Source organism: Labrus mixtus, chromosome 8 (assembly GCF_963584025.1).
Source record: "Labrus mixtus chromosome 8, fLabMix1.1, whole genome shotgun sequence".
Lineage (NCBI taxonomy): Eukaryota > Metazoa > Chordata > Actinopteri > Labriformes > Labridae > Labrus > Labrus mixtus.
In genome coordinates this window covers 3,391,217-3,679,574 of record NC_083619.1, presented here as the reverse complement: position 1 = coordinate 3,679,574, position 288,358 = coordinate 3,391,217, and the positions used below count along the sequence as shown (strand labels likewise).

At 40.2% G+C, this 288,358-nt stretch overlaps 13 protein-coding genes, 2 long non-coding RNA genes and 1 other non-coding gene across 34 annotated transcripts; 6 read left to right on the top strand and 10 right to left on the bottom strand.

Moving 5' to 3' along the window:
* The first annotated feature begins 8,032 nt into the window (after positions 1-8,032).
* Positions 8,033-52,364, top strand: LOC132978637 (uncharacterized). Of its 3 annotated transcripts, XR_009673962.1 has the most exons (7): positions 8,033-8,161; positions 18,553-18,695; positions 30,548-30,622; positions 30,733-30,878; positions 40,196-40,363; positions 50,846-51,414; positions 51,667-52,364. It is a non-coding gene; the product is annotated as an uncharacterized LOC132978637 (long non-coding RNA). The 3 variants fall into 3 exon arrangements; XR_009673963.1 differs by having other exon boundaries at positions 40,221-40,363; positions 50,846-52,364; XR_009673961.1 differs by having other exon boundaries at positions 50,846-52,364.
* On the bottom strand, positions 11,435-23,347 carry LOC132978633 (myosin-7-like). The gene is made up of 39 exons (XM_061043882.1): positions 23,246-23,347; positions 23,100-23,137; positions 22,411-22,619; positions 22,178-22,321; positions 21,929-22,085; positions 21,802-21,829; positions 21,616-21,724; positions 21,398-21,490; positions 21,240-21,303; positions 21,057-21,155; positions 20,866-20,969; positions 20,653-20,791; positions 20,420-20,538; positions 20,192-20,341; positions 19,924-20,094; positions 19,502-19,811; positions 19,286-19,365; positions 18,532-18,737; positions 18,291-18,414; positions 18,067-18,203; positions 17,590-17,845; positions 17,268-17,510; positions 16,999-17,175; positions 16,773-16,918; positions 16,591-16,681; positions 16,106-16,495; positions 15,898-16,024; positions 15,706-15,824; positions 15,429-15,625; positions 15,167-15,350; positions 14,842-15,007; positions 13,908-14,032; positions 13,499-13,807; positions 13,210-13,413; positions 12,827-13,123; positions 12,608-12,716; positions 12,413-12,504; positions 11,908-12,042; positions 11,435-11,555 (listed from the first exon to the last, which is right to left on the bottom strand). Exons 3-39 carry the CDS (start codon positions 22,609-22,611, stop codon positions 11,535-11,537), a joined length of 5,823 nt encoding a protein of 1,940 aa, XP_060899865.1. The 5' UTR covers positions 22,612-22,619; positions 23,100-23,137; positions 23,246-23,347; the 3' UTR covers positions 11,435-11,534.
* Positions 32,713-49,972, bottom strand: LOC132978632 (myosin-7-like). Its single transcript, XM_061043881.1, has 38 exons — positions 49,812-49,972; positions 48,750-48,958; positions 48,511-48,654; positions 47,975-48,131; positions 47,848-47,875; positions 47,662-47,770; positions 47,452-47,544; positions 47,294-47,357; positions 47,113-47,211; positions 46,902-47,005; positions 46,668-46,806; positions 46,451-46,569; positions 46,222-46,371; positions 45,951-46,121; positions 45,533-45,842; positions 40,596-40,675; positions 40,200-40,405; positions 39,654-39,777; positions 39,334-39,470; positions 38,657-38,912; positions 38,335-38,577; positions 37,979-38,155; positions 37,738-37,883; positions 37,564-37,654; positions 37,063-37,452; positions 36,855-36,981; positions 36,663-36,781; positions 36,385-36,581; positions 35,968-36,151; positions 35,437-35,602; positions 35,236-35,360; positions 34,827-35,135; positions 34,538-34,741; positions 34,149-34,445; positions 33,953-34,057; positions 33,759-33,854; positions 32,927-33,061; positions 32,713-32,837 (listed from the first exon to the last, which is right to left on the bottom strand). Exons 2-38 carry the CDS (start codon positions 48,948-48,950, stop codon positions 32,817-32,819), a joined length of 5,823 nt encoding a protein of 1,940 aa, XP_060899864.1. The 5' UTR covers positions 48,951-48,958; positions 49,812-49,972; the 3' UTR covers positions 32,713-32,816.
* Positions 52,365-53,429: 1,065 nt separating the features above from the next.
* On the bottom strand, positions 53,430-71,061 carry LOC132978634 (myosin-7). Its single transcript, XM_061043883.1, has 38 exons — positions 71,023-71,061; positions 70,689-70,901; positions 69,640-69,783; positions 69,369-69,525; positions 69,235-69,262; positions 67,895-68,000; positions 67,706-67,798; positions 67,560-67,623; positions 67,365-67,463; positions 67,171-67,274; positions 65,592-65,730; positions 65,374-65,492; positions 65,112-65,261; positions 64,853-65,023; positions 64,426-64,735; positions 64,242-64,321; positions 63,949-64,154; positions 63,695-63,818; positions 63,191-63,327; positions 62,838-63,093; positions 62,492-62,734; positions 62,229-62,405; positions 61,978-62,123; positions 61,790-61,880; positions 61,318-61,707; positions 61,096-61,222; positions 60,823-60,941; positions 60,530-60,726; positions 60,111-60,294; positions 59,148-59,313; positions 57,484-57,608; positions 57,091-57,399; positions 56,794-56,997; positions 56,384-56,680; positions 55,789-55,893; positions 54,664-54,759; positions 54,144-54,278; positions 53,430-53,540 (listed from the first exon to the last, which is right to left on the bottom strand). The coding sequence occupies exons 2-38, from the start codon at positions 70,887-70,889 to the stop codon at positions 53,520-53,522; spliced, it is 5,820 nt and encodes a 1,939-aa protein (XP_060899866.1). The 5' UTR covers positions 70,890-70,901; positions 71,023-71,061; the 3' UTR covers positions 53,430-53,519.
* An 8,278-nt stretch (positions 71,062-79,339) lies between these two features.
* Positions 79,340-95,709, bottom strand: LOC132978635 (myosin-7). The gene is made up of 39 exons (XM_061043884.1): positions 95,676-95,709; positions 95,321-95,380; positions 94,921-95,128; positions 93,520-93,663; positions 92,266-92,422; positions 92,154-92,181; positions 91,943-92,048; positions 91,551-91,643; positions 91,393-91,456; positions 91,213-91,311; positions 91,002-91,105; positions 90,768-90,906; positions 90,551-90,669; positions 90,243-90,392; positions 89,999-90,169; positions 89,566-89,875; positions 89,402-89,481; positions 89,088-89,293; positions 88,853-88,976; positions 88,624-88,760; positions 88,268-88,523; positions 87,947-88,189; positions 87,691-87,867; positions 87,456-87,601; positions 87,281-87,371; positions 86,809-87,198; positions 86,229-86,355; positions 86,031-86,149; positions 85,754-85,950; positions 84,416-84,599; positions 83,378-83,543; positions 83,170-83,294; positions 82,772-83,080; positions 80,687-80,890; positions 80,304-80,600; positions 80,104-80,208; positions 79,929-80,024; positions 79,708-79,842; positions 79,340-79,464 (listed from the first exon to the last, which is right to left on the bottom strand). Exons 3-39 carry the CDS (start codon positions 95,119-95,121, stop codon positions 79,444-79,446), a joined length of 5,820 nt encoding a protein of 1,939 aa, XP_060899867.1. The 5' UTR covers positions 95,122-95,128; positions 95,321-95,380; positions 95,676-95,709; the 3' UTR covers positions 79,340-79,443.
* Positions 95,710-122,398: 26,689 nt separating this feature from the next.
* Positions 122,399-125,427, top strand: fitm1l (fat storage inducing transmembrane protein 1, like). 2 transcript variants are annotated; one of them, XM_061043880.1, is made up of 3 exons: positions 122,399-122,708; positions 123,283-123,653; positions 124,748-125,427. In XM_061043880.1, the coding sequence occupies exons 2-3, from the start codon at positions 123,475-123,477 to the stop codon at positions 125,409-125,411; spliced, it is 843 nt and encodes a 280-aa protein (XP_060899863.1). In that variant the 5' UTR covers positions 122,399-122,708; positions 123,283-123,474; the 3' UTR covers positions 125,412-125,427. The 2 variants fall into 2 exon arrangements, with proteins under 2 accessions (XP_060899863.1, XP_060899862.1); XM_061043879.1 differs by having other exon boundaries at positions 122,399-122,956.
* A 1,136-nt stretch (positions 125,428-126,563) lies between these two features.
* trnau1apb (tRNA selenocysteine 1 associated protein 1b) lies at positions 126,564-135,876 on the bottom strand. 2 transcript variants are annotated; one of them, XM_061043877.1, is made up of 9 exons: positions 135,712-135,876; positions 133,967-134,064; positions 133,408-133,507; positions 132,546-132,598; positions 130,925-131,053; positions 130,381-130,497; positions 129,189-129,477; positions 128,926-128,971; positions 126,564-128,403 (listed from the first exon to the last, which is right to left on the bottom strand). In XM_061043877.1, exons 1-9 carry the CDS (start codon positions 135,745-135,747, stop codon positions 128,267-128,269), a joined length of 1,005 nt encoding a protein of 334 aa, XP_060899860.1. In that variant the 5' UTR covers positions 135,748-135,876; the 3' UTR covers positions 126,564-128,266. The 2 variants fall into 2 exon arrangements, with proteins under 2 accessions (XP_060899860.1, XP_060899861.1); XM_061043878.1 differs by having other exon boundaries at positions 128,926-128,968.
* Positions 135,877-137,676: 1,800 nt separating this feature from the next.
* trnaq-cug (transfer RNA glutamine (anticodon CUG)) lies at positions 137,677-137,748 on the bottom strand. The gene has a single exon. It is a non-coding gene; the product is annotated as a tRNA-Gln (tRNA).
* A 272-nt stretch (positions 137,749-138,020) lies between these two features.
* ankrd45 (ankyrin repeat domain 45) lies at positions 138,021-140,904 on the top strand. The gene is made up of 5 exons (XM_061043876.1): positions 138,021-138,468; positions 138,883-139,050; positions 139,148-139,233; positions 139,764-139,902; positions 140,720-140,904. The coding sequence occupies exons 1-5, from the start codon at positions 138,231-138,233 to the stop codon at positions 140,755-140,757; spliced, it is 669 nt and encodes a 222-aa protein (XP_060899859.1). The 5' UTR covers positions 138,021-138,230; the 3' UTR covers positions 140,758-140,904.
* An 80-nt stretch (positions 140,905-140,984) lies between these two features.
* On the bottom strand, positions 140,985-144,019 carry LOC132978629 (uncharacterized). The gene is made up of 2 exons (XR_009673960.1): positions 143,866-144,019; positions 140,985-143,622 (listed from the first exon to the last, which is right to left on the bottom strand). It is a non-coding gene; the product is annotated as an uncharacterized LOC132978629 (long non-coding RNA).
* A 2,997-nt stretch (positions 144,020-147,016) lies between these two features.
* Positions 147,017-176,068, top strand: LOC132978626 (NACHT, LRR and PYD domains-containing protein 3-like). 13 transcript variants are annotated; one of them, XM_061043865.1, is made up of 11 exons: positions 147,017-147,087; positions 148,153-148,473; positions 148,700-148,911; positions 149,215-151,096; positions 156,490-156,663; positions 162,077-162,250; positions 165,248-165,421; positions 168,388-168,561; positions 169,883-170,056; positions 171,811-171,984; positions 175,579-176,068. In XM_061043865.1, the coding sequence occupies exons 2-11, from the start codon at positions 148,211-148,213 to the stop codon at positions 175,595-175,597; spliced, it is 3,420 nt and encodes a 1,139-aa protein (XP_060899848.1). In that variant the 5' UTR covers positions 147,017-147,087; positions 148,153-148,210; the 3' UTR covers positions 175,598-176,068. The 13 variants fall into 13 exon arrangements, with proteins under 13 accessions (XP_060899848.1, XP_060899844.1, XP_060899846.1 ...); XM_061043861.1 differs by having other exon boundaries at positions 149,194-151,096; XM_061043863.1 differs by having other exon boundaries at positions 149,194-151,096; positions 171,811-171,995; positions 175,591-176,068.
* Positions 176,069-185,928: 9,860 nt separating this feature from the next.
* On the bottom strand, positions 185,929-200,325 carry bpnt2 (3'(2'), 5'-bisphosphate nucleotidase 2). Its single transcript, XM_061043875.1, has 8 exons — positions 199,826-200,325; positions 194,415-194,487; positions 193,615-193,761; positions 191,283-191,439; positions 189,923-190,018; positions 189,483-189,644; positions 188,811-188,945; positions 185,929-188,566 (listed from the first exon to the last, which is right to left on the bottom strand). The coding sequence occupies exons 1-8, from the start codon at positions 199,966-199,968 to the stop codon at positions 188,424-188,426; spliced, it is 1,056 nt and encodes a 351-aa protein (XP_060899858.1). The 5' UTR covers positions 199,969-200,325; the 3' UTR covers positions 185,929-188,423.
* Positions 200,326-202,358: 2,033 nt separating this feature from the next.
* Positions 202,359-212,219, bottom strand: dars2 (aspartyl-tRNA synthetase 2, mitochondrial). Its single transcript, XM_061043857.1, has 17 exons — positions 211,895-212,219; positions 211,104-211,203; positions 210,654-210,720; positions 210,463-210,558; positions 209,591-209,686; positions 209,362-209,485; positions 209,199-209,245; positions 208,438-208,544; positions 208,227-208,296; positions 207,843-208,022; positions 206,905-207,012; positions 206,691-206,753; positions 205,198-205,350; positions 204,436-204,654; positions 204,204-204,314; positions 204,024-204,099; positions 202,359-203,028 (listed from the first exon to the last, which is right to left on the bottom strand). Exons 1-17 carry the CDS (start codon positions 212,070-212,072, stop codon positions 202,820-202,822), a joined length of 2,004 nt encoding a protein of 667 aa, XP_060899840.1. The 5' UTR covers positions 212,073-212,219; the 3' UTR covers positions 202,359-202,819.
* Positions 212,220-212,332: 113 nt separating this feature from the next.
* On the top strand, positions 212,333-217,517 carry cryz (crystallin, zeta (quinone reductase)). 3 transcript variants are annotated; one of them, XM_061043860.1, is made up of 9 exons: positions 212,333-212,475; positions 212,506-212,618; positions 213,888-214,040; positions 214,914-215,077; positions 215,154-215,205; positions 215,312-215,461; positions 215,686-215,787; positions 216,446-216,541; positions 216,807-217,517. In XM_061043860.1, the coding sequence occupies exons 2-9, from the start codon at positions 212,511-212,513 to the stop codon at positions 216,966-216,968; spliced, it is 987 nt and encodes a 328-aa protein (XP_060899843.1). In that variant the 5' UTR covers positions 212,333-212,475; positions 212,506-212,510; the 3' UTR covers positions 216,969-217,517. The 3 variants fall into 3 exon arrangements, with proteins under 3 accessions (XP_060899843.1, XP_060899842.1, XP_060899841.1); XM_061043859.1 differs by having other exon boundaries at positions 212,344-212,476; positions 212,509-212,618; XM_061043858.1 differs by lacking the exon at positions 212,333-212,475 and having other exon boundaries at positions 212,484-212,618.
* Positions 217,518-223,747: 6,230 nt separating this feature from the next.
* lrrc53 (leucine rich repeat containing 53) lies at positions 223,748-228,008 on the top strand. Its single transcript, XM_061043664.1, has 2 exons — positions 223,748-223,933; positions 225,251-228,008. The coding sequence occupies exons 1-2, from the start codon at positions 223,762-223,764 to the stop codon at positions 227,536-227,538; spliced, it is 2,460 nt and encodes an 819-aa protein (XP_060899647.1). The 5' UTR covers positions 223,748-223,761; the 3' UTR covers positions 227,539-228,008.
* Positions 228,009-230,962: 2,954 nt separating this feature from the next.
* Positions 230,963-277,522, bottom strand: tox (thymocyte selection-associated high mobility group box). The gene is made up of 10 exons (XM_061043856.1): positions 276,904-277,522; positions 257,602-257,667; positions 251,642-251,752; positions 245,917-246,198; positions 240,277-240,522; positions 239,188-239,424; positions 237,265-237,345; positions 236,634-237,131; positions 234,044-234,195; positions 230,963-232,792 (listed from the first exon to the last, which is right to left on the bottom strand). The coding sequence occupies exons 1-10, from the start codon at positions 277,006-277,008 to the stop codon at positions 232,756-232,758; spliced, it is 1,815 nt and encodes a 604-aa protein (XP_060899839.1). The 5' UTR covers positions 277,009-277,522; the 3' UTR covers positions 230,963-232,755.
* Between the last annotated feature and the right edge of the window lie 10,836 nt (positions 277,523-288,358).

Genomic DNA, 288,358 nt, shown 5'->3' with positions numbered 1-288,358 from the left:
CTTTGTTATGTTACAAAAAGCAGGTAAAAGACCTTACTCATTGTTATGTTACAAAGACCCGGCCTATCCATCATGATCACTTTAGCAAAGCAGCAAAAGTTGTCTTATTAAAAGGCAGAAATCTTCAGCCTGATCCCTGGCTCATGACGAAACCGCGCCGGGCTTGGAAAGAGATAGGGGGAATAGGGAATGAGTTTCCATCCTGTAGCATTTTGGAGACATTCATAACCCTAACACAGTTTCAATGCTGCATTGTTAATTTATTACAAATGAGAAAAAAACATCCAGATGTAAGGGTTTATTCTGCAAACTGTAAAACAGATTCAAGATTGACTCAAACTTGTGCAACTCACATTAGGACAATTCTGAAAGGTAGACAGCATCGCTTGAAAGGAAGTAGGCGATGTTAGCCGGACAGCTAACAGGTGTTTTGTAAAGTGATGTTGCTAATGAGGAGCTTCTTGAATCTGTTTTTATAGTTCATGAATCTACAGGCCAATGGCGTTAAAACACTTCCAGTGAAGGGTCATCATTTAGACTCGGGTGCAGTTTTGACCCCTTTGAGGGGTTTCGACTTTTGTGAATTTAACATTAAAGACAACGAGAAAAGCTCCCACCCACTGTCTCACATCATGCTGACACATGTATGTGATCATTCATCATGTGATCATAGACCGACACGTTATATGATCAATTTGTCAGCATAAAGCGAGACAGTGTTCAGTGATTTTCTCGTTGTCTTTAAGCTTTTAATCTGTCACACATTCAGTTGTGCAGAGACATTTTTCAACACATAACCATTTTATTCACACTTAGATGGCCCCGAAATGTGCAATTTGAAAATGTTACGCTCCAGACGGGCTCTTTTGTAAAGTTTCTTGAGATGACATTTGATATGAGTTGGCTCTTTATAATTTAAGATTGATTGATTCAATTTCCTTCAACAAATTTCTCGGACTTTAGAGATGACTGTTTACGTTTCTGGAAGGCCGGTTTTCTCTTTTTAGCTAAATAAATACGAAATGAAAAATCGCTCTGCATCAACCAGGGCGTCTTCAGATTATAGTCGATCTTGAGCCGTTGCATAAAAAGATTTGTGACTTTGAATCGATTTGTTGTTTAATGTTATGAAAGGTGATTTGATATCAAACACCTGATGCCTCATTACTAACCTGTTTGGTTGTCGGTGGATTAAAGGTGAGCTTTGCAGCCTGGACAAAGAGTAATAACCAGATTCGCTCACAGTTGTTTGGTACCCCCATTATAGCGCTTGACTACCCCCCTTCCACCAGTACCTCACCAGCCCTTGTATATAGTTCCCACCATGTTTTTATCACCCCAGAAGTATGTCAAATAAATAATAATAGAAACACAAAAAAAAAGACAAAAAAAAACCTGACTTCTTAACAGGGTGTTGTGGATGTTGACAGATGAGCTTTGGCGTTCATAAACTCGTTAACGTTTCAGATCAATAATGGTATTATTATTATTATTATTATTATTATTATTATTATTAAACGGTTGATAGCAAAAGAAAGGAAAAGTGTACTTTTTCTTTTTTTCAGTCTGCCTTTTTTCCTCCAAGAGAAGGGCTTCTGAAGTTTCAAGAATGTTTTTCAAATGTGTTAAAGATGCAAGATTATGAATACATGTACGAGGTCTGTCTCTGTTCTGTTTTTGGAAGATCGGTCACACATGGAAACACTTTATTTACCAGATTCAAAGCGATGGGCAGGAAGGGGGAAGACCGTGTGTCTGGTTTGCTAAATGGTCGAGAAAAATGACTAATAAACTTGGGGCATCGCACAAAGCAAATCTGGAAAATTCAATGAAGCGCTTCTGAAATAGTCAGCAGCCATTTATGAAACATAAAGTCAAAATCTGATTGGCTTTCAACGTCTGTTTGAAATGCACAACTGTACATGTTACACCAGACACACACAGGTCAGAACCTTTCTCCTGCCTACCCAACACTCCCCCCTGTCAAACTAACCGGCCTTCGTCTTGGCATGTGGTAGAAGATACCGTTCTGTATTAGACAGCTCCTCTATAGACACCTTGACGTATTTACCAACACAGGACTGAAAAAAGCAAAGTTTTGGACCAAATTCTCTTCTCAGTGTCCGTTACAAAAGGCTAATAATGTGTTTAAAGTAGCACTATTTAAAAACATTTATGAACAAATGAAGGACCGCTGAGCTCAAACAATCACTAAGTTTGAACCAGATCCGTCTTTATGTCAAAGACAGCGAACTGTCCGGATCATAAACGGGAGAATTGACTCAAATGAAGTGTTGGTAGATATGCACCCGGAGCCCCTAACTATGTCTCCCACCTACAGAGGCCTGTAAGAATCACAGCACCGAAAAGTAGCTTTCCTTTTGCACGCTTTGGGCAACTATCGGATGGTTGTCCTGTAAGAGTAATGGAGGACTCTGTTTGTCATACTTGTTGTACTTTGTTTGTACTTTGGTCAGGGGGCATCATCTACATGCCCACCACAACTGACATTACAAACCGATCGCAAAACAAGCAAAAGAATCTACTTTTCCGTCCTGTGCAGTGGATCCACTGTAGTGTGTGCTGTATTATGCAGTAGGGCACAACACCATAGCAAGAGCATGCAGAAGACAACGAACAATCTGCTGGTTGTTAGAGGCATCTGTCCTTTTAGATAGAGCTCATCTCCCCTCCTTCAATTCTGAATATTTGGTATGAAAGAGATGTTCATTGTGATTCATTGTTAACCAGTGATGTGAATATTAATCATAAAATAAAAAGATGAGCAAAATACCTCACAGTTTCAGAGTTGTGTAATTTCTTTCACATTAATGCACATTATACACAATCACTGTTTTAACGGATGATTTATTTTATAAAGTGTTTTACAATGGGTCAGTCAATATTTCAGTGTTGCCATGTTTCTCTAACACTAATATGTGTCCCAGGTCTGTCTACAAACCCTCCAATCATAAGAAAAGTCCATCCCCTCCGTCTTCTGCCTGCTCCACTTTTCAGAAAATGTGTGCTCAAACAGGCCGTTTGGAGATTTTCCCTTCATGACATCACAAAGGGCAGTAACCCCTGCCCCAGGTGGGTGACACGCCCACAACTAGGTGTTTGTTCTGAACCTCTGAGTCTGCCTTCTCACCGTAAACAATAGAACATGGAGAGAGAAAGACAGAGACACCCAAGTCCTTCCAGAGAGGGGACGTGGTCATTCACAGCTCATTTACATATTTAAAGGTACAGACACAGAAACAGCCTGTTCTGAGCAGGGCTGAAATAGAGGGGTTTATAGACATGATCAAATACAGGATCAGAGTGGATTTAGAACAAGAAACTTCACACACATGTTTTGGGGAGCTCTGTGACCTTTAAAAACGTGAAATTATTTGGTACATCACCAATATAATTTGAAAACCAGCTGTAATAAACAGATTTACTCAATGTCTTCTGTTGAGGTAGATCATGACCTCAAGTGAATGTTTCATGATTAAGGTATACTGCTGTTACATAAGCCTTCCCAAGCCGATGTATTTTAAAAGTAATTTTCCTATCTTACTAATGTTATGAATGAAATAGAAGGTCTGTATTTTCTTGTTCTTAGAAAGGCTGTGTTTGTCTACTTTTGAGGCTCACAAGAAATGTCTGTTTTCTGTGTTTGCTATTCAGACAAAAATTTAAAATAAACTCAAGACACCTGTGCCCTAATAAAAGGAGACGTGTTCAGTGAAGACATCCCTTGCACCAGTCATGCCTTTTTTATCCTACTGAGAAGTTTACATAACCTACCCTATGGCCATTAGCAGCCACCGCAACCAAAACAGCATTGCCACCTTCAACAGACCCAGGCTCCGTACATACAAGTGAGGACGTTGACACTATCCTCCACATGACCCCTCTTGCCCCCTCCCAAGTTATCCATGTAGACCGATAAGCAGCAAGAGCCAGGTCATCACCAGAGTTGTCAAGTACAAACCTCCCTTCACCAGTTTTTCGCCCAATTAGTGCAACCACAACTTGAAGAGGCCGGACAGTCCCAGAGCGAGCCACCTCCCTCAATTCTAATTCTCACCACATCCACACGCAGAGCTTTGTTATCATATCTACATTAACACATGGCGATTACAGCCCAAACAGAGTTGCCACTTTCAACAGACAGAGGCTCCGTACATGCAAACTCCCAGTAGTGTGAAAGGGTCATAAATATGAATCCCCACGTGTCTAGCACTCACAAATATGCTGTTAAAAAATGGTTAATGCTTGTTGATATCAACAGAAAAGCCATTAAAAGTATTTCCAGTATGATGCATACTGTACACATTTTCTGAGTGGCTGTGGTGGATAGGCTAACTTTGTTAGCTACGAGCTTACTGGTATCATCACTAACAACATTTATATGAAACTATTTTATTGTCATCTCAAAGATAAAAAGGTTCAATATACATAAATGATGTAGAGAAAAAGGAATACCTTCATTATTTAACATCACATTTACATTGTCAATAGAAATAAAAATGAACACATTTACAGCAGTAAACTCCTTCACTCATGGTGCCATGTTGCAAACTACTGTAAGGTCAAATGTCCCTGGAAAACTGGCATGCCACAAACAGCAGCAGCATGTTGGTGCTCCCGAAGTGGCATACCACATAGCAGTCTTTGGTTTTGGTGCTGCTGTGTGAAGGTGCCATCCTGTGTCGTACAGAGGAGGAGGTATTTAAGTTATACTGAGAGATGAAAACTCGCAAAAGATTCTCTTTTAATTTCTTCATGTCCAAGTCTGATATACTCTCCAAAAGGCTTTTTTTAAATGTAGAAAAATGAACATTGTTGTAATTCAATTCAAGCTGTTTAGCTGTGTGTAGTGGTTAAAAGTAAAGTTAGGTGACTGTTATGTGATTTGAAATATGTTCATTTCTGCTAGTTGGTAAACACACACAATATGACGATGTACAATAAGTCGTTCCTCTTCAAGTAACTGGAATAGCAATTTTAGATTATATAGTGAAAAAGAACTTGAAGAAGTGTGCATTCCAGGCTTGTCCAGAAACGTTGCTGAGGTTCAACATCCTATGTAGAGATGGAGATTACAAACAATACCGTTCTTAAAGTCAGAGGCAATATAGTTGCAGCAGTTACACAAAGCCAGTTGTAATTGAAATGATCCTTTCATGTTGGTCATACCCTTGCTTCTACCCTTGTCCGTGCCTTGTGGCATGGCGTTTTGTTCTTGGGCACAAAGATAACCTGTGAAATGCTTGCTGCCTTCACAGCTCTGATGATTTAGGAGACAGTTTGGGGGCAGCTTGAGGACAGTTTGGGGACAGCTTATGATGCATGGCAGAGGAGCAAAATGTTTTTTTTCATATATTAAGATCAGCAGCAGGTGTTTAATCAAAAGACAGGCAATTAACAACTGCAAATTCTGCTGTAAATCAAGTAATGCTAGAATAAGCATTACTTGATTAATATTTCATTTTAGTAGCTTATGATGAGTTTCTCTAAGGGGCTGAGCAGTCTTTAACAAACATTGATTTTCTCTTTTGTGGCAGGAACTATAGCTTGTATATTTTGTGAAATCTTGTGATTCGTCAACCCGAGAGATCAAAAAGACAAGAAGGACCAACCAGCTGGGGGGAAGGTCAGCACCATGGAGTGACTTTTCCCACTTATACCACAGAGAAATATAACTCTGTGTGTATATCCTCACTACGTTTTGTCCATTGAATCACTGTCAGTTCCTTGTATAACAACGCAGAGTATAATACTAACAAGACAACAGTCTTAAGGGCAAACTTTTGAATCACCTGATGTCTTTGATGTGAAAGGATCCATTCACCAGCTAGGTTTAGCTTGTCACAACCTAGCTCAGCAGTACACGGCTAAAGAGGAAGTGCACACATAGAAATACATAATATATTAAAATTAAGTTGTTAAAGTGCAAGACATTAAGTGTGTGAGCTAGTCAATGTGTATGCAGTGTTGAGTGAGAACACAATATACAAACACATGTTAAAGGCGGTCTGCAGGCAGGGAAGAGAGTAAGCAGAGTGTGCAGGTGGATCTGTTTCGTAGCCTCCTGAAACCAGCCTGCTCAGATGTTCTGCGTTACTGAGTCGTCTCTGACTCCAACCAAGTCAACCTGAAATCAGGAAAAGCTGTCAGCTGTCCTATCAACATTTAGTAGCCTATACATTAAAGGCAGGGTTGGTAATTTTCGAAAACTAGCATGATTTTGAAAGTAGCATTCCCTCAGTGCTCCATCTGCACCCACCCCCTCCCCTCTGTGCTCCCTCAAAAGCCACGCCCCCTCACTTACATGCACGAGCGCCGTTGATCCAGAAGTGGACCTCAGCTCATCTCTTGCATTGTGTAGAAACTACATTGTCTCATGTCTCATTCAGCGGTAAGTAAACACTAAACATTATCATAATACATGGTGGCTATTTTACTACTCACAACAATAAATGGCAAACTCACAGTATAAACTCTGTCATCGCTTTGAGTGTGGGCTCGTGCACAGAGGTAGAGAACGAGCAGGGAGACAGGGAGGCGTGTGATTGGTTCATCAGATTGGTACCTCGTGGCAGACATTGGTCAAAGTTTTTACAGACTAACAAACTGATACAGATGATGGATTATCTTTGTTCCTTTTTCAGAGAACATGAGTTATTCATTTCTGTCAGGACCTAAAGACAATTTCAACCAAAATCTTAAAAAATTACCAACCCTGCATTTATTGTATACAGATACAGTAACATCACAGGCTTATAACTGTACCACATTGTTGAGAGCAACTGCTTTGATTTCCTTGGTTGGTATATTTCAGCTGATGTCATTTTGTAAAACGAGCATATTCAGCAGGGTAACTTTTTGATGACAACAATGAAATTGGTGGATAGAGAGAATTGAACTCAGCATCCATTCAATATATTAAAAGTTTCATTCAATATATTCAGACATCATGGTTGTTGTATATATATTTTAATTTCCTAAACGGCATATCATAGTCTTAAAAAGGAGAGATGGACACACTTATAAAGTTATTAAAGGCCAAATGTTGAAATGAATGTCCATTGAATAAACAGAGCATAAACATCTGCCCTTCTATACTAAAGAGTTGTTCTTCAAATATTAACATTTTATCTGTATATTTAAAATATCACCGAGCCTTCATTCCCAAACCACCGGTGCTCGTGGAAGGGAATACTATAAATAAATAAAAAAGTGCAGGAAAACTTATACTTACTTATAATTGACACTGAAAGTGATTACACCCTGAGGAAGGCTCAATCCGACACACGTTGTAAATGTCTTTTAGCACATTTAATTTAAGGCCTTTTATATTTTTCAAACCCTCCTGAGTGTCTGGACCTGAATCATTTATACCAATGATTTCTCTTTTCCTCCACTTTACTGAGGTATAGTACTTACTTAAAAGAAATGAATCTCTAGCAAAGATTTTAAGTAGGTAATCATTGAACTGAAACAGACATGGAGGAAGTCATAGCACTAGAATCAGAATCATGTTTATTTCCAAATAGTTTTAGACAAACAAGGACATCAATGAACATTAAAGTAGTATGTAGGTCTGGATGTACCATTGTCTTATCAGTAATCCTTGCTTGGCTTAGATAACAGCAGGAAGGCCTTCAGTCTGTCCTTCACACGGCCGACACACACTAACCAATACTGACGATGTGTTTGTCTTCACTGCAGAGAACTCTGATCTCCTTTTCTTAGCTCTCATCTATTCGAAGCATTAGTGTAGCAATCATCCCTCAGTCAAAGGTCCCATTCTCAGCTGTCCATTAGTCCTTGTATCTGGGACTTCTGCATCACATGGGATGGTGTGCGCCACCTTGTCCCTCTTAAGTTTGAAATCGGAGACAGCTGTGGTTTCACATGAAGTCGCTATTGTTAGAATGCTTGTTATTTACTGAAGGTCACTTGAGGAGGTGTTAAGAATCAGATCATGCCTTCATGTGTCCTTCTCTTTGTCTTGCCCTTTCTCCTGGTCTCCATTCAGACAGGGAAGTTAGTGGTCTGTGCGTTTGCACTCAGAAGGGGGGAAGACATGAGACCTATACACGAGCAGGCTCTTCTGTTGATGCGGGACACACTTTACACATCAGCCAGAAAAAAGGGGTAAAAGGTAGGGCTTTGGATTGTATTATATTTCAATAAACTTTGCTTGATAATATCAAGTTGACGTTAATTTTGAGGGGTATTTTATTTAAAAAGTGTAATTTCAGTGATGTTTTGTGCAGTGCTGCCCATGTTTTGTTGGTTCCTGATAAAGAAATATACATTTGAAAGATTTGCAGTGCCACTCTTAGACCAGATGAGCAAGGCCCCAGTGGTTGTTGTTGTTGTTGTTGTTGTTGTTGTTGTTGTTGTTGTTGTTGTTGTTGTGAGAGACCTTTTTGTTGTTGTTTTATGTTTTCCTTTTGTACTGGACAATACTCATCAAATTAATTCAAAGACGAATTTAAATGTTCTTTAAAGCAGCATCAGTGCACACTGCGAAAAATGGTAAATCTTAACCAGTGTGTTTGTAACATTCCTGGCCGAAGGTATCAGAATCAGAAGCAGCTTTATTGGCCAGGTATGCTCGCACACACACATGAGGAATATGACTTTGATGATCTGTGCTCTTAGTGTACAAAATGTACAACATTAAATATCAACAATAAAAACAACATAAGCAAAGTCTAATATGTATGAGACTATATAAGACAATAGTGTGGTGGTTTAAATATCTAATTACACTTAATAAGCCACATTCACCTGACAAGTGCAGATAAACATCTTATTTCAAGAAATTACAAGCAAAAAAATGCTATGGATTAATTGCAATAAGTAAAACTGGATACCAATGCAATAAGCAAAATGTACTTGCAGAGTTTCTTGAAATAAGTCACATCTCATTAAAATAAACTTTAGTTTACTGCACTGCCAGCCAGTTTTACTCATTAACCTTTTTAATGATAATAATAATATCTTGAAATCAGGTGTTTATCTGGGCTCTTTAGGTGCATGTTGCTTATATTAAGTGTATTATTGAACTTTTGACTAGGATTGAGACTGATACACTTTTTAAGATTTGAAATATTGCAGTGCATGAATGGAATCCACTCCAGTCAAGTGTCAACACAGGCACGCATCCTTTGACTTAATGAGTACTAATTTGGTGTTCCCCTGAACCAAATCTAATCTAAGGCCCAAAACCCCACTATTGATGTTGTATAAAGAGTATAACTACACCCAACAGAGATGTGGGTGGCTGGTGGAGAGCGTGACAGGGTGCAGGACAGCTGAGATTAACATTTAGTGTTTCTTTTCTTTTCTTTTCTAGCCAACCAGAGGCTGTTACCGTGAAGTGACCCACCTTCCACAAGAGAACCTTTTTTTTGAACAGGTAAGATTATGAGACAAGTTCTGCTTTATATATGTCAAATAATGTATTTTTAAAGTAAATGTAAGAAGTCCATAACGGGTCAGTTATCATAAAACATATCTTTGTTAAGCCAAATGCTGAGATAGAGTTAGGTGGTGGACGTTTACCCAAATAATGGTGATATTTAAAATAATGTTTTTGGACTGTCAGATCCCTTTTACTTTCACAGTCAGCACATGAAGAAACATTTAAACACGTCGTCTTGTAACAACATGCAGCTAAAGCCACTCAGAGGAATTACCTATCCACTGACTAGAATCACCTCATGAAACATTTCTTCTTAATTAAAGACATTTACTGCAAACCCAACAGCTCTGTTGGTTGATTCACATGTTCTATTACAAAGAGGATAGCTTTTAACCTCACAGGCATCTGTTACTCTGTTGGTGGTCCGTATCTGAAATGAACAACTGTAGACTCTGCTGACCTCTAGTGGTTTACATTTTAATCCCTCAGCATTGATGTGAAAAGGTTTACTCTGGGGTGTGTCTCAACACTGTGACACCACATCAGTGATACTGGGTGTGTAGTTAGAGGTTCATGACAAAAATAGAGACACTGTTTCTTTAAGACTTCTTAGAGAAGTGAAACACAATGGTTGTAATGATCTACAAAAGCAAACCACACATCAGCGATAAGATTGATTATTTATATTAAAGAGCCCATATTATGCCCTTTTTGGGGTTCGTATATTTAATCTATGTACTTTTGTACGTTCACAATAGCTAAAGTCCGAATAAAGTGTCTGTTTTCATGTCCGTCAGCTGCACTCTGTTGAGCCCCCACTGTTAGACCCCATGTGGGCCAAGTCTGCTTTGATTGGTCTGCCGATCAGCTCTGTCGTTATTGGTCAGTTGCTCAGCACGCGTCTTGGAAATTTCAACATGAGCTGCAGGGCTTGCCACAATGAGCCAATGGACTTGATCTCACGCTGACAATGACGTCGGACTGACAAATTTTTATCGAGGGGGGCTAGAACCGAGCGTTACATGCGGCTAATGCTACAGCTAACAGGAGGACGTAGGCAAAGCCACGTTTACGCGGACTTTGAATTTTTGCACGTAGATATGCCTAAACATGCACAGGACACTTGGAAAACACACTAAAGAGCATATAAAACCAGAAAAAGCATAATATGGGACCTTTAAAGGTCACATATTCTCCTCCTCTTCAATCAGTTTAAATAAGTCTCAGAGCTCCCCAAAACATGTGTGTGAAGGTTCTTGCTCTAAATCCACTCTGATCCTGTATTTGATCATGCCTTTGAGAAGGCAGACTCAGAGGGCAGAACTAACACCTAGCTTTGAGAGTGTCACCCACCTGGGGGAGGGGTTACTGCCCTTTGTGATGTCACAAAGGGATAATCTCCAAACGGCCTGTTTGAGCAGACATTTTCTGAAAAGTGGAGCAGGCAGAAGACAGAGAGGATGGACTTTTCTCATCATTGGGGGGGTTTGTAGACAGACTAGAGACACATATTAGTGTATGGTGAAGTGTATTTTGCATAATAAGTGACCTTTAAGTTGTGAATTTAAGTGAATTAGTCCCACAAGTAGGACCAGATCAGCAAAGAGATAAGTGAGAACACTTTGCCCATCCAGGCATAAATGGATGCAAACGAATCGTTCCTTACAGTAGCTTAAGAATACAGCAGTTTCCAAACATGCTGTATTGATGGTGTAATTGGACATAAAACCTTTTCACAAGATGCATAGCTGTTAAAATGTGTGCCATTCTAAGCTATCTTAATGTTATCATTTAACTCTACAGGCTATGAGGCATGCATTATTTAAAGAAAGCAGACAAGTCTATGTAAAATTAAACACCCCCATAAAGCTGGAATGGATTGATCTTTGTGCTCGACTATGAGGTTGGCAGTCGACTGAGGCTCGATCAAAGGAATCATCAAATATTTGAATATACGGGGTCGCCCCATAGGGTAAAGGTCAACAAAACTCCACAACACTGTTTGAGATGCAGCTTGACTTTATTCTACTCAATAAACAACATGCTTAGGGAGACACTTGAGACATCAGGTGCCTCAGAAACCTCTTCAATCCCATGACTTTCATTCCTCAACATGTCCTTTCTGAAAAGAGAGAAGAACAAGAAACATGAAAAACAATTCTTTGATATTTTTAAAGGTTTTTTATGCATTTCTGCATTTACGCAAGTTTCAATCAGTACCTTTAAATCATTCATTGACCTACACATTAGTCAGAAACTGACCAATAGCAGTCTCCCTGAGTGGCTTAAACACAAGTGTTCTCGGTTATAATACTTTTCTTATGGAACAAAACAAAATAATGAATATTTTTATCACAGTTTAACTTTATCTACTCAGGAAACATCAACATTAACACCGTCTCTTTGAGAAGCTTATGTGAGCTCTAAATATGCCCATTCAGTGTTCCCCGCACAAAAATATATCCCTGACTGACCTTTGACCCCACATCACGGCTCTTGGCACGTAGCTTGTTGACCTGAGACTCGGCGATGTCGGCTCTCTCGTCAGCTTCATCGAGCTCGTGTTGAAGCTTACGGAACTTGGTCAGATTGGTGTTGGCCTGTTCCTCCTGTTGAACGGAAACAATTCAATCATCTGTAAGGCATGTTTTAATGAATGAAAGATTTTTTTATTTGGTCCATTAAGTCGATGCTGCCCGGACAGAATAAAATTACTGTTATGACCATTTCCCCGCAAAATGACCTTCAATTGTCATTTGATTTTCCCAGTCCAAAGAAGCCTAAAGGAACATTATTCTGAACCAAAGTGCTGCTTGGTTTGGGAACATCCAAAAGGGCCTGACATTACTTCTTTATTATTATCATGTCATTTAACTTTAACTGTAATGAGCTTTAAATGAGCCATGCTATTTAATATGCACAGGAGGTTTTATAATTTGATTCTCTATGAAGGTTTTCAAAAACAGTAAGACTTCTTACAGCGTCCTCTGCAGACTTCTTGTAGGATTTGACCTTCAGCTGCAGTTTGTCTACCAGATCCTGCAGACGGGCCAGATTCTTACGATCCTCTTCTGTCTGTAAGCAAACAAGAAGAACGAAAGAATGAACACTTGGACGTAAAAAGAAGTGAACAAACAGACATGACATTTAGTAAGGAACAAAAACGAGTCAAACGTGCCTGATAGGTCAACTCTTTGATTCTTCTCTCATACTTTCGTATTCCTTTGACAGAATCGCTTGACTTTCTCTGCTCGGCCTCTAACTCACTTTCTAGCTCTCTGATCTGTTGAGGAAAGATTAGAACACTCAATATCTTGAATATAAACAGATCTTGAGGATTTATTGATGTTAAAGAATGATACTTTTTATTTCTTGGAAAATGATGGGACTCACCCTGGCCTCCAGCTTCTGCAGCTGCTTCTTCCCTCCCTTCAAGGCGATCTGCTCAGCTTCATCCAGACGGTGCTGCAGGTCTTTGATGGTCTGCTCCATGTTCTTCTTCATACGCTCCAGGTGGGCGCTGGTATCCTGTTCTTTCTTCAGCTCCTCCGCCATCATGGCAGCATCAGTAATGGCCTTCTTGGCCTTTTCCTCAGCATTCCTGCACTCCTGAACTGAATCCTCCACTTCAGTTTGAAGCTGGGATGTGTCCGCCTCCAGCTTCTTCTTCTGGTTTAGAAGACTGGTGTTCTGGTTGCATACAAATTTGATTATAGAACTCCTCGATAAATTGTCAATAAGAAAGAATAGTGCTGGGTGCAGTGACTGTATCTTACCTGTGAGTGCAGTAGCTGCACTCTCTCACTAACATCCAGCAGCTCTTGTTCAGCAAGTTTGCGACCTCTCTCAGTTTGCTCCAGAGCAGCCCTCAGTTCTTCCACTTCGGCCTGCAGCAGGTTGTTGCGCCTTTCAACGATAGCAATGTTCTCTTTAAGATCATCGTTTGATCGCAGAGACTCGTCAAGCTGGAGCTGAGCATCCTGGATAAGTGTACGTTGTTTTGTTAAGCCAGTTACTTCAAGTCATATAAAGTTTGTAATTTCTCTTTATGAATATAGTGCTTACCTTCAGATGTGCATGAACAGCCTTCAGTTGTTTCTGGGCCTCAGCCGCCTGCCTGTTGGCCTGGCTAAGCTGGATCTCCATCTCATTGAGGTCTCCCTCCATCTTCTTCTTCAAACGGAGGGCCTCGTTCCTGCTGCGAGTCTCAGCATCCAGTGAGCTCTGAAGAGTATCCACAATGCGCTGTTGGTTTCTCTTTGTCTGCTCCACCTCTTCATCTTTCTCAACCAGCTTGCGCTCGATATCCGCCTTGATCTGGTTGAACTCAAGCTGAGCTCTGAGAATCTTTCCTTCCTCATGTTCCAATGAGGCCTATCAAGAAAAAAGATTAAAACAGAGAGAGGGACTAGATATAAATAATACTGAAGTATGTTGGAGTCTCTAAAGTCCACCTTGAGAACATTGAGCATACCTCAGCTTCCTCGAGCGCTGTTTGTATCTCAGACTTCTCTTGTTCCAGTTGTTTTCGAATCTTCTCAAGCTCGTGAATATTCTTTCCTCCCTCACCGATTTGTTCAGTGAGGTCGGCTATTTCCTCTGAGGAAAAAAAAGGGTCACAAATTCAATGACATTTTCATTTGAACATATCTACAGAAGAAGCTTAAAATTGGATAATCTCTATTTACAGAATTAGGACATGGTGGTTTGGATTTTTAGTATGTAAAGTTTTCTTGTTTACGTTCGTAGTGTATTTGAAGTCTGAGCTTTATTGGCTAACCTTAACCCTAACCCATTGACCAATTACGTATCAGCAAGCTTTAAAATGCATGCTCCCATCAGGGCCATTCTAACATAGACTTGTACTTTATGTCTCTTTAAACATTTCACTGCAACAAAGTCCAGCTGACAAGCAATTGCAGATCAACGATTATACATTGGGCCACAAATCTGTCTGACACTCCAATCTCAATTCAAAAAAGATTTTAACAATCGTTGTCTTCTCCTCTTGAAGACAAACCTGACAAAGCTTGACTTTTCAAATATCTGCACCATGATGTTATTTCAGCAAATGTAATTTTTGTTATTTGCAAGAACATCACTAGAAAATCAGTTTCTTTTTTGGTCTCATATGGCTTAAGTGAAGCTGCTGTGTATCTTAAGTCTAGGGTTAGGGTTAGGTTGAACTGAGGCTCTACAGATGCACAAGCATAACATCAGGATATTATGAACCTACAAATGGCGGCATTTATGTTGCAGACATAAATGTTGGCAGTAGTTTAATGCTAACTGCTTGCTTCATCTGAATCACTGAAAATGTTGTATCCGCTCCCACATATCGTCTATCATAGGATGATTTCCAATGGGTTCTAAGATGGAAAATGGGGTGACCATGGGGTGACCCTTACCCTGAAGATTCTTATTCTCTCTCTTCAAGGTCTCAAGCTGTTCCAGAGATTCTTCAAAGGAGTTCTTCAGTTTGAAGAGTTCAGTGCTCAGAGACCTGGCCTCCTTCTGAGAGCTCTCCAGCTCTGTTTGTGACTCCTCATATTTCTGCTTCCATTCTGCCAAGACCTGAAATGTGCATATTTAAGGTTCATTGAAGGGTGAATGGACTTGAGCTTGTGTAGCACTTCTCTAGTCTTCTGACCCCTGACCTTCTGGTTGAAAGACAACCGACCCATTATAATTATAGTTTTTGAAAAAGTGAAACTAGCATATTTTAATTACAACCTTGTCAAAGTTTCTTTGCTTCTTGTCCAAAGCAGCAGCAGCAGCATTCGACCTCTCCACGTCCACCATGAGATCTTCAATCTCATTCTGCAGTCTGTGTTTGGTCTTCTCCAGAGAGGAACATTTAGCATTCACTGCTTCCACAGCCTCCTCGGCGTCCTGCAGACGCTGAGCCAGCTTCTTCCTGGATTAGGATCAAATTTAGTCTGGATTCTTTGTTTAAGAATCTGTGTCGATGTTCAAGTCCATATATTTTACCCACTTTGCTTCCTCCAGTTCCTCGGTTCTCTGGATGGCATCAGTTTCATACTTAGTTCTCCACTGAGCCACTTCAGAGTTGGCCTTGGACATGCCGCGCTGCAGTTCAGCCTTGGCCTCCTGCTCTTCTTCATACTGCTCTCTGAGCAGGTCACAGTCATGACGAGCAGACTGCACTGCATGGGCCAGGGCATTCTTAGCCTGAAATGTAAAACACATCTTAATGCTTCTCATGGTCCAACGTTTCAATTGAATAAAATGAGGTACCATTTGTTTGCTACCTTCACTTCCTCCTCCAGTTGTCTTTTAAGGTCTTCAACTTGTTGAGTATAGGACTGTTTTCCTCTGGTGAGTTGAGACACCAGGGAGTCCTTTTCCTCAATCTGCCTTGTAAGTTCACCTAAGTGTTGTAAATGAATAATATGAACACTTTTTGATATCCCTGAACAATGTGATTAAATCATGAGGCATACCATTCTCAGTTTGAAGCTTTGCTTTCTGCATGGTGAAGTCGTTGATGACACGCTGCCCCTCCTCGGCCTTCGTTTTATATTCATTCATCTGATCTTCCAGAGACCTGCACATTTTTTCCAAATGAGTCTGAAATAAAAAGGCACATGAACAACTTAGTACTAATTAAACAATGAATATAATAACATGCAACACTTACAGATAGATGACCTTAGACTTGACAATATGTTCCATATTGGAGACCACATCATCCAGCTCCAGCCTGAGCTCACTCTTCTCCTTCTCCAGTTTCTGTTTGACTCTCTGTAGGTTGTCAATCTGCTCTCCGAGGTCAGCTACACTGTCGGCCTGTTTCTTCCTGAGAGTGGCAGCAGTGGCTTCGTGCTGCAGAGTGGCCTCTTCAAGGTCTCTGCGGAGCTTCAGGAACTCTGCCTCCCTCTTCTTGTTCATCTCAATCTGGGCAGATGTTGCTCCACCAGCCTCCTCCAGCCTCTCACTGATCTCCTCCAGCTCTCTGGCCAAGTCTGCTCTTTGCTTCTCCACCTTAGCTCGGGCAGCTCGCTCTGCCTCCAGCTCTTCCTCCAGCTCCTCAATGCGGGCCTAGAAGGATCATCAATGGAAAGCTTTGTGCAAATTTCAAAGATGCACAATGTGGTCATAAAATTACACATTCAGGCACTTTTTTACATTATTACCTGCAACTCCTTTATTTTTTTCTGGAGCTGTGCACTTATTATTTGTTCGTCCTCAATTTTGGCAAGGAGTTGGCTGACTTCAAAATCTTTCCTGAGGGAAAAGATTGATATTGATCAGTTGACTTAAACAGTTTAAAAAATACTTAAACTCTTAAAAAGAGGCTGCTTTCTTTCACTCTTACTTTTTCAGTCTCTCTTCAAGTTGCTGCTTGTCATTTTCCAGGTCCATTATAGTCTCCTGAGCTAACTTCAGGTCCCCCTCAAGCTTCCTCTTGGCTCTCTCAAGGTCCATTCGCACTTTCTTCTCTTGTTCTAGGGAACCTTCAAGCTGTGGGATGTAAAAATGTCAAGGCTTTGTCTACTAATATTTTGTCATAGCCAAATCCAACTGAAGCTGGGATTTCTTACATCATCTACTTGCTGCTCCAGCTTAGCCTTGGCCTTGGTCAGAGTGTTGACTTTGTCTTCTTCACTCTGCAGGTCATCCAGTGTTTGCTGGTGAGCTTCCTGTAACGCTTTCTTCTCTTTGGTCAGCTTAGCAATGATTTCATCCAGAGCTGCCATCTCCTCGACCAGGTTTTTTACCTATGGCCAATGGACAATATGATCAAGGACTTCAGTTTCAATATTATTTGGAACTCACAAAGTTATTCCAAAGTAATAAGAGTTTATGGTACCTTGTTCTCAGTGGCATGCTTCTCTTTCTCCACTTTGGCCAGAGTTAACTCCAAGTCATCAATGTCCTTTTTTAACTCTGAACACTCATCCTCCAGCTTCCTCTTCTTAGCTGTAAGTTCAGCGTTCATCTCCTCCTCATCCTCCAGCCTCTCTGTCAGCTCTTTGGCTTTTGCCTCAAGTTGAATTTTATTTTTGATCAGCCCCTCACATCTTTCTTCAGCATCACCAAGATTATCTTGCTCCTATTGAAGGATGAGGCAAACAGTTACACAACAGTTTGATTCGTATTTCATGTGAAACACTGACTGATTATAAACATACAGATTGAACTTGGAGCTGCAGGTCATTCTTCTCTTGGAGAAGGGAGACCATTTTCTCCTCTAGTTCCTTCCTGCGGGCTTCAGATTTTGCGAAAGCCTCTTTCAGTTTCAGGAATTCTTCCTTCATGTTGGCCATCTCTTTCTCAGTCTCTGCTGACTTCAACAGAGGTTTGATCTTGAAGAACAGCTTCATCCAGGGCCAATTCTTGACCCCCATGAAGGCCCGGATGTTCCACTGGATCACGAGTAGTGCATCCCTGCAGACAACAGATAACACTTGTATGACAGCTCGCTCCAGAAAGGAAAACCGTCATGACAGACTGCCAAAGATTTTGTTTTTTAATATCCTCTAAATCCGTTTCCACCCCTGAAAGCTATGATTTTACTGATCTTTGTTGTCATGGAGATAAATGAAGAAAAAACGCTTTGACTTGGCTTGACCTGATTTACATAATTTGACTGTTTCAGAAGCAAGTACCTGCGTTCAACAATCTTCTGGAATTCTATTCTTGCCAGAAGACCTCGTGACCGAGACTGGATGCCGGTGATAATTAGTGCTAGTCGGTCATCTCGCATCTCCTCCAGCAGACCCAGCAGTCCAGCTTTGAAGAACACCTGTTTAGTATTGGTAGATTTGATGGTCAGTAATGACAAATCTTTATGCAAAATGAATCACCCCTTATCAACATTTTAAACACTGACCTTGGTGTGCCCCAGTCTGTACTGGTTGTGGTCAATATCCAGAGAACCCAACAGTTTCTCAGCAGCTTTCTTGTTGTCAATGAACTGCCCCTCAGGAATGGCATTGGGGTTTAAAATTCTGTACCTTTTGACAAAGATCCAAAAGATAGAAAGTCAGTGCATATCCCTGAAGTCACTGCAACTATTCTGTGTCTGTTCATTTTTAAATTGAAACGTGTGTGTTTGATTGTCACTAGCAAACCTCTGTTTGAAATCTCCATAGAGGATCCTGTTGGGGAAGCCCTTCCTGCAGATCCTGATGCCCTCCAGCACACCGTTACAGCGCAGCTGGTGCATCACCAGAGGGTTCTCCATGGCCCCAGGAGTCTTGGTCTCATTGGGGATGATGCAACGCACAAAGTGAGGGTGAGTGGACCGCAGGTTGGTCATCAGCTTGTTCAGGTTCTCCTACAAGTAATAGATTTGCATTTACTTTCTTTAAAACACGTCAATATTGTTAAGTAGACATTATCCCTGTTCACTTATGCAAAAAGGTTTTCCTGCCAGTCAAATGGACTGCTCTAATTGATTTTCTGCGTGAAGTCAGGGTGAGTTGTTGTGAGAAAGAAGCAGGAAATATCCTGTAAAATTCACTGGGAATGGTGATGTATAACTTGCAACCTGTGGTCTCTGTGCACATAATGAAACTGCTGGTTTTCTGTTTGATAGTCTGTTCTTCTCCTCTCTTTTCTTGACACTGTGAACATGACGAACACAAAGACCATTGATATTCATTTCAATATTCTCATCATAGCTTCAGACTTTATTTTCAAGTCATTTCTGGGTCCATCTGACAGAGATAGTGTCCTATGCAGGAATAGTCTAAGGTAAGATTTCACAGGGAGCCTGTCTGACATTTTCTTGACATTTTCAGGAGTACATATGTGATAATGGCTACGGCTATGGTAGACTACATCATTTGAAACATGTTTATGAATAAGACTCGTATATCCTACCCTGTGCAAAGCCGATACAGTTTGGAATGAGGAACCCTTCTTTTTGCTACCACCTTTCCCTTTTCCACCAGACTCCGGGGCTAAATAACAAATACAACAAAATAAGAAAGTCAACAGGAAATGGTTCAAAAACTTTACATTAATACAACCAGGTATCATCAATATGTTAACTAAGGTGTTGTCGTTCTTTAGTTGTTAGTCTTAGTATCAACATACCAGAATCAGATCCTGCATATCCAGCAAAGAGCAAAGCTAAAAGCTTGAGGTTTGATTTTTGGAAAAGACCGACCACCGTTTCATTCAGGGGATCTTTGTTCTTCACCAGCCAGTTGTTGATGTTATAATCAACGGTTCCAGCGTAGTGAACCAGGGAGAAATGGGCCTCTGGTTTTCCTTTGACAACTCTGGGCTTCTGGAAGTTGTTGGATTTCCCCAGATGGTTGTCGTAGAGCTTAGCTTTAAAGGTGGTGTCTGAGGCTTTGGGGAACATGCACTCCTCTTCAAGGATGGACATGATACCCATGGGCTGAGGGAATGTAATTAGAAAAGAAAGATACGTTTCTCATCATTGGTGAAAAAGCACAGTGAGTACATTTCAGGTTTCTGGGTAAAACATACTGTTGACCTGAAAAGCTCACCTTTTCAATCAGGTCGATACAGGCCTGCAGGTCCATACCAAAGTCAATGAACTCCCATTCAATGCCCTCTTTCTTGTACTCTTCCTGCTCCAGCACAAACATGTGGTGGTTGAAAAACTGTTGCAGTTTTTCATTGGTGAAGTTGATGCACATCTGCTCGAAGGTGTTGAACTGTTAAAACATCCAAAGTCGTCAGAAATTAACTCCGGCATACAAATACTGACCAGAAATATTATTTATGTTTGTGAGATTTCCAATCCAGACTCACATCAAAGATCTCAAATCCAGCAATGTCCAGAACACCAATGAAGTACTGGCGGGGCTGCTTGGTGTCCAGGGAATGGTTGATCCTTATGACCATCCAGAGAAACATCTTCTCATACACTGACTTAGCCAGTGCACCGATAGAATAGTTCACCTTGGGAGGAAAATAAACAACTTCAGCACTACTTGTGGAATTAAGACTAACCTCTAAATGTTTATTTCGGGTCATTACCTGAGCGACACTTTGTCCCTTGGTGACCCACTCATTTCCTACTTTGACTCGTGGGTGACAGAGACCTTTGATGAGGTCAGCAGAGTTCAGGCCCATAAGATAAGCAACTTTGTCCGCATCTGTTAAGGAGACGATATACCCAAGTCAGATAAGCTGTGCAAAAACCACCAACAATAATAATTGTGATAAAAGTACTACTCATCTGAAAAAAAAGACCACACTCAGCATCTCACCTTCAGTGCCGTCAGCCTCAGCCTGCTCCTCTCTCTGCTTGTTCTTGAACTTCATGTTGCCGTGGTGCATGATGGCTCCAGTCAGCTTGTAAATGCTGTTCTTCTCCTCTTGAGTGAAGCCCAGCACGTCAAAGGCATCCTGAAGAGAATCAAAAAAATTATTACTGTCTGTTCCTTAATAACTCTAAGTGATTCTGACTGAAAAAAACTCACATCAGTGGCCATCAGCTCCTCAGAATCATTGATGGAGGCCACAGTTGTCTCTCCTTGGGAAATGAAGGCATAGTCATAAGGGTTGTTGGTGATGAGCAGCATCTCTGAAATGATGTTTGGAAAATAGAAAATGTTAATTTCATGATACAATACATTAGGGATATATTATGCAGCGTATTGTGTACACTTACCCAGAAGCTCAGGCTTTTGCTGAGACAAGATCTGGTAGAAAATGTGGTAGTCCCTCTCAGCTTTGAGCTGATAGGTCACACGAGACTTTTCCAGAAGGTCTGGGAGACAACAGGTTTATAATTTTTTTTTCTGATAAGTTGATCTAGGATACCTTCAAATCTGTTTCATAAGCATTTACTTACAAGTTTCAATATCAGCAGAGGCCAATTTTCCTCGATTGTCAAAATGAATTCTGATGAATTTACCCTAAGAATAAAGCAAAAGGTTCACTTATGAGAAAGAGTAATGATTCCACCATTATTGATGATCAGGCTGCCTCAATGCAGCTACAGACACTCACAAATCTAGAGGAGTTGTCGTTCCTGATGGTCTTGGCGTTCCCAAAGGCCTCCAGAGCAGGATTAGCCTGGATGATTTGATCCTCCAGGGTTCCCTGATTTTGTTCATTAAAGACACAACTTCAGGTTTCCTTAAAATACTAACAAGAAAAAGCCTTTACATAAATTCATTAATTCATTAAGTGGTTTTCCAGTTTTAACAAATGATGACAGCACACACCTTCTTCTCAGCAGCTTGATCTTTCTTCAAACCTGGGGCAGCAGCGATGCTGGCAAAGTACTGAATGACACGCTTGGTGTTGACAGTCTTTCCAGCGCCAGATTCTCCGCTGAGAAAACAGAGACAGGAAGTTGAAGGTAGAGCCTTTAAGATCAAATGAAGAGGTTTAATGGCTGGCTTACTTACGTGATGAGGATTGACTGGTTTTCTCTGTCTGTGAGCGGGAGAGATTTGACACATTTTCAGTGTTAAAGGTGAAATGACCTCATAGTTGAATATTTGGACATCATTAATGTGAAAGTAGAGTATTGACCTGACAGCATGTACTGATACGCATTGTCAGAGATGGAGAAGATATGAGGAGGAGCTTCACTCCTCTTCTTTCCTCTGTAGGCAACAACCACCTCCTGGTTGTAGACCGGCAGCCACTTGTAGGGGTTGATAGTCACACAGAAGAGCCCCGAGTAGGTCTGCCATGTAAAGAGAGGGATGGAGGACAGTTGCTTCAGACGCTGAGGAGTCTTATTAACAAGAAAATGTAAAGGTTATAAAGCTGTCTCACGTAGATCATCCAGGCTGCGTAACGCTCTTTGAGGTTAAACAGCACAGCCGGCTCATGGAGGAAGGTGAACATCGCCATGTCCTCTATTTTATCAAACTTTGGTGGGTTCTGAGGGTGAACATCACACTCCTTCACAGTGACGGTCTGTAGACGGAAAGAAAGCGTTCTTCAATCGAGCTCAAGACTTTTTATAAACGGTACTGAGCAGACCATGTGCATGAATGTCTTCATACCTTTCCAAACTCAGTGTTAACGGTGACTTTGTCACCATCACGACTAGTTACGGATGCTTTGACGTACTCGACCTCGGGGTCGGGTACGAAGCACTCCTTCTTCATGTCAAATATCCGGGTTTGGGCTTCTAGACGCTCCTTATCCGACTTGCGAAGAAAAGGAGCAGCGGGCCCAAACTCAGCCATGACAGCATCACCCATGTTTCAACCTGTAGTCAGAATAAAATGTCTTTTACAGATTGTCTTTGACTCGAGGAAAGCTCACACAACGACGAGGTTTGGTAAAAGTAAATTTAGTTGAAGAAGAAAAGATGAAGTAAATCAGGATGATGTACTTAGTTTTATGTATCCTTGTAAAAAAAAGGACAATCTTCAAGTTATTGCCTGTTGAACAAGTGCAGTAATACATCAATAAAACCCTCTAAAGGAATGGTCTCCAGTAATACAGTTATAGAGGACAGCAGGGGTCCTTTAAATGAAGGACATATTGGACGTTTCAGGCAGTCGATGTCTTTTTAATGCAGCAATAATGTCCCCCAAATGGTATAAAACAAAGCAAATGTATTAGTTGTTCACATGCATGTCTAAATAGAAAAACATGCTGCTTGGAATTCAAACTGGGTTAGCTGTTGTTATAGTCCAAAAGTTATAAAAAATTAAAAAACCTTAAATGAAGCTTTAAATTTTACCTGAGGTGTGTCGCTCCAATGGAAATCAGATCTGTGTGCTTTTTATGATGAGTTGGCAGGAGAGCAAACCAAATTTCATATTACATCTTAGTGTAAGCAAGACACATAAAGTTTCAAACAGACTCATGATGATTTTTTTTCCTTACCTTTGACCGTCAACCTTTCTGGAGTGAAATGATGGATCCAGTGGGCGACACCAGGCTGCCCCCCATTAATAAAGGTTGTTTGTCAGCCAAATATGGGGGATGAATATCAGAGAGATGACATCCAGGTTTCCTATCACAAAAAGCTTTCTCCAAATTGGGTAGTGCCTTGTGTTGCTATTTGTTGCGCTAACCTTGTGAACAACAGCATTACAGCAGATGGGGCATGACAGAGAAAGAGAGGGGATGGCAGGAGGGGGGGGGGGGAGCAGGGACAGGCGGCAGTCCATCGAGTTCTTCTCATCTGCTTCAGTACGTATGAATCATACGACACAATTATATTATGATAGCAAAGAATGTAGAAAAACCATCCAGCTGCAAAACTCGATTATAAACTCAAATGTCAAAACCTGAACTCATGGTCTGAACTAGTTTCTGCTCCACAATAGTACACATGATGGATCTTTCTTTTCGCAGATGTATTTGTTGCATAAATGAACATAATGCTTCCTAATGATGGCATATTAATGACACGCGTCGTATCACAGGCTAATACAGTAGGCGAGCAGGCAAACAGGATTCATGCGACATCAAATATCTGGAGTTCTTGAGTTCAACAATAGTCTGTCAAGTGATAGGGTGTGAAATACATTTCAAGAGGGACAATACAGAGCTGCAGCTGTCATCTACAGAGAGGCAAGACAAGGCCAAGGTCACAGCTGTGAGAGCCCTTTATTAACACTCACCACTGTTCACACATATACACCCTGGGTCTAACCCGTGTTACTTGGTATTATCTCCTATTCTTTACCACCAGCAGACGTGTGAAGAGATGATGGAGACATTTTTTTTTTATTTGAATAATTAACACATTGAAGATTTTCTTAGCTTTGGGAGTCAAACTTCCATATTTAACCCAATGAACATTGGTGCCAACGCCATCTCTGCTGTAAAATCCACTTGCAGCAGATGGAGAATAACAACTACAGCAGTGTAAGAGATAGATTTACCAAGCAACCGCATGCAAATTAAATGATGATAATAGAAACTCTAAAAATCCAAACTGTTAAGTTATTGGTAACATGGTTATGATCTGGTTGAAGCATAGTGCCCCCTTCTCCTGTTGGCCTCTAATCAACACCTCACTGGGTCGTGGCTTATGGGATTTTATACTCGAGCCAAGGTACACGATCACTAGCCGTGCAACCATCACTGACAGAGTTGTGAAACTCTAAGACAACACCAAGACAACATAAAAGGAATCATACGTGTAGAATCAATCAATCAATCAATCAATCAATCAATCAATCAATCAATCAATCAATCAATCAATCAATCAATCAATCAATCAATCAATCAATCTTTATTTGTATAGTATCAATTTATAACAAGTGTATGTTAAGTCAAGACACTTTAAAAGCAGGTGAAAGACCTTATTTATTGCTATATTACAAAGACCCGGCTACATCCATCATGATTGTAGCACTTTAGCAACATTAAACAAAAGTTACAGTGGCAAGAAAAAACGTCCTTTTGAGACGCAGAAATCTTTGACGCTCATGACGATCCCGAGGAAACCTAAGAGAGCTCAGGAGCTCACAGGAAAAGATATGATTAGTGACTGAGATTTACAGATAGATACATGCAGTAATATGATGTGAATGCACTGAGAGAGAGAGAGAGAGGAGCTCAAGGTGCCAGTTCCCCCAGTAGTCTAAGCCAATAGCAGCATAAGGCAAGGCAAGTAAAATTTATTTATTTCAACAACAAGGCAATTCAAAGTGCTTCACACAATACATCAAAAGCATCATGACAGAGGAAAGAAAAGAAACATTAAAATATAGAATTTTAAAATCATTAAAATACTGTATGTTAAAATAAAACCAAAATCATTCAAATCAAATTAATTAAAATAAATAAAACAAAAATATAAAAAGAGTTATGTAATAAGTATAAGACTTATAGTGCATATTTACATTTTAAAATTTCATTAAAGCTGTTTATTGAAAGGCAGCTGTAAACAGGTGTGTCTTCAACCTCGGTTTAAGAGAGCTGTGAGTTTCAGCAGACCTGCAGTTTCCTGGGAGTTTGTTCCAGATATAAGGAGCATAGACACTGAACACTGCTTCTCCATGTTTGGTTCTGACTCTGGGGACAGAGAGCAGACCTGTCCCAGACGACCTGAGCGGTCTGGATGGTTCGTAGTTAATCAGGAGGTCACTAATGTATTTTGGCCCTAAACCATTCAGCACTTTATAAACCAGCAGCAGTATTTTAAAATCTATTCTCTGACAGACTGGGAGCCAGTGTAAGGACCTCAGATCTGGACTGATGTGATCCATTTTCTTGGTCTTGGTGAGGACTCTAGCAGCAGCGTTCTGGATCAGCTGCAGTTGTCTGACTGATGTTTTAGGCAGACCTGTAAAGACACTGTTACAGTAATCAAGACGACTGAAGATAAAAGCGTGGACAAGTTTTTCCAGGTCCTGCTGGGACATAAGTCCTCTAATTCTTGATATATATACTTCAAGTGATAGTAGGCTGACTTTGTAATTGTCTTAATGTGGCTTTTAAAATGTAGGTTTGAATCCATCACTATGCCCAGATTTCTTACCTGGTCTGTGGTTTTCAGTCTTACTGACTGAATCTGATTGCTGACTCTTCGTCACTCCTCCTTTGCTCCAAAAAGAACGACCTCAGTTTGTCTTTGTTTAACTGGAGGAAATTTTTGCACATCCACTCATTGATTTGTTCTATGCATTTACCCAGTGCTTTTATGGGACCATGGTTGCCTGGCGACATTGTAATATATATTTGTGTGTCGTCTGCGTAGTTATGATAACTTATTTTATTGTTTTTTATAATCTGAGCTAGTGGGAGCATATAGATGTTAAACAGAAGAGGACCCAGGATGGAACCTTGGGGAACTCCACAAGTAATTTTTGTTTGCTCAGATTTGAAGTTACCTATAGACACGAAGAAGTCCCTGTCCTTTAAGTAGGATTCAAAACAGTTTAGTACTGTGCCAGAAACTCCCACCAAGTTTTCCAGTCGGTCGAGTAACATATTGTGGTCAACTGTGTCGAACGCAGCACTGAGATCAAGTAAAACTAAGACTGAGGTTCTGCCACTGTCTGTGTTCAAATGGATGTCATCAAACACCTTAACCAGAGCTGTCTCAGTGCTGTGATTCTGTCGAAAACCTGACTGGAAGACATCGAAACAGTCGCTCAATGTCAAGAAGTTATTTAACTGTTGAAAAACTGTTTTTTTCAATAATTTTACTTGAAAAAGGAAGATTTGATATCGGCCTGTAATTGTTCATTATTGACTCGTCTAGATTGTTCTTTTTTAATAGTGGCTTGATGACTGCTATTTTCAGGGCCTGTGGGAAGACACCTGAGACAGGTTTACAATTTGTAACAGATCTGGAGCCATGACTTGGGAAACTTTTTTGAAAAAACCTGTTTGCAGAATATCAAGACAGCAGGAATTTAATTGTTGTATAATGTCCTCCAGATTTTTAAGGTTGATTTGATTAAATTGTGTCATGGTGTCTAACTAGGAGTTGGTCTACACCTGTGCCAGCCCTAACTGTAAGATTTATCAAAAAGGAAAGTTTTAAGTCTATTCTTAAAAGTACAGATTGTATCTGCCTCCTGGACCCAGGCTGGAAGATGATTTCAGAGGAGAGGAGTCTGATACCTGAAGGCTTTACCTCCCATATTACATTTAGAGACCACGAGCAGGCCTGCATTCAGCGTAAAGTTCTTGAAAATATCTGTAATGTTGGAATGCCCTCTAGTGAACAAAATGTGTAACTACATGCTGATAAAGGAATTGGTAACTATAAGTGTACTATGTATGTAAAAATTTGAATATGATTAGAAAATGTATAATAATAAGGAATGACATTCACATGGCATTGTAGATGAAGAATGTCATCCCTAAAGCTACTTCCCCGTCTAGTGGTGGGCAGCTACGTTACAGATTACACATAACATTTAATTAATTAAGACAATAACACTAAGATTAACTGAATATTAATATCTGGTGCTGGCAGACAACTTTAAAGGCAGGGATGGTCATTTTCGAAAAATAGCATGATTTTAAAAGTAGCATTCACTCAGTGCTCCGTCTAAACCCACCCCCTCCCCTCTGTGCTCCCTCAAAAGCCACGCCCCTCACTTACATGCACGAGCGCCATTGGTCCAGAAGCGGACCTCAACTCATCTCTTGCATTGTGTAGAAACTACGTCGTCTCATGTCTCATTCAGCTGTAAGCAAATACAAAAAAAACAACTTGACTATTTACTACTCAAAACAGCCGACGACATACTCACAGTATAAACTCTGTCATCGGTTATGCGCTTTGAGTGTGGGCTAGTGCATGCATGGGGTAGAAAGCAAGCAGGGAGACAGGGAGGTTCATCAGATTGGTACCTTGTGGCAGATATTGGTCAAAGTTTTTACAGACTTACAAACTGCTACAGATGACAGATTTTCTTTGTTCCTTTTTCAGAGAACATGAGTTATTAATTTCTGTCCGGACCTAAAGACAATTTCAACCAAAATCGCTTAGTCGGCTATTCGCACACATTTATAGAACCCAGAAAGTTTCCATTCAGCTTGCTGTCATGTTGGCATTGTCATGGTGTAAACATAAGGCTAAATTGTTTAGGAAAGTTTTTAGGAAAATGTCGTTAAAACATTAGATTAAAATGGCAGTATTTTTATTCCGTAACACTTTGTTTCTGTCGTAAGAAGACAGAGAGAAGTGTTTTCAGTAGGGCCTTTACCTAAGATTTTAAGTGGAGCTGATCATTTTTTATGTAATTAAAATGATTCTACAAACATTGCATGTATGTAGAATCATTGCTCTTAAACAAAGTCACAGTTAAATGACTCCTTCTCCAGGCTTGGATCCAAAAAGTTGTCGGTTGCGCGTGCTCTCGGCCGGCTTCTGTTGCTGCAGCATTGTTTCCTTCGCTTTGTCCTTGAGCACAAAGATAACTTGTGAAATTCCTGCTGGCGTCCTTTCAGGGCTTGGTGTTGGTTCAGAGGACAGCTAAGGGACCACTTGTGATGCAGTAGTCAGGACAGGATTTTTTTTTTTAATAGCAGCAACAGGTGAAAGCCTGAGAGAGAACATATACACGGTGCATATATGTACATTATATATATTGTGTAGTGCGAGGAATCCTAAAGTGGACATGCATCAATGCATTATATTTAACTCAGGTTTCCTGTGATAACAAATACATTTAAGTTGATTTCTCCAGATCTGGACTTATTTATCGAGTTATCTCGGCGGATTTTCAGGAACAGTCCTCAGAGATCTTAAGAAATTAACTTCTTATCACTGAAAAACCAGCTTTGTTATCATGAGATAGCAGGATTTTAAAAATTTAGATCGTGAGATAGCAACTTAACTTATTCTGAAAACGGAGCAAAACAAAATGTATTGATTCATGTCTGCTTAGGGCTTCAGGTGTAGATACTACATCAATCATATACAGAAATATGATCAATGAACCTGTGTTCATCCACATTTTAAAGGTGCACTCTGGAGGTAGAGAAATGTGAACAGTTGTGTACAGATTATGTGGTATAAGTTCATAAATCTATACACAAACTGTCCTCAATGTGAAAATGTGGTACCTGGAAAATGTTTTGAAGATAAAATGCTACGTGAGAAGTTGTGGTGGGGGGCCCGCAGCAGTGACACCATAACACTCCTGGTAGCTTTTTAGCTCCAAACAGTGTCAGGGACCCATTTTTGACTTTGAGTAAAGTTTGTGTGTTCAGTTCAGAAAATATAGCATAGAATATTTTCACTACTCCAACTTTCAAATTTCACTACCAAAACTCCATAGTGCACCTTTAAGTGTGTCAGGGAGGGATATTGCTACATAGCTCCTGGTACAGGCTCTTGTGATATCACACATTGACTATTGCAACTCTTCCTACATGCACTATCAAACCCCTGCAGATGATACAAAATGCAGCAGCAAGACTGGTCTGTCTGTCTATGTATAATTATATTATACATATTATTGGTGATGATGATGGTAATGACGATGGTTTTTGTTTGATAACGGCGACTTATAAGATGGTTTCAATACTGATTATAGCTCTCAAGAACTGCCCTCAATGTTGTGCTTTGCCTCTGTGCACTTCCTGTCAGCACCTGTGTGTCCAATCAGACTCAAAGCTGATCGTTTGCACTTTCTGACATTGTTCACTTTTTTCTAGATCCTTGCATGTGTTGTACTTACTCTCTGATGTACTTCACTTTGGATAAAAGTGTCTGCTAAATGATTTATAGAATTGTAGAATTGTAGAATGTTAAAGGGGACATATTCTAAAAAATCCACTTATACAGTGTGTGTGAACATATATTTGTGTAACCTGAGTGTCTTCTGACCCACAAAATGTGAAATAAACCCATCCAGTCCTTTGTTTGTTGTCTGCATAAGTCTTACAACACAGAGGAAAATGCTCCGTTTTAAATTTGCTCTCCTTGTGACATCACAGTGGGGATTCTTGTAAAAAAATTACCTCTCCTCTCCTGGTATCTCCACCCATGGACTCCTCCCCCAACCTAGAACAAAACTTTTATGCAGGTTGGCCATTTTTATTCTCGCTACAGAGGAGTGATGTCTACCGGGAAAACTCGGTGGGGGGGGGGGGTCATTTAATTTAAAGAGACACACACACCAAAACGGAGCGTTCTGAGAGAGCTGGTTTATACAGGGTCACAAACCTCCTCTGGTGCTTGATTCATGTTATATTTTGACCAAAGCACAGAACAGATGTTTCATTTAGACCACAGAGGACTGTTTGAAAAGGTGGAAAAGGGGGATAACATGTCCTCTTTAAGGCCAATCAAATAGAAATGATTGTTAACCACGGCAACCAGCAGCGTTTTGAGACGTATTGTTTTCTTTCACTTATGAACTCAAGTATAGTGAGACTCTGTTACTCTCTTAGGTCTGACTCGGTCTTGTCCCTGCTTGTTTCTCACCTCCTTTGTTTCATCCCTGTCTATTCAAAGCTCCCCTGGGCCCTGCATGTCAGGTCTCATTCCCAGCTGTCCTTAGTCCTTGTGTCTTTGACTTTAGCATGAGATCCAAAGGGAAGGTGTGAGGCACCTTGCCTCATTAAAGTTTGAAGCCAATGGCGCTATTTTTAGTATTTGGCCTTTGTTATTGTGAAAGGTAACTTCTAAGGGGGTGTTAAGCTCTGGTGGAGGCCAGGACTTGATTGTTCTCTTGGTTTTTTTTTTCCTCACCACTTACTCAGACAGTGGATCTCTGTGAGGAAGTCCTGAGTGCTGCTTGTCTCCTCATAATGCAATTACCAGGACAGAAAGAAAAGGTACTGGTAACTGCTTTAAGCTTTTCTTTGATTAATTTAGCCAAAGTGTGATTTCCACTTGTAACCATGTCCTTTGTTGATTGATATAAATGTGTTTCTTGATACTCTAGATGTGTCTCGACTCTCGAAGGACTGTTCTCCTGAATACAGCGATCTGTCAGTCCGACGTCTTCATCAGTCCTGCATCTTTTTCCTCTTCTAGCAGAGCCCGCCCTGCTTCATACCGAGACAGACTGGCCTCCTCTTTATAAGATAGGTGAGTTTTTTAACTGTACTCATTAAAATATTCAGACGTTTAAGTACGTCATCTTATTCAAATGAAGATAGAAATTATGAGGCAGCGTCACCGTGTCCAAAATTAGTGACACACTTTAGAATTAATTCTTGATTTTTTTATTTTTCCTTCTCTTTGATAATGTTTTTGCTTTGTCTGAATTGCTCTTTAAAACGGTTGAAAGGAGGAGAGAAGTAACTTATAACAGACAAATGTCTCAGACTTGTTATGTGACCGTTGGTTTATGAACAGGATCTTATGTAATCTGTTTGGAAGCGATGAACTAAGACTTAGTTTGGTTTATCAATGTGTTCCTTCTTTTTTTTGGGGGGGGGGGGGGGGGGGGGGGGGGGGGCATGTTGGTACTTGTTGTATCTTACCTCTTGGAGTGTTATTATTTGGGGGACGGGCGGTTCATGTTAACGCTCCTGTTTTGATGTGGATAATTGACATCCTGGAACATTTGATTGATTTTCAGCTCATGTGTCTGAATAGTGCCATATGAGGAATATATTCATTCATTCATATACTGAGAAAACAACAAACAAAAACATGTCATTTATCATCTGTTAAAAGCATGATGAGCACGATCACGCATACAGGCACAACTTTTTGTTGCATGTACGATGTGTCCTCGGGCAAGACAAGGAGTTAACCAAGGTGCTCCTTCTGCTTCCTTGGCGGCGTATTAATGTGTATGATTGGGATTAGTCTGATGGATACTTTACATAGCAGCCTCTCCCATCAGTGTGTGACTAACGGAAGGAGTTTACTTTAAGGAGGTCAAATCAATCTTTTTACTGTACAACAGCTTTTACAGTTTAGGGCCGCTGTAGCTCGGCCTGTAGGGACTTGGGCTGGAAACAGGAGGGTTCAAGTCCCAGTCGGACCAAAGTATGGAATTGGGTATTGTTGTTGGAGATATGCCAGCACACTGCCAAGGTGCCCTTGGGTAGGCTTCCATGTGCAGCCCCTTACTCTGACATCGCTCCATCATACTGCAGGTTCCTGTTTTTGAGTGTGTGTGTAATCATGGCCTATGTGTGTGTGTAGCATGTTTGAAAACAGAGTCTAAAAACTGCATTTTCTCCTGGGAGTATTAAAGTATGACTTCTTCGACAATTTTATTTTGTTTTTGTCCAGCAGACATCGTAGGCTACAAAAACTAAAATCTTAGCAAGTATATTTCTTGTCATCTCATTACACATAGTTAAAGCCACATTCACTTGACAAGACCAAGTGCAGAGTGCATCTAGTTTTAGACACAACTATTTGTTTACTTATTACAAACAATTTAGGCCTTTTTTACTTTTTATGTATTACAAAATTATGTTAATCTGGACTTATAATAAATAAGTAATAAACGACTAGAAATAAGATTAATATATTTGCTAAGATTCAAGTTTTCCACATTTTAACACACACACACACACACACACACACACACACACACACACACACACACACACACACACTTGCTTATTGATTGAGTTATAACTGATCCTTTTGATGGTGAAACATCAATCAGTGAGGTATGGAAAAAAGTGAGTGTAAATATTCTTTCTCTCCTGTGTTTATGACTTAATGGAGCAGTAGGCTTTGTAATAGTGACACCTAGTGTTTAAAATTGGTACTGCAGTCCAAATTCACAACATTGTAGAGAGCTGTCTCCCCCCGCCCCCTCCTCCTCAGAGTTGATTCTCACACAGGTTGCCATGTGGTGGACACTGAAGCTTCAGTGTTTAGCCAGCTCTGCATCAGTCTGTAAACCTTTCTGTGTTCTAACCTCTAAATTAAATGAAAAGTCAAGAAACAGTTTGAGATGCAGAGTAAATTTATTCTACTGAACAAACAACATTTAGGGAGACACCGTTACATAGTACACAGGTGCCTCAGAAATGGATCCTCTCTTAGAGAGCTTCACTCTTCATCAAGTCCTTTCTGAAAAACACAAATATGAGTCAGTCAAAATTAGATAATCGCACTAGGTTTTTAGATCATCTATGTTTATTCTGTTGAACTAAGCTGACCTTTGACCCCACATCACGGCTCTTGGCACGTAGCTTGTTGACCTGAGACTCGGCGATGTCGGCTCTCTCTTCAGCTTCATCAAGCTCGTGTTGGAGTTTACGGAACTTGGTCAGATTATTGTTGGCCTGTTCCTCCTGTAACACAGACACACCTCACATGTTACCTACTTTGGGCCAGATTTACTAAAGGTTTGCGTGTCTTAAAACCTGTGCAAACTTGATACCACCAGCAAAAAATGTGCTATCTGATTGGGGTACCTCACCACTGTTTGTACCCCCGTCTTCGATACCTCTTTCCAGGGCATTTATGTCTGATCAGACACAGCACTGGCCAGCTGTCTGGTGCACAACAACGGCAAGTGTAGAGCGCCCGCTCGCACCTCCTGCGCAATGTATGACACTTCATTCTTAAGATTAAGGGAAGAAAAGAGAGGCCCTGTCTAATGCCGAGGTTTTCTTATAACCAAAATTTTCTTTGTAATATTCAGATTTATCTCCTATAACTCGAAAGTATTGCGCGTTTATTTGCCTCTCCCACTAATACCTATTTTGCGCTTGCAGTCATCCTGCTTTCTGTCCAAACTCTCCGTGATGTAAACCAGTAAAACACGCAAAAACCTAACTTAAATAGTACCGCCTCCACAAAGTTTGCACCTGTTGTCATTCACGCACATTTTCTTAGTAGATCACCCGCAAAACGCCCACCAACCAAACATGCAAACTTTTGGAGTGAACACGCAATTTAGTAGTCTTTACTTGGGACCTTAAATCCATAAAATCTGGCCCATAATCTACTGAGAAACAAAATCTTAGAATTTGTATGTATACTTACAGAATCCTCGGCTGCCTTTTTGTAGGATTTGACCTTCAGCTGCAGCTTGTCCACCAAATCTTGAAGTCGAGCAAGATTTTTACGGTCTTCTTCTGTCTACATCAGGAAACATAAAATAAATAGTTGTGATTATATTCTTATTCTGAACATAATTTTATTGGCATAAATATATTTCAGTCATCATATGTTATTACCTGATAGGTAAGCTCCTTGATACGTCTTTCATATTTTCTCACTCCCTTTACAGCATCACTGGCCTTTTTTTGTTCACTTTCAACCTCATTCTCGAGTTCCTTGACCTGAGGGATGTAGGAAGCACATGCAGCAAAAGTCAGCCAACTTCAACCACCTATTGGTTTTCTTAATTAGCAAAAGAAAAGGTACACTCACCCTGGTCTCGAGCTTCTGCAGCTGCTTCTTTCCTCCCTTCAAGGCGATCTGCTCAGCTTCATCCAGACGGTGCTGCAGGTCTTTGATGGTCTGCTCCATGTTCTTCTTCATACGCTCCAGGTGGGCACTGGTATCCTGTTCTTTCTTCAGCTCCTCCGCCATCATGGCAGCATCAGTAATGGCCTTCTTGGCCTTTTCCTCAGCATTCCTGCACTCCTGCACTGCATCCTCCACTTCAGTTTGAAGCTGGGATGTGTCCGCCTCCAGCTTCTTCTTTTGGTTTATCAGGCTGGTGTTCTGGTTGTTCATAAATAGGCAAAATTTGCATTGTGAAAATGGTACATGTATACTGATACTCTAGAATTAATTGACATATACTGTATTCTCACCTGTGAGTGCAGTAGCTGCACCCTCTCACTAACATCCAGCAGCTCTTGCTCAGCAAGTTTGCGTCCTCTCTCAGTTTGCTCCAGAGCAGACCTCAGTTCTTCCACTTCAGCCTGCAGCAGGTTGTTGCGCCTCTCAACGATGGCAATGTTCTCTTTAAGGTCATCGTTTGATCGCATAGACTCGTCAAGCTGGAGCTGAGCATCCTGGATAAGTGTTCGTTGTTTTGTTAATCTAGTTACTTCAGGTCATATACAGTTTTTAATTTTTCTTTATGAATATAGTACTTACCTTCAGATGTGCATGAACAGCCTTCAGTTGTTTCTGGGCCTCAGCCGCCTGTCTGTTGGCCTGGCTGAGCTGGATCTCCATCTCATTGAGGTCTCCCTCCATCTTCTTCTTCAAACGGAGGGCCTCGTTCCTGCTGCGACTCTCAGCATCCAGTGAGCTCTGAAGAGTATCCACAATGCGCTGTTGGTTTCTCTTTGTCTGCTCCACCTCTTCATCTTTCTCAACCAGCTTGCGCTCGATATCCGCCTTGATCTGGTTGAACTCAAGCTGAGCTCTGAGAATCTTTCCTTCCTCATGTTCCAATGAGGCCTATCAAGAAAGAAGATTAAAACAGAGAGAGGGACTAGATATAAATAATACTGAAGTATGTTGGAGTCTCTAAAGTCCACCTTGAGAACATTGAGCATACCTCAGCTTCCTCGAGCGCTGTTTGTATCTCAGACTTCTCTTGTTCCAGTTGTTTTCGAATCTTCTCAAGCTCGTGAATATTCTTTCCTCCCTCACCGATTTGTTCAGTGAGGTCGGATATTTCCTCTGAGAAAAAAAAATCTAACATTAGCTAAGGTTTAAACTATTTTGTAAAACAAGCTTGAACTGTGTTGACCCTTACCCTGCAGATTCTTATTCTCTCTCTTCATGGTCTCAAGCTGTTCCAGAGATTCTTCAAAGGAGTTCTTCAGTTTGAAGAGCTCAGTGCTCAGAGACCTGGCCTCCTTCTGAGAGCTCTCCAGCTCTGTTTGTGACTCCTCATATTTCTGCTTCCATTCTGCCAAGACCTGAAATATGTATATTTAAGGTTCATTGAAGGGTGAATGGACTTGAGCTTGTGTAGCGCTTTGCTAACATTCTTAAACAGCAGGTCACACTTTCACACATTCAGATCCATTCACACACTGATGGCAGAGGCTGCTAGTGTCCATCAGTATTAAATAATCAATCCATGCACATTGACACACCACCACAAAAGCAGTGGGAGCAACTTGGGTCTTGTCCAGGGACACATTAGAGAGGTAGCTGCAGGATCTGGGGAATGACCCCTGACCTTCTGGTTGAGAGACAACCAACTGTACCACTGAGACACAGTCACCCCATTCAAATTATACTTATTGAGTTTAACTTGCTTATCTATTCAAAATACAACCTTGTCAAAGTTTCTTTGCTTCTTGTCCAGAGCAGCAGCATTAGCATTCGACCTCTCCACATCCACCATGAGATCTTCAATCTCATTCTGCAGTCTGTGTTTGGTCTTCTCCAGAGAGGAACATTTAGCATTCACTGCTTCCACAGCCTCCTCGGCGTCCTGAAGACGCGCTGCCAGCTTCTTCCTTTAAAAATAATTAATTCAAACAACTTATTGATCCTTGCAGTTGAGCTGGTTTGATACATTTTAATAAATTCGACAACAATGACTGGCTGCTCAGTCATGTAACAGACAAACTTTTTGTTCGTCTTACATTTTAGTCAGACCATAACACAAACAAAAAGCTGATCTGCTAGACGGAGATAAACATCTCCTGAGGAATAACATAACACATTTTTATATCTCAAAGAGACTTACTTTGCCTCCTCCAGTTCCTCGGTTCTCTGGATGGCATCAGTTTCGTACTTAGTTCTCCACTGAGCCACCTCAGAGTTGGCCTTGGACATGCCACGCTGGAGTTCAGTCTTGGCCTCCTGCTCTTCTTCATACTGCTCTCTGAGCAGGTCACAGTCATGACGAGCAGACTGCACTGCATGGGCCAGGGCATTCTTGGCCTGAAATGTAAAAAAACATCTTAATGCTTCTCATGGTCCAACGTTTCAATTGAATAAATTGGGGTACCATTTGTTTGCTACCTTCACTTCCTCCTCCAGTTGTCTTTTAAGGTCTTCAATTTGTTGAGTATAGGACTGTTTTCCTCTGGTGAGTTGAGACACCAGGGAGTCCTTTTCCTCAATCTGCCTTGTAAGTTCACCTAAGTGTTGTAAATGAATAATATGAGCACTTTTTGATATCCCTGAACAATGTAATTAAATCATGAGGCATACCATTCTCAGTTTGAAGCTTTGCTTTCTGCATGGTGAAGTCGTTGATGACACGCTGCCCCTCCTCGGCCTTCGTTTTATATTCATTCATCTGATCTTCCAGAGACCTGCACATTTTTTCCAAATGAGTCTGAAATAAAAAGGCACATGAACAACTTAGTACTAATTAAACAATGAATATAAAAACATACAACACTTATAGCTAGATGACCTTAGACTTGACAATATGTTCCATATTGGAGACCACATCATCCAGCTCCAGCCTGAGCTCACTCTTCTCCTTCTCCAGTTTTTGTTTGACTCTCTGCAGGTTGTCAATCTGCTCTCCAAGGTCAGCGACACTGTCGGCCTGTTTCTTCCTGAGAGTGGCAGCTGTGGCTTCGTGCTGCAGAGTGGCCTCTTCAAGGTCTCTGCGGAGCTTCAGGAACTCTGCCTCCCTCTTTTTGTTCATCTCAATCTGGGCAGATGTTGCTCCACCAGCCTCCTCCAGCCTCTCACTGATCTCCTCCAGCTCTCTGGCCAAGTCTGCTCTTTGCTTCTCCACCTTAGCTCGGGCAGCTCGCTCTGCCTCCAGCTCTTCCTCCAGCTCCTCAATGCGAGCCTAGAGCAATGTCAAGTATATTCTAATATTACATGGCTATGAAATGTGGCAATTCCGAAATGTCACAAGCTGAATAAGCACATTAACTTTCTTCTAATTATATAACATTACCTGCAACTCCTTGAGCTTTTTCTGGAGCTGGGCAGTCATCATTTGTTCATCTTCTATTTTGCCATTAAGCTGGCTGACTTCAAAATCTTTCCTGTGGATTTTAAACAAGAGTAATGTACCGATGACACAAACTTTCAAATCCAGTCATTTTTTTAAGTGCAGTGTTCAAATTACTTTTTCAGCCTCTCCTCGAGTTGCTGCTTGTCATTCTCCAGGTCCATGATACTTTCTTGAGTTAACTTCAGGTCTCCCTCAAGCTTGCGCTTTGCCCTCTCAAGGTCCATCCGTATTTTCTTCTCTTGCTCAAGGGAGCCCTCAAGCTGTGATGAATCGTCATAACAGTTTTCTAGTTAAATTTATAAAATAATGTTTTTTTACAAGTTTTTCTTAAAACACCAACTCTCTATGTTCTTACATCATCTACTTGCTGCTCCAGCTTAGCCTTGGCCTTGGTCAGGGTGTTGACTTTGTCTTCTTCACTCTGCAGGTCATCCAGTGTTTGCTGATGAGCTTCCTGTAATGCTTTCTTTTCTTTGGTCAGCTTAGCAATGATTTCATCCAGAGCTGCCATCTCCTCGACTAGGTTCTTCACCTGTTGTATGAACAGTTTTAATGTTTAGTAAGACACTCACCAAAACAGAACAAGAAAATACCTTTTCTAATACAGATGGTAAGAATTTGGATCAAGAACATGGTTTGTGAATAATTTTAAAGTTTTTAATAACTTTGTTTTTGTGTTGCATCGCATTGTCAGTTTCATGTTTTTAGTACCTTGTTCTCAGTGGCGTGCTTCTCTTTCTCCACTTTGGCCAGAGTTAACTCCAAGTCATCAATGTCCTTCTTTAACTCTGAACACTCATCCTCCAGCTTCCTCTTCTTAGCTGTAAGTTCAGCATTCATCTCCTCCTCATCCTCCAGCCTCTCTGTCAGCTCTTTGATTTTGGCCTCCAGCTGTATCTTGCTTTTGATCAGCCCCTCACATCTTTCTTCAGCATCACCAAGATTATCTTGCTCCTATTGAAGGTTGAGGCAAACCTTTACACAACAGTTTGATTCTTATGTCATGTGAAATGCTGACTGATTATAAACATACAGCCTGAACTTGGAGCTGCAGGTCATTCTTCTCTTGGAGAAGAGAGACCATTTTCTCCTCTAGTTCCTTCCTGCGGGCTTCAGATTTAGCAAAAGCCTCTTTCAGCTTCAGGAACTCTTCCTTCATGTTGGCCATCTCTTTCTCAGTCTCTGCTGACTTCAATAGAGGTTTGATCTTGAAGAACAGCTTCATCCAGGGCCAATTCTTGACCCCCATGAAGGCCCGGATGTTCCACTGGATCACGAGTAGTGCATCCCTGCATGTATTGATACATAAATGGTTTCAGTGTTGAGGAACTTTAAGACTATTTATTTACTCTTCACCAGTTTTGTACAATCAGTTAATTTGTGCATATAAAGTACTGGCTAGTCGATGCGACTTAATACACAATAAGAATGCAGACTGTCTAACTCTTTGAAAAAAATTAACTCAAAATCTTTGACCGCTGCTGGAAGCATTATTTGTTCAATTATATATTTGTATCTTGAGGTAAAGCTAGTTTCCCTTACTTAATGAGTTCCAGAGGACAGTAGCTTGTCAATGAAATATCCATCTAAAAAGGCTCAATTTCCATTTTGATTTTAGTGCACTGGTTCCTCCATCCCGCTGCTCTTCTGTATGCCCAATTCACTGAAATTAGTTGGATACTTATAATTTTGCCATTTTTGTGTATTTACCTGCGTTCCACAATCTTCTGGAATTCAATTCTTGCCAGAACTCCTCGAGACCTTGCCTGGAGCCTTGTGATGATTAGAGCTAAACGGTCATCTCGCATCTCCTCCAGCAGACCAAGGAGCCCAGCCTTGAAGAACACCTTTTTACAAACAGATGACATTAGCAGTTGCAAACACAATTTTGCTCATTGGAGGGTTGGGCGTACATTAAGTAGTATGTCTTATGACTACCCGATGACGGCTAAATCTTTTTTCATTATTAATATATGCAGTCATACCCTATTTTAAGTATACTGTTTTTCAAGTTATTCTTCAGTAATTACCTTGGTGTGCCCCAGCTTGTACTGGTTATGGTCTATGTCCAAGGATCCCAAAAGCTTCTCTGAAGCTTTTTTGTTATCGATGAATTGTCCCTCAGGAATAGAACTTGGGTTCAAAATACGGTATCTTTTTAATGAAGAAGCAATATGTTATTTCCTGCCTTATACAATACCAGAATACAAAAAATACTGAATACCATACTATCACAATATGGTATATGTCTTGTTCTTAGTGGTGACTAATCAATGGCAAAAGTTATCTGAAAACCATAACTAATGCTCACATGGCAAAAGGGCTCAATTGTGCTTTGTTCTTTGTAGCCTCCAGAGCTCAACTCAATTTGGACTCATATTCAAGTTTTTGAAGCAACACATTTGACAAAACTCTTTTTTATATTAAAAATGTTTAAATTGTATAAAATGGTGTCCGTCCATCTAGCGGGATGCCAGTGTCTTCGAAAATCAATGAGAAGTAAACTTGTCATGTCCTTAAAGAAACTGGCTGTTTTTACATTTAATTTGTCACCCATTTGTTTATCTGACAGAAACCTCTGTTTGAAATCTGCATAGAGGATCCTGTTTGGGAAGCCCTTCCTGCAGATCCTGATGCCCTCCAGCACACCATTACAGCGCAGCTGGTGCATCACCAGAGGGTTCTCCATGGCCCCAGGAGTCTTGGTCTCATTGGGGATGATGCAGCGCACAAAGTGAGGGTGAGTGGACCGCAGGTTGGTCATCAGCTTGTTCAGGTTCTCCTGTTGAATGCACCACAGAGGACAACATTGATTGCCAATTATTATTTCCAATGTGGTTCCTTTCTAATTGTAAAAAAAAAACAAAAAAAACACAAGAACATACAGTCAAGGAGTCTAAGACGACATTGTCTTACATCTGAGAAGAACCTCTCAATTAGTTAACAAAAACTGTGAATTGTGTTGAACTTACCCTGTGTAAGGCTGATACAGTTTGGAAGGACGAACCTTTCTTCTTGCTACCACCTTTAGCCTTCCCCCCCGACTCTTGAACTAACAGAGAGTATTTTTAAAGAAAAAGTAAAAAATAATATTGTTGGGGTCTTATCTAGTCAAACTTATACATTATACATTATATTATTAATAATTATATTTAATTATTTATTAATGTAAATAACAGTATCATTAAACTATGTTTAATCAGGGTGGTGCCCCCCGACAAGTGGTGCCCCGTGTGAGGCCTTCAATAAAACCAGCTTTATTGCACTGTAAATGCACAGTAATCCAACGTTTTGATTCTAAAGAGATTTGTCTTGAGAACTTTTTTCTTTTCTTTTGGGATTCAGTTTGTTGCTTGTTGTTTATTCAACGCAGACATCAAGCTGTGACTTAGTTTGTGTTGTATGTTGTTGAACATAATGACGCAGCCAAGGCGACTTTCTCAATGAATTAGTTTGTTGATTTTTATCCTGTTTTATCCTGAAGAAATTCTTCTAAAGAATTGTATTTGTTTTGAACATTGACTTCTCATTTCAAATAAAGCAGCCATCAAGTTGTGTTTTAGTTGTGTTGTTGTGTTTTGGTGAGTTGAGTAGTTTTAATTCTTTTTGTGTGCTCTTTGTTGTTTGAGACAACTATTTAGCCATTTTTCCAGTTGAGAGTGTAACCTCATAATTGTTGCTTAGCCAGCTGTCTGAGAGGTGTGAGTTCCTCCCTTCCTTTGAGGACTTGAGGTGTGAATCCCCTTTCCTAGCTTCTAGGATAGACTGCAGTGATCAGTTGGGAATCTTAGATAAGATTTGCTCTTATGTTGATCTAGCTTTGTTTAGCTTAGCAGCTTTGTTAACAGTAATCCACTGTGGTTCCGTTTTATCACGTAAAATGTGTACCAAGACCCCATTGGCTTGTGTTTGGTTTCTGATAACGTGATGCATTACCCCGCGAAATCCCCTCGGGAAGCACATCTGAACGTAAGATGTCGATGGGAAACCAGGGGGGTGATTTAGACTAAAAGTGACGCGCATGCCACATAGCAGTGGCTGCTTGTTCATGTTGCGCGATTGAATGAGCTGCTTTGTGATTTCATTTGTCCGAATTGTGCCGAGTCAGGGATGAAAATAAATATAGATCCACAGAATCATGGGTTCTGTAGCAGTTTATTGCTCGAGTGCTGTGTGTGTGTGTGTGTGTGTGTGTGTGTGTGTGTGTGTGTGTGTGTGTGTGTGTGTGTGTGTGTGTGTGTGTGTGTGTGTGTGTGTGTGTGTGTGTGTGTGTCTGTGTGTGTGTGTGTGTGTGTGTGTGTGTGTGTGTGTGTGTGTGTGAGAGAGAGAGAGAACCGCAGGAGCATGAAAACATACACGACTTCAAGATGAGTCCAGGAACGATGTTGCGGTGTTGAACTCCTATAAATAACAGAATATATGTATATATATATATTTATATATATATATACCTATATCTATCATCTGCTTACTGCTGATGCTGTGCTGGACTCTTGCTGGAAATAACGGAATATCGAGTGGAACTTTTCAAAATGGGAGGGTTGTGTTTATGTCTGTGCGGGTGTGCGGATAAATTAAGCAGATTAAAGTTGTTTGTTGAAAAAACTAAATTAATTTAGAGGGGAAAACACATTTGATATAAATACACAACTAATACTAAAATATACCCTAAAATAAGAGTAAAAAAAAAAACGTTATGTCTGTAAATAGCCATTTCCAATAAGAATTTATAGAACTTTACAATACAAATCTTTAATGTCTGTTTTCTCAAAATGAGTTTTTTTCTCATACTCTGAGACAGAAATCTCCACTTCAGTAGCACTTGCATAAACCAAACTTTCCAGTTTTATTCCTGTTTTAATATCTGTATTCTGAAGGTATTTACAGAGGGGTTTGTTGATATATCATTCATAGCCTGATTTATATAACAGTTTGTTCATAAAAACATGGCGAAAATCGATTTTTTTTTTTTTTTTTAAGTCTGTTGATAGTATTTTCTGATTTATGGAGTGATAAAAAGAGATATCCAAAATCCCCTTGGTAAATACCTGTGTCTTTAATATGTCAACAAAATGAAAAAATATTCTTGAACCTGGGTTTATCCAATTTTCAGATTTCTCAGCTGGAAATGTATGCAAATTAGTGCATATTTAATTAGATAATGCATTATTTTCATATTTAAACATAACAGTTCAGAAAACTTGTAATATTAAAAATATTTGCCTTGATATAAGTAATAAACTGGAGAAGTTCCATGTTGATATCTGTGAGTTAATTTTTTTACCCTATTCACCTGTAGTGTCTCGCCTTAATTAAAGGCCAATCTTAAAGATTTATCTTTTCAGATAAACATTTTATTTTCTACCCCACTGACAAAAACAAAATATACATAATGTTGAATAAATAATAAAGGATTATATGTTAAAGTAATCAGCTGTTTTATGAAGGGAAATGTTTAAAGGCTTTATATGCGATTTTTTGATCCAGCAGATGTCGCCCTTGATCACCAGCATGAAACCAAAACAACACGCGCTGCATTGTTGTGCTAGCATGCTAATGCTAGCGATCTTTATTATGCTCGTATCTTCACACTGCATGTAAAAATAAAAAGTGTAAAGAGTATTTTAGTGTTTTTAGTTTTATTATTCTAAGGCTGGTTAGTCTCAAAGACAGCCTCAAAGGCTGACTTAGCTGCAACTAAACCTGAGATGAAAGATAATCTATTTATTGTTTTAAAATGAGCCTTTATGAGCTTAAATATTAGATGTTTTAGTCACTGTTTGTTTACCTATTAGCTACTGAAGCTTCTAACTGAGTCTGTTTGGTTCGAAGTATTTATTTTCACACATCTGAGATGTGTTAATTTGCAGCAGCTTATAACACCCAACTTCCTCATACGTCTTCTTCAAAATAAAAGCACATCACAGAGATGGCAATTAGGGACTTTTATTGTGAAAAACTTTCTGGAATTAAATGTGTTTATCGCTCAGAGCTTTCGCGGAGCTGCAGCGGCGATTGTAGTCGCGAACGCTGCAGTGAGAAAAAGGCAAAGCATCCTCAGCCATTTCTTTGCCCAAGAGTAAGAACCACTGCCAACTTATTTTAATCATCTTGGACTCACAGACAATAAGACATCAGTTTATAAACAACTTCAGCAGGTAGACCCGCTCTAGTGGAGGTGCTTATCTGTGCTGCACTATACTGAAGTGGCCCCGAGCCAAGACAAGGGTCTCTGTCTCTCTGTCTGTCGTCGCTCTGGTGCGATGAGGGAAAATCATTCATAGCAGGCCTATTTTTTTACTCAGTAACGGATGTGATTTAAAATGTAGCTAATTAAAATACTTAACAGAAAACCTACTTAAGTAAAAGTAAAAGTACAGATTTTAAAAACGACTTAAAAAGTAGTAAGTACAGCAAATAACTACTCAATTACAGTAACGCGAGTAAATGTAATTCGTTACTTTACACCTCTACACCTGATACTCTTCTCTTTCTCTCCTCCTTTTGTTTGTTTGTTTCATTTGTTTTGTTAAAGAATGCACCTTGAGTAGCAAAGCTTTGCTAATGCCTGTTTATGTTTTATGCCTAGCCTTAGACATAGTTAGACATTCTGCCCAGACTGACAAGGCGTCACATTCTGTTTATTATCTGTTGTAAGCTGCTGCATTTGTTTTATTGTGATGAATCGCCGTGTTCACCTATGTGTGTAGTAAACTTTGTTTAAATACATTCTGTTATAATTTAAGAGAGCAGTTGTTTGTGATTACTGGTGTATTTACATTTTGATATAAGCTGGGTGTGAGGGCTTTGTGTACGGATTTCACGCCTTCAATTTATTAAATACAGTTATTAATTATTAATAATATTAGTAATTAAGTAACTCATTTGAGACTGATTTCAGTGATATTTTGGTTATTTGTCCCTGGTTTCAGGATGGTGCCCCCGAGTCAATTAAATGTAGTTTAATAACATTGTTATTTATAGTAATAAATAATTAAATATAATTATTAATAATATAACCAAATTTGACTAGATAAAACCCCAACAATATACAGTATAACATGAAGGAGCGCTTCCTGGACTCAAAAAAGTGTAGGTTTGAGGTGCTTTGTGGAATGGTTAAATTGTAAAATGGTAAAATGGTAATTGTTAAATTTAAAATTTGACACATTGATGGCAGAGGCTGCTATGTAAAGCTTCCATCAGGATTAACTAATCCATTCATACCAATTACTTAATTAAGGGTTAAGGGTTTTGCAGAAGGACACATCGACATGTGGCTGCAGGAGCTGAGGATCAAACCCCCAACCTTCCGGTTGACAGACAAAAGACACCACTGAACCACAGCCAGCAAGCAGTCATAGAAAAAAACAAAACCAGAAAAACGCCCTCTCTTTTGAACAAATAAAATGCCTTTATTTTCACAGCATGGTCATGTGGACCTTTAAAACACAGTTGGACAAGTTTTTACTGGTAGACCAGTTTACATTTCTCAATAGGTCTTGTTGTCTGTTTGACTTCCTTATGAAGGCTTGATACTGAAACGTGTCCAAGTGTGTTTTGAAGGTCTACCTGACCATGCTGTGAAAACTGTAAATGTATCAGGTTGCTGTAGCATGTTTTCCCCTGCCAGTCACCAACAAATGAACACATGAAGGGGGTGAATTTACACTTAATTTCCATTCATAATCAAAATTTCTTTATGCTAAAAGTGTCAGACAAACCTAAATAAGCTCCATCATAATTTGCTGTTGTTAGCAAGTAGCTTTAGAGTTGACTTCTGGTGAAGTCCAACTCATTGTACTGTTATGCATCAATAGGCATTAAAAAAATAACTTGTTGCTTTCATTATGACAGAAGATTAACATCTCCTAGGGAGATTAATTCAATACACCCAGTTCTTTCTTACCTGCTTCACTTCCAGCGTAATTTGCAAAGAGGGTAGCAAGTAGCTTTAGATTTGACTTCTGGTAGAGTCCAACAACAGTCTCATTGAGAGGATCTTTGTTCTTCACCAGCCAGTTGTTGATGTTATAATCAACAGTTCCAGCGTAGTGAACCAGGGCAAAATGGGCCTCGGGTTTTCCTTTGACAATTCTGGGCTTCTGGAAGTTGTTTGTTTTCCCCAGATGGTTGTCGTAGAGCTTAGCTTTAAAGGTTGTGTCTGAGGCTTTGGGGAACATGCACTCCTCTTCAAGGATGGACATGATACCCATGGGCTGTAAAAAAAACAGTACAGTTTAATGTTCTCATTGCACTGTTTAAAAATGGACAATGGTCCTCTATAATGGACTTGAAATCCTGATAGAGAATTGTTCTTAACTCACCTTTTCAATCAGGTCGATACAGGCCTGCAGGTCCATACCAAAATCAATGAAAGTCCATTCAATGCCCTCTTTCTTGTACTCTTCCTGCTCCAGCACAAACATGTGGTGGTTGAAAAACTGTTGCAGTTTTTCATTGGTGAAGTTGATGCACAGCTGCTCGAAGGTGTTGAACTGTAATGAAATGGTCCACAGTAAGGCCACTCTTGGGGATTTCTCCTTGATTTAAAGACAACTTAACACACACTTTATGAATGTTTTGTTTGAAACTCACATCAAAGATTTCAAATCCAGCAATGTCAAGCACACCAATGAAGTACTGGCGAGGCTGCTTGGTTTCCAGAGAATTATTGATTCTTATAACCATCCATAGAAACATCTTCTCATACACTGACTTAGACAGCGCCCCAACAGCATAGTACACCTAACACGGAAATACATTCAAACTGATTAGTAAAACAATCTGGAATTTATTTCTGGAATTGAACATAAAAATCTCTTACCTGAGCGACATTTTGACCCTTGGTGACCCACTCGTTTCCTACTTTGACTCTTGGGTGACAGAGACCTTTTATGAGGTCAGCAGAGTTCAGGCCCATCAGGTATGCAACTTTGTCTGCAACTGTTGAGAAAATGTGGAATTTTCAAGCTCCTCATTACTCTTGTTTTGTATTATTTTAGCAGGATTGGCATCTGGTTGTTTCAAAGACCATCGGTCACCTTCAGTGCCTTCAGCCTCGGCCTGCTCCTCTCGCTGCTTGTTCTTGAACTTCATGTTGCCGTGGTGCATGATGGCTCCAGTCAGCTTGTAAATGCCGTTCTTCTCCTCTTGAGTGAAGCCCAGCACGTCAAAGGCATCCTGAAATTGATATCAATTGTCAGAAATGTACTACTGGCATCATAAAGATAGATTCATTCATTTATGGTTGACTGGAATTTGAAGAGTTAGCTAACGTCAGTGGCCATCAGCTCATCAGCGTCATTGATGGAGGCTACGGTTGTCTCTCCTTGGGAGATGAAGGCGTAGTCATAGGGGTTGTTGGTGATGAGCAACATCTCTATGGAGGAAATGGACCAATATTAGTCCAAATATCTTGCTCTATTAATATGTACTTATAGTTTCATTATTTATGTCTCTTGACAATAACACATGTCAGATGCTCACCCAGAAGCTCAGGCTTTTTCTGAGACAAGATCTGGTAGAAGATGTGATAGTCCCTCTCAGCTTTGAGCTGAAAGGTCACACGAGACTTTTCCAGAAGGTCTGGGAGACAACAGGTTTATTTTTTTTTTCTGATTAGTTTATATAGGATGCCTTCAAATCTGTTTCATAAGCATTTACTTACAAGTTTCAATATCAGCAGAGGCCAGTTTTCCTCGGTTGTCAAAATGAATTCTGATGAATTTACCCTAAGAATAAAGCAAAAGGTTCACTTATGAGAAAGAGTAATGATTCCACCATTATTGATGATCAGGCTGCCTCAATGCAGCTACAGACACTCACAAATCTAGAGGAGTTGTCGTTCCTGATGGTCTTGGCGTTCCCAAAGGCCTCCAGAGCAGGATTAGCCTGGATGATTTGATCCTCCAGGGTTCCCTGATTTTGTTCATTAAAGACACAACTTCAGATTTCCTTAAAATACTGACAAGAAAAAGCCTTTACATAAATTCATTAAGTGGTTTTCCAGTTTTAACAAATGATGACAGCACACACCTTCTTCTCAGCAGCTTGATCTTTCTTCAAACCTGGGGCAGCAGCGATGCTGGCAAAGTACTGAATGACACGCTTGGTGTTGACAGTCTTTCCAGCGCCAGATTCTCCCCTGAGAAAACAGAGACAGGAAGTTGAAGGTAGAGCCTTTGAGATCAAATTTAGAGGTTTAATGGCTGGCTTACTTACGTGATGAGGATTGACTGGTTTTCTCTGTCTGTGAGCGGGAGAGATTTGACACATTTTCAGTGTTAAAGGTGAAATGACCTCATAATTGAATATTTGGACATCATTAATGTGAAAGTAGATTATTGACCTGACAGCATGTACTGATAGGCATTGTCAGAGATGGAGAAGATATGAGGAGGAGCTTCACTCCTCTTCTTTCCTCTGTAGGCAACGACCACATCTTGGTTGTAGACCGGCAGCCACTTGTAGGGGTTGATAGTCACACAGAAGAGCCCCGAGTAGGTCTGCCATGTAAAGAACAAAAAAAAAAAACAGAACTGTGACTACATGATCCACACACACCACACATTCCAATCTGCACATGCACTTTGACACCCTGGACACTTTACACTGTTTACATTATTCTATATTTTCTATATTCAAATATTAATTTTTTAATTTTACATTATATTTCTATATTACTGTATTTATGTGTATTAGTAATTTGAATGTTTATTGCATGGCCTTGCGGAACAGTCTCTACATTTCACTGCACATCTGTATGAGCATGTGACAAACAAAAATCTTCAATCTTCAATCTAAAGAGGGGGATGGAGGACAGTTTCTTCAGACGTTGAGGAGTCTTATTAACAAGAAAATGTTAAGGTTATAAAGCTGTCTCACATAGATCATCCAGGCTGCGTAACGCTCTTTGAGGTTAAACAGCACAGCGGGCTCGTGGAGGAAGGTGAACATCGCCATGTCCTCTATTTTATCAAACTTTGGCGGGTTCTGAGGGTGAACATCACACTCCTTCACGGTGACAGTCTGAGAAAAAAGAATATACATCAATTCATCTGTCACACCAAGCAAAGGTAGACTGCAACAAATATGTACCCCTGCTAAAGCTAGGATGTGTCTACCTTTCCAAACTCAGTGTTAGCGGTAACTTTGTCACCGTCACGACTGACAATGGTGGCTTTGACGTACTCGACCGCAGGGTCAGTAACAAAGCATTCCTTCTTCATGTCGAAGGGTCGGGTCTGGGCCTCTAGGCGCTCCATATCTGACTTTCTCAGATATGAAGCAGCAGCCCCAAACTCTCTCATGACAGCATCACCCATGTTTCAACCTGAAATGATGAACCATTACTACTGAGTGAATTGTTAAAACGTTCACTAAGCATTATGGATAAATACTGATGGATGTGCAAAAGGAATTGTTTCAAGTCGTTATGCAATGTAGCTTAGTGCTCATGATGGATCAATGTTGGATCTTTGTAGATAACATGACAACGAGTAAGGTCTTTGACCTAGTCTTTATGTATCGGGTCTTGAGATAACATTTGTAATAAATTGGCGCCATACAAATAAAGATTGATTGATTGACTAGCTTAGCCATCAGTGTAGCGACCAGATTTAACTGATGCAGAACTCTATGAAACTGACCTACCATTTAAATAAACTATTAAGTTAAGGTTACATTTTCTAGTCATAAAAAAATACTTTTCATAAAGAATAAAAAATAGTTGTTTTTTTTACCAAGGGTGTGTTACAATCCAAAGGAAATCCGGCTCAGTCGGGTTATTTCTATACATGTCAGAACAAAAGCTTTATTCCATTACAAGTACAAACCACCTGCAGAGATACGTTGGAAGAATCAAACTAAAAGTGTTTTTACAGCTACAGCAGTCAAAAAGCAGATGCATAGAGTGCTGCAGGGTGTTGAAAAAGTTTTGATAATTCGTCCTTCTGGTTCTCTTCAGTGCAGGAATCCAACTTAGAAGACACTTAGATGGTTAAGCATAAAAAGCCTTTTATTCATCAGGGCTAAAGATTCATAAAAACATGCCAAAATGTTTCAGCCATATAGGCCTTCATCAGGGCAGATGAGTCAAAAGTATTGTTTTTACAGCTACAACAGCAAAATGTCAATTCAAATGTCATAATTCTATCTCAAAGGACGGGTATAAATGTTTTGCTTACCTTTAACTCCCAACCTTGAACCAAGTGAAGTGATGAGCCCTGCAGCTGACAGCAGCCTTCCCTCCACTAATAAAGGTGATTTATCCGCCAAATATGGGATTAATTTCAGGAGAAAGGTTTCACATTTTTAAAAAAAAGCAGTCTCCTAATTGGGCAGGATGTACGGCTGCTATTTGTTGCTTTCACCTTGTGACAAACAAGGCGAGGACAATGAACAATAAAAAGTAAGGGAGGGGGCAGAGGTGGGGATCAGGGGCAGATATCAAGTATCTCTTGTTTTATTCTCATGACACCTCCTGACAGGTCATTTGTGTTATTTCATACTCACTACTTCTTTGATTCAGCTGCAATAGTTTGATAGTTTCAACTTTCACATGCACGTTGTTATTAATTGTTGTGCTTGTTAATCTCACACATTAGAGTCTCTGTTACTTTGAAAACATTTCATCTGCTGTATTGTGTTGTCATGTATCTAATGATGTAATATCCATCTGATATCAAACAATCTCAACTTTATATGGGCGTGCATATTTGGTTTGGATGATCTCGTTCGCTTAAACGTTTTAGTAACGTAGCAGCTAATTTTGTTTTAACAGAGCTGAATATAAAAAACATGGCAGCCGATCATCAAGTGATCAGCTTCAACTCTCATAAATGTGTGAAAACAAAAAGTTAACTAAGTTGAAAAAAGAAGGTTCTTCCTTAAAGCTCACGTCAGTGTCTCTGCTCTGCACCCTAAACAGAGGCTGATACATCAGTAAGATCAGCAGCTTGTTTTTCAAACATAATGATAACATCGGGACTTGTCACCTTACGATTCTTAATCAAAAAGAAAAAGTTCATGCAGGGTCAGTCATGTGAAAGGTGATGAAATGCATTCCTACCGCGTCTGCTCAGACAATTAAGAGCTGCAGCTGTTGTTGAGTGAAAGCTAAGGTCAGAGGCTTTAAATTATCACTCATCACTTTCCTGCTCTCTGCTCCCTTTGTGTCTTTCACTGTCGTCATGGCATTGTTTCCTTTCCTTTGTTTCAGGACAAAGATAACCCTGTGAAATTCTTGTCTGGATTCTTTCTGCTTGAGAAGGGCAGCGGTGCAGAGTCTGATGTCATGATGGATGAAGAGGAACAGGTGGAAGCATCACACTAAAAATACACCCTTTAACCTCCCTCAAGAAATCTTCATGTTTATCATGTTGTTACTTAATTAATTGATGTCCATGCAACTTTTTCCCTGTCTTTTATGGCACATTACTCAAAGAGACGCTTTTAGACTCAAATGGAAAGAGGGTCGGATTTGAACCTGGGCTGCCCACTTGGACTTTTGCAGGACTTTGGCCTCTGTACATGGGATGTGCGCACCAACCACTAGTTCAAGGAAAAACAAAAATAAATACTTTTGGATAGTTTTGTCCGTCTTGCTTTCCACTAGCGATGACACCGCAGATGTTCCGATAACGCCTGTAAAATGGGAATATAGAGCATTTTCCATTTTCCAACGGAGCGTTCAAATCTTGATCTGAATTTGCTCTGACGTTGTTGATCTAATTCTCATTCTCAGTTGAGTACATGTGGGAATCGTCCTCTGATCCAGACACCTGTGAGGTAAGGCCAATTGTCGGCTGCTCAAATCTGAGTTAAAGAACAAATGGTGTCACCTTGATGTGCTACATGGTGTGTGATTAATCCAGAAGCATTTCTAAACACTTAAAGTCCTGCATGTGTGTACATTAGACACAGCTCAAAGGTTGTTCTACGAGGGACAGATAATCAAAACCAAAGCGTATGCTGAGCTTTGTTTGTGTGTTTGTTTTTCTATGAGTCTAAAATCTGATGAAATATCTTAATCCCTTAAAGGACAGGGCCATATGAGATCGAGCTCCCACCCTCAGCCTCGTGTCAAGCTGCTTGCTCCCATCACTTGGCTCCCTCTAACAGACATCATCGAATCATCCTTTGTGCTGCTGTGGAAGGACGATGTACGGTGAGTCTGTCAGCAAGCTTTAGAATAAACGTGAATGTATTTAAATCACCCTCTCAATAATTCTTTAGGACATTTAGCATTAAATATGTGTTTAACTTTTAGCTTTATATTCCTTTCTGTCGTTTTTTTATTTGTCAATCGAGTGATTGTTTAAAAACAGAGAATGTGTTTTAATTGAAGGAGTTTTTTTGATTAATGTGAATATTTTATGGCAGCTATTTTGCCCCTGTAACTTTGTTAAATGTTGCTCAGTGCTCATGATGGATTAACGTTGGGTCTTTGTAGATGATATAACAAAGAGAAAGCACTTTTACCTGCTTTTTGTAAAGTGTCTGCACATAACATTTGTTATGAATTGGTGATTTACAAATAAATTTTAACTGATCTGCTAAATGATTGAAAGTCTGTGAGAGCTTTAGAAAAGTTTGTACACTTTAATATGAAGGTCACAATATTTCCCATTGACTAGTTGCTCATTAGCATGCTAATTAGTAGCATTCTGGCTGCTTATAAGTCTTTATTAAGTGCGTATTATTACTTTATTCTCTATGACCACAGTCTGTAGCTAACAGGTCATAATTACTGATTATTGATAGGATGTTAGGAACTTGTTACTTACTTCTACTTTATAAGGACCAAACTAAACAAAATATATGAAGACCATAATTCATGTTTAACATATTCCTTTAAAGAGACATTTAAAGAGCTACTTGTCTAACCTAAAGCAGAACAGCACATTTCTCCCTGAAGAAAGTCATCCTCTGTTGTTTGAATATCTTAGGGAGAGAGTTGTGTGTTTTTTCCCGATCATTAATTTGAACTTCTTTATTACAACATGCTCAAACTCATTTTTGCTAAAAAATAAAAAAACATTAGGCTTCATTTTAGAAAATGTTTGAAAAAGCTGATTTGTGTTGGAATAACGTTGATATTGGGAAGCACTTGTCACTCGTAGGAGCGTGTAAGATTATAAACTTTTTTTTAAAATGACATTTTGGCAGTGTTTGTGTCATCACGACACCTCCAGGTGTGTTCATGTTTCACACAGGACGACACGACGTCACACAGCGTCTGATGAAATGTTTGTTTAGGGAGGCATCTCCTACAACAACTTAAACCAAAGATGTTTCTGTTAATTTCTGGTCATTATTATTTTATCATCTGAAAGTGTAGAGCTGTAGCTGTCTCTGAGTTTAGGTTTACATGTAGACAATGCTTCACTATCAAAATCTCTCTGTCCGATTGTCTGAAGCGTCTTAACAGCAACAAGAGAAAGTCAGATTACAGTTCAGAGTGTCAACACTAGGTGGCACAGGGATGCACCTTTTGTGAGTACTTGTATGTGAGGTGCTGAGAGTAAATTTAAGACTATGGCAACAGGGGATGAAAGCTGTATCCCAAATTTAAAAACTTTGGATTTGTGGTCAGCAGATGAGGAAAGGGTAAGATTTACTCGAACGGTTACTGAAATGTGTGTGTGCATGTGTGTGTTCTGTCTGTGCGTTTAATGTAGATCTGATGTTTTACATTTCAAGTTCAACGCTGACACAGGAGCACATTCAGTACTAGACTCATCCCAACACGATGCAAAGATGAGAAGATTTCTCCCTGATTGAAATAAAAGAAGACGCATGTATTTGAATGCACTTGCTGCTTTATTCTACAGAGTTCCTCTGAAGACAAAGGGGACTACAGCACAGGGGCTTTCCAGAGGTCTGACAAGGTTTCACTCCTCATCCAGTCCTTTCTGTGATAAGAAAGACGACAAAGAGAAACAGATTAATGACAGAGGACGAACAAACTCAATGTAAGAGTTACACAAGATATTACATCAGAACTAGATTATATAGCTGAATCACCTCTTATTTTAAAGTAATCATGGCTTTGTGGTCTTTATTCAGAACCACATAAGCTATTTAGTTTACACAAATATTTAGATTAAAATTCTACTCAGCATCCTCTTATAAATTTGATGTTTTTATTAATGCAGAAAATAATTGACCTTGGTGACCTCGAGACAGACTAACCCCTCCCTGGCCTGTGTGTAGTCTGGCTGAGGAGTGACATTTCTTCCATGTCTAATAATGTGTCTCTCACCCTATCATCCATCAGTCCTTTTAACTCACTTACAAAGAAGCAGGCATTTTACAGTTTGTCTAACCTTTTAACACCCACTCACACAACTTCTCAATTCCATAAAAAAACTTTAATAAAATTGATCTTTACACTCCTAGTCTGGTTTATTTATTATTTTAAAATCTGTGAAATTAAATGTATCCCACATAAAAATCAATGACATTTAAATGATGGGACCATATATGAAGTGTTGTGTTCAACAGGAGCCTCTGACCTTTGACCCCACGTCACGGCTCTTGGCCCGCAGCTTGTTGACCTGAGACTCGGCGATGTCGGCTCGCTCTTCAGCCTCATCCAGCTCATGCTGCAGTTTACGGAACTTGCCGAGATGAGTGTTGGCCTGCTCCTCCTGCAGGATTTAACAAAACACCACACAGTCAGATTATTACTTTTGGAACCTGGGTATGCCACATTGCAGATTCATCCACAGTCACAGTCACTTTGTTTGGTTTGGAAAGTGAACAGAAGAATAAGACGATGTTTGTTGGTTTTGTTCTTCAGGGAAACCAACTGAGTCTAAAAGAAGTCACAGCTGAGTTAGAAAGATTTCCTGGGTAACATTCAACATAGTAAGCAATGAAGTTTGAAATGTTAAAATGTGTTCTGGTTGTTGTAACTATTCGCAATAACAGCTTTCTAAGTCATCATAAGCCTCCAATGACATTTTGGAAAGTGAATAAAATGTAACCCAGTCTTAAAAGCAGCACACATAATATACTTGTTTCCACACTTACAGCCTCCTCAGCAGCTCTCTTGTAGGCTTTGACCTTCAGCTGCAGTTTGTCCACCAGATCCTGCAGACGCGCCGTATTCTTGCGGTCTTCATCAGTCTGCAAATAAAAAATGAAATAATGAAGCAACTCACCAGCATATTGTAACTGGAGAAAAATGAAGGAAATGCTAAATCACTTTAATGGCCTTCAGCAGACTTTTCATCGTGACTTTCAAACCACTGATGGGACTACAAGTCTTTCTGTCATGTAGTTGTCCTGTCACTGAGTTTTGGCCCCAGATCAACCACAGGATTCAGTCGAAGCTCTCATTGTAGATCTTTATAGTAAATGGACTTTAGCTTATTTAACATTTCTAGTCTTCTGACTGTATACTCAAGGCAGGTCACACCTACACATTCACACAGTGATGGTAGAGGTTCCTGTGTAAAGAGACCATCAGTATTAACTCATCCCCCTCATACACATTCACACACTGATGAAGCAGCTGGAGCAACTTGGGGTTAAGTGTCTTGCACAGGGACACATCGGACATGTGGCTGCACGAGCTGGGGATTAGTGAGTGTTTGAGTTCTCCAAACTAAAGGGACTGAAAGTCAAATGTCAAATAATTAAAAAAAGCCCAGCGGTTTCACCCGCTTTTCAAAGAAGTTTCCAAAAATGCATCAAATTCAAAATGGGTACATCACTTCTGAGTATTTTCTCTTGTCTTTCACTCTCTGTTAAATATGAGTTTTGCAATGGTTTACAAATCTTCACATCCTTTTTTTTTAACTACATTTTATCACAATGTCCAAACTTCTTTGAAAGCAGGGTTTTGAAAACAAGGTCACATCTTTAAAAAATAGTTTTCCAGCATCGTACAGTGACGATACTCAGGTAATATATTCCAGATGTTTGTTTTCAGATGTGTTCATGTACGGTCTTTAATGTGATAAATAAGGCTTATATAAAAAGATATGAACATCCTTTCTTTAGAATAATGTTTTTTTAATTTTTCAGATACAAATCCATTCAATAAAGTGTGTTTATGAGAAAAACAGTAAGTATAAGATTTAAACATATCTTTAATAAACATGACTTTAATATACATCTGCTCTTTGTTAAAGTTAAAAAAAAAAAACTCACCTGGTATGTGAGCTCCTTGATGCGTCTCTCATATTTACGGATGCCCTTCACTGCCTCACCGCTCTTCTTCTGCTCTAACTCCACCTCGTTCTCCAGCTCCCGCACCTGTTGAAACATTAAATAATCCTCCTTAAGAATAGAGTGACATTTACACATTTATTAAGAGAACGATGTCATATAAGCAAAAGCTTTAAACGGTTCAGCCTCAAGGTTTAATAAACCCCACAGTGAACAATCAGCTGGAGGTTAGAAACAACCTTCTACATTATAAGAGTTTTCATAAAAAATCAAAAGACAAGGTTACGGTGCTCTGAATGATCAGGAGACTGATACTGGAGTGTAAACACTAGGCAATGATGAGTTTATATTTGCTGACTGTCCACTCGATACTGATGGGAAGGCGATTTTGTTCAGTTTGTGCTTCATGTATGTGTAGGTTGTTTTTGCCAAAGAAGAATTATAAGGACGACGATGAATAAAGGCTATGTGTCAGTGTCATAGTTTTGGAGTAAGCCGTGTGATTCTGCAGCTTCCATAGATATGTTTTTTATACTGCAAATCTGTAATATTGATATCACACATGTTGGTTTCTCACCCTGGCCTCCAGCTTCTGCAGCTGCTTCTTCCCTCCCTTCAAGGCGATCTGCTCAGCTTCATCCAGACGGTGCTGCAGGTCTTTGATGGTCTGCTCCATGTTCTTCTTCATACGCTCCAGGTGGGCGCTGGTATCCTGTTCTTTCTTCAGCTCCTCTGCCATCATGGCAGCATCAGTAATGGCCTTCTTGGCCTTTTCCTCAGCATTCCTGCACTCCTGCACTGCTTCCTCCACTTCAGTTTGAAGCTGGGAGGCATCAACCTCTAGTTTCTTCTTCTGGTTTATCAGGCCAGTGTTCTATGGAGTTTAGAGGTGTTAAATAATTATTGTCAAAAATTAACATTAAAGGTTATTCTTTTGTATCCTTCTCTATCATTTTCATAAGTAGTGATTGACATGTTAGCTCTTACCTGTGAGTGCAGTAGCTGCACTCTCTCACTAACATCCAGCAGCTCTTGCTCAGCAAGTTTGCGTCCTCTCTCAGTTTGCTCCAGAGCAGACCTCAGTTCTTCCACTTCAGCCTGCAGCAGGTTGTTGCGCCTCTCAACGATAGCAATGTTCTCTTTGAGATCATCGTTGGCTCGTTGAGACTCGTCCAGCTGAATTTGGCAATCCTTAATGGGATCAAATTAACCACATGAATATTTAAAAAATAGTTCAGACATTAAATTACCTAAAAAGCAAGAATTTCCATTTGCATAGCTCACCTTCAGATGTGCATGAACAGCCTTCAGTTGTTTCTGGGCCTCAGCCGCCTGCCTGTTGGCCTGGCTAAGCTGGATCTCCATCTCATTGAGGTCTCCCTCCATCTTCTTCTTCAAACGGAGGGCCTCGTTCCTGCTGCGGCACTCGGCTTCAAGGGAGCTCTGCAGGGTGTCAATGGTCCTCTGCAGATTCCTCTTTGTCTGCTCCATCTCCTCATCTTTCTCGGCTAGTTTGCGTTCGATATCAGCTTTGATCTGGTTGAACTCTAGCTGAGCTCGGAGAATTTTACCCTCTTCATGCTCCAGGGAGGCCTGATGAGGTGGAGCGTACAGAGTTATACATTTGAGCAGACAGCTTTACTGTACAGTGTCTTATTCATCAAAGATGTCCTGTACCTCAGCTTCCTCAAGAGCTGACTGAATCTCACTCTTTTCCTGTTCCAGTTGTTTCCGTAGTTTCTCCAGTTCATGGATGCTCTTTCCTCCCTCACCAAGTTGCTCAGTGAGATCAGAAATCTCCTCTGTGGAATATGGAAAATGGAAGTGGAAAAAAGTCTCACAATTATAATTTATAGAGTGGATTAACATCGTGGTTACTTTTTACCAAGAAACAAAGGAACTGATCAATGATTTAAGTCTCCCTCTCAGACAGGATATTATAAACTTTTAGAACGCCTTGAGTAAACAACCAAGCGGAAACAGAACACTCTGCTATCTACGAATTGACCCCAAAGACATGAACTGTGACTGAAACCAGTCTCTGCAAAGTCGTAAAATTGACCATCTGTTGAAGGATTGCTGAAAAACTGATCAAACCACAGCTTTAAATTCTGCATCAAATGAACATTTATGTCTTTCTTCATCTAGATATTTGTAATTGTCACATTGAATGCATTATAATCATCTTTTTAAACTCAAAATCTGATGTTCAGAACAGGAATAAGAGTTATATTATGTTTAATAGGAATTTGACGTGGAGCACTATTGCCATCTAGTGTTAGAATATCCATGAATACGTAACCTTCATAATTATACATTTAGATGTGTTATAAAGCATACTCTTTGATATTAGCTATAGAAGGTGTTATTTAAAGACACCAATTTCTTTTCCTACTTTATTAATATGTCTTATTAAGAATGTTATTAACATGTTTTTGTTCACCTACAGGCTGGGATTAACTGAGGATGTTCCTAGATGGTGTGATTTTCATCTGATAGAAATGTTTGTCTAAATATATGACGTGAACCTACATCAACGTGGATCTGATAGAAATAATATTGAAATTAATGTATGGTGACGTGTATATGTTTAGATTCTTATTCTTAATCTTATTGAGTAAACTCGTTTTAATTTTAATAAATGTCCTCCAGTCAGAGTGGGAGTAACCCTTCCCCCTCTCTTGCAGCTGATAAAAATTCAGACTCAGCTCAGATCTCTGGTTCTTGTTCTTGTTTTTTTCTTCCGCTTCTCTTTGGACTTCAGTTCGAATCACCTTGAGACTCTTAAGTTTGCGCCGTAGAGAGACGAATCTCTGCTGATCTTTTATTTTCAATGTACATTTTTGAAACATCAAGTATTTTTGCTCAAACAAGGCTTTTGAACTTTCTTCTCCAAAGTCTTTGCTCTTCAATTTTGAACGCCAATTTCTTAATTTGGATTTATAGAGCTGGCCATCAGTTTAATTTAAATTGGAAATCGACGTATTAAAAGACTCTTTAATATTTTTCCTGTTGGATCCACTTGGAGCTGATGACGACACAACCACGACGGCTGAACCGCCATGCAATCTCCATCCCAGCTGCATACTCCGCCCAAGGTGCTAATCTAATCTGGCCCGTGGACCTCTCTGGGCCTGAAAAGAACTGCTTGCCAGAGACTGAAACACGGGACCAGTCGGCGGAGTTCAATCAAACAAACTTTCAAGATATGAAACTGACTGATTCATTAATTACTACAGGTAATATTAATTTCCTTACTTTGTAAGGTGGTGCTCCGAGGTAAAATAAAGATATAATATTACGCTACATTTTTCAACAGAAAACCTAGCAGGTGACCTTACCCTGTAAGTTCTTATTCTCCCTCTTCATGGTCTCCAGATGATCCAGAGCCTCCTCGTAGGAGTTCTTCAGTTTGAAGAGTTCAGTGCTCAGAGCCCTGGCCTCCTTCTGAGAGCTCTCCAGCTCACACTGAGACTCCTCATACTTCTGCTTCCACTCAGAGAGGACCTACAGCAGAAAGAAGGGCAAACTGTGAGTGTTTCAGTGCCAGATGAGGTGTGGTGAGTTGGGCAGTCCACCTTGAATGAAATATTGTTTAAAAAAAAAACGCACCCAAACCTTTAAAGTTCCTGTTGGACCAACCAGATTTGCTGTTTTGAATGTGTCAATTGGACTTTTTTGGACTTCATTGACCCCTCTTAAAATCACTTCAATGAGCTTGTGTTTGTAGAAACATTAACTTGCAAAATTTGAATTCTGCTTTCCCCATTAATCACAATATACCCCACATCACTTTTTGATACTCAGTACTGGAGCCCTGCTGATTAATCTGCTGATAATCCTGCTGATTGGCCGATAAAAGCATATTAATTGACTATCGGTATCGACTGCTTTTATTGCAGATATATGCCGATCTTACTCGATTGATTCATTATATATCTTTTCTATAAATGTTTGATAACTTTGTTATGTGATAACTATGATAACTAATGTTTGAGGGATCAACACAAAACTGTATTTCTCTTCCTAATATCGATGTCGGTATCAGCTGCAAAAATCCTATGTCGGTCGAGCCTTATTTGCTACCAAAGTAGACCTTTTTAAAAAATGTATTTTGACCCATCATGTCTTCTTTGAGATTGCCAAACATTATCCTATAATGGTGTGTGAATGGGTGAAGATTTTGAGCCGACTTGCCTGGAAATAACTGGCTGAAAGGTCAAAGAAATCCCCTGATTATTTATTTTCCAATGGTTTCAAGTCTTAAACTATATTCTGTTCACAAATACGTAGTAGTACTTCACCTTGTCAAAGTTTCTTTGCTTCTTGTCCAGAGCAGCTGCAGCAGCATTCGACCTCTCCACATCCACCATGAGATCTTCAATCTCATTCTGCAGTCTGTGTTTGGTCTTCTCCAGAGAGGAACATTTAGCATTCACTGCTTCCACAGCCTCCTCGGCGTCCTGAAGACGTGCTGCCAGCTTCTTCCTTTAAAAATCATTCATTCAAACAACTTAATGATCCTTGCAGTTGAGCTAGTTTGATACATTTTAATAAATTCGACAACAATGACTGGCTGCTCAGTCGTGTAACAGACAAACTTTTTGCTCGTCTTACATTTTAGTCAGAACATAACACAAACAAAAAGCTGATCTGCTAGACGAAGATAAACATCTCCTGAGGAATAACATACCATATAACATTATATCTCAAAGAGACTTACTTTGCCTCCTCCAGTTCCTCGGTTCTCTGGATGGCATCAGTTTCGTACTTAGTTCTCCACTGAGCCACCTCAGAGTTGGCCTTGGACATGCCGCGCTGGAGTTCAGCCTTGGCCTCCTGCTCTTCTTCATACTGCTCTCTGAGCAGGTCACAGTCATGACGAGCAGACTGCACTGCATGGGCCAGGGCACTCTTGGCCTGTTGAACAAAAGTTAATGAATTGATAACACTGCTACTGCACTCAGTAATAATGACTGTACAGGTACTAGCCCTGGCATTGAACCTCTAAGTCACCTTGGTCTCCTCTTCAAGTTGTCTCTTGAGGTCTTCAATCTGTTGAGTGTAGGACATCTTTCCTCTCGTCAGTTGAGACACCAGAGAATCCTTGTCCTCCAGCTGCCGGGAAAGCTCACCTGGTGTTTTACAAATATTAAAGTTTTTCAGTGTCCAAAAGACCTTCACTACCAACACGTCATCTTTTTCAAGGACTTTTTTAACTTGAACTTTTTAAACACGGGAAGTGTGTGCTAACAAATTAATTTATATTGAAATAATGTGAAAACATACCATTCTCCGTTTGAAGTTTTGCTTTTTGCATGTTGAAGTCATTGATGCAGCGTTGAGCCTCCTCATATTTGGTTTTGTATTCACTCATCTGATCCTCCACAGTCCTGCATGTCTTCTCTAGATTTGTCTACATTGAAACATTTGAGTACACGCTTTATACCACACATATGCACATCTGTACAATATGGAAATGAAAAAAAATTGTTTTTCTGTTCAGCCAACCTTTGTCTTCACAATATGTTCCATATTGGAGACCACATCATCCAGCTCCAGCCTGAGCTCACTCTTCTCCTTCTCCAGTTTCTGTTTGACTCTCTGCAGGTTGTCAATCTGCTCTCCAAGGTCAGCGACACTGTCGGCCTGTTTCTTCCTGAGAGTGGCAGCAGTGGCTTCGTGCTGCAGAGTGGCCTCTTCAAGGTCTCTACGGAGCTTCAGGAATTCTGCCTCCCTCTTCTTGTTCATCTCAATCTGGGCAGATGTTGCTCCACCAGCCTCCTCCAGCCTCTCACTGATCTCCTCCAGCTCTCTGGCCAAGTCTGCTCTTTGCTTCTCCACCTTAGCTCGGGCAGCTCGCTCTGCCTCCAGCTCTTCCTCCAGCTCCTCAATGCGGGCCTGTACAAAAGAAGATTTAGTCCTACTACCTTCTGGGTTTTACCAACTTTGAACCATAACTGTACCATTAATCATCCATTACCTGGAGCTCCTTCATTTTCTTTTGAAGCTGAATGGTTATCGCCTGCTCATCCTCGATTCTACCGTTGAGTTGACTCAGTTCAAAATCTTTCCTATTTTGGAAAAAAAACCCAGTAAGAATTAGAACAACAACAGGCGTATCTCTACAGATACAGTCGTGCTTTTGAAACAGTAGAAGGATGTGTTTACTTTTTCATATGCTCTTCCAGTTGTTGTTTGTCATTCTCCAGGTCCATTAGGCTCTCTTGGGTTAATTTTAAGTCTCCCTCCAGCTTCCTCTTTGCTCTCTCAAGGTCCATCCTAATCTTCTTCTCTTGCTCCAATGAACCTTCAAGCTGGACATCAACATTATGGAAAGTCAATATACATCAGTAGGGAAGAAGGGAGGATGTCCCAGGTAACCAAACTTAAATATGATCCAAACAACTTAAAGTTCTTACATCATCTACTTGCTGCTCCAGCTTAGCCTTGGCCTTGGTCAGAGTGTTGACTTTGTCTTCTTCACTCTGCAGGTCATCCAGTGTTTGCTGGTGAGCTTCCTGTAACGCTTTCTTTTCTTTGGTCAGCTTAGCAATGATTTCATCCAGAGCTGCCATCTCCTCGACCAGGTTCTTCACCTGTGAAATGACATTTAAGTATAAAAAATGTTTTTGTCATGCTACTCATTCATGCCATTTCATAGAAATTAAAATAACAGTCATACCTTGTTCTCAGTGGCGTGCTTCTCTTTCTCCACTTTGGCCAGAGTTAACTCCAAGTCATCAATGTCCTTCTTTAACTCTGAACACTCATCCTCCAGCTTCCTCTTCTTAGCTGTAAGTTCAGCGTTCATCTCCTCCTCATCCTCCAGCCTCTCTGTCAGCTCTTTGGCTTTTGCTTCCATCTGGATTTTGTGTTTGATCAGCCCCTCACATCTTTCTTCTGCATCTGCGAGATTATCTTGCTCCTAGATTCAAATGGTCATAAATTAAATTGATCATGATTAGTTGCAATATACTTATATTTAGTTTTTGACATTTAAATATTGCAAATGTTTTCTTCACACTTACTGCTTGAACTTGGAGCTGCAGGTCATTCTTCTCTTGGAGAAGAGAGACCATTTTCTCCTCCAGTTCCTTCCTGCGGGCTTCAGATTTTGCGTAAGCCTCTTTCAGTTTCAGGAATTCTTCCTTCATGTTGGCCATCTCCTTCTCTGCTTCAGCAGATCTCAAAAGAGGTTTGATCTTGAAGAACAGCTTCATCCAGGGCCAATTCTTGACCCCCATGAAGGCCCGGATGTTCCACTGGATCACCAATAGTGCATCTCTGCAAAAGATCAACACAACATATTACTCTCACTTCAAAAAGTTGATATCTTTTACTTGCTTTTTTTGTTTCTTTTTAAATTCCTGATTGCTCTTACCTCCTTTCAACAATCTTCTGGAATTCCACTCGTGCCAGCAGACCTCGTGACCGGGACTGGATTCCAGTGATGATGAGGGACAAACGGTCATCTCTCATCTCCTCAAGTGTCCCAAGAAGACCGGCCTTGAAGAACACCTTTAAGAGCGCGTAACAACATACAAACACAGGCTTTCACTTTCCTACATTGTATCTTCAAAGCATCACAATATTACTTTTAATGCTGAAATTCAATTTCAGCTACAGGCCTGTTGGGTTGATTGCAACCAGCTTATGATGGCAGATAGAAGCTACATGAATATTTACAATATTATTCAGATGTACCGATGACCCTTCTGTTTACTGGTGCCAGTGTTTTACTTTTAAGTGAATCTCCTTCAGTAGTTGTTACTTGTTATCAGACTGGGCTCCGTTCAGGAAAATGTATCTAATCTTGCATAAACATTTTGCCCTCATCACTGTTTCCCTTTAATACTCGGGTTAGAAATGTACAACTATAAATTACCTTTGTGTGTCCAAACTTGTATTGGTTGTGGTCAATGTCCAGAGACCCAAGAAGTTTCTCTGCTCCCTTTTTGCTGTCAATGAACTGACCCTCAGGGATGGCAGCAGGATTCAGAATTCGATATCTGCAAAGAAGAGGTGAATGTGACATGTGCTGTAAAAGGCGCTAAGACTAGAAAATACAAGCTGAAGTCTATTTACCAATTACCACTTTAATAAATAATGTTTCTAAACATTCTACAAATGAGGCTCTACCTCTGTTTGAAATCTCCATAGAGGATCCTGTTGGGGAAGCCCTTCCTGCAGATCCTGATGCCCTCCAGCACACCGTTACAGCGCAGCTGGTGCATCACCAGAGGGTTCTCCATGGCCCCAGGAGTCTTGGTCTCATTGGGGATGATGCAGCGCACAAAGTGAGGGTGAGTGGACCGCAGGTTGGTCATCAGCTTGTTCAGGTTCTCCTGTGGAGGTAAGTTTACCTTGTGTTTAACAGCCAGTGGTAATTGTGACTCATATCTCTTAGTTATCAATGTGATGACATAACTTACCCTGTGCAAGGCAGACACAGTTTGGAAGGATGAACCCTTTTTCTTGCTTCCACCTCCTTTGCCGCCTTTTCCACCTTCACCTAATAATTATAATGCATCAATATGCATTAAAAAAAAACTTGCTGCTTTCATTATTACAAAAGATTAACATCCCCTAGGAAGAATACACCCAGTTATTTCTTACCTGCTTCACTTCCAGCGTAATTTGCAAAGAGGGTAGCAAGTAGCTTTAGATTTGACTTCTGGTAGAGTCCAACAACAGTCTCATTTAGAGGATCTTTGTTCTTCACCAGCCAGTTGTTGATGTTATAATCAACAGTTCCAGCGTAATGCATCAGGGCAAAATGGGCCTCTGGTCTCCCTTTGACAACTCTGGGCTTCTGGAAGTTGTTGGATTTCCCCAGATGGTTGTCGTAGAGCTTAGCTTTAAAGCTGGTGTCTGAGGCTTTGGGGAACATGCACTCCTCTTCAAGGATGGACATGATACCCATGGGCTATAAAAAACAGTAAAGTTCTCATTGCACTGTTTAAAAATGGACAATGGACCTCTATAATGGACTTGAAATAGAGGAAAAGAAAAGAGACTTGATAGAGAATTGTTCTTAACTCACCTTTTCAATCAGGTCGATACAGGCCTGCAGGTCCATACCAAAATCAATGAAAGTCCATTCAATGCCCTCTTTCTTGTACTCTTCCTGCTCCAGCACAAACATGTGGTGGTTGAAAAACTGTTGCAGTTTTTCATTGGTGAAGTTGATGCACAGCTGCTCGAAGGTGTTGAACTGTAAGGTAAAAACAACAAAGTAATGGCTTACATGAATTGAAGTAAAAATGAGGGGTTGGATGAAATAAATAAATTATGCCACTCACATCAAAGATCTCAAATCCAGCGATATCCAGAACACCAATGAAGTACTGGCGGGGCTGCCTGGTGTCCAGGGATTGGTTGATCCTCACCACCATCCAGAGAAACATCTTCTCATACACTGACTTAGCCAGTGCACCGATAGCATAGTACACCTAAAAGAAACTCTCAAAGTTAAAGTGCATGGCCCTTGTTTTGCCCTCACTGTTGCTTCATTCATATATTGTACACATTACAGTACATTTAAATCTGAAGTTTCATTCTCACCTGCTGGACATTTTGCCCCTTGGTGACCCACTCGTTTCCTACTTTGACCCTTGGGTGACAGAGACCTTTGATGAGGTCAGCAGAGTTCAGGCCCATGAGGTATGCAATTTTGTCCACAACTGAAAAATACATTCAAAGTCAAATTTTATGATTAGAAGAATTACTCAATAAATGCATTAGATCCTGACATGTTCACGTTGATCATTGAGTTTTCTCACCTTCAGTGCCGTCAGCCTCGGCCTGCTCCTCTCGCTGCTTGTTCTTGAACTTCAAGTTGCCGTGGTGCATGATGGCTCCAGTCATCTTGTAAATGCCGTTCTTCTCTTCTTGAGTGAAGCCCAGCACGTCAAAGGCATCCTGAATGAAAACATCATATTTTAAATATATTTGTCTCTTTTTGTTATACCTGGGTGTTCAACAGAGTGACAGAAGAGGCGTTTGGGATAATTTAGTATATGCAGTCTAAACCACCAGGGTTCGACCCTAACTCCCAGGAATCAAATGGTAATGGACTTGAGCAAGTGTTTTTCTAGTCTTCTGATTGCTCAAACCGCATGTCACACCTACACATTCACACACATAGAAGCTGCTATGTCAAGTGTCCATCGGTATTAGGGTGAAGTGTCTTACCCAAAGAAGCATTGGACATGTGGCTGCAGGATCTGGGGATCGAACTCAGACCTTCCGGTTGAGAGACGACTGACTCTACTGACCCATTACAATTACAATTACTTTTCCTGAACTAAACAACCCCCTTACAAACTCATCATCACTGCATGGTCCATTTCACATAGGTTTAATTGATTGAAAGAAACACCACAATTATTCAACCCAGTATCTTGATATGGTGGTAAAACTGGAAATCAGCCTTTTATATGCAGTACTGTAAAATTCAGGTTTTGCATATACCCCACAGTTTTTAGTTTGGCAACAAATTCCTTTTGATTAAGTGTTGATAGAAAATGTTGTTCAGGTTACTCTTGACATCTTCTCAAACAAAGAATAATGTTGCAGTCACCACTAATTGAAAGTGTATTTCAGAGTTCGTATTTTGGCAGAAAGATATTGACTTTTTTGCTAGCCCCATGTACAGAGGCTGCAGTCCTCCAAACCTGCAGCCCGGGGATAGAATCCGACCTATGAGCTCCTAGTGGCGATTCGAGAGACTGTTAGGACCCTAGGCAAAAATCAATGGGGGGACCCTACTAGAGTGAGTTCTGTCAGATGGGAACGCCTTAGGGAGGTTTCCTACCGCCCCCTACTGGTCTGGGGCCCCAAGCATTTGCCTGCCTCACCTGTTGACAAGCAGCGCCTCTTGTTGCTTCTTTCCCGCTAGTCATTCCCCACTCTCTCTCTCCCCCACTTCTGACTCGATCCACTGTCCTATCTCTAAATAAAGTCATAAAAAGCCCCCAAAAAATCAACCATTAAAATGGTGACTGAGCAGGACTATGACAGTGAGTAGGCAAGACGCTGTTTTTTCTTTCCCAAGTGACTTTTTTTCCTTTGCACTCGCTGATATGAGAGTTGAAACACACATGTTGCAACCTGTTGTTTCTTTGTGTGTTAACCATCTGCTTTCAAGATTTACAAATAAAAATCATTGCTTTTTGCAAAATATATCCTTCTCCCGTGGTTTCATTGATAACGTCGTCAGTGTCTAGTCGACATCAACTCGACTATTATCACAGTTCGACTTGAACAAATCTGAAGTCGTGCAATCTCTATTTACATACAAATAACTTTACTCTGACTTTGTGATGTGAGTGCCTGTTCCAATAATACATCCCTACTCACATCAGTGGCCATCAGCTCGTCAGCGTCATTGATGGAGGCTACAGTTGTCTCTCCTTGGGAGATGAAGGCGTAGTCATAGGGGTTGTTGGTGATGAGCAGCATCTCTGAAAAGCAAAACAGCAATATTAGCATTTATATGCTTTGGGTATATGTACAAGTTGATAATGGTCCAGAGTTTGTTTGTTTTTATTTACCGAGCAGCTCGGGTTTCTTCTGAGACAGAATCTGGTAGAAGATGTGATAATCTCTCTCAGCCTTAAGCTGGAAGGTGACACGGGACTTCTCCAGCAGATCTATCAAAAATGTTTAAAAAAAACTAATTAGAAGGGAAGGTTCATCAGTTTGAAAAATTAACAAACATGATGAAAGTATAAGACGGGTTTCATTACATGTTTCGATATCAGCTGAGGCCAGTTTTCCACTGGCTGCAAAGTGGATTCTGATGAATTTTCCCTAAAATTTAAAGCAAGAAGAAACAACAACTTCAAGATAAAGTCAAGAGCAAAGGGCTTTACTATCTCAGACGGACACTTACAAATCTGGAAGAGTTGTCATTCCTGATGGTCTTGGCATTACCAAAAGCCTCCAGAGCCGGGTTAGCCTGGATGATTTGATCCTCCAGAGTTCCCTAAAAAAACAGAGGAAACATCCTTTAGTTTAATAGAAAACATCAAAGATAAATATATCTTGTGTCATAAGAGGTTATTTTTTAGCAGATCTTTACCTTTTTCTCTGAGCCCGCGTCCTTCTTCCCTCCTGCAGCTGCAATGCTGGCAAAGTACTGAATAACTCTCTTGGTGTTGACAGTTTTCCCAGCACCGGATTCTCCACTGAAGACAGAAATGAAATTGTTGTGATAAATTGACAGTAACACTTTATTTTAAAGTCACAATGTTCACCATTAAGTAGCTGCATATTTGCATACTACTGGTATTTATTAGCATCTTGGCTAGTTTTTAGTCTTTATTTAAAGGTTTATTTTTGGGCTTTTTTATGCCTTTATTTTAGAGATAGGACAGTGGTCTGAAATCAGGGAGAGAGAGAGAGAGTGGGGAATGACATGCAGGAGCCCCGGCCGCCCGCCTGTTTTGTCCGCCCCATGCACGGAGGCTATAGTCCTCGTCACAACAGCCATAGATTCTGACCTCTGCCCTTTGCTGCATGTCCTCCCTCACTCTCTCCTCCCAACATTCCCTGTGTCTCTTCATCTGTCCTGTCCAGTAAAGGCAAAAAGGCCCCAATATTAACTTTAAAAAAGAATATGGTCTTATAGAATAAGGTACTAATAAGCGCTTAAAGGCAGGGTTGGTAAAGTTTTCCAGATCCACTTTTTAAGATTTTGGTTGAAATTGTCTTTAGGTCCTGACAGAAATTAATAACTCATGTTCTCTGAAAAAGGAACAAAGAAAATCCGTCATCTGTCTGTAAGTCTGTAAAAACTTTGACCAATGTCTGCCATGAGGTACCAATCTGATGAACCAATCAGACACCTCCCTGTCTCCCTGCTCGCTCTCTACCTCTTGTGTTCACTAGTCCACACTCAAAGCATGAGCTGAGGTACGCTTCTGGACCAACGGCGCTAGTGCATGTAAGTGATGGGTGTGGCTTTAGAGGGAGCACAGAGGGGAGGGGGTGCAGAAGGAGCACTGAAGGAATGCTACTTTCAAAATCATGCTAGTTTTAGAAAATTACCAACCCTGACTTGAAGAATGGCTAAGCAGCTAGTACGCTATGAATTAGCATGCTAATAAGCAACAAGTGAATGATGGATATTGTTACCTTAAGTTAAAGTGGCCATCACATGCAAATAGTGACCTTTTTAATTTTTCAACAAATATGCAGCTAAGTTACAGTGGCAGTCAGTACAGACCGACAATACTTCTGAATCTGAATTCAGAATGAGGAATCTTTCAATGCGTCTTTTTACCAGCGTCACAGCACAACTTTACATCATTAATCTATTAACCCTTCATATTTTTGTGGACTGGGATAACCCAAGCATATTAACAATCAGATGCTACTTGCTTGATATCATTCTTAGTATTAAAAAGAATGATAACTCACGTGATGAGAATGGACTGATTTTCTCTGTCTGTAAAATAAAGAAAAGAAGAAGAAAGGATCTTTTTAGGTTCAGGAATACTTGAACTTTTTTTCCATTTCATCTCTCTGTGATTATTTCACTGAAGACAAATTACCAGTTAGCATGTACTGATAGGCATTGTCAGAGATGGAGAAGATATGAGGAGGAGCTTCACTCCTCTTCTTTCCTCTGTAGGCAACAACCACCTCCTGGTTGTAGACCGGCAGCCACTTGTAGGGGTTGACAGTAACACAGAAGAGCCCCGAGTAGGTCTATATAAGATAAAGAAAGCAAACGCTTGTTTTACATGAAGTTATCTTAGCTCGTCTAAAATGTAGTTTTATAATACCAGAATAATATAGAGGGGAAAAAAGCTCTGAACTCACGTAGATCATCCAGGCTGCGTAACGCTCTTTGAGGTTAAACAGCACAGCAGGCTCGTGGAGGAAGGTGAACATCGCCATGTCCTCAATTTTATCAAACTTTGGCGGGTTCTGAGGGTGAACATCACACTCCTTCACGGTGACGGTCTAAGAAGGAAACAGTCACAAGTGATGCAGCGGTAATGAATAAAGCAGAATATCATTACTAGAAGTATTTTTTTTAATAAAAACACTTTAGGTTAAAGGAGGGGTTCTCAAATGTTGCCCTGCCAACGACCCAAAGTAGCATCAGCCTGACAGCCTCTCTTGCAAAATTATTTGAATTCCATTAGGATGGCTGATATCAAAAATGAAGTCCACAACTCTGTTATACATTTAATTTTTTTCACAACAATTAAGAATCTTGTTCATTCATTATACATTTCATTCAGTCGAATTTCTGTTTGTTATTTCTGTATTAACATAATCAATTGTAACAGTAAACATGATACATCAGTGTCAGCTACTCGATGCTGATTGGCTAGACAGTTGTAATTTGGGGGGATTTAAATTGAAAGACTGGCATAGAAAAGGAACACATAAGATTTTAACATGCAGTGATTAATCAAATCTAAAGAGACATTATGTGGGGCGCTGGTGGCCCAGTGGTTAGTGTGGGCGTCCCATGTATGGAGGCTATAGTCCTCAAAGTGGGTGGCCCAGGTTAAAATCCAACCTGTGGCTCCTTACCCGCATGTCAATCCCCACTCTCTGTCTCCCTGATTTCCAACTCTTTCCACTGTCCTATCTCTCCAATAAAGGCACAAAAAGCCCAAAAATAATTCTTTAAAAAGACATTATGTAAGATTTTACAAATCTCCCCTCCAAATGTTTGCGACCCCGATGGACCCACACTTTGAAAAACATCGGGATGAAGCTCAGGCTCGTCAGTCCATCACTCCATTTGGATGTCAGTCTCTGTCTTCTGTTTCTCTACTATGTGACTAAAGGTTAAATGGCCTCTCTGTCATCTCCTGTGTCCAGGGCAGCAGCTCTCCTGCCAGCTCACTGACCTTTCCTTTCGCAGTCTGAGCAGTGACCGTTTCCCCCTCACGGCTGGTGATGGAAGCCTTCACGTACTCCTCATCATGGTCGGGGACAAAGCACTCCTTCTTCATGTCGAAGATTCGGGTCTGGGCCTCCAGACGCTCCCTGTCCGACTTCCTCAGGTACGGGGCCGCTGCCCCAAACTCTCTCATGTGTGCGTCACCCATCCTTCACTTTGTCTATAGAAAATTAAAATTCAATCAAAATTGTGTGGTTTTTTTTTAATTAAGGAGATAACAGATGCTGTATATCATTAATATGTTTTTTATCAGATTCATTTTTGTCTCCAGGTGTTCTTACCTTACTAATCCCTTCTGAGAAGACTGAGGTGTAACGGTCCTGAGGAAGGAAGTAATAGAAACTGATCAGCAGTGTACACCAACACAGGTAATGGTTTAGTATCAACGCTGTGTTTCATTGTCCCAGTACCTTACCTTGAGATAGAATGGTGACCTACTGGGGGGTTTCACCATCAGTTCTCTTTATAAACAAAGCCTCTCTACCAAATATGGAGGAGCGTTTCAGAGGCACAAGAATGTTATTGTGTCTGAGTTAGGTTAGAGGGACATAAAGGGAGGGGGTTAATGAGTGGCACAGAGCAATATAGAAATCAGCAGGACAGGCTGTTATCAGTGATGGGGGTCTTCTGGCGAGGCCATATTAGGAGCTCTATGCGGTGCAACGATTAATCATAGGTATCCTCAAGCAGCCAGGGGACCACGACTCAAGCTTTAAATAGACACAGGGAGGAATTCCTTTGTCATCATCCCCGAGCTTTAACTCATCTTCTGTTACAGAAACGATACATATGTTAAACAGAAGCATCCTTACTAAGACTGATGCTGATCCAAAACTCTTTAAATGTCATTAAATGTTGTCAAACGCATAAATTAGAAGTTAATCTGGTGATATGCTTAATGTCCAAACCTCTACAATTTGATATTTACTTTAACCACTTTGAAGAAGTTTTTTTTGTGTGATTTGATTTCTCAACAGTGGGTCAGGCAAACTTGATTTAAAGTCATTGATGTGTGTGTGTGTGTGTGTGTGTGTGTGTGTGTGTGTGTGTGTGTGTGTGTGTGTGTGTGTGTGTGTGTGTGTGTGTGTGCGTGCGTGCGTGTGTGTGCGTGCGTGCGTGTGTGTGGTGTTTCTGCGTGCATGACTGGTTGATTTGTATTTCACTGTTGGCATCATCTGCCCGGGGACAAACAGATGGAAATGAGCTAGTTAGTTAAATCTTGAGTTATCTTTTCTCTTCTCAGACTAATGTTTTTTTGTTTTTTTGTACACTGATTAAAAAAAACTGATAAACTATTTAAAAAAAAGCAGGATTAAACATTTGTTTGGCTGAAAATAACCACAGCACATTACTTTTTCTTTATGTATTTTTGCACTTAATAATATTATTTAAAATGAGACCCTCCTGTCAGAGTGATGACAGTATAATAATAAGTTGGCTTGTCGACATGTAGACACTATTAATTCATCTTTGAACAGCAGCAAAACAAATGAAACAATGAAGGATGATTAACATTCTTTGCATGATTTATGACAACAGGCATTATACCATGAATGTAAACTACTGGTAAACATGAGCCGGTGTCAATTACCCAGAGGGCTTAAGTGGAGCCGTGGTGAGGTATTGGTAAAGTACTCTATTCAGTTATCATAGAACAGACTTTGTGGTAACATAAACAACAATCAGATAGAGAGTGGGTGGCTCTAAATAAAGAACATTAGTCTGTGAGATTAACCAGGCGACGGGTGCAAGGCTCCGCAGACGGAGCTCGGCCACAGGTGACATGCTTGAGATTCAATGGAAGGTGGTAATCATGGCACACAATGGAGGGGCTGTGCAGGCACAACATGCTCCAATGTGACGCCAAGGTTACTGTGGAAGCCTTCTCCCATTATCACACAGCAGCTAGCGAAAGCTGCCCCCCCCCCCCCCCCACTGTTACAGTGCTGTTGACATGGCATTGTGTCTTTGAGGACAAAGATAACCGTGTGAAATTCTTGCAGAGAAGCCGGCTCTGATTGAGGAGAACAGCCTCAGAGGCTTTCAGGATCCTGCCTCAGCCTCCAGCTCAGATCAGCTGTGGATCAGACGATGGCCTCACACTGCGCTTCGTCTCACATGAATACACTTAGATTGACAGGTTTGACCCTCAACCCTTCAAATTTAAGGGTACAACTTGAAATGCCTCTCCTATGTGGAGTAGGGCTGCTCTGACTTAACTGCTTTAGTTTTTTTTTCTTTTAGGTTTATGTTCGGGGCTGCACGGTGCAGCAGCGAGACGGTTCCTGGTTCAAATCCCCGTGGGACAGGAGCCTCTCTGTGCAGAGTTTGCATGTGTGGGTTCTCTCCAGGTACTCCGGCTTCCTCCCACAGTCCAAAGACATGCTCTTTAGGATAACTGGTGACTCTCAATTGCCCATAGCAATTGAGTATCACTGGTTGTCTGTCTCTATAGGTCAGCCCTGTGATTGACTGGTGAACAGTCCAGGGTATACCCGCCCAATGACAACTGGGATGGGCACCAGGCCCCCGCGACCCCAAACAGGAAAAAGCGGTAAAAGATAATGGATGGATGGGTTTAGTTTGGAGATTTTTATGCCTTTATTTAGCGATAGGACATTGGATGAAATCAGGGAGAGAGAGAGTGGGGGATGACATGCAGGAAAGGAGCAACAGGTCGGATTGGAACCCGGGCCGCCCGCTTGGAGGACTATAGCCTCTGTACATTGGGCACGCAAACTAACCACTAGGCTACCGGCACCCCAAGCTGCTTTAATTTTGTAGCAGTAGAAATCTGCCCCAGCAACAAAATACACAAATATACCATACTCTCCTTTTGTCACAGTCCTATATAACTAATAACTAACACCACCTGCATTATTACTATAGAGGGACTATAATGTAAAGTCTGTCCCCAGCACCAGTTATCACAGCTCCTTCAAAGGTTAAGAGATAAGAAGGAGGGTCAACAGCTGCTGACAAGTGCTGAGATTATTTCCATTCTGATAACTTCCCCGGCGCTGTTACTGACAGCCGGCGTCAGGGTGCCAAATAGAAGTGAGAGATTCCAAAGCGCTGCTAAAGACCAGGTGAAGATAACTATGACCTGCAGGTCAAACCACCGTTCATTAAAGAAAACATCATTAAGATGCTTTGTTTATGTCACAACAAAGAGGTTTTATTTCACAGTATGAAGATGAAGTCCACATATAGGGACCACTACCCCTTTAACAGTCTGCTCTCTGCTGATGTTATCACTGACTTTATATCTTATAACGAATTTGTTCTCCTTTACTTTAAGGTTATGATATCATAAATAAAGGTTATTGTGTTTACAGTATCACATTAACATTAAGCACAGCAGAACAACTAAAGGTTTAAAGAATCTTTTTTACATGTTTGCTTCACTTATTAAAATTAATTGTCACACTTAGCTATAGTGCAAAAAATAAATAAATAAAATAAATTGTAATGCATCATAAGTAGGGGCGATTCTAGAGGCTGTTGAGGCCCTAGGTTGAGGCCCTAGGTTGAGGACCTAGGTTAAAATCAATTGGGAGGCCCTCCAACCAGCGTATCACCATTAAGACTGCCAGTGTCCTGACGCCTACTCCCAATCCCCAGATACTGCATGAACAATTGTCCGGACTCGCTGTGCGTTTCCTTGTCTGACTTCCTGTACGGGGTTGTTAAATTCTGTCCAGCTTGACGCGTGCCTGCAGAATACTCCCTCAAAAAAAAAATTAAAAGCGTGTTTGAAACAGAGCATAGCACAGTGGCGCTGGCATCATGCTCTGGAGACTCGCTAATCGATTACAGTGGCTGCAAACTACGGCTACTAGTGTGGAAATTATTTTTCCTGTTATTTTTTTCTCTCTCCTAAAGATGGATTATTCCTCTTCATTTTCCTTTGTTGACTTTTTTTTTAAAAACTTTGGTAAAGACAGTGAGTGCTGGGGGCCTTTAGGGAGGTTTCCTACTGTCATTGCAAAATTTGGACATTTTGGGGCACTGCTTTGGTTGAAAGTTTGTGGGCCCTCAGAGGCTCCCTACTGGTCTGGGGGCCCTGAGCAGTTGCCTGCCTTGCCTGTTGACAGGCAGCACCTCTGATCATAAGCCTTATAAATAACAGTCCTTATAAGTAATTATAAACATTCATAACAGCTTATAGCAATGTTATAATATGTGAAATAATGCATTATGAAGGTACCATTTATAATGCAGTGTCTTTTGAATTCTCATAAGACATTTTAACTCCCACAACTTGAGACTATAGCAATGGTTCAAAATGTGCAAATTTTGCAGGGGGGCCCCATCTGACAGCACTCAGTCATTGCCCTATAGGTGTTGCATGAAAACCAAAGTTTGTCAGTGAAAGTCTTGAAAGGACAATGAAGAGTAAGCAACAAGACACTGGCAGAAATAATAGTGACGAGCGCTGATTGGAGGGGTCCCAGCAGACTCTAGAATCAGCCCTGTTAATACTAATAACATGTTTAGCATTACTATGGCCGCTTTAAGTGAAGTGACAGCACTGTATGAGGTAATTAACAATGACATGATCCTATAACACATTTATCAGAACTTATAATGATGGACCATCTACTGTCCTGGAAAGATCACATTATATCTGTAAAAAAACAAAACAAAGAATTTATTTCCTCCGCCGTCTGAGACCTTTTGGGGCGAGTCGACAGATTCTAGTTTTGTTCTTTACCTCTGTGATTGTATGTGTCCTACAGTATTGTCTTTGTCCTTGTCTTGTCTTCATTTTTTTGTCGCAAATAATGTGATGCAAAACAAATTTCAGACCATGTCTGACAATAAAGTTCTATCAATCAACCAATAAGAAGTTGTGTTGGCTGTATGTAAAGTGTAAGACATAATTCTGACTTATTTTATAAAGATGTTAAAATGCTTTTAAAAATAAAGACAATCTTTTGGATCATTGCTGTTAAGTATTTTTGTCTTATACTTTACTAAACGCCACCATTAGGATTTATAAATGTGCTTATGATGGATTAAAAGTGAAATGTTTATATGAAGTGTAGAGATTTGTAGGGATGTCAGTTTCTCTATTTCACATTTTGTCTTAAGTCTTCATTGCTACTTTTCATTTAATAAAACCTTGAGGGGTTAAATCATCATCATAAACCCAGATAAGGTGTCAGTGACGTTGTGTACGAGTAGGTTGAGGCAATGAGTGAAGCTGTTAATGTTTGGTATAAACACTATCTGGACTCCTGAGCTAAGACTCTACACATCATATACCATCATCGTAACAGTGGAGACAGTGTATGGTTACATCCGGGGTCAGATGTCCTGTTAATCATGCTGATAATCCTCGACACATACCGTGCTGTATGTGAGGCACCTCTTTAGCCAGAGGTGTGAATGTGCTTTCATTAGATGATAACATACCTGCTCGTCAACTCTGAGAGTAACGGGCAGGAAGTGTAATAAGAGAAGAGAATGGACTCCCCTCTCGATAAATCATTATGTCATCTCTAGCAGTAGCTACAACCTGTCACCAACACCCAGCTGTAGACGGGCAGGTAGGGATAGCTGAGTTCTGAGTAATCAGGAGGTTCTTTGTAGCACCATTTACTCCATAAAGGTTCAAAATAATATTACGGGGTTGAGAAAATAGACCTCCTTTGATTCGTAAATCAAATAATTTTATTTTCCAAGAATGTTTAAAGAAGCTTCCTGTAGAAATCCATGTTTCAGTATTGATTCTATCTAGTGTTGTAGTACTTGAAATCAGTCTCGAGCCCATTCTCAATTTTAAATCAAGACTCTGGATTTTAAATCAAGACAACTACTGACTAGTTATTTTTCAACGTCATTACTGTGATTAGAAGGAAATGCCTCTTTCTAAAAGAACAAATAAAGTCCTAATTAGATTTTTATCCCCCGGTAACGGCCACAAATGTGTAACGGTATAAGTGAGTTACACTCCTGCTGCGCACACGATGATGATTTTTCATTGATATTTATAGTCTTGGTCTTGTCTCGGTCTCGCCCCACCTTGGTCATGGTCTTGACTTAGTCTCGATTACCTAATGTCTCAGTCTCGACTTGGTCTTGGAGCACTCTGGCCTCAGGTATGTCTTGGTCTCGGTTAGTGTGGTCTTGAATACAACACTAGTTCTATCCCTAACCCTTTAGAGGAAAATGCCGACTCAAGCAGGGATTGGCTAACAGCTGCAAGTGATTATGCGTGGTATTCGCTTTGGCTCATTGTTGACCTTGAGTCCCAGGCTCTCTGGCTTTCTTTAACTCTATTTTAAGAACTAGAGATTTGTTTTATCTCTCCCTGTTTTAGAAATGGCCCCACCTCAGCTTTCTCAGTTACTGGGCAGTGTTCCACCAACTTCATTGGTTCCCCCCCCCCCCCCCCACAGAGTTCTCCTGCCTATAGGCCTATAGCACCACTCTTCCTGTGTTCTCATCACCACTCTGATGCCTGGCTTCCATCATAAAATCAATCAATAATCAATTGTGCTTCACTGATTCTAATAGAAAACAAAACATGCATGAAGGTGTACAGATGTACCATCACATTTTAAATATAGGTCACACCATTATGAAGGTTGCAGTCTGTTTTTGGGGGTCTGCATTACGATTTCCATAGCCTTCTGGAAAGTTACATTTAGGGTTTCTGTTAAAGTGTGATGCTCTTTCCAGTGCCATCTGTTTTCACCATGGGGTGATCCTGCTAGCTACCAGTATGTTAGTTGAGCTCTACACTAATTTTGATGGTTGGGAATTATAAGATCTACAGCCCATGACCAATTCATCTACAGTCGTGCTACCCACCTCCGCTGTTGACTTTTTTAATTTAATTGAGGAGTCCACAAGGTTTATTTACTTCCAATAATACCACTGTTTTCTTTTCAAATGGGTTCCCATCGGCCTGGTCCGTGTTGCTATGGACAGCAGCAAGTGGCCGCAATACACACTGAATGGGAGCAAAGTGCAGTGGGTGATGGTGGCGGAGTATTTACGGTCATGTCTCCAAATTTGATACTGGTATATTGGTTGCACCGGTAAATTGGACGCAGCTCACTTTTCAGATGAAATAAAAGGTTATTAAAGGTGTGTCTTGTGCACCTGATTTTAAGATATGTACCACATCATTCAAATATATTTTAATATTAATCTTTTGGAATACATTCACTGTTTCTTCTTTGTAGCACAAGTCAACTTTGGAATCATCTACCAGTCAGGGATTGGGAGGTAGACACTCTGTTCTTTCCTTTTTTGATAAATCTCATAGTTTGGGCTGGCTCGGGCTTAGACCAGCACCTAATTATGCTGCTATAGGCTTGGACTGCCTGGGGACCCCCCCCTGTCACATTCACAGCATATTACTGCAGGTCACTGTCTGTAAATCTTCATGTAAATTATAGTCCTGGGAGCTCCTGAGCAATTTTTTCTCTTGACTCAGCTTTTACCTGCTCTTTTTGTAAAGTGTATTGAGATAACAATTTGTTATGAATTGATGCTATACCTATAACAGTTAGTTCAAACAGAGTATCCTGATTGGTCGAGTCTTTTCACAGTGTCGCCTACGTCAACATTACAGCAGATAAGAGTTGTTCCTGATTGAGCTAGCCCTGAATCACAAAACAGACTCTTTGTAACTTGCTGCATTATAAATTAAATGATACAAACTTAAAACTAAGTAGCTAGTTTGTGGTAACCATGTAAACAAACAAAGCAGCATGACTTCAGGAGAATGCTTGGTTAGCTCAGGTAAGAATTGGTGAAGAAAAGTATTACAATCTGTTTTTTTACTGATTTCTTGAACTTGTTGGTCACAGAACTGTTGTGTAAAAGTGATATCAAACTCGAGGTTGCTGAATATCATCACTGCTGGGCAGTAGCGGAGCGAGTGTGGGGGCAGAAGGTGCGGCCGCCCCAGGCCCACTGTTGTCTCAAGAGGCCCACTTTGAACTAATTTAACATGCATTTTGTTATTTAGTTGAATTATCGAATAAAGTTAGTTTGACTAGGTCTGAGTCTCTCTTTTCTTTTGCCGCAATCAAGACACACAATGTATTTTGTAGAGCAGAGAGGGGCCCCCCTCCACTGCCAAGGGGGTTCTCAACTTCGGCAGCAAACAGCACCAGCAGGGTGCTGTGGCCTGTTTGTAATGTCATTGATTCCACCTCTTAGCACCCCCTTTGCTGGGCCCCCGCTGCTGTCTGGAGTTTTAAAAACCTAGTCGTCTGTCTGCTTTAGTTCTGTTTACCTCGCAGTTTTTCGTAACATTAAAAGTGTAAAAGACTAAATAAAAAATGTTTTCTCATTGACAACTCAACCCGGCAAGTCTCCACCCATTGCTAGCTCCACTAACGTAAATGCTACTAGCCAAGCAAATAAACATGTTAGCGAGGAGCACCCAGCTAGCTCCGTGCAGGAAAGCAACAGTGCTGATGAAAACTTAATTGGTAAGTTGTTGCTTAGCTGCTGCTGGGTCCTCGTGCCAACGGACAATCAAAGCAGTTTTGATATTCAGCACAACATCTGAAATGTTGTCAGTAGGTATAATATTCCATATTCCCACAGATTAACAAAAGAACAACACAATGCTGAATGAGGTTTTATTAAGGACTACAGGATGTGAATAGTGATAGTTTAGGGGATCTATGGCACACAGCACACCAAAGTGTTTCTCCAAAGGTTCCGCAGGTTCACTCCTCCTCAAACCCTTTCTGTGGCAGCCAGGATATTTGGAAGGAAAAGAAAAAGAGAAAGAGCCATTTAGTCTTCAGATTAGTATTGCTTTAGTACCTCAAAGCAATGTATTTCTTTGCCGACTATTAAACACAAAAGCACTGCTATCGACCTTACACAGATCTGGACTAACACTTTTAAAAAGCAGAGCAGCATACGCGTTAAATGCAGCCAACAGAGGGCAGCATGTGTCAGGGTCAGATGCTGTGCATGCTTCAAACCTTTGGGCCAGCATCACGGCTCTTGGCACGAAGCTTGTTGACCTGAGTCTCTGCGATGTCAGCTCTCTCTTCGGCTTCGTCCAGCTCGTGCTGCAGCTTGCGGAACTTGCCAAGATGAACATTGGCTTGTTCCTCCTGTTTAGGTGAAATTAAAAATAAATTACACATTGATCGGGGAAGGAACCACATGAAGACCTTACTTGACACATTTCTTTTCTTACAGCTTCCTCGGAGGATCTCTTGTAGGCTTTCACTTTCAGTTGCAGCTTATCTACCAGATCTTGAAGCCTGGCAATATTCTTGCGGTCCTCCTCAGTCTGTGTAGATAATCCAAATGCATTAATATATAAGTTTCTATATGAGCACATATGTAGATTTAACATTTCTTCAACAAACCTGGTAGGTAAGTTCCTTGATACGGCGCTCATATTTGCGGACTCCCTTTACAGCTTCACTGCTTTTCTTCTGCTCCATCTCCACCTCACTTTCCAGCTCCTTCACCTGGTCAGGGACACATTTTTTTAAAATGTCCTAATTAGTTATTCAACATCACTTTTGACACTCACAAAAAAAATTGCAAATTGAGTCATACTCACCCTGGCCTCCAGCTTCTGGAGCTGCTTCTTCCCTCCCTTCAAGGCGATCTGCTCAGCTTCATCCAGACGGTGCTGCAGGTCTTTGATGGTCTGCTCCATGTTCTTCTTCATACGCTCCAGGTGGGCGCTGGTATCCTGTTCTTTCTTCAGCTCCTCAGCCATCATGGCAGCATCAGTAATGGCCTTCTTGGCCTTTTCCTCAGCATTCCTGCACTCCTGCACTGCATCCTCCACTTCAGTTTGAAGCTGGGAAGTGTCCGCCTCCAGCTTCTTCTTTTGGTTTAGAAGACTGGTGTTCTGGTTGCATACAAATTTGATTATAGAACTCCTCGATAAATTGTCAATAAGAAAGAGTAGTGCTAGGTGCAGTGACTGTATCTTACCTGTGAGTGCAGTAGCTGCACTCTCTCACTAACATCCAGCAGCTCTTGTTCAGCAAGTTTGCGACCTCTCTCAGTTTGCTCCAGAGCAGCCCTCAGTTCTTCCACTTCAGCCTGCAGCAGGTTGTTGCGCCTCTCAACGATAGCAATGTTCTCTTTGAGATCATCGTTGGCTCGTTGAGACTCATCCAGCTGGAGCTGAGCATCCTGGAAAATGTTCATTGTCTCCAGTTACAGAGATACCTATAGAGCAGGCATGAGCAAACTACGGCCCGCGGGCCATATAAGAAGGTCATATGTATTTATTATTTTATTGTATTATTTATTATTATTATTATTATTATTATCTGTCGTAATTGAATATTATTATTATTATTATCAACTGACATTATTATTTATCAATTTTTTGTATTTATTTATTTATATGTTATTAAAAAGCCCGCAGGCTTTTTAATCCGGCCCGCCGAACTTGTCCAAATTATATTATTATTAAATAAAATGTTATTATAATTAAACCTTGTTCGTTTTCCCCTGTAATGCCCGCGTTTCCCCAATAGATGGCGCACTTCAGGCTGTATGCCTGATATGCCAAGAAACTGTCGCAGTTTTCAAAGAGTACAATATCAGCCGTCACTTTGCTACGAAGCATGCTAACTACGCTCGCAAGCAGTCCACGCAAGAACGGGCGGCTACGGCTCAGAGGTTGAAGGATAATTTATAGACTCAGCAACATTTTTTTCACTGTCATCGAGAGATTGAAGCTACCTTGGAGTAAACTTGCCAATGTCACAACGGATGGATCACCAAATTTAACTGGAAAACATGTTGGGCTGCTGAAAAGAATCCAGGATAAAGTGAAAGAGGAAAACCCTGACCAGGATGTTATTTTCCTTCACTGCATCATCCATCAGGAATCTCTGTGTAAGTCTGTATTGCAGCTTAATCATGTCGTGAATCCAGTTGTAAAACTTGTTAACTTTATACGAGCAAGGGGACTTCAGCATCGTCAGTTTATTACGTTCCTGGAGGAAACTGAAGGAGGAGATTGGCGCATTTTTGGAGTTAATGGGGAAATCCGACGAATTTCCTGAGCTAAGCGACAAGAACTGGCTTTGTGACTTTGCATTTGCTGTGGACATATTTTCACACATGAATGAGCTGAATGTGAAACTACAGGGGAAAGATCAGTTTGTGCACGACATGTACAAAAATGTTAAAGCCTTCAAATCCAAGCTAACTTTATTCTCCAGACAAATTGCAAACAAATCTTTCGCTCATTTCCCCACACTTGCCATGCAGAAAGAGGCAACGCGAAACGCAAAGAAATACAGCAAATTCCTTGACGACCTGCACAGAGAATTCTGCCGTGGTTTTTCTGATTTTGAAAACATTGAAAAGTCACTTCAGCTGGTGTCCTGTCCCCTGTCAGAAGACCCTGAAACAGCACCACAGGAGCTGCAATTGAAACTGATCGATCTTCAGTCTGACTCCGTCTTAAAGGAGAAGTTCAACTCTCTTAAACTGAATAACTTTTATGCTTCACTTAACGAAGTCACGTTTCCAAACCTCCGGAGGACGGCACAGAAGATGCTGACTTTGTTTGGCTAGACCTACGTATGTGAGCAGACATTCAGCGTCATGAACATCAACAAAGCCCCTCACAGATCCAAGTTAACTGACCAACACCTCGGATCTATCCTGAGAATTACCACTACAAAACTAACTCCAGACTTTAATGCACTGGCAAAAAAGGGAGATCAACAACACTGTTCCCACTGAAACTGAACGTGAGTTTCTCTACTGTGTTTATTAAAATTTAAATTAATTAAATGAATGCATTTGGAAATCAATTTGTACAATGAGCCTTGCATATTCATGCTTTGCTACCTGTTAAAGGCCAAATCCTTTCATGTAATGGCTTTTACATGTCATTTATATTAGTTCACACAAACACTCCATCCATCTGTTCCTGGCCCGGCCCCTCTGTCAAATTTTAGAACCTATTGTGGCCCGCGAGTCAAAAAGTTTGCCCACCTCTGCTATAGAGTAATGATGACAACAGAATGAAATACAAGTTTCCTTTATTACCTTCAGATGTGCATGAACAGCCTTCAGTTGTTTCTGGGCCTCGGCCGCCTGCCTGTTGGCCTGGCTAAGCTGGATCTCCATCTCATTGAGGTCTCCCTCCATCTTCTTCTTCAAACGGAGGGCCTCGTTCCTGCTGCGAGTTTCGGCCTCAAGGGAGCTCTGCAGGGTGTCAATGGTCCTCTGCAGATTCCTCTTTGTCTGCTCCATCTCCTCATCTTTCTCGGCTAGTTTGCGTTCTATTTCCGCCTTAATCTGGGCAAACTCAAGCTGAGCTCTCAGGATCTTGCCCTCTTCATGCTCCAGGGAAGCCTTGGATAAGAATCAAATGTATTCTTTTTGTCAAACTTTTTTTTAATCATTACTTTGCGGCACATTTTTTGAGAAATTGATGAGTTTACCTCTGCTTCTTCCAGGGCCGACTGAATCTCACCCTTCTCTTGCTCAAGCTGCTTACGGACCTTCTCCAACTCATGAATGGTTTTTCCTCCCTCACCGAGTTGCTCAGTGAGGTCAGAGATCTCCTCTGTGTATGAAAGAAGATTATATGTAATCAGTTGCTTGAGTATGGACAATGTGTGTTAAGTGCACATTATATGTAAGTATTGCCTTGTAGATTCTTATTCTCCCTCTTCATAGTCTCCAGATGATCCAGAGCTTCCTCATAGGAGTTCTTCAGTTTGAAGAGTTCAGTGCTCAGAGACCTGGCCTCCTTCTGAGAGCTCTCCAGCTCACACTGAGACTCCTCGTACTTCTGCTTCCACTCAGAGAGGACCTACACATTGAGATACAATCAAAAGTTAAAATCATTATATTATTAAGCACAGTGTAGAAAAGTGAGAATCTGTAGAGACTTTGTTTAAACTGTTTCAGCTCTCACAAAGCCCAGGATGTAAAAGGATTTCTTTGTGCCTTATTGATTAGCCCCAGGATGCTTAAGGTGCAAGGTATTAATAAAGGCTATCAAACGATTAAAAGCTAAATATCAGTAGTTATTCCTGATTAATCAAATTTTAATTGCATGTTTAAAATTCCATTATTTTGCATTTAAAAAAAAAAAATAATAATAATTTTAGGCTTTTATTTTAAATTGTTGTTCTGTCTTAAGCACAGAGTACTTTACTTGAAGTTTGAATTTTACGCTGCTTTTATTTTGAAATAAAGTAAGGACCCTGTGGTCGATTGTAGGGTTACAACATTACCTTTACCACAGAAACAGGAAGTGGTTATGGATCACAAACTGACGTCAAACAGCTCAAAGTAACGGAAACAAAGGTCAATGTGTGATGTCATGAGGTCAATGTGTGATGTCATAAGGTGGATATTACTTTGGACTTGTCAGCTGAGCAGTCTGAGAGTTTGTTAAAGTGAAATGAGACATTCAAAGATGCAGCAGTGTCCTTCTTTTACATCACTGAGACTACAGGGAGACACTGAAGACCACTTTCTACGGTGAGCCTGAAGGGACAAAATACCATGTTATTAATCACATTTCTTTTTTAAATGCATTAATTTCAGACCTTAATTAATGATGATTAACTTGTTAATAATGACAGCCCTAGTATTAATATTTATGAATTCAGTCAAAACATTGCTAATTTATGGGAGAAGAAAAACAACGTTTTTTTTGTAAGAATATTGATATACTTTGTCAAAGTTTCTTTGCTTCTTGTCCAGAGCAGCCGCAGCAGCATTTGACCTCTCCACATCTACCATGAGATCTTCAATCTCATTCTGCAGTCTGTGTTTGGTCTTCTCCAGAGAGGAACATTTAGCATTCATTGCTTCCACAGCCTCCTCGGCGTCCTGCAGACGCTGAGCCAGCTTCTTCCTGAAAAGGAATAACACGTCTCATCCACTGGAGCCAAAGTATACTTTGTTTTAAGTAACAGGATCATTTTAAAGTTTGTGATGAGATGAGATGATTTCCTGGACTTTCCACTATGACTTACTGCAGAGAGATCTACATCCACGTCATTTAGCAGCTGCCAAAAGAAATCCAATTGAACCTGATCTATGAATGTGAGGGTTGTGGTATACTGTCATCTATGGAAAAGATTTAGTGCAGTGGCTGATCATTGAGGGGCTGTTTGTCAGTCACTTCACTTTGATTGGTAACCATATTTATCTGTACCAATAAAGGTGGCTGCATCACATAAAAAAGGGTAAAAAGCATCGAGGTAGAGGCAGAAAGGGAATCCTGAAAGAAAGAAAATCTCCAGTGAAGTTATTGTGTTTATCTTTTGTCCCTTTTTCACTGACTCCAAACACTTCTCACTTCCCCCATGCCAATGCACTTTGAAGACACGTTTCAGCCCCTGAAGGAGGGTGGTTACATCCACAGAACATGGATGATGCAGGAGAGTTAGTTCAGTTACATCAAAAAAATTGGCTTTTTTGTACTTAACGCCATTTCCCACATGTGCACCGGTTGCCTCCACAGTTTATCCTCTTTTCATGTTGCATTGCCCCTTTAAATTCACAAAAAAACACAACCCCAAAGATTTAAATGAGCCATATGTAACCATGACACCTAGCGTTTAAAACGGGTACTGCAGTCCAAATTCAAAACATTAAAAAGAGCTGTCTCCCCCCACTCCCTTCTGCGTAGTCGTTACACCATAGGTTGCCATGTTGCAACACTGAAGCTTCAGTGTTTATCCAGCTCTGCATTGGTCTGTAAACCTTTCTGCATTCTAACCTCTCTCCATTTTTCAAAAAGCATCTCCAATATTGATCCTAGTTTGAGCACGTTTCTGCTCGTGGAGCTTATTAGAAACATGCAGAGGCTTTTTAGGTTGGGTACAATCACTTCTATCTGAACCAGTTCTCTTGCTCGCTTCCATCGCTGCATCACCTGTTGGTTTGCTGTTTTTAATTCTCTTGGAAATGCCCGACAGGTTAACTATCTCTATTTTGTTCATCATACAAATCCATTCAAAGTCACATGTTTTAGATTGATGTTCTTGTATGTCCTGGACTTACTTTGCCTCCTCCAGTTCCTCGGTTCTCTGGATGGCGTCAGTTTCGTACTTAGTTCTCCACTGAGCCACCTCAGAGTTGGCCTTGGACATGCCGCGCTGGAGTTCAGCCTTGGCCTCCTGCTCTTCTTCATACTGCTCTCTGAGCAGGTCACAGTCATGCCGAGCAGACTGCACTGCATGGGCCAGGGCATTCTTGGCCTGGATTCATATTGATGATATGTCTGTTTTGCATGGATATACAACTGACATAAAATATTTTACATTTTGCCATTCCATACCTTGACTTCTTCCTCGAGTTGTCTTTTCAGATCCTCAAGTTGTTGGTTGTAGGAATTCTTCCCTCTGGTCAGCTGAGAGATCAGTGACTCCTTCTCCTCCAGCTGTCTTGAATACTCATCTAGAAATACAAAGGTTACAATGGCTTTGTTATATAGAAAATTCCTTATAATTTTAAGGAAAAAGAGTAAAACACTGACCATTCTCAGCTTGAAGCTTGGCTTTTTGGGTGGTGAAGTCATTAAGGGATCTCTGATATTCATCACACCTGCTCCTGTAGTCATTCATCTGATCCTCCAAAGTTCGGCAGCTCTTCTCCATGATAGTCTTCAAAAGTAATAAACCATTGTTTACCACAATTTATAATCACTATTCTACTACTATGAGGAAATTAAAAACAAGAAGAAGAAGAAGATGTACTTTATTAATCCCGCGCGGGAGGGTTGATGAACATGCTACACATACATGTACAAACAGGATCCTATGGACATGAACTAATGGATGTCAACAGGGGGGTGGGGGGGGTGACTTGCTCAAGGGCATCTCTGCAGTGCTCAAGAAGTGAACTGGCACCTTTTAAGCTACCAGGCCAATTTATAGACTGGGACTTGAACTGATAACCCTATGGTTCCCAACCAAGGACCCTACAGACTGAGCTACTGCCGCCATTTAACTAAGCAAGTGGTCATATAATGTCCTTCTATACATTTATTCACTTCTATCATCTAGGATGGGCAGACTTTATTTCCTTGGTAACATCACCTCTTTATGCACACCTACCTTAGACTTGACAATATGTTCCATATTGGAGACCACATCATCCAGCTCCAGCCTGAGCTCACTCTTCTCCTTCTCCAGTTTCTGTTTGACTCTCTGCAGGTTGTCAATCTGCTCTCCGAGGTCAGCGACACTGTCGGCCTGTTTCTTCCTGAGAGTGGCAGCAGTGGCTTCGTGCTGCAGAGTGGCCTCTTCAAGGTCTCTGCGGAGCTTCAGGAACTCTGCCTCCCTCTTCTTGTTCATCTCAATCTGGGCAGATGTTGCTCCACCAGCCTCCTCCAGCCTCTCACTGATCTCCTCCAGCTCTCTGGCCAAGTCTGCTCTTTGCTTCTCCACCTTAGCTCGGGCAGCTCGCTCTGCCTCCAGCTCTTCCTCCAGCTCCTCAATGCGGGCCTGTACAAAAGAAGATTTAGTTCTACTACCTTCTGGGTTTTACCAACTTTGAACCATAACTGTACCATTAATCATCCATTACCTGGAGCTCCTTCAGTTTCTTTTGAAGCTGAATGGTTATCGCCTGCTCATCCTCGATTCTACCGTTCAGCTGGCTGACCTCGAAGTCTTTCCTGCATCAATGTGTTAAATCAGTGTTAGCTGTGAACACATTATGAGGACCATACTTAGTAAATAATGTCAATATGTCTATGTACTTCTTCAGTCTCTCCTCCAGCTGTTGCTTGTCATTTTCCAGATCCATTACAGTCTCTTGGCTCAACTTTAAGTCTCCCTCCAACTTCCTCTTGGCTCTCTCGAGGTCCATACGCACTTTCTTCTCTTGCTCAAGAGATCCTTCAAGCTTATAATAACAAAAGTTAAAACAAGTTTTGAATTATTTGATTTTTAATCTTATATGATATGAGTTACACATTTTTCACTTCCTCTTACATCATCTACTTGCTGCTCCAGCTTAGCCTTGGCCTTGGTCAGAGTGTTGACTTTGTCTTCTTCACTCTGCAGGTCATCCAGTGTTTGCTGATGAGCTTCCTGTAACGCTTTCTTTTCTTTGGTCAGCTTAGCAATGATTTCATCCAGAGCTGCCATCTCCTCGACCAGGTTCTTCACCTGTGACAAGTAAAAAGAAGAAGTACAGAGTGCCTCATTAAGTTGCTGACCTGAGTTGAGGGAATGTTTGATGTCATACCTTGTTCTCAGTGGCGTGCTTCTCTTTCTCCACTTTGGCCAGAGTTAACTCCAAGTCATCAATGTCCTTCTTTAACTCTGAACACTCATCCTCCAGCTTCCTCTTCTTAGCTGTAAGTTCAGCGTTCATCTCCTCCTCATCCTCCAGCCTCTCTGTCAGCTCTTTGGCTTTTGCCTCAAGTTGAATTTTATTTTTGATCAGCCCCTCACATCTTTCTTCTGCATCACAGAGGTTATCTTGCTCCTGGACAAAACATTTTAATCTCATTAGCACATACCTAAATGACATGTGAAATATATGGCATTAGAGTGCCACTCTTACTGCTTGAACTTGGAGCTGCAGGTCATTCTTTTCTTGGAGAAGAGAGACCATTTTCTCCTCTAGTTCCTTCCTGCGGGCTTCAGATTTTGCGTAAGCCTCTTTCAGTTTCAAGAATTCTTCCTTCATGTTGGCCATCTCTTTCTCTGCTTCAGCAGATCTCAACAGAGGTTTGATCTTGAAGAACAGCTTCATCCAGGGCCAATTCTTGACCCCCATGAATGAACGCACATTCCATTGGATCACCAATAGTGCATCTCTAAAATGTTTTTAAACAAAACAGGAGGGTTAATTTAAATGTACAAATGACAAACTATTGGCATCTTAAATGACCACCATCAGCTAGACACTGAAGATACCTGCGTTCCACCATTTTCTGATACTCAATACGTGACAAAAGGCCACGGGCTCTTGCTTGAATAGCAGTGATGATTTTGGAGAGACGCTCATCTCTCATCTCTTCAAGGAGACCCAGCAGTCCAGCCTTGAAGAACACCTTAAGAGACAAATGGATATTTAGCTTTTTGGGCCATCTTGTCATCACAATTTTAAATAACTTTTCCAAATACCAAAAAAATCAGATGATACCTTTGTGTGTCCAAACTTGTATTGGTTGTGGTCAATGTCCAGAGACCCAAGAAGTTTCTCTGCTCCCTTTTTGCTGTCAATGAACTGACCCTCAGGGATGGCAGCAGGATTCAGGATGCGATATCTGCAAATAAAAAATATATATAAGACTTTTTTTAATTAGGATCCCCATTAACACCAGCATAGACATCGGCTGCACAGAGGGGTCTATAAATAATGTTTCTAACCATTCTACCTCTGTTTGAAATCTCCATAGAGGATCCTGTTGGGGAAGCCCTTCCTGCAGATCCTGATGCCCTCCAGCACACCGTTACAGCGCAGCTGGTGCATCACCAGAGGGTTCTCCATGGCCCCAGGAGTCTTGGTCTCATTGGGGATGATGCAGCGCACAAAGTGAGGGTGAGTGGACCGCAGGTTGGTCATCAGCTTGTTCAGGTTCTCCTTTTATATGCACAAGCATACATGTATAAACATTTGCTGTTAAAGCATTCATTTTAAAGTGATATTCTAGATTCTGAGATAAAATCAATACAGAATGATGTACGTTACCCTATGAAGAGCGGACACAGTCTGAAATGAGGATCCCTTCTTCTTCTTCTCTTTCTTGCCCTCAGTACCCTCGCCCATAGCTGTTCAAAAAAATAAATGGGTAACCTTAAAGTTAAACAAAAATTAGATGGTCAACTCCAAAAAATATATTTACAGAAGAGTACCTGAGTCAGCTCCAGCGTAATGTACAAAGAGTACAGATAACAGCTTTAGATTTGACTTCTGGTAGAGTCCAACAACAGTCTCATTTAGAGGATCTTTGTTCTTCACCAGCCAGTTGTTGATGTTATAATCAACAGTTCCAGCGTAATGCATCAGGGCAAAATGGGCCTCTGGTCTCCCTTTGACAACTCTGGGCTTCTGGAAGTTTGCAGATTTTCCCAGATGGTTGTCGTAGAGCTTAGCTTTAAAGCTGGTGTCTGAGGCTTTGGGGAACATGCACTCCTCTTCAAGGATGGACATGATACCCATGGGCTATAAAAAACAGTAAAGTTCTCATTGCACTGTTTAAAAATGGACAATGGACCTCTATAATGGACTTGAAATAGAGAAAAAGAAAAGATAGAGATTCTTGATAGAGAATTGTTCTTAACTCACCTTTTCAATCAGGTCGATACAGGCCTGCAGGTCCATACCAAAATCAATGAAAGTCCATTCAATGCCCTCTTTCTTGTACTCTTCCTGCTCCAGCACAAACATGTGGTGGTTGAAAAACTGTTGCAGTTTTTCATTGGTGAAGTTGATGCACAGCTGCTCGAAGGTGTTGAACTGAAGAAAGACAATTTTAAGACTGTTAATCTGTGAAATGTTACTAGAAAAGTCGGTTTTATCGATTGCTTACATCAAAGATCTCAAATCCAGCGATGTCCAGTACACCAATGAAGTACTGGCGGGGTTGTTTGGTCTCCAGTGACTGGTTGATTCTTATGACCATCCAGAGAAACATCTTCTCATAGACAGCCTTAGATAAAGCCCCAACAGCGTAGGTCACCTGTGGAACAGTTGATGTATTGAATACTAATGTGTTTTGTCATAAAACCTTTAAGCCTTTGCAGAAGTAACCACATTAGAACACAGTGTGCTCCTGTAGTAGGTGACATAATCTTTGTGTATAACAAAGATCAAGCTGGACTTTTCCCTGTGTCTCACCTGAGCGACATTTTGACCCTTGGTGACCCACTCGTTTCCTACTTTGACTCTTGGGTGACAGAGACCTTTGATGAGGTCAGCAGAGTTCAGGCCCATCAGGTATGCAACTTTGTCCGCAACTGTTGAGAAAATGTGGAATTTTCAAGCTCCTCATTACTCTTGTTTTGTATTATTTTAGCAGGATTGGCATCTGGTTGTTTCAAAGACCACCGGTCACCTTCAGTGCCGTCAGCCTCGGCCTGCTCCTCTCGTTGCTTGTTCTTGAACTTCATGTTGCCGTGGTGCATGATGGCTCCAGTCAGCTTGTAAATGCCGTTCTTCTCCTCTTGAGTGAAGCCCAGCACGTCAAAGGCATCCTGAAATTGATATCAATTGTCAGAAATGTACTACTGGCATCACAAAGACAGATTCATTCATTTATTGTTGACTGGAATTTGAAGAGTTAGCTAACGTCAGTGGCCATCAGCTCGTCAGCGTCATTGATGGAGGCTACGGTTGTCTCTCCTTGGGAGATGAAGGCGTAGTCATAGGGGTTGTTGGTGATGAGCAACATCTCTATGGAGGAAATGGACCAATATTAGTCCAAATATCTTGCTCTATTAATATGTACTTATAGTTTCATTATTTATGTCTCTTGACAATAACACATGTCAGATGCTCACCCAGAAGCTCAGGCTTTTTCTGAGACAAGATCTGGTAGAAGATGTGGTAGTCCCTCTCAGCTTTGAGCTGAAAGGTCACACGAGACTTTTCCAGAAGGTCTGGGAGACAACAGGTTTATTATTTTTTCTGACGAGTTGATATAGGATGCCTTCAAATCTGTTTCATAAGCATTTACTTACAAGTTTCAATATCAGCAGAGGCCAGTTTTCCTCGGTTGTCAAAATGAATTCTGATGAATTTACCCTAAGAATAAAGCAAAAGGTTCACTTATGAGAAAGAGTAATGATTCCACCATTATTGATGATCAGGCTGCCTCAATGCAGCTACAGACACTCACAAATCTAGAGGAGTTGTCGTTCCTGATGGTCTTGGCGTTCCCAAAGGCCTCCAGAGCAGGATTAGCCTGGATGATTTGATCCTCCAGGGTTCCCTGTCAAACATGAAGGCCCACAAAGATAAGTCAGACAAACTGACTTCATCTACGACATTTTTTAAGGTTTTAAACACTTCTGGAACTTCAAATTATGTCGGGAGTAGTCTATGAAAGTGCATATCCAACTTTAGACAAGGCCTTCAACCGGACAAATGAAATACTGTTTCTGTAAAAGGCGGTTAAAGAGCTGGTGGTAACAATCTTTGTGTTGTTTGAAGATGTATTGTCTGTAGTTTGAGCAGTTTAAGAGTCCTTTGAACCCCTTTAACAGCTCAATAATCTGATAGATTATTCACCTTGTCTTTAGTGTTGGAGTCTTTCTTTACTCCTCCAGCTGCAATACTGGCAAAGTACTGGATGACTCTTTTTGTGTTGACAGTCTTTCCCGCACCAGATTCTCCGCTGTAATTACAAAGTCAATGATCAGAACTTACTTTGGCATACGGTAGAAAACGTTGGTTTTTCAGAGCATACAGTGTTGTGGTTGATGTGGATGATTTTACGTACGTGATCAGAATCGACTGGTTCTCACGGTCTTAAAAAAAAAGGGAAAGAGAGCTTTGGTTATTTTGAAGATTCAACGTTCATCTTAAATATTGAATTTCATATTTGTTCATACCTGCCAGCATGTACTGATAGGCATTGTCAGAGATGGAGAAGATATGAGGAGGAGCTTCACTCCTCTTCTTTCCTCTGTAGGCAGCGACCACCTCCTGGTTGTACACCGGCAGCCACTTGTAGGGGTTGACAGTCACACAGAAGAGCCCCGAGTAGGTCTGTAAGATTCATCGAATAAACGTTTTAAAGAGGACACATTATCCCCCTTTTCCATCTTTTCAAACAGTCCCCTCTGGTCTAAATGAAACATCTGTGCTGTGCTTTGGTCAAAATATAACATGAATCAAGCACCAGAGGAGGTTTGTGACCCTGTATAAACCAGCTCTCTCAGAACGCTCCGTTTTGGTGTGTGTGTCTCTTTAAATGAAATGACTCCCCCCCTGAGTTTTCCCGGTAGACATCACTCCTCTGTAGTGAGAATAAAAATGGTGGATCTGCGCAAAAGTTTTGTTCTAGGCTGGAGGTGGAGTTCATGGGTGGAGATATCAGGGGGGGAGGTTTTTTTTTTTTTTAACCAGAATCCCACTGTGACATCATAAGGTGAGCAAGTTTGAAACGAAGCATTTTTCTCTGTGTTGTAAGACTTATGCAGACCACAAACAAAGGACTGGATGGGTTTATTTCACATTTTGTGGGGCAGTAGACACTCAGGTTACCCAAATAAAGGTTCAAAAACACTGTACATTTTTCATAATATGTCCCCTTTAATATGAACCATTTGACTTTCAGTTCATACATTTTATGTTTCATCACATCTTGAAGAGAAACTAGAACATACTGTACAGCTTACTGTATCACATGTAGACAGTTTCCAGCAAAATGCTTCAGTCAGAGAATTCACATTTGTATTTGTTTAAAATATTTACTGCAACAGTAGAACATAGTCGGGGTTTGGTGTCTAGGCTCCGACCTCATCACTTGACGCAGTTTTAATTTACATGCAGAAATGTGAGGAGTGATGAGATGATAAACCCTTCAGTCTCAGCCTACAGGTGGGTGGTGGTGGGGCTGAGCCAGAGTGCAGTAACTAGTGCAAGAGCTGACAATGAAAGAGCAGGAAGACATCTTGCAGCTTAAATGGATCGCTAATTGGAAGGAGGTTTTTGTTCGGTGATGGTGGATAACAACGCATGTCAAGTGTGAGATCAGTGCAGCTCCAGTTGACTGCTTTAACTTATTTTTTTTAGACAAACTATTTGATCCATACTTTAAATTGTGCAAGTTACAGTTTGTAACAAATCTTAGTTTCACTCACGTAGATCATCCAGGCTGCATAACGCTCTTTGAGGTTAAACAGCACAGCAGGCTCGTGGAGGAAGGTCAACATGGCCATGTCCTCAATCTTGTCAAACTTTGGGGGATTCTGTTGCAGAATCTGCGTGTCCTTTACGGTCACAGTCTGAGGGGAAAAGGAATGCAGTTTTGTATTTTTTAAATGTTTGTCATGGACACATCAATTTCACTTAGAAATGTTTGAATGAAGTCAGAACATTCAGACACCTACTGTTGCTATGGTTACCTGCATGTGATACTCTATTATTTTCACCATTATTTGTGTAACAATTGAAAGCATGCCAGATTATTGAAAGATGGCAGCATTGCTTTCACGGCGGTGTACTGACAAGAGACACTATAAATGAAGTAGGAGCCACTCTCTTATTTGCACTTGTATTTACACTCGCTCAAGGAGAGAGGCTCTAACTTTCACACAGATTAACACTCAGATTAACACTTACAGACAGGACTCCCACACAGACTAGATTCACTCCCACACAGATTCACTCCCACACAGATTCACTCCCACACAGACTAGATTCACTGCCACACAGACTCCCTCCATCACAGACTCATGTGATTCTGCTGATCTTACTGCTTCATGGTAACTGAAGTAACACAGTTAATCAAACTGACTTCAGGATATTACTTATTATTATTTTTTCTCATCGTCCACTGCACAGCTCCTACATTGCACCTTTTGTACATTTTGTGTTTTTTATTTTTATTTTTTATAGTTCATATTTTACATTTTTAAATTATATTTTATATATTGTAATATCTTCTTATACTGTATTATTTAAGTTGTTGTTAGTTCTGCTTTATTTCCTTGTTAATTGTTTAGCACCAATACACCAAGTCAAATTCCTTGTATGTGTAAATGTACTTGGCAATAAACCCTGATTCTGATTCTGATTCTGATTCTGATTATTTTGCTGGGACAAATTGGTTGCAAATGTACAAAATAAAGAGAAGCTGAAGCTGAAACTGACACTCACTTATATCGTCACATGAAAAGTAAGCAGAGGTTTGATTTCTGTATTGTTAATAATATCATGAAGGCCTTTTAGTGTCAAATATAACTTTAAAACCAAATCTGTCTACAGCCTGCTTTTTAGTTCTGGTTATTCTAAAATGATCACAACCGTTGCTCCATGACAAAAACATTTTATTTATGAGGATAAACCCCCTTAAGATATAACATCTCATTTTCAAAGGATCCTAACAGAAAACACATTTATTTTAAACTTAAAAATTCAACAATTTAGCAACTTAACCTCATTTTCACTCCTTTTGAACATGTTAAGCTTAGAGTTGTTAGTGAGGACATCACATGAGATGTTAATGATGATAAACATAGTGACTGAATGTCACCACTGACCTTCCCATTCTGCGTCTCCACAGTGACCTTGTCTCCATCTCGGCTGGTGATGGATGCCTTCACAAACTCTTCCACTGGATCCGGGATGAAGCACTCCTTCTTTATGTCGAATATGCGCGTGGATGCCTCCATGCGCTCCTTGTCTGACTTCCTCAGGTACGAGGCTGCCGGCCCATACACTGACATCTCCGCGTCCCCCATGGCTGCACTGATTTACACAAAATGTATTCATGATTGATAAACACTTCACTCCCACTCTGCAGTCCAGCTTGATACAGTGTCTGCTCTTTAAAACTTGTTAAACATTGGTCAAGTAAACGTTTCAAAAATCAATCATCATAAACTGCTTTAATTTTGTTGCATTAGATTTCTTAGAAAGCATGATGACAGGAGAGTGTACCTGTGGGTTCAGGTCTGAGGACAGGTGAGATCAGGCTTCAGAGTATAGTCAGTGATGAACCTGAAGGGGGCAGAGAAAACTCTTTAAACTTTAAAAAAGGAAAACTCTAATCTCTTTTGTATAGTGAAGATACATTTTCATTTCATTTTTTTCATTTTCATTTTCATATTTGATTTATTTGCTCATTTCAGTGTATGGTTTCAACACAATAATACACAACAAAAAAATGTTTTCTCATAATACTGAAACACTGTTCATGAAAACTTAAAGTTAAGTTAAAATTTTAATTTCAGATACCTTTAGATGAGAAAACAGCAGGAATAACAGTATAGTACAAAAATCAGTGCAGACTTACGGAGGCCAGGTGAAGAGAAAACAGCTGCTGGACCTGCAGGGAGGGCAGGGATCAAATATATAACCCCTGATAACCCAGCCTTACAAGGCCAAGGGCATCATCATGACCTGCACACACACACACACACACACACACACACACACACACACACACACACACACACACACACATACACACTGTGCTTATCGCCATCACTTGTGACAGGGCTCACTATAGCTCTCATGATGTTTGGCTGCCCTCTCTGCTCACAACCCAATAATGTGATTATTCGGGAGCAGTGCCAGCATAACTTTTCTATGAATCACCACCGCTTAGCCTCTCTATCTCGAATTCTTCCACACTTTTGTTTTTCCTGTCATCTCTTGTACCGAATTCTTTCCCTGAGTGAGGACCGCTTGTTGACAGAAACCAGGATCTATTTATTGCCTGTCAGAGTGTAACACCAAAGGTATGAATATCTTGACTGTCAAAAATAAAAGTGTGTGTAAATATCATTAAATAAAGTTAACGTCAGTTCTGATGTAAAACTGTTGATTTGCTGCAGCATACGGACAGCCACAGTGTTTATTTGGGTTATTTGAAGCTGTTTTGATTATATTATTATTACTATTATTATTATTATTATTATTATTATTATTAATAAGAAGAAGAAGAAGAAGAAGAAGAAGAAGAAGAAGAATATCTTTATTTATATAGCACCTTTAAAAACAAATGTTTACAAAGTGCTGTGACAGACAAAGCAAATACAGCAACAACAGAACAGAGATCAACAGAGGGGCCAAACAGAGAGGGCAAAATTATAAAAATGCAAATAACAGGAATAATATGGAGTCAACAGGCAGGTATGGAGAGGCAGTTCAGTACAGTGAAGGAAAATTAGTTTAAAATCAACCAGGAGAGAACAAAATTAAAATTGAGGGAGAGTGAGACGACATCACATCACAGGCTGTAAACAAAGAATGAAGATATAAAGAAGGGATAAACAGGACATTGGTTAAATGAATAAAGCAACAGAGAACTGAAGAGTTAAACCATAAAAGGACTAGGAATTTAAAAAGACTAAGAGAAGTAAAATAAATACAGGAAGGGATATATTTAAAGGCTAAAACATTTAAAGAAGAGAAAGATAAAAAGGTTAAAATTAATAAAAGGAAGGGATAGATCTTTAAAGGAGAAATCACAGAAAAGCAAGTTTATAAAAGTGAGTTTTAAGAAGTGATTTAAAAGATGCCCAGTATTAAGATGAAGAGTTATCCAAAAGCATGTACTGATAGGCGTCAGAGATGGAGAAGTTAATATCTATTATCATTATAGATATTAAGGTGAATCTTAGAGCTGTTCAACTTCAACCTCTACAATTAACATAATCAGAAGTTGTTGTTGTTATTGTTGTTGTTGTTGTTGTTGTTGCTCTGTTTGTCTCTATCCCACTTTTTAACCCTGACACAGTTTCAGCAGATGTCTGTTCATCATGAGTCTGGTTCCTCTCGAGGTTTCTGCCTCTTACAGGAAGTTTTTTCCTCTCCTCTGTAACTTTGCTAAATGTTGTTCAGTGCTCAGGATGATTAATGTTGAGTCTTTGTAAACAATATACCAAAGAGTATGTGATGATTACTAGAGCTGGACCCAAAAGCGAGGCTCAGACGAGGGCGCAGGGTAAAGGGGTTTATTACAGACCAACAGGGTTACCCCGCTCACTTGATTTTGAGTGAAAAACAAGTTTTGCCTTTAGCACCAGCATGGGCCAACCTGAGGACACAACATGGGCATACACAGGTGTGTTAAGTACAAATGGTCATGTTGTTTCTCAGTCATCAATGATGTGCAGATGATGAATTATTCTGGGTCATAGCCTCAAACAAGAACTATAGTGTTCATCAAACAACATGACATAATTAATATAATACAGAAAGAATATCCAAAAGTACATTTACAATGACTATGTTAAACTCACTGGGTCTCTTCCAGTTTAGTGGCAGAGGGACAGCTGCAGTATTGAGTTCTACTATTTTTGCATTCAGCTTTTTTTTATTTACATGAGTCAGTACTTTTCCTGTTATTCTTGTAATATTTGCTCTGTATTTGTAAATGCACTTTTTGATGTACTTTGTGGATAGTATGAATAATGTCATGTTGTTTTGATGCATGCTATAGTTCTGGTTATGACCCGGTATAAACTATTTCATAAAGATTGGTTATGTGACTATATGCATTTAACGCACCTGTGTAAGCCCATGGGTTTATTACAGTCTTTGAAATAATGTACAAGAATCCTGGTGACAGACTTGTGCTGGTGGAGTGAGACTGGGCGGAGGTGGAGGCGCTGAGGCCTGCTGCACTGGCGATCATTGGCAAAGCACTTGGGAAAAACTGGTGATACTTGCATTCTTTAGAGAGCTGAGATACCGCTGAAGTAGATGGCACAAACTTGCAACCAGAGCACTCTTAAGAGGGAGTATATCAGCAGCTGTTGACTGCACCTGATGAGTTGCAGCTGTGCCTCCACACCTCCCAACCTCTGCAGCAAAAGAAGAAGAAAACGACCGACATTAAACCCAAAGCAAAACAGAAAAAACCCAGAATAAACACACCACACTAAATAAATAAACCCATTCTAGCAATTAAACCCACAAGTCCCAACCATGACAGAGCAAAGTCGGTAACACTTTACTTTACAGGTCCGCAAATTTCGGCATAATTAGGTGATAATTAGACAAACTTTTTTTATTATTTCATTGAAATTACCTCCGAATTTCATGACAATTGGGTGAAAAACTTCTTTGAAATAATGCCCGAATTTAATTGTAAGCAAGTCATAATTGGTAAGTAACTGTTTTTTCCAATTTCTTTGAAATTACCCCCAAATTTAATGGTAAGTAGGTGACAATTAGCAAATAATTTATTTTAAATTAAATCACAATTCACCACAAAATGTGTGGAGAATTATCCCAACATCACATCAGTAATTATATTTTGCGATTTCCAGAGAAGCAGGTGATAAATAGCTACTAATTTCTTGAATACATTTCGAGTAAAGTAATATGAAGTTAGGTCCATGGTTTCCTGTAATTATAATTACCTTGGAAATGCTAACTAAAAAAAGTTTGTCTAATTATCTCCTAATTACGCCGAAATTTGCGGACCTGTAAAGTAAAGTGTTACCGCAAAGTCTTTTACCTGCTCAAGTGTCTTGAGATAACGTTGGTTATGAATGTGTTCTATACAAATAATGAGTGATGATACATAATTAAGGGTGTGACTGATTTGACTGACAGGTGTGCCTGTTGTAGCTGGGAGCATTAAGGCCTGCCATAACTCCACATCTTTGCCAGTTACTAGACTGATAAAAAATCAAATGGATTTAGCTTTTTCATAATGGTGACCGCTATCATTCAGCTTCAAAATGCCTCTTCAGTAACCAATGGGTGATGTCACTGAGACTATGTCCATGTTTTATACAGTATATTGTGATCACATGATACCTTAACACTCTTCTGGAGGGGTTACTGAGTTTAAGAGGATCATACTTCATCTATGTATTAGTTGGTTGTTTTTATCAGTTCTTGTTAGTGTCCATAAACAATGCCTTGTACGAGATGGTGTGGTTGTCAAGTTGTCAGAATACTTAAGACTGTGATTAACTCCTGCAGTTGTGCGTCTTGAACAATTTGCACACAGGAACGATTCCAGATATTTCCAGTAAGTAACCATTTAATACATGGACAACACGGGAGCGTGCCTGTGTTTTTTTCCAAAATTAGGCCCTATGTTCCCACATTTCCTTTTTCATAAATTTGTATCAGTATTACCCTATGCCTAACCCTACCCTGTGGGAACATAGGGCCTAATTTTGAGAAAATTCTTAGAAATGTGGAACATAGGGCTGTGGGAACATAGGGCTGTGGGACCATTGGGCTGTGGGAACATAGGGCTGACCCTGACAAGACAGCAGGAGAAAGAGTGACAATAGAGGGTATGCACTTGCCGTACTGTAGGTGGAGTCAAAAGCAACTGAGAGGCAGAAAGCTTGTTACAGGAATCAGTAGGAAATGAGCAGTAAACTGTCTGTTCTGTATTTCTTGACGATGTTCCCTGCTGGCAGCACAGATCCTCAGCTGATATTATACATGTTTATAGAAATGTTTGGATTCATAACGTTACAGTTATAAGGCCAGCAGTTACAGAAGCTAGCACTCACTGTATGCCTCATTTCACCAGACCTTCATGCCTTCAGGTGGTTGATTAATATGATCTGACCTCCCTTAATTCTACCTCCTCTCATTTTTCCATGTTTGATTCAGGGAAAAAGTTAGACCTTTAACTTCAGAAGCTCAGTCACACTGTAAAAGAACGACGGTGACACAGCATCTAAGGATGGATTATCTTTTTATGCTTGGACATAAAATCCTGTAAAGTCCTTTTACCATGGTAGGTTTTACAGCGACAGATAAACAAATGGATAAATCAAAAGATATTTATCATAAATTAAATGGTTGAATTGACTTGAGCTTGTTTAGAGCTTTTCTAGTCATCTGACTTCTCAAAGCGCTTCCTACACTGCAGGTCACACCTACACATTCACACACTGATGGTAGAGGCTGCTGAATAAAGAGTCCATCAGTATTAACTCATCCATTCATACACATTCACACACTGATGGTAGAGGCTGCTGAGTAAAGAGTCCATCAGTATTAACTCATCCATTCATACGCATTCACACACTGATGGTAGAGGCTGCTGAGTAAAGAGTCCATCAGTATTAACTCATCCATTCATACACATTCACACACTGATGGTAGAGGCTGCTGAGTAAAGAGTCCATCAGTATTAACTCATCCATTCATACACATTCACACGCAGCTGACGAAGAAGGGGGAGCAACTTGATTGATTGATTTGGGGTTAAGTGTCTTCTCCAAGGAGACATTGGACATGTGGCTGATGGAGCTAGGGATCATGTTTGAAAGGTGCTCTAGACACTTTGGTTAAGGAAGTAGCAAAGTTATAACTGAAACCTTGTTGGTGGTCAAAACTTATGAGACACACATTAAACACAAACAACTGATCTGGAAACATATGACTGACAATCTGTCTGCAGGGTCATTATAGTCAGCCTCTCCAGTAAATGGTGCTTCATCCCGTTGGAATGTGGAGACAGGCAGTCTCTCTGGGGTCGTGTTCAAAGGCCTCTGTTGTGTATCCAGAAGCCAATGCCGATCACGTCTGTCATCAGGGAAATCTGTTGGACAGGAACAATGGATGGTGAGTTCAGAGAGGTCATAAAGATGGACTGTCCGTCAGCCCTATACATAAATCTGACTGTGTAGAATGCGGCGACTAGGCCTTTTTTCAGCATGTTCCTTACAAAGGAGGTGACTTTGGAAAGTATTATTCATGGAAGGAAATGTTTAGATTCTCTTCATTTTTACAACTTGTATATGTCTAGAAAACACTTTGTGTGGGAGACAGACTTAAGGGGAGTCTCGTGCATATATAATGATAAATAACTGAGATCAGTGGGCCAAAGGTCTGCAGAAGAAAAGCATCACTGATGGAATACAGTAGTTCATCAGTGTGAGAATGTGTAGGTGTGACCTGCGCTGTAAAAAGTGCTTTGAGTAGTCAGAAGACTAGAAAAGCGCTAACCAAGCTCAAATCCATTCACAAACATACTGTATAATTTTGTTACAAAACTAGGATTAATTAAGTATTTCCAAGATGTGTAAACTTAACTGAAATAAAAGTGATTGCAACCCCGAAGATCAACATTTTATTGCATGCTACCGTTACATTTTCCTCCCTCTTTAATAAACATATAATAAGATGATAGAGAAGTTTATCTGGGCAGGAAAAAACACATGTCCAATCAACAAAATGATACAGTATGCTGCAAAAGACAAGGGAATGGGTTATCTTTGTCAAGATTATAGACTGGCTTCATCTGTCGTTTTTTTGTCCAAAACTAGCTAAAATAAATCTTATTTTATCTAAGATCCCTTTGTGGTAGACTTTAGGATCCAGCGCCGGCCTTTTGCCAGAGAATCCTGGAGAAGGTCATATCAAATAAAAAAAGTGGCGCTCATTTAACTATTTCCAGCAATGAATGGAATAAGGACACAAATAACTTGTAACCCAAATGAAAGAGTTCAAGCAGGACATGTTAGCTAGTATTGTTGTTAGCAAATAGCTGTATCCATGGTATCTATTTAAATACCCTGATAGCACTCACTCTGTGAACTCCCCCCCCCCCCCCCCCCCCCCCCCCCCCGCTTTAGTCATTCTCTGGTGGTTGCTCCTGTGTGTGTCTGTTGGGAGTTACTTTCAGGGTCCTTATTTTGCTTTACTTATTACACAACCTTGTATTGTTGATGTTTTGCATCATAATTTAAAAAACTCAAAAATAGAATAACAGAAAGTGGATATTAAGTTCCTTTATTATCTAAATCGTATCTACCATCACTGTGGTCTTAACAGAAACATGTGTCATACTCTCCCATCACTCCTCCCCTAACAGCAGGGTTAAGTGATGTGGTGACACCTGTAAATTAACACTTGTCTCTTATGACATGCAGCCATGCTCTGCCTGGTCTGATTTATACTGAGAGCCGGTCTAGTTCTAGTCCATTACTGACTCTTTAGTGACAGCTCTGTCATGACCCTCCTGCATGTCGTCCAATGGGTTGGTGACATGCACGATTCAAAACAATGAATGTTGAGTTGTTGTTGAGTTCACAGCCACATTCATGTGTGCTCAACAGCAGGTCAGGAGCAGCTGTTTAACACTTGAGGACATGACCTGTGGTATTTGAGTTACAGTAACTCTATAGGGATCACGCTTTCTAGAAATCAGTGATTTTATAAATAAACGTTTTTGGTCTACAATACTCCTTCTGTATCCACAAGATTTCTCTCTTAATGATGGATGAGAGATAATCCTCTGTGGGCCGACTCTGCACTAATAGCAGTCAAGACTAGAAAAGTGCTATAGATCATTTCCCAGTGGTCTGCAAAGGATCTATATTAATAAGACTATACCTCCTACTTCAATCACTTACTATGATGGCCAAGCCCCAACACCATGTCCTGTAAATGTGTACTGGATTAAGTATTTATTTATTGTGTAAAACATGGATGTCGTCTCAGTGAGGTCACCCTTTGGCTTCTGTTGAAGAGTTTTTAAAGCCGACGATGGTTGTTGCCAGAGGCGCTACTTGTCAACAGGCAAGGCAGGCAACCGCTTGGGGCCCCAGACCAGAAGGGGGTCCCCAAGTGATAATGAACTTTAAACCAGCAGTGACCCACAATGAGCTAATTTGACAATGGCAGTTCCCTAAGAGGGCCCTATATGACAGTGCTCACATCGTTGGGCTGCAAAGTGTCACAATATTCCTGTTAAAATGACGTTTGTAAATTAAAGTCACTATTGGTGTTAGACTATTAATAACATTATGGTGAGGACCGCTGGTTAGAGGAGGGCCTCCTGTGAGTTTTTGCTTTGTGCCCAGACAGACTCTAGAACCACCACTGGGTGTTGCCATATTGGAAATGCTGTTTCGACCTCACTTTTAGTCGATCTTGTACAGTAACAGGTAAAGAGGTGGGCCTCTAGTTTCTGGGAAAATACTCCGCCTGTAAGTCAACCAAACTGCACCCCTAATAATGCAAATTCATAGAACCACTCTTTGGCTTAATAACATCAAATTGGATAATTTATTTAAAAAGAAAATCTGTGTGTGCCAATAAAGAAATGAGCTGTCGATGTCAGATGAAGGTTTTGAACCAGGTTGTAAACAAGTTTAATCTCTAGTTAAAATGCTTATTTAATATATGGGCCCTAATGGAGAGTGTCTGGATTTTGCAGCCAGCCTGAAGTGGACACTTGGACATTTTTGCACTTCTTCATTGGCTTCATTTTTCAACACTGGAGGTTGTTGCTTGTGAATTAAGTGGAGATCGAGAGGAGGGAGAGTCTAATACGGGGTTCCACTTCATAACAACATCTCTTTAAGTTATGTTAATAAGTGCCATTGATCATTTATAAACCCACTCACACATTTGAAATACTGGAGGCATGAATGTTAGGCATCTCCTTTCAGCCATCATGTTCAGAGAAACAAGCCTCGGCCCCGCCCACAAAGCTGCACTCCTCATTGTCCACTCATAATGTTGGCATTAAGCAGTTTATTAATACTTTGGGTGTGATGGATATTAATAAACCTTTTGTTTGATAACCCCTCTCAGACTTCACTGCAGAGACAACACAAACACTCTTTGAGACTGTTTACTGTCACTATCGGTGGCCTGAGAGCAGCGGGGAGATAAGAACACACTTTGATTAATAATAACTTTAACCATGCACATGAGACCCAGTAATGAGAGAAAAATAATAACTAGACTATGAGCTGATATATAATGTACTTTGTTAGGGTAGTATTTTACAGACACAAAGGGTTAAATAATGATGATACTGACTGTTTGTATTGATCCCTCATATTTAATCTTTTAGTTACAGACATGTCCCTGTGAACAAAATACTTTTATTTGCAAATGTGTACAGCTGTAATAAATGTCTGTTTACTTCCTGTATTTCGTTTCATGTCCTTTTATTTGTCCCGCACATGGCAATACACACAACCCTTCACAGAAAACGGTTCAGAATTTTATCACAAAACTACGTTCGGAAAGGAGAAGAATAAATGTTATTTTGCCCGCCCCTCACTCAAATAAAAAACAAGTGATGGTCTGTCCAATTACGATCACTTGGCAACCAATAACACAGCAACGTAATTCAGAGTCTTTGACTTCACTTCCACATAAACAGAGAGAAAAGAACACTAAAACTGAATTCAGTCCATTTAAAAAACATTTGTTTATATTTTTGTCGCTGGTAGAGATAAAGGCCTCCTGCATGTCCTTCACGTCTGCTCTCTGCTGGAGAACATTTTCAGCAGCAGGACGAAAGCAGATCAGGCCAGCAGCTGTTTCTGTTGGAGGATTAGAGGTGAGACAGCTGACCATCCACACAGATATCAGCCCCTTTAATAGCTCTGAACAGGGATGGGTGACTATGTGGAATTACATCCTCTTTCCTTTAACTGACATCACCCAGAGAAAAAGAGAGTCGTCTCTCAACCAGAAGGTCGGGGGGGTTCGATGCCCAGCTCCTGCAGCCACCATGTCCAAAACATCAGAAGAAGAAGCTGATATTTCAGCCTGTGTTTGTAAACAATCTACGCTGTCGCAAGCATAGCATCGCAAGGGTCTGCCAGGACCTTAATGTTCTAAAGGCTTTTACTGTCTAAAAGTGATCTTATTGGTTAGATTATTGAATGAAATATTATACTGGCATTAATGATAAACTGTACACATACAAAAAATCTGAATTAGTTTCTGCCACACTTGTCGGCATGACTTTAAAATGAGACTGTAATAGTTCTTCTCAGTTCTGAATTCACTTTTCTAACATTTTAATTTGTCTCACCTTATGTTAAAAATATATATTTTTAGGCGAATATGAGGCGTGTAAATGTGTATGAATGGTGAACACTTTACATAGCATAGTTTAATATTCACTCTTCAATGAAGAGCCTTGGTGTTTGATTTGAAGTCTCTCTCTGTTGAGTCTGATGGCTGAAGTATTTAAAGACATACATCCCTGCTAAAGATTTAGAGAGAGTGATCAATACATTTAAAATGTCTGGACTTGATCATTGTGATTATTGTAATTCTCTGTATGTGGGTTTGGACTAGTCATCCGTTATAAATGCTGCTGCTCGCCTCCTGACTGGAAAGAAGAAGAGGGACAACATTAAACCTGCTTTGCTCTCCCTCCACTGCCGTCCTGTTCCTTAAAGGATTCATTTAAAAAACATTGTGTTGGCTTTAAATCTTTAAACGCCTTATCTGAACTTCCCCATGTGCACGCTCCAGCGAGAGCACTAAAGTCGACCTCCTGGATGTGCCAAACACTGGACTTTAGAACACCGGGCTATGGAGCCCTTTCAGAAGCGTCCTCAAACCTGTGGAACAGTTTACTTCTTTAAATACAATCTGCCACTCTGAAATGGTTCAGGATTCTTTGATCCATCTCTTCTCTTTGGCTTTCCTGTCAGGATGAGAACGCTCTATCCCAACAAATGTTACTATTTATTTTGATGATGTATGACGTAGAGCATTTTGGTGAACCTTGGTTAATTCTAAATGTGCTTTACAAATTTAATAGGGTTAGGGTTTCACAGCACATCCACTTCACGTCTGATTGCTGACTTCACACATTCGTTCATTTTTATCTTTAATAAATACATCTTCTTGACTTGTTGTTGTGTGTTCTTTGTAATGGAGCTCAGTGAACATTATGGCTGGAAGACACTCCCTCTCTTCCTCTCCCTCCGTCTCCCTGCTCTGGTGATCAGCTGATTTGGGGCGTTTACTCTTTTAATCCAACCGGACTCTGCCACAACCTCTCTCAACCAATCATCCTGCTACTGACACATTTTTAAATCTGTTCTCTCTCTTCTGAAGTCAGTTTGTCATTTCAGTGCGATCACTGTGACCCTCCTCCACCCCATCAGTCACCTCCATTACATCTCTGCAGGGTTCAGATACAGCCTCAGAAACCCACTCCTCATCACATCCTGTATTCTTCTATCACCACCACCACCAGAGTCCAGACTCCAGCTCCTCTGAGTGCATGAAGTCATCATGGCGGACTTTGTATATTAATATCTTCCTAAGATGTTAAATAAATGATTGATATAAATAATAAACAATCTTAAGTCTCTCCTGATTTAAATGCAATAACACATAACAGTCAGAATCAATATGATGTTAGCTTAAGGTTACATTTCATTCATATAAATTGAACCCTGTATAATATCTCAATGTCCTTTAATCATACCACTTCAACATATTCAGCTGTAGTCCTGAATATTGGCTCCATCGCTTCTCGTTGTCACAGTCAGAAATCACAGCGGTGTAATTGGACATCAACTCTTCACACCAGAGTAAAACTGTCCAGCTGCTAGTTGATGTTTTAAGAGTTTCAGTGTCTTGGCAGAGCTCAGTGAAACCCTGGTTTGAAAAAAAGAAAACAGAACTTTTAAAACAAAAAATAGTAAAGAAATCATCAAAGAAACTCTCAAGCTCGATTTATTCAGCCGAGATCAGACAACAGCAACAGAGTACAAACAGCTGACAAACTTTCATGTTAACAGTCTTGCTTGAAGCCATCACTGCATGGAGTACTTTGTAATTTCACAGTTACTCCACACAGTGGCAGTGCTTTTTCACAAATACAAAAAAAGGATTTATGAGGAAGAAACATCCTCTTAAGCTCCATGTTTATCATGATCAGAGCTTGAGTTAATAAAGTAAGAAATATAAAATGTCTGCCTGTCTGTCTGTTTTAAAAGTCAGTCAGTGTATTTAAAGGTGCTTCATGAATATAAAACACAGAACCTCATGATGAGGTGAAGCATCACACCCCACAGTTTTCCAGGATCGTTTATTCAGTCATTGGTCCAAATCTACTCAGCTTCTTTCTTTTTGTTTGGTTTAGCTGGATACCTTATTGAGGGAAACTCAGGCGTCCAGTTGCAGCTTACAAGACACATGACTTTGTTCCATCCAGTCACCTGTGCAAAACTGAAAAAAAAAAACTTTACATAAGTCTCTTTAAGAGTCCAAGAGTAAATCAGTCTGAGAGGCACATTAATGTGAGCTGGGGAATAAAAGAGCTGGGGGATGGGATATGGGAAAGCGGGGAGATGGGATAAGATGCAGGAAGAAGGATAGGCATCATCACCAAGAAGACGTGCTCTTTGCCATCACAGAGCCAGGCCAGCCCTCTTCAACAGTCTGTCCAGTTGATTTGCATCCCTCTTCATGCTGTTATTACTAAACTGATTTTACATTTTGTAATGTCCGGGCCCGTGTGGTTAGGGCATGGCCCAATGGACCTGTGGCTCCATGTCATTCCCCACTCTCTCTGTCCCTGATTTCTGACTCTTTCCACTGTCCTATTTCTACAAAAAAAAACATAAAAATCTAATATACATATTTAGTATTTTAATGTTTTACTAACAGTGTATCCACTAACATGTATTAACATTTTACAGTATTCTGTTTTTAAGTAAACATGTAATTAATCTCTCCTTCCAGTAGATGTCAGCAACATGTAACTGAGGCAGGCCCAGCCACAGTAAAGACATCAGACTTACTCTTGGAGGCGCTGTTTCACTAAAGATTGATCATCACTGAACCGGATTTTATAAACAGGTCAGAGGATATGTTCTGAAGCATATCAGTAGGCCAGAGCGTGTATTATGATTGCAAAAAGAGACCCGGCACAAGCCCACCATGAGCATCACTGGCATCATTACAGTAACAGAGGCAAGAAAAAGTTCCTCTTCAGGCTGATACCTCTTTACCAGACTTATGATGAACAGCCAGCCGTCTGCGAGAAACGAAAACAGATGATACAGAATTATTAAATCTATTCAATCAATCAATTAATCCATCTGCAATTTCTGCATTTGCAAAGCGCCCGATTACCTTGACTATTTCTCTATTAAAACAGTGCAATCTGTTTAAAAATGGACAATATTTATACATCAAAAGTGCTATCTATACATGAACCGTGCAATATCTACGCTGTTAATCCATCAGTGTATATTCATATTTGTAAATATTGTTTATATTCTCAATGACCTGTGCTTGAACATAGCTTGTTACTTATTACTACTTCATTATTGCTTTCACTTGGTACTTATGCTAATTATATTGTTATTACTATTTTTATTTCATATTGTGAACTTATCTGTACTTCGTACTGATTTTTGGTGTTATGAGCAACTGTAGCAAACACATTTCACCCTGGGATTAATAAAGTATTTCTGATTCTGAATTCATAACAAATGTTATCTCAAGACACTTTAATAAAAGAGCAGGTAAAAGACCTTACTCTTTGGTATATTACATATACCCAACATGAATCCATCATGAGCTCTAAACAACATTTAGCAAAGTTACAGTGGAGAGGAAAAACTTCCTTTAAGAGGCAGAAACCTCGAGAGGAACCAGACTCATGATTTACAATCTATTAAACTGTGTTTGGGTTGAAAAGTGGGATATAGGGAGCTGAGGAAGAAGGATAGAGACAAACAGAGCAACAAAAACAAAAACAATGAATAATGTTTATTTAAAGCTACAACGTCAGTGATAATGGTAACAGCATGTGTAGTATTAATAGTAACAAAGTAACATGTTCATTAAAGAGGTTGAAGTCGTGCAGATCAAAATTTCACTTTAATATTTTAAATAATGATAATAGATATAAGGCTAATTCTATAGTTGTAGCAGATGGTGTCGAGGGGGGGGGGGATGTTAAGAGACAAGAAAGCATAAAGCACAACATTTCTTATGATGTGTTGCTGTGTGAATAAAAAGTTTGATTGATTGTCCCATGAATTATTATTTTATTTGTATTTGGCTAAAACACTAACCTCAAATACCTTTGATTTTTTTGGTCTGTAAATAGGGTTTCTTTGACTACCTTCTTTAAATCTGCAGGACGCTGTCTTTTCTCAGACTGAGAGGTGACACATGTAGTGGCTACACATGTCACATTCCATCTGCAACTGAACTGAGCTGCTGATCACTGTCTGAAAGAGAGAAGGGGCTTTTACTTTTAGAAACCAGGTCAGCCTGTATTTCTGGACAGATGACTGGCAGGTTTTTTAAACAGAAACTGACAGATTGACGGGGGAATTCTGTTCATGCTTAAAACACAAAGACCAGAAAGGACCAGAAGAGAAATATTGTAAAATGTTAAATGGACGTTTACTTGTATAATACTTTTCTAATCTTAATACCACTGGAAGCACCATCACATCATGTCACGTTCATACATTCACAGAGGCATGGAGGACGATAGACAGACTACCATTTGCATTCACACACATTCACACTCCGCAGGCTATGCTACCAGGAGGGGGTTGGGGTTCAGATATAAGCTGCAGGGGATGGGGCTCAAACCCCCGACCTTCCAGTTGAGCTGACAGTAAAGGGTAAAGTCTTTTACCTGCTTGTGTCTTGAGATAAACATTTCATGAATTGGCACGATACAAATAAAGATTGATTGATTGATCCAGTTGAAAGACGACCAACCCGACCACTGACCCACAGCCACCTGAGTCTGCCAAATGTTGTCTTATACACATAATAGATATCACAAGATTAAAAAAAGTGTAACTTTCTTCCTACCCTCTTCTGTGGTTTCCAGTGCTATCCTTTCTTCGTTGTGTACTGGGGCAGCAGGCTGAGAGTAGTGGACTCCAACAGACTCAACAAAATGATCCTCAAGGCCAGCGACGTTGTGGGGATGGAGCTGGACTCTCTGACGGAGCGGTGTCAGAAAGCAGGATGCTGTCTAAGCTGCATGTCCTCTTGGAGAATGTCTCCCACCTCCTCCACGACGTGCTGGTCAGACTCACGAGCACATTCATGGCATTGGAAGTGAGGAGAAACCTCAATGTCCTTTCAAGGATAAATAAATGTTTGATTGAATGATTGATCCTCCATTATTCATCATTTGTTATTTATTTAAACTTTGCAGTACTCTGAATCTTAAACGGTCAATAATCTGTCCATTACCACAATGTGCAATACTGAAACTACTGAGAAATACTCTCTGTGCTTTAATACATGGATAAATGATTGAATAATCTGCACTTTATACAAATCTTATTCTTTAATAACATGCTGCTTGTTACATGGCCATGAACTCCTCTACCAGCTCTACCCCTACCTCTCACTCTTCCTCCCCCTCTCATTCTCACCCTCCCTCTTCCTCTCTCTGCAACCTCTTCCCTTGTTGTTGTAAAAAAAGAGGTGCTCACTTGTGGTCTTTTCATAGTGCTTACTTCCTGATTGAAGTGATAACAATTAACCATTGAGGTGTTTGGCCAGGTGGCACATACATTGGCCAATTAGTTCATGTAGTGTCATTTTGAATGGCACTGTTTTGAAATGGCAAACATGTGACTTTATGTCAGATTGTTGTGTCTTATGCAGAAAACTGTGTTCAGTGCATGTAAAAAGTGCCATTTTGAATTGCAAAATGTGTGTAAAGCAGAAAATGTGTTTAGACTTTTGGAGACTTGAGAAGAGGTTTTGCTCTCTGTGTGTCAGTTTAAATAATTGTGCTATGCATGTCATTTTAGTGTGTTAGCAATTGGAAAAAACTGTAGCACTCTTTTTTGTTCTTATTGTTTTATCTCTTATTTAGATTCATTATTTCATTCTGTTTATTTCACTACATTTCTACTGCTATGTTGTGTGTGAGAGCTACTGTAAGGACCAAATCTCAAAGTATTTCTGATTCTAATTTAAAGATTGAACACAAACTTTAAACTTTCTACTGTTCATGATAAGAGTTCCTTCTTGGGTACATAAAGAGTTTTAAATACATCCATATCAGTGATGAGATCAGTGTGTGTTCACATTAACACCTGTCTATTAACACACAGGAAACAGGCTATGGTTACTGTATCCTGTCTGTTGATACTTAGCTCCGCCTCCTCCCTCCTTCAAAACCTCAGACTCTGCAGAAAACCACACAGCAGCTCCAGCCCAGCTGTCAATCATCAGTCAGCAGCAGCAGGGGCTGATGGGAGTTCTGAGGACCTGTTAGAAACCGCCCGGCTCAGTCTGACCCCGCAGCTCGTCCTGGTTTGTCCTCACTTCTCGTCAGGTTCACCAGAGGAAAACAACAAAATGTTTCTCCTCCCTGCTGTGGCTCTGTGCTGTGTGAGCTCAGGTGAGTGTTTCCAGCCAATCAGGAGCCAACAAACTCAACCTGTAATAAACCAGCCCTGTCTCTGTGTAATGAGTTTAACTAAACTGTGGGATTATACTGATCTGGTTTTAACATTACCTCATCGAGGAGGTGAAAAAAGTGTTATTAATTGGAGACAGATCTGAAAAAAAGAACTGTCTCACTAACCTCCATCTGTCTGTTTCTCTATAGCGCTGGCTGCCATGACAACAGAGCTCAAACAGGACAGTTTGTCACTGACCAGGAGAGTTGGAGAAAACGTCTCCTTCAGATGTGAACGTTTAGACCAGTGTGATATTGATGATGTGTTCTGGTACCAGAAAAAAAGACAACGAAACATTCACAAGGATTCTGTGGATTTATAAGAGTGATGGTGAAGTGAACAAAGATTCTTACAATCATCCTCAGAAAGATGATTTCTCAGCTGTGATCAAGCAGAACGGCGTTGAGCTGCAGATCCAGAAGGTTAATTCCTCTCATTCAGCCACATACTACTGCTCCTGTTGGAAAAGGGTTTTACCCCCCACAGTGAGAAATGATCTGAGCAGGTTGAACAAAAACCAACAGATGAGCAGAAGTCAGATAATGTTTGTGACAGGAAGACAGCAGTAAACCACAGCTCACTGAGTCATTCACCTCCATCACACACAGGATGAACTGAGGGATTATTTTACTGGTGTCTGGATTTATTCTTTATTTGATTTCTTTGTTTTTCGCAATCAGATATTTCAGTAAGGTCATTGTTAGTCCACACTGTGAGGACAAAGAGAGAAGAGCAGAAACACATTGACAAAATAAATGAATGAATAGGCCTACATCTGACAGGCAGTAACCTGAAACGAATGGCAAATTAACAACCCAACTGCTGTGGTGCGCTCCCTGCGTAGCACCCACTCTGACATCTCTCCACCAATGCATGTCCACAGGTCCTGTTTGTACATGTGTGTGATTCAGGCCTATGTGTTTGAGAAGCTAGATAAGTCTAAATAATAGTGTCTCTAAATAACAGAGTGTAAACCTGAATTTCCCCTCAGGGATTAATAAAGTAGGTGAATTTTGGTAAAGTGGGACACTTTCTGAAATTTTGCCTTCTGTGTCGATTTTAGTTATGATTTATTTGTCAAATTCCCTCATATTATACTATTCTAAATAGTGTAAGAGCTCTACTATACTATGGAGAAGAAAAGAGAGAGAAATATTAAACACAGGACAGATGGCTCTTCATCAAACAAATATTGACCCTAAACAAAAATTTCCCTGGGACTATTGGCAAAGTGGGACACCTGTAATTGGTAAACTGGGACACTTTTTTCAATTAAAAACACAATAATAATAGCAATAACAAGTATTATCACTTTTAAAATAATTTAATTTAAAAATGTAAATAAGGAACCTTCTTAAAATATCATAGATCATTAATTACACATGCTAAATAAATTTTAAAAAACACAGGTCAAAACATCTGGTGTAGAGTCAAAGGAAGAAATGTAGAAAAGTGAGAAAACATGTAGACCAAGCCAGGATCCAAGTGAACAACTAATTAAACGTTAAGTTTGATAGGACACACCAGCGGAAAAGCTTGAGTCAAAATTAATTTTACTTTGTTTGATAGCCTAAGTCACTTATCGAAACAACCATGGCATCCTGGCATTTTGTTTTATTTTGATTTATTCATCACTTTTCTCCTCTGGCTCCTTGCCCTTCTAATTTCTACCATTGGATTCTGAAAAAATATATATTATCATAGTAAGCATTATTATGTCATCCTGAAGTTGGAACTACATTTCCCAATTAAAATGACTTCAATGGCTGTCCCACTTTACCAATATTGCACTGTCCCACTTTGCCAATAGTGTATTGGTAAACTGGGACAGTGTCAAAATTGCCCAAAGAATAAAAATAAAAATAAAAATAATATAAATTAAATTAAATTTTATTTTGATTCATCATTATATTCCATACAATATATATCAAAATGAAAAGCTATCCATTTGTTTTTTTACTTTTAAGACGTTAACATCATCCATCTCAAAATGCTATGTTTACTGTCCCACATTACTCATATTCACCCTATATCAAAATAAAAAAAATCAATCAACCAATCTTTATTTGTAAAGCGCCAATTCATGTTAACACGTTATCTCGAGAAGAGAGCAGGTAAAAGACCTTACTCATTGTTATGTTACAAAGACCCAGCATTGATCCATCATGAGCACAGAACTTAGCAACATTTAACAAAGTTACAGTGACAAGAAAAAACTTCTCTGTTTGAATACCTGCTTTTATTTTGAAAGAAAATAACGAGCTTCCTGTGGATCAAGGTTACAAATGAACTTAACAGCTGAACTGTGAAAAAGGTAAATGTTTGAAGTCACATGGTGGATATTACTTTTACCTCATCAACTGAGCCGTGTAGTTCTTTAAGTAAATGAGACATTCAAAGGTGCAGTGGAGTCGTTCTTTTCCATCACTGAGGTCAAAGGGAGATGCTGCAGAGTGTACGCCTAAAGGGACAAAGTAGTTCACAATTATTGAAAATTAATTCATTAATTTCAGACCCAGTTTTCACAGACAGCGTTTTCTGCGCTGGCAGCGCTTGTTTTCAATATGAACCAATGGAGTTCAGTGTTTTCAGTTCTAAGCGCTAAAATGTTTGTTTTTCAGTCCCTGCAGGAAGTTGTGATGTCGCGATCGCAACAATTAACGCAAATTCAACCAATTCCCTGTGAATTCTGGACTACCTTGCGATTTTGTCCAATCACCGCAACCTTTCTGCAACTTTGACCAATCAAAATAGTTTCCACCGCGAGTTTCACCAATCATAGCAGTAAAACAACAAGTCATACGTCACCACAGTTTAACTCACTTCCTTGTCTATATGCAGAATCAGATGTCAACATGTCAGACACAAACGTTACACATTTACCTTCAAAAATTACAGCTAAGGACCGTGCAAGGCAATTCCCCGATGTTCTGCACAGAAGCAGGTGTCATCGATCCACCGCAACACACACCAGGAGAATGAGTGAAACACACGGACAACATACAAGACAAATCACAGTGACAGAGGCTGCTGCAGCCAGATCGATTGCAAGTGCTGAAAGAAGCCAGGCGAGTTAAATAAATAAGCATGGGTAGAGCTTGTCTGATTGGGAAACAAACGGTGTGTGTGTGTGTATTAATGAAAATAGATCAGATGAAGAGTGTGTGAGTGAGAGACGTCACTGAGTGAGGCAGAGGAATATGTAACTTCACAAAGCTAATGGCTCTGCTCAGGTTAAAAATATAGTCATCACTCAATCACATCGAAGTGTGTGTAAGAAAATAAGTTTAATAATGAAAAGTCTTGATTTTTTTACATTAAAAAATAACAACTAGTTTTGCAATTTTCGCTTGCTGCCACAATTTAATTGCAAAAAACCTCTAAAAACATTGCGACATGCAGCACAATTTTTTGGAAAAGCTGACGCGAAATCAGGCATTTTAGGCCCCAACAGTCCCCCAAAAAGTCTGAAAAATCTTTTCCAGGGTACAATGTCCAGAAGAAGAGCTGTGGCTGATGCCAGTACACGACTCCTTTACATGATTTTCATGTTTTCTGGAGGATATTTGAAATTGAAATTTGAAATTCTTTAGAAGATTTTGGATTCATCAATGTTTTTTTGTTCTTTGGTAAGAACAGAAGTTATGAACACTTAAGAACACTCTATACGCACATTTGAGTGCTGACTGGCAGGGTAAAATGATGGTTATTGTATTTCATTTAAATAGATAATATTATAGGGTTTACGTTAGCCTATAATATGTTGTTGAATAAAGAATGAAATATTTAATATTTAAAAATTTTATGATTCACTTGATACAACAGTGGTCTTTTAAAATAAATTATATACACATGACACTTCAATTCACATGAATTATGTTTATTGAATCCCATGCGCCTTTTTTATTGTCCATCCATCCATCCATTTTCTTCCACTTATTCGAGGTCGGGTCACGGTGGCAGCAGGCACAGTAAATCAACCCAGACTTCCCTCTCCCCAGCAACACTTTCCAGGTCCTCCTGGGGGATTCCGAGGCGTTCCCAGGCTAGACAGGATATATAATCCCTCCAGCGTGTTCTGGGTCTGCCCCGGGGTCTCCTCCCAGTTGGGCGTGCCTGGAAAACCTCTAAAGGGAGACGTCCAGGAGGCATCCTTAACAGATGCTCAAACCACCTCAACTGGCTCCTTTCGATGCGGAGGAGCAGCAGCTCTACTCCGATCTCCCCACCCTAGCTCTCAGGCTGAGCCCAGCCACCCTCCGGAGGAAACTCATTTCGATCGCTTGTATCCGCGATCTTATTCTTTCGGTCACTACCCATAGCTCATGACCATAGGTGAGGGTTGGAACGAAGATCGACCGGTAAATCGAGAGCTTTGCCTTCAAGCTCAGCTCCCTCTTCACCACAACGGTCCGGCACAACGCCTGCATTACTGCTGACGCCGAGCCAATCCGTCTGTCAATCTCACGCTCCATCTTACCCTCACTCGTGAACAAGACCCCGAGATACTTGAACTCCTCCACCTGGGGCAAAGGCTCACTCCCCACCCGGAGAGAGCAATCTACTGTTTTCTGGCAGAGAAACATTTTTTTTTGTGTTCCTGTGTAACCATTACTCACACTGCTGAATAAAACAGCTTGTTTGCTGCTGACCTCCTGCACTAGTAGCTATCAACATAGCTACCATACCAAACACATATAAGCAGACTGCCAGGTGGTCATAACAGACCCTCAGTGTTCTTATCATCAAAGATAGTTAGGCTATAAAAATACATTTTTTATTGTATTCTGCTGGATCAAATTACTACATTTTGTACTACGTAATGAACACTTGACAGTCTGTATTAATATCAGTGTGCTCAATGGCAAAGTGAAGTGAGAACACAGCTTTCTATCATGAGATCATAAATCAAAATAGCAAAAGAACAGAGAGCTCAGTTCATCCCCAGTGCTCGATCAACAAAGTGAATTCATTTATTTCCTCCTCAGGGGACCAAGAAGATCTGTACCACACTTCAAACCAGTCCATTCATCCATCCTTCAGCTCCAGTTCAAACATTGTGGACTTAACAAATGAAACAACACACATCACCGTTAAAGGAGAAGCATTCTGAGAGGAAGAAAAAGAGGAAGAGACGCTGAAGTAGAAATGTGTTTGAGGTTTGATCCTGGTTCATGATTTGTGTAGTTCACCAGCAGACAGGTTTTTGTATCACGTCTTTTCACTGTGGAGGGGTTATCCTGATCTTTGGCTCTGGAACTAGACTCTTTGTTTCAGGTAAGAAAAAGGCCTGAAGCTATTGAGACATGAAAAGATGTTACCTCTAAGATGTTCAAATCTCAACACATAAATAAAGTTAAATAAGGTTAAAGTTATTCTGTTATTCTGTTTCATATGTTGTAAAGAACATTTGAATAATCCTGAAATAAAAACCTGTAAAATAAAACTCACAATAATTATATTTGATTTGATGGTGTCTTCAAACAGATATTTAAATGATATTTTAAATGTAATCAGGGTTCAAGGCCATATTAAATGTAAACTTTAAAGAGTTGGAGGCTCAATAAGAGGTTCATTAAAAATAACTAACAAGGTTTAAGGACAAGAAGTGCAACTGACGAGGCGACTCCAAAGAGTTTCTGATCTTTAACGACTTAGAAAGCCACATTAGAAGAAAAAGACTTTGTTTGAATGAAACGCTTTAAAAAGGATCAAATAGTCAAACCAATGATTGTTGGGCTCAAACTTCAACATGTTGTTAGTGCTCTGTTTTGAACTGTGTGAATCAACTCATCAATCTTTCTTTGTATGGCTCTGATTTATAACAAATGTTATCTGAAGACACTTTAAAAAGAGCAGGTCTAGAGCCCACTCTTTGTTATCACACGTTGACTTCTTCTCTGTGTGAATCTACAAATAAACTTGCTCAAATGATTCACATTTATATCATTATATATATTTAATACAGAATGAAAAACTGTTTTTCAGAGACAATCATTTGAACTACATGTTGTCTGATATCACACGTTATCATACGTCTATTTAAATGTCTTCTCGGGGATTTATGAAACCTTTGTCTTTAGTTTGTAAATCAAGTTTGACCTTATTTAACATTTCAAAACATAACACTGAATATTTCATAAATAACAAACACTCTGAAATAACTGTTGTATGGATTTTATTTATCTGTATTAATTAGAGAAAACAACATGGTTTTAAATATATTTATATATAATTAGTTTTTCTTGAAGGTTAATATGTAATTCATAATTATATGCAAACCCTGATAAAGATAAGAGTTGTAAATATATTTTAATGAAATTATAAACTGCATGATAAAATATAATCTAATGTATAAATACAAAATATAACAAAGTTTAAAATGATATTCTATTGCTGCTTTAATCCTACTTTGTTTTTATTTTTATGGATTTAATTTCACTTAAATTATTTTTTTTCTTCTTTTCTTCTTTAAAATGTAATTGTGACAACACCTGCTATTATAAAAAACAGATTCATGTATCGTCATTCACCATATTTAATTTGATATTATTCATGTGTTTGAGTCTTAATTTAAACTGAACTTGAACTGTAGTAATGAGTGTTTTAGAGACCAGAGTTCATGTAGGTTTAGGATCAGACTACTGTGTGTGGCCTCAGCCATGTTTCCTCCTGTGGTCAGAATCTCCTGGACACGACAAACGGAGAGCGGATGTTTAGAGGAGCTGCCCTCTGCTGACGGACAGCAGCTGGAGCTCAGAGAGTCTGGATGTACTGCCTCCGTCTTACAGATCTATCAGACAAAGTTCAGCTGCTACGTGCAGCACGAGGGGGGAACAGTGGAGGCTCGGATAGATACAGGTAATGAAGGTTTTGTGCAGCGTAGATTCATCTTCATTTAGTGATTCTGTTAAAAGAGAGAAAAACAGAGGACTGACGTTGTTGATGATTTTATTCTTTCCCCTCTGTCCTGTCTCCATACAAGGTGAAGCTGCTCTTGCTGCTCTACACAGTGCTGACAGTGAAGAGTCTGGTGTACTGCTGTGGACTCTTCCTGCTGACCGTCCTCAGGAACAAGAGTCCGTCCATAAACTTCACACATGCTGGATGACTATGTTTTCTATCCCACCAGCATCTCATAAATGTATCTCCTTTATCGCTTAGATGAATTTAAAAATGTCAATCATGACTATATATATGCAATTATGATCAAACAACATTTTGCAGCAGTGTAAAACAAATCCTATATTATATACAGTAAATGTTATTTTTTTGTATAATACTTTATCAAATGATGCGCAATGTTTAGAGCTATTAGCGGCTAAGATGCTTTCTTAATTAATCAGGCCCTCAGTCTCTCGTAACAAGCTCTCTTTATAGTTTCACACACCACAGAGAATAAAATGTACAAGAAGATATGAATACAAGCACACACATTAACCAGGAACAAAAAGCTCACAAAGAAAAGTAAACTTGTAAAAATTCAGTGTGTTGATTTGTCTGCAGGTTCACTGTTGACCCTTTTGAACGGTGGTGTCAGTGTTGATGTAGAGCTCTATGCTGATGATACTCTTGTTTATATGTAGAAACAAAACATGACATAGCAGCTTCATCAGTGGAGAGCTGAAGCTGAATGATACACAAAACATGCTGTGTGCTTTTCTTATTTTATTTTCTCGTTTATGGAGGATTTAAAATGTTTTTGTTTTGGTAGTGACTTTACATAGATTGCTTTTTTTCTGCTAAATTACAATAAACTGTTTTTAACAAATCAATACAGAATCACAAATTTAGGCGTAAATTACTAAAGATCTCATGTATTTAAAATATAGTGATTTTACATTTTAGCTAGTTAACAGTATGCCTGTAAAAAAAATTGTTTTTTTAAAGTAAATGCAATAAAAAATAAAAATGCATGTTGAACTGACGAGCTGAAAGAATAAAGTCGTCTGCATATAATAAACATTGTTGTGTCGTTTCTATAATTAACAACACAATGTTTTGATTTAAAATTAATCTTGAACAAAGCGTTCCCTTTACCTTCTGAGCCCGACTTTATACTTTATTAGTTTTCAGTGCATGCTGCTGCGTAGCCCAGTGGTTATGAACCATGTAAAGGGCTATTTCCCTCGAGGCCGGCGGCCTGGGTTCGACTCAGACCTTCTTCATTTCATCGCATTTCAATCCATTTTATTGGCTGTAAGATGAATGATTCTAATGCAACACAAAGTAATGCAAAAAAAAAGGAGGGTACCTCGTGTGCCTAATACAAAAATATAATTATGACTCTATTCGTGTAGCACTTTTCAAACAAGGAGAACAAAGAGCTTCACACATGACAGCAGAAAAGTACGACGGCGTATCAGAGCCATTCTAAAACAAATAAAAAACAGAAAAGGGAACATTTCCAAAGACAAACTCAGAGTTCTTGAGATTATAAAGTAAGTTCACTATAAAACTCAGAATCTGTCTTTAGATTTTAAATGTGATTATAGAGGTCAGTGACTGCAGACCTGATCCAAACAGTAGCATCGTTTGCTTTTCTTATGGATGACATTAGTGCCTTTATAATCTCTAACAATAAACCAGTTGTGTTTCTAGAAAACGTACTTTTAAAAAAAAAAAACATTTTGAGTTTTTTCTTTTAAATTAATGGCTCCTTTTACTTTTTTTGTAGTCGTATAAAAGAAATCAAAATGAAGACCCATGTAGACGGGACAATACTGTCTGCTGTGATCGTTCCTTTTAAACATCTTGGAAATGAGAAGTCCTGACTTACACAAGGTTTCAGTATTTATCAGCTAAATATTTTAAAGTGGATATACATTTTTTTATTTTTATTCTTAAGATTTCTTGTTTTTAATGTCATTCTTCTCTTTTTTCCTCCTCCTCCTACCTCCTTCTCTTCTGTTTATTTTTACACCAACAGCTCACACCATTAAAGATTAAATGTGATCTTATTTTTGAAAAGTATCAGAGCTTATTAGAGAAGTTTCACATTATCAGTGTCTCAGTTTCCGAGTTCATTATATAAACAGTTTTTCTCTCACAGATTAATTCCAACGATTAGACCTGAGACAGTTTTCAGCACGAACTAAAGTTCCTGGAACAATTGTTAAACCACATTCAAAGGTTGTAACTGTCGTTGTGTTATTAATGTGAAAAACCTCAGATAACGGTGAGGAGGAGGCTGCAAAGAGGAAACCCACAGAGCTCGTCTGCTGTGTTTGATCATCTATTGTTTTATAAGTCCTGATAACCTCTGAGAACAGAAACATATCTGCTGCTGTATGAACTCATCGACTCCTCTCCCTCCCTCTGCTGGAACGCAATTCTCGCTGAGTCTGCAAGGCGTTTTCCACTGAGATAGAGGTGTAACAGAAGAGAGTCCAGAGGCATAAAGTCACAAATAAACTTCATTTTTTTATTTGACAAAATGCAGACTTCAGAGTAACTCCAAATGAAAACGAATTCTTGATCAGATGGAAGATGTCTGTGTTTGCTGCTGATGCTGACAGGACTCATTAAGGAGAAAGAGCACCACCCTTTGGTTAGTCAGAGTAAGTGCAGGAATATCATGGTGACGCTCTAACCTCACGGCTGCTTCAACCACTGTGACATCTAGTGGAGCAAAAACACACAACAGGAAATGAGGGCAGATCCTGCTTTAAAAAAAATAGGGGACATGAAGAGAGTGATACATTTAACAAAACTGTAAACTTAAAAAACACTGTCAGGTAGATCAGTGATGAATGCATCATAAGAATGAGTGCAGAGAGCTGTTGGTGTGAGGAAAACACTAAACATACACAAACCAGTTTGAAGAACCTGGAGGAGGAGGAGGAGTGGACCCCCCTCTAGATTCTGACTTCATGAATGTTAATTAAACTGTTTTGTCAGAGATACATTTGAGTCCAGAGAAGCACATGTTAACAATTCAATGGTGCCATTCACTATATAGTGACTTGAAGAGGCAGAGCGATCTCCATCATGGTTTTATTTTGAGTGTTATAGTCAGTCACAGTCTAGAACAAAATGATGTTCTTATTCTACATAAACTATAAACAGACTAAAGAAAACAATTCCATTAAATGAATAATTTAATATTTCATTTGATATTTTCATCATATCCAAATATGCTGTGATGATTGCTGGGTAATAATGTGATCATGTCATGTAGCTTGTTACGGCCAAAATCTGGTGGCGAGCAGAGTGCACCTCTCCGAGCCGACCGAGCGATTCAAAATGCCTTTCAAGATAGATAAATACTTTATTCATCTCCTGGGGGAAATTCAGGAGTGTCCCATAGCTCACAAGTTAGAAAAAAATAGAACAAACATAGAAAACAAAATATCAATATTAATTTAATTAATTTCAAGCGGAAGTCAAAAATGACAGGAGAGAAAGGAACAGGAAGAGAGGGTAGCAACGCTCCCTAAAATAGACTATTTTGGTTTCAAAATCAGTCAGCAGCCCACAGTTGACCCCCTGCCCCTTCCTCACAGTAATGCAGCAGTTCAGCCTGCGCTTCAACAGCCATGCAGCAGGTACCATTAAGAGGATAGAAGCTGTAACGTTGGCCCTAAATAATCATAATATTAGGCTAGATATGTGTGTGTGTGTGTGTGTGTGTGTGTGTGTGTGTGTGTGTGTGTGTGTGTGTGCGTGTGTGTGTGTGTGTGTGTGTGCGTGTGTGCGTGCGTGTGTGCGTGTGTGTGTCAGTCTCCAATGAGTGACAGAAGCAGCCTGCCGCAGCAACAGCTGAGTCTTAGCTCAGATACAGTACAAAGGTTATCTATTAATATACTTGAACTTAAACACATGTAATGTAACAGTTTGTATATTAATATCTAATGTGACTCATCGCTCACACATTTAATTCACCACTTTACGGTGACTCTGATTCTGCTCGTCTTACCCTCAGCCTCTGCTGATAGTAGAGAGTAAGAAACCCTGTCAACATCAAGGAATCAGTGTCATTGGTTCAACCTTCTGAATCCTCAGTCATCTCAGAAGAAGAAATGTGACACCTAGGCCCATGAGGCGTATGACAGGGCGAGAACATACCCTGTATTTTCATGCAGTGTGTGTGCATGTGAGGAGAGAGCGGGCGTCAGTGACACAGAAGAGCAGAAGACGCAGATCGAATAGGACAGGTATATCCTGCAGCTTTGACTCTTTGACCATCGCTGAGTGGAATACATCAGCAGCCATTGTATTTCTGCAGAACTGATCCAGAAGAGGTTAAAGATAACTGCTGTAGAACATGAGGAAAACAGGAAGGAGACACTTGAAGAACCTGCAAAACAGAGTCAGGGAGGAATGAAGCTCGGCTCACCCTCCTGCAGCTACAAGAAAAAACAGTCAGATGGTATGGAATGTTTGCATAGCTGAAGTTTGAAGGGTGAGAGAACAACGTGCACTGAAGCTAAGCAGCAGAGATTCTCTTCTGAGTCAGGATCTGGATTGATGTGTCACGCTTGGATTTCATAGCGTGCATGTGTTTGCAGTCTAGGGGGGGCAGCTGCCATTCCATTCATGTTTTTACAATAACTTTACACGTGGACGCCCAACACTAGCAGCTAACATCAGGAGGCGTCAACCAATGCTCAGATGAACCCATGCTCAATCTTTGGAAAATCAGTTTCAGTGGACTGACTGATTGAATTGACCGATGGACTTATTTTTTGTCTTCATAACCAACTGGATTCTTGTTCCCATATGTAACAGGTAATCCACAGCACAAGAGCATTCTGGGGAGGATTACAGACTTATCACATGGAGCAGTGAATGCAGTACTTAGTTTGAAGTGGATAACCTACACAAAACCTGCTGCTGCATTCAAAGCCGGCAAACCATCCATTAAAGTTAAGTTAAGTTAAGTTAAGCTAATTTAGAGCAGAGGTTGGTTCTGAGGTCCAGATGTTCCTCCACACGGTGCTGGTGGTCCTGACGGACTTGGCGGCCCGGTTCCTGGGTAACACCGCGGTCCGGCAGCACTTCCACCTGCTGCTGTCAGCGGTGGTGATGTTTGGTCCTGCACTGAGCCTCTGGGTCTCGCAGCACAGCATCTTTGCCAAGAGAAGTCACTTCCTCTACAGGTGAGCAGGCCTTCTTCTTTTTGCCCTCTTCTTTGTACCACGGCTATTATTATGCCACTGAAATACCCACAATGCACTCCTGTGTTGCTGTTAATAGAAAGTGACAGCTGTGCTCAAAGACGTGTCACTGTGGTTTTAAAATGTGTTATGTGTCGTAACCCTGATGCCAACCTCTTCTGGTATTTAAAGGTCAAATATGCAACATTTTAAAATGTGTTGTGTGTATGTGTATCAACCAGCTGGCCAAATGTCGGTCATGTTAGGTGTATAATAAAGACTGTTTAATCAGACTCTTTAACAGCATCTCCAATAATGCTATACACTGTGTGTGTAATAATAATAATAAGTCTTTCCACAAGTGGAAGTGTACATACCTTGTATTATTCTATTATTGTATTTTTCTCCCTTTATTTAACTGATGTACATATGTTTGATTTTTAACTTCTTGTTATTTTTGATAATTATATTCCTGTTTGTTGAGCTGTTGTGACAAAAAAAATTCAGTAGTAGTCTCTGCTCTGACTGAAAGTGATATATTAAACATCCAACCAGCAGTCATGGTTTCACTGCGTTATGTGCTTACCAACCCTCCAATGTGTCTTTGCAGATTGTTCTACTCAGGTGGTCTGAAGGTCATTATTAGCTGTATCCACAGACTAATACCAAATAAAATAAATATCTTCTAGTCTGTATAATGTAATGCTTGTCACTAGTTAGTTAGTAAATGACCAGAAACGTGTATACTATACTTCTCACAGGACATGATATGACCTAGCAGTTGAATTTTAATTTCTTGCTCATTGCACACTGCACTTTCACTTTTATCTGGATGCTGGAGCATCTCTGCTGGGCTTTCATGTTTTATGTATCTATGCACCTACTGTTAGTTGGATTATTTCTCAGTGTTGTCTATGGCTTGTATGTTTCCCTGTGGGGACAATAAAGATACCTTTGACCTTTGACCTGGATGTTAATGACTCAAAATGTCAGTATGACATGATGTCACTGATCTAACTTCCTCCCCTTTCTCCCTCCGTTTCCTCGTCTCCCTTGTTATGAAGTTTGTTCACACCTCTCTGCTCTCCTTCTTCCAGGATGTTCCTGCGCTCTGGTTGGGGCTGGACCTGCATCTTTGTCGGGTCGTTTGTCTTCCTCCTCTCCTTCTCCATCCGTCGCTCCGTGTCCCTCTCCATGCGTCACCTGTCACGGCTCGGGGTGGCCGGCGGGTTGTGGCTCGGCTTCTGTAAACTCCTGGACCTACTGGAGAACGCCACGGGGAGCTGCTATGAACCTTTACTCGGCGGTCCAGAGGTCGCCAACGGGCAGCCTCTGCTGGTGCTGCGAGAAGGCGAGAGTAAGTCAGAGTGCCTCAGGGCCGGGATGCTGTGGAGGGGTTATGAAGTCTCAGAGGACGTCTTCCTCCTGTGTCTCTGCTGCCTCCTGCTAGCGGAAGAAACGTCCGTGTTTGGCCCTTACCTGAGCCTGGGCGGGGTCTCAGACGCCCCTCTCAGGATCCTCTTCCTCTTCTGCGTCCTCCTGCTCGGCCTCTGGATCTTTCTGCTGCTCTGCCTCTTGGCTTACTTCCCTCAGTTCCCCACCCAGCTGCTAGGGGGCGCTCTGGGATGTCTGAGCTGGAGGGGACTGTACCAGGGCTGGTACCGCCTCGGGCCCAGCTGGTGCTCCCCCGGGAGACCTGGATTAGGACTGCTGAACACCAAGACTGAGGATGCAAAATTGAGCCAAGACTCCTGCAATTAACAGGAAACAAGACAGAAAGGTGGTTTGAAGATGTTTGAGTGTGCTGTCTTCTTTTCACAGAAAGACAATAGATACTGTTTTGAACTCTGAAAAGCGTAGTTTAATGATGACACACACACACACACACACACACAAGGTGTCCTCTGTGACATCCTTAAGAAGCGTTCAGGATCCATGATGAGAGACAGTAGTGTTACCAGTTTTAATACAGACTGGATGTTTGAGAAACCTTTCCTCTCAGAACTCACATCTTAAAGTGTGTTTGCAATACAAAGATATGAATAATTAATAATTAGAAGGATTGGTGGTGTGATAATCAACAAGTAAACTAACCAAACACTTAATAAATGGGACATTAGTGTAAAAAGAGAAACTCATTGGATTAATTTGGAACATTATTTTATTTGATTGTAAGATTTATTTGGGGGATTTTTATTTCTTTATTAGAGAGGCAGGTCAGTGGATAGAGTGAGAAATCAGGGAGAGAGAGAGAGAGAGTGAGTGAGGAATGACTTGAATGCAGGAAAGGAGCCAGGGGTCATGTTTTGAACCTGGGGCGCCTGCTTCCAGGACTACAGTGCAGCCTCAGTAGGTCTACATGGTAAATGGACTTGAGCTTGTATATTTCTTTTCTAGTCTTCTGACTACTCAAAGCTCTTTTTACACCGCAGGTCACACCTACACATTCACACACTGATGGTAGAGGCTGCTGTGTAAAGTGAACATCAGAAGTAATCCCATCATACACATTCAGGGGTTCAGTGTCTTACCAAAGGACATCAGGCTGCAGGAGCTGGGGATCGTACTCCTGATCTTCCAGGTTGACCGACTCTTTGCCGTGGTACAACGGTAGTTACACGTTAAAAAAACACCACCAACGCCCCAAAAGCTTCTCAACAGAGAGCATGATGAGTGTGTGTAACTCGGAGCTTCTGTTTAAGAGGTCTGAATATTTAGTGAGTCAAACTTCAGACGCAACCCCGACTGCCCAAACATTTCCCTTGTGAAGCATTGTAAACTTATTTTTCATAAATAAATGTAAACAAAAGGTGATTTATTACTAAAAACAAACAGGTACTTAATTGTCTGATTATTTGGGTTGCAAGCTGTGAATGCATATTTTTTCCTCTGAACAATTAAAGACCGACAGAATGAATGAAGCCTTTTTATTCTGAATGAAACAATGAGCACTGGATGAATAAACACGGTAGTGAATTAACATGTAGACTATTTCAGGGGTGTGCAGGATAACTGGGAGACCAGGCCTGGCTTGGGTAACGTGATGAAAGATGAAGGATGTTTTTTTCAGTCCATCTTTGGATACCAAAAGAACGGTGAGTCTAAATCCTTTGAGGTCTGAAGTTGTGAGGAAGTAAATCTTAAGAAACAAGCTTTCATCAAGGACAAAGAAAGTTTACAACAGACCGCTTAGATTTAGTAAAGATACACAAAAAAAAGAAAAAGATTCAGAGCGTTTTGAGCAGCAGCTGGTTAGAATTATTAAACATTCAATTGGAGATCCAGTGAGAGCTGTATCCCTTTCTTTGTCTTTCTATCGTTTTCTTTAAAGCTGCTGAAAGTAACTTTTCGTTTGTCAATTTTAGCACCCCCTTGTGTACAAAAAGTATTTTCTGTTTCGTAAGGTACATGGGGTTAGTATGGCTTCTTAACAAAACCTCTTCCTGTTCCTTTACACAGTCAAATGTTTCACTCAGCGGGAATCTTTGCTGTGAGAAAATCTAATAAAACAAGAAACTGTTTGTGCAGCGTGCTGTTGATCAATTCATCCGTCACCTTCCCCTCAGCAGCTGTTTTAGACAATAAGAAGTAATCTGCTGTCTCATTTGCGTCACATCTTACCTCAGGAGACCACCAACCCCCCCTCCCTCTGTGAGGAGCATATGTGAACAGTCAGGTCAGAAGAACATCCAGAGCAGTCCTCCTTAAATTCTCTCTAGATATTTTCAGGAGAGCAGATGTGAAACCAGCTTGGATACCTTCATATGTTCATAAAAAAAAGTTCTTAAATCAGCCTCTGTGGAGGAACACTTCCATGTTGACTCCCCTCTGAAGACACAAGAACACGCTCCTCCTAAATGTGTTTTATTGATTAAACGTCTCAGGAAAGAAAATATCTACAAAACAAAAAAACAGCAGGAGAGAAATGCTGCCTGGACGTCCGCTCTGAACGATCGGGTTGTACCATGTGTCATTAACATAGAAAGATCTACAGCTTCTTGTCTGGAAAACAGTGATGATGATGATGATGATGATGATAGAGTGGTGATTGAATTCTGTTGGTTATACTGAGAAGTATCGTATTCACATACCTCCACTTAGAAGACCAATCAGACACATTTAAAGCCGGTGACATTTCCTTCCCAGGAAAAAGAAAGAATGATTTTCTGCATCTACAATATCATTCGACTGACGCTCTTAGATGGAGAAGTTCATGGCCAAAGACAATTAAGGCATTAAGTCGTAACTTTTGTCTTCTAGACAATCTTTCTTACAGTTGGGGCCACACACATAATAAGGTGAGCTTCTGCTGGTGTCACCTTTTAACACGGCTCATCTGGAGAGGATGAAAGTGTGCTTTTCTTTCACTGACATTATCACAAGGTGAGTATTGACATGAGGCATTCAGTCTGTTATAGTTACTGTGTCTGTTCCTCAGAGAGAGAGCACATTGAGAATCAGTGACTCAGTGAGTGTCTGTGTGGACGTCAGTGATTAAAGAGGAACAAGAACCTCTGTCTGCTGTTAGGCCGTGGCAGATTATGGGTAGTACAAAAAACCATAGACGATTAAATATTTGAAGGGTCAGGTGTGGGTCAGAAGAAGGTGGGGAACCATCAAGACAGGGAGGGAATAGGCGAGTTAACAGAGTCCAGGGGTTCCCAGTGACAGCTCATCATGGCGTCATAGAGCTCCTCACTGCGCTGCATAAAATCTTTGTTCCACTGCTCCACGTCACATTCTGCTATGGGCTCTGGAAAAAAAAAAGCACACAATGATTTGAACAGATCCACAGTGTAAGGCATTCATGTGTGCATGCATACAACATCCATGGACTGAATTCAAGTCTATCATAGAGCAAACACTGGACGCCTCATTAGTTATCCTAAAGTAACAGAAGCTCTTTTAAGACTTCTTTTATTCACAGAAGTGAAACTATGCTCAGCCGTCATCACGTCTTTGGGCATTCATATTGATTCAGTGATCCAGCGCTGTGCTCCCCCGCTGGCTCGGCTGATATCGTCTCGCTCTCTTTAACCCCTCTGTACTACCTCTAAAGATCTAAAGGCGGTACAGAGGGGGGATGACTTCGTCACCCTTTACGCCTCTGTGACCTTCAGATTGCAGGTGAAAGGTCACGGGGGCATGTCACCTATAAACCTGTATAAAATGCTGAGACATGTGCTGTAGTGTAGCTGCTACTAGGGCTGGGCTATTTATCGATATATTTTCAAACAAGATATGGGTAAGTTGAAACAAATGAAGGTCTCTTTACCTTCAGTATTTTCCTCATCTACACCTTCAGTCTCCTCGTGGCTCTGCTGTAGAAAGACATCACATATTGGTCAATATTTCTGAGAATCTCTTCAAGACCCCCCCCCCCGCCCGCCCGCCCTCAAAGACTGCAGTCACTGTGAACAAACCTCAGCTGGCATACAAAACACATCCAGACAATTTTGGTGACACTGTGGGTTGACTGACTCACCACAAACATACTGAATCATCTACTGCTCTAAGAATGAGTATGGACCCCCTCACCTCTACAGCGGACATGTCAGTGGACGTGGGTGGCACCCCCGTGGGAGGTGGGGGCATCACGTTGCCTGGAGGGGGGTATCCATAGGGCCCGTAGTTGTAGTTGTAGCCACTATTGTAGCCAGTGTTGTAGCCGCTGTTATAGCCGCTGTACTGGTCATAGCCCCCCCACTGAGAGTAGTAACCCCCCTGACCCCCGCTGTTATTGCTGCCGTAGTAACTGGACGGGGACTGGTTGTAGTTGCTGTTGTAATTCTGGCCCTGGCTCCCGTGGTAGCTGCTCATCTTCTGGCTGCAACATAATACATAGAAACGTATCATTAACATATGAAAGGATTTCATGAATGAAACTTGATCAATGAAAGAATATCTGGTTGGGGGACTCCCACAGAAAACATTATAGCACCATTACAGCCCCGGACGCAGCAGCCGAGAAACAAGACCGGCCTGTCGACAGCAGTCGTCTCACCGCTATATTTGTATTTTTTCGCCATTATCAACTTTCTCCATAGAGCCTGTTAGCATAGCTTCCAAACAATATAGCGGACGTTAAGTTTCCATTCTGGGAGTGAGGTCCCACCCACTGATCTGTGATTGGTCTGTAGCTTCAGTGGTCAAAAATATGAGGAACTAGCGTTGTAGTTTCACCCCGCTAACCACAACAGCTTCCAGTGACGCATAAATCATCATTTTCCATCACTGGAAGCTCCTTTTCAGATTCAGAAATACAAAGATTTCCCATCTCAGGGGAAAATGAGGGCGGGATGCACGACCATTCAAAAATACTACCAGGTTTCTAATGATACAAAGATTAATGCAAATGTGTGAAGTATCCCTTTAAGTTTAATGCATTTTTTTGAGGTATTTCTATAACATGTATCTGTTGAGGACTATTTTCAGATGCAGATTATTTCACATGTGAGTTTATGGGACAGCAGGGATGAGTATAATTTATAATTTAAAAAATATAAAAATTATATTTAAAATTATTTTAAAATATAATTTATTTTTCAAAAGTTTTTGGATACAGAAGGAGGTGATAAAATATGTATCAGGCTTTGATCGACAAACTATTCTTGTAAACAGGATATATTTACTGTGTGTTTGGGCGAGCACACTGAATTCAATGACAAGAAAACCCACACAAGATGAACAGTGATGATAATGTGACTTGTTCCGGCGTCATGGTTCTCACCTCTTTGCCACAGCTATACTCAGTCTGAGCGGCTTCCCCCCAAGCATCGTACCCTGGCACTCCTCAATCGCCTTCTTCTGCTCGCTCTCCTCTCCAAACTTGACAAAGCCATAACCTCTGCGGGTCAAACAACAGTTACATCTCCCCTCCAAAACACGTTGTGCTCTATACTGGGCATTTCAACAGCCACTTATAATGAGAAACAGAATATAATGGGTATTATTATGGTAGAACTGAAACTTGTTGTTTTACTTTTAACAGGTAGCATCACTTGAATTGTGAGTTGCTCTTGCTTAGCCTATATGGGGAAAACAATAGTTTCAGCATAAGACGTACAGAAAACAGTTTGTCAGCCTTTTGTTGGAAACAGATGAAGATGTACTGGTGGTCCATATCACTGCTATCTAAAGTATCAATACAACAAGAGTCCAGGACACATGTTCACATTATTCTAAATGTCTAACAATAAGAATATTAAACACATTTTATGTCTCTGAAGCCACATCCATGTCTAGTTGACCTCTACCCTCATGAGCCCTCGTACCTGGAGTATCCATACTGGTCAGTGACCACTTTGGCTCCCTTGCAGGAAAGGTACTTTTTGAAAACTTGGTGAAGCTGGAAGTCGTCCACCTCAGACGCCAGATCGCCCACAAACACAGAGAACTCCGGCCTGAGAAAAGTGAGGACACTGATTAAAGACTCGTCTTGTTTATGTGATGTTATGTTAGTACTGACATGCTTTAGATAGGGAGGATGTGTTTTGGGGGGAAATGCCATTTGTATGGTTAACCCAAACCCGACAAGACAAATGAGAACTTCTCTTCTGTCTATGTGTTTCAGTTGTAGAGTAAACAAAGCAGACGTAATGATGACTAATCCAGCTACATGTCTGTCTTCATGTTGTTTTTTGTTTGAGCTGGAACATTTAAGAAGTCTAAAATGTTCACATTTCTTTCACTCTAAAATAAACAAACATGAAATGTTAACCACTTGTTGATGGAGGGTAAGGGAAAGTAATTTTGTGTTACTATTGTAAATCCAAAAATAATGGAAATGTAGAAAATAATGAAAATGTTTTTGTCATTTAATAAAAATTCTGTAGTGCAACATCTTGATTTTAAGTAAACTGTACTTGGAGAGTTTAACAAATGAAAATATAAAAAGAGACAACCCTTGAAAATCACCATCTGTGTTTTCTGTCAACAGTTAGCCAGATTAAAAATAAAAACTCCCCCACAGCACTGAACTCTGACAAGAAAGCTGGACTTGTGATGCATTCTAAAAACAGATCAAAATCAACTTTTTTCATTCTTAAACGTATCTTTATTGTCAAAACATGGGGACTACATTACCCACAATGCAGCTTGACTTCCCACAGCTGACTTGACAGCTAATGTCTCAAACCGCACGGTTAAAATAAAAAGATGAAGATCAGACCAGAGGGGTCGGATGATCTCACTTCTTCATACCCCCACGCCCTACATATTTCTCAGGTTTAAATTTGTACTCTTTCAATTTGAAGTCCTGACTAATTTAGAGCCACAAACAACTTTTGTTTTTAACATTTTCCTATTTCAAGAAATCAACTCTGCCGTGTACATCGGTGAGGTTCCCCTCTACTTAAAGGTGTTTCACAGGTTTTCTAGATTAGTTTGTCTAATTGTCTCTCAGGCAGAGTGAACATGTGCTGATTTTTTTCAGATGTAGTTTTGTCACACTAACCATGAAGTAAAAAATAATCTTTATATTTGGATATTGATTTCAGTCATTCTCCCCATTCGTGCCCTACATGACAAGGATAATAGGATGATAATGGAATTGCAATTTTTTACAGACAATTAGCCAAAAGCCTCCTGTGGACAACTATGTGCTAAAACATTCAAACAATGCATCCGGCCAATGTAATTGTGAAGTCCATTTTAAATAAAAAATCTATCTCCCCTTTAATACAAATTAAAGTGCACTGGAAATCAATTTCAAATTTACATAATAGCTAATTTGTTAACATAATTGATACAACATTTCAGGAAAAGGAGTATTTAATTTAATGAATTGAATTGGATTAAGACAACAGTTTTGGCCTGAGATAAGGTTACATGGACACCATGTTTGTTTGGTGTGAAGCATTTAAATGTCTCAAAGTAACGTGAATCATGTCTTACCCTGCCTCTGGTCGCTTCCCGTACGTGGCATAGTTAAGCTTAAACTTCCGGGGCTGCACAGAGGAGAGAAAAACACACACTAAGCCAGCATCACACACCAAAAGACGTGTAGTATTACACTGATATTGCTGGAAATAAAAAGTGGAGTTATTATGGTTGTTATTTGGGTTTACATACCTCCTCCACCACACAGACCAGCCTTTAGCCCATTCCTCAGTTAGTTCCTACCAGAGACTCTATTCACCAGCTTCAAACAAAGTACATTCATGTACAAGCAGCCTCTCAGCCACCTTCAGCAGCAGGTACAGGCCAGTGGACAGGGGAGCCCAGTAGCTTGGCCAGCTCACAGTGCCAACAGCATTTCAAATCCAGCAGCAAGCAGCTAAAGCTCACAACTGTGCACGCATGACTTTGATTACATTCACAAACCCTCATCATTACGAGCTGTCTCTGCAGCATTCCACTTTAGAAGTTACTGCTTCTGCTTTCATGTATTTTAGTGTTAGCAATAGCAACACTAGCAGATCCTACAGATTTGACACACTTCATTGTTTAACAAGAATCTTTATGAAGAGCAGATTAACAAACCCATATCATAGTCATTTATCAACAATAAACTCAAGTCACTGTTGTAACAAAGGAAGAGCGAGACAAGTTGAGCTCCACTATCCACATTCAAATCAACAATTAAATACTGCTTGATCACATTACTCTAAACACTGGGAAAAGAGGAAGGCAGTATTAAATTGTCAATAGTAATTGTATATATTCAAATATTTGTGGAGAAACATTAAAATATACATACTGCAGTAAAGATTGAAATCAAAGATTCATGATTCTGCGATTACACCATAAAACTGACCGGGTTTGATCCAGGGACCAGTTTTCCATTCAGTCTTTGGACACAGCGGTCAACACTCGCTTCGTCTGCCAGCTCCACAAAGCAGTATCCTGCTGAACCCCTGGACAGGAGGACAGGAGGACAGAGATGTTAGGGAGGCATTTACATTGAAATAATCTAAACATCTTAAACTTAAAACAACCAAGTTGGCAGTAATTATTGTTGTTGTTATTATTATTAAAGGACGCACGTTCATGGTATCCTGTAGACGTTTCTAGTCACTTTAATCAATGAGTTACATTAACCTTTTGGTTTCTATCTGCCAAATCTGTATCATCTGTAAGTAAGGAGCAATTATTTAGTGTCAGTAGTCCCAGAATTAAGCGTACTAGCTTTGCAGCAGGCATGGCTGTATACAGGAAAACAGTGTTTCGAGCAGCAGGGGAAAAACACAATCCTGTCTCCTGTCAGCCATCATCCCATAAAGATCTAGCTTTAAAAAATCTCTATAAACAGATGTCTTCATGACAGTGCAGCCCACAGCTAGCTTCCCGCTCATTAGATGTTTTGAATGTCCTACCCTGTTATCCTGTGAGTGATGATCTTGACTCCAAAGGGTGATTCTCCCATAGCACTGAAGGCCTGCTTGATAAAGCTTTCATCCATGTATGGGTCCAACTAAACACAACATGAAAGACAAGTTGAGATTTGATTTTCACCTTAAGAAAGTCACAACAGTAGATTAATGTGCACAAACATGCATGGTCCTTTCTATTACTGGTCAAGCTACGTAAGCAGGTCTAGTGTTTTAAAATGCTTTGGTCAAACTACAGCTCATAATGTTTTACAATAGTATTGAGTAAAACAACTTAAATTCCCAGATGTATAACTGTATCATGCTGGCTCTGTTTCTTTTAGGTGTCAGAGAAAGAGCCTGTGTTATGCAGAGAAATGCATGCACCTCTCAGGACAATGCAAAATTTGGCAGACACAATTTTTGCACTGCCGGGTTTTGAATCGTCCCTTAAAATACTGTGCTGCCGTATTTTGCATCCACTCTTAAATTCACTCTACAGACACTTCAGAGTCAAACACTATTTGCAGGTGATATTTACGCTGGCTAATGAAAATTGCGTCTTCAGTTGAGTCTACAGAATAATAAGGACACGTATCTTTATTAAGTATAAACTTCATATAGTTTGTCATCAAATATCTGCCCTCAGAAATAACGTTTGTACCGTCACACCGGAATGTAAATACATGTACATCAAAACACCTGGACATATATGGATATTATGGCCGTAATCATTGACACAAGTAACTATTCTGTCCATCGTGGGAAGGAAATAGTATATTTTATTTTGTGCAACTGACATCATTGTGCATTTTGTTTATTTGAGACATTTATTCAAACGATATGAGTAAACAATACATAATAACCCCATAATACATATACAATACATAATAAGCTCAGGTGCAATAAGAGATGTAGAAAGTAGAGAAAAGAAAATATATTTATATTTTCATTTCATTGTACAGTGTTCCCCTTTGTTATTTTGTTTGTATTATATATTTGCTTTAATACAGTGTATAGCTTCTGTACAGTTTATTTGAATTTACTTAGCTGTTACTACAACTTATTTATTCTTTTATTTGTACTTTTCTACTCTTTTATTTCTTATAATGCTTTTCTATTTTATATATAATTTAAACTTTTTTGTAGAAGCTGACTCAGGGAGAAACGCACAAAAATTCCAATGTACCTGTACTGTCCTGTACCTGTGTAAATGGCAATAAACATCTATTCTATTCTATTCTACATAAAAGGGTTGCATGACCAAGCTATGTTTACACCTTTTCTAACCTAACTTATCAAGTGTTAGTTTAACCTTCGGATCATTATTCATAGCCAACAGCTGTCCACTTCAACGCACACTTAGTACATGTGTCACTTCCCTTTGTAAATATTTACTGCAACAGGATGACTTAGATGTTTAATCGTTAAATAAATACTCTAAATAAATGTTGACTCGTTTGAAGCATCTCGTCTAGCATTCAGGACTAATGAGAGGAAGAGCTAGATAACATACAACAATTATATGGAGGTGAGTTTATTACGTTGTAGTATATGGACTAAACTAGACCCTAACGTAGGTAAACACGCTGAGTCATGTTAATTAGATACTTATTATATACTTTATTAGTCTAACCTTCCCGACAGTGGTCACATATCCGGGCTAACTTTATGTAACTGAGCTAGCAACACGCTAACGTAGCGAAGCTAACATAAATCATATTGACAAAAAACGGAGACTTCAAACATACATCACCCATCCAGAGACTCGTCTGTCTGTTAAACATCTTGAAGTCAGTGAGAGGGGGTTGTACAGTAGAAGCTTTCCTTGTTTTTCCTTAATTTTATGGAGATGCTAAATATCTACAGGTTCACGCTACACAAATCTATTCGCGAATCTTCTTCCGTTTCCAGGTAATCAGACGTCACTTCCGGTGAAATGCTGAGGCTCACCAGCGGAAGCGGAAGTAATAGTTTCTTACACTAATCAATAAATATATCAACAAACTCCTTGTTTTTCACCATCTAAGTGCTTTTAAAGGAATTAAATTCACACGGTTGATCCTTAATGACCCAAAGATTAAAAAAAAACATTTGATTAAATAATGTCGGTTTCTAACACATATTTTTAATAATAATAATAATTATTATTATTATTATCATAATTATAATATAATATAATATAATCATAATCATAATCATAATTTATTGTTATTAATAATCATAATAATAATATAATTTATTAATAATAATAATAATAATGATATAATAATAATAATTTATTAACAATAATAATAATAATAATTTATACTTTATTGATCCCACGAGGGGAAATTCGTTTTTACACTCTGTCTAGTAAACATGCTACAGAAACATTCCGAAATACACACACATGCACAAACAGGATCCTATGGACATGCACTAATGGAGAGGTCTCAGAGTGAGGGGGCTGCCCACAGTGGGAGCTCCTGAGCTGGTGGGGGGGTTAGGTGCCTTGCTCAAGGGCACGGCAGTGCTCAGGAAGTGGAAGTGAAGTGAAAGGAATCAATCAATCAGGAAGTGAAGTTTATTACTGACATTGTAGCACTAAATCTATCTTTTTCATTGTTGTTGCTCTATTTGTCTCTATCCTGCTTCCTTCTGCATCTCCCTCTATCCCACTTTTCAACCCCAAATAGGCCTACAGTTTCGGCAAATGTCTGTTCATCATGGGTGTGGTTCTCTTAGAGGTTTCTGCCAGGAAGTTTTTGATTGCCTCTGTAACTTTGCTAAATGTTGTTTAGTGCTCATGATGGATTCATGTTGGGTCTTTGTAGATATGATAACAAAGAGTAAGGTCTTTTAAGTGCTCTTTCGTAAAAGTGTCTTGAGATAACAATATTATGAATTGGCACTATAATGATTGATTGACATATCAAATTACAGAATGGGAAATCTTGAAGTTGTATATATCCATCTGATTAACACCATCCCATCCAACTTGTTGCATCTGCGATTTAGATTTGAAACCAGCATAGACAGTTTCTGTCTTACATAAAAGCCTTTAAAGGGATGCGAGGACACTTTTCAGTATAATACAAATTATACAAAAAGAAAAGTCCAAATCCTTAAAGTTATTTATTTCTATTTTTTAATATTACCTATTTAATCTCTTAATCTTAGTCTGTCCTTTTATGCTTACTATTTTGGATATGCACCTGTGCATTATGCTATTTTGAAAGATGTTAGTGCCATGTTGTTTGCATATGCATTCTTGATTAACAAAAAAATAAATAATAAAAATTAAAGAGTTGGTGCTCCTTTCCCGGATAGAATAATTGTTACACATGATATCCATGTCAAGCCAAAAGCTTTAAAATAAAATAAATAAATAAAATTGCTGGACTCTGAAGAGTGTGGACAGAAATAAACCATATTAAAGATGTATTACAATTGCTAGGCTACATGAACATCAATGAAGGTATATTTGAAATGTATTCATTTATACAATAATAAAAGTATCTAAGCATATGCTTGTAGCAGTAAAAGAGGACATCGACAAAAGTTAACATATGGTACAGTATATAAGGGGACATAAGGTCTGTCTGGCTGCAGCAGGATCTGCCATTACTTTGTCAAAAGCCATGAAAGGTGGGTAAAGTTATCTCATTTGTGTAATGAGAGATCTCAACTTCGAATAATGTGATTTTTAAAGTCCTCCAAAGGGGCCTAAAATCAGGTCCCACCGAGATTTGAACTCGGATCGCTGGATTCAGAGTCCAGAGTGCTAACCATTACACCATGGAACCTCTGTGGTGAGGCGCGACGCGTTCAAAACCGAATGCTGTGAGTAGGAATTTGCGATATTATCTCAGGTTTGAAACAGTCAATGTTTACTATAACGTATCTGAATAAATAAAGATATTGAAAGCACATAGGGCCTATGGATTAACATTTTTTATTACAAGCTATATTAAAAAAAAAAGGCTTAATTCCTGGTTATTCCTAGTTATTCTTCTTTCAGCAAAGGGAACATAAACAAAAGGTATTTAGTTTCAGCTAAAGGTTCTGTCAGTCTCCCCGAGGGTTAAAGTAATAAACAAAGCTGAAGAAGTAGGCTAGGCGGGAAAGTTTAACACACAGAGTCCTAGAAAGAGGCTCTCACTCTCTGGTTTACGTTATCTCTTAAGTTTACAGAACGTGTGACGCTGTAACCATGGAAACAAGACATAGCCTACTACCCGGTGTAGTGCGGGACAGGTAGGCCAAAGAAGAAACGAGTGCAGTAAGTATGACATCGTTGCAGGAAGACATTTTTAATTGTGTGCTATCTGGAGATTTGGAAACCATGAAGGAGCTTTATGAAGGCGAGGGTGTCACAGAGGAGGAGGTGCCGGAAGAAGGTTTGTTTGGTATGAAGGACGAGGCTGGGAGGAACGCCCTGTTGACTGCCAGCATGTTGGGGAGGAGCGCCATCGTCCGAGAACTGCTCAGACACGGAGCTCTGGTCAACGAGCAGACTGTCAGGGGTAAGAAAAATGATGCTGAGTGGGCTTTAACTGTTTGTTCGATCAATCAACCAATCAATCAATCAATCAATCAATCAATCAATCAATCAATCAACCTACTATTACTTTTGAACTAATAAATATATGTTTTTATTTTGCAGGAAGTGAAGTATTGATACACCTTTTTGAAATATTCCAGTTATCAGATAGCCTACTGATGAAATGACTACATGAGAATAAGTCAGTATACAGATATGTCTTACCTTGTCAACATGTGTATCTTCAATCATCTTGGCCTGAGTGTGTTTTTGCACATTATCTGATAAAAAGTCATATAAAACAATACAGAGTATACTCATATTTCTGATCCAGTTGTCTTCAGATGATTTAATAATATTTGAAAGGACTCACATGAGAGCCTCCTCTGTTCCGCAGGTTATTCCTCCCTACACCTCGCGACCTGTTGGGGCCACCTGGAAACAGTGAGGACTCTACTTGACCTGGGAGCCGACACACAGGCAAAGACCTTCAGAGGGGAGAGGCCTTTAGACCTGGCCCACAGATACTCCAAGACTGACTGTGCTGACTGTCTCATCCTGGCAGGTGTGTGCAGCAGACATTATAGCAGTATCTTTGGCAAAAATGAAATAAAAACTTTATTAAAAAAGAAGCTTTTTGTGTTTGTGTGTGTGTGCTGCAGACGCTCAACAGGACTTTCTGTCATATGTGACGTTCATTAAAGACATGACCTCTGATTCAGAGAGGAGTCTGACAAAAGAGGAGAAGGTAACACATTGTTTTGACATCAAGATCATTTAGTTATACTATTTTAATTAAATGATTATTGCCATGACTTTGGATAAAGCTAGGGTGTATTTCTAGCAGGGGGATTTATCCTCCTCCTGGCAGCAGTTTCTCATCTTAATTAAGTCAAATAATGTGCAAGTATTTTATCCCCAAACATCCATCATTATATTTTCAACATGTCAGAGATTAGTCAACAAAATTATTTTCAGTCAGTCTCTTAAATCTTTTGTCCAAGTGTGTTGTTGAAGTGTTTTTTTAACACAGAACCTTGAATTGCTTCCCAGATATCCGCTCTATAAATGGTTTGTAATAAAAATCAAAAATGAGTTGTTTTCAAATATTACTATGAGATATAACAGTTTCTCACTGTTTCTCTCATATTCACACAGATGAAGAAATAGTGGCTTCACTTAGATTAGAGATAATTTGACCTTTTCAATATTTAATTTTTGAAGTCCCCATCAGCTCAGGAGCTTCTTGTTTTTTATCTTCTCGTCTTTCACGTGTAGAAAATGTGCAAGTCTGTGTGCTCGTCCAAGTCGGACTGGATTCAGAGTGTCAGAAACCCAACAGTCTCCGACTTCTTAGACCAAAGACAAGACATAGAGGACACTCTCAGGCCGATCATCACCAAGCTGACAGCAGGATGTAAGTACTGATGTTACATTTCAGAGCTGATATTTGACTCAACACATATTTCTCCTTTTATTATATTAACCACAAATAGAGTACCACGTGCACAGCCAGCCAATGTTCTCAGGTGACGGTCTGTTTCATGAACATACAATGAAAAACTGAATGAAGCGAGGCACACTGAAAGTTACTTTACTGTCACTTTATTGTGAGTGAACGAGGGAAAATAAAGTCAAACATTGTATGTATATAGATATATATATATTTTGCATTCAGCTCATTTTATTCAGTTAGCTTATTTGACATGATTTAGTCCTGTTCTTGTAGATATGTTTTGTATTTGTAAATATGCTTTATGATTTACTATGTGGATGGTATAAGTTACATAATGTTGTTTTAATACACGCTATGGTTCTCGTTTGATTTTATATGGAGGAGGATTAGGGCCACTGAAAAAAACAATTTTTGGTTCTAATTTTCTTTTTAATTCTTCAGAATTCTGAGATTAAAGTCAGAATTTAAATGACCATGAATAATCAATATTGTCAGGATTGATCATGTGACTATTTGTTGTTAAGACACCTGTGTATGCCTATGTGATTATGCTACAGAGGAAACATTGTTTACCCACAATAAAGTGACAGTAAAGTCATTTTCAGTGTGCAACTGATTTTTTTCTCCATATCCAACGAGTCCTCGACCCTGGAGTGATCCAGTAATAACAATGTAAAATAGAAAAAAAAAGTCAGATCATATCCTTTTTTTTTTTTTACCTTTTACCCATCTTCCAAATGCACAATCATATGTTTGATCATCTTGTTTCTTTTCACAGCTGCAGAGGTACCTGGAAAAGCAGCAGGAAAGGACTGACGCAGAGGAAATATTTCCAAATCTCATTGTTCAAATAAATGTCTGAAAGGGTTAAACTTGTGTTTAGTGTATACCTGGTTGAAAGTGGAAAAGTATGAGGAACTTAAAAACACCAATATGAGAGGAATGGAAGGTAGACTGCTCGTCACAGGTTTCATGACTGTATCTAAACTTACCTGGAACACATAGGTGTGTCTCACTGCAGGTTACTGAAACAGGAAGTGAAGTTGACTCTGCTCATTATTCGGTTTTATTGCAGAAACATCAGTCTCCAGGGGTGAAGAGAAGAATACATTGTGCCCCCTTTAACAACCTGACCTGAATCTGTTGTCAGGCCGACCATCTTTGCACCACCGGTTGACAACGATGTATATTAAAAAAAGTACCTCACAGATTTAGCATCAAGCTATAGAAAATGTTTGAGACTTCACACATCTTTCTGTTGAGAAACAAAACGTTTTATAGAACTTCTTCACACATGCATTAGACCTATAAACAGACACCTACGTGATAAAATGCTGTTTTCTTTCCCTCCACCCGTTCTCTTTTATGTATCATAACAAAACATCAGTTATACCCCTGCATAGCAATCACTGTGTTACCATAGCAACACCAGAAACCCTGCTAAGTGTTGTGGCTAACACTACCATCCTGTGACTATGTTGTTCAGATTAAAGGCACTCAGATCATCAAACAGAAATGTAGCACACAGAGATCCAACCTCCAGCAGACTGAACGCTGTTACCTGTACTTCCTCTGAGTCAAGCTGTGCTCTCAGTATACCAGCAGCATGTCATCCAGACACCACACACACAGGTTTTTATATATCTATACACACACTTATCAATGACACAAAAGCAAACATGAAACACACTTTAACTGTATCTTCTTCATACAGGGACAAGAGCTCACATTATGCTGGTGTAGTTTTTTCTTTACCATCAGACATGGCTTCACATCAACAAGAAAACCCAGACTGTAGTCATAACAGCTGTTGTCTGTGGAAATGTTCCTTTAAAAAGACAGAAACAGGTTAATCAAGCGAGGAATATCATCCGCACAGATTGAGAAATGTTAAGAGGAGCAAAGACGAATGAATATTCAAAACCATGCAAATACAAGTACACTTCTTCTCCAACAAAATGTGACTGGTACCAAAGTTTAAATGAGTCTGGATGAAGCACGGCACAATATTCATTCACAGAAATAGTCTCAGGGAGTTTCTCATTGCAGACAGTCTTCAATGTGACTCTTTCCAAGCTGTAAGTCTTTTAAACTTCTGTCGTCTTCTTGGTGATGAAACACTGACGATACACACTTCTTTACCTTCTCCTGTACTGCACATTGGCAGACTTAGAGTTTAGTTATAAAGTCATGAGTTATGAGATGGCAGATCCAGGAGCACATCAGTGAACATGTTAGCTCTTTCTCCATCATTAACCATGAGCACTGTCAGTAGCAGAGAGGTGACAGCTGTGAACGTCATATTTACAACACGTTACAGAAGAAAACCACCATCAGACAGACGGGTTTTGAATGATTCTGACTTCACCTGATTGTGATGGGCTCACCCTGGAGTTATCATGTCTGTGTGTTTACGACCTCTTATAACAGAAGAGTAAGGGAAGCACCAATCACAGCAACTCCACACACTGAAAAGTTTTAAACGGGACAAAAATGAGTCTCAGGGAAGAGAGATGAAAGATTTAAAAAGTGGACTTTTCCTTCATCTTCCCTTTAATCATTTCACTTTTATTAATTTTGAAGAAACACTTTTTATTTTGCTTCACATGGCCGCAACATAGTTAAGAAAAAAATGTACTTTAGTAAAGCAGACCTCTTGCCAAACACTTTGGACTACTTCTTTAGAACTTCATATTGTAGTTTTTTGAGTTGGATAAACTTAAGACAATGTAAGCAGATCAATGTTTGTGTTTCCCTCTAACGAACTTCTGGTTTGGTCAGAGCACGTTGATCTCCTTACCCAGCAGGCACTGCTTTCAGGTAAAAATGGGTTGTTGGGAAAGCGTTCTAGTTTGAGCTGGTTTTATCTGAATAATGACAAAGATTCAGTTTATTGATCTGTCAAAGTTAAATTAATAAAAACATGAATCTCTAATCCACTTCAGATGAAAACCTGAAGACGGTGTGGAGTAAACTGAGGTGGTTTTACTGGTGCTGGTAAACAGGGTTATTGTTTTTTTTTTTGCATGTAAGACCATGTTACACCGGCTGCTGAGACCAAACGAGGCAGATGTTCAATGACTCTCAGCCTGTCTGGAAAAACACGGTGTACCTTGTTCTTGTATTTCCTCTGGAAGAGCTTGTGATGGAGTCGGGCTTTAAGAAGATGAAAGACGAGGAGATCGGTCACTCCATGATTTTGTTGTACAGTTCAGCATTGTGCTCCTCAGATTTCTTCACAGTGGATTCATCCTGTTTTCTGAAGGTGAAGGGACTCAGGTAGTAGTTCTCTTGTAATCACTGTGAGCATGTGTTTGTGTGTTTATGCATGATGGAGCATTTCTCCTTACTATGTACACATGTCTAGAAGTGTGTATTCAGAGCCTGGTTAGCCACACAGTCTTTGTGGTCTCTGTAAGGGACAGTGACTCAGATCCATCTGAAGTGTGGAGGTTTTGGTGTCACCAGGAAATGAAATCATGCAGACTTCTGTTGTCTTTACCACACTGTGACCCGTCTACTAATGGCTTTGTGTTTCTCAGTGCTTTTCAGGGTCCCAGTTTGGTAATCTCTCCAGCACAGCCTTATGGTCCACACCGACACTGGCCACGAGTCCTCCTTTGTTCAGAAGTGTATCACTGTAGTCGATGTCTTCTCCCTTTAGGGTCGTCATGCTGCCTCCTAGAATAATAGTGAAAACACCTCATTGTTAGCCGCTCATCATTCAAACCATTTCATAGTGAAAAGCTAAAAGTGATTTTCTTTAAATGTAGAATAGACTTCAACTCTGCTCCAAGGTCAACCTCTAGGGGGCAGTGTTGCACCCTACATATTGCTCCTTTAAATTGAATGTTTCAAAAGCAGCCAAAAAGTGAATATTTAAAAAGGAAAGCACACAGTGAAGTATAACCTTTGTTACATTACCCAGTGCGTTGAGGAGTGCTGCACCAGCACAGATGTCCCATTTCTTAATGAAGGTGATGTGGATGTAAACATCTGCCTGGTCTGTAGAAGTTGCATCACTTATAGGCATCTCCAGAAGTGACAGGACCTTATATCCTAAGTGAGAGAGAAGAGCACAGGTCAATGGGAATGAGATAGTGTTTACATGAACTTCCATGTTTTTCTTTTACAGAGAGAAGTTTGCACCTGACTGCTCTTTTTGTTTTTTTAACTGAAGAGCCAGTCAGCTTTACAGGAGCTCAGCAGATTTACCTCCATGTGTGGTGGTTCTGATGCACAAACAATCCCTGTTTTAACAAACTGTTTGCCTGCTGAGGATCCTAAAACAAAACGTTGTCAAAAAATGCATTGATGCAACTATTTCAGGGAGTTTGCTTGTGAATTATGACCGACACATTACTCTCCTTCACACCTGTCTTATGAAATAGATGTGCAAAGTACTTTTCATTACTGACCCATTATGTAAACATGCTTATTCTTTGATATATATGAGAAGTACTTTAATTATATGACTTTAACATTAGTTATATCAGGGCACAGGACATCGATGCAGGAAAGCTGTCCTTATGGGGAGCACAAGAGATGATGACATCATCTGATGACAGTTTAGCTTTTTATTTGTCAAGTATTTGCATTAAAATGCCCCTGACTATTCATCCCTAGATGTTATATCTCAATTCCAGCTTCCTTTTGGTTTTGTTTAGTTTAGTTTATTTGCACATTTTTTGAAAGAAGAGTCAAACAGAAAAATAAAACAAATAAAAAATAAAACACATGCAGGTGAGGTAGTAACCCATGAGGGCTTATCTCAAAACCTCACCTTAAGAGATTAAATAAAGTTAAAATAAAATACAGTAAAAATAACAAAGTAAGAATATTTACTATCACAAATAAAATTTACCCAATTGAAAATTACAAACAAACATTGAAAACATAAAAATAGAGCAAAACAGGACATACAGTATGTAGACAATATAACAAAAACCAGACAATTCACTATTCACTATAAATCTTTCTCAAGGTGCAAGATGAACTGATAATAAAGATGTGCAGTGCATTACACAGACAAAGATCCTTTTCCAGGATATTCTTTCATACCTCACCTGAGTGACTGCTGGCTACACTGTAAGGTCCCCTTCAACCCCCTCATCAGAAGATAGAGGATGTGTTGCTTTATTGATTGATTTTTATTAGTTCTTCTATGAACTATGATGCATTTTGTTAGAATAGCATACATGTTTTCCACATCTCTTGAAGCCTTGTTTTACTGTAAAACAATGACGGTCTGCATCCATGATCAATCTGAATAAGAGGAAATTACTAACAGGCTTTGCTCCTCTTTCATTACAACACATGAGATGCCCTTGAGCAAGGTCCTCACACCCAAATGTTCAGTGGGGATGTTATGACACCCTGAGGAACAACATGTATGCCAGACGATAAAGGCTACATCATACATGGCTGAAATGGTCTCCTCTCACTCGATTACCCCTGTAAACCTTCAGAAAAAGAAAATAAGGAGAACAAAATAGAAGCTAGAAATATCGAAAAATGTTTAAAATCGCAATAGAATCGTATCGTGTCTCAAGTATCGGGATAATATCGTATTGTGGAGACTCTAGTGATTCCCACCTCTAACATATAGCGCTCGCTGGTTGTTGTTAGAGGGGGAGTGGCCTATTCAAGACAGGGCATTTAAAAAAAAAAAAAAAATGTACACCTAGGCTGACTACTTTCGTAAAACTGTTTAGGTAACATTAACATCCTCACGTCAATTGATTCACTCGTTATCCAAAACATTGTAATCAATTATTTATTTCTAACAAAATTACGTAATCCAATGGCAGTTAAGTGTTCGAATACTGTTATTATTTTTAATTATTTCTATATTAGGTGTTCAACATCTTCTAAGATTATACAAGAAAAAAGACCAGATAAAAAGACTTATGATAATGTCTAAATGTTTTTCTTATGTTGTGTGCCTTATGTTTATTCTCCTTTTCTGTACTGATGTTGTTGTTAGGCACTGAATCCATCAATAATATAATTTCTTTGTTTATTTAAAAAAATTAAAGATCAAATATGGAGAGGGCAATGGGTGTGTAAGAAGATAGTCCGTGCTTTTTCTTACAGCTGAAAGAAAAGGAAGCATTAGTGAAGGTGCAACACATGGCACCTTCACATGTTTAAAGTGGATTTTGTTTGCAATAAGGAGATATTAGTTATTTTATTTCCACTGTTTTAGAGAAGTTGATTTTTACTTTAAAGCTAAAATGTGAAATTTTCAATTCAACTGATGCTTTGATTTCAGTTCAAATATTCAATAAGTATCCATAAATATTTCATCTGTGTGTGTTTCCTTAATTTCTTTAAAATCATAAAACTATGCACTCTTTCATTAGAAAAACATATTCCAGCTATAACAGTTGAGCATATGTCAGTGAACTACGAGGGAAAAAAACAATAACAAAATAATCGTTCATGAATCGTAATCAAGGTAAATTGTTCAATTAATCGTGATGTTGATTTGAGGCCCAGACCTATCACTCAGATCAACTTCTACTATTCTTCTTTTAATGTTTCTAACATCTAATAGACAATTAAAAAGTTATCTTTCACAATGAAATATTTACACGTTATGACCTGTTTCTGTCTGAAAGTCTGTGAAATAAAACATACATAAAATGTATTTTAAAAGACTGAAATTACTTTCTGTTTGTGCCCACCTGAACAACTTTAACACTGACTTCTTTTCACTCAGATATTGAATTGGGATATATACCATGCTGATACATTTTCCTCTGATCCATGGATCACATGTTGCCCGGTACCATGCGGGGTGATCTGAACAGATCATGGATCATCTGGGAACTGTTTCTCCACACGTCTGACATCCACAACATTGCTGAAGGTAGGTGATCCCAGCTTACTTTTTTAAGTTTTCTGACTGACTATCTCAGTTAGCGTGAATTAATGCATTTTACTGTGAGCTCAGCAGAGGGGTCATGAAGAAACCTGAACTGATGATGGTTAACCATTCATTTCATTTCTAGTAACAAGGGGAGGAGAAACTCTGAGCTGATATGGGTTTCCAATAAAACAATAAAACTGAAAGTTTCTGTCAGTTGGAGCTAAGACTCCATTTTGAGTCGACAGAGCAGAAGGACAAACTTCTGAGACAGGGTGAGTTTAATTCAACATTATTATGACTTTACTGTTAAAACCTCAGGTTAATATTGAGTAATACACTTTGAATAGAAAAGCAAAGGAAACTGATCAGATACAGTACACGATCAGCTCTGTGAATGTGGAGTACTTGTTGTTTCTCAGCTTTTGTTCGAAAAGTAAAGTCAAGTAAAAGTTGTGTAGCTAAAAATCTAAATCGTCCTTAATCAGAGATGTTTGTCATGACTCCTGCGGTCTAAACTAGCAGTCAGCGTTACTGGTTTTCTCTCAGATTAAATAAAGTCCTGAGGACAACAGTGCTTATGTTCCACAGTATTTAATTTTATAAGCTAGATATTCTCCACTTCCTCTAAGTAGATATTCAAAAATAATGCATCCTAATAAAATGTAATCACTAAACACAGCCTCAATAAAACATCTATCTGAGCAAAGGTCGGTTTTATGACGGGGTTTGATCCCTACAGGCATGAAGGACTTTGTTTTATATCCCTCTAGATATAAAACTGTTGGTCCAAAGGTCATGATTTCTGTTAAATATTAACATATTGCTTTAATGTTTGAGGTTTAAGATTCAAGACCTTGTTATTGTCATTATTCAGTGCAGGATTGAAGAGACACAGGAAGGATAATTGAAATACATTTAGATTAAATCCTAAAACTAGACCAGGGTCAAATACCAAGCAGGGAGTCAGATCAGACGGACAAATAAGATTAAGATACAAACAAGCTGCACTGATGTGTTGGATCAGGTACTAAGGGAGACGGGAAGAGAGGCAGAGTCACATTAAGGATCACTTCAGGGGGCGCTGGTATCCAAGTGGTTATTGCGCACGTCCAATTAATCCAACCTGTGGTTCTTTCCCACATCTCATTCCCCACTCTTTCTATACCTGATTTCTGATTTTTTTCTACTCCTGTATCTCCAATAAAGACATAAAAGGACCACAGTAGGCATTGAGATGTAGAGGCTTGACCATCTCCATTTAACACATTCTTCCTCTTTGTATCTTACCTGTATGTCTTCCTCTTTGTATCTTACCTGTATGTCTTCCTTGTCCTCAGGTTGTTTTACCTGCATGGATGTCATTTATTGTCCTAGAGAAAATTTTGAGATCAGAAGATGAGTGATGGAGGGGGCAAAGAGGAGGACGGAGCAGAGTCTCCTCTGTCCAGCTGTCTCTCTATGAAGAGTGACTGGTCTAAAGATCATCATCCAGACTTCAGTAATGAACCAGGACCCTCAGATAAGAAGATGAGTGATGGAGGGGGCAAAGAGGAGGACAGAGCAGAGTCTCCTCTGTCCAGCTGTCTCTCTATGAAGAGTGACTGGTCTAAAGATCATCATCCAGACTTCAGTAATGAACCAGGACCCTCAGATCCACAGTAAGAGATCCTTTTGGATCACCAAAATATCAAGCTACAGAAATTTGTTTTTTTGTTCTAAGAACAAGGGTTGTCACAATAGCAGAATGTAATAGATCAGTGATGGATGTTTGTGAACCAGTGATTTGACATCGATAAACATGTTGATTTTCAGGTTTTGACAAATGTAGAACCGGGTTTGATTCCCCATGCCTGGTAATAATCTAATTTTCCCTTATCTCCACAGAATAACAAAGGGGTCTGTTTCTGTGGAGGAGCAGCTGTCCAGCTGTGCTTTGTGTCAGGACGTCCTGAGTGATCCAGTTTCTACCAGATGTGGACACTGGTTCTGTAGACAGTGTCTCACCTCATACTGGGACCAGTCTACTTCATCAGGAGAGTCCTCCTGTCCCCAGTGTGGAAAACGACCTAAAATAAGTCGAGGACTGCAGATATCCAGTAAGTCCAGCGCTGTAATAAGTAAGACTGAAGTCATTGTGTCTAAAAACAACACTTTAAAATTCATTACATTTGTTGGTATTGCTGTTAATATTTTCATTAATATAGTTAAATTTGTCATTTTAATTTAGTCAGATTTTTGCTGTAAGTTTATGTTCAATATTTTTTTCTTCTCTTGTAGCAGCACACATTTATTACAGGGATGTTTTTGTGTCATGCAGTTTGCTTAATGTGTAATAATAAAAAATTGTTTATTTGATCATTTTATTAATCCAGTCTCAGGATATGTTTCTTCTCTTTCAGTAGATAGAGGTCTGCAGGAGGTTCTAGATGAACATAAGGTCAGTCTGAGGAAGAGATGTAAACATGTGACTGAAGGAAGTGATGAAACAGGAAGTAGAACCCTCCTCAACAGGATCTACACTGAGCTCTACATCACAGAGGGACAGAGTGAAGAGGTGAACACCCAACATGAGGTGAGACAGCTTGAGACAGACTCTAAAAAGAAGACCCTCCATGAGACTCCAATCAAGTGTCAGGACATCTTTAAAGCCTTACCCGACCAACAGAAGCAAAAGACAGAAGCTCAACCCGACCAACAGAAACCCATCAGAGTGGTTCTGACAAACGGGGTCGCTGGTGTTGGAAAAACCTTCTCAGTGCAGAAGTTCACTCTGGACTGGGCACAGGGCTCAGAGAACCAAGACCTCAGTCTGGTGATCCTGCTTTCATTCAGGGAGCTGAACTTGATCAGAGATGAGGTGTACAGTCTTCTTGAGCTGCTCCGTGTTTTCCATCCAACATTACAGAAGGTCACAGCAGAGACGCTCGCTGTCTGTAAACTGTTGTTCATCTTTGACGGCCTGGATGAAAGCAGACCGTCATTGGACTTCAAAAATATGGAGGTTGTGTCTGATGTTACAAAGAAATCACAGTTAAACATACTGTTGACAAACCTCATCAAGGGGAATCTGCTTCCCTCAGCTCTCATCTGGATAACTTCTCGACCTGCAGCAGCCAATCAGATCCCTCCTTCATGTGTTGACAGGCTAACAGAAATACGAGGCTTCACTGACGCCCAGAAGGAGGAGTACTTCAGGAGGAGGTTCAGTGATGATGAATATCTGTCCCGTAGAATCATCTCACACATCAAGACATCCAGGAGCCTCCACATCATGTGTCTAATCCCGGTCTTCTGCTGGATCACTGCCACAGTTCTGGAGCACATGATGAACACAGAACAGAGAGGAGAGCTGCCCAAGACCCTGACTGACCTGTACTCACACTTCCTGCTGGTTCAGACAAAGAGGAAGAAGAACAAGTATGGTGGGGAACATCAATTGAGTCCTCAGGAACTCATCAAATCTGACAGGGAAGTTCTTCTGAAGCTGGGGAGGCTGGCGTTTGAACATCTGGAGGACGGAAACATCATGTTCTACAAAGAAGACCTGGAGCGTTGTGGTCTTGATGTCACAGAGGCCTCTGTTTACTCAGGAGTTTGTACAGAGATCTTCAAAACAGACTGTGTGATCCTCCAGAAAACAGTCTACTGCTTTATTCATCTGAGCGTTCAGGAGTTCCTGGCTGCAGTCTACATGTTCCACTGTTTGACAAACAGGAACACAGGTGTAGTGAAGGCTTTCCTTAAAGACATCAACCTCTGGGACTCATCTGGAAATACTTTTTTAAAGAAGATTTTTAAAGTTCTAATTCCCAGCTCATCTCTGGAAGTCTTCCTGAGAAGTGCCATGGAGAAATCCCTGAAAAGTAAAAATGGTCACCTGGACCTGTTTGTTCGCTTCCTTCATGGCCTCTCTCTGGAGTCCAACCAGAGACTCTTAGGAGGCCTGCTGGGTCAGACAGACAACAGTCCAGAAATTATCCAGAGAGTCATCAACAACCTGAAGGAGATGAACAGTGATGATATCTCTCCTGACAGAAGCATCAACATCTTCCACTGTCTGACGGAGATCAACGACCTCTCAGTCCATCAGGAGATCCAAGAGTTCCTGAAATCAGCGAACAGATCAGAGGAGAGACTCTCTGATATCCACTGCTCTGCTCTGGCCTACATGCTGCAGATGTCAGAGGAGGTTCTGGATGAGTTGGACCTGAAGGAGTGCAACTCATCAGACCAGGGACGACTGAGACTGATTCCAGCTGTGAGGAACTGCAGAAAGGCAAAGTAAGTCCAGATGTGATTAAATAGGAGTATAAATAAACTGTTCATTTATTCATATATATATACTATACAGTGTTTCGCACAGAATGACGAGGTACCTGGGCGGTGGAGTACGCGCAAGGGGGGTGCAGACGATCGTCTTTTTTTATTTTCTTAGTCTTATCTTAGGGTATATTTTAATATTGGGTTTGCATTTATATCAAATGTGTTTTCCCCTCTAAATTAATTTTCTTTTTGCAACAAACTACTTTAATCTGTTCAATTTATCCACGGACGCCCACAGACACAAACACCAGGAGTATTTCTAGCGTTTTCTAAAGTTCCTCTTGATATTCTGTTATTTATAGGAGTTCAGAATCAGCAGCAAGCAGCTGTATATTAACATTTTTAAAACGAAGCCATGAGAAGCTTCAGTTTTTATTGGCGCAAGGTACATTTACAAGAGGGGTGTGTGGACAGCGGACCTTCTCTCTGTCGAGATAGGAGTTTTGCTGCACGGAGCCATGAGCGTGCCTGCACTCACTCGTGCACGCTCTCTCTCCCCTGCTCAAGCTCGCAGCAATTTTTTGATAAAAAAAAAAAAAAAAAACAACAACATAGAAAAAACAGGTCGGAAATATACTAGGGCGGCCACAAATTTACCTGGGCGGCCCGCCCTAGTATTGTCTATGTGTGGGAAAGACTGCTATAAAATCTCTGTTCAACTGAAATATAAAAAAAAGTATCAGTCACTTTTATAGCTTAAACTTTATAATAAGGGTACATTCATTAACATTAGTTAATACAGTAATAAGCATAAACTAATGGTTACTAACAGTTAACTAATGTGTAATAATTTTACATTTTATAAATATGTTATTAACATTACTTAATACAGTGATGAGCATTAAAGGTGCACTATGTAGATTTGGTAGTGAAATTTGAAAGTTGGAGAAGTTAAATAATTCTATGCTATATTTTCTGAACTGAATACACAAACTTTAGTCAAAGAACAAAATGGGTCACTGAACACTGTTTAGAGCTCAAAAGCTACCAGGAGAGTAACGGTTTTACTGTAATGTTCCTCTGAGGACAGTTTGTGTTTAGAGTTATGAACATATACCACAGAATCTGTACAATTCTCCAACTTTCACATTTCTCTACCAAACCTTCATAGTGCACCTTTGATTTATAGTTAATTCATACAATAATAAGCATTCATTAACAGTTAACAAAGGTCTGTTGTTAACATTAATTAAGGGTTTACATTTAAATTAAGTAACTAATTAATATTAAATGGTTGATAGAGGTGTTAATTCAGATGCATGTCTTGAGGTTTACAGCTAAGTCATTTCATTTAGACAACCGTTTTTATTAATGTTTGTTTAAGGTTTATGACTGTCCAGTTACTTGTCCTTCCTCCAACAGACGCACACTTGACAGTGTCTGTGAAAATGAATATAATGTAAAGGAAACTATTGTAGGCCTACTTAATATATTTTCTCCCATGTTTATAGATAGGTTATTCCAGTATAGTTTGGATAGTGTGAACATTTTTCGGTACATAAAACAAAAAGATGACATTTATTTTAGCCAAATCTGTATTCACAGTTTGGCCTGGGCGAGATATCATCAATACAACATCAATATATTGACAGAAGACACTTAATTAATAGAATAAGAAAATAGTTCAAAACCATATTAATAGTATCATTCATCATGAGAAAACAACAAAAATGACAGACAGAAGGACAGAATAAATGAACTACTATTAAATTCTTACTGTTTATTTAATTAAAAATCTGTCATCCTCCCCTCTATGTTACAGCAGTGTCAAAAGCACTTCAATAATATTGAATGAATTAATGTTAAGTTAATAACTTTATTTGAAGTTTAAGTTAAGTTGTAAATTAGATAGGCCTAGCTAGTAGTGATCATCTGCTGACATCCTGTTAGGTGCATTTCATTGTGCATACATTACTGTATCTGCCTTTACACTGAAGTTTTGCGTTTTTGTAAATTATTTCAGAATAAAAAAGTGATAATAAAGCTTTAAGTATGACTCTTATTACTTCATTAAAACCACGTTTTAAATCATGATTCACCACAACTCGAGCCCCACCCCACCGTTGGACCAGTGGTGGTCAGGCCCCTACTGAGTTGCACCCCGCTGCAGGGTGTCCTTTATTTTTCTGCTTGGAAGGTGGCAACCCTATTTGTGAGGTGGATTTATCTTAAAAGCTGTTTGGGTGACTAACTCTCTTTCAGAAGGATGCTACATGTAGCATGTATCCATTTGTTAGCTCTGAGCTCTGACTCAGCCCGTGATGAGTGACAGGAGGATTAAATGCACTTAACTTTACCGTGCTTTAACTGTAACCAAACATATATGATTGGCTTTATTGTCACTTAATGAATCTTACTTGACCAATAGGTTTTCATAGATGACTCCACTGGTAAAAAGTGTGGGGAATGAAAATACGTTTCAGTGGTGTCGCAACACCCACAGCACCCACGGGTGAGACGCGCCTGCCCTGATAGCCCATTTTATTGTTTATTTCACGTCCTCCTTCCCTTGCCTTACGATTTCATGAGCTGCCATAAAACTTGAAACAGTCATACAGGTAAATGTCGAAGTAATCCATTGCTTAAAGTTTGCTTTGCTTCCTGCAGAAATCGCCCTTTTTTTCTAAGGCGGACCATCTTCACAAAATGCATTGTGCTTGTTCTAGAAATGTCTCTAAACATTACTCTTCATTGATTCACATCTCTGGCAACTGATTACTCAAGACTACAAAAAAAGTCAAAACGCAGGAGGAGGACAAACTCTGTGAGCCATTGTGCGTCTGCTCAGCCTGTATGTGTGTGCTCGCTCCCGCTGTGTGTCTCTCTCGAGCGCATGCTGGAGGGGCGCAGCACGTTAACATATTTAATAAATATCCCCTTAATATTATTTGGTCGCGGAGGGAAACTTAAATGATTGAACCTCAGTGCATGAGCACGTTATTAAAAAGTCTGACCTGATGTGAGAAGAATCACTTGCAGGAAATATTATTCATCAATATGGATAATTAATGGATATCAACATCATTTTGACTCTTTTCAAACGCAAACAGCGTTCACAGAGACAGAGAGAGACAGAGGCAATCAGGTGAGAGTCTGTAATCATCATTTCAGGGAGAGTTCAGCTGAACAGAGTGAAGCAGTAAACTTTAAAAAAATATCGCAATATATATCGCAGGAAACAGAAATATTACAATGTAAATTTTTCCCAATGTGGTGCAGCCCTAATACTTACCTAAATATTGTGCATATACTGTATATGCATTTGTATGCATAACCACGTACAAAACTACATTTATGCATACATATAAACATGCATATGTGCATACATTTATACTGTACTTATTTATAAGTTCATACATACATTAATACATGCTTATATCCAAGTTTAATTAACTGTTCTATGAATCACTGAAGCTCTGTGCAGGAGACTCCACGAAGGAGTTTAAAATGAACTAAACAGAAATGTTTTTTATCATAACTTGCATTAAACTATTCCTTACTAATTTACATACTGTTGCTAAGCTGAGTCACATTCAGCCTCCAAAATTTAACACTTTTGTACTTACAGATCACAAAAAGCCTTGAATGGATACCGCATGTTTCACACCCTAAACACTAACTAATTAGCATAAGCATATGACATTTTACATGTAGTCCGTTAGCATCGCGGCTTACGCTAATTGCATACAGCAATGGCATTTTCAATACACCTGTTAGCAACGAGGTGTATCCATGCATAGGTGAAAATATGTATTTGAAATATTTAAAGAGTAACTAAACCCTAAAACCACTCTTTTCAACTATAAACCTTTGTATTTGAGTATTAAGTAGTATTATGGATCAATTCAAGTCCAAATCTCGACATTTGAGTACAAAGTACAGTGTTTCCCCTACCATTATATTAGCAACAGCCCTCCCAACAGCCCCCCCCCCCCCCCCAAAGGTCAAGTAAAAGTTTTTTAAAGATTTATTTTTGGGCTTTTTGGACCTTTATTGTAGAGATAGGATAGTGGATAGAGTCGGAAATCAGGGAAAGAAGTCATTTAAGGATACCTTTATGATAGAAAAGGACATCTGTCATTAAAAGTAACACATGACCACCAAGATTCCTTCAAGTGTTTGTGTCGCCGTGTCGGCATGTCGGCCTGTCCCCACCCCCCCCCCAACGCTTTAAACCGAGGGGAAACACTGAAGTATTGAAATTGGAAATATTGTGTTAGAAATGTGCATAGTGTCTGCCCTTCAGTTTGAAAAACTCTAACGGCTGTGTGGAGTGAATGCCTACATCACCAAACCTATAAAAGCCTCGTGACTCTGATTTCTCCTCCTTATTCTGCTCCGGTCCCAAGCATCATAACATGCCTCTTGCACACACACTCGCCCGGTTCTCTCTCTCTCCTCACTCGCTCCCCCCACCCACACACATGCGCACTGAGCCATTCACAGACAGACATACCCTGCTCGTATAACAGTGGTTATTTGTCTAAAATTGAAAAGCCATAAATCCTCCAGGGGGCCTCGTGTACCAGTCAGAAACGTCCCCCATCCTCTCCTGCACCTCACTGTCCACGTCATCAGCTGTCTCTGCTGTTGCTGCCCCTACTAACGAGTCAAAACGATACGGATATGGAAGTCCGTGGTCGTGCTCTATTTGAGAGTCTACAGGAGACAAATAGATAAGAATAAGTCTTCGACTTCAAATGACATTTCATTTACAGCTGAAAATATGGGGTTTAGTTACCCTTTCATTTATTACAAAAACTCAAATATTTTTCAAAATGTTCCCCTTCTTCCCAGAACGTCTCCCAGGCCGGATGAAACCTGCTGTCGGGCTGTATTTGGCCCACGGGCCGTAAATTTGAAGCTCCCGCTCTAGAGAATATGTCTCTTAATAACAGAGTGTAAAACACAATTTCCCTCAGGGATTACTAAAGTATGTAAAATTCCCCTAAAATTCAAATGTAGAGACAGATTACTCTGATAATTCTGTCGACATTAAAAAATAAAAAATGCATTTTTTGTCCCTCTGCAAGATGAAGACCAAACAAAGGTTTAAAGTCTGCAGGTTTGAGGCGCCGACTGGCTTTGTGGTTTGCACACTTAACCCATATACGGAGGCTATCGTCCTCCAAGCAGACAGCCCTCATACTCTCAGCCCTTTACCACATGTAATTTCCCACTCTCTTCCCAGTTTCCTTCTCTATCCTTTCATGTTCATGTTAACATGTTTCATGTTAACAAAAGTTAAATCAGATCAGCTGAACCATTGATGTAAAGGGATTATCAGAATATGTCAAAATATTAAGACATTCCTTTAAATAACATATTATGTAACATTAATGTCATGACAGGTTTTCAGACTGTGGACTGTCAGAGACTCACTGTGAAGTCGTGGCCTCAGCTCTGATGTCCAACCCCTCCCATCTGAGAGAGCTGGACCTGAGCTCCAACAAGCTGCAGGATTCAGGAGTGAAGCTGCTGTGTGCTGGACTGAAGAGTCCAAACTGTAGACTGGAGACTCTGAGGTAAGACAACAGGTTTAATTTCTCTGTTCAGATTAATATGATGTAAAAACTTAAATTTTGTGAGATATGTACCTACAGTTGGTGGCGTTAAAATGGCTGACTGGTTTTATCCGTTTTTTTGATGATCAGATAAAATTATACTTTGAAACCAATTCAACAGAAACCTCTGCAAGTATCAAGTGGGAAGCTTTAAAGGCTTTTATTAGGGGTCTAATAATTAACACCAGCTCTGTGAGTCTTCCCAGGACTTCAGGCAGGGGTGGAAACGTTAACAACAACTATGGGCCTCAGGAACCTTTTCGTTCCTTGAAGATAATTCCCAGAACCTCTTAATTCTGGGGACCTTTGGTCGAAAACTGGCTTTCTTTGACTTTTTGCTGTTGCTCCGGAGCCCAAAAAATGGTATTCGGGACAGCCCTAAATCAAAGATGCACCTGCTGGGAAAACCGAGAAATAGATAGATTTTAAGTGTGCACTAATAGATCGGCATCTGACCGGTCAGACTCACACACACACATACACACACAAAAAGGTTCGGCATACAGGAGGAGAAACACAGAATGTTTTCCTGCACTCACATCTCCGCCTCCTGGCAGATCTGCGCTGCCCGTATGAAAATGCGCGCTCCCGCTGTGTGTCTCTTTCTCTCACGCGCAGGCTGGGGGAGCGCAGCACGTTAACATATTTAATTAATATTAACTAGGGCTGGGAAACGATTAAAAGTTTTAATCACGATTAATCGCATTGTTATACGCAAAATCCAATAATGAATTGAAAAGTAGTGTATAGTGCACTTTTATTGTAAATGTTCTTCTCAACATAAACAATTTAATCAAAGCAAATAAATACAAAACTAAAGCTTATTGCATTCATTGCAGTCTGGACGCAGAGTGGTGTGGGTCTGCTCTCTGACTGCAGCTGGGTCTGCTGCGCGAGGCTACACTGACAGCCTGTGAGTGCTTTTGGAAGGGGGAGGGGCTCACGGCAGCACCAGCTGCTCGTTGAGGACAGTAACTGCAGAGCAATACGTGCTTTCACGTCAGTTTCTTACACCAAAAAAGTCTCCAATAACACCAGAAAAAGTCGCTAGATTTGTCGCTAGTAGCTGTTGACAAAAAAAGTCGCCAAGGGGGTTTGGAAAGTCGCCAGATTTAGCGAGAAAGTCGCCAAGTTGGCAACACTGTTTCCTCTTTCCTGTGAGCGCCGCAGCAGACATGCGCAGCAGTAAGCAACATACTAGGCTCGCTCACGATGGAATTTTGTAAAATAAAAGCCAGTGAGCAACAGACTTTTACAATAAGAAAATAAATAATAAAAACTGCGTTAATGCGAGATAAAATAATTGTTGGCGATAATTAATTAATGAGTTAACGCGAAAATAACGCGTTAACGTGCCCAGCCCTAATATTAACATAATATTATTTAGTAATGGAGCGACACTTGAATGATTGAACCTCAGTGTATGAGCGGGTTTTTTAAAAGTCTGACCTGATGTGAGAAGTATCACTTTGCAGGAAATATAATAGATTAATATTTATAATTAACAGTTAAGAGGTTTAACTTTTATGCTCCTGTGACTCCTAAAATCACACCTGCTCCAGTTCACTCCTGTATCATCAACTCAACTACTGCAAGTACATTTTCATATTCTTTCTCAATTATGTCAGCGGATCGGCCATTCCTCCCTCACACTGATTATCTGGTCAACTCCTTTAATGACATCTGCAGAGGAACACTAGATTCAGTATCCCCTGTCATATCCTGTTCAAGGTCTTCCTCAAGAATCCTCCCATGGCTCAATGATCAAACTCACTCCATTAAATGAGAGGCACTTAAAGTGGAGCGTTAATGGAAGACCTCCAACCTCCATGTTTATTATGAGTGTATGAAAGAACTTGTGAAAATATACAATGATGCAGTCAGGGATGCGAAAGCAACCTACTTCCACCCTCATTTCTTAGAACACCCAAAACACAAAACTTTTATTTGAGACCCTTGACTGGCTTGTTGGTCCTCCCACCAACAGCAACCTGCACTTATCACCTGGGCAATTTAAAGTATTTTCTATTGATAAAATTGGGAAATTCAGATCTCGGACCAATAATTACAACTCACTTTGTCCCAGAACCATCAAATCACAGACCACTCCAGCTTCCGCCTCTCAATTTTTTCACCATAATATGCTCATACACTAAAATTTGGTCAAAGGCATGAAGTCTTCGACTTGCCCGCTTGATGTGGTCCCTACAAGGCTCCTGAAGGAGACCATGTCTACTATTGGTCCTTATATTTATCTATCTTAACCAACTCACTGACGGCTGTGGGGCGTGAAGCTGTGGCTCAGTTGGTAGAGTCAGTCATCTCTCAACTTGAATGTTCAGGGTTCGATCCCCAACTCCTGCAGCCACATGTCCGATGTGACACTTAACCCTGAATTGCTCCCGCAGCTTCGTCAGTGGCGTATGCATGTGTAAGAATTTATTTTTAATTTAATTTAATTTTTTACAAATTATTATTCTTTTAAAAAAAAAATTGTATCTACTTTATTAATCCCTGAGGGAAATTCTGGTTTTACACTCTGTTATTAGTGAAGAGATGTCAGAGCGGGGCTGCTACACACTACTACACAGGGAGCACAGCAGAGCGGTTGAGGGGTTTGGTGCCTTGCTCAATGGCACCTCTCCAGCTACCAGAACAACTTCCAGTTCCCAACCAAAGTCCCTATGGACTGAGCTACTGCCGCCCCAAAATTAGATTTGTTACTTCTGATGGACTCTTTACACAGCAGCCTCTACCATCAGTGTGTGCATGTGTATGAATGGATGAGTTAATACTGATGGACTCTTTACACAGCAGCCTCTACCATCAGTGTGTGAATGTGTATGAATGTATGAGTTAATACTGATGGACTCTTTACTCAGCAGCCTCTACCATCAGTGTGTGAATGTGTATGAATGGATGAGTTAATACTGATGGACTCTTTACTCAGCAGCCTCTACCATCAGTGTGTGAATGTGTATGAATGGATGAGTTAATACTGTTGGACTCTTTAAACAGCAGCCTCTACCATCAGTGTGTGAATGTGTATGAATGGATGAGTTAATACTGATGGACTCTTCACTCAGCAGCCTCTACCATCAGTGTGTGAATGTGTATGAATGGATGAGTTAATACTGATGGACTCTTTACTCAGCAGCCTCTACCATCAGTGTGTGAATGTGTATGAATGGATGAGTTAATACTGTTGGACTCTTTACTCAGCAGCCTCTACCAGCAGTGTGTGAATGGGTAGGTGTGATATGTGGTGTAAGGGCGCGGTCACACTGGTCATCTGTACCGTGCTGTACTCAAGCACGATTGCCCCCCCGCTGCGCCATCCCCACACTGGCCGGCACGGCCCGTGGTCATACTGGCCAGGACTAACCGTGCCTAAAAAAGCAAGATTACCTCTTGTACAAAACGTTGTAATACAATACATGCACGCTTTATGTTATTATGAAGCATGCTCAGTTTACAAACAGGCGGACGAGAGAGAGAGAAAGAGAGACGCGCAGTCAAGTCCGCGTCTGCACATCAGAGAAAAACACAGAGAGCATTACAGCTACTTTACTGACTTTACAGCTTATTTTAAGCCATGTGCCGTCGTGCATGAAGTGTACCGTGCTAGGACGATACGGAGTGGTCACACTGGCCAAACGAACTGGACTTTAGCATTGAAGCGTGCTTGGGCACGGTACGGATGGCCAGTGAGATCGTGCTCTAAAAGCGCTATGAGTAGCCAGAAGGCTGTAAAAGTGCTGTACAACCTCAAGTCCATTAACCCTTTACCAGGTGACTGCCCCCCTTCCCCTCAGACGTTCCGTGTTTGGTCAAAATCTTTTGTCGTTCAAAGGAAGCCCATTATGGAACAGCCTACCTCTCTCAGTCAGGTAATGTCCAAGCTTTTCCACTTTTAAGGCTCATCGGAAGTTGTGGCTCAGAACAAACCAGTTGTGTGACCATGTTTAACCATCCTCTTTTACATACATACACAGATGTATGCAGGGTCTGAAATTAATAGCCCCCAAGAGCCAAATGCGGGTAGATTTTCTGTTTTGCGAGTAAAGTTCAGAGGTGTTGGTGTCATGGTTTGGGATCCTGTCTCTTAAAATCAAAAACCGCTTTAATCAAATAGTGAAAAGGTCCAGTAGGCTGATTAGAGAGTCACAGCTAAATCCAGAATCCCTGAACATCGGACAGGTACAGAGGATATCCGGCTCCATTTTAAAAGACGACTCCTCCCACCCGTTAAATGTTCAATTTCAGCTCCTCCCATCAGGACGTGGGTAGAAAGTAAAACCCTGAAAAACAAAGAGATTCAGAAACAGCTTTAATCCCAGCAGCAATCAGTGAGATGAACAAGATATAATGCAGCAGCCATGTTTTAGGAGCATTTTAAGTATATTTATTGATCTCTGCACTTTTTATCTTGTTTTTACTGATGGCTCATTCCTACCATGCTTTTACTCTCCATGCTTTAGTGATCGGTGGTGAATTCTTATTCTTATCTTGCTATTACTTCACTTTATTGATGGTATATTCTTATTTTTATCTTGTTTTTTTTTATTCTTTCGATGGGTTGCTTTATCTTGTTTTTTTCTGACAGGCTTTTCTATTAAGTATTGAGCACTGTTGTGATTTCTCCTTTAAAGATATAGCCCTTCCTTTTATTAATTTTATTGCTTTTAACCTTTTTATCTTTCTCTTCTTTAAATGTTTTAGCCTTTAAATGTATACCTTCCTTTTATTAATTTTATTGCTTTTAACCTTTTTATCTTTCTCTTCTTTAAATGTTTTAGCCTTTAAATATATCCCTTCCTGTATTTATTTTACTTCTCTTAGTCTTTCTAAATTCCTAGTCCTTTTATGGTTTAACTCTTCAGCTCTCTGTTGCTTTATTCATTTAACCAAAGTCCTGTTTATCCCTTCTTTATATCTTCATTCTTTGTTTACAGCCTGTGATGTGATGTCGTCTCACTCTCCCTCAATTTTAATTTTGTTCTCTCCCGGTAGATTTTAAACTAATATTCATTCATTGTACTGAACTGCCTCTCCATACCTGCCTGTTGAATCTGTCCTATTCCTGTTATTTGCATTTTTAAAATTTTTCCCTCTCTGTTTGGCCCCTCTGTTGATCTCTGTTCTGTTGTTGTGTTGCTGTATTTGCTTTGTCTGTCACAGCACTTTGTAAACATTTGTTTTTAAAGGTGCTATATAAATAAAGCTATTATTATCACTTCATCATGTTTTGTCCTGTGCTGTCGTTTGTGTTTAAAAGGAGGCTGACTCACTCACTGAGTCTACCTACGGGTACCAATAAAGTAACCTTACCTTACCAATGTCTTTAATGCTTGTTCGTTTATTCTTTATTCAGATGGAGTGGCTGCAGTTTGTCAGAGATCAGCTGTTCTTCTCTGGTGTTAGCTCTGAAGTCCAACCCCTCCCATCTGAGATGTCTGTACCTGGATAAGAACAAGCTGCAGGATTCAGGAGTGAAGCTGCTGAGTGGTTTTCTGCAGAGTCCAAACTGTAGACTGGAGACTCTGAGGTCAGTTCTCTTCTTCTCTGTTTGTGTTTTACATCTCATGTGTTTGATTATCAGCTGAAACATTTTCATGTTCACATGTTTCTGATGTCCATGAAGTTTTAGATTGAATGCTGTTCATGTTTATTTTCTTGTTTGAATCTGCATCATAAAAAAATCTGATTTTTACTGAAATAGTTTAAATGGAGTTCTTTAAGTTTTTAAAGTTTCTAATTTTTATTAAATGTTCAAAACTGAAGACACAAGATTATCTGAACTGATGTATATTTTATTATGAAGTACACACACACACACACACACACACACACACACACACACACACACACATACACACACACTCCCTCACAGACAGACAGTCCGGTGAAAAGTAAACAAAAACAAACAAAGAAAAAGGTAAGTAAATATCAATAAGTAAAACCAGATAAATTGCTTTGAAAAAATAAAATAAAATATAAAATACAATCACACTGAAGATAATTACATCAGAAAGATGAAAAATAAAATAATAGGGGGATGATATAGTCCAGGGGCAAGGTTGGTAAGGACTTAAAGTAGTTAATGAAAGGATTCCAATTTTCTAGAGAACTTATCAGAACAGACTTTCACTGTCAAACTGATTTTCTCTAATTTAAGAAAGAATATAAAGTCCTTAAAACCAGAGAGATATAGATGGGGGTTTAGGAGACTTCCAGAGGAATAAAATGCAAGGTCTTGCTAGAAGGGTAGTAAAAGCTAATATTTCTGATTGTAGGGAGTTGATTTGAAGCTGTTGAAGCGACAGCCCAATAAAGGGGTCCACCTTTATCTGGGCTCCCAAAACCTTTGTCAAAATGGTAGAAAGGTCTGTCCAGAATTTGTGCAGTCTGGGACAAAAATAGAACATATGACTCAAATTACAGGGGGAGGCATGGCATCTGTCACACTGGTCCGATATAGTAGGATATATTTCAGATAGTTGAGATTTTCTGAAATGGACTCAGTGCAATACCTTAAATTGTATAAGCTGGAGTCTGGCACAAGGAGTCATTGAACGTGTACAATGCACAGCTTTTTCCCACCATTCATCAGTCAAATTTGCCCCAAGCTCATGCTCCCAATCTTTTTTAGTTTTGTCAGTTGAATGATTATCAAGAGCCATGAGTTTATCATAGATCTTAGATACCAGTGATTTCTGATGAGGTTTCAATGTCAGAATATCATCCCATGGTTGGTTGATGGGAAGAGAATGATAACATGGAAAAAGAGAAGAGAGTTTTGGCAAAAATAAGGGAGCATACTGAAATAGAAAAATACATCTGGGTAAGACGTTCATCTTCACTGCATTAATTTTACCTACCGATGATAAAGGGAGAGACTTCCACCTTTGGAAATCTGCCGCAGCCTGGGCGAGCAGGGGAGACAAATTGGCAGAATAGAGGGATGGTAAAGTGCGGGTCACGTTAATCCCCAAATACTTAAACCCTGAGTGGCTGAGCTTGAAGGGAATATCAGACTGGTTTAGTGCTAGAGCTAAAGAATTAATAAGATAACATTCACTCTTAAGGAGATTGACTTTATAGCCTGAAAAAGCGCCAAATCTCTCCAGGATAGATGAAATATGTGGAATGCTAGTCAGCGGATCTAATACATATAAAAGAAGGTCGTCCGCACAAAGCAACAGTTTTAATTCAATGCCAGAACGAGGGATACGGCAAAATTGAGGGGGAGATCTTCACGCAATCGACAGGGGCTCTATAGCCAAAGCAAAAAGTACAGGCGAGTGGGGACAGCCCTGTCTAGTGCCACGTGACAGTGTGAAATAAGTAGATCTGATATTATTCGTATGGACGCTAGCCTGGGGAGAGGTGTACAGGAGACGAATCCAAGAGATAAACCTTTGCCCAAAGCCAAAACTTTTGAAGAGCTTCAAAAAGATAATGCCACTCTACCCAATTGAACGCTTTTGCGACGTAGATCGAAATAACTATTTCGGGGATTGAAGCAGAATGTTGAGAGAAAATGAGATTCAAAAGTGTTCGGACATTGAAAAACAGCTGACACCCTTTAATGAAGCCATTTTGTTCCTCTGATATGATTACAGGAAGGACCTTTTCAAGACGAGTTGCTAATACTTTAGCCAAAATCTTACTGTCAACATTAAGAAGTGACAGAGGTCTATAAGAGGTACAAGATGTAGGGTCCTTACCCTTCTGCAAAAGAAGAGATAAGGACGCCTGGGTTACAGTAGGGGCAACAAACCACATTCAAAAGTCTCATTATAAACAGAAATGAGGATAGGGGCTAATTTATTCATACATTTCTTAAAAAAAAACTTGAATGGTAATCCGTCTGGGCCGGGCGCTTTATTATTTTGCATTGATTTGATATAGGACATAAGTTCTTCCAAATTTAAAGGCGCATCAAGCCCATTAGAGGTAACAGGATCGACTGTGGGGATGTCAAGATTCTGGAGAAAATAAATCATTTCTGCCATGTCCGATGATGATTCTGATTGATAAAGAGAGGAATAAAACTTCTTAAAAATGTCATTAATAGATGTGGGGTCAGAGACAAGGTTGCCAGAGTCCTTGATTTGTGGAATTAATCGAGAGGTGGTTTGGCGTTTCAGTTGATGGGCCAGGAGCCTACTTGGCTTGTCGCCATGTTCATAATAACGAGCGCGAGTATGTACTAGAAGTCGCTCCGCATCGGTTGTTGTAAGGAGATCTAATTCTACCTGCAGGTCATGCCATTTTTTCACTAAATTCTCGGAGGGGTCAGTGGCATTTTGTCTGTCAATATCCATCATCTTTGTTAATATTACATGTAACCTGGCCTGCAGCTGTATGAATGTTTGGATGATGTCTGTAGAAAGCTGACATTTGAATGATCCACAATAACAGAATGACAAAGTCTCTCTACTTATTTTAGGGACACACTCACTTATTGGACCTAGTTATGTTGTTATGTTATCATCTGATTGATCATTCTTTTTATTCACATCTTTTATTCTTTATTCAGTTTGTGGATCTGCAGTTTGTCAGAGATCAGCTGTTCTTCTCTGGCCTCAGCTCTGAAGTCCAACCCCTCCCATCTCAGATATCTGAACCTGAGTAACAACGAGCTGCAGGATTCAGTAGTGAAGCTGCTGAGTGGTTTTCTGCAGAGTCCAAACTGTAGACTGGAGATTCTGAGGTCAGTTCTCTTCTTCTCTGTTTCTGTTTTACATCTCATGTGTTTGATTATCAGCTGAAACATTTTCATGTTCACATGTTTCTGACATCCATGAAGTTTTAGATTGAATGCTGTTCATGTTTATTTTCTTGTTTGAATCTGCATCATAAAAAAACAGATTTTTACTGAAATAGTTTAAATGGAGTTCTTTAAGTTTTTAAAGTTTCTGATATTTATTAAATGTTCAAAACTGAAGACACAAGATTATCTGAGCTGATATATATTTTATTATGAAGCACACACACACACACACACACACACACACACACACACACAGCCTCACAGACAGACAGTCCGGTGAAAAGTAAACAAAAACAAACAAAGAAAAATGTAAGTAAATATCAATAAGTAATACCAGATAAATTGCTTTGAAAAAATAAAATAAAATATAAAATACAATCACACTGAAGATAATTACATCAGAAAGATGAAAAATAAAATAATAGGGGGATGATATAGTCCAGGGGCAAGGTTGGTAAGGACTTAAAGTAGTTAATGAAAGGATTCCAATTTTCTAGAGAACTTATCAGAACAGACTTTCACTGTCAAACTGATTTTCTCTAATTTAAGAAAGAATATAAAGTCCTTAAAACCAGAGAGATATAGATGGGGGTTTAGGAGACTTCCAGAGGAATAAAATGCGAGGTCTTGCTAGAAGGGTAGTAAAAGCTAATATTTCTGATTGTAGGGAGTTGATTTGAAGCTGTTGAAGCGACAGCCCAATAAAGGGGTCCACCTTTATCTGGGCTCCCAAAACCTTTGTCAAAATGGTAGAAAAGTCTGTCCAGAATTTGTGCAGTCTGGGACAAAAATAGAACATATGACTCAAATTACAGGGGGAGGCATGGCATCTGTCACACTGGTCCGATATAGTAGGATATATTTCAGATAGTTGAGATTTTCTGAAATGGACTCAGTGCAATACCTTAAATTGTATAAGCTGGCGTCTGGCACAAGGAGTCATCGAACGTATACAATGCACAGCTTTTTCTCACCATTCATCAGTCAAATTTGCCCCAAGCTCATGCTCCCAATCTTTTTTAGTTTTGTCAGTTGAATGATTATCAAGAGCCATGAGTTTATCATAGATCTTAGATACCAGTGATTTCTGATGAGGTTTCAATGTCAGAATATCATCCCATGGTTGGTTGATGGGAAGAGAATGATAACATGGAAAAAGAGAAGAGAGTTTTGGCAAAAATAAGGGAGTATACTGAAATAGAAAAATACATCTGGGTAAGACGTTCATCTTCACTGCATTAATTTTACCTACCGATGATAAAGGGAGAGACTTCCACCTTTGGAAATCTGCCGCAGCCTGGGCGAGCAGGGGAGACAAATTGGCAGAATAGAGGGATGGTAAAGTGCGGGTCACGTTAATCCCCAAATACTTAAACCCTGAGTGGCTGATCTTGAAGGGAATATCAGACTGGTTTAGTGCTAGAGCTAAAGAATTAATAAGATAACATTCACTCTTAAGGAGATTGACTTTATAGCCTGAAAAAGCGCCAAATCTCTCCAGGATAGATGAAATATGTGGAATGCTAGTCAGCAGATCTAATACATATAAAAGAAGGTCGTCCGCACAAAGCGACAGTTTTAATTCAATGCCAGAACGAGGGATACGGTAAAATTGAGGGGGAGATCTTAACGCAATCGACAGGGGCTCTATAGCCAAAGCAAAAAGTAGAGGCGAGAGGGGACAGCCCTGTCTAGTGCCACGTGACAGTGTGAAATAAGTAGATCTGATATTATTCGTATGGACGCTAGCCTGGGGAGAGGTATACAGGAGACGAATCCAAGAGATAAACCTTTGCCCAAAGCCAAACTTCTGTAGAGCTTCAAAAAGATAATGCCACTCTACCCAATTGAACGCTTTTGCGACGTAGATCAAAATAACTATTGATGCAGAATGTTGAGAGAAAATGAGATTCAAAAGTGTTCGGACATTGAAAAACAGCTGACACCCTTTAATGAAGCCATTTTGTTCCTCTGATATGATTACAGGAAGGACCTTTTCAAGACGAGTTGCTAATACTTTAGCCAAAATCTTACTGTCAACATTAAGAAGTGACAGAGGTCTATAAGAGGTACAAGATGTAGGGTCCTTACCCTTCTGCAAAAGAAGAGATATGGACGCCTGGGTTAGAGTGGGGGCAACAAACCACATTCAAAAGTCTCATTATAAACAGAAATGAGGATAGGGGCTAATTTCTTCATACATTTCTTTAAAAAAAACTTGAATGGTAATCCGTCTGGGCCGGGCGCTTTATTATTTTGCATTGATTTGATATAGGACATAAGTTCTTCCGAATTTAAAGGCGCATCAAGCCCATTAGAGGTAACAGGATCGACTGTGGGGATGTCAAGATTCTGGAGAAAATAAATCATTTCTGCCATGTCCGATGATGATTCTGATTGATAAAGAGAGGAATAAAACTTCTTAAAAATGTCATTAATAGATGTGGGGTCAGAGACAAGGTTGCCAGAGTCCTTGATTTGTGGAATTAATCGAGAGGTGGTTTGGCGTTTCAGTTGATGGGCCAGGAGCCTACTTGGCTTGTCGCCATGTTCATAATAACGAGCGCGAGTATGTACTAGAAGTCGCTCCGCATCGGTTGTTGTAAGGAGATCTAATTCTACCTGCAGGTCATGCCATTTTTTCACTAAATTCTCGGAGGGGTCAGTGGCATTTTGTCTGTCAATATCCATCATCTTTGTTAATATTACATGTAACCTGGCCTGCAGCTGTATGAATGTTTGGATGATGTCTGTAGAAAGCTGACATTTGAATGATCCACAATAACAGAATGACAAAGTCTCTCTACTTATTTTAAGGACACACTCACTTATTGGACCTAGTTATGTTGTTATGTTATCATCTGATTGATCATTCTTTTTATTCACATCTTTTATTCTTTATTCAGTTTGAGTGGCTGCAGTTTGTCAGAGATCAGCTGTTCTTCTCTGGCCTCAGCTCTGAAGTCCAACCCCTCCCATCTCAGATATCTGTACCTGGACTCCAACAAGCTGCAGGATTCAGGAGTGAAGCTGCTGAGTGGTTTTCTGCAGAGTCCAAACTGTAGACTGGAGTATCTGAGGTCAGTTCTCTTCTTCTCTGTTTCTGTTTTACATCTCATGTGTTTGATTATCAGCTGAAACATTTTCATGTTCACATGTTTCTGATGTCCATGAAGTTTTAGATTGAATGCTGTTCATGTTTATTTTCTTGTTTGAATCTGCATCATAAAAAAAATCTGATTTTTACTGAAATAGTTTAAATGGAGTTCTTTAAGTTTTTAAAGTTTCTGATATTTATTAAATGTTCAAAACTGAAGACACAAGATTATCTGAACTGATATATATTTTATTATGAAGTACACACACACACACACACACACACACACACACACACTCACACACACACTTCAAAAGTGTTCGGACATTGAAAAACAGCTGACACCCTTTAATGAAGCCATTTTGTTCCTCTGATATGATTACAGGAAGGACCTTTTCAAGACGAGTTGCTAATACTTTAGCCAAAATCTTACTGTCAACATTAAGAAGTGACAGAGGTCTATAAGAGGTACAAGACGTAGGGTCCTTACCCTTTTTCAAAAGAAGAGATATGGACGCCTGGGTTAGAGTGGGGGCAACAAACCACATTCAAAAGACTCATTATAAACAGAAATGAGGATAGGGGCTAATTTCTTCATACATTTCTTTAAAAAAACTTGAATGCTAATCTGTCTGGGCCGGGCGCTTTATTATTTTGCATTGATTTGATATAGGACATAAGTTCTTCCAAATTTAAAGGCGCATCAAGCCCATTAGAGGTAACAGGATCGACTGTGGGGATGTCAAGATTCTGGAGAAAATAAATCATTTCTGCCATGTCCGATGATGATTCTGATTGATAAAGAGAGGAATAAAACTTCTTAAAAATGTCATTAATAGATGTGGGGTCAGAGACAAGGTCGCCAGAGTCCTTGATTTGTGGAATTAATCGAGAGGTGGTTTGGCGTTTCAGTTGATGGGCCAGGAGCCTACTTGGCTTGTCGCCATGTTCATAATAACGAGCGCGAGTATGTACTAGAAGTCGCTCCGCATCAGTTGTTGTAAGGAGATCTAATTCTACCTGCAGGTCATGCCATTTTTTCACTAAATTCTCGGAGGGGTCAGTGGCATTTTGTCTGTCAATATCCATCATCTTTGTTAATATTACATGTAACCTGGCCTGCAGCTGTATGAATGTTTGGATGATGTCTGTAGAAAGCTGACATTTGAATGATCCACAATAACAGAATGACAAAGTCTCTCTACTTATTTTAGGGACACACTCACTTATTGGACCTAGTTATGTTGTTATGTTATCATCTGATTGATCATTCTTTTTATTCACATCTTTTATTCTTTATTCAGATTGAGTCGCTGCAGTTTGTCAGAGATCAGCTGTTCTTCTCTGGCCTCAGCTCTGAAGTCCCAGCCCTCCCATCTCAGATATCTGTACCTGGACTCCAACAAGCTGCAGGATTCAGGAGTGAAGCTGCTGAGTGGTTTTCTGCAGAGTCCAAACTGTAGACTGGAGTATCTGAGGTCAGTTCTCTTCTTCTCTGTTTCTGTTTTACATCTCATGTGTTTGATTATCAGCTGAAATATTTTCATGTTCACATGTTTCTGATGTCCATGAAGTTTTAGATTGAATGCTGTTCATGTTTATTTTCTTGTTTAAATCTGCATCATAAAAAAATCTGATTTTTACTGAAATAGTTTAAATGGAGTTCTTTAAGTTTTTAAAGTTTCTGATATTTATTAAATGTTCAAAACTGAAGACACAAGATTATCTGAACTGATGTATATTTTATTATGAAGTACACACACACACACACACACACACACACACACACACACACACAGGGATTAAAGTTCTCCGTCGCTATGACGGATTTCTGTCGATTTCACAATTGTAATATAATATTTTTAGTTGGTGTCGATGAGACAAAAAAAAGTCAAGCAGAATGTGGGTTAGTGACAGACTTTCACGTGCAAACTGCTGTTTTTTATGTCAGGCATTTATCTGATACCTGTAACAAAAGTGTAGTTTTGCATCAGTGTGGCATTTCAATGTAGGCTACAGTCAGAACTTTTATCTCCGACGTGAAGTCGGCTCGGTGTATAGGAGGCTTTTATTGAGAACATCAGTGTGCACCGCCCGTCATGTCCGGACTTGTTTTGTTTCGGTGCGCAATTTATTTACCCGTCCAAAGTGAAATACCGGAGAATGATAATCCGTAACATGACGGAGTTTACCGTTAAAGTTTTGTTACGTGCAGGTAGAGCAGACAGTCACCGAGTGCTGCGCTACCGGACACACTCCGTTAGGAACGCGCGTCACGACAACACGTGACACAACACATTACCCACACAGAGCACCACGACATGAATCACCTTTAAACTGGACCGTTTGATGACACAATTCTTACATGTTATATTAGCTTAACATGCTAGCACTAGTTTACTTTTAACGACTGAGTGGGTGAAAGTTATAAGGTAGGCTACAATACTTAAGTTCTGTACACATTTTAAAAAAGCATTCTTGTTCTTCTTAATCCACTGAATTAATATAAATCTTAAAATTGTTTGCTAGTTACTTCTTAGATTCAGATTTATAATGCAAAATAGGATGAATACACTATTTGTCAAAAATATCTTTAATATATGCCCTGTGAATTCTCAAGGTATACACCTATATATCCTATGTAAATAAATAAATAAAGAAAAGACATTTATATTACTCAATTACCGCTACTCAAGTATGATTAGCTCCAGCTGTGGCAGTGACAACAAAATGAGGGACACATTAATGCATCAAAAAAAAAAATATATACAGTGTTTCCCCTTGGTTTACAGCTTTGGGGGGGTGGGAGGTGCGCGGGCAGACGGACGCCGACACAAACACTTGAAGGAATCTTGGTGTTCATGTGTTACTTTTAATGACAGCTGTCCTGTTCTATCAGAAAGGTATCCTTAAATGACTTCTTTCCCTGATTTCCGACTCTATCCACTATCCTATATCTACAATAAAGGCACAAAAAGCCCCCCCCCAAAAAAAAGAAGTTTCAATCTTGACTGAGGTCAGTAACATGTTGGTGTCTTTATTGACATGAACAGCTGTATGAATGTTTGGATGATGTCTGTAGAAAGCTGACATTTGAATGATCCACAATAACAGAATGACAAAGTCTCTCTACTTATTTTAGGGACACACTCACTTATTGGACCTAGTTATGTTGTTATGTTATCATCTGATTGATCATTCTTTTTATTCACATCTTTTATTCTTTATTCAGTTTGAGGAGCTGCAGTTTGTCAGAGATCAGCTGTTCTTCTCTGGCCTCAGCTCTGAAATCCAACCCCTCCCATCTGAGAGAGCTGAACCTGGACTCCAACGAGCTGCAGGATTCAGGAGTGAAGCTGCTGAGTGACCTTCAGAAGAATCCAGACTACAGACTGGAGACTCTGGTGTAAGTACAGGGTTAAATTTAGTCCATTCCTGTCGCTACAGGGTGTCACTAAACACAGTTCAGGGTTCGTACGGTCATGAAAACTGGAAATGTTATGGAATTTGAAAACATTTATTTCCAGGCCTTGAGAAGTTTTGGAAAAGTCCTGGAAACAATAGAGAAGATTGAATCCCGATCTTCTGCTCTGACTTTATGAGCAGGTGGTCCTTCACGCTCACTGACCTCAAAGCTCCGCCTCCTCCTCATGTCAGCATTTACAATAACAGGAAATGAAACGGCTTGACTCTGTGTCCCTTTAGCCAACCACAGCACGGCTTAGCATCTCCATTAAAGCAGGTGTTGTACCTGTGAAGTCTCGCTTGTCTTATGTCCAACATGATAAAAAGCAGCGGGCTGTGGCAGTGACTTTTGGTCATAGAAGCGAGACTTTGTTTCTGTTCTTTACGTGAGGTTTTATTTTTATGGCATCTTTTCACTTTTGACCCCGAAGTTTAAAAACAGGTATCTGTTCTTTCTGCTCTTAACGTGTTCAATCAGCTTTGTTACTTTAGTTTTATTCATTTATGTATTTATTAAAAATAAGGACAGTGCACATTAATGAACATCATCATGTAAATATGTCAGATTGTAGTCATAGGTTCATTTCCATCTGTAGTCTCTCGACAGGTTGGTGGTTCACACATCGACATACTTACATAAAACCAAACAACAACATACAGTGAACATAAGTTGAGACACATTTATGTGAGCATAAAAAGTGTCTGTGTGATGTTTAAAACACACCAGGAGAAAGTGACCTGCAGAGTTAAAGTTTCTGCTACAGGATTTTTTTTATTTTTTTTATTTAATCTTTATTTATCCAGGTTATTAACCCATTGAGATCAGGATCTCTTTCACAATGTGACCTGACCAAGGGGGCAGCAGCACACATTACATGATAAAGAGACAGTTTACAAACTAAAGTTAAGAGAAAACAACGATTTACAATTAGCAAATAAGTTCACAGATAAAGTGCAGAGTGGTGATCACTGATTACAATTCAGAAACACATCTGTACTGTCCAATTGTCTCATGTTTTTTATCTTTTAAGATTGAGCCAAAGGCCTCAAGTGAAATGAGATCTGCCACTTTCAAGTCATTTTGGAGAAAGTTCCATGCGGTGGGAGCAGCAACACTGAACGCTCTTTCCCAAGCTCAGTGCTGACACGAGGAACAGACAGTTTAAAAACATCACAGGAACACAAGGCATAGTGGCTTCTGGTTCTTTGGAGGTCTGAACATAAATAAGAACCAAGTAGAGGTTTATGAATAAGCTTCAGCCAGTGGATATACCTGCGCATCTTCAAGGATGGCGTCAGATTGAGTGTGCAGGTCACAGTGATGAGTAAGGCGTCTACAACCAGTCACAAATCTCAACGCACAGTGATACACGGCGTCCAATGACTGTCAACATTTGTTCGAGGGGCCCATATACAGTACATCTCCATAATCCAACAAAGGAAGAAAGGTTGCTGAAACAAGAAGTTTCCTCACTCTGAGGGAAAAGCAGGATTTATTTCTATAATAACTTCACCTTGAGTTTAGAGGCCAGTTTGGCAATATGTGCTTTAAAAGAAAGCTCAGACTCTAAATCCCAAGTACTTGTAGCTTTTGACAAGCTCGATTTAATTTCCTTGGGAAGTTAAAATCAATGGGACATTTGTTGTTTCACCACTTAAATGTGAAAACATGAGCTTTGTTTTATCAGTGTTTATGACCAACCTTAGTTCCTTCAAACGAGACTGGACAACATTGAACGCTGACTGCAGAAACTCAAAAGCTTGTGCAACAGATGCTGAGCAACAATAGATGATAGTGTCATAGGCATAAAAGTGATACATGGCATTTGACAAATTTTCACACGTGTTATTGATATAAATGGAAAATAAAATAGGTCCTAGTATCGAAGGGTGCTCAGGGTTAGATACATAGATGTGTTAAGTTTGATTGCATTTGATTAGTTCCATCATTATGCTCCACCTTCACAACATGAAGACTGATTTCAGCGTAAACATCACATGAGCAGTAACCGTCAGTTCCTCAATCACACAGACAGAAACATGCAAACTGTGTTGACATTGAAGCAGATTCAGAGCAGAAGACATTCTTCATCAAACTCATTTACTGTTTGTGAAAACGTCTGGAGTTTTGTGAGAGTGTGAAAATAACTGTTTATATAGCACCTTTAAAAACAGATGTTTACGATGTGCTTTGACAGACAAAGCAAAGGCAGGAACTCAGGAATACTACTAATGATGCCTTCAAGGACTCTCTGTCCCTTTGAGCTACATGCAGATATAAAGGGGAAGACCCTCGACACACTAAGCTGTCCTTGGTTTCTAGTCACAGCTGAACTCTATGAGGTCTGACTGACATCAGAGAACAGTGAATAAACATAATGATGTTTGTACACTTAAATCTTAATACATAGGTACAGAAATTCCACCACAGATCCTCCCTGTTTGATCACAAGATCAACACTAACTACCCAAACCCAAATTATTAATTTAGCCTGAGAAGGTCTGCAGATATGAGCTTGCTTACACCATTGAACACATTCAGATTTTTTTCATTTTATGTTAAAGCAAACAAATCAAGACATATTTTCAAATCACACAATAATTACCTTATTAATTATGCTAACATGTATCACCCATCACCTCTACAGTATGATGATCTAGGAATTCTGCCTCAGGGCCAACACGGGCTTAAAAACTACAAGTCGTAGATTTTGTTAAAAAACAAACTATAAATCATAAGGTCCCTTGAACACCCAGTGCATTCAGGGAACTACAGGGCAGAGGTCATAGATCACATACTTACCTGCAAACAAGAGATCCAAAAACCCTGACTTATTCATTTAGTAGTTTTGATTTGCTGATTTATGAAATGGGATAAAAAAGAAAATCTTGCGCTAACCCATTCTAGAGGAACATTAGGCATTTCCACATTGTTCCATAAACTTATTTTAAAGGGTCTTTATTCTTTTTGGATTTCATTTTCATCAGAGTGGTGCGTCTCACGTCTTTGCTGAGCTCAGAGATAGCCATCATTCCATTTACATCCAGCTTGTCATCAGCACGACGCACTCCTGAGTGAATACGAGAGCCCTCATACTCATTGTGAGGCACTTCTGCGCCCCGTCTCTTGAAGTCCAGATCAGAATCACCAGAGGTCGTTTTCTCCACTCCCCAGCATTGATTGACCATCAGGAAGAGGAAGAGGAGGCCACTCGACCCTCTGCCTTCAACGATTTTCCTGCTTCTGAGGGAGCAGGTCGGCAGCAGGATGCATCAAGCCATTCTGCCATGACCTCTGCCTTAAGGACCATTCGGGTGACCAGTAACACCTGGAAAGGTCCCCTCCACCTAGGAGAAAGATATACGAGAAAGAGATGCCCAAGATTAGAATATAATCTCCACAAGGAAAAATGATAACTAGTACATTTTTTTTTGAAATTCCACAATCATGATAACGATGATATTATATGATCAGAATAATCCTGAAGTCTCTCTCAGAGTGTAATCTCTCATTTATGTCTTTTTATATCAACAGCTGGAGGACGAGTCTTTAAAGAGAGGATCCTGCCGATCACAGAGCTGGAAGCAGCAGCTGGTGTGTTGGTGAGTCTTTAACTGGGCTGTGTTACTGGGAGACTGACGGACCAATCACAGCGCAGATGACTCTCAGTGCTGCAGTCTGAGCTGCTCTGAGCTCAGCTCCACCGTCACACCCTGGACCATGACCTCGGACATTTTTCTATTCTCATATTCTGAATTTAAACTGCTTCATGACTCAACGACCGAATATGAACTCTTTGATTTGTATATAAATGTTTCTGTTGCAGCATCACCCTGTGGACATGTGTAGTGGTGCAGGTTATTCATTGACTCATATTCACAGATAACAGTAGAAGTTGATTCCACCTGTGCAAGTTAAAGTGTGAAGTTCTGCTTTTAACCACGAGTCGTTGGTCGTCTGATAATAAATCAGTCGTCTCTTTGTTGGATCAAAACAAAGAGGAGGCTTCACTGAGTTTTTAAAAGAACTACAAACAGGATGTCTGGATGTCTGGATGCAGAGTCAGCACATGAATATTTGATGTAATATGAGATGATATAAAAACAGCTGAATAACATGCAGACTCAATCATTGATATTCATTCATCATGTCAGGGTAACAACGGACACGTTATCAAACGACCTTTATTTTGAACTTCTGATGTTTATTACACTTCTTCCTTCCTTCTGTTTTTATTACAGATTTTAAATAGAAATGAATTCAGTCTGTGGAGGGTTTTATTTGAATAATAATTCATGTTTAGGTTCTGTTGCTGCTATCACTGCTTTCTGCCAGCAGGTGTCACTGTTTCCACAGTTTTCTCCCAGACTGATCGATCTGAAGAGATTATTTCTCTGTCTGCTCTCTGTAATTTTCTTCTCTGCTTGTATTTGAAATAAAACTTTGTTTTCCACAAAGATCCACACATTTGTCCTTCTTCCCCCTCACCTAACTCTTACTCTTTATTTCAATCAGTAAAGGTGTGGTCTCTGTTTGTGAAAGTGTTCTGAGACAGACTCACATTTCATTCAGCTCCACAGTATGATATTGTCCACACAAACATGCTGCTTCTACACAGAATTAGAGTAGAATGTGGTATTAAATAAATGTAGTAAATTGTATAAATATATCTGATTTTTAAAGATTGTAAAATGATTTATTTCCTTTGCTTCAAACTGGGGGAGGCTTTCACATGATCACGTCTTAAGGACTCACATAGCACTGACACAGGTTCACCCCCAGGCTGCAGCATTACGCTCTCTATAATGAGGAATCCAGTTGAACGTTGCAGAGAAACAAAAGATAATGGGTCTCATTCACTAACAGATATGTTCTTAAACTGTGCGTACGAACATTTGAAGCACAAAATCAGGGGGCTCATCTATCAACAGTGTGTGAGCACGGATCTGTGTGTAATGAGTGTGTAAGAACATTCCCACGCAAAGAGTGGAATTTATCAACTTGTTCTTTTACTTAGAAATGTGTGTAAATATAAGCACAGCTCTGAGCATGCTTACACACAGAATCTAGAGGTAGAACATTGAAACTACAAATAAAAAGCACCACGAGTGTCACAGCACGTCAGAATCCATCTCAACCTAGATGCATGTTCCCAGTTTTTTTAAATTCAAAACACAAAATAAGTGATTTTGTGTGGTTTGAAACAGACTCGTTGCCTAATTGGTCTGAAAACCTTAAAAAGTCGTCTGTGACAGGCGTTACTTTGAAATGTTACATCATGGCTGGTTTTGCATTATTAGATGATTTGGTGAAGCGTGCGCTCCGCAGTAAGTTCAAAAGACAGCACTGATCCGTTTGGTCCAGCTTGTTCTGTTGGGAGAGCGTCACTGTTTGATTAATCCCCCAGAGAGAGCTGTGCCCCCGACCACGCTGTAAATGTTCAAGGGTGAAATTGTGGTGCAGATACTTCTCGCTTTTGTGCCGTGATGCGTTGTTATTTTTTGCACTGAACTTATTATCAAACTTCATCTTGGTGTTTTCTCCTCTGACCTGTCACCTTCTCTCATGCAGCATTTGTTCTTTTGTTAGTAACTTCCACTAAGTGAAAAGACTAATCATTTATCTGGGTCACTTCGAGAGTTACTAACCTTATTTTATATCTTTATTTATTTATCTATTTATTTATTTCCCTTTTTCATTCAACCTCTTCCACTTCCATTCCTGTTGTTATGAAGCTCCTTTTCTTTGCTCTCGTAGTCATTATTCCGGCGAGGTAAATATATTGTCTAACATGTGTCTCTAGTCTGTCTACAAACCCCCAATGATGAGAAAAGTCCATCCTCTCCGTCTTCTGCCTGCTCCACTTTTCAGAAAATGTGTACTCAAACAGGCTGTTTGGAGATTTTCCCTTCATGACATCACAAAGGGCAGTAACCACTCCCCCAGATGGGTGACACTCCCACAGCTAGGTGTTTGTTCTGCCCTCTGAGTCTGCCTTCTCACAATCTAAACAATAGGATATGGAGCGAGAAAGCACCGAGTACACCCGAGCCCTTCCAGAGAGGGGGCGTGGTCATTCACAGCTCATTTACATATTTAAAGGTACAGACACAGAAACAGCCTGTTCTGAGCAGGGCTGAAATAGAGGGGTTTAGACTTTCAGAGAGACTCTTATGACCACACAGCTTGGCCTTTTGGATTATTTGTCTTCAACACAACAGCCATACAGACTCTCACCTTACACAGCTGACTTTAAAGATTCTTCAAATCTACAAGTTTTGATTATTTTCCTTATTAATAAATTGCTTTATTAATTAGTATACCCACGTGTCTCCCATCTGTGAGACCCGGGCGGTGATGGGGTGGTACACAAAATATCACTGATTATGATTTTATTGTCTTTTTTTTAGAGCAGCTGAAAAGAAGAAAATATATTCCTTATAGAGAGAGACATTTAAATGAATCAGTAGAAGAAGAACCTGAGTTCTGTTTTTATTACATTTTAAGAGATAAGATCATCTCCATCGACCCCCCATTGGGGAAAATTCCAAAAAAATAATTATGTTACAGCAGCTTGAAAGAACAGTTTAAAAATAAATTTAAAGATATAAAAGGTGAATATATAGGTACGTTATTTACATCTACTGTGTTTGATACACATTCATGTATCAGAAAAGTATTATTGATTCGTATGTGACATAAATAATGGGAACCTTTGTGAGCGGAACCTTTGTTGTGTGTCCCGTTTTAGGAGGTCCGACTCTATTTTGCGCTCGTGTAGAAACATCTCCTCAGGGGAATTTCAACGAAGAAGAAAGTTGTGTGTTTTCATTTCTTATTGGGTTTTATGATGTTAAAAAACGACAGAAGGTGACAGAGACATAAGAAGGGCTCTGACGAGTAGCTTCGTGGCTAACTGGTTAGCATCACGGTCACGGTCATCCTCTACATGGACCAGGTGTGTTAAAGGCTCGTTCACAGCATTCAGACGGAGGTGTGTGTCTCACAGCCGCAGATTTATCGGTGAAAACACGGAGGTGGTCTGAGAGCAGGCTCCTCTTGTCCAAACCGCTCATTGGAATCGGTGTATAGGAAAGCAACGACGAGCTCGACGTCTGCTTGAATTCATTTTCCTTTATAACATTGAATCGTCCCGTTGCGCATGCAGCCCGGCTCCAGGCGCACCACGCTGACGTGCTTTTGAGGCATTTTATGAGTGGAATATGTATATATTATATATATATAATAATATACAGAATATGTGAACTTTAAAGTCGATAAATGTGGTGTTAAAATATGAACTTTAATGCAGTTAAAATGAACAACGATTGTGGTGTTTCGCCTCACTCTGATTATATTTTCTCTTCTTTGCTGCTACGTCCACGTCCGTCATATTCGCCGGTTTGAATCTCGTCCAATCACTGACTTGTATCCACTCCTCAACTCACCTGTGCGCTGTCATTGTCTGGAGGAAACTGTAGTGACTTTTTGTATAAAATTTGGACCCAGATTAAACCTACATCCGAACCCAATGAAGCTGCAACATTTTGAAGTTCTAAATCTATTTTCTGTTTTCTTCATGGTGTAATTGTAGTCCTTAAAGTTTGCAAAGTCCTCTTCAGAGACCGGACCTGGAGGCCAAAGAACATGAGCACAGGAAGCTGTATTCATGGAGTCATAAAGCAGTGAAGAGACTAAAGAAAAAGTTGGAGCTGTAGCACCACTCAGTGGCTGCTGACATCCACCCTAATGCTGCTCTATGACCCCGAAGTAAACAAGCGGTCAATGGAAGAATGACATCCTGTAGTGCGGTGCAGTTTGGTGGTATTTGGATGTATAACATGGAGATAAAGTGATATGTCAGCTGTGTGGGGTTAAACTGTCATATAGACCGGAGTGATGAGTAACCACATTAAGCTCAGGTATGTGGACGGTAACCTGTAAGGAAGACTGAAGGCTAGTGTTGTTAGCAATGCTAACATAAGCCACGGTTTAAAATTCAACCCACAATGCACTGCTGTTTGGTCCGGAACGCGTTCTCACGTACGGTGAACCGACCTCTGCTGCTCTTGGAAAACCCCCGTTTTGAAGCAGACCAGAGTTTGGTTCTTTGGTCCGCACCAGAGTCCACCCAAACCAAAATAACTGTCCGACAAAGAGCATGTAATGGAAAATGTTTTGTCAACTGTGTGTGACATTTGCTAAAATCACGGTGTTCAGGTCACACCTGGCCCGTGCATATCGTGTTCACCAGAGGCCTCTGCATGACCTCTCACCGACACAAACACTTAAAGGAATCATGGCGTTCATGTGTTTCTTTTAATGACAGCAGTCAACATAACAAGTGAACAATTCTTTGAACTGTACATTGAACTAAACATCTGAACTTTTCTTTTTATGACAATTATCCACAAAGTGTTCAGCTTTAGTCCCTCCACTTCCTGTTGTCTCCAGCCCAGGTGAAGATACTAATGGAACAACGAGGTGCACCTGGCCTCAGAGCTTTAAAGCCCGGTGCTGGCTTCATGAAGAGAGGCGTTTGGAGTTGAGTCTGCATGTGGGTGTGTAAGTTAGGTTAGTTTTTAAGTTGATCTTTGTTTAATCATGAAGTTTGTCTGTAAATAAATCCCCTTGATTTTAACTTTGGTAAGGTGTTCAGTGTGTTTTAATGGCTCTATTTGTGCTTTGTTGTTAGCCCCATAGCAGATAGTTTTGTCTGCTTGTCAGGTGGTTGAGTTGACGCAACATATTTTCCAACGTGCGCTCCCTGTCGGCTGGTGGGAGTGTGCTCACCTGTTGGGTTAATAGTTAAGCAGACAGGAAGTCCGCAGCTCCGAGCTCGTTCCCAGGGATCACGAGGTATCTGTTGGTGATGGTTACTTATTCAGAGACAAAATGGCTGACTGTCTGATCAATCAGCTGTAATTCAGTTTAAGTGTTTAGACAAGAGCCATAGCAGATGTCTTGGTTCCTGGTCAGTGTTTACCTACAGGATGTTGAAAAGCTTTTAGCCGTGGTTTACCCGGTCAGATATAACAGGTATTTTAAAGTGGGGGAGTTAGCCTATATGCTATACAACGTTAGCATTTTTCTCCTTTCATGTGCATGAGATCATCACCATTGACGATCGATAACCTGAAGGACAGCCCCCTCTCTCTTTTTCCTTTGTGTACCTGTCAGGGTCTCCACACACCTGCTCCCCAGAGAGACAGAGAAAGTGTGACGTCACATTGTTAGTAAGGAGCCTCATATATTACTGTCTTAAAGACTTTGAGCACATCTGATGGATAAAATAACACAGGTTTTGACCGTTCTGATACGCTGCCGTTAGCGTTAATTAGGCTTGCTCGGGGAGAACATGCAGACTTCCTTACAGAAAGGCCCTGGAGCCAGGAAACTTGTTACTGTGTGGCCACAGCACTACCTGGTTTGGTGTTTTAACAGTAAAATCTAAAGCTCAGATCCTCAGCCTGGTTAAGACAGCAGGCAAGATCATGGGAATGTGTGCCCCTCTTACCCCCCAGGATCTTTTTGAGCAGGCCACAATCACACAGGCCAAGGGCATTTTATCGGACACGTCCCATGTATTGCACTCTGAATATGTTTTGTTGAACTCAGGGAGAAGGTTCAGGGTTCCTCTGTGCAAACACAACCGCTTCAAAAACTCACTAGTCCCTTTTTCAGTTAAGCTCATTAATGAGCAAAAAATAGAGGAGGAACAGAAAACCAGGAGGCTCCCAATGTACCGATAACTGTAGACATGTATGTATGAAACTGTCTGGAGTGGCACGTGTATATGTGCACAGTGTGCATGTGCATGCGCCTGTGACTGTAGGAGTGAGTGTGTACTGTAGCACGGAGAAGTTGAATGTTTTTTTTTGCACATTTGTAATTACTGTTTTTATGTTGTTTTCGATGTATTGTCCAGCATCCTAGACAAATTTCTTCCTAGGGAGACGAATAAAGAAACCTTGACCTTGACCTGCTGCTCCACATGCAGCCTCTGTTCAGTGTTTGTGTGTAAGGTCCAGACCCAGGCAGGGGCCAGACTACTAAATCCAGACTACTGAGGCTACAACACTTTGATTCTCTAAGTCTTTTTGTCTTCTTCACGGTAGAATTAGAGTCTTCAAAGTTTGCAAGATAATCTTCAGTAAGAAGGTGTCCTGCGAGGCAAAGTTCAGAGAGCTTTAATCTTCTTTACAGAATCACAAAGCAACGAGCAGTTCTGCAGAACGACTGAATAACACAGAGGAATCATGCTATTTGATACTGTTGATTGTGTGTGTGGAGGGAGGTCTCTCTCCGCCCCCTTTTACTTATTTAACTCTTGATCAGCATGATTCTAATGGTGTCCATTATGTCATGTTTCTAAGAGAATTAGAGTGAGTCTGTTAGCAGGAAGTCCTGTGTTATATGACTTCCTGTATCTACTTGGTGCCTGAAATATGGCTCCTGCTGATAAAACATGTCAGTGAGCTGATTTGATCACACGAGGGGGTCGGTAAAGGTTTCTGTAATATACACACAGAAAATTAGTGTGTTTGCTTAGCAACACTGTTTGAGGTTGTACGTTGATAACCTGCGCTCCTATTGGTCGCTGAGAGAGCCTGATTGGGATTGGTCCACAGTGTATGCAGATGCAGTCTGTTCAGCTTAGTGTGTAAGTTCGCCTTCCTAGTAAACCCTCACCTACGGTGGCTGGGAAGTGCAAAGCAAAATTGTGTAAAACACAAAATCTGAAACAAATTTACATTTTGAAAAACATTTTTACATTTTATAAAACAAAATTACAAAACCAAAACACCTTCACAATCACTGAGACAAATGTGCAAGTGGCAGAACACTTTCACCAGTCCACAAACAAATTTACAAACGACAGAATCCTGACAGAAAGGGAATGTACCAAATGCAGGAAGTGACCTGGAAGTGAAGGAGTTAGAGGTCATTTTGTTTGTTTTGGCGGAATAAAAAGTAAAAATGTTTTTCAAAATGTAAATTTGTCTCAAATTTGTAAGTGTTTCCCACTTTGTAATTTTGCTTTGCACTTCCCAGCCACCGTATGTAAGAGATAACAGTTTCTCCCCGTTTCTCTCATATTCACACAGATGAAGAAATAGTGGCTTCACTTAGATTAGAGATAATTTGACCTTTTCAATATTTAATTTTTGAAGTCCCCATCAGCTCAGGAGCTTCTTGTTTTTTATCTTCTCGTCTTTCACGTGTAGAAAATGTGCAAGTCTGTGTGCTCGTCCAAGTCGGACTGGATTCAGAGTGTCAGAAACCCAACAGTCTCCGACTTCTTAGACCAAAGACAAGACATAGAGGACACTCTCAGGCCGATCATCACCAAGCTGACAGCAGGATGTAAGTACTGATGTTACATTTCAGAGCTGATATTTGAACTCAACACATATTTCTCCTTTTATTATATTAACCACAAATAGAGTACCACGTGCACAGCCAGCCAATATTCTCAGGTGACGGTCTGTTTCATGAACATACAATGAAAAACTGAATGAAGCGAGGCACACTGAAAGTTTCTTTACTGTCACTTTTATTGTGAGTGAACAATGCAAAAAAAATAGTCAAACATTTTATATATATATATGTGTATATGTATGTACAGTACTGTGCAAAAGTTTTAGGCAGGTGTGAAAAAATGCTGTAAACTAAGAATGCTTTCAAAAATATAAATAATGATTGTTTATTTTTATCAATTTACAAAATGCAAAGTGAGCGAACAAAAGAAAAATCTAAATCACATCAATATTTGGTGTTACTACCCTTTGCCTTCAAACCAGCATCAATTCTTATAGGTACACTTGCAAAAAGTCAGGGATTTTGTAGGATTGTAGTCAGGTGTAAGATCAACCAATTATACCAAACAGGTGCTAATGTTCATCAATGTCACATGTAGGTTGAAACACAGTCATTAACTGAAACAGAAACAGCTGTGTAGGAGGCTTAAAACTGGGTGAGGAACAGCCAAACTCTGCTTCCAAGGTGAGGTTGTGGAAGACAGTTTCATGTCACAGGTCATACACTGTGGCATGACTGAGCACAGCAACAAGACACAATGTAGTTATACTGCATCAGCAAGGTCTCTCCCAGACAAATATTTCAAAGCAGACTGGTGTTTCAAGATGTGCTGTTCAAGCTCTTTTGAAAAAGCACAAAGAAACGGGCAACGTTGAGGATCGTAGACGCAGTGGTCGGCCAAGGAAACTTAGTGCAGCAGATGAAAAACACATCAAGCTTATTTCCCTTCGAAATCGGAAGATGTCCATCAGTGCCATCAGCTCTGAACTGGCAGAAACCAGGGCTGGTGAGCGGTACAATAATGAGTGTCTGCAGGCAACAGTGAAGCATGGTGGAGGTTCCTTGCAAGTTTGGGGCTGCATTTCTGCAAATGGAGTTGGAGATTTGGTCAGGATTAATGGTATCCTCAATGCTGAGAAATACAGGCAGATACTTATCCATCATGCAATACCGTCAGGGAGGCGTATAATTGGCCCCAAATTTAATCTGCAGCAGGACAACGACCCCAAACATACAGCCAAGGTCATTAAGAACTATCTTCAGCGTAAAGAAGAACAAGAAGTCCTGGAAGTGATGGCATGGCCCCCACAGAGCCCTGATCTCAACATCAGCGAGTGTGTCTGGGATTACATGAAGAGACAGAAGGATTTGAGGAAGCCTACATCCACAGAAGATCTGTGGTTAGTTCTCCAAGATGTTTGGAACAACCTACCAGCTGAGTTCCTTCAAAAACTGTGTGCAAGTGTACCTAGAAGAATTGATGCTGTCTTGAAGGCAAAGGGTGGTCACACCAAATATTGATTTGATTTAGATTTCTCTTCTGTTCATTCACTGCATTTTGTTAATTGATGAAAATAAACTATTAACACTTCCATTTTTGAAAGCATTCTTAGTTTACAGCATTTTTTCATACCTGCCTAAAACTTTTGCACAGTACTGTGTGTATATATATATATATATTTTGCATTCAGCTCATTTTATTCAGTTAGCTTATTTGACATGATTTAGTCCTGTTCTTGTAGATATGTTTTGTATTTGTAAATATGCTTTATGATTTACTATGTGGATGGTATAAGTTACATAATGTTGTTTTAATACACGCTATGGTTCTTGTTTGATTTTATATGGAGGAGGATTAGGGCCACTGAAAAAAAACAAATTTGGTTCTGATTTTTTATTTTTTTTTAAAAAAGAGATTAAAGTCAGAATTTAAAAAAAAATCTGAATTTTTTTTTTCATTGGCCCTAATCCTCTTCCGTAATTTTATGACCTTGAATAATCAATATTGTCAAGATTGATCATGTGACTATTTGTTGTTAAGACACCTGTGTATGCCTATGTGATTATGCTACAGAGGAAACATTGTTTACCCACAATAAAGTGACAGTAAAGTCATTTTCAGTGTGCAACTGATTTTTTTTCTCCATATCCAACGAGTCCTCGACCCTGGAGTGATCCAGTAATAACAATGTAAAATAGAAAAAAAAAGTCAGATCATATCCTTTTTTTTTTTTTTACCTTTTACCCATCTTCCAAATGCACAATCATATGTTTGATCATCTTGTTTCTTTTCACAGCTGCAGAGGTACCTGGAAAAGCAGCAGGAAAGGACTGACGCAGAGGAAATATCTCCAAATCTCATTGTTCAAATAAATGTCTGAAAGGGTTAAACTTGTGTTTAGTGTATACCTGGTTGAAAGTGGAAAAGTATGAGGAACTTAAAAACACCAATATGAGAGGAATGGAAGGTAGACTGCTCGTCACAGGTTTCATGACTGTATCTAAACTTACCTGGAACACATAGGTGTGTCTCACTGCAGGTTACTGAAACAGGAAGTGAAGTTGACTCTGCTCATTATTCGGTTTTATTGCAGAAACATCAGTCTCCAGGGGTGAAGAGAAGAATACATTGTGCCCCCTTTAACAACCTGACCTGAATCTGTTGTCAGGCCGACCATCTTTGCACCACCGGTTGACAACGATGTATATTAAAAAAAGTACCTCACAGATTTAGCATCAAGCTATAGAAAATGTTTGAGACTTCACACATCTTTCTGTTGAGAAACAAAACGTTTTATAGAACTTCTTCACACATGCATTAGACCTATAAACAGACACCTACGTGATAAAATGCTGTTTTCTTTCCCTCCACCCGTTCTCTTTTATGTATCATAACAAAACATCAGTTATACCCCTGCATAGCAATCACTGTGTTACCATAGCAACACCAGAAACCCTGCTAAGTGTTGTGGCTAACACTACCATCCTGTGACTATGTTGTTCAGATTAAAGGCACTCAGATCATCAAACAGAAATGTAGCACACAGAGATCCAACCTCCAGCAGACTGAACGCTGTTACCTGTACTTCCTCTGAGTCAAGCTGTGCTCTCAGTATACCAGCAGCATGTCATCCAGACACCACACACACAGGTTTTTATATATCTATACACACACTTATCAATGACACAAAAGCAAACATGAAACACACTTTAACTGTATCTTCTTCATACAGGGACAAGAGCTCACATTATGCTGGTGTAGTTTTTTCTTTACCATCAGACATGGCTTCACATCAACAAGAAAACCCAGACTGTAGTCATAACAGCTGTTGTCTGTGGAAATGTTCCTTTAAAAAGACAGAAACAGGTTAATCAAGCGAGGAATATCATCCGCACAGATTGAGAAATGTTAAGAGGAGCAAAGACGAATGAATATTCAAAACCATGCAAATACAAGTACACTTCTTCTCCAACAAAATGTGACTGGTACCAAAGTTTAAATGAGTCTGGATGAAGCACGGCACAATATTCATTCACAGAAATAGTCTCAGGGAGTTTCTCATTGCAGACAGTCTTCAATGTGACTCTTTCCAAGCTGTAAGTCTTTTAAACTTCTGTCGTCTTCTTGGTGATGAAACACTGACGATACACACTTCTTTACCTTCTCCTGTACTGCACATTGGCAGACTTAGAGTTTAGTTATAAAGTCATGAGTTATGAGATGGCAGATCCAGGAGCACATCAGTGAACATGTTAGCTCTTTCTCCATCATTAACCATGAGCACTGTCAGTAGCAGAGAGGTGACAGCTGTGAACGTCATATTTACAACACGTTACAGAAGAAAACCACCATCAGACAGACGGGTTTTGAATGATTCTGACTTCACCTGATTGTGATGGGCTCACCCTGGAGTTATCATGTCTGTGTGTTTACGACCTCTTATAACAGAAGAGTAAGGGAAGCACCAATCACAGCAACTCCACACACTGAAAAGTTTTAAACGGGACAAAAATGAGTCTCAGGGAAGAGAGATGAAAGATTTAAAAAGTGGACTTTTCCTTCATCTTCCCTTTAATCATTTCACTTTTATTAATTTTGAAGAAACACTTTTTATTTTGCTTCACATGGCCGCAACATAGTTAAGAAAAAAATGTACTTTAGTAAAGCAGACCTCTTGCCAAACACTTTGGACTACTTCTTTAGAACTTCATATTGTAGTTTTTTGAGTTGGATAAACTTAAGACAATGTAAGCAGATCAATGTTTGTGTTTCCCTCTAACGAACTTCTGGTTTGGTCAGAGCACGTTGATCTCCTTACCCAGCAGGCACTGCTTTCAGGTAAAAATGGGTTGTTGGGAAAGCGTTCTAGTTTGAGCTGGTTTTATCTGAATAATGACAAAGATTCAGTTTATTGATCTGTCAAAGTTAAATTAATAAAAACATGAATCTCTAATCCACTTCAGATGAAAACCTGAAGACGGTGTGGAGTAAACTGAGGTGGTTTTACTGGTGCTGGTAAACAGGGTTATTGTTTTTTTTTTTGCATGTAAGACCATGTTACACCGGCTGCTGAGACCAAACGAGGCAGATGTTCAATGACTCTCAGCCTGTCTGGAAAAACACGGTGTACCTTGTTCTTGTATTTCCTCTGGAAGAGCTTGTGATGGAGTCGGGCTTTAAGAAGATGAAAGACGAGGAGATCGGTCACTCCATGATTTTGTTGTACAGTTCAGCATTGTGCTCCTCAGATTTCTTCACAGTGGATTCATCCTGTTTTCTGAAGGTGAAGGGACTCAGGTAGTAGTTCTCTTGTAATCACTGTGAGCATGTGTTTGTGTGTTTATGCATGATGGAGCATTTCTCCTTACTATGTACACATGTCTAGACGTGTGTATTCAGAGCCTGGTTAGCCACACAGTCTTTGTGGTCTCTGTAAGGGACAGTGACTCAGATCCATCTGAAGTGTGGAGGTTTTGGTGTCACCAGGAAATGAAATCATGCAGACTTCTGTTGTCTTTACCACACTGTGACCCGTCTACTAATGGCTTTGTGTTTCTCAGTGCTTTTCAGGGTCCCAGTTTGGTAATCTCTCCAGCACAGCCTTATGGTCCACACCGACACTGGCCACGAGTCCTCCTTTGTTCAGAGGTGTATCACTGTAGTCGATGTCTTCTCCCTTTAGGGTCGTCATGCTGCCTCCTAGAATCATAGTGAAAACACCTCATTGTTAGCCGCTCATCATTCAAACCCATTTCATAGTGAAAAGCTAAAAGTGATTTTCTTTAAATGTAGAATAGACTTCAACTCTGCTCCAAGGTCAACCTCTAGGGGGCAGTGTTGCACCCTACATATTGCTCCTTTAAATTGAATGTTTCAAAAGCAGCCAAAAAGTGAATATTTAAAAAGGAAAGCACACAGTGAAGTATAACCTTTGTTACATTACCCAGTGCGTTGAGGAGTGCTGCACCAGCACAGATGTCCCATTTCTTAATGAAGGTGATGTGGATGTAAACATCTGCCTGGTCTGTAGAAGTTGCATCACTTATAGGCATCTCCAGAAGTGACAGGACCTTATATCCTAAGTGAGAGAGAAGAGCACAGGTCAATGGGAATGAGATAGTGTTTACATGAACCTCCATGTTTTTCTTTTACAGAGAGAAGTTTGCACCTGACTGCTCTTTTTGTTTTTTTAACTGAAGAGCCAGTCAGCTTTACAGGAGCTCAGCAGATTTACCTCCATGTGTCTCTCTGAATTGTTTTTGTTTGTGTAAGTGAGTCCACGTACTGGGAAAAGGACACCCCTCCCCTTGAGTTAATATTCAATAACTTTGCGCTAAAGTTAGTGATAGCTGACAACACAGGTGTCAGATTACTTTATCATGACGAGTCGTGAGGAGAGGCTGTAGTTTGAGGAAGCACAGGCGTCATTCAAATCTGCATTGTGGGGACGTTCGAGTATAAAGACAAGGAGGAGAAAACAGTAGACTGTCTGATAACATCGTTTTACACATGTTTGGCCCCGTTTACAGCGACAGACTTTAGCAGGCTTTATGTAAGCAGGCTGTAATGTTAACTTTCTTACTGGATATAGAAAGTCTTTTTTAACTCCACCCACCTGCTCCACCAGCTGGTATCACCGTGGTGCTGTTTCCAAAAGCATCCTGGATATAACTTTTGACTTTTCCAGAGTGGGAGCGTGAAACGATCACCTTTGGAGGGCTGATACTGTAGGAGGACCGAGCACGCATGTTTGACCCCTCACCTACAAGTGCCCAGGCTGGGGGCAGAGAGACAAAGGTCTTAAAGGGTTAACAGAGGAAAAGGTCAAATATAACGACCAACGTTTTAACTTTTAAAACTCTTAAAAGCAAATCTCTCCTACAATTCCTCTTACAGATAAAGTTTTAGTTCTTTAAAAAAAAGACAAGAACTTTGATCCTTTAGCTGCAACAAAAAAGAAAGATTTCTCTGTATGAGGGTTCTCTAAAGATGTCAGTAAAAATGTGATTTCATGTCTGGAGGCTTTATGGTTTAACACACAGAACACATGTTTACCTGTGAACCCAGAGAACGGCTGGTGTATCACCCCAATCTTTGGTTTACCATCCACAGCAACACACACCATTGTAGTCACAAACTTCACCAGATTTTCTATGGAGAGAGAAAGAGGAGCAGGTAAAGAGGGCGGGCCCAGTCGAAAGAAAGAACCAATCAGAAAACAAAGAAGAGACGAGCCTGAAGATACATGGAGAGATGTACAAAGAGGTCACAGGATATGGGTGGGAACAGGAGACCGGTGGAGATGAATGCCTTTCTTTATGCTCAGCGTCTTGATAAATAACACTGAAACAAGGGTTTGAACGAGCACATTTAACTCCTGCTTCTTTGGTGTTAAATACATACACATGAACAAGGAAGATAGATAGATAGATTCTACCAGACAGAACAGTAGAACAACATTACTCAATATACATGTGCTTTGTTCCAAATCCTTTGTGACTACCAATTCAACAAGAGTTTGTAAAATTGTTTGGAGCTTGAGTATTTTTGGATTTTTCCAGAACACTTGAGGGTGATAAAAAAGTTAGTAAAAGTCAGATTCTTTCTTTAGGTTGAAGACTTTAAACATTCACTGATAGCACTAATAGATTCATCGTCTCATTTTTTATTTTGCTCCTTTGATGGACCCAAACTTGCCTTACTAAACTAAACAGAATACTCTGTATATTATTAATATGCATTCTGAAGAGCCTGATTCACACACTTAAAGTGAGGTATTACAGAATAGTCCTTTTACAGCTCACAACCTTTACTGTGCATCCTTCTGTAAATACTCAGTTTACCTCATATACACTGTGTCTTTGCAATCTGGAAAATGTACCATTAACACTCCAGAGAAAAGGAGAAAGAGATGGTTTAATGCTACTGGTTACAGAGTTAACAGGAGCTGAACTGGGAGCTCACTGATCAATGTTAAGTTGCCATTGCAGCAAACAAGGATATATACTTAAGTCAGCCGTCTGCTGATAATGGACACACACACACAATGACACCTAAGACAAAATGTTCAGCAACTAACCCTCTGGCTATGTTTTACATTTACTGAAAATTCTCTGCTTTGAATTTATTTTTGAGGAATTTATTTTTTCCCTGCAGGAATATTCAATCATTGGGATCAAAATGATTTAATTACTTCAATTACAGAATCAGAAAAAAAAATCTGGAGTGAAAATTGTTTTTTATCCAAAGAATCCAAACAGCTGAAGTGGACACACTTACCTCCTGCTTTCATGTTTTGTTTGCAGGCCTCAGTCTGATTCTAGAGAGCAGTATAATGTTTCTCTCAGGGAGAGGTGGACATAATACTGTCCAGTGTATCTTCAAACAGTATCCTGTAACTCAGTAACATGCACACCTGTATACTCTTGCGTAGCATCCAGAGGGTCGATCCACACAGTGATGCTCTCAGGAGTAGCTTCCTTGCCGCCCTCTATCTTGTCTAGTATGTCCGCTGGGATGTCTCGACTCCAGGTCACCTTATCCACCACGTTGTCATGCTCCTCACTGTTCACCTGAGAGCCAACACATGCAAACACAATAAATAGTCCTTTGTCATGGGCGTATTTTGAACTTTAAACAGGTTGCGAAGAGGTGCAAAAAAACATTTTTGGTCTTAACTTAAATCTAATGGTGCTGTTGAGCCTGTCACAACATTAACATCTATACCTCAATCATTTGTGGGATTGCAGAAACATGATGTCAACACCAGTGTAAAAAACATTCTGAGTGTAAGACCAAGTGAGAATAGCTTTTACAAATGATGTGCAGCTGTGGCTCAGTGGTACAGTCGTTTGTGAAACCCAGATCCTCAGTCACATTGTTCAAGTGCAAGAAACTGAAAGCCAAAATGCTCCTGCTGCTGCGTCAGCGATGTGTGACTGTAATGAAAGATATTGGTGAATTCTGATGGACACTTTACATAGCAGCCTCCACCATCAGTGTGTGAATGTGGTGTGAATACAGGCGGTGTGAAAAGCACTTTGAGTAGTCAGAAGACTAGACAAGAACAATACAAGTCAATTAAAACAACCATTTTTTAGAGTTTCTTTAAAAAATCTAGAAAAAAAAAACTTTTCAAATCAGAGAATTTTGAACATGCTTAGAGATTTATACTTCGGCCTTTTTTCCCATTATTAGACAGGACGGCTGAAGAGAGACAGGAAATGTTGGGAGGAGAGAGAGAGGGGGATGACATGGAGCAAAGGGCCGAGGTCAGATTTGGAGGACTATAGCCTCTGCACAATGGGGCGGGCGACATAACCTCTAGGCTATTAGCGCCCCGCCCAGAGGTTTTTTGTTGCATTGTCTTAAGTGTGTGTGTGTGTGTGTGTGTGGGGGGTGGTTGTGTGTGTTTGTTCTGCCATTATCAAGCAGATGATTGACTTAATAAGTGTGTGTCTTTACGTCAACTTAACATTCATCCAGTAATCTCAAACATCCGTGAGCACCCAGTTCAGCTCCTGTTAACTCTTTCAGCCAACACAAACCAGTAGCATTTGTGTGAGTTACCATCGCTTTCTGAAGTGTTTATGACAAATTTTGCCAGATTTCAAAGTTACAGTGTATACGGGGTAAACGGAGCTCTTGCAGAAGGACGTATTTTCCTGCCCAGTAAGGGTTGTGAGCTGTGTGTCGTATTTGTTTTATCTTAATGTCAGCCATCTCTGACAGCATTTTAATTGGACATAAAGAGCTCGGCTGAGATGGTACAGCTTTAAAAACTCAGTCACAAATTTCTATGTGACGGTAACATCTAAGGTATCTAGAGACCTTATGTTTTATGCACATTAATCATCTGACTTTGCTTCTTTGTCTGTAAGTTAACCAGAGAGATCATTGGTGAATTATGGACAGAGCTGCAGCCTCCGGTCTCTTTGTGCTGGGTATAAACCGGTTAAATAATCAGCGTCATCGACAAACATTCCCCTGTGATGAAACTTCTGTCTGCTCACCTCAGGTCACATCTCCTGATCGAGTCTTTCACACTCACAGCATGTAGGGGATGTAGCTTATGCATTAGAAAGAGACTTATGACTTAAAAACTATAAGAGGCTCCTTCTGTTGCACTAAATAAGCCATTCATTGTCTTCAATTCTCTGGCAGTAATTGCTAAACACACGCTTATGTGCTCCGGTTGGGTGTGTGGCAACATGTGGCTGAAATTGTGCAACGTGCTAACATAGTTGTCTGAGTGATCCTGTGTTAGCATCCAGAACACACACCTCTGTACGTGTAGTGGAGCTGGAGATGAGCTGGATGGGCTCATAATTCTGACTGGACAGCAGGGGCGGATCCATGGGGTGACCTGGGCCACGTTTTAAATCAGATCTGCCACAATCCCAAATCAGCTGTTTTGGACTGTTTTGCAGCTTTGTTTGGATTTCAATGTTGCACATGGAAGTGTCATGGAATTAAAAAAAAAGTAAATACAAGTATTTGAATTTGTGCTCAACGTGATTAAAAAATGTAATCGATTGACAGCACTAGTTCAAGTTAAGTTTTTATCCTCATCCTGCAATGTCACTATTGCACATGTCCACGTTGCATTTTCGATGCTAAGACAATAACTCATGCAGCCCAGAAGCAGTCGCCCTGAGAGGCCTTAAATGCTTCTTCATGACAGTTTTCAGTTGAGAGAGTTTGAAATGTTCATCTTAGAAATCATTCTGAGTGAGTGGATGGCTCACCGTGATTTCAGGGAATGTGTTCTTTATGAGGTTGAACATTTTTCTGTGGGACTGCAGGTCTCCCAAAGTCAGAGGCTCGCTGGCTCCCTCCCTCGTCTCGCCCTTCGACTTCTCGTTCAGGTTGTTTTCCTCACGCACAGTCTTCACCTAGGCAGAAAAAACACATTCACATCCTTCAGTTGAGTTTATCCTGAAGCTCGACCACCACACAAGAAGGACACATAAATACACACTTTGGATTTCTGTACAAACATTACTCAAAAAAATAACTTCATCTAAGGGAAAGGGTTGAAGGGAGTGCTGCACTGGGTGAAATAAATACAGAGGAATCAGGTGATCTTTAAGGATAGGGGAGAGAGGTCACATGACTTATAAATAAACGACTGTCCTGATTACAAACAAAGTTCATTGTGTAGAAATGTCAATCCAAACTGAAAGTGTGAGGCACTCTGATGAAGTATCTCAAACAGATCAAGTTGTGTCATCATGATGAAGACTCAGTTGAGTCGAAGCACGTAGACACATTCCTGTTTCCACAACAATTATCTCCAGGATAAAAATCTATGTACAAGTCTTGAAGGTCAACATGTTTTGTGATTTCATTTTATGAAAATATACATCTTACAACACCCTCCTTCAGCCCGGTGATTTTAAACAGGTCATCACTGTCAGGTTCTCTAATACCTCTAATTTATAAACCACCATCAAACAAGACAAATACACTGAGGCATTAGGAGCTTTATAAACAGAACTACTAATGAAGCCTTGTTAATATTTGTTTAATGAGCTGTGTGTTTTACCTCTTTACCGCCTAATACTGCAGCCTCCACACAGACAGCCAGCAGGTCCCTCAGGTCCACGGTCCTCTTCTGTCTGCAGGGACAAACGCAAAACAAACATCAAGATTCAAGTATTTGTCACGGGCTCATTCAGAAGGGAGGTGAAGTGTAATGACAAAGCCATACCATAAAAACACTCAAAGATTACTCTGAGATACATTTATACTGTAATATGTAGAAACACAAAGATTCATTTTAGGAACATATATAAATGTGCAAAGGTGTAGAAAAGACAGAAAAGATATTCAAAGTATCAAGATGAATCATGAGTTTGCATCAAAACTGAATGTTTAAAGCTTTTTTTCTTCCTTCACGTCAGTTCTGATGAAAGTGGAAAAGCTCAACAGCTCAGGGTTCATGGGATCTTTCAGAAACAGCCCCGAGGATTTATTGAATGAGACTGATGTGACTCAAAATACAATCGTGAGACACCCAAAGATTCCCAGCCCTAGTACACACTAACTAAGTCTGCAAGTCTTACATGACACTGTTTATAACAGAGGTTGTTCATCCTCTGCTGGATTGATCATTTAAAAAAATATTTGTGAAACATTTCGTAAAAGGTAGATGGACTTTAAATGGCTTTTACACCGCATGTCACACCTACACATTCACACACTGATGGTAGAGGCTGCTGAGTAAAGAGTCCATCAGTATTAACTCATCCATTCATACACACTCACACACTGATGGTAGAGGCTGCTGTGTAAAGAGTCCATCAGTATTAACTCATCCATTCATACACACTCACACACTGATGGTAGAGGCTGCTGTGTAAAGAGTCCATCAGTATTAACTCATCCATTCATACACATTCACACACTGATGGTAGAGGCTGCTGTGTAAAGAGTCCATCAGTATTAACTCATCCATTCATACACATTCACACACTGATGGTAGAGGCTGCTGAGTAAAGAGTCCATCAGTATTAACTCATCCATTCATACACATTCACACACTGATGGTAGAGGCTGCTGTGTAAAGAGTCCATCAGTATTAACTCATCCATTCATACACACTCACACACTGATGGTAGAGGCTGCTGTGTAAAGAGTCCATCAGTATTAACTCATCCATTCATACACACTCACACACTGATGGTAGAGGCTGCTGTGTAAAGAGTCCATCAGTATTAACTCATCCATTCATACACACTCACACACTGATGGTAGAGGCTGCTGTGTAAAGAGTCCATCAGTATTAACTCATCCATTCATACACAGTCACACACTGATGGTAGAGGCTGCTGAGTAAAGAGTCCATCAGTATTAACTCATCCATTCATACACATTCACACACTGATGGTAGAGGCTGCTGAGTAAAGACTCCATCAGTATTAACTCATCCATTCATACACACTCACACACTGATGGTAGAGGCTGCTGAGTAAAGAGTCCATCAGTATTAACTCATCCATTCATACACACTCACACACTGATGGTAGAGGCTGCTGAGTAAAGAGTCCATCAGTATTAACTCATCCATTCATACACACTCACACACTGATGGTAGAGGCTGCTGTGTAAAGAGTCCATCAGTATTAACTCATCCATTCATACACATTCACACACTGATGGTAGAGGCTGCTGAGTAAAGAGTCCATCAGTATTAACTCATCCATTCATACACATTCACACACTGATGGTAGAGGCTGCTGAGTAAAGAGTCCATCAGTATTAACTCATCCATTCATACACATTCACACACTGATGGTAGAGGCTGCTGTGTAAAGAGTCCATCAGTATTAACTCATCCATTCATACACACTCACACACTGATGGTAGAGGCTGCTGTGTAAAGAGTCCATCAGTATTAACTCATCCATTCATACACACTCACACACTGATGGTAGATGCTGCTGTGTAAAGAGTCCATCAGTATTAACTCATCCATTCATACACACTCACACATTGATGGTAGAGGCTGCTGTGTAAAGAGTCCATCAGTATTAACTCATCCATTCATACACACTCACACACTGATGGTAGAGGCTGCTGAGTAAAGAATCCATCAGTATTAACTCATCCATTCATACACACTCACACACTGATGGTAGAGGCTGCTGAGTAAAGAGTCCATCAGTATTAACTCATCCATTCATACACACTCACACACTGATGGTAGAGGCTGCTGAGTAAAGAGTCCATCAGTATTAACTCATCCATTCATACACACTCACACACTGATGGTAGAGGCTGCTGTGTAAAGAGTCCATCAGTATTAACTCATCCATTCATACACATTCACACACTGATGGTAGAGGCTGCTGAGTAAAGAGTCCATCAGTGTTAACTCATCCATTCATACACATTCACACACTGATGGTAGAGGCTGCTGTGTAAAGAGTCCATCAGTATTAACTCATCCATTCATACACACTCACACACTGATGGTAGAGGCTGCTGTGTAAAGAGTCCATCAGTATTAACTCATCCATTCATACACACTCACACACTGATGGTAGATGCTGCTGTGTAAAGAGTCCATCAGTATTAACTCATCCATTCATACACACTCACATTGATGGTAGAGGCTGCTGTGTAAAGAGTCCATCAGTATTAACTCATCCATTCATACACAGTCACACACTGATGGTAGAGGCTGCTGAGTAAAGAGTCCATCAGTATTAACTCATCCATTCATACACATTCACACACTGATGGTAGAGGCTGCTGAGTAAAGACTCCATCAGTATTAACTCATCCATTCATACACACTCACACACTGATGGTAGAGGCTGCTGAGTAAAGATTCCATCAGTATTAACTCATCCATTCATACACACTCACACACTGATGGTAGAGGCTGCTGAGTAAAGAGTCCATCAGTATTAACTCATCCATTCATACACATTCACACACTGATGGTAGAGGCTGCTGTGTAAAGAGTCCATCAGTATTAACTCATCCATTCATACACACTCACACACTGATGGTAGAGGCTGCTGTGTAAAGAGTCCATCAGTATTAACTCATCCATTCATACACACTCACACACTGATGGTAGAGGCTGCTGTGTAAAGAGTCCATCAGTATTAACTCATCCATTCATACACACTCACACAATGATGGTAGAGGCTGCTGTGTAAAGAGTCCATCAGTATTAACTCATCCATTCATACACAGTCACACACTGATGGTAGAGGCTGCTGAGTAAAGAGTCCATCAGTATTAACTCATCCATTCATACACATTCACACACTGATGGTAGAGGCTGCTGAGTAAAGACTCCATCAGTATTAACTCATCCATTCATACACACTCACACACTGATGGTAGAGGCTGCTGAGTAAAGAGTCCATCAGTATTAACTCATCCATTCATACACACTCACACACTGATGGTAGAGGCTGCTGAGTAAAGAGTCCATCAGTATTAACTCATCCATTCATACACATTCACACACTGATGGTAGAGGCTGCTGTGTAAAGAGTCCATCAGTATTAACTCATCCATTCATACACATTCACACACTGATGGTAGAGGCTGCTGTGTAAAGAGTCCATCAGTATTAACTCATCCATTCATACACACTAACACACTGATGGTAGAGGCTGCTGAGTAAAGAGTCCATCAGTATTAACTCATCCATTCATACACATTCACACACTGATGGTAGAGGCTGCTGAGTAAAGACTCCATCAGTATTAACTCATCCATTCATACACACTCACACACTGATGGTAGAGGCTGCTGTGTAAAGAGTCCATCAGTATTAACTCATCCATTCATACACACTCACACACTGATGGTAGAGGCTGCTGTGTAAAGAGTCCATCAGTATTAACTCATCCATTCATACACATTCACACACTGATGGTAGAGGCTGCTGAGTAAAGAGTCCATCAGTATTAACTCATCCATTCATACACATTCACACACTGATGGTAGAGGCTGCTGAGTAAAGAGTCCATCAGTATTAACTCATCCATTCATACACATTCACACACTGATGGTAGAGGCTGCTGTGTAAAGAGTCCATCAGTATTAACTCATCCATTCATACACACTCACACACTGATGGTAGAGGCTGCTGTGTAAAGAGTCCATCAGTATTAACTCATCCATTCATACACACTCACACACTGATGGTAGATGCTGCTGTGTAAAGAGTCCATCAGTATTAACTCATCCATTCATACACACTCACACATTGATGGTAGAGGCTGCTGTGTAAAGAGTCCATCAGTATTAACTCATCCATTCATACACAGTCACACACTGATGGTAGAGGCTGCTGAGTAAAGAGTCCATCAGTATTAACTCATCCATTCATACACATTCACACACTGATGGTAGAGGCTGCTGTGTAAAGAGTCCATCAGTATTAACTCATCCATTCATACACATTCACACACTGATGGTAGAGGCTGCTGTGTAAAGAGTCCATCAGTATTAACTCATCCATTCATACACACTAACACACTGATGGTAGAGGCTGCTGAGTAAAGAGTCCATCAGTATTAACTCATCCATTCATACACATTCACACACTGATGGTAGAGGCTGCTGAGTAAAGAGTCCATCAGTGTTAACTCATCCATTCATACACATTCACACACTGATGGTAGAGGCTGCTGAGTAAAGAGTCCATCAGTATTAACTCATCCATTCATACACACTAAGACACTGATGGTAGAGGCTGCTGAGTAAAGAGTCCATCAGTATTAACTCATCCATTCATACACATTCACACACTGATGGTAGAGGCTGCTGAGTAAAGAGTCCATCAGTGTTAACTCATCCATTCATACACATTCACACACTGATGGTAGAGGCTGCTGAGTAAAGAGTCCATCAGTATTAACTCATCCATTCATACACATTCACACACTGATGGTAGAGGCTGCTGAGTAAAGAGTCCATCAGTATTAACTCATCCATTCATACACACTCACACACTGATGGTAGAGGCTGCTGAGTAAAGAGTCCATCAGTATTAACTCATCCATTCATACACATTCACACACTGATGGTAGAGGCTGCTGGGTAAAGAGTCCATCAGTATTAACTCATCCATTCATACACACTCACACACTGATGGTAGAGGCTGCTGTGTAAAGAGTCCATCAGTATTAACTCATCCATTCATACACATTCACACACTGATGGTAGAGGCTGCTGAGTAAAGAGTCCATCAGTGTTAACTCATCCATTCATACACATTCACACACTGATGGTAGAGGCTGCTGAGTAAAGAGTCCATCAGTATTAACTCATCCATTCATACATACATTTAAGAGTTTAGTCACCACTAGTTATGGACTTGTGTTAAACATAGAAACAGGTAAGATACAGTTTCAGTGCAAACACTAGCACAGGTAACATAATGTTAGATTATATAATAGTTACGTTAATATGAGAGGGTCTGACCTGACGAGGAAAGAGGAGTCTGCTCTGAAAGCAGCCAGGCGGCTGGAGATGACTCCTGAGTACAGGTGGTAGATGACACCGACTCCCAGCAGGCAGAACACCGCCACACCGAGCGGAGACAGCCGGATGCCCATCGGAGCCATTACTGTCTACGTTTTAGAGGATTATCAGGAACAACACACGGCAAAGCGAGAGCAACAAAAAGGTGCACGCAAAAAAAACTAAAGAGATAAGATACCGTTATATGTTGAAGCTAATGTTATATTAGTGGTAGAGTCGTTTAGCATCCTGCGAGAAAACCATGGAAACACAGCGACTTACAGACTGTTTCTAAAGACATGTCGGAGGCTCTGGTCCTTGTTGTCGCTGTTAACTCGTTGAAAAAAGCAAAGTGTTCACTGCTGTCGAGGGCAAAGCGGAACAATCACATCTCTGTTCAGTCATCTTTCCTTTCTAACGCGATACGTACACAGCAGAGGTCACAGGCTGGCACACTTCTCTTCCGGGTTAACACTGTTTACGTCATGCTTTCTGATTGGTTGTTTTTGTGTTCCTTCATTTTTATATCCGGAAAAAAAATACAAATCTTTTTACAAATCTAATCCATTAAATTAGTATAACAATATTTTATACATAGGACTCAAATGCAATTATAAAGGAACAAAGGAACCTGTCAAGACAAATCCCCACTTATGATGAAATGATTTCAAAATGATGTAGCTCTTCTTAGAGATGGTCCAGCCTTTCTGTCCAGTCTGTGGAAATTATTTGTACTTAAACTTTATACAACAATTACTCATGAATACAATCACACTTTAATTAAGGATCTCTTTCATTGTATTCTAGGGAGCCCCTGAAGCAGGGGTGCGTCCAGACTTTTTGGACTGTGGTGGGCACTTGCTTATGCAGGGGTGGCCTGAAGTATGATGAGTGCACAAACACACACACCAGTGTAAATCTCGTCAACGAAATAAATGACGAAAATATTCGTTGACGAAGGTCTTTTTAAATTAGTCAACTATGACGATGACGAGACGAAACTCTGCTATTTGATGATTTGATAAATAATATTACTTCATCATCTAATTGACGAAAATGTGACGAAAACAAAAACTACATTACAAGTGAGGATTATCACGTACCCCCCTCAGCTGTTCTAAAATCATTGTAAACTATAGCAGACTTCATCAAAGGTGTGTGTGTGTGTGTGTGTGTGTGTGTGTGTGTGTGGTGAGTGCAACAATGTGCAGCCTCTCACCTGCAGGTCCGTGAAGCCCCGCCCCCTGGAGCTTCTGATAATCAAAATAAAAGCTTGAGTCTGATTTTGTTGACGAACATATCTTCTATTTTTTTCAACTAAAATGATGTGTAATTTTAGTCAGTGACTAATTGACTAAATTAAATCAATAACAAATGACTAATATCTGACTCAATATAAAGGACATTTTCATCAGGAGACTATGACTAAATTAGAAAATGGTGTGAAGATTAACACTGCAACACACACAAATAAATATAAATTATTTACCCTTTCTAACCTCACCAATCATATCAACTTTTATAACATGAGATAATGGAAAAAAATGTGCTTAATTTTTTAATGATGAAAAGAGAAGATTCATGTTTAAAGTCACAATTTAAAGTACTTATAAAAGTGCATTCAAACTCTTGCACTGTCTAACTTGCAGTGTTTTGGTCCCATCACTTTGCCAGTTTGTACATCACAATTAAGACAGTGATGAGTAGACATGCAAAGATTTATTTACAATCTAAAATAAAAGACCCAATGTTTCAGTCCCGCCTCTGGCAGGGCAAATAGGATTTTTAGGGTGGCCAATCATTATATTTATTTGTCAGCATTCGGTATACACGTGGCTAAAATAATGGTGCATTCATGTGGTGTCAGACACGTCGGAAAAACAAGTTTCCAAGTTGTAAAATGCCTGCTCCAGTCGGAACAACAACTTGGAATCTTGAAAAAGAATGAGGTGCCCGACTTGCCGACTTGATGTAAGAATCGTCAGAACAAAGGGGGGCAAAATATGTTTTGTTAACGTTAACATACTTTTTCATATATAATATAACATTTATCAGTTTCATTCCACAGATATTCTTCGTAGCATTAACGCTGTTGGAGAGTTTTTACAACATTCAGACTTTCTGAACTGAAATCACTTGAACACACTGAAGTCAGAAGAACGACATCCCAGCTCGGAAACTTCAGACCACCTGAGCAGCACCTGAATGCAGCAGAACAGTAGAGGTAGTTCATCCATCGATCCATTATCTATACCACTTGTTCTGTTTTCGTGGTTGTAGGCGGGCTGGAGCCATTCCCGACTGTCATTGGATGCGAGGCATTGTAGACCCTGAAGGGTGCCTAATCATTATTTGGGGTCAACTTCCCCTTCAGAAAGTGTTTACCCAGAACAAAAATACTTGAATATGCAGAACAATACTGCTTCTAATGGCTGTACTTATGAAAGATCCCCCTGAAGATAAGCTTTGTTTTCAGTACAATAAGTGACAGGTCTGAAGTGATTCTCCTGAATTTTATTCTGATCAAGAATACACAGACTGGAACAAAGTTTGGATGACATGTCACTCAAACCAAAACAAAATGATCATTTTATTGACAGAGAGTCTGTATAGATGTGAGTCTTTGAAATGTCAATAAATCCATGACATCATTCATCTTTAAAATAAAGTTTGAAAGTATTAAGAAAGGGTTGTATAATATCATGAGTTCAGTAACTGAACACAGACATAACAGTCTTTATATTTCTATTCTGCAGCCACAACACCACCTCCTCTTCACTTCCTCTTCTCCTACTCACATGCGCAGGCCAGCTGGCAGATCTCTTCATAGACCGCCTGCTGCTACTCTGCTCATCTGTCACTTCATCTTCACAATCTTTCTAAAGTCGTCTGGGTTACAGAGGTCTGTGAAGGCAACATCCCGTCCACTGGTGTATCACGCCCCTCTCTACCCCCTCACTTCCCCTCTCCTCCTCCTCCTCCTCCTCCTCCTCCTTCTCGCTCAGTCGGCCATTTGACCGAGATGTGGTAAGACTTAAGATCCTCCTCTGATACAAAGTCAGGGGCACAGCTCATGAGGTCGTGACCTCGGAAGGACTTGGGGAAGGCGATGACATCACGGATGCTGGAAGCGCCGACCATGATGGAGACCAGCCGGTCCAAACCTTGAAGAGAAGTGAGCAGGAAACGTGTGAATAAATACAAAATCATTCAAACTTTAAAGCATAAGAACTGTGCTTATCCCTAGTCTAACTACATATCTTAACCTTTGATTTACAGTATGTTTGCTCTGCTCAGTGCATGAGAGCTACTTCATCCCTGACATCAAATCCTAGAATGTCTAGAGAAGAAGTAGATGTCATCAAATCAACGTCAAATCCCACTTTCAAATCCTCAAGTTGAGTCTTTGGACTTCACTCTTGCTTCTCTTTTTTACAAGTGGCCATATTTGGATGAAAGAATTGATATGCATCGTTAGGTTTCTATCCTGGTTGACAGGTCATCATGGTCATCATGGTAGGCATCACAGGTAGCCATGTCCTAAAGCATACCCTGCTTTATCATCTCTTTGATTTATGTGGGAACATAACTTACAAAATGAACATCATGCTGCGTTGAAGAGGACTTGAAACTATAAATTGAGACCATAAGCTCGTGAGGAAAATGTTTTACGAGATAACAAATCAGACGAGCAATAGGTTCATCTGTTTTCATGTCATGATAACCCCGATGATGTGCTGGATCTCGCTGCCCATCAGTCTACATGCTTGGGTTGTGGAGGCCATTAGGAGGCCATGTAGTAGAACAGGTAGTATATCAGTCAGTCACTACCTGGAAGGTCACATGAACAGAGCCTGGGTCTGTTGAAGAGGTTAATGCTGTGTTGGTTGAGGTGGTCACTAAAGGCCATGTGGTAAGATAAGTGACTGATATTTCTTATTGTATCAGAAAATTGTGAAGTCTAAGGCACGTTTCCCACTTGGACATAAAAGTCTAACTTCTGTTATTTGTGTTATTATCTAATCCTAGACCGTCTTTGTCAACATTTTCGATAACTAAGTCGCAGCTCATTCTAATGACATGTCACATACCAAATTTAGAAATAAAGTAATTCTGAAAGTGAGCTGCATGCTGTGGTCAGCTGCAGAGTTGACCTTACCCAGAGCTATGCCTCCATGTGGTGGTGCTCCAAAATCAAGAGCCTGGAGCAGGTGAGAGAGAAGACTGGGATCCTCCTGCAGCAGAAACAAAATAATCAAACACTGTGATGATCAGCAATTTGTTCAAGTTATTCCAAATGTAAAAACACACACTGATAAAATATGAAAAAACAACTGACTCTGAGGATATTCTTCAGGACATGAAGCTGCTCTGAGGCCTTATGGATGCGGATGGATCCTCCTCCTATCTCACAGCCGTTCAACACCAGGTCGTAGTGCTGACCGCGCACCTGGCAAGACGGAATACAGCCCAGAAGATTAAACGGATCACACATGATGAAGGATTATTATTTACTAAATGGGTTCTTCAGGTGTTTTGTGCAGGTGTGTGATCAGGGCGTGTTTGACTACCTTGTGAGGCTCTGTGTAGAGTAACTGTGCGTCCTCCGGCAGAGGAGCGGTAAACGGGTGATGGGCTGACTCCAGCTGCTCTGGCTCGTTTTCTTTTGGCAAGAACAGAGGAAAGTCCACAACCCACAGGAAGTGAAAAGCCAAGGGGTCACGGACTGAAACGCCGCGAGACTCCAGCAGCTGTGCACACTGCAGGCGGAGACTCCCCAGCAACGGCCGCTGACAGGATAAAGATGGAGAGACAAAACAAGGAATGAATAAATAATAAAAAACATTACATTCACTTTGATGTTTCGGTCTTACTGTTGAAGAAATGACTAAGACTTGACACAATAAGACTCAGTTGACTCAGATGGCTTACGTTGATGAAAGTTTATACATCAGATGAATACTCGTCGAGGAGACATGATTCAACATCACACTTCTGTTCCCGTGTCTTGCTCAATCACATTTGCAGAACTCTTTGAAAGGCATCGCATATATCCTAAAAGACATTATCATTATCAGGGTCACATTGACTCACCTAGACTAAACTGTGACGTCTATAACACTGGAGCAGACAACAAGTCTACCAAACATCCTTACAGATATCAGGAAGAACAGTTGACACTCTCTAAGCTGTACTTGGTGTTCTAATAACAACTGAACTCTGTCAGGTCTGACTGACATTAGAGAACAGTAAATAAACCTAATGACATCTGTACATTATAATCTAAATAACTACAGAAATTCCACCACACTAACATAATGTCTGTGTCTTACCACGGTGTGAAGGGAACCAGCTGCTACCAGCAGCAGGTCTCCTGGGCTGGCTGCAGTCCTCTGCAGCAGCTCGTCTGTGGTCGAGGCAGACAGCAGCTTTTTAAGAGGAGACTTCAATGTCCCGTCTGCTTTGACCAGCACCACACTAAGCTCCTTTAGACGAAAATAAACACAGTGAGAATATGTGGATGGATAAAATAATACTGCACTTTTACAATAAAACATGAAACAAAAACAATTCCCTGCTACTGACAGAGTAGTTTAGTTAATTTTACGTTTGAATAGAGGACTGGGCTCAGAAATGTGACACACATAACACAATCCCAAAGATGGAGACACAATTTTGGGGGGTTAAAGGCAGGGTTGGTATTTTTCTCCAGATCTCCTTTTTTTTAAAAAAGATTTTGGTTGAAATTGTCTTTAGGTCCTGACAGAAATTAATAACTCATGTTCTCTGAAAAAGGAACAAAGAAAATCCATCATCTGTATCAGTTTGTAAGTCTGTAAAAACTTTGACCAATGTCTGCCACGAGGTACCAATCTGATGAACCAATCACACGCCTTCCTGTCTCCCTGCTTGTTCTCTACACCTTTCGTGCACTAGTGCACACTCAAAGCATGAGTTGAGGTCCGCTTCTGGACCAATGGCGCTCGTGCATGTAAGTGAGGGGGCGTGGCTTTAGAGGGAGCACAGGGGAGAGGGGGTGCAGACGGCGCACTGAGGGAATGCTACTTTCAAAATCATGCTAGTTTTTGAAAATTACCAACCCTGCCTTTAAGCTAAAAAGTATTAACACCTAAAGATGTTTTGTGACGTTGACAGACGTCTCTGAGTAATGTTTTCATCTTTGTGCTCTTGAAGTCTCCATGAAGCAGAACATCAAGAGTAACTAACTGCAGTGTTGTGGTGTATTTTCAGCTGAAATGGGAAAGATCCAATCAAAAGACAGAAGGCGGGACATAATGTAGTTGGGATGGATTTGATTGGATTGTTAGCTTTGACAAAGTTTTATAATTGGTTGAAAATGAGTTAACGTCCCTGAGTGCAGGATGAGTCATCAAACATTTGAAATGTTTTAAAGGAAGAGGAAATACAGATATTATGATGTTTAAATACTCTGATAAGTCTTTATCTAAATAGATTTGGCAGATAAATTAATATTTAATAGGAACGCTGAAACCGGGAAAACATATTTTACATTTCACAGGCACTTTAAAAAAGTATTTTTTTTGTAATAATAAAATATATATAATATGATAATATAATATAGATATAACAATGAGTGTTACATGAAGTCAAGTGAAAGTGAAACTATGTCTGTGTCTTGTTATATTATTATCCTGATTTGTTCCTTTTTTAATCTTATTCCTTGTACCTATTATCATATTTTTTTATTATGAGAACAAATGATTAGAAACAGACATTACATGAAATGGTGTAAAAAATGTTAGAACTATAGAAGTGAAGAGAAAAAGAGGATAACTAGATGTACCTGACCAAACTGAGTCTTTGCCGTTTGTTTGAGGGTTTCCAAATCTTTCCCAGCCAAAAGTTTCTGAAGTCAAACACGAGAAGAAAACATCATTCACCAAGTGATGGGCTCAGCTTCTCCTCAGACGTTTACTCAAAGAGAAACATTTATTATCTGGTGAAGTACTTCACTACGTCAGCACAGGCTGCTTTGGTGAGAAAGGTTTCATGCTTACCGCTCCACTGGGGACGCAGACGGCCTGAACAGAGCCTTCTGATTGGCTGAGAGCCGATCTGAGGAATTCAACGTCTGTAGAAGAGAAGACGTCACTGAGGTCCATCAGCTGGACAGACAGACAGACAGAGAAGAAGAAGAAGAAGAGGGCGGGATTAAGACAGAGTGACAGACATGTGATGATATCCAATATCTAACACAAAGATGATAAAAACTGGAATCAGAATATTTGCAGTTTGTATAATCTGGTTAAAATTCCTACATCACATCCACATTGTGTTCGCGTGTTTGTGCTCGTGCCGAAGCGCACTTCTTCAAATCATGCCAGGGCCGGGTACATGCACTGTGCTTAAGAACGGTACAGAGCACTCACACTAGTCAAACAAACATTTTAAAGTTCCCTTTAGTTTAACTCTCTTTTTGAAGCCTGTTGTTAGCCTCAGATTTCAAACCACTCCCCGTGGATTTATTCTCCAAACTGTCTCACATCACCTTTTATTAAATAACCTGTTTTGAGAACTCTAGTCTGGCTTTGTGTGAGTTTCTGCCCAGTTTAATCTATCATGAAGACATTCAATCAAACTTTGATGAACGGAGTAAATAACTTAAAACCATTATTCATTCAACCTTTATTTATACTCAAAAGATCATTGAGGGTTAACCCTCATTTACAATGACATCGAGTCATTACAGAAATAATAAGAAAACAGACATTAAATCAAAAAGAAAAACAGGAGACAGATAATACAAGACTGCTACAATCAGTTTAAAAAGTCTAAAATGTACTAAGATAATTAAGAGAGTACAAAACTGCAATAAATAAACACACTTATGTAAAACAGTTACAAACAGAGGTTGGGAGGCTTAAAATCAGGATTCTAAAATGCCCAAAAGGTCAAAGTTCATTTCCCTCAAGAAGATGCTGCATGTTGCAGTTACCTTCATAGTGAATCTGGTATCAGGCTTGTCCACTCCGTAGTCCCTCATGGCCTCTTCATAAGTCATGGTTTGAAAAGGAACCTTTACGGGACCTTTCTCTGCGGGCCAGGAGGACTGGATCAAACCCTCCACCATGGACATGATCCCTGCCTGCTCCACAAAAGACATTTCTATGTCCACCTGGGAGAGACGACGAGAGGACAAACATTTACACCAGATGAGTAAAACTCATTCAGGAACAAGAAACGATTTTAAAATGATCGTTGAATTTGAGAAGAGAAGAGGGTGTAAAACATCAGAGGACAGATATCAAGATAGAGCCAACAGGGTAATATATATATTCCCATGGTTTAATGAGTGGAGGAGGGTGAAACATGAAGTTACCTGGGTGAACTCCGGCTGCCGGTCTGGTTTGGAGCCTTCGTCTCTGTAGCACCGAGCTATCTGGAAGTATCTGAAGAGTGACAGCAAAGCATAAAGATTCACTCTAAGCTACACAGCATGGTCAACCAGGACAGGAAAACATCCATCCTGCCATAACAACACAAGCATCACTCAGATTATTACTACTCCTTTTGTTAGTGCCAGTGCTCACCTGTCGACACCAGCCACCATCAGGAGCTGTTTAAACTGCTGTGGACTCTGAGGTAGAGAGTAAAACCGGCCCGGCTCTCTGGATGGAACCACAAACTCTTTGGCTCCCTGAAACACAGAAAATCAACAGAGATCACATCAGTGTCTGGTTTAAAAGGTTTGTTTTCAGCTGCTAGAGAACAATGTGTCCCTGATTATTTAAGATATACCATACATTGCCTGTTCAATAGAGTACTTTCACAATGTTGATTCTGAAAAAATGACCTAAGAGTAAAACAACATCTAAAAGTGGTTGTGGTAAGGTGAAGTCATATTAAGTCAATGTCTGAGGGGGGAGATTCACTACACGTCATCTTTGGACTCATTCAATAAACTTCTCAAACACCGCCTGTTCTCCACAGCCTACAACCTCCCTCCATCGGTCTCCCATCCTTTTGCTACCTCTCAGTTTGATTTTTCTTTTGTTCTTTGTCTGGTCCAAACACCATGCAAAGCCTCCTTGAGTCCCTTGAAAGGCGCTATATAAAGTCCAGTGATTATTATTATTATAATAATGTGTAAAAAACTTTAAAAATGTATCTTCCTTACTTGCACTCTGTGAGTAGTTACACACACTAAGATTTTTTTTCTCATAGTCCACTGCACAGCTCCTACATTACACCTTTTGTACATATTTGTTTATTTTATTTATTTTGTTTATTTTATATTTTACTCTGTGACTCTGTGTAGCTGAGCTCATTAAAACAGTAAAGACCTTCTTACCCCTGGTGTTCTTTTAAACAGCGTTGGAGTTTCTACATCCACAAAACCTGTAAACGAGAAAACAGTTCATTAAAGTCACGCTCAGGATAATCTCCACTCAGCCACTGGCCCTGGAGAGGTTTGATCATTACTGATAGGGGGAAAATAACCTTGTTGTCTTTACCATGCTCTTTACAGAGATATTCCCTCATCTTCATCACCAGCTCAGATCTCAGGCGGAGGTTCTGCTGCATCTGAGAGGACCTGAGGTCCAGGTAACGATACTGCATCCGCAATGACTCCGATTTCTGTTCAGAAAAAACAAACAAACATTCATTCATCATTGCCGTGAATGATACTGATTGCATAAGATTTGTAAATGATGCATACTCCTTTCCCCAAAGGAAACTCACCTTGACAAAGTCTTTAATCTCAAAGGGTAACTTCTGGCACACGTTGAGGACCTCCACACTCTCTGCCACCACTTCGATGTCTCCTGTGGGCATGGCCTGTTGGTGCGCACACAGCAGAGAGAGAGGAGGGAGGAGTAAACAAAAGAACATTTCAACAACTCTGCAGAAATCTCTCTGTACTTTTCTTTATGGTCTAGTGATGAGGATTTGTGTTCACCTGCGGGGATCAGGATTCTACTACTAATACAGGAAATAAAAGGTACATGTCTTCTGACCACTCAAAGCGCTGCACATTTTGGGCTTTTTGTGCCTTTAATGGAGAGATAGGACAGTGGATAGAGTCAGAAATCAGGGAGAGAGAGAGTGGAGAATGACATGTGGGAAAGGAGCCACAGGCTGGATTCAAACCTGGGCTGCCCGCTTGGAAGACTATAGCCTCCATACCTGGGGCGCGCTCACTAACCACTGCGCCAGCACATTCATTGGCCGACGAGGAAGCAGCAGGAGCGACTTGGGGTTAAGTGTCTTGCTCAAGGACACATCGGACATGTAGCTGCTGGAGCTGGGGATCGAACCCCTGACCTGCCTGTAGGTAGAATCTACCCACTGATCCACAGCCTTTATACTTCTACACTGTCATCAAACTGCTTTGTGTTTATGTTGACTTATAAAACATGCAAGGTGTCACACTCGTCTACTTTCCTACACCTTCTCATAAAAACTAACAGCAGAGTTCTGCAGCTCTGTGCTGCCCTCTGCTGGACAAACAACACAACATGTCTCAAACCTTTTAAAAGTTTATCTGTGCTCAATGTGCTCAATATAAATAAGAGGGCGTGGTTTCTGACAGAGAGTCATGAATGAACACAAACCTTGTTCTCCTGCCCAGCTGGTCGCGGTCTGACTGTTCCCGTCACCATGACGACAGACTCAGTTGTGAGATCACGACTTTTGTGTGATCCGGCCGACTTAAAGCAGAAAGAGAAAACAAAACCTTGAGTTCACATGTTGCTTATTGAGAGCTTCATCGTTTAATGTTGTGATCAATTGTTGTTGTTCTTACTTCTTCCTGAGGAATCAGAACTTGAGCCAAGCCGCTAAAATCCCGCAGGATGACAAACAGATCTTGCCTGTAAGAGTTAGAAACATTAAAATAAACATTAAACTGTAAGAAAATAAGGTTGCAAAAAAAACAACCAGCAGGTAATAAATGAAAACACAGCGATCTGTGGAGGTGAAGAATAAAAATGCTCCAATGATATACACAGTGTACACTTACACAGCGTGCAGTGGACCGACTGATTTTAACGATTATTTTATAATGAGTGATGCTGGAAAGAGGTAAACATGCACGCTAGACAAACAATAACAGAGGACAATAAAGAAACACAGCTGACAACACTACAAATTAAAATACCATAAACACTATGGAGCATCCTGTTAGTATTAAAACTTCATGTCTAAAATGTAATTGTCTCATCATAGTGAGAAAACAGAATAATAAAAACATTACCTGAGGTATTGGACCCATCCACACAGCGTGACTTTCTCCCCCACATGATGTGTCCGGAGTTCTCCACAGGTGTGACTCCTGAACGACAGACTGCTGGGACCTGGAAAACAAACAGAGCCCACATCAAGACCAGTGAAGAAAGCTTGTGACTGTTCAATAGGTTAAAAGATTATCTTCCACATTACTAGTCTAAATAAAGTGTGTAAAGTTAGCTGCTGAAGTCTTTTGGGGCGGCTGTGGATCAGTTGGTAGAGTGGGTCGTCTCTAAACCTGAAGGTTCGATCCCCAGCTCCTGCAGCCACATGTCCAATGTGTCCTTGGGCATGACACTTAATACCGTGTGAATGTGTATGAATGGATGAGTTCATACTGATGGTGAATGTGTAGGTGTGACCTGTGGTGTAAAAGTGCTTTGAGTAGTCTAGAAAAAGCTCAAGTCCATTTACCAAGACTACTGGTCCACATTCAGTTTATAAAGCTTTGTGGAACAAAATCGTTGCTTGAGGGTCGGTTAAATAATTTAATGTTAGCTCACATTTGGGAGAGGAGGATATGTAAATTTAAATGTTATCATAACACAACATCCATCCTTTTCAGTCAAAGTAGATGAGTGGAGATGGAAACTGTTAATAAAGGATCTTCATTCCTGAGTATGTGCACACAGACTTCAGAAGTTGGGCCACACCTGTCAAAAGAAAGTCTGGACACACCCCTGCTAAGTTCATCTATACAATCTGTAAAGAGTAACTCACTGTAATGACATCATCACATCAGTGGGTCGTGTTCAGTACCTGTGGTGTGAGACTTAGTCCTGTTCAGACTGTGTGAGCAGCTCACATGTCTGAGTGGGGGTCTCTGCAGCAGAACACGTCCTTGGCTCGGGGTCAAAGTTGAGCTGTGACAGCAGACAGTGTGAGCTCTGACTCCAGCCAGCACCCTGTGCAGCAGATATCTGCACCTTGTTGCCATCCGATGTTCGGACTTCACAGGTGTGATCGGGCCGGTGTGTTTTCTGGATCAGTTCTTCTGGTCGTGGTTCCGCCTTCACGATCCTCCTGAGGGGCTCTGCAGACCCTCTAAATATAAGGATGGACTCTCAGACGCATTTTACGTCATGTTGTTGCACATCCATGTGTGCATGAGTCCTCTCTACGTCAGAGGATGTGACGTCAGCCTACCTTCAGACCAAAGTAGTCGATCTGGAACATCTGCTGCCTTAAAGGGGGCGGCACTTACTTACGTCGGACGTAAAACACTGCCCCCCCCTGGACTGAGCTGTCGTGCTTTTAGAGATTACCCCAGTCTGTGAGATTACCAGGAAGTGTCGTTTTAGTTCTTGAAGTTGCACGTTGTGTGTGTGTGTGTGTGTGTGTGTGTGTGTGTGTGTTTGTGTGTGTGTGTGCAGACATGTCAGGCTGCAGGCTGATGAGAGCCATCAGAGTGAGTGAGTTTGGAGCTCCGTCGGTGCTGAAGCTCTGCTCAGATGTGACTGTCCCTCATCCGGGACACAGGCAGGTGAGTGTAAACACAGCTCTCAGGTTAAAGTTCAGCCACAGTACACACTGCAGAGACTTTATTCTAAAGCTCTTTACATCGCTTTCAAATCATCAAGTAATTGAAGAACTGATCAACACAATCACCAGATCTGTCACTTCAAAGTAAAATCACACAAAGTGAACTGTAAGCACGTTTTCTGCACAAAAGAAGATGTTTCTGTACTAATCAACAGCATTCATTAATGATGTGTATTCATTATTCCGGCTGATTATAAATCCATGAACTATACATTATGTGATGGATGGGATCTTGTTAGCTGTCCAGGTTTTCTTGTAGGATAAAGTGTCTCTGACCTGAGCTCATCTAACAGTGTTTCTGAATCAAACTGTCTGGATTATTGTGAATATAAACAAATATCAGATTCAATTGTATTATTCTTATTAGTGTCATTAATCACATTAGTTTCATTTTGGTCAGAGTACGACAAGTTTTTTTATGCAATGAAATGTTTCTCCTGAAAACTGAGCGGTGTGAGTCATTTGATAAATAAATAAAAGATCTAAACGTAAACATAAACAACTTTAAGGTGTTGTAATGCATCTTCACTGTTAGCTTACAGTGAGTCGTATGATTAAATAAAGGGCAGATGGTCATGTTTTTTTTGTTTTTTGTTGAGTCATTGTGCTGAACAAAAGATTGAGATAAGTCCTCTGTGTTCTGAAACTGGACTGGAACTCACTGAGCAGGACGTTTATTACAGCGTGTCTATGTTCCCACATTTCCTTTTTCATGAATGTGTATCAGGTAGGGTTAGGGTAACTTACCATAACCATAACCTGTGGGAACATAGGGCTGACCCCACAGTTAGCAGGTGAAGTGATCGACGGCTTCACAGCCCACAACATTACAGGACAGCTGACACAGAACATGTAATGAGTATGAAAAGTGTCAGGTATAACGAGTGATAAGGATTTAAAAAACCATCCACTGTCCACGTTGAAATAGAGAAACATATAGGTAAAGATTTTGTATATTGTGCTTGGCTTGGACTGTTGCTGTTGGTATGATTTGTCTATTTTGAATAACTTTTCCATATGTGCAGGGGTGCCATGGGTTTGGTTAGGTGGGGGTGGGGGTGTGGGGGTTTCATACCATGACTGATATGGGCCCAAAAAAGATTAGAACAGTAATTCATTTATTTTAATAATTATGTTTTTTCATTGTGTGTGTGTGTGTGTGTGTGTGTGTGTGTGTGTGTGTGTGTGTGTGTGTGTGTGTGTGTGGTAGGTTCTGATCCGTGTCCAGGCCTGTGGAGTCAATCCTGTTGAGACGTATGTCCGGTCTGGGACGTACTCCCGTAAACCTGCGCTGCCGTACACACCGGGCTCAGATGTGGCTGGAGTGGTGGAGACTGTAGGAGAAGGAGTCAGTGCTCTGAAGGTGTGAATGGAAATCATTGTTCATGGAACTAAAATGTACCAGTTTATGCAGGAATAATGAAGATGTTCTTAAGAGTATGCAGTGTAAACAGAAAATCCTCAAGTGTAGTGAGCATTAATATAACACATACAATCTGTTTCAGCCCTCACATTACTGTACTGATCTCTGATTGTGGGGCTGGATGAGAGTCCGTGCTATGTGGGGGGAGGGGGGGAGGCCGTCAGCAGAGGGAAAGAAACCGTTCCTATGGCTTGAGGTTTTGGTCCTGATGGACCTCAGCCTCTTACCAGGGGGGGAGGGTCTCAAACAATCTGTGTCCGGGGTGAGAGGGGTCGGCAACAATTATGAGTCTTGTGTAAATCAATTAATCTAATATTTGTGTTTCATGTTGATTTGTAAAGTATAAAAATAGTATGTGAATGCAAAAGAACAGATTATTAACATTAAAGGCAGGGTTGGTCATTATCTTAAACTAGCATGATTTAGAAAGTAGCATTCCCTCTGTGCTCCCTCAAAAGCCACGCCCCCTCACTTACATGCACGAGCGCCGTTGCACCAGAAGCGGACCTCAGCTCATCGCTTTGAGTGTGGGCTCGTGCACGCATGGTGTAGAGAACGAACAGGGAGACAGGGAGGCGTGTGATTGGTTCATCAGATTGGTACCTCGTGGCAGACATTGGTTGTTTTTTTTTTAACTGATACAGATGATGGATTTTCTTTGTTCATTTTTCAGAGAACATGAGTTATTAATTTCTGTCAGGACCTAAAGACAATTTCAACCAGAATCTTACAAAGTTGGGGAGAGAAATGTGCATCATAATGAACATTAAGTTAACATAGACATGTTTTATATTGTACATGTGTGTTTTGCAGGCGGGCGACCGTGTGTTCACCACCGCCACAGAGTCTGGAGGTTACGCAGAGTACGCTGTAGCAGCTGAGCAGTGTGTGCACAAACTGCCCGATGCTTTAGACTTCACACAGGGTGCAGCCATAGGGATCCCTTACTTCACTGCTTACAGAGCTCTGGTGCACAAGTAAGACCAAGACACTGTGAAAGTCTGGTTTGGTAATCATCACACATGTTTTGACCTGATGTGTTCTGCATTGCAGAGCCCACGCTAAGGCTGGAGAGACCGTCCTGGTCCATGGAGCCAGTGGAGGGGTACGCTCTGTTTCACCCCTCTTCTCTGTCTTTCTTTTACATTTTTAACCACATGTACACACTAAAGTGTTTGTGTGTGTGTGTGTGTGTGTGTGTGTCTGAGTAGGTTGGTGTGGCAGCTTGCCAGCTGTCAGGCGCTCTGGGTCTGAAGGTGTTGGGTACTGCGGGGACACCAGAGGGAATGAAGGTGGTCCTCAACAACGGAGCTCACCTGGCCTTTAATCACAGAGAAGAGGGCTACACAGACAAGATCATGGTACACACACACACACACACACACACACACACACACACACACACACACACACACACACACACACACACACACACACACACACACACAGAATGAAGCTCAAGAAGCTGAAAGTAATAAATAATATTTTTTATTTTCCTTATTCCTCATTTTAATCTTAGTAATGGCAGCTGGGATATGGTGTGTTAATGTGTGTGTGTTAATGTGTGTGTGTTTGTGTGTTACAGGAGGCCACAGAGGGCAGGGGCATAGATGTGATTGTGGAGATGCTGGCAAATGTCAACCTGAGTAAAGACCTCCAGATGCTGGCCCATGGGGGTCGTGTTACGGTCTGTTTGGTTACATTCTGATCTTAACGGGAGTCCTCTGAACACTTTGAGTTTTTCTGTTTAGAGATATTCTCACAGCTTTCATGGGTGACCTCATGTCAAGCTTTGAAAACATTACACCTGTCCTGGCTCACTTTCACTGGTGGAGTTTTAAGAAATGATTTTAAGGTCTTATTGTTTGTTTTTTTAAAGACTTATGACCAGGCTCCACAATATATCAGTGATCTGCTAATAAAGGTTACCTTGACCTTGACCTTGGCCTATGAGCTTAACCGCTGCCTGAGATCCTCCACCAGGGCCCTGCTGGTGGTCCCTAAAACTCGAGTGGTCACTAAAGGTCACCAGACTTTGCAGTTGGGCTCCACAGCTGTGGATCTGCCTACCTGGAGATCACGGACAGGCACACTCGCTTTTATTAAAAATCACTTTTGTTAGCTGACTTTTTCTTACCGTTTGCTTTTTTTGTACAGCTACTTTTAACCTTGGGAGTTTTATGGATCAGACACTAGATTTCTACAGCAGCTCGTAGCATCACAGTTGCCTCTAGTGTAGCACTTTGTCTCTCTCCCAGCTGCTGTATTGTTTGAAGTCATATCGCAGTGTAGCTCATTTTAGTGCATTTTTTTTATTCTTCTTCTTCATCTTTATTTCTTTTCAGATCGTTGGCTCCAGAGGACCAATAGAGATCAACCCCAGAGACACCATGATAAAAGAGAGCAGTGTAACTGGAGTGGCCCTCTTCTTCGCTACACCGGTACAAGGCAGTGCCATCACATGAGAGACGATGTACACACACCTAGTGGATGCATACTTAGCAGAAATATGATGATGCATGTCTGGTCATTTTAAAAGCTGTCATCAATCAAAGCTGCATGAAAAGTTGAAGAACTTTATTATTTATTGTTTTGTACTGCAAGCAACAGCTAATCAGCATGCTGCTATCACGTTATGTACCTTGCAGTCACTAAGTTTAGACTCTACCTATGCTTACAACACTCATGTTTATATTCCTCCTTCAGGAGGAGACGAAGCAGTGTGCAGCGCTGCTCTATGCAGGGATGGAAGCTGGTTGGCTGAATCCGGTCGTCGGCTCCAAGTACCCGCTCGACAAAGCCGCCCAGGCTCACCACGACATCATCGAGTCACCCGGGGCTGCTGGGAAGATGGTTCTGATGATATGATCCTGTCACATGTTACCATGTCAGGTGTTGATCCTCATAAAGCACGAGACCCCTCTGGACCTGTCAGAGCAAACCATGGTTATCATTAAATATCAGAAATGACCTTTAAACTCTTTTAACACCTGATTAAACCTTTATAATCATCACTGCCAATATACAAAACATGAACAAGAATATACAAAGTATATACAATCTCAAGTTATCATTGATGACTGCTACCTTGAAGAACTTAGGCTGTAATGTTCTTCACTGATTCTGATTGGTTCTCTGCTATCTTTGTTAGTTATGGACGTTTCCATGTTCATCGTAGACGTTCATGAGAGTCTGACTTTGGTAAGTCTCGAAGTAGGTTGGGCCATCCAGAAGGACTTTTAAAAGTAATATCATCCGTCGTAACTTTTAGTGCTGTAATGACATAACAATAAAAATCCAAATAAAGTCTGAGCAGGTAGTGGGAATTGTTGTTTTTTTTCAATCAGCCTGCTGCTTCTGTACACATGGCTGATAATGTTTTGGACCACAAACACAAAATAAAAAAGGCTACAGAGATGCTGCAGTGCAGTGTGGGTTCATCTACTAACAAACTGTTCACATTACAAACAGTAGAAGTAGAGCATTTAAAGAGAATGTTTAATATTCATCTCTGCAAACGTTAATCATACACACACAGATGTTTTCCTATTACACATCAGTCAAGATGCCACCATTTATTTTAAAGCAATGGATGATAAAAATACAAATACTTGGACTGTTGGATAAAAATATGAAAAACATTGCTTTGCTGGTTCAAACTCCTTCCCTCAGGCTGAAGAAAGAAAATAAAGTAATGGAGCACATAAATTGTAAATGGACTAATGGGTTAAGTGTCCTGCCCATGGACACATTGGACGTGGCTGCAGGAGCTGGGGATCGAACCCTTGACCTAGACGACCGACTCTACCAACTGAGCCACAGCTGCCCCTAACAATTGACTTAAGGCAAATTTATTTTGGTGCAAAAGACAAAATAAGGACCAAAATAAAAATGTCCCTTAACTGATTTGTGTGCCCCCATACTGTCTTTGGATTCTGGCTGAGAGAAGGAGTCCATTGAATTCAAGTTTGAACACTGACCTCTGTTTGTGGAGCGGCTGAAGCAGAGTTCCTTCTACATCACTTTGCTGGTATCGGATGTTAAATTTAAGATTATGTTTTACACCAACTGTCAATGTCTGGGCATATTAGCAATACAAACACCATGACTTCACAAGTAATTCAATTCAACTAATTCACATGGTTCAATAATCAAAAAACCCTGAAGTGTTCTGTGTTCGAGATCCCAAAGAAAGCAAAACAGCACAAATATAAACTCCTTTTTAATGTTTGGCTACAAAGGAAATCTAAATAAATAATAGTTTTTGATTGTTTATGTGGCAGTCGTCTTTGCTTAGAAAATAGTCATTCAGAATAAAATTGGGAAGATGAAGGCTTAATCCTGACTCATGAAGTCCCACAGGACATCTGTGCCTCTCGGGTGACAGCGGGCTCTACTGAGCATGCTCCAGAGGGGGTCAGGTAACAGAAGTTGGATAGAAACATTGACACAGTAACTACTACAGCGCCTTGGCAACCACTTCATGATGGAGCTCTGACAGCAGACTGTCCCATAGAGCTACAGATCATCCTGATGGATTAATATGGAGCGAATCATGTCATCAGCAGAGGTGAACCTTTGGATTCAGTCAGAGGGGTAAGCATTGTGTGTAAAGGGTTCTCAAATGATCTTCCAATTTAATAACCTCTAGGTGATCTAGTTACTGAGAGGTGTATGAAGAAATCAGAAGAATGAAATTGCGGACAAAAGCTTTCAGGTTTGGTGTTGTGTGGTGGCTGTCAATCAGCTGTGGGTAGTTTTCCTTTAGAACATTTTACCTGTCTTTATCTGAAGGGTGAAGAAAGGATCAGTTATCTAGTATGCTGTGAAGACGCTGATTTGGCTGTCATCTCTTCTGGAAGGCGTGTGAAGCCATCTGAATGGGATAGGGACACTTGTGTATCAGCCTCTGCCATCAGTAATGTGACATGTAGTTTAAAGAGTGCTTTGAGGGTTTAGAAGACTAGAAAAGTGCTATAACAATTATTATTATTATTATTATTATTATTATTATTATTATTATTAATAATAATAATAATAATAATAATAATAATAATAATACATTTTATTTATAAGCGCTTTTCAAAAACTCAAAGACACTGTACAATAGTTAAAAACAGAAAGAACAGCACAGTAAGGACAGACTAACAGACATTACAACATTACACACAAATCATAAAGATAACAACAATAAAGGTAAAACTACAGAAAACAGGAAATACATCACAATCATACATTAAAAGTTTGTTTGAAGAGGTGAGTTTTGATGATTTGAAAGTAGGAGGGTCGGTGCAGGGTCAGTCCACTGATTTTTATTGACCAAATTATTATTGGACAAACTAACAACACATGTGTAAATCATAAAAAATGAAGTGCTATGTCTAAGTCACATTGTAGCTCTTGAGATAATGGGACACTTGTGGGGCGGCTGTGGTTCAGTGGTAGAGTCCATTGTTTCTCAACCTGAAGGTCGGTGGTTCGATCCCCACTTGTGCTGCTTTGTCTGCAGTGTGTGAATGTGTATGAATGGATGAGTTAATACTGATGGACTCTTTACTCAGCGGCCTCTACCATCAGTGTGTGAGTATGTAGGTGTGACCGTTACACTTCAGTACTTTGGTGAGAGTGCCACAAGTGAAATGGTTTAAGTCATAAGCAGCTGTAGATAATGACTCAACTTACCAAGAGTTCTCTGGTCTCGTATCTAAACCAACAAGGCTGATGAGTAAGCAGCAGAGGCCGGTACTGAAACTGAGCTCTGACCCGCTGAAGAATTTAAACCTGCTGCATCACTGATTTCCACGGAAAAGGATTAGGGCCACTGATAAAAAAAAAAAAGGAAAAAATGAGGTCAGACGTTTTATTCTGACTTCTGAGACTTCAGATTTTTCTTATAAGAACTCTGAACTGATCAGAGTGTTACCTGCTCTGAGTTCAGATATCTCCTATTTTGATTTCATTCCCCATGAGTGGAGATGATTTCACCCATCCAATAAAAGAGTTCCCTTAAATAATAATGTTGTAGTTGATGATTTCATCCCCTCCATTTGACCATCACAAATATTCCTTGAAATACTGGATTGCTTAAAATATCTTGGGTCAATGGTTTGACATTCAGTGAATATATTATCTGTGTCATGTGACCCAAACAGAGTACAACAAACTGCTCGGTCTGTTTGAACTCCTGCAGATTGTTCCTCTGTTCTTTGACAGTAAACATGATTAAATCCTGTTAATGCTTCATGGATTTACTGCTGTGGAGATCTCATGTTAGTTTATTGGAGGAGGACAGTGCACTAGAGACACATCCATTAGGAGAAGAGCTTCAGCAGAAACATGATAGGCTTCATTCAGTTACAATGTCTGGCTGCCATCCATCAGTCAGCATCCTCCGGGAACGACCTCCACCTCCTCTGATGACACCACACACACACACACACACACGCACGCACGCACGCACACACGCACACACACACACACACACACACACACACACACACACACACACACACACACACACACACACACACACACACACACACACCATAGCTTGGTGACAGTAAATATACCATTGTTAGTTCGCCTAGCAACTCAGAACAAACAATGAACACACATGACAATTTGCTCACTTGCTCACTGGAGCTCCTCATGGCCCCCCAGAAACACTGAAGAAGAGTTCAATTCATTTATTTTCATCCTCACAAACTAAGTTCACAGGCCCAAATAAAAGACATCATGAGATTTCCATATTGTTACTGAACTCCTGAGCCAGGCGAACAGCATCACTAAAGGTGTTCTTTTAAACATGAATTTAGCCCAAAAGAAGAAACAGCAGATGTTGTCCTAGGTTTATATTGACCTGTGCAGAGCCTCACAAGAGGACACAGCAGGTGATATTATTTGTGATGATGTGTTTTAATTACCCAAACAGATGAAGATCATGCCCGTGATGCAGCTGCATCAGCTTTCAGCAGAATGGAAAAGATGTCACCTCATCGCCATGTTACCTGTCTTGTAACCCAACATGACCAGTAAGTTCTAAAAAACAACGTTTCTTCATTAACATATAAGCCAATCATTTCAGTCTGTTACAGGCTAAAACAGAAAGGTACCGTCCGTTAATAAAATAATAATTCCCCTCATTGTGTCATTTAATTTTCACACTCTTGTCTTGTTTTTGTATTTTTATGGACAATGTGTCTGCAGGGGTTTTGCTGGTGTTTTTGCTGTCAGTAATCAGAGCTCTGATAGTGTCTCCTGTCCCGTCATGCCCTGCTTCCTGTGTGGTTTGTTCTGAAGATGCCATCATCTGCCATCGACTGGCTCATATTATTGGTAAACTGCACACACACTCACACACTCACACACACTTACGGACAGTTTTTGTTTTTGTAATCCCGTCTAAATGAAAGTAATTGTATTTTATCGCCGAGCTATGTTGCACACAGGTCACAGTCATCTTGGTTGATGAGACCTACAGGACGTACTGTATGTTTTAACTTTGTGTGTGTGTGTGTGTGTGTGTGTGTGTGTGTGTGTGTGTGTGTGTGTGTGTGTGTGTGTGTGTGTGTGTGTCTAGACGCTCCAGAAACAACCCAAGCTCTGCTGCTGACAGAGGGATCCATCTCCACAGTCCAGCCTGCTTCTCTTTCTGACCTCAGCAACATCACAGTCATAGGTCAGTGTGTGTGTGTGTGTGTGTGTGTGCGTGTGTGTGTGTGTGCGTGTGTGTGTGTGAGTGGGTGTCGGTGTCTTAAAAATGTAAAAAAGAATAAACCTGTAGTGTGAATGTTCACCATGCAGGTCTGAGTCATAACCACATCTCATCGCTGGGTGAACAGTCCTTCAGAAAGCTGCCTGTTCTCCACACCTTACTGCTGGACCACAACCTCCTGACCAGCCTGGCACTGCAGGAGGGAGCTCTGACCAATCTAACCCAGCTGGAGGTCCTCGCTCTGGGCCACAACCTCATCAGCATGGTGTGTCCAGGGAAATATATCTGGAATTATATTTGAAATGATCAGTTTTTTTTTTTGGGGTCATCCAGTGGGTTTTCTTCATCACCGCTTAAGAGGGAGTGAATTGAACCTAGTTTGACCTCTATCATGATTCTCTGTGTTGATTCACAGATCCAAGGTGGCTGGCTCAAAGGTAACAAGGCCCTGCGGAGCCTGAAACTGGAGGGAAACCGGCTCACCAGTGTCGAGTCTGGATCTTTCCCTCTGAGTGACCTCACAGATTTGGATAGTCTGGACCTATCAGATAACCTGATAGATCATCTGGATAGAAACAGGTTGTTACATACTGAGCTCCATTTAATTCTCCTTTCTTGCTACAATATCATTTAAGTGTTTAATCAACACCAACATGATCTCTTCACTGTCCTGGTCCTGTCTTTTTGTTTTAGCTTTGATGGCTTATTGAGCCTGCACACTCTGGATCTGTCCAGAAACCGTCTGAGTTCTGCTCCTGTTGACGCCTTCAACTACCTCGGTTGGCTGACGAACCTCAACTTGGACCTCAACACATGGAACTGCTCCTGTCACCTGCTGGAGCTGGCCGCCTTCTTGTCCAGCTTCATAGAACAACCAGGCAAGGTGCAGGAACTCCCTTTTCACATTTTTTAGATGCAGCTTCACTTGTTTCTGGATCAAACAAATACATGATTGATGCAATAAAAACAAGAGTTTAACATTCAATTATGACTCATACCAGCATTGTTTCCTTGGTGGGATACACATACAAGAAAAATCTTACCCCTAAAAGCTGTGGTTCAGTGGTAGAGGCGGTCGTCTCTAAACAAGAAGGTCGGGGGTTTGATTCCCAGCTCTTGCAGTCACATGTCGAAGCCTACCCTACCCTTACCCTTACCCCTAACCAGAATTTCTGAGACCTGCTGTGTCAGTTGGGTGTGAATGTGTGTGAATAGATGAGTTAATACTGATGGACACTTTACATAGCAGCCTCCATCAGTGTGTGAATGGGGGAATGTGACATGCGGTTACATTATTCCTCCTTACTGGTGCATGTTGTTATTTCAGGTTTCTGTCATTTGTCCATTAAAAACTGGAACTTGGTTGAATGCATTGGAAAGGTATGATATGCAACTTTTAAGAGTAGATGTCCTGTAGATGTTATACATTAGCACCACTCTCTCAGACCAAAACATTTCTTTGATCATACCTTCTCTATCCGTCACCGCCCTCCTCTCCTCCTCCAACCAAGTGCAGCCATTAGTAGGACTGATCTCCATTCTGACATGCAGCCCAAAGATGATTCAATTCTTATTTTGTTGACGTGTTTTAGACCAAAGAAAGTATTTTCTCCAGTTTGATAAATGTGTTGGTTATCCTTCAATTGTAGATGCCAAGCATGTATAAAACAAGTTTGAGCCTCTGAGTGACACATTAGATCTGTAGAGCTTGGAACAACAAGCATGTCTTCACTATTTTTAGAAAGTCATTACTCAACGATGTATTTATTAAGGAAATATATTTGATATCTGATCATGTTTAAAATTTTGCATATCATACCTTTCAATTAGATCTGCAAGTTTATAGACCATCCCCCAACTTAGAATATCCCATTCAGTTTTTTTGTAATTTGTTTTAGATGAAAACCACCACCTCGTTTTTTTCAGACTCTATATAATGGCCGCAGGATGATGTGTGTGAGCGCCGACAACCCGGCTGTGACGACAGTGTTAGAGCTGACCGAGGCCAACTGTGTCCCGTCCAATCAGAACATCACGGTGCAGATAGAGACGAGAGGAGGCGTGACACCTCAATTGTATGCTCGAGATCTGGCCATCACTGCAGTCATCTGTTTTATTGGTGAGAATGATTAACAACACGGTGACAGACAATCCTTTGATCTGGTGAGGGTAACTAGGCCATGGTGTCACCAATTATTAATTCATCTGAAATTTAAAGCACAGAAATAACAACAAACAAAGCTGTAGTTGTGACCCATTCAGCAGTAATCATCTCTACTTCAAGGGTAGAAAAGTAAAAATCAATCTTGAAGTGTATTGGAAGCCAAAGAACAGAAACTAAAACTGGGCTGATATCATCCCTCTTCCTGGATCCAGAAGCCTTGCTGCAGTATTTTGCACCAGTAGCATTCAGGACAGGGACGACTTGCTGGGTCTGGTGAAGTTACAATAGTCAAGTCGGGAAGTGATGAAAGCATGGATGAGTTTTTCAAAGTCAATAAAAGAGAGTATTGGTTTTAGATCTGAGATGCTTTGAAGCTTGGAGAAACTGGTTGTAACTACTGAAACCTTCAAGAGAGATTTGATTGTTTGGTCTTATGGGAGGATAGAACTGGGAGTCGTCTGCGTAACAGTGATAACAAATGTTGTGCTTTCCCATCATTTTACCAAGAGGGGGCACGTAAATGGAGAAAAGAATGGGGCCTAGGATGGAGCCTTCATATTTATCAATCAATCAATCTTTATTTGTATAGCGCCAATTTATTACAAATGTTATCTCAAGACACTTTACAAAAGAGCAGGTCTAGACCTTATCTATAAAGACTCAACATGAATCCATCATGGGCACTAAGACACATTTTGCAAAGTTACAGAGGAGAGAAAAACGTCCTTTAAGAGACAGAAACCTCGAGAGGAACCAGAATCATGATGAACAGTCATCTGCTGAAACTGTGCTGGGGTTAAAAAGTGGGATAGAGGAATAAGGAAGAGGAAGGAGAAGGATAGAGACAAACAGAAAAACAACAATGAAAAATATGCATATGGCTACAATGTCAGTAATAATGTTAAAAGAATGTGTAGTATTAGCAGTGACAGCTAAGTATGATAATACACTGATCAGTCTAATGTTAACAATGAATATTTGGTCAAAAATCTTGTTTCACTGTGAGAGATTATTCTTTACAAGTTTGACATAATATGTATTACTGAATGTATTCTATGTTTATTTATATTGAATTGAATTATTTGTATTTAAAAGGGAAGATGCATTGATCATAGATTCAATACAAAACATGAAACTGATGTGATGCAGAGACTTTATAGTGAACAGTGTATAAAATATAAAACCAAACAACACTTTATATACGGTATGAGGATAAATAAATGTTTATACCACAGGCATCAGTATGTAACATCCTGTCCTGCTGTGCTTCAGGTGGTGTTGGCTTGACCCTGCTGGTAGTCCTGATCTACTATCACGTACATCGGAGGAAGAAGCTGAAAGAAACTAAAAGACAAAAAGAAGAAGAAGAAGTCAATCACTTAGATGTTAGTGAAAAGAGGAGAGAACTCTTCTTGCAAACAAACAGCAGAAAGCCTTGGGAGAGAGAAGACGTGATGATGGATTTAAGGAGCGACGGTTATGAGGGGCAGTTCAGGTCCAGAGAGGAAGAAGACAGCGGCCATTTAAGATGCCCAGACTGCAGCACTGTAGGACAAAGAGGGATGGGGCTGAACCTGAACAGATGGAACGAGCGGATAAACGGAGGGATGGAGCTAGATGAGGAAAGAGAGAAGAGGAGAATGAAGGTGATGATGGAGGAAGAAAGAAGGAGATTTGGGACTCAGCCGGGAGTCTTAAACAGGGACGTTCCTCACAAAATGATTTCTCATAACAACACAAACTCTTCCTCTCACCCACCGAAAGAAACCTTCAGTCAGAGACCAGGGACTCTCTGGACCGGCATGGAAGGAAAAGGCAGGGCGTTAGAGAGTTTACACTGTGAGAGCTGCCACAAAACATACAAACCACCAGAGCAGAACATGAAACTAGGGAGGAATCACCGAGACTTACCTTCTCAGTACAGACACATTGACAGGTATAACAACATGAACAAGTCTGAAACAATGAAGCACCAAGATTTGAGGAGAGAAACAAGAAATGTAACATTCGACCTGGAGAGGTCAAGAACCCGAGAGCAGAGAAGTAGTCAAGACAACCAGGAGGAGGAGGAGGCCTTTGGAGACAAGGAGAGAGGAAGAGTAAAAAGACACAAAGCCAAAGTCCAGTCGAGCCGGATGTTGAAGGTTAAATTAAACTTAAACCCATTAAGAAAAAGCAAAGTCCATCCTAAGAGGAAAACCGAGCAGGGCAACACAGAGAAGAGCAGCCCAAAGAAGAGTAAAGGTAAAAGATATGATGGAAAAGAAAGGGAAGATAGGGATCGGAAAGGAAGCTCGGGTAAAGACAAAAAAGGTAGCGACAAGAAAATTGAGAAATCTTCCAAGGCTAAAGGGTCGATTGAGGATGGTGAGGAAGAAAAGGAAGAAGAAGAGAGTGAAGAAGGAAAGAAGAGCAAAAAGTCCACAAAGCAGAGAGGAAGTTCTTCCAAAAAGGGGCAAAGCAGCAAGGGAAGTTCAGATGTTGACCAGGGTGAGAATACACAACTTGAGAACTCTACACTTGGCAACACCACCATCACTGATCACCAACCAGAATCAGGTACAGGTACTGGTCAGGGGCAAAGCCTGCAGGGTGGGAATATCCAGTATCAAGGAGCTGGACTGGTTCTGGGGAGTGCTCACCATTCCTCGTCCCTCTCTGCCACCGACAGGAATCAATCTACCAACCCCTCTCTGATTAGTCCAGCAGGCTCTCAACTGACCGGCAGCACTCTCTCTCCTCAAGGAGGCCATTTTTTCCTCAACACCATGGCCCCAAGGTCTACTGCACCTTTCCCCAACAGTTCAGCTGCTCCTAACACGGCAATCGGTCCCAACATGGCTCCAAGTGGAGCACAAGACAGCTTCATCAGACAATCCGGGGCAGGCCTCATGCCTCCTGCTGCCTCTCTTCAAGCTAACGCGGTACATGCTAACCCTTTGCAATCAAGTGCAATGCATACCTTTCCTCTTCATACCACCCAGCCTGCAGGACTAGCCTCAGGCTTGCCAGCAAACCCAGCTGTTGCTGCACCAGTGCAGTCCTCTTTGCAGGGCCATCTGCCTCCTGACAGCTCTCCTCTTGTTGCAAGACTGAAATCAGATCCGGTCCAGGGACCAGGCCTGCAGGCTGGGGATGGGGTTCATCAGTTGCCAACCAAAGAGAGTCCCAATGACCCTCCTCAGGCCCCTCCGGGCGTTGAGGTTTTGTCTGGGGTTACCCATCAGGACCCTCCTGGACCAGTGATCACTGTGGAGAATCTGTCAAACAATCAAAGTCAGACCGAGACTGGACATGTACCTGCTGCGTCCACAGCTGAAGGACTTGCAGCCGGGGGGTCAGGAGGAAGCATGCATTCATCAGATGTGCTTGATTCAGGTGTAGGTGTACCCAACCCAAGTGTTTCCTCCACGAGTGACGCAGTTGTAACTCCTGCACTGCTGCAGCAGGAGTATCTGTCAGAGGAAGGGGGATCCTCCCCCAGGAGGAAACTGAGACTGGTTCTTCCTGAGAAGACGTCCAGCCGACCCCCTACTGCACTGGAGAGGAAAATACGCTAGCTTCTTTTTATGGATCTTTTAATTTCAAAGAGGTCAGAAGCAATTAATTTAAAAATGAGTTTAATAATGTAACTGAGAGAAATGACTTTATGGGTTCTTAATGGGATGTGCCCTGCACCAAAACTCTGAAAAATAAGACAAAATACATTAACAGACAATGCCTTTAAAATAATAAGACCCTCAACCTGAACAGGAAACAAACTGAACCAGCGGTGACTTTGACCTGAGTGCTGGGTGAAGCAGGTTGCAGAGACTTTTGTGTCACTGCTGGATAAGGTTTCGGTTTTGGCAACGAGATGTCTGTTTGCAGTGTGTTGGGTTTCACTGGTCACACTGCCGACCTCTAAATGGTGCCTACAGGCATTTCGGTGTACGCTAACCAAACCTATTCCATCTGATGTCTTAACCAGAGCTGATGTTTCCACATGCAATGCAGAACCCTGAGTCCTCCATCATAAACAAAACAAACAATAAACATGTTATTATGTACAAAGGGGCTTTTTTTTAAGTCATGAAAGCCGTTGTTTTGTCATTATCACATTCATTTCATAATTACATGTGCTTTCAGAAAAACTACTTTGCACTTCTTCACAGCACGGGCAGGTAGGAGACAGACCAACAACAAAACATGCAAGCAAACTCACACACTGTAACTTGAAAAAAATACATTTATTAGCTGTTTTTTTGCTTGAGCTTGTTTGCATTGTTTTTCTTGTTAGACATTCTCTCTACATTTCACAACAATCATTAAATCAAATGCTCTGAGAAAAAAATAAAATAATAATAAGACATGTCGGGTGGTCACAGGTCTGTAATTATCCCCATTCATTATTTTTCTTAATCAATTTCTTTCTACATATCTGCTTTCATGCTCACTCTGCCTGCTCACCCTATGACATAAAGCATTTCTCTCCCTCATGATCTCATACGGACTCATCTTCCAGGGTGAGTGAGGACGATGATGTATTGAGGGTTGGTTCTGGTATTATTTTGATAGCTGGATACTTTCAAAATCTACTTCCTTCTTACTTGTTTGTCTAACTTTGCCTTTCACATTTCTGCATGACTCATCGTTATCCTCAATCCCGGCACCAAAAACGTGACAGTTTAAAGTATGTATTGAGTTATTATTGAAAGTATATATAGATTGATTGTTTATTTATTTTTTACAACACTTTTGTGAACTGCTTTTAACTGTAAATGATCTGTGCCCCAGATTTGAGGAGAATGTACCTTTTTATTTGAACTCCTAAAAGATATGTAGTGCAGCTCCTTCTTGTTGCCATAGGGGGGCGCTGTTTACCTGCAAAGGCATGCTATGCCTCCATGTCACTGTAATATCTTTTTTTTTTTCAGAGATGGAAGGGAAATGTCACTGGCTGGCAAACAAATACAAATTAAAGAGAAGAATCTGATCTGTTTGATAGAGGCCGTGTGGACGGCCTAAATATTCTGCAAAAGACTGATTCATTCATTCAGCAGTTTTTTGACATTTGGTATCATCTTTCAAAATATCAAACAGTCAAATGTTTAGGACTGTCACTCATGAGAAACGTTCATATTGTGTGGAGCCTGAGGTTTTTATGAACATTTTAGAAGAAAGTTTCCAGTCCTGATAGTGGAGATTATCAGGATAAGACTCTTTATTTGTGAATATCTGCACCTTAAATTAGGAATTGTTACTGAATATGAGCGTTCACTTACACCTGGACTACAACACCAAACCTATTGTTAGCAATGATGTAAGTGTGTTCCCAGGCATTCTTGTGTTAGATGCAAATGTTCAATGCAAGAAAGAAAAAAAGCCTGGTGGGCTCTGACTCACCCCCACGCCCACTGCAGGTAGTTTTTTTTTTTTTTTTTAAGAAACATGAAACTGCATTTAAATTGTGATTTATTCAAATGCCAACACTATGAGCATCACTTTGGACACAGTTTCTGATCTTTCTTTGTGTTGCTGTTACAAATGTATTGATTATTCATTATGATGCCTGGAATTGTCAATCAGACGGATAAGCATAGGATGAGGACAACTGGAGCTCCTGGTGTTGAACCATTAACACCATACCATGGACTCAGACACCAGCAACATGAGGCAAACCATCACACTGATGTTCTTCACCTGCTATGTTTGAACCACACACTGTATAAAACATGGGTGTGGTCTCAGTGATGTCACCCATTGGTTTCTGAGGCCATATTGAAAACAGTGGCTCAAACTAACTTTCTGTCAACCTAGCAACAACAAAACAAAAACAAAAACATTTCAACCAAGAGTTCTGTATATTTAAGGGCGTGGCAGAGGTCCTGCTCCAGAAACAAATGTGTAATGTCACTCTGACATACATTTAATATACAGTCTATGATGATGTCATTGTAACCTGGGTGTTTATGACTTCTGGAGCAGACAGCCTCAAGTGGACACTCAATGAATTGCAGTTTTTTTTACACTTCTGCATTTGCTTCATTTTTGAACACCAGAGGTTGATGCTGGGGTTTAAGCTTATACCTGACATAACACTTGTGGATAGTAAGAATGTTATTGTGGATATCTGAAATGCAGATTTTAAAAAAGGACAAATTGCACTGCAGATACCTGGGATGTATATCCAGTCTAGCTTTTAAATGTTAAAACCGCTCACCACAGGAGACACTGAAGCAGGAAAGTTGTGGACGTTTAAACATTGCACTGAAAAAAAGGTCAAAGGATGGGAGGTAACTGCAGAGTGTAACCATACAGCTGTAAAATGACTAAATATTTCATATCATCTGACAAATAGCACTAAAATGTTTCATTTGTTTTGTACATTGAGGGGATGTAAGTCATTGTATCAAATGTGCACTGAATTAAAAAGTACAGTCACAGGAGAAATAATAAAATAACAGTAAAAATTAAACTGAACATAGTGCCGGCTCATTCAGCGGGACGGGCGCCCAATCTGCTGAGACAACAGTCCACGTCCCACTAGACTCGGGTTCGTCTCCTGATCCCGACAGTACATGTTGTTCCCCTCTCGCTCCTCTACATTTCCTGTCTCTCTGTATCTGTCCTTCCCAATAAAGGCCAAAAAAATCACCCCAAATCATCTTTGAAACTGTGCTCTAAAAGTTTCTCAGGCTTGAACAAAGTGGTTTTGCTCTGTGGAGCACACGATGTAGAAGTTTTATTAAAAACTACAATAAAAAGTGTATTTAAAACTTCTTGACAGGACCTGATCCGAGCTAACATACAGAGGTTAAAAATACATATTTTTAAGACTTCAAAGACTTTTTGTTTTTTATAGCTTTGCTACCTTGAGGCCAGCGGGACACAAAAACAAAGTGTGCTGTGTCGCAGCGGAGCTAAAGGTGTACATTATTATGTGCAGGTAATTAAAGCGACTGTCACAAAGCGTTCAGAAATAAACAGCATGAAAGAGGCAGGTTTGGGAGTAATGGCTGCACATCAATGCAGCCCTGACTTTATTCTCAAACACATTATTAGAATCTAAAAATAAGAAAATCTTCATGGTTGTTGTTGCCCAGAGTCCTTTCATCTGCCAAAAAACACAATAATACAAAGAGATACAGGGCGAGAGAGAGACGTCTCTCATTATCTTCATCATAATTAACACTAAAAACAAAACTTGATTTGAGTAAAAGAACAACATTAAAAACAGCCCACCCAGCAACAGTTATAGTTTTTTTTTTGTTTAAATAGCCTCTGTACACAGAGAAAAAGAGATGACAAAAGAGACCATGCAGACCAATCAAAACACTCTCTCTCTTCTCATTAACACTTCACACACTCTCACACACACTCACGTAGTCTGGATCAGAATCAATATCATCAGCAGACATATGCCAGGAGGAGCAGGCTGTCATCTTACAAAGAAGTATTTTTGTTTCTTTTTTTTTTTTTCCAACAAAGAATTGTTTGACATTTCATAATTTCAAGGACTAAAATACATCGGATTCCTACCAGGCAGATCTGAGAACGAGGACAGCTCTTTAATCGTACACGATTATTCACGGTCAGCGCTGGGTTAACAAACAAACAGCTTCAGGTGCTGCTCCACCTCTTTCTCCTGTTTGTCTTCAGCTCAATAAAGCAGTGTGAATTCTTTTATTTCCTGATCAGAATCACAAATATGACTTCTGTCTCTACTGACAGCGAGTCGCACGCAGGGTCCGAAATTAACTTTTTGACTCACCGGCCAAGGTGGCAGGTAGATGAAAAAATTCACCGGCCAAACATATTTTTTTAACGGCCAAAATAAAAAAATGTATTTTTTTGTCCCATACACATCTGTTACAGTGCATTTAATTGAGAATGCATTATGTCCTGTTTAATCAATAACAGATTTAAGTCACAGATTCGATCAGTTCATCAGATCAGGAAATTGAGAAATTGTAAAAAAAACATATGTTTGCTGGCCTTTATTATTTTTTTAAATGTATTATTTGTAGGCAGTAGTGAAATGTACTCACCAAACAGAAAATCTACCCGCATTTGGCGCTTGGCGGGTGTTCATTTCGGACCCTGTCTACACGGCATCGACGCCAGTGAGAAACACGATTGGTAGTATTTGGTTACAAACCGTCTGTTCATGAGCTGTGAGTTCTCTTCACTACGGCTGTACACAGCGACTAGGAGGTTCAAAATCAATTGGCTTTAATAGACAGCTCAAACATTTATGTTACAGGATTTACACTTGCTCTGCGGAGCCTTTTGGGACTGACGCTGAACACCATCTTTACATTTTCAGGAGCTAGGTGTAAACTTTAAGGGCAGACAGAAAACTAGACTAGAATATATTTTCTGATCATAAACACCTATAATCATGGTTCACAGCACAGGACCCGCCCCGCCTCTCCTTGTACACACACATTTTCAATTTGAATCATAGCACTTAAGACTATAAATAAGTAATACCGGTCATCAGACCAGCCGTGAGGATGTAGGGATCTGAACATAAGTACTTCCTCATGTTCTGATCACAGTTGTCCCTTTAGAGACGGACTGGTAATGAGCTGATTTTTCTACTGTTTGGCCTTAAGTATGAAGTGCTAAGCACCTAAGTGCACGCTTAAGTGGTTTTGATGAGTCCACTCAGTCCTCTGTGGGATCAGGTTGCAGGAGGCTGGTCTGGGCTTCATGTGGAGATGAGATTAGAGGTTTCCTTGGTGTGGCAGTAGAAGGGCATGGTTGTAGTTTGGTGTCACTTTGTTTTGAGATTAGCTCAGATACAGATGTTTGTCTCTCTGAAGACCTCTGCAGGAAAAGGAGAGAGTTAGTCCACAGGATCGAGTCCACTAGATGTCTCATTGTTTCATACATCCAGGATAACAGCAGAACGTCAGGATGAGACATCTTCCAATTGAAGGTTTTAGAAATTAACATTTCTTAAAGTCTTTATATGTGATTTTTTGATCCAGCAGATGTCGCCCTTGAGCACCAGCATGAAACCAAAACAACTCATGCTGCATTGTTGTGTTAGCATGCTAATGCTAGCGATCTTTATTATGCTCGTATCTTCACACTGCATGTAAATTTACCTGAAATGAGCGTGATCTAGAAACACAGTTAAGCAGTGAGTACAGTATGTTATTCTTCTTTTCTCTAGTCCCTCAATTAAACAACTTTTATACACGAGGGGAGGAGTCAGCCGCCGTCCCGACGATGTAAACAAACTGAAGATAGGACTTACATTTAAGTGTGACAAATCACATATAAAGCCTTTAAACAGCTATGTTAAATATTTGATTCTGATTGGCCAATTAAGCATAGCAACAGTTTGCTATATCTGGATTAGGTAAGTAGCTGTGTAATAAGTGAGGGATACTCTATAGTGGAGGACCCCCTGAGGGTAAGACAAAACCCTTCCCCTTCATGTCTGGGCCCTGCTCACCCTGTCGGGGTTCCACTCCACTAAAACAACCTGCTCACTATACTCGTGTAAACGGTCCGTCAGCGCCACGGTTTTGCTCCGTCGGATGGCGCGCCCATTCACACTGGAGCCGTTTCTGGAATGTGATCGCAGCAGAGCGCACCCATGATCAGCTGTACACACATCACATGAGAACTACAAGATCCCGCGGGAATAAAGAGAAAAACGTGCAAACAACATGTTGCTTTGTCTTTCTGAAGATGATTTGTTGTTTGTTCGGTGCCTGTTTTGACGTAATGTTGATAAAGTGATGAAAAATACGATCGTGAGTCCGTATATTGTGTTTTATTTTGAAATTGACAGGATGCTCTGTTCGTTTCCTTGTCAGACTTCCTGTCCGGGCTGTCATATTCTGTGCCTGCAGCGTCTAAAATAGACTGACAGCGTATTGGAAACTGAGCAGAGCGTATAGTGGCGTTGGTGGCACACTCCGGAGACGGACCGCAGAGCCCGCTGTGTGAACACAATGATAGACTAGAGTGGCACAGCGTAGTGCGTATGTGTGAGTTCTGGGTAAGAGAAGTAGGTCAGCGCTCTTCTTAGATTAAAATGAACAGCTGGACAGTAATACATACCCGTTGCCATGGTAATCAGTGCTCCAGTCCAGAGAGGGGTGGTGGTTTGGTGTGTGTCGACCCATCTGGTGGTAGTCCACTGATGATGACATCACTGCTCCACCATTTAGCATACCTCCACCCATTGGCTGATAGTCAGACTGGTGGTAGCCCTGAAAAAGTGAGCGAAAGAAAATGAGTCATTCTGAAATTCAACATTATGTAAAATGTTAAATCGACTTGAGCTTGTAAAGCGCTTTAATAACAAAGTAACTAATCCCATTCATACACGTACGAAGCAGAGGGAGCAACTCAGGGTTCAGTGTCTTGCCCAAGGACACATCGGACATGTAGCTGCAGGAGCTGGGTGTCGAACCCCCAACCCTCCAGTTGAAATAGGACAAACTCTACCACAGAGTCATCACAAGAGAGACAACAGCGCCGTGTCTGTGTGCATGTCTGAATGTGTGTGTATGTGAAGGCCTCCGCTGTTTCTCTACAATTCTTGCTTCCGCAACACTGACGGCGGAGCTTCGTTGTGGCGCTGTTGCGGAATCGCACTCTGACAAATGGCCAAAGAAAAGTTTTGTTTTGGTCCCAGAGACCAGTGCTGAAGTGTGACATGTACCCTAAAAGACGCATAGTATACCATTAAAGGCTTAATCTGTGATTTTTCACATTTAAATATAATATAAATCAAGTTTATCCTCTGAAAATAACTCTGTGAGTCATGACTGTCTACAATGAGTCCCGCTGTCTGTGATGTTGTCCGTGTCATATCTACAGCGTGTTTACATGGACGGGACGGCCGGCTGACTCCTCCCCTCGCGTATAAAAGTTGTTTAATTGTGGGACTAGAGAAAAGAAGAATAACATACTGTACTCACTGCTTAACTGTGTTTCTAGATCACGCTCATTTCAGGTAAATTTACATGCAGTGTGAAGATACAAGCAAAATAAAGATCACTAGCATTAGCATGCTAACACAACAATGCAGCACGAGTTGTTTTGGTTTCATGCTGGTGCTCAAGGGCGACATCTGCTGGATCAAAAAATCACATATAAAGACTTTAATACCAAATTGCTGCTTTTGAGTTTTTCAGTATATATATATATTTGCCATAGTCAAGACACAACAACTACTGCTGTAAAAAAAAATCCTTTCAAATGTATCACAATGAGGTTTTTTATTTTGCTCAATGTTGAATACATTTTATTTATGCTTTTTAATAGAGACACTGATGTTAATCACTTCCTTATCAAGGTCCTTTTTATCAATCTCCGCACCATGTGCATCACCTGTTTTCTATCTGTTCCTGTTGTCGATTAAATGACTTGTAGCAGCTCCAGCTTTAAGAGAGAAGAACTTCTTAGTTTAACTAGTGACAGATTCTTTTAAAAATCAGATATGTCACAGCATCACCAGTGATTTATGTTTCAAATGTCTTGCTGATTTTATCATCTGTCAAGGAGGAGAAGGAGGTGAGGACGAGCGAGGAGGAGATGTAAAGTTTAGAGGAGATGAGGAAGTAAGGGAACAAGAGTAGGAGGAGAGGGAGTAGGAGGTGAGCGTCTAACCAAAATATACTTGATGGAGCAGAGACAAATTCAAAAGAGGGGTAAACGAGTGGGTGCAATGTGAGGAGTGTGATTTTTTGTGTGAGTGAGTGTGTGTGTGAGGGAGAGGGAGAGAGAGAGAGAGAGAGCGAGAGAGAGAGAGAGAGGGAGAGAGAGGGAGAGAGAGGGAGAGAGAGAGGGAGAAGCTGAAAGGGAAGTTAATCTGAGTGTTGTGAGTGAAAGAGGAGAAAGAGGAGGACAGCAGGTGGTTGGGTTCTCCCCCCTCTCCACCCCCTCTCCTCCTCTACCTCACCTATTCATCCATTGTTGAGCAAATTCTTCTCCTTCACTCCTTCACAAAGACCCCATCTGCCTCTTTTGTCTCTCTCTCCCCCCCTTTCTCCCTTCCCCCATCATTTCTCACTCTTCACTCAGCAAAAAAAAGTTTACAGCTCTGTCACTGTGTCCTCTCCTTTTTTTTTTTTTTTTTTTACTTTTTAGCCTAACTATATGCAAAATTGGGCAGAGAAATGGGGATTATAGGAGTGTGGGATTTAAACATGAACAATAAAAAGGGGGATGAAATGGGAAGTAAGATCCCCCAATTTTAAACCATTTTAGAAATCACTCTCTGTATAAAATATTTAACATTTATACGTCAGCTCCTTGTCTTCCACATCCTCCTGGCCTGATAGAGCTACAGTCAAAATAACTCCTGACAGTGTACATGAGGGGTTGGTTGATGGACTGATTGATGGACTGTGTTACATTTTTAAAAAAGTTAGTCAGGGACAGACAAAATGAGATAAAGAATTCAGAAAAAAATATTGAAACAAACTGTGTCTCAATCAAAACACTGTTTGGTACTCGTTCAGGACAAACACCAACATGAGAGTTTAGATACATAAAATATTTTAGAAATACGTTTGAGTTGCGATCGATCAGGAAACAGAGGGGAGCATCATCTCTTATCACCAAGAGTGCTTGTGCCTGGTTGGAAAGTCATTCAACCAAAGTTTTAAGTAACTAGTTGTAGATTGAATGTATGACTCACCTGGGAGATAGCAGGTGAATGTGTCATCCCCAGTGAGTGTCCAGATAGCTGCTGGTGCTGATGGTGTGGACTGTGCAGCCCCCCCAGGTGCGCCTGGCTGTGGAGAGGAGGGCTGACTTGGAGAGGAGGGCTGGACGCCGCCGCCATGTTGCCCAGGGACAGAGCTCCCTGGTGGGGGACGCTGGGCCGTGGAACCATCCCCCTGGAGGACAGAGCCTGGAGCTGAGGGTGGATCTGAGTGTGGGGCGGGGGCAGGTGGGGGCCGGGGCTGGAGGCGTGGGAAGGGTGAGACGGGTGAGGGTAAGACATGTACATGCCCGGGTGCTGATGGGGAGGGAGAGAGTGAGGGTGAGGGTGGGAATGGGCGAGTGGACTGGAGGAAGGGTGGTGGCTCGGGTGGCCGGGGTAGACTGAAGGTTTGGGTGTGAACATTGAGGTAGAAGAGGAAGATGTGGAGGGAGAGTGGGACGGCTTCATTTCAGAGGGGTCATTGTAGCTCTGCAAAACAAAGTGCAACAACAGAAAATCAGTTTGCAGGCGTTAAAGTGACACATTTACAACTTTTAGCATCATCTCAATGCCAATAACGTGTGTGTGTGTGTGTGTGTGTGTGTGTGTGTGTGTGTAGTACCTGTGAAACCAGGCTGGCTCTGTATGCAGCCAGTTGCTTCAGGTACTCCTTCTTAGCCGTCTCTGTCCTCTTCTTGTACAACTGAAAACACAAAAACATTTTACTTCTAACGACTAAACAAACATTTATGACAGTTTACAAACATGAACAAACACTCTGTCTTCAATCACAACATTTCCCTCAGCTGACATCTTAAACACTTAACCACAATCACGACTTCCTGAGGGAGCCACCACAACTCTTCTCCGAGTCTAAAAAATGAGCTTGACATGCCAATTGGAACAATTTTGCAAACTCAGAAATGATGGTTGGTCTCGGTGGTATTGTTTGAGCTGATTTCTCTCTGCTCAGCTGATGATTCCTGTCACACATGCTGAAGATTCACTTTTCCCTCACAATCATCATTCTTGGTTTTATTGAACAGGATAGACACGTGAAGTCTCTCTCCTGGGCTTTCTGTTTGATTCATCTGCGAAAAAGAAACACGGCCAAGAGTCCAGAGCCATGCTGGCTCCTCTGTGATGCAGCAGTGGAGGCTCTGGGCTAAAAGTTAAATCAGCATGCTCATAGTCTCTTAATGATAAGGCTTCAATGCAGATATAATGTTTATCATGTTTAGCTTATTTTTAGCATGCCATCACATCCTTCTTTGTACTTGTAATGAAGCAGAGCTGAGGAAGATAGAAATATAATAACAGTATTGATTGTGCTTTTTTTTTTATTTTTATAATTATCATTGCATGAATATTGCATTTTGACCAGAAAGATCAAACTCAGGGTGTCCACAAAGTTAACACACTTTTTGATGTGGTGAACATACATTTCCCACTAAATCTTTTTTCAGAGATAAATCTAGCTCTTTGCATTTTTGTGTGTAACTTTTCATTCTATAAATCTAAAATGTCTATGAAAAAAAAAACATACATTTGGAAATATGAAAAAGATCTGCAAATGTCCACGCTGTGTACGTTTTGTATTGTCAAACAGGGTAAAGTGAATCCACTTTTTATTTGTCTACCTTTGTGGATCTCCATTATCCAACTGTGGATTTGTTTTTGTTATTTGAGTGTGATTTTGTAATGAGTAGAAGTAGTTTATTGTAAATAAGTAAATTACTCTTCTGACTACTCCAAGTGTTTTTACACCGCAGGTCACACCTACACATTCACACACTGATGGTAGAGGCTGCTGAGTAAATTCATACACATTCACACACTGATGGTAGAGGCTGCTGAGTAAATTCATACACATTCACACACTGATGGTAGAGGCTGCTGAGTAAATTCATACACATTCACACACTGATGGTAGAGGCTGCTGAGTAAATTCATACACATTCACACACTGATGGTAGAGGCTGCTGAGTAAATTCATACACATTCACACACTGATGGTAGAGGTTGCTGAGTAAATTCATACACATTCACACACTGATGGTAGAGGTTGCTGAGTAAATTCATACACATTCACACACTGGGTGTCTTGCCAAAGGAAACATCAGGCTGCAGGAGCGGGGGAACAAATTCCCAACCGTCCGGTTAAGAGATGACCAACTCTCCCACTGAGCCACAGCTGCCCCGCAAACTTTTCAATTCAATTCAATTAAAAAAAACGTTATTTGTCCCCGGGGGGCAATTCAAATCTGTGAGCCACTTCCGGCCGGTCTTCCGCATGAGCAGCGACCCGGAACCGGAACTTGTCGGAACGTTTGTGTACACTTAAACGTTTATATTTGACCATGACAGGTCGGTCAAAACAATGGGACTGATCTTTTGATTTGCACATTAGAGTGGGACCCTACAGCATCACAAGAAGCGTCCTACAATGAATGATATCTACCTCTACACTGAATATGTTATTTTAACTACAGTGTGTTATTATGGGATAGCAGGAGACATGCTGAAATAAAGATGGAGGACGTACCTGTTTCTGTTCCTCTCCCAGTCCATCCCACATGGAGGCCACGATCTTTGACACCTCGCCAAAGGTGGCGTTTGGGTTCTGGGCCTTGATGTTGGCCTGGGTGTCCCTGAAGAATAAGGCGTAGGCAGACACCGGCTTCACTGGCTCGTTAGGGTCCTTTCGCTTCTTCTTCTTTGGTGTTTTGGCTTTCTTAGTGATGTCTACAGACGCTGGTCTCTTCTCTGCTACACTGCCCAGCTGAGAGAAGAAAAGAAAAGGTTGAAATGAGACGTGTGGAGGGGGAAATATGAAGTGTGCTTCTGGACCATAACTCGAGTAATTTGGCAGAAAATATGTTTTTATTGACAAGCTGATGAAATGTAATAAAATACTGATACTTGGCACTTTTTCGTTTACATGTGATGGCAGACGTAACCAAACTAGCGCTGGTGCTAACGTTGCTAACTGGACTTTTTACACGCTAACACACACACACACACACACACAGTTACTCTCCCACAATGTGGACGAGCAGAGACGATTTATCCACTTTATATTATAAAACACAATGTCCCTATTCTCCTACATCTGTGGTTTATTTACTTCCCTGTCCAGTTTGATTAACTTAAAATATCATATCAGTGTGTCATTGTTTATTTTTTCTCCTCTTAAGTGTGGTAGTAAATCACGCTCTTGGTCATTAAGTCTTAGCAGTGTGTAGTAGTGGTTTGTATAACTCATTTATCAGTATAGATATCACTAAGTGTTATTTCACTCAACCGATGTATACATGAAGTTTCTCTGTTTTCTTTCGCTGATCCTTCCTGAAGAAAGCTTCCACATGTGCATCTACTTATAATCCTGCCTATCTACAACTTATTCCTCCCTTCATAAGCAATTCAGATAAAAAATATGATTCATAAAATTCCTCAGTACAGTAATGGTTTCATTTTCCCAGAATATGAGCAGTCAGAGTACTTGTATCAGAGCGAGGGAGCTGATTTCCATCTTATCAATATGCAGAAAGAATGGGCCTATTATGACACATAACATTAACATAACAACAACTCTCCAGTACACACACACACACACACACACACACACACATACCCTGAGTCCGTCATCATTGTCGTCCTCGTGTGCTGAGCTGGAGGGAGATGGTGTAGCAGATTTACTTCCAGGAGGTGAAGGGGAATTGTGGGCAATATAGTTCCTTCCATGCCCCAGCTGCGATTGGTTGATGGTGGACAACTGACTTTGCTGGCTCATGCCTGATTGGCTCCTGGGTCCAAGTGCTGCTTCGATTGGCTGCTGGCTGCTGGTAAACCGAGAGTCAGAGTTCACCATCTGCTGCATCTGTGCAAGACAGAAAATGTTGATGACTGTTAGTAAATGGTAAAAAATCACATTTTCACAATATTCCAGTGTGCAACTGGACCTTTTTAAATAAGTGTAGCAACTCCCTCATTATTAAAAAGGCCATATGTGCTAACAGTCTATTGAGTCAAAGCTTTTGGTGGCATTCATTCTGAACAATTCGATCCAAAAAAAATAAGTCAAACATACAAGGTTTTGGTTTTTTTATCAGTGCATGTTTTTTCATAATTGTGTGTCACTAGTAACTTATAAATACCAAAGTGGAGAAAGAGATTGAGTATCAACATTACACATTTTTCATTTCAATTTGCCGTAATTATTTAAGAAACAGATTTTAAAGGTCACATCCTAACACCCCAATGATGAGTAAAGTCCATCCTCTCTGTCTTTTGCCTGCTCCACAGAAAATGTGTGCTCAAACAGGCTGTTTGGAGATTTTCCCTTCATGACATCACAAAGGGCAGTAGCCCCTCCCCCAGGTGGGTGACACTCCCACAGCTAGGTGTTTGTTCTGCCCTCTGAGTCTGCCTTCTCACCGTAAACAATAGGACATGGAGCCAGAAAGACCGAGACACCCAAGCCCTTCCAGAGAGGGGGCGTGGTCAAACACAGCTCATTTACATATTTAAAGGTACAGACACAGAAACAGCCTGTTCTGAGCAGGGCTGAAATAGAGGGGTTTATAGACATGATCAAATACAAGATCAGAGTGGATTTAGAACAAGAAACTTCACACACATGTTTTGAGGAGCTCTGAGACTTATTTAAACTGGTTGAAGAGGAGGAGAATATGTGACCTTCAAGTACGATTTAGTGGAGATAAAACAGAGGTAAAATGGAGGAAATGTAAACAAAAACTGATGAGGTCTTTAGCAATTGAAGCTGTTAGTTTAACAGTCACATTTACACATTTTAAGTATCAGGTTCTTCTTAACATGTCTCACAAATAAAATATCATGTGTACAATCAGCTGTTAGTGAACTTGTTCTCCCAGATCAGCTACCAAATACAATGATATTATGTTAATATAAACAACTGCTTCAGGCGTCACAAAGACGACTCTTGCTTTGCTCCCGTTAAATTAAATCTCAGACTCCTTAATGGACGGTTCTGAAGGTGTGCTGATACAGAGCTACAGAACATCTTCTGTAACAGAGTCTGCCTTTGCGTCGCAGCGTTTGTACACTGTTCAACTGTCCAGTTCACTTGTAAATGAAGTCTGATAGTAACCATGGCAACAGGCAAAACAGGTCAAGACAGAAGATGGGATCAGAACTCATTTAAAACATCAACTGCGGCTCGTGCGTAAATACGTCAATAAAAGATGTTTAACTGCCACTGCTACCCTCCAGAGAAGTGGAGCTTTATCTCATTTGAGGGAGAAGACATCGTGGCCACAGGTTTATCCTCTTGTGCATCCGGACACCCAATAATTTGTCAGACGGCTGATGTAATGCTGGATATAAAAATGACCAGACAACCCTGAGCACATTTGTCTGTCTTGTGTCCTGAATGTTTTTTTTTTTTAGTTCATAGCTGTCTGTTAAACTGAATGTTTCACACGACACAATGAATCTTCAATCAACCTGAAACCAGCTCAGGACTCTTCAGAGATTCATTACCCCCTCCTCCACAGTGCAGCAGGTTGGCATAGATGGACTGGCTTACAAAAAAACACCAATTTAGTGATGGGTTATTAATTTCCTATTTTTTCTAATACAATGTTCTACTCTTTCCCATCTTTGATGTTGAAGATTTTTGTTGAGGCACTATGATGGCACCTATGGGCGTGGCCCCCCCTCCAAGAGTTTGGTTTGACAATAATTAAAGGCCCGTCTCTTACTGACCCCTGAAAGTCAAGTAAATATAATATCTTAATTATTTAAAATGTTTTAAAGCCGATTTAAACATTAGAGCCTGTCAAAGATAAAATAGTAATGAAACACATCATCTGCTATTTCATTGTTTGGTTAGTGATCGTCACTTTTGGTGAGCCCCCTTGTAACCCCCCCTCAGCTTCAAATGCACGAGTAAAAATGCCAGTAGTCTCATAGTGAGTCAGTCTTCATTAACACTCAGACCATTTCTCAGGAAAACAAGACTTATGCACCCTTTGCACAGGAACTTTGACACCCGCTCTAACGAACATGAAGCCGAGAGTCGGTTGATGATGTGTTCTTTGAGTTTCCACTCAGTAAGCATCAAATTAAAGCGGATGTGGTCTGGTGTTCTGCTCCCCTATTGGGAAGATGTCACCAAAACTTGGTTACCGGCAGCAGCGATGCTGCGGTATTCAGATGGAACACCGAGTGACATTTGTAGAACGAAGGAAGAGGTTATTACCCTGACGTACGAGTGTGATGGAGACACAACAAAAACATTAGCTGTGGTTTGGCACTGGTTGGGTCGGGATGTCAATGAAGGTCATATTAGTCAAAAAATATCATTCCATCATAATCCACCCAATAAACATTTGACCTTTGTCAGAGTGATTTGACTGCTTGCTCATTTGAAAATAATATATTTGAAGTAGCGTACTTAACTTCAAATGAACATTGATTAAAAGAAGAAAACATTTGACTTTCTACATAACTGTTTTAAAAATCAGTTTTAGTTAAATGATTTAATGATGCTGTTAAAAAACAAACTGACCAGCTCAGGATAACAAAAACATAAACCAACAAAGAAAAAGTGCCACTAAGAAAGATTCAGCGCCGGACATTTAAATAAAAGGAGGTAATCACGCTGTTGTTTGGGTGTTAAGTTTACTGTCAGCGGTCAAAAGAACACAAATCTAGTAAATAATCACAAATATCAGAATTGATCTTTTATGTTTCAGTGGGTCATATATTATGATATTTCTGCCAATGGCCTTGGAGAGTATCAGGAGGGGAACCTTTGATAAAAGCTGAAAATGTTCAGATTTAAAACCCTGAGATGTTAAATATTTGATCATTTTGTATTTGAATGATTGATAAGTTCTTAAAGTCATGGTAGACTTGATTTATTCATGACGTTTTTTAGACTTAAAACTAGACAGAATAAATCACAGGAGCTCTAATTAAGGTGAGGTGTGTTCGTGTTTGACTCATCTGATAGATAGTTGAACTGTGTTACCCCCCCACCCCCCCACCCTCAATGTCGGGGATGGTCGGACACATCAAGTCTTGTTCCATGTTGTTTTAACATTTATATTTTTATCCTTACACAGTCAAATATCTCTTCATTTAATTACTCACTTTTTTTTATAATTAAATATATTATTGTAAATATCAAGGTACTTTTTCTATTGACACATAATTCATTTAAATCCACATGAAAATGTGTTTGTTTAGCCGTGCTGTAGACAAAGGTAATGAAAGGATTTCATGTTTGCATGAGAGGTTTATTAAAGTCTGCGTACAGTCTGTTGATTAACGGCCTCTGATCTCTATCACTTCATCATCACCGACTCTCACTCAGACAGCTCACTTCTTCTTTTTTTTTCTTTTTTTTAAACTCAAAGTCTACTGTTTGAAAGTAATCCCGACATGGTATCACTTACCAACGGCAAAACACAACAACTTATGAAATGACTCCTCACATTTCATCAGCACACAACGGAAATAATCATTCAATCAAACCGTCTGCCAAACTGAAAAAAAGAGCAGACAAGATCTCGATGCTAATGGCAACTGAATAGTCTTGTCTCCTCTAGGAATAATACACACACACACACACACACTGACTCGAATCTTTATAGCCCCCCGCCCCGATTAGGCTGAGCCAGGCACGGTTGCCAGGCAACCATCATTCATGGGCTGGCAGTAAATGAATGTTAGTATGAGGATATAAAAGCGAGGTAGAGAGACGGAGAAGAAAAGGTTGGGCTGAGAAGACAGAGATGGAAAATAAGATCCTTCTGGCCCTGAAATAATTGTGTCCAGTGTTACAGAGAGAACACAAAGGTTAGTCTGTTTCAGAAAGAAAAGAAAAAGGTGAGAAGAATCACAACGTCATTTAAAGTTATTTATTTAAAAGAACGGTCTGTTTTTTTTTTTTTTGTATCCACAACACTTAAAGCTGAGAGCTTCTGGTGAGGTTTCAAACTGACAAGTAATATCATATGAGGTGGATTGAATATGGAGATGGAAACAAGAGACAGAGAGAGAGTGGGAGGTGACACTTTCATTCCTTATTAGACGAGAAATCAGTATTACATATATAAACCTCTGTCATCCCACTGAATACTCAGTCAGAGTCACTACTAGTCTGAGGTGAAGCTTTCATATCTTCACCGTGTGACACACAGCCTCGTCTGAATGTCACGTCTAAAAGCCCGATTTTCACTTTACTGTGAAATAGAAACTGAACACGTGAAGAAAATGTCATATCGACCAGCTGCTCTGATTCAAATAACGCTGCTCCCGGTAATATCATGTTTCACACAGTGAATCTAAAAGTCTGTAATCACCTCTACAACAACATGGACTATGTCTTGTGCTCTCCTGTCCATATTTTAGCAAATATTGCTGCACATACTGATATGTAATTTTTTTTAAATACAGCAGCATAATTTGACCCTCCTGCTGATATTTGACCTCGGATGATCGAGCTGTTGAACTGAAATTCAAACACTCAGAATCTGTGACAAAAACCACTGAGATCATTAAAAACAATTTGAAACAAAGTGGTTGGAAATCAAATTCCTGAACTCTGGAAGAGAGGGAAGAACTCTGATCCTTAGAGTTTGCTGGAGGGCGAAATACGAGTTTGATGTATCAAAAGAAAATGCAGATTTACCAAGTTCAGTAAAGTCTGAGTTCGAGAGAGACTTTAAGAACGAGCCAATCAGAAGAACGCGTCATGTAGGCGCCCGTATTCCACTCCAACAGGTCTGTTATGTAAGGTGGAAGTTTTCCAACAAGAGCCTTAAAGATATATAAAAAACAATGTTTGTTGCGCCTCTCTTCAAGAGGAGGCCGACCGACCCTCTCATGCAGGTCACAGTGATGAGTCATCGATCACCTGGTATAAACCTGAGTGTTTGTCAAGTTTCCAGGAATCAAATACATGAAATATGGCAGCCTGGTAAAAACACACTAAACACTGGGTGAATCCATGAAGGCATGCTTCATATGAGCTGATACCGCCTCATATTGTCTCCTTTTAGTCATCACAGATGTCCCAGTATTATTGTAGCTTCTTTCACTCTTTCAGTATACTTTCTTCTTCATATTAACGTAAACTGTAGAGCACTGGAGATCGCCTCCTGTTCAATTTAGATACACATTTGTATTTTTTTGGGAGCTTTTTACCCCTTTCTTTGTGTTCAGTAGAGATCCCACTTTCCATTAATCCAGATTCTCTTTAAATATATGTTTAAGCACTTACCACAGACAGAGTACTGGTCATTGGACCTCCACTCGGACCAAATGAGCCACCATCTTGGTTTAACATGGATCTATCTTGGCCACCAGGCATGCCAGGGTGATCCATGCCCTGCAGCTGGTAGGGGTGGTGTGGACCAGAGCTGGAGGGAGGGTCCAGAGGATGGTAAGGTCCAGAGGGGGAACCATGGGGGAGATGTGGGGGCAGCATGTGGTCTGGCAGGGTCGGGGGAGTGATGGGTGGGATGTTGAAGTCCTCATCACCCAAACCACCGACTGAGTACGACTATAGGGAGACAGAGAGAGAGAGACATTTTAAAATTATAATCAGAATCAGAAATACTTTATTAATCCCAAAGGGAAATTCGATTGTTACAGTTGCTCCTAAATATACAATATAGCAGTAGAAATATAGTAATATAAACATTAATCAAATAGAATAGGAATGTAAGCAAGATATCAATAATAGGTACAAGAAATATTTACACTAATAAGAGTCAGATGGAATATATACACACATTTTCAAGATTATTGCACTGTTTGTTTCAATATTGCACTTTGTTATCATGAGACATATTATTATTATTATTATTATTATATTGCAGTTTTAATAAATAATGAGTTATGGTGGAGGTTAAAGTTTTTCAGTTATTTTTTTATTATTATTATAATTTTTATTTCAGGCTGAAATAGTCCAGGCCTCGCAGTTTGAATTCCACGACTGTGTGTAGAAATACATGGGGGGCTATAAGAGAGCAACGTGTCGTAAACTGTTACTGTCAGAGATAAAAGATAAAAGAGACAGAAAACCTGCCCATCACCATTAGTGCAGAGCGCTTGATCCACTCTGAACTCCAGCTCTGTTATTGTGTCATGTCATCATTCTTCCTCAGGCAGAGCTTCTATCATGGACTAATTATCACTTATTATGACAATCCTATTCTTCATTAAAAGCCTTTTTGAGCACTCAACAACTCTGCACTTTATCAGAACAAGCCCCCTTCTGCCTGAGAGACTACACAAAGGCGGATCATCGTTTGTAAATACATATCAACGCTAATGTGACATGCTAAACATAAAAACCAGCAGCTCCATATATGATGAAGAATCACAGTAATCTCAAAGACAAATGCAAACGGAGACATGAAGAGGGAAATGGAGTGAGAGAATCATGCAAGAGAAGAGTGAGAGAGAGAGAGAGAGAGAGAGAGAGAGAGAGAGAGAGAGAGAAGCCTTCTCATACTAATCTGACAGAGGAGATCTTTTATAGAGACTGACAGCCTTTTCTGCTTGGCTAGCCACACCAGTCTCTCCCTCTCTTACTCTTTTGCTCTTCATCTCTCGCCATCCTTCTCCTTCAACCTCTATTTTGTTCTCTCGCTCTTTTTAATCTCATCCTTGATTTCTCTTTTCATTCTCCCCTCACTCTTTTCTGATCAGGCTCACACCCGGCTCGCTGTGTTAAAGTGATGAGTTAGCTGACTGAGGAGAGAGAGAAGCGATGAGTTGTGGAGTCAACAATTGATTTGTAATAAACAGCCAACGTGGTACAGCAAGACCGTAAACAGTTTCAATGATTTAAAATAAAATATTTGAAATGATAAAATAAATGGTAAATATATATGAGCTTGTTTATTTATTTTCTAGTGTTCTGACTACTCAAAGCAGGTCACACCTACACATTCACACACTGATGGTAGAGGCTGCTATGTAGGAAGACCATCAGAAGTAACTAATCCTATTCATACACAACCAATGAAGCAGTGGGAGCAACTTGTGGTCTGCACATGTTGCTGCTGGAGCTGGGGATCGAACCCCCAACGGTGGCGACTCTAACTGATCCACAGACGCCCAATACCTAATACAAACATTCACACACACATTCAAAAGGATCTAATCCAGATTAAGATAACTTTAGTTAATGCAGGGACACCTGACTTAACTAACTGCACATTGTTCCCTCGTTGAGTCAAAACACCAAGAACTCGATATTACCTCAGTTAACTTCTTCCATTCAGCATTTGCGTTCCAAAAACAGGTTTATATTTATATCCCGACTTTAATCAGAATCATAATCAGATTGAGATTTATTGTCCAGGTATGTTTACACACACAAGGAATTTAACTTCAGTGAACTGTGCTCTCTTATGTACAGGTACAACATTAAATATCAACAATAAACATAATAAGAAAAGACTAATATTTACATGACTAAATATGAAACAGTGCAGTGGTGAATAGTGCAAAAGATGCTGAAGTAACATGATAATAAGTCAAATGCAGTTATGTGACAGATGGGTCAATTAAGATGTCAATTACAGTATTTACATAAATAAGTGTGTGTATATTGATCATTTAAATTAAATAATATATATACATTTGGTTTAGAGTCATAAATAATATCCCTACTCAAGTAAAGCTCCAACACTTGATCGTACACTTCTTAATGCAACATGATAGCATTTTAGCTTTTGCAGCCTCTCTGAATAGTCATTTGACTTAAAGTTGGATATTTAAAGAGATCTATAGTAGACACCGAGAGAGACATGTGACAGACTCATGAAGCTCTGCAGCTTTTACGTTGTCGTCTGCTGCAGGTAGAGCTAAGTTTTTTTAATTTGTGCCAAAGTGCTTTTACAAACTGCAGACGTGCCATATAGAGTTGAAATATCTTACCATCAAGGTAAGGAGACAACAGACTTTTATAAACTGAGGAGGCTTTGGATGCAGAATATCTCATTCTTTGTAACGTTGTCTCCTCAGTCCTGACCTACTTCACTCTTCTGGGTCCCAAACGTGACGCTTATAAGCAAATACAACATTGTAAATAATAAACAAAATAAAGCACACATAAACCAAAGACAAATAATGACATTCTTTCAATCTGTTAGAACTTAAGAAGCCAATAACCTTTAATAATAGCTGACTAAAGGTCTTCTTCTCGGTAGGTGACGCTGTTCAAAATGACGCCGTTCAGACGTGACATGAAAGAAAGAAATCTTTAATGTCCAGCTGACAGCCAATGCTGATGCCAAAATATTTTAAATGTGCAGGAAAAGAGAGAAGCCAAAAATGTGATGGGAACATCCTAAACTCTTCCCACTAAAGTTCCTGACACACCGAGGAGATCGTCGGCCGTCGGTCCTAGTTGGATCGTCGGTGAGCGGTCGTTGCCCTGGTTTTTATTATTTTTATTTTGGACGATTTGACATGTTGAATCAGCGGTCAGTGAGAGGAATCTCTCTGATTGGCTGTTGGGAGGTTTTATTTCTCTCCAGCTCTCAGGTTCAGTAAAGCCCCTTGAGCATGCTGCTGTAGTATCCATGCTTTCACCCATTAGTGCAGTTTCTCCTTATTTTTCTCCCCTGCCTCTTCTTTTCTTTTTCCACTAAAAGACCAAGAGCTGACAACGGCAGCGCCATTTTCTACTTTTCATCAGACATTATTCTCCATTAGTAGGCGACCTATAATACGAGTGGTGAGCGAGAGGGGTGTGAAAATGGTCTTCTCGTATCATAACAACGGACTACCGCCCCCTGCTGGCATGGAGCGTTATTTCCTCTCACTGAAGAACGTACGTGGTGGTTGGCCGTCGGCTGTAGTCTTTGTGGTGTGTTCAAGTGCAACTTTTTGGCCAAGACAAACGGCGACGTGAGGCAACACCACAGACGGCCTTCATTGCCACTAGTTCTTTGCCGTCTGCTTGGTGTGTCAGAGCCTTAAGGGTTGGAGGTCTGACTTGAACCTGGGCTGCCCACCTCAAGGACGATTGGCTTCATACATGGGGCATGACCAAACCGCTAGGCCATCTGCGTCACAAGATATATATCTTTTATAATCATCCACTATTCCATATTTTGATGGTGTATTTTCAGCATTCAGCGTTCAGAATGTTTTTGCTATCACATTTTATTGAGTGTTTTTAGGATCACTTAAAGAACAAGATGAACTGTAAATAATAATATGGTTGTGGTCAGGAGTTAAAGGAGCATTTCAAGACAGTTCTCTCGTCTTCTCCTTCCATCAGGAATTTAATGATCAAGTGTTTTTAAAGAGCCATCAGCTCATTTAAAAATGAAACCCCAACATGTGCTGTTTTTTGCCTTTAGCTCGGGGAATATGTCTCCAATATGAAACCCCCAACACTTTGTTTATCAGGTCCTGACTAACCATCAGATTCATGGTCTAAGTGGTAAAAACAGCGTCCTGTTGGAGCTTGGAGCTCTGCATAAATTACACTGCTGTCTGTCTGTCTGCCTCTCTCACTCTCTCCCTCGCTCTTCTGCTCTCTCCATCATTTCTCTGAGTTCCACATAAATTACTTTCTCTCTCTCTCGCTCTCTCACATTCACGTCAGTACAATAGCTCGTTCCCTGAGCACTGGGAGCGTCTAGAAAGACTAATGTAGTCAGGATTAAGTCTTTTCACACGTTTTCACATTTCACACTTTGCACGTGTCCATGTTCATGTTCATGGCAGTTTCATACGATAACGAAAAAGAACAAAAGTCAGTTTGACAAGAATAATGTTGAACATCCACACCAGTCTCTGAAACCAGACCGCTGCATTGTGAATTTAATTTAAACGTTTTTAACTGCTGTGTGAAATCATCTAAATGTATTTATATGAATTAAGATTAGATTCTAAAATAAGAGTGAGAGTTAAGATTCTGCAAACAAAGAAAAGAAATGCAGAGATCTTTCTCTGGTACGACTTGATCCCCCATGTCACCTCAGACAGGCTGTGAAAAACTGGCTTTTGTAATCAATCTTCTGGAGCCCTGACAGTTTAAATTGATTTTTAATATTGATAAGACTAAGACAAAGACAGGTATGCAATTCATTAAAGTGTCCTTAGAGGGAAACTATAAAGACACACATTCATATAAAGGACCAGTCCGCTATAAATGCTTAATTAGCATCAACCCTGTCCTCTACAGTCATATGTTTCAGTCTGATAGAAGGTGTGTGTTATGTGCTCAGTGAGTGGCTCCAGTAGTACACTTCTTATCTGTCAGCAAATTATGTAAAAATGTGCAGAAGTGGGTGAGCGTTGGGAGTTTCCCTCCAAATCTTCATGGTGGCCCGACGCCTCACCCACTCATACAATCTTCAGGGATTTTTTTTTTACTGTCTATGTATATGTGAGAAATTAGAAATTAGAGTATAAACGAGTCACACTGAAAAGAAAAAATCCACTTGCTCGGCATTTCAACGTCGTTGAAAAAATGAAAACGTGATTTTTTTTTTTGCTTTCAGAGTTTTATGTCATAGTCAGTACGCACCTACTTCATGAGATAGTTGGATGTGCCACATGCATGTCATGGAGGACCATACACCGAGGCCAGGAGGAAGGTCTGAGCTCTCAGAGACACTCTAGTTCTGGTTGTTAACTTCTAATAACCCGCTGGCCCTGCTCTATTCAAGACTCGTAGATTCTTTCAATGAGAGAAGTGCAATGAAACACTGAAGCAGTTTTTAGGTGAATTTGATCGAAGCAGTGAAACGATTCAACACTGTTATTATTATTATTATTATACAGCTGTGTGTCAGTTTAAGCAGAGTGTGGATAACAATATAATAAACCATCTCTCTCTCTCTGTTTTGTATATGTGTGTGTGTGTGTGTGTCTCTGTGTGTGTGTGTGTGTGTGTATGTGTGTGTGTGTCTCTGTGCTTCTGTGTGTGTGTGTGTGTGTGTGTGTGTGTGTGTGTGTGTGTGAGCATTCACCCATGGCAGACGCTGTGAGTCTCCCATGTGTGTGTCTCTCCTCCAGTGCTGTGCTGGCTGGTTGTGTGGCGTCACCTTGTTGAGAGGGTGGGGGGGCTGTGGCACACGGAACTGTGGGAAGAATCACAAAGACAAACAAAGTTCAAATGGACACAGAGGCCAGGAAAAGGTCAAAGGTCAAATGAAAAGGTCATGAAGAGAAGCAAGGACAAAGAGAGAGAGAGAGAGTGGGTGGAGAGGGGGCAGAGTGAGAGAGTTTCTACACACACAAAGACACACACAGCCCCCCAAAAACACTTTAAATAAAGTTTAGGTCATCTTGTTTTTACTTTTATACAGACATCTAAAGCTACTGAACTGAGGGGACAGAATAATAAAACAAGACGCCCAACTCTGCGGTAGATAATCCCTGATAAGAAAAGGTTACAAAGAGCTGCACAGCTGCAATGAAGGAGGAAAGACAAACACATAAAAACATTATAACCTGATAACATCAATGATGCTAACAGCTATTGTACATCTAGTTCACCTTTTATTCCAGTGTGTATTTCCCTGTAGCAGCGACCCTGGTGATCACCATGTCTTTGTTTCACTGCATGTTTTTTGAATTTCTAGACATTCATACCTGGAGTCTGGGTAAAACCATAACCAGCGAGACGCTCCATAAAGCAGGACAGACACTGAAGCTTTAGATAACAAACAATCTTATATATCTTTATTTACTAAATATAAATTCTGTTAATCTGGCCTTGAATATGAGCCTGGGGAGAATCCCTACTAACTAGAGAGGCATCACAAAGAGCGGTGTGTGTGTGCCTGATCTCTAGTCTTTTTTGCATTTTATTTTACTTTTCAGTATCGGCTATATTCATCTAGAGTGATGATCCTCTATCAGCTTCTACACAGCTGTTTAAACTTGTGAAGCTTTTATGCAAAGCAGCTGAGAGCTAGTAAACTCTCTGCGCTCCACTCAGTCCGTGAGAAGACACACCTCAAACTGTAAACAACAACAACACACAGTATGAGACTGTTCAGAAATGTTTTGAACCTGAGCTATGTGCACATTTAAGCTAAGGGTGAGTGTCAATGAGTTATTGAGGTGATAAAGTGTGATGTTTCATACACATCAGAGCAGACTCACTGGAGCTACATTCACCTGGAAAAAATGATATTCTGTAAATATGTTGTGTTGAATTCTACTCTACATTTAAATACTATTCACTTAGCATTGAGACTTCTTAACTCACAGCTTCACTGTGCATGCCTGTGTAGTGAAACGTCACATAAAAAGAGCTGTAGGTTGAACTGCATGACGACAAATAACTTTTGATTCATGTGGCGACAGAGCTTAAGGAACAGGGCTTTTCTCAAAATGCAAACGATTGAGCCTATCCTTTGTTTTAAAGACACAAACATTTAGAAAGCATCTTTATCACAGTAAATCTTGAATGTTCTTTAATAGTATTTAAATGTTGAGTCAGTAGTAGGGTTGCAAAGGGGTGGAAAATTCCCGGTAAATTTTCCCACAAATTCCCGTTAATTCCCATGGAAAGTTTCCAACTGAAAATTCCCGGAATTTTGCAACCCTAGTCAGTAGTAATATTTGTTGCAGCATGTAAACACAACATTCAAACGTGGCCCCTCGTCCTGGGCTCATCGCCCCCAGACGCTCACACTCACTACAGAAGTAGTGTTTATGTTTACATGTTGTTCCTACACTGAAGCCTCCACATGCTAGCACAAGGTAACCGTCGTTGTTTGTCACCTGCCTGTCCAACACAAAGCCGACCAACTCGGCATCCAGGAAAAGCCAACCCAAGGTTCCCCCTCGCTTTGGGTAGGAGCTCTCGCCTCGCTATGATTATGTTTCATCTTCTTTGCTGCGACTTTCACGTCCGTCATATTCACCGATTCAAATCGGGTCCAATCTCTAAATTGTATCCACTCCCAAATGTACCATGTGCACCGCCATCAGCTGGGGGAAACACACCAGCTCCCTCCTCGCCCAGAAACGACCCGAGTCAACCAAAACAAAACATCACAATCCAAGTGGAGGACATGGTCTCTGCAGATACAGTCACCACCACACATGTATGGAGGCCCAAAAGGGACGATCGAGTGGCATCACTTTTGTCTATTTTTTATTCTTTTGGAAAAAAGCTGCTGACTCCACCTTTAATGTTTTTTTCCAGGAAAGTCATTCTGCTGCATAATGTGACTGACTGTGAAATCTTCTTTTCCAAACATGCACAGATTCATGCAGTGCAACTTGTACTGCTCAGTCCTTCTCCCTGCCAGAGAAACGTTTCTCCTTTCTGAACGTCTATCTCGCTGTTTCAGCGCTCACAAAGCAAAGTAACGGCTACATTAACCGTTCAGAAATGACAAGGTGGAAAGGTTGGACTGCGCTGAGATGATTGCTCTCGTTCATCACAACAACCTCTGACTTTATAGAAGCAATGGTACTTCAATAATAAAGCTGTGAATTCTTATTCCACACACCACTCCCCATCTTCTTATGGCACAACACTATGAATAAAACATCAAATCATAGATTCCTATACTACACAATATTCTCTATAGTGTGCTCTATGAATAATGTATCTCGAGTGGAGTTTCTTATTAATACGAGCCTTGCTTTGTTGTGAGGTAATTCTGTTCAAACAAACACACATATGAGAGGCTTCCCTACAACTCAGGAAAGGACTTTGTGAATTTAGTCACACAGTCAAATAAAAATAGTGTTTGCTGTTTCATAGGGATCTAAAAACAGGATGGCTATCACACAGAGCTGAGGTAACAGGACAGCTGTTCATACATCAGCGGCCTGAAAGTGGAAATAAGGCAATCTCTCTCTCCCTCTCTGCTGAACAATTTAATCATAAACATGAAAAATGTAAACTTATGAACACCAGAGAACAGCCTTGTCCTGTGATGCTAGTTTAGTTTAGCTTCTCTGAGAGGAAAGATATTACAGTACTGAAGCCAAAATGACCCAGGCCCAAAATCATTCATCTAAAACTCTGTACTTCTATGACGTACATGACCTGTTCAAAAGTGGTCAAGACTATTTTATCCACAACTTCACCAGAGCAGGGAGACTGGAGGTGCTGGCTCTCTTTTAAACTGTCTTCATCACCGTGCTTAATTACTCTGGCTGGGTTGTGAAGGGAGTTTTTGGCTTTAATCAGCCGTGTTAGGAAACAGTAAGGTTCTTCTTCTTCCTTATCTTTCTGTTTAGTAAATGAATTTGGACTGGTTTTCATGGAGAGAATAGAGAATGGGTTTAATCTGTGGTTACTGGGTTGTCTTGAGGTGCGCACAGAGCGGTGCTGTGTCGCTGTTAAATGATGTAATAAGACTCAGGTGAAGTGGCAGCTGGCAGAGGACCAGTATGGACGCTGACTTGGAAGCTGCCGGACTTGACAGCCAACCCACACCCATCAACTTGTTTTTGAAACCAGCTGTACCTGATGTGATCCAACTACAACAAACAAAACTGGGGTAGCAGTACTGCTCAGTCTGTAGGGACTTGGGTTGGGAATCGGAGGGTTGGCGGCTCAAGTCCCAGTACGGACCAAGTCCGGAAGTTGGTCTGGTAGCTGGAGAGGTGCCAGTCCACTTCCTGAGCACTGCCGAGGTGCCCTTGAGCAAAACACCAAAACTGCTCTGGAGCGCTCTCTGTGGGCAGCCCCCTCACTCTGAGACCTCTCCATTAATGCATGTCCACAGGATCCTGTTTGTGCATGTGTGTGTTCATGTTCATTAGACAGTGTAAAACTGAATTTCCCCTCGTGGGATCAATAAAGTATAAATTATTATTATTATAAAAGTGAATTCATAGTCGCCTGGGCTCGTCGCTCATCACAAAGCCGCTCAGTGCGATCCGGGGACCCAGCAGACCAGCGTGTAGGTGAGGTGGCCTAGCCTTATGTTTTCCCTGTCCTGAGAACCAGTCCTTTCTGTCCCTGTCATCTCTTGACCGCTCTGTCACACTTCAGGTTAGGGCTAGCATTTTGTTGTGTTTATATCTGCAGCCGGTGCTCGTAACAGCTGAGAGACGCAATCTATTCAGTAATCATTTCTTGAGGATTCTCTGTGGGCAGTACAGATCTTCAGCTGATTTGATATGGATATAGAATTAACAAAGCCACTAAATGAAGCTGCACAGTAACATTAGCACAAACATGACGTCAGAGTTTAAGCTAGCCCTTTATTTTATGGCCCGTTTGGCCGTTAACATCCCTGAATGCTGGCCACATGACAAAACTATCGGACATGTTTTGAAAAGATTTAACAGCAATAAAACACTAATGCTATCATTAATTCATGTAGTTATTAAATGTCCTCTCCACACTGTGTAAGCTACATTAGTGTATTATTTATATGAACTTTTATAGTCATCATCACGGCTGACGGCTTTGTCAGACTGACAAAAGGATCGCCGTGTGCTGAGTGAGTGGTGTGAGCGTGCACATGGCCTGAGGTCATATCACCCAGTCCTATAACAACCTTATTTAATTTTTTTCCTCAAACCTTTATAAATAAGAGATACAACCACAGGAACAATAAGTGAGCCTTGAATATTTACTTTTTCATGCTTTAATGGTAAATTAAATTAAAAGATATAATCAGCTCACTGATCAAACTGCTTCAAAGCATCACATGCTGCTGAACTGAACAGCCCTACTTCTTTTTGCTGGAGGAGCTTGGAGGTGGACCATCATTGTAAATAGTTTATGTGCCGCAGGTCGAGTACAGTATAAGTGATATTGATTTGTGGAACAGGAAGAGAGCAGAAAGATGGTTTGTTAGAACTGGAAATAGCTGTGAAGACTAAAATAGCTCAGGAGAACCTAATGACCTCATCGGGTAAGATCAAATGATCTTCAGGGAGACTGCTCCCTGTTCAAGCATCTTTATCAGAGCGCTCTTAATGCTAACAGGTTTGAAACTGTATCTTGAACTTTAAAATCACATTTTTATAATTATATATACATACATATATATATACACATATATAGCTTTACAACCCAGTACTTTGTGTGCATACTCTACTCCTTTCCTCCTGGCTCTCATTTTTGCTGTTTCACTTCCTGGTTGGGCTGTGCTCAAAAAAATCGATATGGCAATATATCGTCATGTGCTCCGTGCAAATACATGTATCGATGCAGATGTTACACAGCTGTGATGACAGTTTAGAAAGATAATTGACCTATGGTACAGTTCACATTAACACCACAGCCACAGCTCTGGGATTAAAATATTGATATGTATTTCTAGGATCTCTGAGGAACTGGTTTGATGCCTCTGACTTACGCCTCTGCTGTTATTCTCAACGATAAAGAAAAGCTGTGGTAGTGAATTCTGTGTAGGTCATTATCCAAAAATCTATGTTTATCACGATATGTATCGTAATCGTGGAGTTGTGGGAAATAGCCAGCTTTACTTCCTGGTCAAAGCCCGGCGCGAGAACTGTGGAGCATGTGCAGAACAGCAGGGCCAATTTGGTGTCAATGTAGGTGTAAACATGCAAGAGTGACTTTAACCCCAAACACTTTATTCAGGTTGGTTATTACGACTTCAGCTTAGTACAACATTTCAACACTTATTTAAAAAGTCCAGTTTTAGTTTGAAAAACACAATAATAAACTTTTTGTCATCATGTAAACGTCTTCTCATACGTGATAAAACATTTTTACTTTTCTTAACCATGAACATCTTTATTTTGAATTTTGTGATTTCTCCATAAAGAGTGTTTTGGTCGGACGCAGAGCTTTCGATTCCTTTGGGAGAGGTGTTCGCACACTTGATTTTGAAAAGAGCTCCTTCTTCTCACCACACACACACACACACACACACACACACACAGACACACACACACACACACACACACACACACACACACACACACACACACACACACACACACACACACACACACACACACACACACTAACCTGATTGGTTGAGGGAAAGTCAAGGCCTGCGTCTTGCACACCCAGGAACATGGTGTCCCCATCCAGCTGGAGAGAAACAGGAGAACAATGTCAACAAACTATGACCAAACACAGCAAACAGAGAACAGCCAATAAGAGAAGACGAAGCTTACAGATAACCAGGTAGCTCGCAGTATGAACAACAAGTCACTATCTTATTTATTTAAATGATTTATTTTTTTTATTTTATTTGTACTTTTACTCTTTTTTTTCTACTCAGGGAGAAACGCACAAAAATTCCAATGTACCTGTACTGTCCTGTACCTGTGCACATCTATTCTATTCTATCTGTATGCCAACTGCTTCATCTTCCTGAGTCCTACTTATGGCCTGTGTCAGGACTAGTGACTGTCAGAGGTCATTTTTCATTTTACAAATGTTAGGAAAAAAATGTATTTATCTTATTATTTAAGTCTATTACGTAGAGGCTGACTGATGGTTATTTTATAGAAACTGCTTTTGTGCAAGATGTTTTAATGATTGATAGAATCTCACATGTCAGACTGCTGAGTCAGGTATTATCATGTTAATCATTATCAATCAGAAGAAACCCTCCACACTCATAGAATAACATAGTGAGGAGACTATGTGAATCCACCTAAACAGGATATGTTACAGCGTTACCATTTCATTTAGCAGACGCCTTTAGTGCAAAGCATTGTACATCTGAGAGTAAGTATAACACAAGCAAGGATCTACACACGAGTTAAGAACGTCAGCAAGGGTCAACAAACAGCTTAAACTTGGATTGGACACAGGTGCTGCCAGGCCGTGCACAGGGTGTAAAGATGAAGATTTGTTTAATCATCAACAACATCAACAGCCTGGTGGTCAATATCTTAATCAAGGTAAACAACATGCTCAATGTCATCATCATCAACATCAGAGGTGTTCATGGAAGAGGGGGGTTAGTTCTTTTATTACAGGTTGAATGGAGTTGGGTGATGCATCCCACCAGAGAAGAGTCTATCTACAGACTTAGGGCCCTGTTGTGAATGTTGGACCAGGTGACTTTGATTGGCAGAGGTTAGTGGGCAGGAGGGGGTGTAGACCTGGATTAGAGAGTTCAGGTGTGGAGCCCTTTTTTGTCCCTGTTCTGTAAGCGAGCAGGGTTTTGAATTTGATGGGAGTGGAAACAAGTGTGATGTGACATGTGCTGCCTCGGGTTGGTTGGAGACCAGTAACACGGCTCTGTTCTGGATCATTTGAAGAGGTTTGAATGATAATCTTCTCCAATGATCTCTCCAGTAAATTAGGGTAGAAAAAAATCAGTTCACAACAATAACAAAGGTAAGAAATGTACATTGGACAAGTAATTCTGATATATATATTTTTTTTAATCTAAAGAGATCTTTCTTCAGAAGAAACATTTTTGATGGTTCATAAAAAATATCCTCACTTCTTTTTCTTTTTCCCAGCTCAATCCCTTTCTCTTTCCATGTTCTGAAGCTTCCTTCCTATATTCTGATTTATACAGCATACATGTGTTTTTCATTGGTTTCTATTTTTACAAAAGCTTCATTTTCATGAGCCAAATCCTCCTCTTTAAAGTGCTCGAACTTCATCATCAAAAAAAACACTCAAATTGTCAGGGTCCATTATTGATTGTGCAGCTGATTAACTTTACACACATGTGTTGGACAAATGTCACTCACTGCCGGAGACTATCGCTGTCAGACAGGAGGGGGGAATCTCAGGAGGAGAGACATGACGTCAGAGGAATAAGAATCTTTGCTTTTATATCGTGCAACCTGTAGTTCAACATTATCAACAGCACTATTCAGGAGTGGAGGAGAACGTACTGGTGAACAGAAAACAGAATGAAGCAGGTTTAAAACGTGCACAGAGATCGCATAGAACCATGCGCATACAGTCTATGAACGTATGAACTGATATAAACCTCCAACCCCCGCCCCTTGCTCACTGTGAATCTTAGTGAATATTTTCTGCTGACTTCACACATCAGCTCACCCTGACTTCCAGCTGACAAAATGTACTAGGAGGCTAGCAGGAAAACCTCTGGGTAAATCTGGAATCTGTTTGCGTTCACACAAACCTGAAAAACTTCAGAAAGTTTCCAGGAGTTTTGTGTGTGAAAGCACCATTAAAAGGGTTTGTGTTTTTGTAATCTTAAACGTGGTTGAGAGGGTTAATTCATCAGATCCGGACAAATCGAGAAAAAGTACGTGCTTGACTTTAGAACAACTTGTTAGTTAGCAGCTAGCTAGTTAGCACCTAAGAGCCAGTCCTTACACTTAAGTTTTTTTATTTCTTTGTCTGAAAAGTGACTCATCGTGATATTCGTCAAATGTGTCTTTTATTGAGCATTTTCAGTGGCTAGCTAATTAATTATTTTATTTCAAGAGTCAACCTGCAGTTTCCATTACAGGTGATACCAGATAACAACAAACACATAGCGCTCTGAATCCATAAAGCATATTCAAATAACTCATAGAATACCAGGCACACACTCATTGTCTGGGTTGTTAAACACACAAGAACATTTGAACAGGTGGATACACACACACACACACACACACACACACACACACACACACACACACACACACACACACACACACACACACACACACACACACACACACACACACACACACGGACAGGTGGACGGGCAGGTGTAACTGCCCTATCCATTCCCCAGCTGTTGGGTGTTATGCAAATGAGGTGTAGGTTTACAGAGTCAACAGAAAAACAGTGTTTTATCATGTGACCTAACCCCCAAACACACACACACGATATGTCTTAATTAATGAAATGTTTTAAATGACATTATAAACATGTATGTAGTGGATGAGATCTGTTCATCTGTCTTGTCTTTCTTCTTCCTCTCTGGGACAAAACAGAGATCCGAGACAAAGCAGACATGCTGACCTCACTGTCACATCACGCTCTTCCCTTCACCTTTTGACCACACGCTGCACATGAAAGTGTGAGATAGAGTTAGTGATCATCTTGCAGATTCAAACATCCTTCCTGCCATTATCGTGTGTTAAAACAAATCCCCAAACTCAGCCTTTTTATCTCGATCCATAAAGTTCTCCCGTAAAGGTTACAAAACAAAAGACAAGATGTGTTGTTGTTATACTCGCTTTATTAAATTGTTACATGTCAGGAAATATGTGTTACCTTTCATCAAATCAGGCTAAAAGAAAGAGCAAGTTACAGATGTTAGCTATGAGGCTAATGTTTCCCTGCGATCCCCAATAATAAGCACTATCAGACGAGAAGAACAGAGAAAAAAGCCAGAGGAAAATAATGATGATTTTTTTTGTTGTTGTTGTTTTCAGCTTGCACTTGGTGTGAGAGGTAAAGTAAAACAGTGTCTCTTAAACCTTTACTCTGGTTGGTAGCTTATGTGTGCCAAGATGGCCATCACTTCGGCGAGGAGAGAGTTTGGTGAGGCTTTAGAGAAGGATGTTTCCCTCAAGGGAGTAACTTTTGAATAGTCCTTTCCACACACTAATCCTGCAACAGTGTCAGAACAAACCTCTGCCATAACCCAGCCTTTGTACTTTTCCTCTAAACCACACAGCAGCCCAACAAGTGTGTCATGTACACGGTGTTACTGTGTGCTGGAGGAATCTGTTATGCCTTTGTAACACTTTTTTTTTTTTTTTACGTTGCCTGTTCGAGACCGGACTGTTGTGCTCCTGTTGCAACATGCCGTCAATAAAATAGGGAATGTTTGTCCATACTGAGGTGTTGAGAAAGAAAGTATGAGCTGCAGCCCCCGGAATCAGGATCAGCTTTGTGTGCACATACAGGGAATGTGACACATAAACAATTATTAACTATGCATAAAATCATTTTGAAAAAAAGCAGGGGGGGGTGGGTGAGGAGGAGGAAGCCAAAGTCTGGAGCGGCTTCAGTCTGAGCTGGATCCGACCACACCAGAGGACTGGCTGTTATTACGCTGTGTTAGGGTTCAATTTAAAAGTACAAAGGCAGAGTGATGCCGGAGATTCTTTGCAGTATGTCAGTATCTCAGTGTTAAAGTGCTTGTAATACCTTCAAGAGGCTTAAAGACTCGGCCCCACTATCGTGCATATTAGACTAAGTAAAAGGTGCAACAGTCCTGCAATAGACAGGCAGTTTAAAAGATGCTGAGGACTCAAAAGGGGAAATCTGCTGGCTCTGCCTGATGGGGCATTTATGAAGCAGGGGGGTTCTTGCGCATTCAACTGGCAGTCTGTAACGACCGAGGGTCTGCAGACGTCCCAGGCGCCTTAAAATGTTGTATATGATGTGGTTCTGTTAGTCCAACAAACGTTGACCTCCGGCATTCACTTGGGGGGGGTTTACAGCCCAGTGAATGCTCCAAGTATGAGGCTATTGTTTGTGGCCCAAAAAAGTAGGACTGCTTCTCCTTCTGGGTTAAGAACGTCCAAAGTGAAAGAGGTCAAGTATTTCTGGGTCTTGTCATCGGGTCAAATGGACCATGAGATTGAAATGAGAAATGATGACTCTGCAGCCATGATGCAGTGGCTGAACCAAACTGTTGCTGCGGAGACAGAGGCTAAGTCTTTTGTTTAACTGTGATATTAAGGTTTTCACTCATGAAAGAATACAGGTGACTCATATAGGTGTCCTCTGCATAGCGGCCGGGCTCAGCCCTAGAAATAAAGCCAGAGAGCTCAGTAGAGTAGAGAGGTTGCTCTTCTGCTCGAGAAGATGCCCGGTGAGGTGGTCTCTTCTGATCAGGGCGCCTCCTGGTCACTTTTCTTTAGAGGCTTTCTGCGCACATCCAACTAGTGAGTCCCCCAAGAACATGCTGCAGGGGGTTTATATATTTATTTATATATATATATACATATATGTAAGTGAATTGTATATATCTTATCTCTCAAAGGAGTTCCTCAGGATCCCCCAAGAGGAGCTGGAAAACCCTTCTGCTAACCTGCTGCTACTGTGAACGGCACCATTGAAAAAGGAAAATATTATAATTTCCTATATCAATGTAATAAGATAATCCACTCGAAGTCATAGCCAATGCTTTTGATATATTTTACATTTTAATATATTTTTATAATTGAGATAATAAATCAGGGCACAGCTGAGGCAGCACCTTTATTTCTCTTTCTGGACTCCATGGTTATCAATTTATAATGAATCAATGCAGAGATATCTTTAATCAAAATGAAAAATAACTTATAGATTTGGCTTTTAAAAAGGATAGCTGTTCTTTGTAAAGTTCCCGAGTATCACGTCCTCTCTTGCCTCTACAAGAAGTATCTTTTACAGTATCTTTGTTTTTTCTGGGTGAACATCTCGAGACAAAAAAAAGGAATAGCAAGGTTTGTAGTCAAACCAAATTATCTCCTCTCTCTCTTTCTCTCCCCCCTTCGTTCCTCTGTCTCTTACTCTCTCATCTCTGCAGCTCCTGTGTGTGTGTGTGTGTGTGTGTGTGTGTGTGTGTGTGTGTGTGTGTGTGTGTGTGTGTGTGTGTGTGTGTGTATAAATATGTGCGAGTAAAGCAAAGGTTTGAATAACAAGCAGCCAGCTAAGTGGGTCAGGGTCGGAGGAAGGGGGGAGAAAGGGGAAGAGAGACTATTAGGATGACAGACAAGGACAAAGGAAAAATAAAAGAGGAATAGTGTTATGTGGAAAAAGGAGCAAAAGAAGGAAAAGAAGGAACGAGAGATTGGAAGACAATAAAAATATATTTAATTGGAGGAGGGGGAAGTAAGTGAAGAGAAAAAAAGGCGTAATGTGTGTTATAAAAAGATGGATAAAAATGTGTGGACTGTTAACTCCGATTTCTTAGTCCTGAAATAAAGTCGCTCAGTGTTCAATCTTTAACAGAAGATATGCTACAGATATGTCATGAAAAATAAAAAATATTCCCATCTATTTTTGGAATTTCTGAAAATCTTTTGGAAAATTTGGGCGAAAAAATGACATGAGAAAATATACAGTATCTCACATGTTTTTTTTAAATACCTATCAGTCGCACAAGGCTGGCAAAATGTCTCTCTAAATAACGCCAGTGTCATTGAAGGAAACATGCATTCCTTCCCCGGTTATGACGTGATTTTGTGAAAATGTTAAAGAAGATAAAATTAACTTTGTTGTCCCGGTGGGAAATTTGACTTGGATCAAAGTACCTCCATTCATCAGTAAAACATGTCAGTAAAATAATCTTTAAATAGCATACATAGTAAATGACTAAAACCATAAATATGTAGGCTAACAGTGATGAACAACAGCAGCTACACAGACAGTGTCATGTTGCAGAGCGTTGTTTCTCTCATTGGATTGGAGGGTTTGGACTGAGCTGAATGGATTTGAGATGACTCGTAACTGCATCACGGGACATAAATCAACTCACAAGCCTGTACAGAGATAGAGAGAGACAGATCGAGAAGAGAGGAGGTAAACGGATGACTCAAAGTGTGTGAGGGTGTGTGTGTCTGTGTGTGCATTTTGTGCAGCTGTTGTAGTTCTTCTCAGCATTGTTTTTCCATCTTATCACTGTCTCCATGACAACAATATAAACCAAGGTTTATTGTCTAAAGAGTAATCAGTCCAGAATCTGTGTGTGTGTGTGTGTGTGTGTGTGTGTGTGTGTGTGTGTGTGTGTGTGTGTGTGTGTGTGTGTGTGTGTGTGTGTGTGTGTGTGTGTGTGTGTTGTGTGTGTGTGTGTGTGTGAGATTGTGTAAGTAGTACTGTCATTGTTATATGTTCCCATCTTGAGTCAGACGGTGGATTAGGTGTAATAAACGTTAGTCAGTGTGAAAGATACTGACTCCATGACCCCAAAACATTTTCTTTCTACCGTTGACAAGATGAGAAGCACGCAGGATCAACTCTGTTCTTGTCAATGTGTTTTAGAAACAGGTGTTGAGCCTTTTCCCTGGAGATTATCAAAACATGGGAAACTTGTACTTTGTCTGCGATCTTCATCTTCAGTTTGTAAGTTACAAGATTACATAGGTTTGTTACCAAGTTTTGCCAAAGATGTACGTCATATGATGGTCTTAGACCCGTGCAGAATCTTAGTGGGACATTGAGTATATGTGTATTTCTTTTGTCTTCTCCATGTCGATACCCAACCACATTCCCCTTGAGAAGCATTGAGGCTGCATTAGCTATATGCTAAACAAAAGTTCTGACACCTGCGGTATGTTGGTGCAAATCTAGAATTCTTATCTTGATTCATAGCATAAAGATCATTTTGCAAAAGGAGCCAGCTCAAATCTATAGAAGAGATGCACCAGTCCTGGTATCAGATATCGGCCCCATCCTGATTGGATCGATCCGAGAGACCAATCTATGCAATTCAGTTCTATGCTGTCATTGTCTTTAGTGCTACGATAGGCCTGTGCATGTTGCTAGGCGGAGCCAACATAGCATGAAGGAAGCTAACAACAAAAGCAAAACAATTTGGAGGTATTTCACACTCGTCATGCCAACAACTTCTACAACTACTTGCAATATTTGCAGAGCTCATGTTTTGAGGGCTGGTTGTTGGAGAACAAATTGAACCAAACAAAGACGGCAGCCGAAACAAAAACAGAGCTGTTATCTTTGTTGGCTGCATCCCAGTGATGGTTTGGAGTACTAATGGAACCACTGTACATTCTTCTGAGCGCTCCGCCTGCCATATACAAAGAAGGTACGAGAACACTTTTGAGCTGATGCAAAACAATGAGCAGATACTTGAGCTATGACATTACCGCTCAGTGCTGTGCTACGCGCTAAAGACTCAGTTCAAACACTAGTAACTCGATTTCAACTGCCATCAAGGAAAAGCTTTATCAGGTCACTAAAGAGAGACAATGCTAGCAATATGAAAAGACATGGACAACATGGGAGTGCACAGTGTCGGCTTACTTTGCACATACAATGCAGCTCTCATCAATCAATCAAAACAGTATTGCAGGCAGCACAATAACAAAATAACTTAAATTGTCAATAAAACAGATAGTATGAAATACAGTAAAAAGGCAAGGTACCTACAAACTCTCAGCTAGTTTATGAATTTATGTATTTCATTTTTTTTTACAAAGTCAGGAAAGCCTGATGCTGCCTTACACATACATGATACCAATGTTCATCCTCACATTGAGGAGCACAGGTTATTAATGTAACACTGGTATAAGATGAGTATATCAGCAGACACTCAAAGCCCAGGGATCTGTATCAGAACTTAAAAAGCTGGATTGGAGCATCACTTCCAATGATAGAGCAAAGAAACAATGGATGAGGCTGATGGTGGCGGCATGAGTTTGGAGCTCTCTTCTATCCCTTAACCAGCTAAACAGTCATTTTGTGCTTTAAAAAGACAAATGTTAAATAGTAAATGGACTTCAGCTTGTGTTGCACTTCAAGTCTTCTGACTACTCAAAGTGTTTTTACACCGCATGTCACAACTACACATTCACACACTGATGGCAGAGGCTGCTGAGTAAAGTGTGCATCATTAGTAACTGATCCATTCATACACAATAACACACCACTGACAAAGCAGCATGAACATCTCTGGGTTAAGTGTCTTGCCCATGGATACATCCGACATGCGGCCGCAGGAGCTGGGGATGGAAACCCCCGACCTTCCGGCTGAGAGACAACCGACCTTTCCACTGAGCCACATCCACCCCCAAATTACATCCAATCTGTTAACTAATGTCAGTAATTTGGTGAAATTACAAAACGTGCTCGTCCCTTGTGAATGTGCTGCTCAATTCAATTTCAATTCAAACGTTTATAGAGGGGGGCGGGGGGTCTCGGGAGGGCCCAGGACACCACACAACGTAAAAGACCGATCCGGGTAAAGCAATAGAGTCTGACACTATGATGACAAAATTTGCCTTTATATCCAAGTATCAGTGCTGATTTAGTCTGACATATTCACAGTATTAAAGAAAGAGCTTAGAAGAACAAACTGGCAAACAGAAAACAGAAAGAAACAGTTTCATTGACGGGAACATAAAGTCTATGTCCTCATCGACCCATCCCACAATACTTTCTGCTGCATTCTCACATCAGCTCACCCTGGTTAAAGTGGAATAAAACAGCTGTTTGCGTTCACACATTTAGCTTATCCTGAAACTTCAGGAAGTTTTGTGCAAGTCTGAAAGAATCAGAGAGTAAATGATGAATACACTCGTTGTGTCTCTTAGCAACAAAACTTTAAAAATCTCTTGATAGGCTGATCGAGATGTCTCTGATTTAAAACCAAATGCTGACTGACAAAATAATTTAGCCTGACTTAGATTGTCTCTGGACGTAACATACCAGATGATGACACCATTAAAATCCAAATACAATTCTCAATGTACGCACAGAATAGAAGTTGCAGAGGTTCCCATGAATCTGTGTGGTTAAAAAAAAAAGTTTCAAATCAGACATTTGAAAAGTGACATTTTGATTTGAAACAGGCGTGTCGTTTCAGTTCTTGGTGTAAGATCTTAAACAAAAGCTGAGTGCAAACAAAAACAATCAACAGCAACAGCTCCTTAATATTTCCTCAGGAACAGATCCAGTCATTTCAGGAGTTATTGTCACTAATTCACTAGACACACACACACACACACACACACACACACACACACACACACACACACACACACACACACACACACACACACACACACACACACACACACACACACAGAACAATGCAGCAATGATTTTAGTATGTGATTTGATTGCAATATGTTTGTTTTGGAAAAGGAATCCTGATAATTAGTCTCTTCTGGCAGGGCTCTGTCTTCGCCCATCTGTCCCATTTGGCACCTCTCCACCAACCAGGAGTCCCTCATCCCTGCATCCACATAAGTCAACCAACTGAGACGCTTTCACAAACACCAGCACACAGGCAACAGTGCTGAAAGTAAACCCAATCATCAGCATGCTTAATAGGAGAGGGGGAGGGTCTTTGGTTGTGTGTGTGTGTGTGTGTGTGTGTGGGGGGGGGGGGGGGGGGGGGGGGTTCTGGCGAGGTGTTCAGTAGCAGGAATTATAGCCAACATGGACAGACGGACAGACAGATTGACTGGTTGTTATGAAAGATAATTAGATGAGATGCCTACACTTTGGCTAGTTAGAAACTGTAGGATGGGACAATGGGACATGAAACACACACACACACACACACACACACACACACACACACACACACACACACACACACACACACACACACACTGTATGAAAACAGGAAGGCAGAGCTGAGAGAGAGGGCCAAAGGATCACATAACTTGAGATAAGATAACTGGAGGTGTAGTTTATCTTTTTAAAACCACCGTGGATGATGGTATTAAAGGAGATGTATGAAAAGCAGCTGTTTAAAAATGTGCCGACAAATCCATTTGAATAATTGTTTGTAATCCTGACTGACGGGCCGCTGTGCTTTACAGAGGAGTCACCATGAGGGGACACAGACTGGATCATCCTGCCAGTGATCATGACGTACAGTAACATCAGTCAGCTCATGACTCATGGGGAGCAGATATTATAATTACATGAACAGGAAGTGTGTACCCTGCAGGTATACACTATAAGCCTAATACCAAGAACAATAGAGTGTGATGACTGAAACTGACTCCCAATGTTATGTAGAATCAGAGCCTGGAGGTGCATGCTGCAGCGGAGGCCAGCTTTATGAAATGCAGCTGAGTGTGAGGGCTACGAGCGGACAAAAGCAAGAGAAGAATGTTTTTTAATGAAGGTTTGATTGAAGGGAGGTAGAGGGTGTGAGACACTCTATGTGTTTGTACTGGGAAGAACTTCAAATACAACTCTCAGTTATGGGTTTGTAAGCGTTTCTCAGTACCGGTAATTTGAATTGCCCCCCGTGGACAAATAAAGTTTTTTGAATTGAATTGAATTGAATTGAATAAGCTAGTAAAGAACAAAAACCACAATGGTCTGCTTCAATCCTGCTGCAGGCCGCCGCCTAGTTTCCGCCAATTAATTGAATTTCAACTTTAATCGCGATTAAAAAATAAGTTGCTGATTGATATCCCTCATCCCTATACAATATTTGTGTCCAAATAAAAATGATCAAACACCGATTTCCCCTTTGAGATAAATAAGGTGTCTTCAGTGTAACAGCTAACAGTAGATACTACGGCCCGACTGATATGGGATTTTTGGGGCCGATACCGATACAGAGAAAAAATCTGATACCAATATATTGGTCGATATCTTTCTAAGATCTATGTTCGATCTGCAGAGATATGTTTAGATAAACACATTTATTGTCTTGATTCTTCAAATGCAGTTATCCAACACTTGTGGAAAAGATGGGCTGCCCCCCCTAATATAATGGTAGGGGAAACACTGCAGTATGATGTAGACAAGACGGTCACTCAACTGGAGAGTAACTAAGCATGGACGTGTGTCACCGCTTCACACGCAGAGTGATGATGCTCCATACAGCGCCCTCTGCTAGTGACAGCCACAAAGAGAACTGCTAGTGTAATACAACGATACTCAAATTAAATGCTATTTGACTGGTAAATAAATCGAGTAATGTCGGCGCATATCTGCGATAGAATTAGACGATACAGATAGTCCCAGGATATGCTGACATCAAACGATATTATCGGCAGGCAGATTAATCGATCGGGCTCTATCTAGTACTGTGATGACATCGTGATTATGATCCTAGTCCTGGGCCCTGCAGATATCTGAGTGTAGAGCAGCACCATACATTACTTCAGATGACGGCTGTGTGACAGACTATCTTAAGTTATGAGGGATGTGCAGCTTCAATTTTAAAGGATACAAAACACATTTTAGTTTGTGCTGTTCCCAATGACTTTGCTTTTTCTGTCATTTATAAGCTACTGTTCCTCTTTCCATTTCTTCTATGTGTTTTTCAAATGTCATTGTCTACTCACTGCTTTGAAATTGCTTCTCTGCTCTCCTTCAATCTATATCCTGTTAGTTACTAAGGTCTCTCCTCCCGGTTCTCTCATCCTCTCTATTTGCTTAAGAAATACCTCACCCTGCTTTCACAATCATCATGTTTACATTAGGTCCTCTCTCTCTCTCTCTCCTCCCCCCCTCTCTCGCCCGCCCTTCCTCCACTAACGTCCTGTATTTTTAATATCTTTGCACCTCGTTCTTTCTTTCTTTCTCAAATTAACAAGCTTAATTTAACCGACGACTTTTTTCCCCAAAGAATACTTACTGACTGAGCAGCTTGATTAGACAATGTGTAATATCACAATACTAACTAACTTCTTCATTAACTGAATTACCAAAACATCTAGGAGAATCATTACGAGCACAAGAATACATCTGACTGTCTTCATAGATCACAGAGTCTCTGAAAGAGTTTTAAGAGAGTGCTTTATTGTACCGTTTTGAACCTGATCAGCAGATTAAATAGTCTGAGTTTTATTTTATTTAAAAAATGTGCACCCCCCTGGTTTCATTTATATTCAGGTTTGATTAGTTATTATCTCCAGCCATGACCTTGTGTTTAACTTTATTGCAGACTTTAAAGATCTGATCAGCAGAACTTGTAAGAGGCAGTAAACAATACCTCGGCTAAGGGGTCTCAAAGGGCTTTTATTTTAACGGGATTTGACAATGTCCCATTTTTACTTTTACAATGGATAGGAAACTCTGTAACTGGAAGTTGTGATGGACAAGTTTAGGCTTTCATTGGAACTAACTTGTGTTTTTTTTTATCGTAGCAAAAAAAAAGTAACAGCAGATATTAATGGTAAACAGATATAAAAACTTCAATGACACAGATGGTACAATGATAAAATTTTCAGATGGTACATTTTATATAGTATTACTGTATCCTTTAAAAGGAAGACATAAACACAGCAGAGATCCAGTCTATCCTGTGTAAATGTGTCTCTGAGTCATGACTGTCTACAATGACTGAGAAGCTGAAAAGCTGTTTAGTCAAGAACTAGAGAGAAGAAGAAGAACATACTCACTGATTATTTAAATGTCAAATTACCGTGTAAATTTATCTGCAATGTGAAGCTACTAGCTAACTAAAGTGTGCTAGCATTAGCCCGCTAGCACAACAATGTAGGCCACTGCAGCTCGAGCCAGGACAATTTATTCCACCGGTTGTGTGTGAACGGGAGGGGGGGGTTGGAGGTGTGTCGCTGGAGGAGAGCGGAGGCTTCAGTGAGGAGGAGGCGTGGCCAAACAGAAGTTTGTTTTGGTTTCCTGATGCTGCTTAAAGTCTTAATATGTGATTATTCACACTTAAATGTAATATAAATCAGGTATATCCTCTGAAAATAACTCTGTGAGTCATGACTGTCTACAATGGGTGTAACACCCGAGTCCCACTGTCTGTGATGTTTTCAGAGTTTTCAGAGTCCTATCTTCACTTTGTTTACATCGTCGGGACGGCCGACTGACTCCTCCCCTCATGTATAAAAGTTGTTTAATTGAGGGACTAGAGAAAAGAAGAATAACATACTGTACTCACTGCTTAACTGTGTTTCTAGATCACGCTCATTTCAGCATTAGCATGCTAACACAACAATGCAGCGCAAGTTGTTTTGGTTTCATGCTGGTGCTCAAGGAGCGACATCTACTGGATCAAAAAGTCGCACATTCTTCCTGTTAGCATCCACACATTATAATATCACAGGGACAATACTAACCTTTTAGGATGTTTGACCTCAGACAGCTTTCTGCAATGTTTGCTGCTTCACATAAACCAAAAACCTCATTGCTCCATATATTCTTATTCTTATTACATTCTTTTAAACATGTTTACGGCTCTGAATGTGTGTGTGGGTACAGGTGAGATATGTTTGGCTTGTGTTTGTGTGCTGATGACAATAAAGATCTATCTAAACACACTCACTTCTCTTTTTCAGGGACTTATCTACAGAGGAAGCTTGATATTAAATAATTTATTACAGTTCCACCTGTTTTGTTTGATCACATGCTCCCCTCGCCCTCCGTTATGTGATCCAAACGTTGTCTACAATTTATGTACAAACAAATGAAAGCAGTCATGATCATATTTCTAACTTAAATAACGAGGTAATCTTTAAAGTTAACACAACAATATGTTACAATATATACTTTACAACCTTAAAATAGTCGTTTGAAATTTCACATTACATCACATCCTGCAGCTTCTCTGGCCCCGCCCTCACCTCCTCGCTGACAAAATACATCAACACAACTCATATTTTAAAAGTTTCACTATCGATTTCATCATGACGATAAACATGAAATCAAACATTCATTTTATTCTATTGTTTTTTTGCCATAATTAAGTTACTGTCATAACGTTCAATCAATCAGACGTTTGTTTTTCTCTTTCAAAATAAAGTTTTTAAACCAAACAGGAAACAAAGTACCGTATAGACCTAAGTCAGTATAAAATAAAACTTACAAAAGCTTTCATGTAAAGCTAAAATATTAAGTACCATTAAAAATAAAATGCATTCTTAGAAGAGGATTAAAACTGAAAACAGATCTTTTTCTTTGACACTTCATGCATACGGCTGCTTGAGGATGGATTACTGTGGGACAGTGGGTGTATTTAAGGGGCTGCAGCTGTGTCATGTTTGGCCAATTGTTAGGGGACCAAAAATGCAAGTGCAGATTCTTTTGTCCCACTCCGGCCCTGGTAATGTTTGAGAGGCAGGATACGTTTTTACATAAGCTTAAACCAATAAAAAAAATTAATGATCATTATTAATAATAATAGTGATCTCAATATTGATCGTGATAATCACTTTGACCATAATCGTGCAGCCTAAGCTCCCTGTACTGCACAGCCGCATGGTATCACTTCTCAATAGAACGGCGGCGTCACACCCTCTGCTAGCAAACAAATGCAAGTTGTCTGAGGCGCTACAGGACTATGTGCAGTCGCACTCTGATGCCTGAGGAGGGCGCAGACCGTACCAAAACAAATTACTACATAATGTTGCTTTGAAACGACTCGGTTCAGATTTGAAGTGCTCATAACAGTAAGAAGACCCCAACGTATGCACGCCCCCTCAAGATAAATGAACATAAACCTACCTAGCATACTACTAGTCCTAGGAACAATTTATAAATATGTTGTCTTTCTAGTGGTGATTGTTTAGCAGAATGTCTCTGTTTGATTGATATGGCCGACCACTATTACATACACCCACAGAGAGAGAGTGAGAGAGTAAGAGAGAGCGAGAGTAAGAGAGATAGAGAGAGAGAAAGAGAGAGAGAGAGTAAGAGAGAGAGAGACTCAAATACCCACTCTCTGCTCTGTTCCTCTTCTTTTCTCTTGTTCTGTTTCTCCTGTGCCTCCTAAGTTCCTCTCCCACTTCCTGTCTCTCTCCCTCTCTCCTGCGCCCTTTCTTTCATTGCTTTTTAAATAACCTCCATCCCTCTCTGTTTTCTCCCTCTCTCTGCCTCCCCACAGAGTAATATGATCTTTTCTATCAGGCCTACAGAGCCGTGAATCAAAAGACAGAGAGAGAGAGAGAGAGAGAGAGAGAGAGAAATATAGTACAAACCTCAAACCTTCATGGCCCCACCCCCACTACACTCGCTCGCTCTCTCTCATCTACAACATCCCTACCCCCAACAACCCTCCTCTCGTTCTCTCTCCTCTTACGCTCTCTCTCTCTCTTCAGTCCCTACCCCCAACCATACAGCTTTCTCTCTCTCTCTCTCTCTCTCTCCCTCTCTCGCAACAACACCATCCACTATCTTTTATCTCTCCCTTCCTCTTTCTGAAACAAATACACTGACAGCAGCAGCACTTTATGATGCTGTGCAGCGAGCATATCTACATCCACTGTTACACGTTGAGCTTAAAGAAAGCATGCAGGTATACAACAGTTAGTTCAGTCACTGAATGTGGTTTAGGATTACATAAACACAGTGAATAATTGTTTCAAAATAACTTAATTACCGTTTGATTTCAGGAAATCCAGTTTGTAGTGTGTGTGTGTGTGTGTGTGTGTGTGTGTGTGTGTGTGTGTGTGTGTGTGTGTGTGTGTGTGTGTTGTCTAACATGTTGATGAAAGCATGGTATCTTGTTTTAGTCTGTGAAATCCTGCAACTCTTGCATTTTTGTGCCATGCATGCATCTATTCTGAAAATGAGTTTTCCCTTTCTTTTAAATAGATTAGTTTTGTCTTTTTGCCTTAATTTGATAGGACAGATGAAAGAGTAGGAAATCAGGAGAGGGGTGGGGGCGGGAGAGGAGGCGTAGGTTGGACTTGAACCAGTGCTAACATCTCTACTTCGGGCACGAGCTAACCGCTTTGTCATCAGGGCTCTAAATAGTTTCCCTTTGAGGACAAATCAAGTACAATTACACGAGTACTCGTTGTTGATGTCCTTATTCGAGTAACGTTTCACTACTCTCACAGCGGCTAACTCATCGTTTAGGCTTCTACAATTCTACAATTCTACAATTCTACAATTCTACAATTCTACAATTCACTTAGCAGACTCTTTTTATCCAAAGTGACGTACATCAGAGAGTAAGTTCAACACAAGCAAGGATCTAGAAAAAAGGGAACAATGTCAGTAAGAGCAAACGATCAGCTTTGAGTCTGATTGGACACACAGGTGCTGACAGGAAGTGACCAGAGACAAAGCACAACATTGAGGGCAGTTCTTGAGAGCTCTAATCAGTATAGAAAACATCTTATAAGTCGTCGTTATCAAACAAAAACCATCGTCATTACCATCATCATCATCAATAATATGGAGACCATCATCATTAAATAAGTAGGTATTCATAAAGAGCTGGGTCTTTAGCTTTTTCTTAAAGGTGCAGAGGGACTCTGCAGATCACATGGAGTTTAGAAGTTCATTCCACCACCGGGGGGAGGAGGAGAAGAGGCTACAATAATTCAGCTCCGTTAGCCTTACATGCACCACGTCAGCCAGGAAAAGCGATGTCTGGAAGTACTGTGACGAAAAGATGAAGAAAATGTGCAGTCCCAGATATGTGGCGTTGCATATCATAGAAATGCTAGTTTGATGTTTAAAGCCCGAGGAGAAACCAGCGGAGACAATCCTGCATCACATTAACTGAGAGCCCTGTTAGCATACGAGCGCAGAAGATTAGCCAACTAAATATGATGGCGTTTGTTGAGCCGGTGGGTAAAACGCACCAGCACGGGGGAAAAAACGCTACAAGAACGGAAAAGATGTAAGCAGGAAGCGTCGCAGAACTGAGGGTTGATATGTGTCAACAAAGTGCTGGTTATTATAGACTTGTGACTTGTGAGTCATGTGTTACTATGACTTTTCATTTCTTTCAGAACTGAGATTTTAAGTCTGCAGTACAGACACGCTGTAACGATGAGCAGCGCAACACAGAAAAGCGGACCACCTCAAAGGAGCTGCAGACGAGTTGGTCTGGGAGATCCATGTCCACTGATTGGTTTTTTTTTAAACAACGGAGAATTGAGAATCAAATAATTGACAACGCGTTCATAGGGTACTCGAATACTGAAATTACTGAAAATACCCTTCCCTAGTTTGTAACGTGGAAGTTTTAGCATCAAGTAGGTGGTTGCTTGTAGTGCGTTTAAATCATGTATCATGTAAGTTTCACACTGTTACGACACTGTTGTTGCTGAGGTGCTAAACAGAGAAAATCAGTTGGTCACTGATGCTCTGAGGAAACTGTTCCCATGCTGGAGAATAATCCAAACAAACACTGAGTTGTGTTTTCAGCCGTGCAGTTACCAAAGACTAAAAAAACAAAAAAGGTAAAGTGACAGAAAAGGATCTGGAAGATTACAGAAATATTTATGTGTTGATACTTTACAAAGAAATCTAGGTTTATATCCTTATGTCTTCTGATTCAAAAATGTCAAGGACATCACAAAGAAGACCAAAACTGGCTACTTTTTGTCAAATAATATAATCCAACATTTCTACATATAATGGAAGTGTTTTTAATCTTTATTAAATGATTAGATAAAATGTTGTTAATTACTTTTTGCAATCAAAATCAAGTCATTGTTGTGAGACTGAAAAGAGTCTGTCCTGAACGTTAATAGCTGCTGATCAGCTGCATAGTCTAATAATTAAGCAATTCATCACTGTCAGATAAGCATGGACTCACTGCACCATGTGTGCTTTTCAGATAGATAGATAGATAGATAGATAGATAGATAGATATAGATGATAGATAGATAGATATAGATAGATAGATAGATAGATAGATATAGATGGATAGATAGATAGATAGATAGATAGAGATAGATAGATAGATAGATAGATAGATAGATATAGATGATAGATAGATAGATATAGATAGATAGATAGATAGATAGATAGATAGATATAGATGGATAGATAGATAGATAGATAGATAGATAGAGATAGATAGATAGATAGATATAGATAGATAGATAGATAGATAGATAGATAGAGATAGATAGATAGATAGATATAGATGGATAGATAGATAGATAGATAGATAGATAGATAGATAGAGATAGATAGAGATAGATATAGATGGATAGATAGATAGATAGATAGATAGATAGAGATAGATAGAGATAGATATAGATGGATAGATAGATAGATAGATAGATAGATAGATAGATAGATAGAGATAGATATAGATGGATAGATAGATAGAGATAGATAGAGATAGATATAGATGGATAGATAGATAGATAGATAGATAGATAGATAGATAGATAGATATAGATGGATAGATAGATAGATATATAAATAGGCAAGTCACTGAATCTCCCAACTCCAGGTTTCTTCTGTGAATCTGACCCTGACCTTTGACCCTGCTCTGAGCTTCCCAGACACCAATTAACTGAAGCATCACAAATGTGAAGCACTTTGGTAAACTCCACTATAGTAGCCTAAATATTATTTTTTAAACTATAGGCGATCACAATGTATGTCCCTCTCACATGCTTCATTCTTACTTTCTGTTCTTTTTATTATTCTTCCTATTATGTGATGCATATTGAAATTTGAGAACTTTTCAATTATTGGTTCAGTTTTTAATTAAAGTCATTACATCACTGATTACTCGCTAGGGATGAAATTACAGCCTTCATATAATCCTGAGTGGATGTGATGGAAAGAAAAATGTAGTTACAGTCGACGGCTGCGTTAATAATTGGATCCCAATAAAGCAATTAATTACCACTTAATTGGCAAAGCGAGAAGCATGTGTAGCTAGAGAGAGGAGAGCTGGGTAATCATTTAAAAAAAACACTAAATGCATGTTTTTTTCATCTTCAGGCAATGGGGGGAAATAATTCGCATGAGGCTATAGCCACATACGAGCCTTTTCTTTTTGCTTACCTTGTTGGTCCCAAAGGCCGGGTCGGGGTAGGAGAGCTGCCCCAGCCTGCTGTGGTCTGTAGCGGCCAGAGGCTGAGGAGGAGGCGGGTAAACTGTTACATCCATGGCCGACAATACATCTACTTCTCCCGTCTGTCCGACTCTTCGAGATGCTTTCTCCAGTACTGTCTGTGCTCCTTTGTGTCAGAAAAACTACCGGGATAGACCTTACTATTGTTCTTAGAAAAGTTAGGAGGTTCTCCGTGTCCCTGAGGCACCAAAAGGAGACAAAAACCAAGGTGTGATAAAAACAAAAAAACGCTCTTCTGTTGGAGAAGAAATGCGCGTTTCAGGCAGGTAAGTCGGTGAGTATGGTTCAGGTCGATGCTGCTGAGAGAAGCAAACTTCCCAGTTAACCAACTTCTTTAATTCCTCACGTTTAAACACTAAATAGCAAAAGCGAGCGCTCTAAAAACGTCGTTTTTCACTCTCGGTACCGGTGTAGGTATCCAGTGGCGGAGTGCGGTTCGAACAGGTCTCGGTATTGGACCCCGTCTGTCCCGTGTTTGGGACTCTGTGTTTAATGTTCCTCCTCCGTTGCGTGAGCTCGGCGCTGTGGTACCTCGCGGAGAAATCATACAAAGAGCTGCTGCATTAAGTGCACAGGAGTAAGCTGCGACAAGCCCGGATGTACATTTTCTTCCAAAATAAAAGCTCACACTTTGCCGAAAAAAAATAAAAGAGCTGGAAAAAAGCAAAAGCAATTGATCCGAACTGAATATAAATCATTAAATAAGTAAAACTCAGAAAATGTACCTGCGTGCTGCTGTTAAAAATACCCAACAAAATATCACAGTTTTATTTTGAGAGTATCCGTTTTACCTTCAAGACATGGCTCATGTGGTGAGCTCCTTTTAGAAGGGGAGAGAGTCTCACAATGTTAGTTACTGCTAGTCCAGATTAGTAGGTGTTTGAATTAAAGGAATGGATGAATATTGTATTTGTAAAACACTCAATTTTGGATTAAAAAATATAAAAAAATAAAATAAAAACGTCAATTTTGTAAATTTTGGTAAATTGTACTTCAATCAATCAATCATTATTTGCATAGCGCCAGTTCATAGCAAATGTTATCTGGAGATGCTTCACAAAAAGCAGGTAAAGGACATTATTATTTGTTATGTTACAAAAGAAAAATGGAATAGGGGGAGAGATGATAAACTGCAGGAATGATTTCTCCTTAGTATTCCTCACGGTCCTGTTGTCCACACCACACTGCCTTGCCGCTGAGGTGGAGGTCGGAGCAGGCCGTGCCATAGCACTTTTCTAGTCTTCTGACTACTCAAAGTGCTTTTACACTGAAGGTCACACCTACACATTCACACACTGATGAGGCTGCTGTGTAAAGTGTCCATAAACTAATCCCATACATATAGACCTACACATTTACATGACGCCAAACTTGGGGTTAAGTTGCCCAAGAACACATTGGACATGTGTCTGCAGGAGGGGATCGAACCCCAGCCTCCAGTTGATAGACGACGAACTGTACCCCAAGTTTATATTGAACCACAGCTTCCTGCCTGTCTACTCGTCCTTGTGTTATCCAGGCTGCATTCAATTTGACTTCTAGTGCAATAATTCATCAAAAAGAAAACTGTTCCTTTTTCTGTCTCTTCCTCTTCTGTCTGACCTCATCCTGTCTACGGTTGTGGATCAATACTCTGCCAGTCCCTTCAAGAGTCCCTTTTACTCTTGAACTTGTGACACTTTCCAGCTTGATGTCCTTAATTTTTTTCCAACATTGCCCTTTCCTACCGTGCCTTACGATGGGAGATTCACAATTCACAATTAAAAACCTTCGATTTGGTGTAGCCGAGGGGATGAAGGTGTAAAATGTAATACATTTAATCTATAATCGTTAAGAGGTAGCCCTAATGCTCAGAGGTGTAGTGATGCCTAAAGAAGTGTATTTTAACTGTGTCCCAACCAGCAGAGGATAAACAGACTGTGTTATAAAACATGACATGTAAGACTACTCGTGCATATCTAGTTAGTTTCGTCCCAATTAGAGACAGAGTTGAAAAGGTCATCCCTTCACCATCCTACAGGAAATAATATTGCATCATACTGCTGAATATTTTCCATCAATCAATGGTGTGAATCAGAGGGGATTTAAAAGGGAGACTGAAAAAGCTTAAACTCCGCACTACACCATTGCTAATGCTCTCTGTGTTTGCTAGACAGAAACAGTTGAATATATCCAACAAATATTTTTTTATCCGTTCAATATCTTTCTTTTGTTTCCTGCATCTTTTTATTTTCATGATGTGCACCAACACCACTCCTCCTCTCCCACCCCTACCCAATAAATAAACCAAAAATAGTAAAATAGGTACAATATCTTTCTTAGCTCAACAGCCCCCAGATAATGTTTCTAATTCCTGGGCCTATAGCTGCGGTTTTAACTATTAGATTGACAACCAGCACCAAAAATGTGGAACCCAACATAAAAACTCAGCGGCTGAGGGTCAAACATCAGCCCGGTGTGAAAGGGCCCAAACACAACGTCTCTGGTGTTGGTGGAGTATTGTAGATCCACCAAACTCACTTGGATGTGTATATGAATGTAAGGGTTAAAGTAGTAGATGTACTCTGATTGTTGACATTGACCTTCCATCATGGGCGGTTCTAGACAGGGGCCAACAGGGGCCAGTGCCCCTGTAACACTGAGCTTGGTCAACTCCAAAAGGAAGCGCCCCCCTAATAACACATACACAGTATATGACCCAACAACCGGACTGACAATCTAGATATAAATACTGTTACTGAAACAAATATAAATCATGATATTTAATGATGTGCTCTAAAGTTCTCAAAGGGCTGTCTATAGACCTGTTGGATACCATGTTTTATAAATCTTGTTTGACAATAGACAGCATGTGCGCTCTGTTGGACTCATCTTTGACTCTCTGTGTGCAGCACAGTGTTTACAGTAACCAGGGAACAAGAAGGATTTAGTGTTCCCTCTGTGTCTTATTTTGATACTCTAGTTTAGACTCTATCAGGCAGGTCAGGCTGGAAACATTTTAACATTTTGAACTCAAGGTTTTGTTTAGCCTTAAACTAATGATTCAGTATCAGAGCCACCCTGATGTTAGAACAGGTGATTATAGCATGCTGTGCAAAGAATCTGCCTTTTCTACTTAATGAAATAACATTTGCTTCACATTCAAGCCAATGTTGTTGCCTCCGTTAATGTAAAATGTTGATTGATTGATGCAATCATATTTAAAACAGTCATATAAAACCTATAGATTGTAGCTCAAATCTTTGCGTGTGTTTGTGTGTATTATTGTGAGAGAATCTCTTTGTTCATGTGTTTCTGCAGATCATTTATCTGCAGCTATAAGAAATGTGATGTTTAATCATCAGGAAAGGCAGCAAACATGATTATTTTCTGATTCTACTTCAGCTTGAATGAGTAGACTATGTTTGACAAACAATCTGTTCCTGATCTACTTCATCTCTTCCCCCCTTTAGTGTTGTCATTGATCTGCTTGCTGTCTAAATTAATTTATTGAATTAAACAGAATTAGGGCTGTATCTTGTAAGTTGTAAGCTCAACTTACAAGATTGTAAAAGAGTGAGGGCGACGGTAAAGAGTAAATACTTTTACATGATCGAGCCATGCATTTTCAAAGAGACCACAATAGAGTTCATATTTGCAAAAAAAAAAAAAAATGAATGGCCCACTTTGTCTTTCTCTGGCTCCAAAAATACATTCACACACACACACACACACACACACACACACACACACACACACACACACACACACACACACACACACACACACACAATTATGTGCAACTCATGGATTTACACACACAGTGCACCTAAACAGATGGTCACACATGCATATAAAATGTGAAAATCTACACCACAAATCAAATACCTGCACACATAATGTTTGTGCTCTATATAGTAGTTACACATTTACACGGATATCATATGTGTGTACCGTCCAAACACACACAAACACACACAAACACACACGTTCAAAATGAATTCATGGACACACACGGACATAAAAATGCACATACCAATGCAGAGTCTTACACACACACACACACACACACACACACACACACACAAAAAGGAATCATAAATTCTCTCTTTCTCATGCCTACTCTGTCTCACTCTTACACACACACACACACACACACACACACACACACACACACACACACACACACACACACACACACACACACACACACATATACACACACACATGCACAAACCAGCCCACATACTTTGTGAACATACATACAGTGTGCGATCTGCCCATCCCCCACATACACACATACATATATGCACCCCTCCCCTTTTGAAAAAAGGCATAATTCACTTCCACATTCTCCTCCCCCACACACAGCTCCTCTCTATAAAACTATTACACACACACACAGATACACACACACAGTACTCACAGTGAATCATATGCACATACGCACCAAAGAATTTAAACACAAACACAACATGTACACAACAGTAAATTACATGTCTACTACACATCCACACAAAAAGACACACACACACACACACACACACACACACACACACACACACACACAGAGAGAGATGTACATAGATGAAAAAACTCAAGGATCCAACTGCAAACATACACAACATGCCTGTTCTGCACCATATATGCATGTGAACACACACACACACACACACACACACACACACACACAACCTCTCTCCCTCTCCTCTCTCTCACACTCTGGCTCACACAGTTCTCAGATTTTCATGCATTTCCAACATATCAGATCGTAATGTACTGTCGCATTTGAATGATGTGTGTCTCTCCGTGTAGCAGGATTACATTATAGATTCATGGCACAGCAATCCACTCCTGTGTGAGAGAATCCCGCCCTTCAGGTGTAATAGCTCTCTGGAATATAAGAGACTTATGCAGAAGGGAGAGGAAATCAGAAGAAAAAAAAAGCAGTTCATTAAAAAAGGTGTAAGAATACTTTGATATTGATTACATCTCTGGCTTTAAAACAGAATATAGCCTACATACTATAACTGGATTGTTCTAATTTAGGACCATGAAAATCACATGTTGGGTTTGGAGTAGACTGCAAATCAATATGAGAACATTTCACATTAATGTGTTTCACTGTGGATCATTTGGATTTGAAGGATAGTTAAAATTAGCTTGTTGGGACTTTATGTAAAATATACATAAACCAGAATTTGATGACATGCTATGACATTGAAACTCCATATTTATGACAAACAGCACAAATGTACATGTGCTTATCAAATGTTAAAAGTGAGAAATATCTTTGTGTTTGGATCTTTTCCGGCCTGTTTGAATTTGATGCCAACAACTAATAACAGAAAGTTGCAACAGTGGCAACAAACGACTTGAAATGTTGTGAAATGCTTAAAGAAAAATAATGCTGATTTGTACATCTCACATTTAAGTAAAGGTCCACAAGTTAGTAAAATGACTCCTAGGGAGGCGGAGTCTTTCTGAAGTAAAGATGGGAAGGGGTTCATCTCTCTGTGCAACAATTCAGAAAAAGGTTTCTCGACGTAAAATTACAAAGACTCTGAAGATTTCATGATTTACAGTATATGATATTAAAAGCTTCAGAGAATCTGAACAAGTCAAAAAAACAATACAGGGTGTCTTTGGACCCTCAGATAGCCCTGCATTAAAAACAGAAACAATCCTGTAGTGGACCTCACTGCATGGACTCAGGAACACTTCCAGAAGCCGTTGTCTGTTAACACAGTCCATCGCTGCATTCACAAATGCTAGCTGAAACTCAACCATGCAGAGAGGAAACCGTTCATAATCCAGGTCTAGAACGCTGCCGCCTTGTTTTCATTTTATTCCAATATATTCTTTATTTATTTGCACTCATATGCATGCTCTTCTTCTTGTCTTTTAACTACTGCAAACCTTGAATTCCCCTGCTAGAGATCAATAAAGGATTATCTTATCAATAAATGTACTGAGGAGAAGTTGAAAAATGTCCAAAGGAACATTTTTGTCTTTCTCTTTCTTTTCTGTTTCAAATTCCTGGACGGGGCTTCCTCAGGGCCTCAGAGGAGACGAACCATCTAGCCTGTTCTCAGCAGTTTAAAAGTCAGCATACGTGATGATGTGGGGTTGCATTAGTGCACATGGCATGGGTAACCTGCACAGTTGTAAAAGCACAAGTAAAATGCTGAATAAATATATATTTACATTTTTTATTTAAATATATCAAACTCAAGCTTCCAGTTTACTCCACGCGTTCCTGATGGCTTCATCTGTCCATCATGCTATTCTTCATGTGTTGTATTTGACTACTGATCCCTGCTGATATCTTTAATCATAGGCATTTGAGTTTGCATGCATGAGGTTATAAAGCCATGCTGTTGATGTAATGTTAGTGGGACAGACTAGCATCAGAGCATTTCATGTAAGAAATCTCATTAACATGATTTCATAACAACTCTCTTACCAAAATAAAACATAACTAGATTCATTTCTCAGCACATAAGATCAGATACTCCTTTATTCATCGACATGGTTCATAAAGCATGTTTCTGATTCATTTCACTCTCAGGTAGTTTTCAAATGTTCCTTAATATGCATCGAAATGAGGGAAGCCTGATGTTAGGAGCTGAATCTGAGAGAAAATCAGCAGCATGGTCATATATGGTCAGTGTTCTGTTCATCAGGTATTTTCCAATGAACCCTGCTCTACATTTGCTGTGCTGTCATTCAGAAAGGATGTGCAGAATCTGCAGGTTGGACTTCAGCCAGGAGGATTAGAGATCAGCTCTGGAAGCCTTCCCAGGATTTATCACCAAAGCACTATAGTTGTGATATTCATCAGACACTTTATAAAATGGACTCTGCTCGATAAAGATCAATAAATGACTCTTACTCTCCAGACTAATCCAAACAAATACCTTTAACTCCAGTGACTCCAACACTATGAAAACTGTTTTAGCACCAGAGAGATTCTCTTCAGGGAGCCTTTAACATCAAATACACATGTCAACGTTTAAATGGTAGAAGTAAAGATGTAAAAACTAACATGATGAAGACTTAATACCTTTAGCTGCTTCAGTTACAGGGTCCTGCTGATGTCAAGCTCACTAGTCTGATGTGTGGCAGGTTTTATCAGACATAAAATGAACTCTTTAAAACAAAATGTGTATTTAAATATTAGCAGGGGCGGGTCCAGACTTTTCTGACTAGGGTGGCCCACCTGAGGCACTGAACACACACACATGCATTTCATTAGTTTGATTATTAAGTGACTCAATAACACAGATGTTCGTGCAAATCACATTCTCTTAAGTACTTTTTTGCATGCAAAATTTGCATGAAAATTGCATGCAAACTCTTGTGAGCTGTCTAACTTGCAAAAATAACTTTACTGGAAAGTAAGTTCATTACAAGTTAGAAGGTTTGCACAAGTTTTTGTTTGGAAAAAAATCAAAGAAAGCTAATTATTTATTTACAACTGAAAGTAGGTAAAGATAAATACCAGCAGCCTGTTGGAAACAGACAGAATAGTTGATCTTAACTTAAGTCACGCCTCTGATTGGTCAAATAGTCAAATCATAGATTTGAATTTTGGGCTGGCCAATCAGATTTCTAGGGGGCCCATGCCACCCCAGGCCACCCGTCTGGAAATGCCCCTGAATGTGTCAGACTGGATCATAAAACAAAACACTTGAGCAGGCACAAAGTCTGTTTATTCAGAAGGAGGTCGTATCCAAAACGTCCGGCTAAGTAAGGTCAAAATTCAGAAACAGGTCGAAAAAACTAACTAGGAAAATAGAAAAGAAAGCTGGAATGTAGTCACTAAGGAACGAGACGAACTGGCACAGAAGGAGGGGAACATGGAGACTAAATACTCAAGGGGAGTGAAGACAACAAGACACAGGTGAGACACATCACAGACGAGGGAGACACAGACGGGATCATAAACATCGGCACAGTAATCTACATTACAGGTAAGTGTGTTTCTTACATGTTATGTCACCTCAGCTTGAAGAAAGAGCAAAACAAACATTCAATCAAGTATCCTAATTAGCTAAGTAGTGGATCAGCAGCAACACATGAAACAATATGTAGACTGAAAGTGACCACTCTGGAGATTGATGCTCAGTCTCAGTTTATTAACTCCACCTACATCGCGGGCAGCTGCTGTCAATCAACCACACACACTCAGAAATAAAAACTGTGATTTCCCCATGCACACCACCGTCTGTCTTTTTAAAACAGAATAACACTAGTAGTGATGTATTTTAAAACGTGTTTTTAACCCACAGAAAGAGAAGCTTTAGAGAGGTTTGACATGGACTTCAAAGAGCGAGTGACAACATTCTCACTTTATCAATTTGAACATGATGCCATCATGACAAACACGTCCAGAAAATGTGGATAAAATGATCACAATTGCACCAAACACTATAAAGGGCAGCTATGTCTCAGTGGTACAGATGGTCGGCTCTCAACCCGAAGGTTGGGGGTTCGATTCCCAGCTCCTGCAGCAACATGTCCGATGTGTCCCTGGGAAAAACAATTATGCTTATGAATGTGTATAAATAGATGAGTTAATACTGATTGACACTTTACATACTGTAGCAGCCTCTACCATCAGTGTGTGAATGTTTAGGTGTGAAAAGTGTAAAAGCACTTTGAGTAGTCAGAAGACTAGAAAAGCGCTACACAAGCTGAAGTCGATTTACCATTTAATTTTGATATTGATTTAAGCTGAGTCACTGATTTTAACACTGTTGGACAGACAGAGTCTATAAAGCCCTAACTGGTTTGATACCTTGAAATCTTTCTGACCTGCTCACTGACGACAGCCCAATCAGATCCCTCAGATCAGCAGGTACGTTCCTGCTGAATTTACCTTTAAAGTTAAAACTAAATCAGGTGAATCAGCATTTAATCACCATGGAGCCCTCTGGGGAACAAACTGCCAGCTGTCCTAACGTCTAGAGAACTTTTATTTATTTATAAAGATTTATTTTGGGGCTTTTTGTGCCTTTAATGGAGAGATAGGACAGTGGATAGAGTCGGAAATCAGGGAGAGAGAGAGAGAGAGAGAGAGAGAGGGGAATGACATGCGGAAAAGGAGCCACAGGTCGGATTTGGACCTGGGCCGCCCGCTTGGAGGACTACAGGCTCCATACATGGGGCACACACTAACCACTGCACCACCAGCACCCCAGAACTTATATTTCTTTTAATAGCGACCTTCAAACATTGCATTAATCTCGTTCTTTTGGCCGTCTAATGAGGAGGATCATGAACTGAGATTGAATTTTAAAAGTCCATTTGCTGCATTAAAACAAATGTGTATTTCAGTAAATGGAGTTAAATTATGGAATTCTGTCAACAATCATTTAAAATGCAGCTCAAATATTATTCAATTTAAAAGAATGTATAAAGAAAAGGTTTTGGGAAATGATGAGTTTATTGAGTAAATCTAACTGATTGTATTTGATTGTTTCTATATTGTTGATTTATTTTTGTTTTGTGAAAGAAAGAGAAAACAACAGGTTAGCCATCTTATTCTGTTTCAACAGAAGCTTTTCTTATTAAGAAAAGGGGCAGGTATTATACGTTTTCTTCTTCCTGCTCCTGTTTGCTTATGGACAGTGTTATCAAGAGAAAATATTTCAGGTTAGAGTATTTTGTGGGAACCAAACACTGAAATGAGCAAATAAATCAAATCTGAAATGTAATGTGTCTTTGTGTGTGTGTACTTACAGAATGTGTGGTTAGTGTATCGTCCTGTGTGTGCGCTATCTGAGGAATAGGTTTAACGTGTTTTATGGGAAGGTTGGGGGCCTTTAAAAATGTGCTTTTGATTGTAAATGTGCTTCTGAATATGTTTGTTCTTGTTTTTAAAGATGTTAGCTTATCTGTGTCTTCAGTAAAGCACATTGAGTTTACATTAGTAAGACTCAAACTGAGTTGAAGTGAGTTAATAGTTTAAATGTCTTCAAACTGTTATTTGCATTTATTTTCCCATCACATAACCAACTTGTTAACTTTACTCTCCTTTACATAATAATGGCACTTTATGCTCCCTATTATTTAAAACAGGCTCTTTACTTATCTTTCTGTTTAAGTGAATATATTTTGCATCATGGCACACCGACCACAGAGAAAAAAGAAGAGGCCTCTAGTGGAGAGGTCGTCTGTGACTGACAGGGAGAACATTATAACATCAATACTACATCACACATCTCTCACTTTGACTACTTCACCTTTACCAAAGTTTTAATTGCCATTATTATTCATTATATTTTATTTATTTGTATTATTATTATTATTATTATTATTATTATTATTATTATTATTATTATACATCTTTTAAGAATATTTTCTTGAGTAAAGAATCTGAAGCTTTACAACAACTCTGATATGGAAAATGTTATTTTTCTGTGGTTGCTTTCGAGAGATGAATCCACAAAGAATGGGGAAACACTTTCACTTTGATGTCTTAAACCTATAAAACATGTTTCAAGCTTGTAAATCATATCTTAAAAATCAGAAGACTTCCCCTATTTGAGTGCAAGATGAAAAAAGATAACAATATGCTTATGAATGTGTTGAGTAATACTGAACCAGCAGCCTCAATAGAGAAGTTTCACATCGAGGTCTGTCAGAGTTTGTAAGAGTTTTTAAGACCTGTAAGGGTTAAATTAGTACAGTGTAATCTGCAGACATTTTAAAGAGCGTGGGTAACAAGTTTAACTAATACAGGCTGATGAAAAGAAATCCAAAATGTCCGCTAGTTCCAGCGTAGACTGACTCGTCTGTCAAGCAGCTAAAGACAGTCACAGATGATGAGAGCTAAAACAGAGTGAAAGACATTTTGAAAAATGTTTCCACAAGCACACCTAGAGAGTGAGCCTGTGACTGTTAGACACAAACGTGAGCTTTAAGTTCTGTTTTAATGGGTTTTTCTTTATTATTAGCTTTACCTGAAAAGCAAGCAAAAAGCAAAAAAGCTATTACATGCTTCCTTGTATCAAGCCAATAAGAAAACTGGTCTGAGTTCCAATATGGCATCCCATGTGTGAGCTGCTGCTGAGTGCATTAAACAAAACAACCCCTACCCATCTCAAATCAAAACATAACACAATTGTCTAGCTGTCATTTTTGTGATTGTTGTTTTTCTACATGGTGTAAGGGGGGAGGGTAACTGTTTTGAATTGGGCAGAGCTTAACTGGATCTACATTTCTACCATCCAATCAGGGTTTAATTGACACTAACATTGAAATGTGATGCTGTAGGGTTTTCTTCATGATGGCAACAATAGCAATCTCACTTTAGCAACAAAAGGATTTCAGCTTTATGTCTGTTCTGTTTGAACATGTTATTATTTAGGCTTCCTTGGGTCAAATCCCTTCTATGTG

Coding starts and splice junctions, on each gene's coding strand:
- LOC132978626 (XM_061043861.1), top strand. CDS start 148,211: ATGAGTGATGGAGGGGGCAAAGAGGAGGACGGAGCAGAGTCTCCTCTG. Junction 148,474..148,699: donor CCAGGACCCTCAGATCCACA/GTAAGAGATCCT, acceptor TTATCTCCACAG/AATAACAAAGGGGTCTGTTT. Junction 168,562..169,882: donor TGTAGACTGGAGTATCTGAG/GTCAGTTCTCTT, acceptor TTCTTTATTCAG/ATTGAGTCGCTGCAGTTTGT.
- LOC132978633 (XM_061043882.1), bottom strand. CDS start 22,611: ATGGGTGATGCTGTCATGGCTGAGTTTGGGCCCGCTGCTCCTTTTCTT. Junction 21,156..21,239: donor CTCTGCTGATATTGAAACTT/GTAAGTAAATGC, acceptor GTTGTCTCCCAG/ACCTTCTGGAAAAGTCTCGT. Junction 12,043..12,412: donor AGAAGTCTGCAGAGGACGCT/GTAAGAAGTCTT, acceptor TCCGTTCAACAG/GAGGAACAGGCCAACACCAA.
- fitm1l (XM_061043880.1), top strand. CDS start 123,475: ATGTTCCTCCACACGGTGCTGGTGGTCCTGACGGACTTGGCGGCCCGG. Junction 123,654..124,747: donor AGAAGTCACTTCCTCTACAG/GTGAGCAGGCCT, acceptor TCCTTCTTCCAG/GATGTTCCTGCGCTCTGGTT.
- LOC132978634 (XM_061043883.1), bottom strand. CDS start 70,889: ATGGGTGACGCACACATGAGAGAGTTTGGGGCAGCGGCCCCGTACCTG. Junction 61,881..61,977: donor CTGGAAGAGCATATGAAAAA/GTAAACACATCC, acceptor TTTCCAAAATAG/GAAAGATTTTGAACTGAGTC. Junction 60,727..60,822: donor AACTTGAAGAGGAGACCAAG/GTGACTTAGAGG, acceptor TTTGTTCAACAG/GCCAAGAGTGCCCTGGCCCA.
- dars2 (XM_061043857.1), bottom strand. CDS start 212,072: ATGGCAACAAGGTGCAGATATCTGCTGCACAGGGTGCTGGCTGGAGTC. Junction 209,486..209,590: donor AGATTAAAGACTTTGTCAAG/GTGAGTTTCCTT, acceptor TTTTCTGAACAG/AAATCGGAGTCATTGCGGAT. Junction 204,655..205,197: donor CTGGTTCCCTTCACACCGTG/GTAAGACACAGA, acceptor TTATCCTGTCAG/CGGCCGTTGCTGGGGAGTCT.
- LOC132978635 (XM_061043884.1), bottom strand. CDS start 95,121: ATGGGGGACGCGGAGATGTCAGTGTATGGGCCGGCAGCCTCGTACCTG. Junction 87,868..87,946: donor AGCACGCCACTGAGAACAAG/GTATGACATCAA, acceptor TACTTGTCACAG/GTGAAGAACCTGGTCGAGGA. Junction 80,891..82,771: donor CTGTTCATGCACATCTGAAG/GTAATAAAGGAA, acceptor AACATTTTCCAG/GATGCTCAGCTCCAGCTGGA.
- tox (XM_061043856.1), bottom strand. CDS start 277,008: ATGGATGTAACAGTTTACCCGCCTCCTCCTCAGCCTCTGGCCGCTACA. Junction 237,346..239,187: donor TGGGAGAGGAACAGAAACAG/GTACGTCCTCCA, acceptor TTGTGTTTTCAG/TTGTACAAGAAGAGGACAGA. Junction 232,793..234,043: donor ACTGATTACCATGGCAACGG/GTATGTATTACT, acceptor CTTTTCCTGCAG/AGGTCTTCAGAGAGACAAAC.
- cryz (XM_061043860.1), top strand. CDS start 212,511: ATGTCAGGCTGCAGGCTGATGAGAGCCATCAGAGTGAGTGAGTTTGGA. Junction 215,788..216,445: donor CCCATGGGGGTCGTGTTACG/GTCTGTTTGGTT, acceptor ATTTCTTTTCAG/ATCGTTGGCTCCAGAGGACC. Junction 216,542..216,806: donor CCCTCTTCTTCGCTACACCG/GTACAAGGCAGT, acceptor TTCCTCCTTCAG/GAGGAGACGAAGCAGTGTGC.
- bpnt2 (XM_061043875.1), bottom strand. CDS start 199,968: ATGGCTCCGATGGGCATCCGGCTGTCTCCGCTCGGTGTGGCGGTGTTC. Junction 194,488..199,825: donor GACTCCTCTTTCCTCGTCAG/GTCAGACCCTCT, acceptor TTGTCCCTGCAG/ACAGAAGAGGACCGTGGACC. Junction 188,946..189,482: donor GATACCAGCTGGTGGAGCAG/GTGGGTGGAGTT, acceptor TCTCTCACTTAG/GATATAAGGTCCTGTCACTT.
- LOC132978632 (XM_061043881.1), bottom strand. CDS start 48,950: ATGGGTGATGCTGTCATGAGAGAGTTTGGGGCTGCTGCTTCATATCTG. Junction 46,807..46,901: donor ATGAGCTGATGGCCACTGAC/GTTAGCTAACTC, acceptor TATCAATTTCAG/GATGCCTTTGACGTGCTGGG. Junction 40,676..45,532: donor TTACGCTGGAAGTGAAGCAG/GTAAGAAAGAAC, acceptor ACTCTCTGTTAG/TTCAAGAGTCGGGGGGGAAG.
- trnau1apb (XM_061043877.1), bottom strand. CDS start 135,747: ATGTTTAACAGACAGACGAGTCTCTGGATGGGTGAT. Junction 132,599..133,407: donor TGGTCCCTGGATCAAACCCG/GTCAGTTTTATG, acceptor TCCTCTGTGCAG/CCCCGGAAGTTTAAGCTTAA. Junction 128,404..128,925: donor AGATGAGGAAAATACTGAAG/GTAAAGAGACCT, acceptor TTTTTTTTCCAG/AGCCCATAGCAGAATGTGAC.
- ankrd45 (XM_061043876.1), top strand. CDS start 138,231: ATGACATCGTTGCAGGAAGACATTTTTAATTGTGTGCTATCTGGAGAT. Junction 139,051..139,147: donor TGACTGTCTCATCCTGGCAG/GTGTGTGCAGCA, acceptor TGTGTGCTGCAG/ACGCTCAACAGGACTTTCTG. Junction 139,903..140,719: donor CACCAAGCTGACAGCAGGAT/GTAAGTACTGAT, acceptor TTCTTTTCACAG/CTGCAGAGGTACCTGGAAAA.
- lrrc53 (XM_061043664.1), top strand. CDS start 223,762: ATGATGTGTGTGAGCGCCGACAACCCGGCTGTGACGACAGTGTTAGAG. Junction 223,934..225,250: donor TGCAGTCATCTGTTTTATTG/GTGAGAATGATT, acceptor GCTGTGCTTCAG/GTGGTGTTGGCTTGACCCTG.